Source organism: Pelobates fuscus, chromosome 5 (genome assembly GCF_036172605.1).
Source record: "Pelobates fuscus isolate aPelFus1 chromosome 5, aPelFus1.pri, whole genome shotgun sequence".
NCBI lineage: Eukaryota > Metazoa > Chordata > Amphibia > Anura > Pelobatidae > Pelobates > Pelobates fuscus.
Window position 1 is genome coordinate 225,316,060 of NC_086321.1, and position 288,358 is coordinate 225,604,417.

Genomic DNA, 288,358 nt, shown 5'->3' on the forward strand with positions numbered 1-288,358 from the left:
AACTGTCTTAGGCACTATATGGTAGAAGTTTACTTGTCATATGCAATTTTTGAAACACAGATCAGCAAAGTTAGTTGACGATAAGAAAATATGGATGTTTGTTAAGCTGTTTAAACAGTTATCATAGATTGTATTAAGGTTCAAAGGCTGTGTGAAAATACAACAGGATCTTAGGATCATCAAACAGTTTCACATGGTTATTTTAACCTGATATTTTTTTTTTAAATGTTTGGGTTTACGGATTAAAATGCATAGTTTTGTTTAGATCACTGATTACTTGCTGATCATATAGTTATTGTGTTATTGATCTGTTCGTGCCAAAATAATAGTAAACATTTTGAATATTGGTTCTATAAACCTATTGATGTTAAAGGGACACTATTGTCACCAGAACAACTACAGCTTATTGTATTTGGCCTGGTGAGTAGAATCAATACCTTCAGGCTTTTTGCTGTAAACACTGTCTTTTCAGAGAAAATGCAGTGTTTACATTACAGCCTAGTGATAACTTCACTGGCCACTCCTTTGATAGCTGTTAGAGATCCTTCCTGGGTCATGGCTGCCTAAAATGCATCCAAGCATTTAGTGTCTACACCCTCTGCATGCAGACACTGAACTTTCCTCATAGAGATTCATTGATTCAACCATCTCTATATCGAGATGCTGACTGGCCAGGACTGTGTTTGAATTGTGCTGGCTCTGCCCCTGATCTACCTCCTTGTCAGTCTCATCCAATCCTATGGGGAAGCATTGTGATTGGATTAATCCACCACTTCTGATGAGGTCAGAGGAAGTTCACAGGCAGAGGCAGCAGCTTCAGACCTGAATACAAGTAGGATTTTACTATCTTTAGGGAGGCTAGGGGCTAGATAGTGGTTTTAACAGGTTTGTGTTCCTGACCCTATAGTGCTCCTTTAACCCCTTAAGGACCAAACTTCTGGAATAAAAGGGAATCATGACGTGTCAGACATGTCATGTGTCCTTAAGGGGTTAAATACTTCTTAACAAACTGCAGTTTTTTAAAAATGTTTATATAACTGCATTGGGCCCAAGTATTTGTGTTTGGGTTTGTTTGGTTTTTGACTTATATTTCTTCAGTTGGGATAGGTGTGCTGCCTGTGTGTGGGAATACAGGGGTTTGTTTATATAAAATGTGTGGGAGTGTGAGGCTTTTCCACCTCAGAGCTGGGTACCTTATGCTCTGTACGAGGTGAGCTTAACATATATATATATATATATATATATATATATATATATATAACATATAACATTTTTTAAAAACTGCAGTTTGTTAAGAAGTATTTAAAGGAGCACTATAGGGTCAGGAACACAAACATGTTAAAACCACTATCTAGCCCCTGTGTGTGTGTTAAGTAACAACTATTTCCAGACTCTCTGCACTATTGTTTGTTTTTTCTCCCTTTACATGCTTGGAGGATACTTATCCATAATCCATCAGGGTTGTGATGCTGCCCTAAGAGCATAAAAGTGCTTTCTACTGAGCCAGTCATTATACAGGCTCATGTCCATGTGAGTTGAAATACACCACCAATACACAGAATAACTAGCACCTTATACGATCTGCACTATATATATGTTTGTTTTTCTATTCCATATATCCTGCCTGACGATACACTCCCCTAAACATATCATTGAGGGGTAAGCATTTTTTATGCACGGTCCTTGTCTCTGTGATGATTGGTGCTGGGGGTGCACATTATAGCAGTGTGCTGCACCAGTCATGACAAAAACCGTGTTAACATTTGCAATTGCTTGCTTTAAGGGAGCAACGCCTGCAGGTCCTACCACATCAGCAGTGACATACCAACTCATTGGGATGAATTGGTATAAAAGCCAGAACCTGATCTTCCTTGCTGTCTGACTGACATGGATTGAAGACAGGGCCATGAGCTCAACTATTTTTTTTTTTTTTAATTCTTTATTTTTGTTGTGCATGGTTTGACAAAATGATATACGTTGCCACAATAGCAAACATAATCAAGTTAATATCACAGATTCATACATATGCGGCAATGAGGTGAAAGCACATTTTTAAGCATTTTTAAGCGTGGTAAGACTATCTAGCGATAAATGACATGCAATTATCAGCATTAGTAGGTGTACGAATAGAGAAATTATAATTTTTACAAGTGCCAGAACAAAAGATATAATATCATGCTAGGTAGGTCTCGATTTTGTAGTTTACATGTGTGTACATGCTAGATGCAGTCGCTAGTTGTATAGTAACTGACAAACAGGTATAACAGGCATGGTATTGCATAAGAATAAACGAAATATTTTTTAAGTTAGTTAAGAGGAAGAGTATAGCAACGCATATAGCATCATGCTGAGCGCTGTTAGACATGGTTGTGGAATATCAATAGCTAAGTACAGGTGTTCCACATTGAGTACTTTGCTCATGGGCTCTCATTATGCCTCCCTTGTATTGTGTGCATACTAGAAAACATGTAGAAAAGTAAAATGGGGCACACTAAGAACTAGGCATGAGAATAACCAGTGCTGGCTGATCGTTGCGCTGGTGCACAGTTTAGTAGATGGCAGAAAACAGTTAATCGGTTGCTTAACTAGTAGTTGTGTCAGTAATCAATTTGTAGTAGCCAGGTTAACTGTGTATGTGCCTAATGTACCCAATGTGTGTATTAAGAGATACTGCTCATATAGTGAGCCCCTAAGCTTGAAGTGTTAGCATGCTGGTTCTGAGTATTAAGCTGCTTATAATGTGTCACCCTGGCTGGTCTAATATGCATGTACTGGTACAGGCTTTGGGAGTCATTTGTATTGCAGGCGTGATACCTCGCCGTTATGAGCCGGCTTACGGTTAGCCGATACCCAGTCGATCACATCAGTATGGCAGGGAACGATTGTCCATCAGGGTAGGGATCCGGGCAAAGTCCCTGAAAAAGCTTGTTGCCGGCTGTCACATGGAACCCTTTTCTGGGGCTGCTGCACCGCAGGACTTGTGTACGGTGGGTTTGTGGTCTCGCTCGCGGTTTGTCGTGAGTCCCTGGCGTGGGTAGTCGCTTTGCGATGTCCTGACCGTCCAGTGCCACGGCTGTCGGCGGCTCTGCTGTACCTCCGTTCGCTTGACTCGTTGACGGGACAGGTAAAGGCTCCCTTGGTGGATGGGTTTGTGGGGTATGGGGGACACATGCTCTTCAGACCTCTAAGTCTCTGTGCAGAAGACTCACTGAGTGCTGTGGGCTCGATGAGAGAGCAGCCATTCACCTTGATCCCGGCGCACATGGCGTCCGCCATCTTGTGTGCTGCGCCCGTATCCACAATCGGGGCGGTGAGGTCATTGGGCCTGGATTGCATAGCCACTGGGTGAGGACCGGGATCACCCCCACCGGTCCATAGGGGGGGGGGGGGAACAGGGCCGGATCCACTTGGAGCTGGGCCTCTGGCTGGGCGCTGTCAGGCAGGATAGTGGGGCAGCGGCCGTCCGCCCCACTCACTGCCGGTGAAGGCCCTAACTGGAACATCGAAGCCCTCACCTCCAGGGGACTGAAACTCAAAGAGCCGGCCTCGCCCTGGATCCAGTATGCCGTTTGCACCGAGGGCCCTTGCTGTCGGTCTATAGTTAGTTCAGATTCCGTGTTTATAGACTTTAAAAGTTGTTGAGTTTCAGGAGCTGCTCAAACTTGCGACCGCTCAGCTCGGCGGTCCGGCCCCGCCCCCCGAGCTCAACTATTTTGTCAGTTTGGCAAATTAATCTAACAGTTATAGTGCACAGTAGTGGTTATGGTGCCAGGAGTGTCCTGCTGTTTTAAAATGGTTTTACTAGTTACCGCAACATGCACACAGGGGTTCTGCAGAATATTTCCCTGATGCTATGATTATAGCACCGGGGGAAACTTTACTGCTCAACAGGAACCCAGTCGAGTGCCGCGGTCCTTTAAGACCGCGACTGGGCCCCTGTAATGTTGGCCGGCTGGGAGGAAGTGACAGCCTATCACTTCCTCCCAGCATCCTGCAAGGAGACAACGTGGGAGGGAGAGGAGCATGAAGAGCTCCAGACCTCTCACTCCCACAATAGCAGGACTCCAAGCCACCCTCCTGGCACATAAGGTAAGCTAACAGGAGGGTGGCTGGAGATTTAAAAAAAAAAAAAAAAAAATTACTTGTGTGTGTATGAGTTTGAGTGTATGAGTGTGTCAGGGTGTGCATCTGTGCATGTATATATATGTCTGTGTGCGCCCATCTGTGTGTCAGGGTGTGTGTGTTTTTATGTCAGTCTGTATCTGTGTCATGGTGTGGGCATGTATCAATGTTTATGTGTGTGTCAGGGTGCATGTATGTGTCGGTGTGTATCTATATGTGTGTATGTGTCGGTGTAGTTATATGCATCTGTGTGTTAATGTGCATGAATATCTGTGTAAGTATGTATGTATGTGCATACATCCAAGCAAACACCAGTACAACATGCAAGCACACTCCTGCAATCTAACACAAATATTACATACAAACACACCACTGCATTAAAAAAAGATATATGGGGCGGGGCCTGACAGCCAAGATGGCCGTACGCACCTGCTCATGGCTCCGGTGCTAGCGGGCACATTTTACGCCCAAATTGAGATTATCCACGCCCGAAGCGAGCAACTGCAACGGGAGGCTGACCGGCAGCCGACGAGACGCCAAAGGGTGCTTGAAGCATACCGATCGGCCGGCAGAAACCAGAGCCCGGCGGTGCGTCTCTCACGGCCGCATCACACACCATTTTCAGCAAGGGCCCCAGCTTCCACACCCCCCCCCCCCCCCTTGGACCGGCGAGGGTCATCCTGGTCCCCACCTGCCCCAGACAGCAAGCATCCAGGCCACCATGTAACATGAGAAGGCCTCACAAAATGGCGCCCGCACTCGAGTGGCAGAAGGCTACGCAAATACAGCATGACAGCCAGGGCACTAATCTGGTGGATCACTTCCAAAGGTTCTGGAGGACCGCAGGAGCAGTATCACCCTGAGGTGGTGGCACAAAAAGTCGAATGGGGGAAGGAGGGGTGGTCACCACGTGGAGACCCCATAAAGAAAGCCACGCTGACAGTGCTAAAAACCTTTCCAGGCCGAAGGCCGCAAGGAGAAAGCCTCCACGGCACCGACCACACCGCCGGAAGCCTGACCACCGCTGGCAGCGGCAAACCACCCTAGCTCCCCATGGTGCCCGACAAAGGGAAGACCAGGCCTCCTCGAGACAATGAGTCTGTGGATCACAGGTGCTGGCCTTCACGTCGACCTGGGGCTGGATGGCGGTCTTTATCAGCCTGCGCCCCTCCGACCCCTAGCGGACTATCCCAGCTAAAAATGCCGCCCTGCCCAGCAAAGGTATTGGTTGACTGTGGTCTCACTACCCCTGTGTCCCGAGCAACAACGCTCCCAAATGAGGACCTCCCAGAACGCGACTAGAGGGGCTCAGGAGAATACCTCATGAAACACTCCTCACTGATATACACGAAACCCCGGACTTGATGTATTACTTACTATCTGTGGAGCATTGGTGGAAAATTAAGCGTCTACAGCTGGCTGCCGCCTGACGGTGACATGATGAACTGGCGGTTTTCAAAGCAAGTCCTGCAATCTACAGAAGTCTGGTCTGCTCTAACCTGTATATAATGTCTTAGCCTAATATGTTTAACCCACCTCACTATAAAGAGGGCAATATTCCTTTTACATGTGAGCCGCGGGGGTATATATACCAGCAGAGATCACTGGTGACACAGTTCCTTAAGACTCCTCCTTTGCCACTCACTAACTGTCTAGGCTACATACAGCGAAAGAGGTTTCATCACTGCCCACTCTAAGACCCTTGTATTGTGCGGGTATACCTCACGGCAGCAACATAAATATGCTCCAAATATTTATAACCCTTGTGCTCACAAATGCCTGATAGAACATCGGGTGGCTCACCTGCACTGCTCAGACTCTAAGCCAAGCTACAGACATAACCATGTTTTCTTATGAGTATTACTCCTTTACTAACACTCTAAGTCTTATTCTCACCTTGACTTCACTTCAATAGTATAACCTAAAAATGTTAGCTACGTTTACACATATGCGATGTTCGGTCCGCCCCCTATTCGTCATCATTGAGTAAACTTTGACCCTGTAACTCACAGTCAGCAGACACATTCCAGCCAATCAGCAGCAGACCCTCCCTCCCAGATCCTCCCACCTCCTAGACAGCATACAATTTAGATTAATTCTGAAGCTGCATTCTTTTTTTCCTTTTTATTTTTTTTTTATTTTTTTTTGTGTTTATTATACATTATCCTGCATAGCCAGTAACCTGTGTTTATTATACATTATCCCCCATAGCCAGTAACCTGTGTTTATTATACATTATCCCCCCATAGCCAGTAACCTGTGTTTATTATACATTATCCCCCCATAGCCAGTAACCTGTGTTTATTAAACATTATCCCCCATAGCCAGTAACCTGTGTTTATTATACATTATACATTATCCTCCCATAGCCAGTAACCTGTGTTTATTATACATTATCCTCCCATAGCCAGTAACCTGTGTTTATTATACATTATCCCCCCATAGCCAGTAACCTGTGTTTATTATACATTATCCTCCCATAGCCAGTAACCTGTGTTTATTATACATTATCCCCCATAGCCAGTAACCTGTGTTTATTATACATTATCCCCCCATAGCCAGTAACCTGTGTTTATTATACATTATCCCCCCATAGCCAGTAACCTGTGTTTATTAAACATTATCCCCCATAGCCAGTAACCTGTGTTTATTATACATTATACATTATCCTCCCATAGCCAGTAACCTGTGTTTATTATACATTATCCTCCCATAGCCAGTAACCTGTGTTTATTATACATTATCCCCCATAGCCAGTAACCTGTGTTTATTATACATTATCCCCCCCATAGCCAGTAACCTGTGTTTATTATACATTATCCCCCCATAGCCAGTAACCTGTGTTTATTATACATTATCCCCCCATAGCCAGTAACCTGTGTTTATTATACATTATTCCCCCATAGCCAGTAACCTGTGTTTATTATACATTATCCCCCCATAGATACTGAGTGTAATACAGGGATACAGTGTGTAATATAGAGATACTGAGTGTAATAGAGAGATACAGCGTGTAATACAGGGATACAGTGTGTAATACAGGGATACAGTGTGTAATACAGGGATACTGAGTGTAATACATGGATACTGTGTGTAATACAGGGATACTGAGTGTAATATAGAGATAATGTGTGTAATACAGAGATACTGAGTGTAATACATGGATACTGTGTGTAATATAGAGATACTGTGTGTAATACAGGGATACTGTGTGTAATACAGGGATACTGTGTGTAATACAGGGATACTGTGTGTAATATAGAGATACTGAGTGTAATATAGATATACTGTGTGTAATACAGAGATACTGAGTGTAATACAAGGATACAGTGTGTAATACACGGATACAGTGTGTAGTACAGGGATACAGATGTTTTAAAGCACGTTATTCCAAACAATTTAGGAATGTTAGGTGATTTATGCCCTTTATGGATTAAAACCAGACTCTGCATTAACTATGTAATTTTCCATGGGAGTTTTGCCATGGATCCCCCTCCGGCATGCCACAGTCCAGGTGTTAGTCCCCTTGAAACAACTTTTCCATCACTATTGTGGCCAGAAAGAGTCCCTGTGGGTTTTAAAATTCGCCTGCCCATTGAAGTCTATGGCGGTTCGCCCGTTCGCGAACATTTGCGGAAATTTGCGTTCGCCGTTCGCGATCCGAAAATTTTATGTTCGCGACATCACTAGTTCTCGCTGCATGTAGGGCTCACTGTTTATCAAGCCAGTATAACTCTAGTCATGTCAGCCTAGCATCTCTTTAGTCCGCTGCCACCTGCTTGAGTAGTCTCATGATCATATATATGGTTGGTACTACCTGCTTGGACATAAGAGCCTAGCACACTATGGTTAAATGTCTGTGTGCCTCAGCTATGCACCGTCAATATGTAGCCTGACTAAATAACTGATATATTACTTTAACACTAACTGTGTGGCTACGAGAATAGCTTACATAATACTTTGACAAATCTACGTTACAGTTATACATGTATCATAAGTTTGCCTAATAACCCCTATTTACGGTGGTTTCGCTTTTGTTAAACAACGAACTTTAAAAAATGAGGCATCACTGTCTTGGAAATGTACTGCACTAACGCTACCGCTGTATTAATCCCATGATGTAAACAATTCGTATGTTTTCCCTACTTTTCCTTCTGTACCCCATTTTATATGCCGTTAATAAAAGAAAGATTTACAAAAAAAATAAAAAAATATATATATATATACACACCCCTTCACTCAAACACAAATACTTCACACAAATGTACATCCACATTTAAAAGTGAACATTACATTCAGACACACCCCTGCAATCAAACACATACATCACATGCAAACACACCGCTGTATTAAAACACAATAAATGTATACAAGCACCCCTTCAAACACCAACACTATACATTACACTATAGCGCCAGTAAATGCCGCAGCGCTGTACAGATATACAACCTAGACATTTTGACTTGGGGTGCCTTGGAAAAATACTTAAATATTAAGGGTGCCTTGAACCCAAAAAGTTTGGGAACCACTGTCCTAGATATTTTGCTGTATTGAGCAGTGTATGGTGCCCATTTCGGATGAAGCCGAAACTCTTATTTGGAATGAGAGCCTATTCTATTTTTATGTTACTGAGAACACTTTTATTTAGCTTTGGTACGAGTCCAGAAGCCTCCATGGTGCTTTTCCTGTTGCAAAGGAATTCTCTAATCATATGCTTGCTGCTTCCTATTTGTAATGGCATGAACTATACAAGGCAAAACATTTTTTCCTTTACATGAATGCATTGCCAAGTTGCCAACTCATAGGAAATTTAAACTGAATTAGCATACTAATTAGCAAATGGATAAATGCGTCCATTTTGTGGCTTTTGATATATTTTCCTCCCATTTGTCTAAATCATGCACAGTATCCTGGATAAAGGCTCGCCATTATATGCACACACACAAGTACAAATAAGTATATGATAGCAGCAATTTCTGTAAAATGTACAACAATAAGTTGTGATACCGGAGAAACTGACGGAAGCCAAGCACAGAGAGATGGACACAGGTTTCTTCAGGAAGGAAGAGATTCTTTATTGGATCACCGATCGGGACTCAGAGGGACTAGCGTCACCAAAATACAGCAAAGTCTGAGTACTGAATACATAGAGTACATTCCTTATATAGCACTGTAGCTCCTCCCACAATTAACTACACCCACACATACCCTTAACCTATTTAATGAATAGAGTCTAAACTCATCCATCCGGTCTAACCACGTGGCTCATCTGATACAAAGGAGAGGGACGCGTAATTCCAGTTCTTACATTCCTGCACCTGGTCAGTACAGTGATGACAGTATCTTAGCTACGTGTTATTAACTAACTGATACTACAAACACATATACATACATATGCCTTGTGGCAATCTTAGCCTGCTAAACTTGTATTTTACTGGAATTACATCACATTCCCCCCTTTGATGCCTCTGATATTTCACAATTACTTGAGGCATCACTTAACCTTGGTTTGCATATACCTCAGGTTACCATGAACCAGACCAGACTTATCTTATGATGTGAATCTTCAACATTCATCTTCTTGCATTGGTTCTCCCTGATCTAGAGCCTTATACTTATATATCGCCATTATCTGTGCAGCAGCCTTCCTCTCTGCTATAGTTCCTATCAGGCTTTGCACAGACCTAACTACTAAGGGTATAAGACACGGTAGGAGTAGACACAACAGTAAAATCAGTAGGACTCCACCTACCACTGCCTTAAGCCCTCCAAACCGCTCATACCAGTTACCAAACCAACTACTTGGATTGTACCCTTTCCATACCTGAGTAGGCACATGCGCTAGTTTAACCATATGGCTAGTAAGCTCAGCTATTGCTTGCCCTTCGTCATCTATTTGAAGACAGCAATTGCTTAGGTTAAACTTCCCACATACACCTCCCTCTACTGCCAAAAGGTAATCCAAGGCTAATCTATTTTGGTATACTGCTGTCCTCATCCTGGTGTTATGCTTCGCTAGAAGATTGAGCGCTTGTGATGTTTCATTAGTGATAATCTCAACCACCGCCTGTAACCTTATAATACGGTTGAGCATATAAATAGGGGTTCTATAACCAAAGGTACCATCCTCAGCCCACGTGGCTGGCCCATAGTAATCTATAATACGCTGGGGAGGCCATTCATCATCTTCCCAGGCGCCTATCTCTATGGGTCCCCTTTTCTTCCTATGATTCACATCATACACTTTAACACCTAAAGTCTCACCTGTTTCAATCGGTAACAAGAAGAAGGATGGTTTGAGCATACCTAACACACATGCCCCTTCCCAGTCCTGTGGCAGCTCCGAATAGGCTTTCTTACCACAGATCCAGTACAAATTTGCTGGGGCTCTCCAAGTAGATGTGATGGATAGATCAAACCACACATCCTTTAAATTGGCATATCTAGCAAACGGGTTAGATGGTTCTGAGACATTTGAAGCCGACCACCAAGTTGTATTCTTTGTATCATCATCATAAGCTTTTTGCCCTAGACAAGTTAATTCTCCTACAGAAGTATTATACATTATTCCTTTCCTTGCTATGCAAACATAACCTATGATGGAGGTCTTTAATCTCCACTCAGATTTACCTCTAACACTCATCTGATAATCGGCTTGTGAAGATATTAATTGTTGAACTGCCTCAGAACCGGACATTACCTCCTTTGCTTCCTAAGGCCATTGGTCTCCCATGTTAGTACCTCCACACACATAGCAGTTGGTAACATTAAGACTACCGGCAATACTTTCAGCTAGATCAATGAACAGGTTTTTAGCATTATGGGGGATCTTATTATCTATACTCATCTCTTCGTAAAAGGAATGGTATACTTGATGAGTCTGGGAGGATACCGTATCAGTCTCTATTCCTATAAACAATAATGTCCCAGGATCTAAACCCGTCCCGTATATTTGAAACCCAAATAAATTTCCATACTTATCTAAGAACTTGTCGGGGTTATTAATGAGTATATGGACTGGGTTGCATTCCATAGACTTACAATAAGGGCTAGTCGGCAACTTAGTCACTATCATGTCTTTGTCTACTGTCTGTCCCCAAGTTGCCCACCCCACACAAGACCAATATGGGCAAAAGTTATAATCTCTATTTGGGCATCTAGGACTTACATATTTATTTTTGCTACTGAGACAAATATATTTATCGTTAGACCCATACGTCCTCTCCCATCTAAGATCCCCACATACATTCCACGGCTTTCTACCACTCGATATCGCTTTACACGCATCAAATAGCAGAACACCCGAAGAATGTACGGATTCTAACACCGTTTTATTAATTAGGGTCCCCTGAGGATCTCCATTCCTGAGAGTCAACCAGATTGTACGAGGCTGATACTCCGGACTGAAGCACTTAGGTTCTCCTACTCCTAAATGGCACACACTATATTCTATATTTAAGTATCTACATCTCGATACATCTCCTTTACACTCGTATTGTGAATGCCAAATTAGGGTTTGGGAAATATGGTTACCTGTTCTCGTAGTCTTAATGCATACCTCACAGCTAGGAGTGTCGGTACCTCTACCTTCCTGAATATAAAAACACATATAAATAAACACTATCAAAAGCACATCTTTCGCCGTCATCCTCAGTCTTCGTCCGTGCGATGGCGCCTCAGCTTCCAGGATGTGAGGGGCTGCAGGGAATGGAGTTCTGCTCATCTTCACAGGTGTCCCTTCGAGACTTTCCTGGCTTATACACTATGTGATGGTAAGCGGACAGGCTTTATTATGGCCTTCTCACTCACACCTGTAACAATAAAATTTGTAATCCACAATAATTCCTCGTTACTCCGACTGAGTAGTGCGTTTTAACCGGATCTTGCAGGGATTCTCTGGATCTGCTGTAACTTGCCAAGAATCGACTGCTGCTGGTTTAACCCTGGAGTGATGTATCCACGGAGTCACTTCTGCTACTTTTATTGCTGTAGGGGTAGACAAAAGAACAACATAAGGACCTCTCCACTTGGGCCCTAACGGTACAGTATTCCACTCTTTAATCCACACTTGGTCTCCTGGATGGTAACTATGAACAGGGGGATAAATATTCACAGGTAATCTATCTTGTACCCATTTCTGTACCTCCTCCATAGTTTTACCCAACTCTACAACCTGCTGCCGAGTAATTCCTTCTCCCAACTGACTCAAGTCCCCCCTTAAGTTACCAAGTACGGGAGGTGGTCGCCCATACATGATTTCAAAAGGAGAGAGGCCCATCCTTCTGGTAGGGGTACTGCGGATTCGCAATAAAGCTATGGGTAAGAGAACGTTCCACTTAAGTTGGGTTTCCTGACACATTTTAGCCAACTGGTTCTTTATAGTTCTATTCATTCTCTCTACCTTACCAGAACTCTGGGGTCTATATGCAGTATGAAGCCTCCACTTTATACCAAGCATATGAGTCAGTTGTTGTAGGCACTGATGAACAAAAGCTGGACCATTGTCCGATCCTATAGAACAGGGTAGTCCATATCGGGGTATTATTTCTCGTAGCAGGAATCTCACAACTTCTCCTGCTTTCTCTGTACGAGTAGGACATGCTTCTACCCAGCCTGAATAGGTGCACACAATTACCAGCAGGTAACGATGTCCACCCGACTTAGGCATCACTGTAAAGTCTATTTGTAGATCGGACATGGGGAGTCCCCCCATAAACTGGACTCCTGGTGGCTTTACTGGTCCTTGTCTTGCATTATTTTTAGCACACGTTACACATCTACGTACAATGGCCTGAGTCAAGTTGGACAATCTTGGTATGTAGAAATGTTTTCTAAGAGATTCTTCAGTACTGTCTCTCCCAGAATGTGTCCCGTTTTGATAATTTTGGACAATTTCTACCGCTAGCGATGCTGGTATAACTATTCTTCCATCTTCTAGCTGATACCACTTGTTCTCCAGATACTTTCCCGGTTCAGTCTTTAACCACTCCTCTTCTTGAGCTGTATAAACTGGAGTCCATTGGGACAGTGGAGTTGGTATAAGAGCAGCTATATGCCCCACATACTCCTGTCTTCCTGATTCAGCAGCACGCTTAGCTGCACTATCTGCCATCCGATTTCCCTTGGTTACATCACCATCACCTCTCAGATGTGCTCGACAATGAATAATACCGACTTCTTTCGGCTCCCACACTGCTTCCAATAGTTGTAGGATTTCAGCTGCGTACTTGATTTCTTTGCCTTCTGAATTCAGTAGTCCTCTTTCTTTATACAAAGCTCCGTGGGCATGAGTGGTTAAAAACGCATACTTAGAGTCCGTATAGATATTTACTCTTAAACCTTCAGCCAATTGTAACGCTCGTGTTAGTGCTATTAATTCTGCCTTTTGTGCTGATGTTCCTTTCGCCAGTGGCCGAGCTTCTATCACCTTGTCTATTGTTGTCACTGCATATCCTGCATAGCGGATCCCTTCTTTCACATAACTACTGCCGTCGGTGTAATATTGAACATCGGGGTTCTGGATGGGAAAATCACGAAGATCTGGTCTACTTGAGAATACTTCATCCATTACTTCCAGACAATCATGTTGACTTTCAGTAGGTTGTGGCAAAAGGGTAGCTGGATTTAAGGTGTTTACAGTCTCTAAATGCACTCTTGGGTTTTCACACAACATTGCTTGATACTTGGTCATACGGCTGTTACTAAACCAATGATTTCCTTTGTAATCCAACAACGTCTGTACTGCATGTGGGACTCGTACATAAAGTTCTTGACCCAGAGTGAGTTTATCGGCTTCAGCTACTAGCAGGGCGGCTGCAGCTACGGCTCTTAGACAAGGTGGAAGTCCGCTGGCCACTGCATCCAATTGTTTAGACATGTAGGCAACAGGTCTTTGCCATGATCCCAAGTACTGTGTCAATACTCCCACAGCCATTCTTCTTTGCTCGTGTACATACAGGTAGAATGGTCGTGTGTGATCAGGTAGACCTAATGCTGGGGCACTCATCAAAGCCTTCTTCACATCTTCAAATGCCGTTTGCTGTTCTTGGGTCCATAAGAAGGGGTCGTGCTCTGTACCTTTGATAGCTGCGTACAGAGGTTTTGCTAGTATCGCATAGCTGGGAATCCATATCCTACAGAAGCCTGCTGCCCCCAAGAATTCTCGCACTTGTCTTCTATTCTTGGGTATTGGTATTTGGCAGACAGCTTCTTTTCTCTCTGGCCCCATAATTCTTTGACCTTCAGAGATATGGAATCCTAGATACTTGACAGTTGGCAAACACAACTGAGCCTTCTTTCTAGACACCTTGTATCCTGCCTTCCAGAGAATGTGTAGTAGATCGTGCGTTGCTTGCTGACAGATTTCTTTTGTAACTGCTGCTATCAACAAGTCATCTACATATTGTAACAATACACACTCTCCTGGGATGGACTCGAAATCCAATAGATCTTGACTTAGGGCTGAACCAAATAGGGTAGGTGAATTTTTAAACCCTTGGGGCAGTCTTGTCCAAGTCATTTGGCGTTTTGAGCCCGTTACAGCTTTCTCCCATTGGAAAGCAAAAATACATTGACTTTCTGCGGCAATTCGGAGGCAAAAGAAGGCATCTTTGAGATCTAAGACTGTGAAGTAAGTAGCCCCGCCCGGAATTAAAGCAAGCAGGTTATATGGATTGGGTACAACTAACAACCGCATCATTGACTGCTCTTAAGTCCTGCACAGGTCGATACTCATCTGTGCCGGGCTTTTGAACAGGCAGCAATGGGGTGTTCCAGGGGGAAGTACAGAATTTTAGGATACCATACCGTATGAACTTATCCAGATAGGATTGGATGTTCTTCTTAGCCTTCTGTGTGATATTGTCTTAGGCTCACTGGATAAACCCCATGTTTCAGTTCAATTTTTATTGGTGGAATATTGCGGGCCAGTCCTGGTGGGTTGTTCTCTGCCCAAACTCCTGGTATGTTAAATAATGTCTCATCACTCCTAGGGTTTTGGCTAGTCAACACTGTATAAAGTCGCCACTCTTCTTCCTTTGGTACGGATAAAGTCATAATACCTGAAGGTCCATTAAACTTTAAAGATGTTGTTCCATCTGGTAGGAACGTAATCTGCGCTTGTAATTTGGATAGCATATCACGTCCCAGCAATTGGACTGGACATTCAGGCATATAAAGGAATTGGTGTTTTACTACGTGGCCTCCCAATGTACAGAGTCGACTTTTAAGAACCGGTCTTTCAGCACTTCTTCCAGTTGCTCCTATCACAGTAATAGTCCTTCCAGATGGAGGAGCAACTAGATTAGTCACCACTGAATGTTCAGCACCAGTGTCGATCATGAACGCACTCCTTTTCCCCCCTATTGATACATCGACCATAGGCTCCGCTCGACCAAGGGGGATGGAGCCCGGTCGGTATCAATAGTCCTCCATGACCGTGTCAGCCAATCCTACGAAGTCCCTACCTTCTCTATCGCGGGACCTTTGCGCTGCTGGAATATATCTGTCTTCCCTAACACTTCCTCTGTTCCCATTACTCCCTCTATAACCATTACTCCCTCCGGGGCCTCCTCTACCTCTCGCTCTGCCTCTAAAGTTTCCGTAACCTGCCCTGGGTAGGACCCTCTCGTACTGCTCTCTTTGCGGACATTCGTTCCTCCAATGCCCTTCTTCCTTGCAATACGCGCACTGATCCCTACTCAAAGGCTCCCTATTCCATCTACTATCGCCTCTATCTGGGCCCCGTTTATCTACGCCTGCGATCGCTACCGCTAGCATATCAGCCTTTTTACGCATCTTGCGCTCCTCCTCTTTCTTGCTTTCTGTTTCCCTATTCATATAGACCTTATTAGCTACCTCCATTAGTTGGGAGATTGACATACCTGCAAACCCTTCTAACTTTTGTAGCTTGCGCTTAATATCTCCGTAAGCTTGGCTGACAAAGGCGGAGTTAACCATTCGGGAATTGTCTGCGTCTTCCGGATTAAAGGGGGTGTACAAGCGGTACGCCTCCAATAATCGGTCATAAAAGACACTGGGCGCTTCATCGCTTTTCTGGATCACCTCAACTGTCTTCGACATGTTAATGGCTTTCTTTCCTCCGGCTTTCATGCCAGCAATTATAGCGTCTCTATAGGCTCTGAGTTGAACCATATCAGCACCATTTACGTTCCAATCGGGATCAGTGTTGGGATAATGTGTTGCGGCCCATGCTGCTGGATTAGCTTGGTTCAAAGCACGGGCTCTATCTTCTAATGCTTTAATGGCTGCTTGATTTATTCTTGTCCTTTCCTCATTGTTAAATAAAGTCATTAGTAACTGCTGGCAATCAGCCCATGTCGGATTATGTGTCTGTACTATTGAGGTGAACAGATCAGTCATGGCTTGTGGTTTCTCAGTATACGAGGAATTATGGGTCTTCCAGTTTAAAAGGTCGGTAGTGGTGAAAGGGACATATACGAAGACAGGGTCAGCGTGTGCCATTTGACCTGCGGCATCGATATAAGCTGACCCGGGATTTAAGCGAAGAGGCATCTGATAGTGCTTTAATTGTTGGGCACCAGTCAACTGTCGGGTTTGGATGGGGCTACGTAGGGAAGCGTCAGTCATGGGTTCCGGTCGGGGAGATATAGGGTATGGGGATGTGGGAGGTTGGTTTTGGGAAAAGGTAGTGAATAGAACACTTCGGGCCGAGCTAGATGAAGCTTGACCGGAAGTCTGAAGTGGCGCCAAATCAGGATATTCGTTTCTAATGGGGGTGGGTTCTGGTTCCGGAAGGGGAGATTTAGTACGAGGGGGGGTGGATCCTGTACTGGAGGAGGAAGCGGAAGTGGATGAGGGTAATGAGGGAAGGGTTACAGGACTTCCTGTATTTGCGTCACTTCCTCTTACCGGAAAGTAAGGGGGCGGCAAAGGGATCTCGGACTCAGGGGGCGTGTCCAAAATGGGCCTAACACCAGCCCTAGTGGACGAACAAGTCCTAGCTACCATGAGGCGACACTGTTCCTCGTGGCATGTCCGGAGCCATTTTGGCGAGTCATTTACGGCCTGTCTCCAACAATCAATATAAGGAAACTGGCCGTAAAGTTCAGGCCTACCTGATACAGCCACGTGTAAGCGCTGTACCAGAGTTGGATCCAAACTGCCACGTGGCGGCCATGCCGCAACCAAAGTAGGCCACTCCCTAGTGCACAAAGTGACCAAACGTACAGGGGACATCTTAACCCCAAAATCACAAACTTTGAATCCCTTTTTTAAAATTCTTAACCATACATCCTAAGGGATCCGGAATCGTTGACTGCGACGCACCCATATTTAACAGTGGAACGTCGTCGACAACGATTACTATACACGCGTACTATTCAACAGTCACACCCGTTTCCTCTGGCAACAGCACCACGTGGTACGGTTACCAAGTGAAACGTACACAATAACAATAAACACTCAGGGAATTCCCGTACACACACAGCTGCTACACCAGTCACTATATAATCAATATTATGCCCTTTGGCGTAACTACACAGTCACCCACGCTATAATTCTCTATATACGAATTACCCGTCTATAACACACCCCAGTAACATCGTCTTTTACAAATAGCGGTTACAGTACGGTTAGCATAGGTCAAAGCACAAGTTAAGGTCACAATACAATTATTAGTGGTTATGGTGTTAAACATGCAATGGACGACAATGAATAGTACTTATTATATAATGTCAGTAAATATACAGGGTTATGGTACCGTGCACTATAATACAGCAACACACTATTAACACTCTCGCTAGACGGCTGAGCTCGCGCTATCTAACAAGATATACACTTTACTAAAACAATCGTTAACACATTTACAATTCCCAACTAAACTATTGGCCAGTACCTTGAATGGACTACCTAAAACTATATACACCCGTTTTGGTTAGCCACACTGCCCAATCACCACATATACATAGCGAGCTAGAGAACCGAATTTACACAGGCGCCTCTTAGTCGCACTATACAACGAGCTAGAGATCCGAATTTACACAGGCGCCTCTTAGTCGTACTATCAAAAGTCTAGTGGGTTCCAAATTTACACGCCTTCCCACTTAGCCCAGATAGGATGAGAACTAGCGAACCGAATTTACACAGGCGCCGCTTAGTCTCCCGGTCCCTCCGACCTAGCGAACGTAATATACACCCTAGAACGCTAGTCTAGACAAGACACCGGTGTCCGGCTAGGGCTATTTACACCAGGACCCCGCCTGACTAACCAAATCAAACGGTCTGACTAAAGAGCGTTCGATCGAGCGGTGCGCCTTCGCTCCTTCCCTCCGACAGAGGGGGCAGATACAGATTCAAAAACCCCTTTGGGCCTACCGCACAATCGGTATACCCCTAGCGGGTCCTGCCGTCTAAAACAGCAGTTATCTTACCTCCTCGTTCCTGAACCTGAGTTCACACTCATCGACGGGGACACCCCAGCACTTCTCACGTAGAGGCCGATGATCTCCTGGACAACAGACCAGTGGCGCCGAGACGAAGGGAGGTCCACGCAGAAGTTCAGGGGTGCAGCCGTAGAGAACGTGGGCAAAGATAGACCGTCTCACGCCTCTGCCTCTCAGCTACCGTTGAACGATGAGCTTCCCGGCCAATGCACCAAATGATACCGGAGAAACTGACGGAAGCCAAGCACAGAGAGATGGACACAGGTTTCTTCAGGAAGGAAGAGATTCTTTATTGGATCACCGATCGGGACTCAGAGGGACTAGCGTCACCAAAATACAGCAAAGTCTGAGTACTGAATACATAGAGTACATTCCTTATATAGCACTGTAGCTCCTCCCACAATTAACTACACCCACACATACCCTTAACCTATTTAATGAATAGAGTCTAAACTCATCCATCCGGTCTAACCACGTGGCTCATCTGATACAAAGGAGAGGGACGCGTAATTCCAGTTCTTACATTCCTGCACCTGGTCAGTACAGTGATGACAGTATCTTAGCTACGTGTTATTAACTAACTGATACTACAAACACATATACATACATATGCCTTGTGGCAATCTTAGCCTGCTAAACTTGTATTTTACTGGAATTACATCACAGTTGCAGTTGCAATGGGCTTAATTTTGTTCATATTTTAAAAACATATTAATCTCATAAAATGGGTTTCATTCAGATCTCAGAAAAAAATGATTATGTGGTATGTAATAACACAACTCATGTCTTCTGAGTGTAACTCACAATTTGCAGTGAATGTTTCCACAAACACAAATACTAAATTTGCCCAATGCCAGAAAAAACAGTGACAATTTACATCCAGAAACAGCATGATATCACTGCCGTATAAATCCTTAATGTAACCATTCACTATATATAAAATTAAAACTATGCAGGTATGGGTCCATAGGACCACAGAATTAAAAAAAAAAAAAATCAATACAAATGTACAACTGTATTCAACCAGACTGCATTTAATAAGACTGAGGGCTAATTTCCAATGTCTCTACTTTTTATCAGCCAGCCACTAATCGTTAGTAAAATAAAATGCATGTCGATACTGTTGGCAAGTAGCTAATTTCACCATTATCAACGGAGAGTTACCTTGTGCTGTTACTTAAATTCAGCTGCTAAGTAGTGGCTAACAGCTTCTATTCTTTAAGATAGCCACTAACTAGCACTTTGCAAATGGTTTCCTGTTGCTACATATTACTAGCTGCCACTAACTCTGAAAGCTTAAAGGGACATTATAGTCACCAAAGCATTATTTTTTAACATTTAGGAGTTAAATCACTTTATTTGTGCAGCCCTATGCCTCCCTGCATGGGACTTACAAAGCCTTCCTAAACATTTCCTGTAAAGAGTCATCTAATGTTTACACTTCCTTTATTGCAAATTCTGTTTAACTTGGAATTTCTTATTTCCTGCTCTATTGATAGCTTGCTAGACCCTGCAGGAGATGTATGTGTGTGTGTAACCCCTTCTGCACCACGGGGAGAGGTAGGGGGATTCCTGACACTATAGTTTCCCTTTAAGCTAAAGTTGTTTTGGTGACTATAATGTCCTTTTAACACCAGCCTCAATACAACAGCAAAATATCTACACATCATAAAAAAAATCATATTAAACCATAACAACTGCAAGGAAAAAGAAAATTATTCTGTGTATATAAGTAAAGTGCGTGAAAAAATTTACAAAGCAGAAATGAACCTCAACCTTCTTTTTTTGATTACCAGGAAGGTGTGGATACTATGGTGATAACTTACACAGCATGTATTTTTGTGCTAATCTGAGAGTGGTTGAATTCTTTGTGAGCAGACGTTATTGGCGATCTGCCGATGAAAAATATCAACACGTTTAATAGCCAGTCAGTACTTTATAGCGGCTACTAACTAATGGCTGTTGTTAATAGCAACAGCTTACGGCAACTATTTACCAACAAAGTTGGAAATATATCCTAAATCGGTTGTCTAAACAAATATTAAACAAAAATTATGAATATACATAAATCTTCTAAACGTTCTCTTATATCTAATCACGAAAAACTATATACATATTCTAAAAATACACTGTAGTGAGGTAGACAGTCAGAGTGTATATTACCACCACAAACAAGTTATAGTATATGTCTACTAAGTAGTATAACTATAGGATTGAACCCTGTGTCTTTGGCACAGTACAGTTTTATCTTCATGCACAGTTTTACCTCAGAAAAATTCCTTACTGATCCGCAGGTCGCATGGAGTGCTGATCCCGCAGGCTGCCATAGGTTCAGCCCCTGCAGTCTCGTGCAGCATCAATGACGCTGCCCACTACATGCTCGACCTTTTTTATGACGCAGCACACGCTTGGTGAAGTCATGCCGTCACTAGTGATGGAGTTAGGCCTAATCAACGCCCCATGATGTTTTTCGGGAGTGGTTATGTCAATCATGCCTCCCATACTACAATACAGTTAAACAGCTAAAGTTAAACAGCTAAATACAGTTACAGTTAAACAGCTAAAGTAATCAGTGTCCTGTTGTGTTTTCTTCTTGACCCAGTGGCATGTTTATACTGTTCTGAATTACTGTGATTGACCCAGCTTTCTGCTTAACTGTTCTGTATTCTGGTATCCCAGACCTGATTCTGTCTTATTGTCTATCTTATTTCTGGTTTCCCTTGACTCTGGCTAGTCCAAAACTATTCTGCCTGTCTGTTTATCATGAGGTCTGGCCACTCTAAGGCCCAGTAACACTGAGGTTATACTATGCATACCGGGGTATATGTACTTGACCCATACTTTTAAATAATTTTTACAGTGGGGTGGTGAACCCTTCCATAGGTCATGAGAGCACGAATGGCCATGGTCCAAATATATTAGCCAATTAGATATTTAAGGAATCAGACCCCCGCCATTGTTCCAGAATGGTGTGATTTTGGTGCACATCCCCATGATCCTCTTTGGACATGAGCGCCGGCAGACATTAGTGGTGGTGCATCCTATCCTGTAAAGTGTTACCGGGGTGGAATCAGGGCCATCTTTAATTTGGATTGGACCCTGGGCAAGCATTTACTTGGGCCCCCCTGACTACATATAGATACGCACAAATACACTACCTGACACACACAGATACACACAGACTACATATAGATACACTGACACACACAGATACAAACACTGGCATGCATGCAGATACAAAGGTACACACACTGACTTCATATAGATACACCGACACACACACTGACACACATACAGACACACAACCTGACACACTTCATGCAGATATACCGATACAAACACTGACACATACAGATACACACACAAACACAAATGGACAACATACAGATACACATTCTGACAGATTTACTGAAACACACATACACAAAGACATACTGAACCACACAGACACTGACGGACTCACACACATAGACATACAGATACACTGACAGACATACCGGCCCATATACACACAGACAGATGGACATACTGAAACACACATACACTGACAGGCATATTGACAAACACAGACATACAGAACCACACGGACACTGACAGACTCACACATAGACATACAGACATTCTGGCACACATACACACAGACACACTGAAACATACATACAGACATACTGACAGACTCTCTCACACACACATACACACACAGAGAGAGACATACTGACACACTGACAGACTCTCTCTCTCTCACACACACAGACATACTGACACACTGATAGACATACACACATACACTGACAGACATGCACACATACTGAACCACACAGACACTGACAGACTCACACACACAGACATACAGATATACTGGCACACTAACACATACACACATGCATATATACTGACACACACACTCATGCAAAATTTGATAACCACCCTCCAGTGTCTTACCTTTTCCTGGAGGGTGGCTTCCCTGGGGTCCAGTGGGCTGGCTGGGAGTTAAGCTCTCCCGGCCTGGCCCGTCTCCGGAACAGCTTCTTCCAACCGCGCGGCTCCTGTTTCTGTGGGAGGAAGTGACGTGCGGTGGTCACTTCCTCCCAGTTGGCTGCCGAAAAGCAAGGGCCTGGTGGCGCTGTTAAATCGCCACAGCGCCCGACCGGGCCCCTGCTGACACAGGCCCACCGGGTGGCCCTAAGTGCATGGGCCACCCGATGGGCCCCCATAGTTTGCGGGCAGAGGGCAAACGGAGCAGCTGTCTTGGGCCCCCCAGCAGGGACAGGGCCCGGGGCAGCTGCCCCGTTTGCCCTGCGTTAAAGACGGCCCTGGGTGGAATAACACTGCGTCATTATTTTAATTTTACCTGAGCAGGGATTTACGGAAGGGCAAGCTACTGAGTTTCTCTAAGCTGTTATCCATTATCAGAGTTCTAATATTCTCTGTTTTTGTTGCAATGCATTAACTTGGGTCTCCTTAAGTTAAAAGGGTAATCCAGACGTGCTCATTTTGCCTAGAGGGGTATCAGCTACACCTCACTGACAAGGCCCAAAGAAGGCTGAAACTATGGTCCGGGGTTGCTGTATATCTTGTGCAGAGACAAGAGATGCAGAAACCCTGGACGATAGAGAGAACTTGTCTGCATTTCGGTTCTCGACTGCACATGTGGTTGGGATCGGTCTGATGGGCCTTGATATATGTTCTCTCTGTAATGGCACAAGTGAGCAAAAAATAGTTTAAGATAAGTGGATCTTCACACAACTGTAATTTAGGTTATCGCATTTATGCTTATCCACTATGTTCAAATACGCTACACTTGAAACTCAAATCGCTATCAACTAATAGTATTGTTAAGATATAATATACTCTGTAACACGCTGAAACTACACACCAAGATGTACCAGTGCATTTATTAATTGTACTTCGAACATTGCTTCATTGCTCATACTGTACTCTCGCGTTACCAATGTTGTATTTACATTTGTAAAAAACAATAAAAATCTTAAATAATAAATAATAAAAAAATTAAAAAAAAGTTTAAGATCTGAGTGGGCATTTACCAAAGGACAAGCTATGGAGCTTCTCTAAGCTTGTGTCTGTTCTCAGAGTTCTCATATTCTCTGTTTTTTTTTTTTTTTTTGCAATGCATTAACTTGGCTCTTCCCATGTTAAAAGGGTTATCCAGATGTTGACCCAGTGTTCACTGTGCCTAGAGGGTTATCAGCTACACCTCACTGACGGGTCCCAAAGAAGGCTGAAATGATTGTCCGGAGTTGCTGTATCTCTCAAGCAGAGAGAACTTGACTACATTTCTGTTCTGGACTGCCCTTACGGATGGGATCAGTATGGTATGCCTTCAAATATGTTCTCTCTGTAATGGCACAAGTGAGCAAAAACTAATTTAAGATCTGAGTGGGGATTTACCGAAGGGCAAACTATGAATACATAGAGAGACCCTGGATGCTGCCTCCAAGCCTCCCCACCAGCTCGCCTAGATATATGTATAGGTGTGGTCTTCCCAGTACAAGACATAGCATAAAGATGTCATAAGCTCCTTCTGTGGAACTTCTCTAAGGCAAAAGAATGCAAATATAAGGACACTATAGTCACCACAGCTCAATGTAGTGGTTCTGGTGTCCATAGCATGTCGCTTATGGCTTTTCAATATAACAGTTTTTTCAGAGATTGATTGATAATCTCAGCCATGGAGGCTGGCCCGCGAGACCAGTGCAGCATGGGAAAAAAGGTTCACCTTTTCATGGTGATCGAAAGTGAGCAAAATCCACAAGTTGCAAATACTGAAAAAAAATCTCCTAGAGACATAGGTTGCCCGGTTGCCTATTCTTCCGAGAGACAAAGAAAAAAACAATCTTGAAGTTTCTCAGTCCCCACAGTCCTGCTTTCTGTGTCTGGCCAGTAGGCATAGGGAAAAGGCACAATTTCTAAGCTGGGAACAATTTAGCAGTTAACCCCATTTGTAGTTTAATGCAAAGAAAGGGTCAATGTCCAAAGGAGGCAGACCAAGCAACGAGCACTGTTTCAGTACTCTCTGCAGGGTACTACTGCCCTGAACATAGCTCTTGTGAATCTGATATGTTCATGTTATGCTTGTTGGGGACAGTTTCCTGGTTTGCCCAGGGAACTAAGCTGGCATGGCAGGACAGGACTGTCCTGACAAAATTCCACTGGGCTCAGCTCATTGAAGAGAACTTCTGGCTCTCATTGAATTGTAGAGGCGGAGTACCTGTTTGACTCCTTATAATATGATGGTGGGCAAGGGAGGGGCCAGGGCACTCAAGCAGCACTGTATTTCGCTTGTTTTACTCCAGTCCTGGCATCACTAAGCAGCATGCAAGGAAGCTGAGCAGGAAGAGCTCAGAGGAAAGTGCTCCCTCTCCGCCTGCATTGACCGCCCGCCCAGAACTCCCACTGGACCAAAGGGAAATAGATACACCTTGCCAGGAGTGTGTATGTATATGTGTGTTTGTGTGTGTGCGTGCGTGCGTGTGTGTGTGTGTGTGTGTTTGCCAGTAAGAGTGTATATGTGTGTCTGTCACTGAGTGTGTGTATGTTTGTCAGTCAGTGTATGTCTGTCAGTGAAAGTGTATGTGTGTCCATGTGTGTCTGCCATTAAGTGTGTGTGCGCATTAGTGAATGTGTATGTGTGCGTCTGTCAGTTAGTTTGTGTCTGTCAGTGAATGTGTATCTGTGTCAGTCAGTGTGTGCATCTGTCAGTCAGTCAGTGTGTGTGTGTGTGTGTGTGTGTGTGTGTCAGTCAGTGAATGTATGTGTGTCTCTCATTGTGTGTGTCTGTCTGACTGGGTGTGTGTCTGACACTGAGTGTGTGTCTGCCAGTCAGTGTGTATGTGTTTCTGTCAGTGAATATGTATTTGTGTCTGTCAGTGTGTGTGTGTGTCGGAGGTGCCTGAGTTTCGTCATGCCTAGATCGGCACAAAACCAAAATATACCACTGCACTCAAGGCACCATAACCATTAAAGCATGTTGTAGTGGTCCCAGTGAAAATAACCAGTTCAATATCCAGTGTTTTGTATAGGCTATTTTACCTAAAGTGTTTTGGTGCTGTGTCCTGGTTTAATATCAAACCATGTACAAATGCATTTGGTTATTTTGCTTAAAATGCTCACTAAATGTCAATTGTATATGCCATGTTGCAGTTCACACAACAGACCACTAGATGACACCTTAGCATTGATCATTATTTGATTTGATGTTAACAAAAAAACATATAAAATCGTTTTAGCACTACACTGAGCATTATATGTTATATATGTTTTATACAGTGCTCAATAAACTGCATACTGTGTATTAGTCTTCACAGCCATATATATATATATACATAGGTTTATGTTGGTGTTTTAGTTACCCTCAGCCTGCCAGTACAAAAACATATCCATAATGAACTGAAAATGTACAAAAACAAATGAAACCTTCTTGTAATAATGCCTGGGGCTCTATCCACTAAGCTTCGAATTGTGCTAAACTGGGGTTAGAACATAAACGTTCTTACTGGAACTGAAGTTGGAGAAATAACTGCATAGTGAATATACTGCAGGGACGTAAGGCAATATACAACTAGCTAAATACTGCATAAATAAATAACTTATATAACAGCAGCTACAAGTCCCATAATGCCTTATCAGCCCTTAACTCGACAAAGCATCATGGGAGTTGTAGTGCTGCAACAGTTAGGGATCTACTTCCTGCCCCACCCCTGTTGGAGCTACATTTATACATGTGTATGTACGTAAAATAAAACAACAAGAATGCTACGTACAGTTTAGCAGCAATGGGGTTCATATATTTGCTGGAGAGGGTTCTTATTGTAGTGTGTATTTACTTTATTCTGGACTTTAATTGTGAGAATGAAGTCTAAAAAAGTAAAATAAGTTAAAAAATAAAAAAAGAGAAAACTATACAATTATCTGCTTGTTCTCATTACGGGAGAACAGATAAATGTTTTTTTATTTTTAAAAAAGAGAATGCAAAAAAAAAAAAAATAAGTCCTTCGGACCGGAATCGAACCAGTGACCTAAGGATTACTGTTTAGGTAATTCCACTACAGTCCTCCGCTCTACCATCTGAGCTACCGAAGGAACGCCTCTTGCAACTCTTTCAGCTAACAATATGAACATTCTTTTGGCCAATGAGAGCGTAGCTTTATGTTTGATGGATCAGTAATACATACGAATTCACGACCTTACTGATATTATGTAGCAATAAACATGCCCCAACCATGTTCTATGTTTACTAATAAATTGAAGTCTTCAATTTCCTTATTTATCTTTGCTGTCACTATGTGTGAACAAGCAGTAAAGCTGGAAAGGGTTGAGGTTCAAGGAGATGTACCTTGAGAAGACTGGGAAGCATGTTTTACTTTTTATAGTTGTATATATGTTTGGGCTTTATTTAGTAAAAGCCAAACTGCTTTAAACCTGCAATCTGAATGGTGAAATTTAAATACTGCAAATAGAATGGTATAATCCAATAGGATTAGGCTCATTCTCAGGAAACGTGATAAATGTGTAGATTCTACACTTCCATAGTGTAATACATATCTATATGTGGTTATTCACCAAAGTATGAGATTTTAGGAATTCAAATTGAAGTCAATGCTAAAATAGCAGAATTGGAAAAATTATCTAAATTAGCAACATTTCAGGTCACCCATTTTAACCTAAAATTTTAAATTCACTTTAAATTCCAAATATTTTGTAATATAGTGAATAACCCTGCATGTATGGATTGAATAGCAAATACTCAAACAATCATTACATGACTGTGTATATGCGATAAAATTTGGAGATTAAAGGAATACAGTCCAAGCTCCATAACACTACAGCTTGCATTTATAGTTATGGTGCCAGGAGCGCCCTGGTGACACCCCACCTCCATCCCCCTATTGTAATCAGTCAAATTTTTTACCGGGCACCCCTCCTTGCCTCCACTACCTCCAACAAAGAGCTGGAAGATTTAGATTTAGTACAATTGTTTTAGATTGGTTTGATTACTTACTAGGGGTCCTTCAAGCCATGCTGCTCACCTCCACTACTTCCGATGGAAAGCTCCTAAGCATAGCTAGCTTGATGGCTGAGAGAGTCAGCTGATAGCCACTTGGCTTAAAGGGACACTATAGGCACCCCGACCACCTCAGCTCATTGAAGTGTTCTGGGTGTAAATTCACAGGTCCCTTAACCCTGCAATAATATTTATTGCAGTTATTGAGAAACTGGAATAATTACTATCCAGGGTTAACGCCAACTCTAGTAGCTGTCTACCAGACAGCCACTATAAGGACTTCCGTGCAGTTGGGCGACTTTTGGTTTTCTAACTGACGCTGGACGCCTTCACGCAATGCATGAGGATGTCTAGCTTCACCCAAAACCCCATAGGAAAGTATTTTTTACGTCCTAATGCGAGCCTAGCCATTGCAGTAGCCGAGGCGGAGTCTGAGCCAGCACTGAGGGACATTGGCACTGGACTCAAGTAAGTAACAAAAGAGGTTTTTAACACCTTCTGCACCACGGGGAGGGAGGGAGGCAATATAGGAAGTTTTCCTGGCACTATAGTTTTTCGTTTAAATGAAATATACAAATATTTAAAAAAAGATTCCACATGCCATGCCAATTTCTTCATATCATGGAAATAGGGAGGGTTTATAAAAAGTGTCCTGCCAATGTATTATTATTATTATTATTGGTATTTATACAGCTCCAACTTATTCTGCAGCTCTGTATAATATTATATAGGGGAAATTTAACAATTAATTAGACAATTACAAAATGTTACAGTTAGAATAGGCTGAGGACCGTGCTCGAAACAGCTTACAACCTACTAGGTTAATTATTTAAAATGTATTACGGTAAGTGTAGTTATCTTATTTATTATTTATTGATTTATTTGGTGAATTATTTGTGAATTGATTCAAACTCTATTTGAAATATTAATAAATAGTTTGGAAAATGCTTGGCGTAGTTGCTTTCCCAACTAATTAGGGCTATTTTAGGGACATTCACAGCTAATGTATTGTGGATCATTTAGGATAGGAATTTACAGAAAGCACGGTAACATGTGGACATGCTTATGAATTTATTTATTTTGTTAATTGATTTCCTTGCATTATCTATATAAGGGAAGGAGCGAAGGCGCACCGCTCAATCGAACGCTCTTTAGTCAGACCGTTTGATTTGGTTAGTCAGGCGGGGTTCTGGTGTAAATAGCCCTAGCCGGACACCGGTGTCTTGTCTAGACTAGCGTTCTAGGGTGTATATTACGTTCGCTAGGTCGGAGGGACCGGGAGACTAAGCGGCGCCTGTGTAAATTTGGTTCGCTAGCTCTCAACCTATCTTGGCTAAGTGGGAAGGCGTGTAAATTTGGAACCCACTAGATTTTTGATAGTAATCGACTAAGAGGCGTCTGTGTAAATGCGGTCCTCTAGCTCGCTATATGTGGTGCTTGGGCAGTGTGGCTAACCAAAACGGGTGTACATAGTTTTAGGTAGTCCATTCAAGGTACTGGCCAATAGTTTAGTTGGGAATTGTAAATGTGTTAAAGATTGTTAGTAAAGTGTATATCTTGTTAGATAGCGCGAGCTCAACCGTCTAGCGAGAGTGTTAATAGTGTGTTGCTGTATCATAGTGCACGGTACCATCAGGGCCGGATTAAGAGCACACTGGGCCTGGTGCTGACAATTATGATGGGCCTAATTACGGAATCTTATTGACCAAAAACACTAAAACAGTCATACCTCCCAAGCGTCATGTATCTGATGGAGATGGTGCTGGAGGGAAACTCATAGGATGCGGCTATAAGAAAACATACTCTATGCTAATCTCTCTCTAATTTATACTTTCATCGTTCAAGTAAATCCATAACCCCTAACAGCAGTGTCCAGTGAAGCAGGAAGTCAATGGTCAGGGTAAAAGGGTGGGACACTGGTGCGAATCACGTGACCAGACCAGCCAAAAGGGGAGAACATGCCCAAAAAAGGGCATGTCTGTCCAAATAAATTGAAGGACAGCCTGGCATGAATGCATGTCAGGCTGCCCGCCAATCATGCAGGCATACTACGCAGGCAGCACCCTGAGCTTGACATAAATGCGTCTAATGATGCGCTCACTCCATGCTTTCTAAGGATTGTCCCCTAGCACTCACATGTCCACTTGTCTCCTTACCGTCTTACTAGCAGGCAGAAGTTCCTGGTATATAGTCTGAGACAGAGAAAAGGCCACAGTTTGATTCTGCTGTATAGATGGATTGCTCCCAGTGTCTCAGTGTCCCTATGTATCACAATGTCAGTGTCCCCATGTCTCCCAGTCCTCTAGTCTCCCAGTGTCTCAGTGTCCCCATTCCTCCCAGTGTCCCAATGTCTCAGTGTGTCCCCATGTCACTAGGATACTGGGGACACAGTGAGACATGGGGACACTGAGAGACCGGGGGACACCGGGAGACATGGGGACACCGGGAGACATGGGGACACCGGGAGACATGGGGACACCGGGAGACATGGGGACACTGAAACATTTAGGGAAACTGAGACACTAGGGACACAGACACTGGGAGACATGGGGACACTGAAACATTTGGGGACACTAAGACACTAGGGACACAGAGACATTGGAACACAGACACTGTGAGACTAGGGGACACTGGCTGGGAGACAGACACTTGGGGACACTGGGAGACATGGGGACAGTTGTGGACATAGACATGGGGACACTGGGACATATAAGGACACTGGGACACATGGGGAAACTAGGCACACTGAGAGACATGGGACACAGAGACACTAGCGATACTGGATGGGGGACATGGGGACACTGGGAGAAATGGTGACATAGTGTCTCCGTGTCCCAATGTCTCAGTGTCTCCCAATGTCCCTATGTCTCACAGCATCCCCTAGTGTCTCAGCATCCCCATGTGTCTCAGTATCCCCTAGTGTCTCAGTGTCCCCTAGTGTCTCAGTGTCCCCATGTTTTCCAGTGTCCCCAAGTGTCTCACTGTTTCCAGGTCCCCTAGTGTCTGTGTCCCCATTTGTCCCCTAGTGTCTGTGTCCCCTAGTGTCTCAGTGTCCCCATATGTCCCCTAGTGTCTCAGTGCCCCCTAGTGTCTCAGTGTCCACATGTGTCCCCTAGTGTCTCAGTGTCCCCATGTGTCCCTGCTGCCTTTCCCCCCATCCCTCTCTTACCTGAGCTGTAGAGCTGCTGTCTGGACTCTGTGCTGTGTTGCTGCTCCCCCACGGATCAGTAAGTAGTAGAGAGAGGCAGGGATATGCTGTAACTTCCTATCCCTGCCTCTCTCCACACACAGTGACCCCTACTGGCCGGTGCTGGTATTGCAGAGTAATCTCCATTTATTCTGAGAAAAATACCTGCATTTGTATTGCCGGTATTACTGCAATACTGGCACGGCCAGGCAGCCTCAAATACCAGTCAGGTGGCAAACCAGTAAAATACTAGTCAGATGGCAAACCTAAGAGTAGTGTGTAAAAAAACAAAAAAAATACTTTTTTTTTTTTTTTTTTTAAATGGGCCTATTCCATGGGCCTGGGCCTGGAGCTGCAGCTCCATCAGCCCCTATGTTAATCCGGCCCTGGGTACCATAACCCTGTATATTTACTGACACTGTATATAAGTACTAATCACTGTCGTCCATTGCATGTTTAACACCATAACCACTAATAATTGTATTGTGACCTTAAATTGTGCTTTGACCTATGCTAACCGTACTGTAACCGCTATTTGTAAAAGACGATGTTACTGGGGTGTGTTATAGACGGGTAATTCATATATAGAGAATTATAGCGTGGGTGACTGTATAGTTTCACCAAAGGGCATAATATTGATTATCTAGTGACTGGTGTAACAGCTGTGTGTGTACGGGAATTCCCTGAGTGTTTATTGTGTTATTGTGTACGTTTCACTTGGTAACCGTACCACGTGGTGCTGTTGCCAGAGGAAACGGGTGTGACTGTTGAATAGTACGCGTGCATAGTATTCGTTGTCAACGACGTTCCATTGATAAGTATGGGCGCGTCGGAGTCAACGATTCCGGATCGTATGGTAAAGAATTTTAAAAAGGGATTCAAAACATGTGATTTTGGGGTTAAAATGTCTCCTGTACGTTTGGTCACTTTGTGTACTAGGGAGTGGCCTACTTTGGTTGCGGCATGGCCGCCACGTGGTAGTTTGGATCCAACTCTGGTACAGCGCGTACACGTGGCTGTATCGGGTAGGCCTGAACTTTACGGGCAGTTTCCTTATATTGATTGTTGGAGACAGGCCGTAAATGACTCGCCAAAATGGATTCAGACATGCCACGAGGAGCAATGTCGCCTCATGGTGGCCAGGACTTGTTTGTCCACTAGGACGGTGGTTAGGCCCATTTTGGACACGCCCCCTGAGTCCGAGATCCCTTTGCCGCCCCCTTACTTTCCTTTAAGAGGAAGTGACGCGAATGCAGGAAGTCCTGCACCCCTTCCCCCATTGCCCCCATCCACTTCCGCTTCCTCCTCCAGTACAGAATCCACCCCCTCTCGTACTAAATCTCCCCTTCCGGAACCAGAACCAACCCCCATTAGATCTGAATATCCTGATTTGGCGCCACTTCAGACTTCCGGTCAAGCTTCTTCTAGCTCGGCTCGAAATGTTCTATTTACTAACTTTTCCCAAAACCAAGCTCCCACATCCTCATGCTTTATTACCCCCCGACCGGAACCTCTAACTGACGCCCCTCCACGTAGCCCCATACTAACCCGACAACTGACCGGTACCCAACAATTAAAACATTATCAGATGCCTCTTCGTCTGAATCCCGGGTCAGCCTATATCGATGCCGCAGGTCAAATGGCACATGCTGACCCAGTCTTCGTATATGTCCCGTTCACGACTACCGATCTCTTGAATTGGAAGACCCACAATTCCTCGTACACTGAGAAACCACAAGCTATGACCGATCTGTTCACCTCGATAGTTCAGACACATAACCCGACATGGGCTGACTGCCAGCAGTTATTAATGACTTTGTTCAATAATGAGGAAAGGACAAGGATTAATCAAGCGGCCATTAAAGCGCTAGAGGATAGAGCCCGTGCTTTGAATCAAGCCAATCCAGCAGCATGGGCCGCAACACATTATCCTAACACCGATCCCGACTGGAATGTTAATGGCGCAGATATGGTCCAACTTAAAGCCTATAGAGACGCTATAATTGCTGGCATGAAAGCCGGAGGAAAGAAAGCTATTAACATGTCGAAGACAGTTGAGGTGATTCAGAAAAGTGATGAAGCGCCCAGTGTCTTTTATGACCGATTATTGGAGGCATACCGCTTGTATACCCCCTTTAATCCGGAAGACGCAGATAATTCCCGAATGGTGAACTCCGCCTTTGTCAGCCAAGCTTACGGAGATATTAAGCGCAAGCTACAGAAGTTAGAAGGGTTTGCAGGAATGTCTATCACCCAACTAATGGAGGTAGCGAATAAAGTGTATATGAATAGGGAAACAGAAAGTAAGAAAGAGGAAGAGCGCAAGATGCGTAAAAAGGCTGATATGTTAGCGGTAGTAGGCGATAGTAGATGGAATAGGGAGCCTTTGAGTAGGAATCAGTGCGCGTATTGCAAGGAAGAAGGGCATTGGAGGAACGAGTGTCCGCAAAGAGAGCAGTACGAGAGAGACCAACCCAGGGCAGGTTACGGAAACTTTAGAGGCAGAGCGAGAGGTAGAGGAGGCCCCGGAGGGAGTAATGGTAATAGAGGGAGCAATGGGAACAGAGGAAGTGTTAGGGAAGATAGGTATTTTCCAGCAGCGCAAAGGTCCCGCGATAGAGAAGGTAGGGACTTTGTAGGATTGGCTGACACGGTCATGGAGGACTATTGATACCGACCGGGCTCCATCCCCCTTGGTCGAGCGGAGCCTATGGTCGATGTATCAATAGGGGGAAAAAGAAGTGCGTTCATGATCGACACTGGTGCTGAACATTCGGTGGTGACTAATCTAGTTGCTCCTCCATCTGGAAGAACTATTACTGTAATAGGAGCAACTGGAAGAAGTGCTGAAAAACCGGTTCTTAAAAGTCGACTCTGTACATTGGGAGGCCACGTAGTAAAACATCAATTCCTTTATATGCCTGAATGTCCAGTCCAATTGCTGGGACGTGATATGCTATCTAAATTACAAGCGCAGATTACGTTCCTACCAAATGGAACAACATCCTTAAAGTTTAATGGACCTTCAGGTATTATGACATTATCCGTACCAAAGGAAGAAGAGTGGCGACTTTATACAGCGTTGACTATCCAAAACCCTAGGAGTGATGAGTCCTTATTCAACATACCAGGAGTTTGGGCAGAGAACAACCCACCAGGACTGGCCCGCAATATTCCACCTATTAAAATCGAACTAAAACTTGGGGTCTATCCAGTGAGCCTAAGACAATATCACATCCCGCAGAAGGCTAAGAAGAACATCCAATCTTATCTGGATAAGTTCATACGGTATGGTATCCTAAAATTCTGTACTTCCCCCTGGAACACCCCATTGCTGCCTGTTCAAAAGCCCGGTACAGATGAGTATCGACCTGTGCAGGACTTGAGAGCAGTCAATGATGCGGTTGTTAGTATACATCCAGTTGTGCCCAATCCATATAACCTGCTTGCTTTAATTCCGGGCGGGGCTACTTACTTTACAGTCTTAGACCTAAAAGATGCCTTCTTTTGCCTCCGAATTGCCGCAGAAAGTCAATGTATCTTCGCTTTCCAATGGGAAAACGCTGTAACGGGCTCAAAACGCCAAATGACCTGGACAAGACTGCCCCAAGGGTTTAAAAATTCACCTACCCTATTTGGTTCAGCTCTAAGTCAAGATTTATTGGATTTCGAGTCCATCCCAGGAGAGTGTGTATTGTTACAATATGTAGATGACTTGTTGATAGCAGCAGTTACAAAGGAAATATGTCAGCAGGCAACGCATGATCTACTACACATACTCTGGAAGGCAGGATACAAGGTGTCTAGAAAGAAGGCTCAGTTGTGTTTGCCAACTGTCAAATATCTGGGATTCCATATCTCTGAAGGTCAAAGAATTATGGGGCCAGAGAGAAAAGAAGCTGTGTGCCAAATACCGATACCCAAGAATAGAAGACAAGTGCGAGAATTCTTGGGGGCAGCAAGCTTCTGTAGGATATGGATTCCCAGCTACGCGATACTGGCAAAACCTCTGTATGCAGCTATCAAAGGTACAGAGCACGACCCCTTCTTATGGACTCAAGAACAGCAAACGGCATTTGAAGATGTGAAGAAGGCTTTGATGAGTGCCCCAGCATTAGGTCTACCTGATCACACACGACCATTCTACCTGTATGTACATGAGCAAAGAAGAATGGCTGTGGGAGTATTGACACAGTACTTGGGATCATGGCAAAGACCTGTTGCCTACATGTCTAAGCAACTGGATGCAGTGGCCAGCGGACTTCCACCTTGTCTAAGAGCAGTAGCTGCAGCCGCCCTGCTAGTAGCTGAAGCCGATAAACTCACTCTAGGTCAAGAACTTTATGTACGAGTCCCACATGCAGTACAGACGTTGTTGGATTACAAAGGAAATCATTGGTTTAGTAATAGCCGTATGACCAAGTATCAAGCAATGTTGTGTGACTCCAATTTATACAGCTCAAGAAGAGGAGTGGTTAAAGACTGAACCTGGAAAGTATTTGGAGAACAAATGGTATCAGTTAGAAGATGGAAGAATAGTCATTCCAGCATCACTAGCGGTAGAAATTGTCCAAAACTATCACAACGGGACACATTCTGGGAGAGACAGCACAGAAGAATCTCTCAGAAAACATTTCTACATACCAAGATTGTCCAACTTGACTCAGGCCATTGTACGAAGATGTGTAACGTGTGCTAAGAATAATGCAAGGCAAGGACCAGTAAAGCCACCAGGAGTCCAGTTTATGGGGGGACTCCCCATGTCCGATTTACAAATTGACTATACAGTGATGCCTAAATCGGGTGGACATCGTTACCTGCTGGTAATTGTGTGCACCTATTCAGGCTGGGTAGAAGCATGTCCTACTCGTACAGAGAAAGCAGGAGAAGTTGTGAGATTCCTGCTACAAGAAATAATACCCCGATATGGACTACCCTGCTCTATAGGATCGGACAATGGTCCAGCTTTTGTTCATCAGTGCCTACAACAACTGACTCATATGCTTGGTATAAAGTGGAGGCTTCATACGGCATATAGACCCCAGAGTTCTGGTAAGGTAGAGAGAATGAATAGAACTATTAAGAATCAGTTGGCTAAAATGTGTCAGGAAACCCAACTTAAGTGGAACGTTCTCTTACCCATAGCTCTATTGCGAATCCGTAGTACACCTACCAGAAGGATGGGCCTCTCTCCTTTTGAAATCATGTATGGGCGACCACCTCCCGTACTTGGTAACTTAAGGGGGGATTTGAGTCAGTTGGGAGAAGGAATTACCCGGCAGCAGGTTGTAGAGTTGGGTAAGACTATGGAGGAGGTACAGAAATGGGTACAAGATAGATTACCTGTGAATATTTATCCCCCAGTTCATAGTTACCACCCAGGAGACCAAGTGTGGATTAAAGAGTGGAATAATGTACCGTTAGGGCCCAAGTGGAGAGGTCCTTATGTTGTTCTTTTGTCTACCCCTACAGCGATAAAAGTAGCCGAAGTGACTCCGTGGATACATCACTCCAGGGTTAAACCAGCAGCAGTCGATTCTTGGCAAGTTACAGCAGATCCAGAGAATCCCTGCAAGATCCGGTTAAAGCGCACGACTCAGTCGGAGTGACGAGGAACTTTGTGGATTACAAAATTTTATTGTTTCAGAGATTTGGTAAGTGAGTGAGAGGGCCATAATAAAGCCTGTCCGCTCACCAACGTATAGTATATAAGCCAGGAAAAGTCTCGAAGGGACTCCTGTGAAGACGAGCAGAACTCCATTCCCTGCAGCCCTTACATCCTGGAAGCTGAGGTGCCTTCGCACGGACGAAGACTGAGGATGACGACGAAAGATGTGTTTATGATAATGTTTTTATATGTGTATTTTTATATTCAGGAAGGTAGAGGTACCGACACTCCTAGCTGTGAGGTATGCATTAAGACTACAAGAACAGGTAACCATATTTCCCAAACCCTAATTTGGCATTCGCAATATGAGTGTAAAGGAGATGTATCAAGATGTAGATACCTAAATATAGAATATAGTGTGTGCCATTTAGGAGTAGGAGAACCTAAGTGCTTCAGTCCGGAGTATCAACCTCGTACAATTTGGTTGACTCTCAGGAATGGAGATCCTCAGGGGACCCTAATTAATAAGACGGTATTAGAATCCGTACATTCTTCGGGTGTTCTGCTATTTGATGCGTGTAAGGCGATATCAAGTGGTAGAAAGCCGTGGAATGTATGTGGGGATCTTAGATGGGAGAGGACGTATGGGTCTAACGATAAATATATTTGTCCCAGTAGTAAAAATAAATATGTGAGTCCTAGATGCCCAAATAGAGATTATAACTTTTGCCCATATTGGTCTTGTGTGGGGTGGGCAACTTGGGGACAGACAGTAGACAAGGACATGATTGTGACTAAGTTGCCTACCAGCCCATATTGTAAGTCTATGGAATGCAATCCAGTCCATATACTTATAAATAACCCCGACAAGTTCTTAGATAAATATGGTAATTTATTTGGGTTTCAAATATATAGGACGGGTTTAGATCCTGGGACAGTATTGTTTATAGGGATAGAGACTGATACGGTATCCTCCCAGACTCATCAAGTATACCATTCCTTTTATGAAGAGATGAGCATAGATAATAAGATCCCCCATAATGCTAAAAACCTGTTTATTGATTTAGCCGAAAGTATTGCCGGTAGTCTTAATGTTACCAACTGCTATGTGTGTGGAGGTACTAACATGGGAGACCAATGGCCTTGGGAAGCAAAGGAGGTAATGTCCGGTTCTGAGGCAGTTGACCAATTAATATCTACACAAGCCGATTATCATATGAGTGTTAGAGGTAAATCTGAGTGGAGATTAAAGACCTCCATCATAGGTTATGTTTGCATAGCAAGGAAAGGAATGATGTATAATACTTCTGTAGGAGAATTAACTTGTCTAGGGCAAAAAGCTTATGATGATGATACAAAGAATACAACTTGGTGGTCGGCTTCAAATGTCTCAGAACCATCTAACCAGTTTGCTAGATACGCCAATTTAAAGGATGTGTGGTTTGATCTATCCATCACATCTACCTGGAGAGCCCCAGCAAATTTGTACTGGATCTGTGGTAAGAAAGCCTATTCGGAGTTGCCACAGGACTGGGAAGGGGCATGTGTGTTGGGTATGCTCAAACCATCCTTCTTCTTGTTACCTATTGAAACAGGTGAGATTTTAGGTGTTAAAGTGTATGATGTGAATCATAGGAAGAAAAGGGGACCCATAGAGATAGGCGCCTGGGAAGATAATGAATGGCCTCCCCAGCGTATTATAGATTATTATGGGCCAGCCACGTGGGCAGAAGATGGTACCTTTGGTTATAGAACCCCTATTTATATGCTCAACTGTATTATACGATTACAGGCGGTGGTTGAGATCATTACTAACGAGACATCACAAGCGCTCAATCTTCTAGCGAAGCATAATACCAGGATGAGGACAGCAGTATACCAAAATAGATTAGCCTTGGATTACCTTTTGGCAGTAGAGGGAGGTGTATGTGGGAAGTTTAACCTGAGCAATTGCTGTCTTCAAATAGATGACGAAGGGCAAGCAATAGCTGAGCTTACTAGCCATATGGTTAAACTAGCGCATGTGCCTACTCAGGTATGGAAAGGGTATAATCCAAGCAGTTGGTTTGGTAGCTGGTATGAGTGGTTTGGAGGGCTTAAGGCAGTGGTAGGTGGAGTCCTACTGATTTTAATGTTGTGTCTACTCCTGCCGTGTCTTATACCCTTAGTAGTTAGGTCTGTGCAAAGCCTGATAGAAAATATAGCAGAGAGGAAGGCTGCTGCACAGATAATGGCAATTTATAAATATAAGGCTCTAGATCAGGGAGAACCAATGCAGGAAGATGAGTGTTGAAGATTCACATCATAAGATAAGTCTGGTCTGGTTCAAGGTAACTTGCAGTGTATGCAAACTAAGGTTAAGTGATGCCTCAAGTAATTGTGAAATATCAAGAGGCATCAAAGGGGGGAATGTGGTGGAATCTCGGTAAAAATAAATTTAGTAGGCCGAGATTACCACGTGGCATGTGTACGTGCATATGCTGACGTATCGATCAGTTGGTTGCACGAGGCAAGATACGATCAGTAGTGTACGGGCAATGTGCAAGAATACAGGATGTAGTATTCCCCTCCTCCATTGTGCTGGACAGGCCATGCGGTCAAGCAGGAAGTTAATTCTTATTTGTATTGATTGGTCAAGAGAATGTGCGGGTGGAGCTTAATATGGGAGGAGTTATATGCCTATATAAGGAGCCTGCACTATTGTCCGGGGCTCAGAACTTGCTGTATTTTGGTGACATTAGTCCCTCTGAGTCCCGATCGGTGATCCAATAAAGAATCTCTTCCTTCCTGAAGAAACCTGTGTCCATCTCTCTGTGCTTGGCTTCCGTCAGTTTCTCCGGTATCATATATATAAAATGAACTGATCCAGCCTGTAAGACTATAGCTTGAAACATTGGCCCATGCTATCATAATAAGACTTCTTATAATTTAAATTTAATTCCTAGATTTTATATCTTGAATGTTTAACTGAAAGAAAAAGTGAGGTTTCAGTTAAATGTTTAATGAATTTACTTAATTTATATAATTTAATATGTTTATTTCACACCTCCCAACTATCCTGATATTGTTGGGATTGCCGCGAATGTGCAAAAATGGTAATAGGAGCCGCACTTAATCTCAGCAGCCACCCAATGCTCTGGAGCAGGACCAGCAATCCCACAACGTTAAAACAACACAAGAATTTATCTGAGTGCCTGGAGGATTTATTGTGTTGCCCTGTATGTGCAGTACTGTAATGCTATACGGGATTAAATTTCTTGTGTGCCATGCATTTAGGGACACCAGAAAAATGTTGTGCATTATTACGAGGTTTGCCGCTGCCCTCTTTCTGGTCCTCCTACCCACTGTCCCAAATTCATACCTCCAAATGCTGGGAGGAATGTATTTTAGAAGGGGATAACATAAATATACCCTTTATTGTAAGCATGTTACTGTAAATGGACTTACTGTAAACCTTAAACTGCCCTGAAATACTTTACTTTTACTTTAAATATACTTATAGTTACTTCTACGAAACCAGGCCTTTTCGCTTTGACTTACAGTTCCATTTTAGATGTGCCTCTCAGATATCTGGGCCTGCAAAGAGTTGGTCTAAGTTGCTACATATAATATGGGATGCCAAGATAGAATATGATATTTCCTATTATAAAATCCTTAATCCAGTAGTTTTGCTATTCCTTTCTATACATCTTGTAATATATGTATGGTTCTACGTGACATGCTGTATTTTCTCTATATCTGAAAATAAAATAAACAAATAGCCATAGTTACGTATAGTGAGCACAATAGGCTATGTTCTGGAAATTGAGCAATCTGCAGGAAGATTGTATTGTTTTTAGTAGTGATTGATTAACTTTAAAAAAAAACATCCTAGAAATTGCAGTTTATAAATAATTATTACTTGTGGTAATTCACTAAGATGCAAAGGAGCCTGAGTGTGTGACATAAACCTGTGAATCAAATATTCACTAAAAGCAAAATCATTAATGAAGAATAATTCTCAATAAATGAAGAGGGAATGGCCTCTGCTAAAAAAATAAATAAAAGAAAATAGTACTAAAATTATCTGAATTGTTTATAAAAGTACAAGAACCTAGACATTTATCAAACAATGAAATGTACATATGGGAACAAGTAGGTCATTTTTAACTTAAGTGTATATTATGGGGAATTAAAAGTGAATTATACATTTTATGCAAAAATATTTGTTGAAAACCCAGCATAAAAATAATAGCAATAGCTCAATTGAAAATTTGACTCTCAATTTATTATAATTTCCCCAGTTCTGAGTTTAGCGAATAAAACCCTTAGTGAATAACCGTTCAGTTTTTTAAACATCTTCCAACAGAGTCGGTCACTACGGTTTTATAGTTTTGCCTTCTGTACTCTTTCGCAATACTTTGAAATATCCTTTTGAAGCTTCCCATGATGATAGATCTATTGGTAGCGTTGCCAAATATTTATTAGACTATGATGTCCTTCAGCCCTTTCGGGAACAGTCTTCCAATTCAGAACCTTTTTTTCTATCTCTCTCCTCCCTTCATGACAAACAGCGCACTTACTGAGCAGTTCCCATGTACCCTTCTGTTATCTCGCATCATCCTTCAGTGAGGAATTGCACATTTAATATCCTGATAGATAGCCATTGTGAGAATCTGGCTTTATGTACGTATTTAGAATTCCCATGCTTTTATTACACTTGGAACACACACCATCACCACATTCATTAGAATGATGCAGTGACACTTGGACTGCAACATGTTATTTCCTTAATACTGTGTGGGTGTATTCCCTAAACATAAAATTGTAGCATATCAGAAAGGTGACATTTAGGACAATTTGGCAAAATTCTCCATGTCAGCTGTAGCCACTGATTGACAATTGGTTGTAATTCTCTGAAATTTGCAGTTTAGTGAATAGTCCTATCACACTACAGGTTTCAAGCTGTCATATCTTCACAACTCGCTGCTTGCTTTCCTAATACACTGCTTTAATGGGGGCTCTAGCTTTTCAGCCATTTTGTGTGCTCTGCCTGAACTGCAACCACCCCACTCCTCCCCTCCATCTTTACATTCCCCTTCTCCTGCCACACCAAGGCCACGTGACCTGATTGGCCGCATCCCTTCTCCCATTACTGTGACAGCTGCTCTCAGCCAATAGGAAGCCCGCATTTTGGCATCCCCTGCAAGCGTGCTTACCGCGCAGGCTGAGAACAGATGGGGCGCATGCGCAGTGTGAATCCTGCAGTGAGTGCGGGAAGAGCTGAGCACGCTGTGGTTGGTGGCAGTGCAGTAGGTAAGCTCATAGTGTGGGGGTCTGCCACACGTGGGTAATGATGGTGGCTGTGCTTGTGGCTAAGTGATAGGGCAGATTGCTGTATAATGAGTGTCTATGAGTAACATCACATGGAAAATCACTCTGTGATTAAATTAACCTTTTTAAAGAAAGTTTCACATGTTATTCTATTTTAATCTAAATGGAATTATATTATGTGTTTATTAATATGGGTCTATGTAGATACTCACCTATATTACTACCTATATAGACACATAGATTAATATACTTAAGGAATAATATATGTGAAGTCATTCTCAGGACTGGATGTATCTTGGGTCACAGTGCTCTGTATTACTTGGATTCAGTCCTCCAAGCTGCATGTAGTTTGCTTTTATATATTTCAGTTAACAACATCAAGAGGGTTTCAATTAAAAGTAACAGTAATAATAAAGATTTTTTTTTTTTAAATTTGAAGTTTTATTGTTTTCAAAAGAAAAAAGGGGAGGGGAATGGGGGTACAGAAAGGAAGAAGGATAGGGGGGGAGACAACAAAATCATAGGACCACTTGTCCTTTTTATCCACGTTGTAACATAACAAGTTAATACATTGGCCTAGGAGTGCATGACAATTCCACTATGCATGTTTACAGTAAAGAAATCAGGAATAAAGATAATTTTATTTGATTTTCTATAGTCCCACCAAGATAAGGTCAACTTCAGATGAGTATCCTTTTTATTTGTAATCACCTATGAATGCATATAATAACATATTTATTTATTTTGGTGTTGATTTGCCAAACTAGTAAACAAAAACAAGTGTTGTTTGACAAAGTAGTTGTGGTAGTGATTGTTGGGGGGGAGGGAGGGCGAGCAGGGCAGCACCCAATGATTGCCTTGCACATAAATATTACAATACACTGTTGTGATTATGATTAAAGAAGGATTAAGATAGGCAAGTTACCAGATTGCCCCCCACCTTTCATTATTCACATAGGGAAGTATAATAGGGCCAAGCAAATTCATGTTCCAGGTGAACAGCAAAAGACACTTTTGGTCCTACACATACATTGTGTTGTTTTATTTTTAATTTTAATTATTTCATCCAATGTTTTTGTAACGGCTTAATAAAGTAACATAACTCACTGACTGTAATCTATTTGATATAATTTGTTCAGTTTTAACTATGGTATGGGAAATTTATAAACTAATGTTTCAAATGTGCTAGACCCACCTTACAAAATGTGCAAAGATCTCTTAAAGTGACAGATCTGCTTTAAGACCTTTTATTATAAAATTACATACGTTGTATATCTAGTAACATGGAATATAGCCATGTATTAGCAAAATGCTTTGACTAGTGCATTCCTTGCGGTTAAAATGACAGGTGAAAATATGCATACAGACATTCCGATTAATCATAAACACTTAACATCCATCATATGTAGACAGCCCATTCCCCTTATAAACCATAAAGCCATATTACACAACTTTCAGCTTGTCAGGACTCACTCTCCGACTTCTTTGCCACTGACCATTATGAGACTCCTCAGCCCGCAAACACACATAACTAATTATGACATATATCCTGATGATGTCAAATAGCCAATCATAGCTGGTGTATTTATGATGGTGAAAGTGTGTATTATGATGTCAGCTGGAAGGGAATGTTTCCAGGTTGCAGCATGGAAATTGCTGTCAAATTAATAAGATCTGGATTGTGACTCCCAACAATACCAGGCACCCATGACTCCATGTAATATTTGTATGCTACACAAGTGATCCTTAGCAACTCTGTCAGGATTATTCACTGATGTGTGAAATCAGAAATAATAGTGCATTTTAGAACATATAACCTGAAAACATACCTGACTTGGAGATTTAGTTTCCAGTTTGGACTAAGATTTGAAATTCACTCTGAATTCCTGAAAATTCACACTTAGTGAAAATGTCTGTGTTTGTCTCTCTGTGTGTTCCATTTCACATTAACTGGGATGGGAAGGCAGCAGATAATTATTGGTGCTCTAGCGGCTGTGACACAACATTTTAATAATAATAATAATTACAATAAAAAAAAACAACAAAATATTTAATATCCTATTCTGATACTTCAGCAGGATTTTTGGACCCAATGATTCAGTGTCCCTTCACATTGAGAATTATTTTTATTTTTTTGCGCATTGTGCCATGGTCATATTGTGCAGTATGAGGTTTGAAAACAGATCTATGCAGTAAAGTAACAGACATCCTCAGAGGCCACATTACACATTCTGTGTTTATCAGGAAGATGCCCTGCCCCACTGACCCAACACATAAAGGATAGAACACACGTAGAAAGACGTCATCAAGGATCACTTATTTATAAGTAGGCCACATCTTTATTTCACTAAGTCTTTGTCACCAGAGTTACAGAGAATACATACCGGTATATAACTTTTCCTCCCCCTCGACACGCATACAAATCTGGAAATATGATAGCTGTATACTTGTAGCCCTAGATTATGAGGAACAAACTTCTGGAATAAAAGGGAATCATGACATGTCACACACGTCATGTGTCCTTAAGGGGTTAAAGGAAAACTGTCAGTTCTCTGGAAATTTTACCCTTAAATAAAACTTTGAACTTACCTGTATCTGTGTCTTGCATTAACTTTTTTCATACGATGGTCCATTTTCATTAAAATTTATATTAATGATTTAGAAAATGGCATATTAAACTGCATAATCCAGCTCAGCCAGGTACATCCAGGGCACACATTGCAACTTGTTGGAGAAAGAAACATTGGGGTTCATGAGAAAAATCGCTGGATTTGCGTTCATGTTTGCATAATTTTTTTGTGCATTTGCCATTTTCTCATATAAAACGTGCCAAAATAATCTGTCTTTACACCACATTTTGCTCCTTTTTTCATTGCCCCAGATAATAGATTATATTCACAAAATAAGAAAAAGGATTAAAGGAACACTTCAAGCACCATAACCACTACAGTTAATATTCCAAGGTACATTTTTATTCTTTTTCCATAATGTTTGATTATATTTACAAAATAAGAAAAAGGTTCTCTTTAAATATTCCAAGGGGGAAAAAAAAAGACTTTCACAATTTGATTATTTTAAGGAAGTTTGCAAAAATTGCTTATCTGCCCTGGAAAACCCACCACTCTAACAGTGGTTAAAGAAAATAACAAGGAAAGGTGCTTGATGGAACTTCTTCCTTATACAATGGAAGGAACAAAGTTGGGAACAAATAAATTACCAAACGGAAACTGGAAGGTGAAATAATGGAAGAGTGGCAAAAATGCATAAAAAGTGAACACAATACGCTTTATACATAACTCAATTGTTCACTTTTACCAGTTTCTCTGTTTGCTTTCTCGTTGCTGCCTATATAACAATGATTGACAGGGAGCTAAGTTGGAGGATCCCAGTTGTGTGAAAAGTTTGTAGATTTGTGTCATCAGTACAAGTAAATTGTGAGGTCAGCAAATGAGGGAAAGGTAAAGGAGCGTTTCCAGGATAGAGAATGTATTTTAGATATGTATATGCTGTGAGTGAAGATATATTATGAGTGGAAAATATGAGGTCAATGCTAAAAGACTTTTTTTCAGGGTTCAACTTGATTTTTGTTTTTCTTGAGACAATATAGACACAGATATTAGAAATGCAAAAGCCTTAGATTAATGCGTCTTCATCTTGTGGTTTTTATGCAAAACATGAGCTAACTAAAGTGGTTGTGCTTTTATTTAATGGGACACTCCACTGCCCAAATACAAAATAATATAAATGAAATCACTGTTTGGTTGATATTCCCCTGAGAAAACATGCATGTATTTAATTATGCATTTTCTTTCATTGGGGATATATCTAAAAATAGCTTGCAAAACCTGCAGTTCTCTTGTCTGCTGCCTTTGCAAGCCCTTCCCTAGCAACCTAGCCCAGTGTTTCTGTGACTGTCCAATCACAGACTTCCCAATACAGCACAATGAGAAATCTTTGCAAGGCAGGTGCTCTGAGCAATTGCTGTCTTTTGAGTTTAGCTTCACTGATTGACAGCCGGGGGGTGTAACAAGATAAATAATAAAAGTTCACATTTCTATTGAAATATGCACTTTGTGTAAAATGACAAGAGGACAGACTCTTCACACTGAAAGCATTTCAGCAAGCTTTAGTATTTTAGGTATCGAATGTCCCTTTAACCCCTTAACACCGTTACGGCGTTCTATGCCGTCCCTCATTAAAAGGGCTTTAAAGCCGTTGCAGCGGCATAGAACGCTGTAACGGCGTTTAGCCCCTGGAGATCGGAGGTACTTACCTCCGCCGCGATCCTCTTCTTGAGGGCTGCCTGACAGCCCAGGCAGCCCTCCACGGAAATAAGGCCCCCGGGGGCCATGTGATCGCTCTCAAAGAGCGATCACATGGCCCCCTATAGCTGGCTATGGATCTGCCAGCAGGGGGACTGTCTGAAATGTCAGACAGTCCCCCTGCTGGTGGGTAGTGTAAAAAAAATAAATTAAACATGTTAAAAATAAATAAATAAATAAATTTAAAATTTTTTTTATTTATTTATATATATATATATATATAATATATATGTATATATTATATATATAATATATATACATATTATATATGTAACGTCATACAAAGTGTATTTTAATATTAATAAAAGTACATATATTAGTATTAAAATAAACTTAGAATGACGTTACATATATATATAATATGTATATATATAATATATATAATAGATATATACACATATTATATATATACGTATAATTACAATAATAAAATAAAATAATAAAATAAATAAATAAAATATTTTTTTAAAAATTAAAATAAATTATATATACATATGTAATTTCATTCTTACAGTATTTTGTTATTAGTATATATATATATTGGTAACAAAATACACTTAGAATGACATTCTATATATATCTACCTATATATAAAATACAAATAACCGCAAATATATATATATAGATAAATACATATAATTACATAAAAGATTACATTAGTATACCCGTAGAATTTAAATACCTATAAATGAATATATATTAAAATTCTACATGTATATTTAAGTAATCTTTTAACATAATTATGTGATTTGATTAATTAAAATTTGATTGACATGCCTGACAACACAGGGAGAAAGTGCAGAGAATTTAATTTGCAAGCACTATATTTGACCCTGTAACTCTCCAAGACACCATAAAACCTGTACATAGGGGGTACTGTTTTACTCAGGAGACTTCGCTGAACTCAAATATTAGTGTTTCAAACTGGTAAATTGTATTACAACGATGATATTTTAAGTAAAAGTGACGTTTTTTGCCTTTTTTTTTTTTTACAAATGAACGGCAATTTTATGGACTATATTATTGTTGTAATATGTTTTACTGTTTTAAAACACTAATATTTGTGTTTAGTGAAGTCTCACGAAAATAACAGTACCCCCCATGTACAGGTTTTATGGTGTTTTGGAAAGTTAGAGAGTCACATATAAGGCTTGCATTTCATTTTTTTTTACATTGAAATTTGCCAGATTGGTTACGTTGCCTTTTGAGAGCGTATGGTAGCCCAGAAATGAGAATTACCCCCATGATGGCATACCATTTGCAAAAGTAGACAACCCAAGGTATTGCAAGTGGGGTATGTCCAGTCTTTCTTAGTAGCCACTTAGACACAAACACTGGCCAAATATTCGTTTTTTGCTTTTTTCACACAAAAACAAATATGAACGCTAACTTTGGCCAGTGTTTGTGACTAAGTGGCTACTAAAAAAGACTAAACATACCCCACTTTCACCCCACTTTCAATACCTTGGGTTGTCAAATGGTATGCCATTATGGGGGTAATTCTCATTCCTGGGCTACCACATCGTCTCAAAGGTAACATTACCAATCTGGCAAATTTCAATTTGAAAATGGAACATTCTATATTTGACCCTGTAACTTTCCAAAACACCATAAAACCTGCTAATGGGGGGTACTGTTGTACTCGTGAGACATCGCTGATTACAAATATGTGCATTTGTTTGTGCATTTGTTTGCAGTAAAACCTAACAGTATTATGACAGTATCACAGATAAAATATCCGACGGAAATACAAATTTAAAAAAAAATTCTCACATTTTTTAAATTTTTATTCATAATAAATTATGTTCCATATATGAATAGTTAATGATAAATTAAAGCCCTGTTTCTCCTGAACAAAATGATATATAATAAGTGTGGGTGCACTTAATGTGACAGCGGTGAATTACGGTTGAGCAGACATATAGCGCAAATTCCAGTTTTTGTTTACGTTTTGTTTTGATCACAAAGTGCACTATTGACTCTGTCCTGAAGGGGTTAAATAAAAAAATGATTTTACTTTACATTGATATAATTTACAACACATTGCTGGATGTTGTGGTACAGTCAGAGTATATTAAGAAAATTAATTTGACCCTCGTAGTGCAGTTCATGTTGGAACCATGAGGCACATGTACCCGTTCTCTGGATGTGATGTGAATGTGCCCTATCCATCAGCAGATGCTCAAGCACTCAAGGGGTCTATTTGAGTATCTTGGGGTGAATATATAACCCACACACAGAAATGCACCATATGTGTTTTTCTTATCTCACTGCAACCTCAAACAAAGGACCACAGCTTACTGAAATGCTTTAATGGGTGAGGAGTAACCCATACTAATGACAGTTTATAAAACTACAGATTCTATGAGAAATCTGCACTGTTCTAAATAATGAAACCAGTCAAACAGCCAGGGAGGTTTCTTCCTCCTTCCATTAGCTCCCCTGAACTAACGAAAGTTGCAGGAGAACTCTACTTCCTCCCCTGCATACCGCAGAGCAGCGTCCACAGACCTTAGATCAGAATGCTGTTAGCATGTGTGCGCACAAGCCAGGAGAAGGCGCATGTGCCTGGAGGGAGACCTTCAGAGGCTTCTCATTGAGATGCCTGTTGTTGGCTATTTCCCTGTGAAGAGACTGAAAGTATCTTCTGGGAAAAAGTGAGAGCACTTGCAAAGGTTGCAGTTCATAAGAACTGCAGCTTTTGCAAACTCTTTTAAAGGAAAACTATGGTGTTAGGAATACAAAGTTGTATTCCTAACACTATAGTACCCTCTTGTTCACCCTACCTGCCCCTGCTTCAACACATGAAGGGTTTTCCTATGCATTTGTAAAGTTGTGGGTTTGACTCTCATGTTGCGTGCCAACCTTGGATGGCAAAGGATAAAGAAGTCAGACAGGATTATTTACTAACAGGGTTATTCACTAAGAATTCAAACCTAAGGCCAAAGTAGCTGAACTGAAAGCATAGCTGACTTAGAGAATGTTTCCAGCTCAGCTATTATGGCCTTAAATTTGAAATTCACTTTGAATTCTCACTTTAGTGAATAACCCTGTAAATTGAAAGCTGATGGAAATTCAGAGTGAATTCAAGGTGAATTTAAATTTTAAAGAAAAACGGCTGAACTGGAAGCATAGCCGACTTTACAAATCAGATATTTCAGCCTTAAATTTGAAATTCTCTTTGGATTCTCGACAATTCTCACTTTAGTAAATAGTCTAGTCTTGCTGAAGCATTTTGTGGCTGCAAACATAAGCAAATGTATGCATTAGGCATGGCTACGGAACCTTCATGCACCTTAACATATGCAGTGGACATTAGTGGTTATGGTGCTAGGAATGCTTCCTTCAGGGCAGAATATCAATACAATATTACAATGAGAGGTACAAGTACATTTAGCAAAATATCAAGTTCACATTTACAAGTAGAATCAAAAAGTTGCAATTTGAAAGTAATACATTGAAAACTGTCTTGTTTATGAAAAAGTTCATGTCTTTAAATGCCAAAAAGTGAGAATCAACATTAAGAAATGCTGGTTTATTTATTAACTCATATATTTTCTTAATCAGCATTAAAGTGCAGAAAGGACTTTGATTTAATATCCTACATTAGCGCTTGACAAATTTGTTTAGAATCTAGGAGCCAGCAGTTAGGAGCCAGTTTTTTTAAAACTAATTTTAAGTTTAATTTTCAACAAGAAAAATGCAATTCTTAAGAGACACTATAGACAGCAAAACCATTACAACGTAATGTAGTTGTTCTGGTGTCTATAGCTTGTACCTGCAGACCTTTCAATGTAAACACTGCCTTTTCAGAGAAAAGACAGTGTTTATATTGCTGCCTAGTAACAGTCACTCAAATGGCCATTAGAGAGTCCTTGGTCAGTGCTGCACAGTGTGCAGCACTTACATTCAGCGTCTCCACGCTCTGTATGGAAGCGCTGAATGTTTCCCATAGAGATGCATTGATTCAATGCATCTCTATGAGGAGATGCAGATTGGCACATTGTTTTGCTGCGCATGCGCAATATCCTCCCTTAGCTGAGATCATAAAGACTGATTATTACAACCGTGGAGGCAGGACCAGCCATGGCGCAACGAGCACGGCGTGGGAAAAAACGTGAGTAAAAACACCCTTCAAATGTGATTGGAGGGGGACATGCACAGACACACACACACACTCTCTGACAGATTCTCACACACATTCTCTGACAGACACACACTGAAAGATACGCGCACACACATACTGACAGACACACAAACACTCGGACACACAGACACACACTAACTGACTGACAGTGACACAGACACACACACACAGACAGAGACACACACACACACACACACATTATTTTAATTGAAATTCACCCAGCCTGGGATTTGTCGTGCCTTGTCCTACATGTATACCTAACACAACATTAAATGTGAATAAAATGGGGGAAAAGATTAAGGGGAAAAAAATGCATGTTTTCACATTTTTGCATATAATAATAAAAAAAAACCTCAAAATAGATTCCACTATCAGGGCTGTTTGTTAAATGTCACATATGTCTAGGATCTAAATACATTTTTTGTCATTAATGTTAACCAATTCCAAGCCAATTCCCTGCTGCCGTCACTGGTGGGGGGATTACACTTTTAGATGTCTAGCACTGCCCAGTGTCTAAAAGTGTCAGGAAATATACAGATATAAAGTAATCCCTAATTTATCTCAGTATGTCTTTTGACTGGGTTTGAATTTCTGTGAAATTCCAGCACAGTCCATGTAAGAATTTTATAAAGATTCCATCTGTATGAAATGCTCATTGTTCAGTGACAGTGCTGCTCTAACCTTAACCCTATACTATTCCTAACTCTAAAGCAGCATTAACCCTTATATTACCCTAACCATATCCCTACAGCTAAGCATAACCATACTCTAACTCTAAACCTAACCTACGCTTACCCCTAAATCTAACCCTACCATAACCCAAATGCCACCACTATCCCTAACCTTAACCACAAGGAAACCCTTTGCTAAAATCAATTCTGATATTATAAAATAGGTTTCCTAGTTAAAACAGTAGATAGTGGTGACTGCCATCTACTGGCTGTTTTTATAATTACATTCAATATAATTATGAATGGAGCATGCTTACCAGTCAGTTACACTGTGATTGGTACTGGGCAGCTGGCAAAGCCCAGCATCAAACCCTGTCACGGTCTATTCAGACTCTGGGGGTCTACGAAGCAGCACAGAAACCCAGTGGTTGAGTGGTGTATTTAAAGGGCTCTAAGAGGCGCTGACTTCCAGTGCTTCTTAGAGCGCATCGGTTACTCTGGGGCCACTAAAAATAGCAGCAGGTATCCATTCATACATGGGTCTCCTGGTGCGAGCAGGGATCTAACTGCGCTAACACCACAATCTCTTTATATGCATTTAAGTTTATATTTAAAGAGCTGCCTGTAGTGCTAATTTCCAGAACCGCAGGCAATTCATCAAAAAGTCCTAGGGCCACTTAAAAGATGCCCTGCTGACAGGGGGAGCTGGTACTTCTTGATGTGAGCAGGGATTTAGCCCTGTTCACACCAAAACTGCAGGATATAGCAGACAGACCAAAAGGCATTAAACCCCATTATAGTTAGGATGTACTGACACCTCCTAATGTCATTAAAGTGTTCAACTGAGAATTGTGTTAGCCCAATGCAGTCATAGCAGAGAAATGATCAAATTCATGTTTGCTTTCTAGTTCTGCTATTTTATCCTAAAATGTCCTGTTCTCCACTTGTTTCTACTCAATGCCCAGTTTAGACAGTAATCCCATATATTTAAAGAAGTGTTACTATAAGTGTAACGTGTTAATTTTTACTGTTTTCCTCCCAGAATTTACAGCGGGCTTAGGACTGAGTTCAGTATTATCAGGATTTGAGCTCTAGGTTTATTCTGATTGCACGTATACGCAGCCAATCGGAATACAGATTCAGTGTATTTTATTCCTTTTCTTTGACCGCATCCCTCATTATCTTTGCTCTAAAATGCAGGTGTTTGATTCATTAAAATAAATAACCTTCTCTGAGGTGATGAATAATGTAAATTGTGTCCTTACTAATGACGAAATGACTGGGTCCTTACAGGGCTCCTCTACAAAATTTGGACCACCTGGATAGACTCACACTCAGGGAATCGGGATTGATCCTTGTCCCTTTCTCATTGGTCTATCTAGTTTACCTCCCTCTCCCCCATTGTCATCCCCTTACTTCTTTACTTTTATTCCCTTTCCCCATTTTTATCCATTGGTTTGGAGAGATTTAAAAAAAAAAAAAAATGTAGAAAATATGTTTTTGGGTTCTGATAGTGTTTTCTTTTCCACCTTTGCATTATTCCCAGTTGTGTGTATTCTGAAATCAAGATCCTTTAATTTTACTCAACTGCTTTTATTTTGGGTAATTTTATTTTTCCAGTTTAACCCCTTAAGGACACATGACATGTGTGACATGTCATGATTCCCTTTTATTCCAGAAGTTTGGTCCTTAAGGGGATAAATAAAAAATAATAACATGTCTCACAATTCTTACATTAATAGGGGGACTTATCAAGGCAAACTCAGGTGCTAATCCTGGACAAATTGCTAAACAAGTAGTAATCACCATGGGAACCAGAAAAAAGGGTTCTATAAAATCTTACGGGGTTACTTAGAATCCTGGAGTATGGATGCTAGCACTTGACTTATTCACAATCTACTACCTCCTCTTGGCTTCTCTCCCACACACATCACAGAACATTCTCCAATGTTGCAAAGTATGTTCCTTACACTGTGCACAAAACCAAGATTCTGCTGTGAAAGACACCAAGGATAGCAGTCACTTTGCTGATAGTAGCTGTGAGTTTAACTGTGGAAGCAGATTAATGTAACACCTTCTGTCTGATCTAATACCTCCAGGAAATTATCGAATCATCAAAAGAAATGCCCAACAACGAGGAATCTTTCAGCAAACCCCGCAATTCTGCACTGCTCCATGTCAGCGGTAACGGGAGGAAAACTGCAAGGCTGCCTAAATGTGCCCGCTGCAGGAACCATGGCTATGCCTCGCCACTGAAAGGGCATAAGCGCTTCTGTATGTGGAGGGATTGTCAGTGTAAGAAGTGCAGCCTGATTGCCGAGAGACAGAGGGTTATGGCTGCACAGGTGAGAAATTGGGGTTAGTAAAGATAAGTTATTGTTTCTGTATCGTCATTATTCACTACACCATGATTAATAGGAACTGACCAACTCATCTAATTATGGATTAAAATTTGCAGTTCTTTGGTCAGTCATGGGCAGCTCATAGTTTATTGAATAGTCATGAGAGTTGTTAAAATATATTAAATATAAATGTTTCTTAAAAGATAGTATTATAAAGAATCATCCTCTGTAGAAACTCCAAAAAGATCTAAACAGACAGGTAATCACAGAATAAGCTCGATCTCTTTGAATCCCAGACTTAAGTTTAATATGTATGATGCAACCAAGATGCTGATCAGATTCAGTTATCTTCATACATGAGCAAGTTATGGTCAGAACATATACTGTTATATATCGCTTGCATGCTAATCAACCTATTAAGTGGATACTGTGGCCTATCTTCTACTCAGCCCTTTAACCCCTTAAGGACACAACTTCTGGAATAAAAAGGAATCATGATGGAATATGTTTGTCATGTGTCCTTAAGAGGTTAAGCAATATTATTTCCAATTAGTATATTTTATTATTATTATTGCTGCGCTATATATCTATATATATATATATATACTGTTGGAAGTGCGGCCTCAATGACTCAGTAGGAATGCTCAGAATCTGCTTTTATTGCAGCAGTAAGTGCTGAATACATTTTGACATTCTGGTCCTGTATCTCTGACTTTTTTCAAGACAGGACTGAAACATCCACATTTATATTGCATATCTGCGAGGGCATGCTTTCAGTGGTGTTTATATTTCCCAGTGATTGTGGGAGATTTTGGGGCCTAAATATTTGTGTGTGTTTATTTTCCAGAAAGATTGAAAGACCACTTATTTTTTAAAACGCAGTAGAGATTCATTATATAATCATACCTGCTACAATGTCAGTGTACCTAATTTTTGGCAGGTCCTGGGACAGTTTGCTGGCAGACTATAGGTTGGTCAGACTCCACTATAGAACGGTAGAAGTCACCAGAACATGCGTGTTTTGCAAGGCTGCTGCTGGACCAATGCATAAAATAGAGAATACAACACACTGTACATCAGACAAATCTTTAAAGAACATACTAACGTTAGAAATAAATATGTTTATGTTTATTGTTAGTGTTAGTTTTTAGATTTCTGCCCCCTACCCTGTTTCTTGTTTTAATACGTAAGCTAAAAATGCCCCTAAACCTCACCCTTATTCCAGTGCCAGGTCAGTCTTCATAGAGCAGCCTCTCCACCTCTGGTGAAGTCATGAGTGATGTGTCCTTTCCAATGCTTCTCATTCTTTATGAAAAGCATTAAAGGTAGTCTACATGGACCATAACCACTGCAGGCCACTAATGGTGCCAGTAGTGCCTTGATGCTCTCCCAACTGCTCTCCAGAGCTAAGCCCTGCAGTCAAACTGTAAAAATGTCAATTGATCGCTCTCAGCCAATAAGCTAAGCCTTACATTGCAAGGCTTAGCTCAAGAGAGCTAATTAAAGTTCCTGCTTAGGAACCCCAAGCTCTATGGCATTACCACTGGAGGAGGGGTGCAACATCCAGTGGACTCCAAGTAGTCAAACTTTTAATTTAAAAATAAATAAAAAAAATGTAACATCAGAAATGTATCTATCCATTAAATGTTCTCTGTTAACTCTGGATATTGAAGTAGATACCAGTTCATCATTTGTTATATTCTCTATTATATTTTTTATCCTTTCTAAAAAAACATTTCTTTAATTAATTTTAAATGTAAGAAACGTCTCCAGTAAATATCGATATAATATCTCCATAATACTATATTGTCGATATGAGTAGCAAGGGGGAAAAAAATAAAATTATACATAAATAAATATATCTGTACTTCCCCTGAAGACGTACTTATACAAATTTTTTAAAAATTGAATGACTCCATACAATGGGGGTGCATGCAAGGGCACTACTGACACCATAAGCACTACAGCAATAATGGGGTTTCAGTTACAGTTTATGATCATTCAGACAGTGCATAAAAAGGTGATACGTTGACAATGTAGCAGGCTTATGCAGTGTTTGATCATATACTTTAAGTAAATCTTTTACTGCCTTGTCATATGTGTAGAGATATGCATTAAACAATCTATTTATTCATGTTAGATTTCTATAGGAATTACACTCCCCTGGCTGTCATTCAGATAACCAGTCTTGTTACTTCCTAGCTGTTTAGTTCAGTGGAGTTACACTCAAGAGGCAGGTGATTTCTCATATAGTTGCATTAGGAAGTCTGTAATTGGACAGCCACAGAAAGTCTGGGTGGGGTTAGAACAACCTGTTTTTAGATATACCCAATAAAAAAGTATTTTTTTTTTTAGATGTATGCATATTTTCATTTGGATATCAATTAATAAGTGTTGTTTTATTATTTTTTGAGGTAGTGGAGTATCTCTCATATTCATATGCACAAATAGGGAGAAAAATAGATTATATAAATTAGATACATTGTTTGTAATAAAAAGGTTAAATAAAGATAAAATAGTGCACTAGCATAATATAATGGTGACATCCAGAAGTATATTGTCACTGACAAGTAGTTTGCGGATGTTGTTTGTGGATGGCTCTTGTCACCACCATATCCGAAATGAGTAAAGATAAAATCCTTATGAAATAACGCACATTGACTGTTGGCATTTGACTGAAATTCCAACCCTGTGAAAACAGTCCTTGAGACAAAGACTACTTTGTCTCAGTATATTTCTTAAACTTCACAAAAAGAGGAGCTACCTTTTGTTAAAGCGGCACTGTCATGCCGAATTCCGTTTTTTTTTAACCCACCTCCCGCCTCAACTACATCCAATCGACCCCCTAGTCATCCCCAAATGCCCCTATGCCCCCCACATTACCTATTTTTTATTCTTTATTTTCTGCCCCGATCTATATTCAGGGCGCCGCCATCTTTGTGTGGGTAGGTGAAGTCCCTGTGGGACACGTCATCTGCCCACACTAGATAGCCCTGAGATTCCCGCACATGCCCAGTGAAACATCTGGACATGCGAACGGGAATTTCACCTATTCATTCATTCATCAGACAGACGAATGAATGAATAGAAAAAATCAGACGAACAAACTAACACTGTGTATCAGTTTTCGTTTGTTTGTTCGGTTTATTACAAGGAGGGAGCTACCGGCGTGCAGCTCCCTCCTTGTAATATGTAACTATAGAAGCGGCAGGGAGCAGTGCTCCCCACCACTTCATAAGCCCCCCAGGTCCCCTCCTCACTCTATGGGGGTCAATATGACCCCCATAATAGCACAAGGGAGATTAAAATCTCCCCAATGCCCCTACTCGCTATATCGCGAGTAGGGGCATGTCCACTAAACAGTGAGCAGCCTGTGGCTGCTCACTGTAAAAAAAAAGGGTAATAAGGCGGGGACGGGGGGCCTACTGTCCTCCCCCGCCGGCCCCCACCCCTGGACGGCGGGTGGGGGCCATAATGGGAATGAGGGGGGACCTACTGTCCTCCCCTCAGGCCCCCACCCCTGGGCGGCGGGTGGGGGCCATAATAGTAATAAGGGGGGGGGACCTACTGTCCCCCCCCCGGCCCCCACCCCTGGGCAGCGGGTGGGGGCCATAATAGTAATAAGGGGGGGGGACACCTACTGTCCTCCACCCCCCGGCCCCCACCCCTGGGCGGCGGGTGGGGGCCATAATAGCAATGGGGGGGGGGACCTACTGTCCTCCACCCCCCGGCCCCCACCCCTGGGCGGCGGGTGGGGGCCATAATAGTAATAGGGGGGGGGGACCTACTGTCCCCCACCCGGCCCCCACCCCTGGGCGGCGGGTGGGGGCCATAATAGTAATAAGGGGGGGGGGGGACCTACTGTCCTCCCCCCCCCGGCCCCCACCCCTGGGCGGCGGGTGGGGGCCATAATAGTAATAAGGGGGGGGGGACCTACTGTCCTCCAGCCCCCGGCCCCCACCCCTGGGCGGCGGGTGGGGGCCCTAATGGAAAAAGGGGGGGGGACCTACTGTCCTCCCCCCCGGCCCCCACCCCTGGGCGGCGGGTGGGGGCCATAATAGTAATAGGGGGGGGGGATCTACTGTCCTCCCCCCCCGGCCCCCACCCCTGGGCGGCGGGTGGGGGCCATAACGATAATGGGGGGGGACCTACTGTCCTCCCCCCGCCCCAACCCCTGGGCGGCGGGTGGGGGCACTAAGTAAATTCCCCCCCCCCCCCATCAAGGTGACTAGGGGTGCCCAAGCCCCTAGTCACCCACCCCCCACCCAAATAAAAAATGCCCCTACCTACCCCCCTCACCCTAAAAAATAGTGAGGGGGGAATAAAATTGCTAACCTGTAAAGTAAAATTAAACTTACCATTCGACGTCTTCTTTTTTCTAAAATCTTCATTTTTCAGCCCCAAAAAGGCCAAATAAAAAACCATCATAGCCGTCGAACTAAAAATAAAATAAAAAACCCGAGCGCAAAAAAAAAAAACCCGACGAAAAAGAAAAAACCCGAGCGCACAAAAAAATAATCCATCTTCACCCATGGAGGGCTCCGCGCAGACTGAGCTCCGCAGGGCGGGGCAAGGCTTATAAAGCCTTGCCCCGCCCTGCAATTAGCCTAAGAACACTCTGATTGGTGGGTTTAAGCCAATCAGAGTGCTCTTTGTCATTTTACAAGCGTGGGAAAGTTCTTTGGAATTTTCCCACGCTTGTAAAATGACACAGAGCACTGTGATTGGATGGCTTGAAATCCATCCAATCACAGTGCTCTGTGTCATTTTACAAGCGTGGGAAAATTCCAAAGAACTTTCCCACGCTTGTAAAATGACACAGAGCACTGTGATTGGATGGATTTCAAACCATCCAATCACAGTGCTCTGTGTCATTTTACACAGCGTGGGAAAGTTCAATTTTCCCACGCTGTGTAAAATGACACAGAGCACTGTGATTGGATGGCTTGAAATCCATCCAATCACAGTGCTCTGTGTCATTTTACAAGCGTGGGAAAATTCCAAAGAACTTTCCCACGCTTGTAAAATGACAAAGAGCACTCTGATTGGCTTAAACCCACCAATCAGAGTGTTCTTAGGCTAATTGCAGGGCGGGGCAAGGCTTTATAAGCCTTGCCCCGCCCTGCGGAGCTCAGTCTGCGCAGAGCCCTCCATGGGTGAAGATGGATTATTTTTTTGTGCGCTCGGGTTTTTTCTTTTTCGTCGGGTTTTTTTTTTTGCGCTCGGGTTTTTTATTTTATTTTTAGTTCGACGGCTATGATGGTTTTTTATTTGGCCTTTTTGGGGCTGAAAAATGAAGATTTTAGAAAAAAGAAGACGTCGAATGGTGGACAGTAGGCCCCCCCCCTTTTCCATTAGGGCCCCCACCCGCCGCCCAGGGGTGGGGGCCTGGGGGGGAGGACAGTAGGTCCCCCCCCTATTACTATTATGGCCCCCACCCGCCGCCCAGGGGTGGGGGCCGGGGGGTGGAGGACAGTAGGTCCCCCCCCCCCCTTATTATTATTATGGCCCCCACCCGCCACCCAGGGGTGGGGGCCGGGGGGGGGAGGACAGTAGGTCCCCCCCCCCTCTTATTACCATTATGGCCCCCACCCGCCGCCCAGGGGTGGGGGCCGGGGGGGAGGACAGTAGGTCCCCCCCCCCTTTATTACTATTATGGCCCCCACCCGCCGGCCAGGGGTGGGGGCTGGGGGGGAGGACAGTAGGTCCCCCCCCTACTACTATTATGGCCCCCACCCGCCGCCCAGGGGTGGGGGCCGTGGGGGAGGACAGTAGGTCCCCCCCCCCTCATTATCTTTATGGCCCCCACCCACCGCTCAGGGGTGGGGGCCGGGGGGGACGACAATAGGTCTCCCTCCCTTATTTTACTTTACGGCCCCCACCCGTCATTTAGGGGTGGGGGGCAATATTTTTTTTATTTTTTTACTACAGTGAGCAGCCACAGGCTGCTCACTGCTTACTAGACATGCCCCTACTCGCGGTATAGCGAGTAGGGGCATATTATTTACTAATACCAAGTCATTTTTACTTGGTGTTAGTAAATTTGGCTGAAAGACCAATTTAGGTCTTTCAGCCTTTTAGTAGATAGCTCCCTGATACCGTGGGAATTAGGGAGTTATCTACTAAGCGGCTGCAAGATGCAGCCACAGCAATGAATAAGATCGGAGTTTCATTCATTTGAATGAAATTCCGATCCGAACAAAGTACCGAATTGCATCCTAACACCAATGGAGAAACAGTGCTCATTCTGTTAGGATGCAATTCGGCAGTTTTGCCGGCGTTCTGTCTAAGTGACAGGACTTTCGGCAATACTGACAGGAAGCATTGTGGGAACAGGGAGGAAAGCTAGGGATCATGGGAAAATTGCTCTGACCAGCGGAAATGAAGCACACTTTGCTCCTCCGCTGGTCAGAGCTGGTCAAGCGGAGGAATCCTCCATAAGACAGAGTCCCTACTTTGTCTTATGATTTTAAAGAAAACTAAAGAATACAGGAAGAAAAGAATAACAGATCCTGAGAGAGGGGGAGAAGAGGAAGAGATTGAGGAAAGGTAAGTTCGGCATGACAGTGCCGCTTTAAGCTTGTCAAGCCCTCAGACGACACTAGTGAAGGCTGTATAATAAAAAAACGCTGTCTCTATGGAGGATCTGTGGTCTTGCGGGATCTTAAATAGACCTCAATGCTGAACTGTACATGCTCCCAGGAGTTGAAGCATCAGGAGCTGAAGAGGACAGTAAGATCATGGTGGCGGTATAATCTAATTTTCTCTTGCGCCCCATAGCCATCGGACCCCTTTTTGGCAAATACACCGTCAAAAGGGTTACTCCAAGCACACAACCGCTTAATTGGTTGGAAGAGATCATGGTGTTTGCAGTCTATATGTGCACTATTCAGTTTGAATAATGGGGGGGGGGGGGGGGGGAATATACAATCGTGTACTGCACAGCCCTACTGGACCCCAGGGAAAGCCAAACCACTCCAGCTCTCCCAAAGGTAGGGATGCTGGGTGGATACACCCAAATAAAAAAAGAAAAACGAATTGTGAGTGTGTGAGAAAATGTGTGTGTGTGTCTCTCTCAGTAAGTGTCAAATCAGAGTGTGTGTCTGTCTGTAGATGTACAGAGATTCCCACAGAATCAGTGTTATGCACTGCCTGAAAACTATAGTGTGCATGAGCTGATTGGATTCCCCTTGGTTGGAATGCTGTTTGAGTTTTTACTAATAATAGTTATGTATGGATTCAACTATGTTTACAAAACAGACTTTTATTCATATATATAAAATGCCAAAATACCAGAGTAATGCAATGATACCTTTTTTATTGGACTAACATAATATTTCAAAGATAAGTTTTCGAGGGTTTTCCTCTCTTCCTCAGGTCTGAAGCAATACTGATCAATCTGAAATATATATATATATATATAATATATTACCAGTCGAGAGTTTGTGTGAGTGCACTTGCTTATCACCAGCACAGCTGCATTTGTTTTGCTGTAGTCAGAGTTGGGTATCTCAGCCACTATAGCTAACATAGTGTACATCAAAGGCCTGCATTGGCATCAGGATTTCATATAGTGACCTCTTTGCTGAGGTGCTGTAGGGATTAATAGTATCCCCCATTTCAAAAATTATAAAAATGAGAATTTCAAGAAAGATCTGCACTTTTATAAAGTGACATTGTTGTACACTGCCATCTGTGTATCAGACATCTTGGAGGGTCTCCTTCCTAATTTATTTGTGCCCAGTACCAATGTTTGGATGGCAATTTTTCTTTCTATTGGATGGGAGATTGCACCAGGAAGGTGGAGCAGGGCTGTGGCAATTGTGCCACTGGATTACAGGTGAGTTAACACTTATTTTGCAGGATGGGGAGACAAAAGATGCCCAGGAGATTTACCAACACTCCAGCATTATAAATATTTATGTATACCTCTGGAGTGTTCCTTTAATGTGCCTCATGGTTTGTTTTGTGCTTTGTAAGAGGTGTTTTCCATTTCTACGTTTTGTTTAAGTGGCAGTTTTTAAAGGAATATTATAGCGATAGGAATCCAAAATTGTATTCCTGACACTACAGTGTGTCTCTGCCAAAAAATTATTGTACACCCTCCCCTCAAACACTTGATCTTTTCTAGATCTTGGCACCGGCTCCGTCTTCACTTTCTACGGTATCATGACAATGGAGGAACCTTTCTGCGCATAAAACCCTCCCCACTAGAAAGCATAAAATCAATGCTTTCTATGGGGATTTTGAAGATGCCGGATGTCCTCATGTAAAGTGTGAAGACGTCCAGCGTCGTTTCACAGAGTTAAATTCCTTGAAATGCCTTGAAAAGTATAAACAACATTTACCTCTGCTGCACCTTCTGAACTAACTGAGCTCAGTGGTTCTTAATGCGAGGCATACGGAAATGCTCTCAGGTATCAGCTTGTTAAGTATTTGTCTGCTCAGTAATTCCTACCATAGTGCTGTACCTATACATGTGCTTTCTTGAGGTACACATGGAAATCACCATGGGGATTGAGTACATTTGCATTGTATTCCCTGTATTTGTCAGGATAGACTAACATACAATATAAATGTAAAAAAAAGAAAGAAAGAAATGTGTTATTTGAAGGAACAATCTAGCATCAGGACTACAAACTTGTATTGCTACACTTTTTACACTAGTTAGATTAAGGGCAGTTCTAAAATAATTTTATATACCTTTATTCCCCTGGTGCAATGGTTCATACAGTTCATCCTATGGCTGAGATCAATTATTATGATCTCAGCTAATGCAATTGGTACCCTATAACATTCGTTGGCTAAAACACATGCGTGGCAGTCGCCTTGTAGCGCCAATCAGTATTTCCTCATCAGTGTCTTCATGCAGAGAGTGAAAATGCTGAACGTTGGGGCTGCAAAGACTGTAACCCCAACTAACAGCCACTAGAGGTGGTTATAGGAGGCAATGTAAAGACTGCCTTTGCATTGCAGAGATTATGAGGACAGTCTCTTCATAACCACTACATTGAGCTGCCTGGCCCTGGTATATTGAGTGTCCCTTTACAAAAAAAAAAAAAGAATTATGCCCTCAATTGTAAAAGTGCTGGTTTCTGTTGAATTCAACACCTTTTAAAACTGTTATAAACATGACAGACTCCAGACATATAAAACATTTTAGCAAACTGAAGTACTATATGTGTGTGGAGTGTTCCTTTAAAATATTGTTAGTTATGAAGTAAGCCTTGTTTCCCACAACTGTACCCTAATGTGTGACTGGTAACTTTGTTCCAAGTAAATGCATTTTTGCAGTCTGAGTCCTAAGACTTTTGTCAAGTGCTAAAACGAGTTACTCACATTTTACAGGTTGCATTACGGAGACAGCAAGCCCAAGAAGAGGAGATGGGGATTAGCTATCCTATTCCTTTGGCCAGCTCAACAGAAGTGCTTGTGAAGAGAGAACATGGAGGCAGCAGCTCCTGCTTACAAATGGAAAGCAGTTGCACTCAGACCACAAGTTCTGCCACTCAAGTGTCTGTGACCAGTGGCTCAGGTGAGGCTAAAACCAGGACTATTTTAGATCTCATTTTGTCTTGTGTATGTAAGTATATTATTGAAATATTTTATTGTTTAGTGTGGCGCAACCTAATTTTATCTCGAGGGTAAAACAATACCTCAATTTGGAATGTATTGTGTTTAAACATTCACTGAGCAGGAAATTGTGTTGAATAGAAAAACAAATAATATGTGGAAACTCTGGTTTTGTGGATATGTGAAGGTGTATCTGTGTGGACATTAGTATGTAGAAGCAAATGTGGGGTATTTTTATGAGGGATCAAGGAATGTCTGCAATGCAGGAGTGCTATCCCCTACCAAACACAAGCAACCTTTGGCTGTATTCTGGTGTGTATAAAACACTATTGGCATTATTGATTAAAACAGGAATTCTAGGGAAAGGTCAGCTGAAATTAACATTTTAGGTAGAAAAAAGCCAAACTGAAAAAGTAGTGACCCTGAGATTGTTTCCATTTTGGACTGGAATTTCCTTTATTTTTTCCTTGTTCGGTGATTTCATTTCTTATTGTTTACATTCGTCAAGAGGGTGGGCTTCATTTCTAGTGTCTAGTAGAGAGTGTTCCCATGTGATGTACATTCTATAAATTAGTTTGCATGCTCCATTCTATTCATGCCCCCCTGACCTATCTGCAAACACATACATCAATCCAAAATGTTGTAGTATGAAAACATGTCATTTTAAGACAGGTGCAAGTTCAATCCATGCAGAGTATACATAAGCACCACCAAATTTAAAGAAGCAAAAAATATACTGAATATGAAAGGGATTCTTTCTTAACCATCAAGGTAATAAAAAGGTGACTGCATGCTGCATAGCTCCACCACTCACTGACATTCTTGGAAGCACACAAGTATTATTATTATTATAGCAATTTATATAGCGCCAACAGATTCCGTAGCGCTTTACAATATTATGAGAAGGGATTTAACTATAAATAGGACAATTTGCAAACAATTTGACAACTTACCTGGAGTGTAGGGGCTTGGCTCATTGGCTGAGTGCATTCCGTTAATGCACTCAGACAGTGAGCTGGCCCTGCTGTGCTAACGAAGGTTTTGTTCAGGATCATCTGGCTCTACTACAGTCTGTGACCTGTGTCTGGCAAAACCCAGGTAACTTGTCAACCCACCCAAAGGGTTTGACCGTTTACCATTGAGAGTGCCAGAGTACTCCTGACACCATAACCACTATAGTGTGCTTTAATGGTTAATGTGTTTGGAATATTTTTTTAATCACAATATAAAGAGAAACCTCACACGTTAACAAGAACAGAATGACTCTAATGAAATGAAAAAGTGATGGAAAGATTGAGAATTCTCATGTTCTGCCGATATAGTAGCACAAAATTAGAAGTGAGGGTACAGGAAATGCAATGATTGAAAAAAGTGCCAATGTTAGTAAATGAAGAAAAAAATGAATTCAGAAAGGTGCAAAACTGTCTGCAAGCACAATTGAAACGTTAATAGGACACTCTAAGCAATATAATAAAACCCAGGATTCATCCCTCTTCCATAGCTTTTATTCGTAATGCAGTATTAATACTTACACATTTTCTATATTTGTTCCCAGCAATCTGTCAACAGCTATGGCTGATTGCACTGAGCTAACCGGTCTTCAGCACCATGAGGCAATCTGTACTGTCTAGGCTGTACACAATTGACATTGAGAACGTGCAAGTGTTATTTCTGCATTATCAGTGCATCTGAGGAAGCTGGTGTGAAGAGCCCCATTTTTGTCACACAACTGGTAAATGGCTTAATATAAAATCCACTGGATGGTGCCCAAAGACTCTAGACCAGGCATAGGAAACCTTCGGCACTGCAGATGTTTTGGACTACATCTCCCATGATGCTTTGCCAGCATTATGGGTGCAAGAGCATTATGGGGGATGTAGTTGCCTACCCCGCTCTAGACCAAATAACCACTCCTGCTCCCTGGAATGTTTCTGTTGCTTACAATACCCCTTTAAAGGAATCAGGCATTGCCTAACCATAGGTAGAGTTTTGCTGAGCATGTAACAGGTAATCATTTCTCCATCTAATATTGGTCATGACAGGTGTAATTTATTTGCTTCTATAAAACAGCAAAGGATAGATCTGTTGGTGAATATTTTTCCAATGGGTTAAAGTCATTATTTCGATCAACATTTATACCACATCGCACCCTAAACTTCCTCACACAAGATTTCCTACTGTTCTGAATGCGTGCTGCAGGCGTGATGATGATTGCGGCATCTATACAGATCTCTGGTGGAGTCGCCCCAAATTAGATCACTATTGGAAAACTATCCAACGGGTCATTAATTATCTATCAAAGAAGAGTGTAAAGCAATAATTCACCATTTTTTAAATTCAGCAAAGGATTTAATTCCCCTGCACAGACGACAAACTTCCCTCTTTATATTCAATGTTCTAATATTAACTTTAAAAATTAAGGCTTTTGTGATGCAATACCGGTCAGTTATCTACCAGCTGTATGGGAGACAGTTTTGGATTGGATTTCTAAATTATCCCTGTCATGATTGTATTGTGGGAGAAACATAATGTTCAAAAATGTTTCTGATTATGAGGTTAGGGAGTGACTTTCTGCCAAGGCTGCTACGTGACCTTTGGAGGCAAGCATGAAGTGAGCCATTGCTGGCCCTATCAGTCTAGCTGTGCCTGTCAGCATGGGAGTGAATGCTTGCAGGGAAACAGTGAGCTATCTGGCCTAGTGATATCCTTCCTCTCATGATGTCCAAAGCACGGCACAATTTGAACAATGAGATAGTGTTAGCTACTAAATGCTGAGTTTTATTTCCAGGATTTGCTTGCAGTCTACATTGGAGGAGGGGGGTGGGGGTAGTTGTCTGCCAAGAAGCAAGATCTAATTTTCGTACTGTCGTATACTTTTGGGTAATTTTTTTATGTATAATAATAATAACAACAAAGTGTTTAATCAGGAAAGGTACATTCAGATTACTCTGGTTTCAAAGTATGGCCTGGGCATGTTACTTTTGCCCAACATGCAGGGGATGTTACTATTACCCAATTTAATGGTACTCAGTTTATCTACCTCGGAAGGATAAAGGGCTGAGTCAACCTTTTTCTATATGTTTGCGTTCATCCATCAATGAGAATCGTATCCCATAGGCTGATGACTCTACTTGAATTCTTAGAATCTCTTGTTCCGTGTCTGGGTATATAACTGTTCATAGTAATACAAAGATTCTCAAGGACAAATGGTTTAGCTAGAAATTCTTCCTACTCTTGATAGGAATTTTATTTTCTCATCTATAGTTCATGTAGTGCCCCATAGAAATAAATTGGTCTTGCAATTCTTTTTACTTGGAGTGGTCTTCACGTATGCACAGAAGTGGCCCTTGCTTCCCATTGCTTCTCCTATGAACTAATTTAGATTATCTGGAATTTTAAGGGAACACCAGGCTTTATTCATTAATACATAACAGGTGAAGCATAACGGAACAGAAAAATCTGCAAAAAGCCTCTCACAGTTAAACTTGGATTTTATGAACACAAACATGAACATTCACAGTTGGGGTGTCTTTTGGGCATGATTAAAGGACCACTATAGGCACCCAGACCACTTCAGCTCAATGAAGTGGTCTGGCTGCCAGGTCCATCTAGGATTAACCCTGCAATGGTTATGATGCCTGGAGTAACCGTATAAGGCCACTTTTATTGGAGGTACTGACTCTCCAACCAAAGGTTATGCAGTTAAAAGGGAACTAGTGCACCTTCAGTAATCATATCAAGCACCAGTGTTCAATAGAGCTCATTTAGGTGGCTTTAGTTGTTCAGACTTAGCATGGTCAGAATTTACACTAAGGGGCTCTTAAACTTGTCTGCCCTCACAGAACAAAAGTAAGTGGGAAAAAAAAGAGATTAATTGAAATTAAGGTATTTATGTACCTGCACACTTTAGAAATAATACACAAAAAGGCAAATATTAAATATAATCTTTTAAATTTAAAAAACAAAATGTCAGCAGTGTTACTTAACAGTAATATTGACTGAGGCCCCTTTTTGAAACCATTTTTGATTTATTATTATTAATGTCATTGGCAGATATATCTGCAGGCATCTGCATGTGCAGCCATGCACCCCAGGTGATGCTTTGACATTCCTCAATTCCTAGCATACAATTCTACACCAAGGATTGTAAAACATCACGTGGATCGTTAGGGGACATGGAGGCAGCAGATGCAGTCATCCTTTCCACATTTGGTGTTAGATGAAGAAATGTTTGCATATGTTCTTTCAGATTTGTACATGAGTCCTCAAAGAGATGTTATAACCTGAAAATGCCAACAGTTTGTAAAGAAACACTATGTGTGTGTGTACAATTTATGTATTTTTTTTTTTTTAATGTTGGGGTATTGCAGGGGACATTCAGATTGTGGTATCAAATAAAAAAGCTGTTCTTACTCCCCTTTTGTCCAGCGGTGGGCTGTCTCTGATGAGAATTGCATCTCTTCTTCTGACATCATCTCTCTGAATGATCTCTAATCCAGTCCAATGTTCTCATAGAGGACCACTGGGGATCTACTGGGCATTGAAGCCACTACCTTTCTATGAGAAGTACTCACAGCGTTCACTTGCATCATGCTGTGCGTGGTAACTCCAAACATTTCCCTGAAACAGCAAATATTTACTTTGCCACACAAAACGTACAGTGTCTAGGAAACAAAGCCTTTACATTAAACCTTGCAGCCTGTTACTGGCTCACAGGCTAATCCTTTCTTATACTGCTGAGTCAGAGGGGAAGGAACCCTTGGAAAGCAATGTCAGGTGCCGAAGTCCCAAATTAAGGGTTAAATGGTTGCGTGTACTGACAGCATTGCTTACACTCTACTCAGCCAGACTCATAACTGCGTGTAGCCACAGCTCGGGCCTATTCACAATGCTCATGAATACATTTAGGGCTTAAATATTGTGTGCTGTGGAGAGATAAGGAAGTATAGCTAACAATATTGGCTATATATGACGAGACAGACTTAGAGCTACAGAGGTTTGTACAAACTGCAGTCATAGAGCAAAACCAGCCCTTGTTGTCCAAGTGTCCCTTTAATCCCTTCTGGTCGTTAGTATTTTCCGTTGCATCCTCCACAGACTGGGATTTAACACTGTTAGGGCGACATGGAATGTCATTTAGTTTTATTGTGAGTAGGGTTGAAACCCTTTTTAAATCCGGTATGAATCAATACATTTAGTGGCCAGAGACCGACAGATAAGCTGAAAGCAGTGCTCAAAGTGAGCATTAGATACAGCCCTTTAAATCACCTCAGTAGAGTGATCACCTGCTCCCGTATGAGGGAGACTCTCATGGTCTAAAAGATCCTGACAGGATCTCCCTGCATGCTCCTTTGCTGACTGCGATCAGTGCTGGACTTTGCTACCTGCCCAGCATCGATCACTGTTATCGCCAGGAACAACAAGCAGGAGATGCAGCAAGAGTATTAGAATTAGGGGTAGGTTTAGGATTAGAGTTAGTAGCACTACACAGTAAGGACTAATGCTGGGAAATGGATAATAGGTTTAAGGTATGTTTACGGACAGAGTTAGTGTAAGCGTAGGTCTAGGGTAGTATTGGTGTAAATTTGGGATTAGTGTTGCTATAGGGTTAGCTTAACTGCCAAAAATGAATTTAGATTGTGGACGCCTTGCATTTAACAATCAGGACTAATACGCGAATCTATACTGAGTTCTTGTTCTTTGGTTTGTATTTAAATTATTATAAGAATTTTTTTTATTATTATTATAAGACATTTTTTACTTTTTACTCACACTTAATGTTGTGTTAGGTATACATGCAGGATATGAATAAAAAGCCATCTGTTTCTAATGTATAAAATGAATACGTACACAAAAAACAGTATTTTAAGAAAACCTGCTCTACTTATGTCAATTCCCCAGGTGCTGGGAGAAGACCTAAGTGGCCTCATGGATGGCGGGGAGAATGTCCCACCATTGGACACCCATTGCTACCCTGCTGTGCGTGATGTCAGACGTCTAGTATATACAAAATTGATATTAGCCAGCCTGGTACTCTTGTTGTTGGCTGGTTAACGACAGCGCTATAACGCTACGGGAGTTGGAATTACACCAATGGCAGCAGAGTGGTTAAAATCTAAAAGTTCAGCGGTTCGTAGCGAAACACTACACATACAGACTCCAGGCACCGTGACTCAAATCACTGAAGTGGTCATGGTGCATGGAATAATCCTTTGAAGAGAATCTTTCTTTTTTGTAAATCTTTATTTTTGCAGTGCTTATAGTAATTACATGCTTACATATGGTACCCCAACGGCATTCCATACGTAGGTTTCAAAACATTTGTTACATAGGGTAATAAATGAACAGAGCACTTTTTTTTTTTAAGTTAATACAAATGAATATCAATCAGTTAAGAGCATTAATTTAACATTTACGTTGAGTGTCCTCGCTTTAGATGGGTGTACATGCTTTACTACGGTTGCTATTGTAAGTAATGATGTCACACTATGGGTATTACAGTAAAAGGTATAGTAGGGCACATAAGATTCTGCAGTGTTGGCTACTGGAAAACACGGTAGAACTACACCATAGGTTACATGCAGATTAAAGACACGCTTATATGGAAGATCACGTTAAGCTAGCTGGCAAAAGCATCTCTGCAGCCCAGATAACATTATACCATGCGGTAAGCAGGGAGACAAGAGTGGTAGCAGGCTTCCTTATGGTAGCCCATCCAGAATCAGTGAGGGGTGGCATAACTGGTTAACCAAAGCGTGAGTTGGTGAGAGTTCCTGCAGGGTGACGTAGAGAGAACAGGTATTACTAGTCCACAGAACAGTCCCATGTGGCCCATGCCGGTTCCTGGCTTGTAGGTCTTAGGTGTCAGTCCGCTGATGTGCGCCCCGAGTCCGCTGGTGGTCGCTGTGGGCTGGCGTAGCTACGCCACGTTCCCTTTGGTGGCTGCCCTGCTGTCTAGGGCCGCTGGTCTTCGGCCTGAGGCCTGTGTAGGTGCTCTTGCCTTTTGCCATTGGGCCCATCACCAGGTCCGTGGGCCCAGGGTTCCGCCGGGTTGGTACAGTAGTTGGTCAGTTGTTCGGCTAAAGGTATCAGTGCCGAAACAGCAGGAGTTTCCCCGGCTTCTCCCTGGGTGTATGGCAGACTGTGGGGGGAAAATTCCTCCCCTGTGAGCGCCCGGCTCAGAAGAAGAGTGAGCGGGCCTCTAAACGGTGGCATGCATAGGTGTGGTAGTTGGAGGGTGACATAAGTCAGGGGCGTCTCTGGGTGTGTGGGACCCCGTGTGGCATTACCCCTCATGCAGGAATACAGGAAGGCTGTTGGTCGGCCTGTGCTCGAGGCAGCTTGCTGTGCTCGCATGGCCACCGCCATCTTGTGTGCTGGTCGCGGGTTACCCGTTATCCGTGTCTCCGAGGGTAGAGGAGTCTGGCTCGGTTTGGTTTGGACCGGGATCACCCCTCCGGTCCGGTGGGGGGGAAGCAGGACCGGGTCAGCCTGCTCTTCACGCGGGTCGGGCTCCGTCGGGCGGGATAGTGCTGCGGCGGCCGTCCGCTTCACTCACCGCCAGCATGGGTCTCGCCTGGTGCAGCGGGCCCCATCCTCCGAGGGACTAGAACTGCGGGAGCAAGCCTCACCTCGGCTCGGCAGCCCGGTTACATCGAGGGTCGCAGGTAAGTAGTTGCCGGGATTTCCCCTTAAAAGTGCGTTTTGTGGGCTATTTGTGGCCCTATGTGCAGGAGCTGAGCTGTCCTGCGACCGCTCAGCTCGGCGGCCCGGCCCCGCCCCCCTTGAAGAGAATCTTAACCCCTTGAGGACGGATGAAATTGTACACGGAATTTGACTACATGTCTGTTCAACTATTCACCAATCCTCTGCCATTTAGGAGTTAAATCCCTTTGTTTATGAACCCTAGTCACACCTCCCTGCATGTGACTTGCACAGCCTTCCATAAACACTTCCTGTAAAGAGGGCCCTTTTTAGGCTTTCTTTATTGCAAGTTCTGTTTAATTAAGATTTTCTTATCCCCTGCTATGTTAATAGCCTTCGAGACCCTGCAATAGCCTCCTGTATGTGATTAAAGTTCAATTTAGAGATTGAGATACAATTATTTAAGGTAAATTACATCTGTTTGAAAGTGAAACCAGTTTTTTTTTTCATGCAGGCTCTGTCAATCATAGCCAGGGTAGGTGTGGCTAGGGCTGCATAAACAGAAACAAAGTGATTTAACTCCTAAATGACAGTGAATTGAGCAGTGAAATTGCAGGGGAATGATCTATACGCTAAATCTGCTTTATTTAGCTAAAGTAATTTAGGTGACTATAGTGTTCCTTTAAGTGCACCCACATTGAATATATATCATTTTGCTCAGGAGAAACATGGCTTTCATTTCACATGAAATATTTATATATGAAACATAATTTAATATGAATAAAATAAAAAAAAGGGTGGGCGAAATTAAGAAATGTTGCTATTTTCTTAGTTCTGCTAGGTGTTTTAACTGTGAATGTCATAACACTGTTAGCTTTTACTGCAATAAAACACACATATACTGGTTTTATGGGGTTTTGGAAAGTTACAGGGTCCAATATAGGGATTTCTTTTTTTGTTTTTACACATTGAAATTTGCCAGGTTGAGTATGTTGCCTTTAAAACCATATGATGGCTCTGGATTGAAAATTAACCCTATCATGGCATACCATTTGCAAAAGTAGGAGTATGTACAGTATTTTTTAGTAGCCACTTAGTCACAAACCCTGGCCAAGGTTAGCATTCATATTTGTTTTTAAAAATTTTCATGGGAAAAAAACTCCCTTTCACAGATTATATCATCAGCATTATACAGTTTACTGCTCTAAAACACTAATTTCTGTTCAGCAAAACCTCCTGAGTACAAAAGTACCCCCATGTACAGGTTTTATGGTGTTTTGGAAAGTTACAGGGTCAATATATTGCTTGCCCATTTCTGTTTGCCAGATTGGTTTGCAGGCCTATGTTGCTTTGAGACCTTATGGCAGCCTAGGATTGAAAATGACCCCCATCATGGCATACCATTTGCCAAAGTAGATAACCCAGGGTATTCAAAATATAGGGCGTACAAATTAAATTCTCTGGACTTTCTGCCTAGGTTGACAGGCAGGTCCCTCAAATTGTAATTAATAAAATTACTTGGTGAGCATGTAAGTCCCCAGGACGGCAAGACGTGCAATGCCGCCCGACTGTGCTTAGGACTGCCTCTTTAAGGACGGCATAGCACACACCATCCTTAAGGGGTTAAAAAGTGGGACACATAAATTTAGGTTTTGTTCTGGTTTAGAAGCAGAATAATTGCTTATATCCTTAAGGAAACACTTTACTACCAAAGTAAAAAATCAATACTCCAAATAAAAAAATCACAAACATGTCTTGTTAGAATTCATTATTTGTTTTGATGTATCTGTTGCACAGTGCTGCTGAATATGTTGGCACTATGTGCACTGATGAGCCACACAATTGAAACCACTGACAGGTGAAGTGGATAACAGTTATTATATCGGTTTAATGGCACCTGTCAAGGAGTGGATATATTATGGCTTGACGGCTGAGTCAAAGCATCTCCAAAACGATAAGTCTTGTGGGGGGTTCCCGTTATGCAGTGGTTGGTATCAACCAAAACTGGTGCAAGGAAGGATAACTTCTGTTTTGGTCCTATCACACAGAAGAGCTACTGTAGCTCAAATTTCTGAAAAAGTTAATGCTGCCCATGAAAGAAAGGTGCCAGAACAGATGTATCATAGTTTGCTACATATGAGGCTGCCTTTGATGAACTCTGTCAACCTCTAAAAGCGCCTTCAATAGGAATTGGACCATGCAGCAATGGAAGATGGTTGACTAGTCAGATGAATCGTTTTCTTTTCGATCAGGAGGATGGCAGGGGTGCATGTATCTCATTGGGGAAGAGATGGTAGCAGGATGCACTGTGGGAAGAAGGCATGCCGGTAGAGGCAGTGATATACTCTGGTCAGTGTTCTGCTGGGAAACCTTGGGTCCTGGCATTCCTGTGGATGTTACTTTGACACGTACCACCTACCTAGAGATTGTTGCAAACCACATACACCCCTTCATGGCAGTGACCTCTTTCAGCAGGATAATGCACCCTGCAAGAATTGTTCAGGAATGGTTTGAGGAAAATGACAAGATGTAACTAAGCAGGCATAGAAACTCAGTAGCTTGCCCTTCAGTTAGTCTCCACTCAGGTCTTAAAAATGTTGTTGCTCTCTTGTGCTATTACAGAGAGCACCTGTACCATTTGAATAGCAGACTTATCCCACTCATAAGGGGAGTTCATTTCCAAAATGTTGGCAAGTTCCCTCTAGACAAGAGATTTGGACAATCGTTTCTGCCTTCTTTGGGCCTCATGAGAGAGTTGAAGCTGATGCCCCCCTATGCAGAGTGAGCACAGGTCTCCCTCTGGGTAGAGCCCTGGTAAATGCAGTGCAACAATAACAGAATGTGAAAATGAACAAAAGTTCAGAGAGACCTTAATAACTTTGATTAGTCTATGCTCAGGTGTCAAAACTAAAGGGCAGTCCAGATCCGAAATGCTGACAAGTTAGTATACCAAAGGAAGTGAGATAAATTGAGGAAAGGAAACAAAATTGCTTTATCTAGGTCAAGTTGCTGACTTGGAAAAAAGTTAAATTGGAGAATTTTTTACCTACATTTTGCAATTCCCTTTACCACAATTCATTTTGTACGGGGTTATTTCCTAAAGTGTGTATTGTCATTTCAGATTTAAAATTCAAGGGCAAAATAGCCAAACTGTAAATAATCTCCGAGTCGGCTATGCTTTCAGTTTGGTGAATTTGAAATTCACTTTAAATTTATTTTATCACCAATGACGTGCATGCCTCTTCCATAGAGGGCATCTCAATTTAGTGCCCCTCCAGTGTGGACCATACACAGAGTCATGGTGAAGAGCTCGTGCATGGGAAAAATGCCAATGTCTGGTTGAGGCATGACTTGGAGATGGTGTTGTGTATGTGGTTTGTTGTTTTGCATATGTGGGAGTAGGGTGCCTGTGGTGTTGTGTATTTAGGCTGCTTGTAGTATTGTATGTTTGTTTTGACGCTTGTTGTGTTGCATGTCAATGGGGAAGCTGCTTAAGATATGGTGTTGCATGTTTGTAATATTGCAGACGGTGGTATATGAGGTATAAGAGCTGTACTGTAGATGGGGGTAGGGGCTTTGTGTGGTAGGATAGGGACTATATCGTGAGAGGATAGAGCTGTAGTGTATGGGGTTTTAAGAGCTTTGGTGTAGAGAAGGACAGTGACAAGTTTATAGCAGGACTGGGGCTGTAGTGTAGCAAGATGGAGTATTAGTGTAGGAAGTAGGGGTTGTAGTGTAATTGGTAGGGGTTGTGGTGTAAATTGTAGCTTACCTTGCGCTAAGGGAGTTCCTATTGGTCCAGTGGGCTCAGTGTCTGGCCTACATCCCCAGTTGGTGCACACCATGTGCACAGTGTGCAGCAACTATCTCAGGCCCGTGCTGGGTTAAGAATCAGAGCATTTCTGTGGTAACCTGCAGCAACGCTAGGAGCCTCTACAGGGAGCAATGCATTAAATCTCCCAAGGCTCCATGGTGGCACACACATGTCCAGAATACTGGCATCAGAGAGAGTCTGTCTTTAATGCTGGCAGGGCTCCACATCAGGCCTGGGCCTGGTGGCGGCTACCCCTCTATGGTCCCCCTCCTCAGCTACGCCTCTGAGAGTCTGTTGTCTGATTGACAGTCAGGGGAGTGTAGTAAGGTTAATTTATAAAAGTGTACATTTTCATTGAAATTTGTAAAATGAAAAAAAAAAATACAAAATCAGACACTCTCTTCACACAGAAAAACACTTCAGCAAATGCTCTAGGTGTTTGGAGTATTCCTTTAAAAGGTTAACATTGCCTTGACTTGGCATCCAAGGTTATTTTGGTTTTTGTTTACCAAGAAAAGTACATTTATAAACCATTTGATACATTGTATTATACACAAAACATAATGTGGTATTTTTGTAGTATAGCCATCACTAGTTTTATGTTGAACACGCTTGGCAGCTCATACATTATTTCTTTTATCTTAACATTGTTGTAACACATGAAAATTTACATTGATTCATATGTGACACTGGGTAATTTTCTTCTGCTGTGTCTCTTCTATACAGATCTGGATTGTCAGCTCTAAAGGACATATAATCTGCATCATACATAAACACTAATTCCACTTAGCATGCTCCTATTAGCAGTGCCAAACAGGAAACCGCTCGTATACAGCTTTACTAACAGATAATTTACAAGTAAGACGATAATAATATAATGGAATGCAAAGAGTATAGAATATATTCAAACCTTTTATCTGAGAGTAGAGCACGGGAAGAGAGCTGGTAACACTCAGAGAAAATAAACAAAAGAAAGATCACACTTGGTAGGGAAAACATTAATATGTCTTGCAGCCCTTGGAGCATAGGTTAGCCCAAATAATTATTATTGGGCATTGGAGTGGTAGGTATAATTCCAAGGTAATTATAGGTTTTACATTGGAGGGTTGAAGGGACAAGACCACTGCACCCAGGCCACTTCATTGAGATAAAGTGGTATGGATGACTTTAGTGTCTTTGTCAGATCCCTTTAAATCATGGTATGTTATTAGTTAATTAAACAAGGCAGGTAAAGCAGATGTAGTGAAGTAGGATGTTGTATATAATATTATTATTAATATAAAGTGCCAACAAATTCTGCAGCGCTGTACAATAGATGGACTAACTGACAAGTATTTGTAACAAGATGAGTTGGAAGTAGAGAAACAGAGGGTGTTGAGGTGCTGCTCAATCAAGCTTACATCCTAGAGGGCGTGGGGTAAAATTACACAAAAGGTAAGGGTAGGATGTAGTCCATGTATGGTAAAACGTAGGTTAATAGAATAGTTTACAATGAATGAAGAGTTAGTTTATTGGATGACTAAGTTACAGTAGAGGAACCAGGGCGGGTACCAAGGTGTGGGGAGGGAAAGCTATTAACAGTTTAATTTCTTTCCCAAAGAAGTGAGTTTTTCATGATATTTTGAAGGAACTGAGACTGGGTGATAGTCTGTCACACAGGGGAAGGTGTAGCGCCCAAGGTGTCATTGAAGTATATGTAGTAAAAACTAGGGAACAATACAACAATAATGGTGAAGTATGTAACAGTCCCAATAAAGATAGGCACACTCACACTTTTTAGCAGCTAAGATGGAACTCCAAAATTTAAATTTTCTGAATAAAACTAATAACAGATATGCACTCACATGTTCTGGAGCCTGGAAAGCAGCTCTGCAGGTGTAACGGACCGTTAAGCACACAAGGGGTTAAAATCCGTTTAGGCGATATTCCCCTTCCAGATAGACGAGCAGCTACTGCAATCACCAATCTCCCGAACAGGAAACACACGAATTCTCCAAGTCTCGAACTGGAAACACACAAAATCTCCAACTCCCGAACTGGAACCATACGAATGCTATAAACAGCCGAACAGGAAAAACCCTACAAACAGTTTACACTCCTGGCAGTCGAACTGTAACGGCATACAATCCAATTCCCCCCAAGAATGAGACAACACTTCGTTTGGAGGGTCAAGCAGGGATCTCCTTTACTGAGGCTACCTGCCTGGCTTTTATGCAGATCTTCCACCTGGTGGACACTCCCCTAGGGGACCAGATGGAAAACTGGGATACATAGTGGACATTGACCAATCACAAGCTTACACATTTAAATACTCACACAATGCATTGTAATCCCTCCTCTCTGTCCTGGAGTAATTGGGAAGTAATCCAATTATCTCCAAGGACAGAGGCAAAACTCCATTAGCCACATGTTAGTAAAAAGACCTAAAATTACAGAGTGCTACAATTCCTACATAAAACATATACATTCAACATATCCCCAGATAGCTTAGATCTGAGCGCACATTATTACAGAATGGCGCTCAGATCACATACATACAGTTCAATCGCCATGGAGTCAAAGTCTTTCACATAGTCTTTCGTTACACGAATGGGCTCAATGGCATAGCTATCTGGGGTAACACTGCTCACATAGGGAAAGTACAGAACGGACGGCGTTCGTATGAATTGAAGGAGAAGGGAGGTCGGCGGCTCAGCAGTGCTTGTGCAAATAAGTGTTCATTTTGAGTTCCATAGATTTGGAGCTGAACACCACTGGCTGTTCGGGAGTTCAAGATGGCCGCTGGCACGTATTCGGTTATACGAACAGCGGCCACACTTGGATATCGGTGGTAGTTGTGTTCTCTCTGATTATATAAATAGGGGTAAAACAAAACCAAAATGGTGTACATCATACAGAGTGAAAATATAGGTATAAGAGTTAAAATTACTGAAATTAATTAGAGTAATAAGGATTGCACTATCCAACATGTATAGGTTGATTTATCCCCACCAATGATATAGGTGATATATACTTTTGTTGATAAAAAGAAATATAAAATGTAAAAAGAATACAACAAAATAGCTATATAAAACAATTTCAAAATACACAACGTGTTTCGCCAATTGAAAGGCTTTATCCAAGTGTAGACTCAGATCATCGGCAGAATGTAGTGGCCTAGACGGGACATACTTTTGTATTAGTAAGGACAGGTAGGTAGGAGCAGCGTTATGTAGAGATTTGTAAGCAAGCACCAGATTTTTAAATTGAGCCCTAAATCTTACAGGAAGCCAATGTGAGGACTGACAGATGGGGGAGGCATGGGAGGTACGGATGGACAGTAAGATGAGCCTCAATGTCACATTCATTATAGACTGTAAAGGGGCCAACTGGGAATGGGTAAGACCACTAAGAAGTGAATTGCAGTAGTCAACACAAGAGATGATAACAGCTTAACCTCATTTGGCATGAGATAGAGGCTGATATGAGCTATGTTTTTGAGAACGAAGCAACAGGATTTTGCGAATCACTGGACATGAGGGGTGCCTGAGAAGTTGAAGTCAAAGAGAACGCCAAGGCAGCGAATTGATGTGGTAGATCTGTTGGTAGTGCCACTAATTTGGAGGGAGACAGACACGGGTGTAGCAACACTTGAGGGAGGAAACTGTTTTGGACAGGTTAAGTTTAAAAAAATGAGCAGCCATCCAGTTCAGACTGAAGCAGGTCAAACAAAGAATGTGATTCCAGGAAATCAGTCAATCTAGCAATATAGCAAATTGTACTATATATGGCAGTAGTTGAGTTCTGTTCAGGTCTAATGCAGGAAACTTTTAACTCAGGCTGTGGAAGATAGATAATAGGGTCAGATACGGCCGGTATAAAGCTATGGAATAGGGAGATGCATCTATGCACAGAAGAGGTGCGGGTTAGTCAAACAAAACAAACATAAACACAATAAAGGGTGTTGAGTGTATAAATCACTGTTATGGTTTTGACAGGAGGAGCCCAGGGAGCAGTGGAAAACCAAAAGCGAAGTACCAATAGGGATTAAGCAAACTCGTAGTCAAGGGAAGCTAAGGTCAGGGCAGGCAGCGTAGGTTGGGGAACGATTAAGAGGCAAACACAGGTCAGATCAGAATGTAACAGGAATCACAGATGTAGATGCACCAGGAAGCACAGTGTGAGCACTGATGAATGAGTTAGCTGTGATTATATAGGTGAGAGGTATCCAACTCTCCCATACTGTTGGTTCAGTGAACCGGCTCTTTAATTGTTGTGGGACACTCTGCCCCTTTAAGAGGTGGACCTCCTGGCGCACACGTGCCTAATTCTCCCCCTGCCTGCTTGTGTTAACTGCGGACCGTGGCTGGACTGGGATAGTCGCTGCACCTCTTTTACTTTGAAGACTGCTGGTCTCCCCTACCTACAGCTGAGCACTCCGGGGTCTCCGGCGTGCAGGGAGGAGAGACCGTGTCATACGATGTGAGACGCGGCGAGGGAGTTCCAGGTGAGTGAGAATGTGACAATCCCAGAGAAAAGTAATTAGAGTATGTATATAAGTGAATAAAACAATTAAGTAAGCAAGCCAAATATATAGAGTATGGCTGGTAAAACTAAATTTACGATGCAGGACAAGACAAAAGTAAAGAGAAGAATAAAAAAAATATGATTTATGCGCCCAGGTTGTATGAGGGTACAGGGTTACAATAACAATGTAGTGACTTTGTAAATAAATAAAATAAAAATAATCAAAGATGGGTAAAATATAATAGAATGATAATGTGCAGGTTAAAGTCTTGATATGGTATAAGACAGACCATGTATTTGATTTAAAGGGACACTGAAGTCACCAAAACAACTTTAGCTTAATTAAGCAGTTTGGGTACCTTTGAAATCTCTCTGCTCAATTCTCTTCCATTTAGAAATGAAATCACCTTTGTTTCCCTTTATGCAGCACTGGTCACACCTTTCCTGGCTGTGACTTGACACAGCCTGCATGAAAAAAATGGTTTCAGTTTCTGTCAGACAGTAAATCTTAATCATACACAGGAAGCAGGTGTAGGTTCTAGCAAGCTATTAACAGAGCAGAAGAGATTCTAAATTAAACAGACATTGCAATAAAGGAAGTGTAATTATTAGAAGACTTACAGGAAGTGTTTAGGAAGGCTGTGTACGTCACATGCAGGGAGGTATGACTAGGACTGCATAAACTCAATTCTCTGCCATTTAACTCTTGAATGGCAGCGAATTGAGCAGTGAGACTGCAGGGTATACACCAAAATGGCTTTACTAAGCTAAAGTTGTTTTGGTGACTATAGTGTCCCTTTAATACAGGTTATATTAAATCAGTAACTAAAGTCGTTTTAGAAGCAACCTTTATGCAGGTTGGGGGATAATGATAGATCTTGAAAAAATATAAGTAATTAGTCTGCCAGATTACCAGTAGTTTTCTGCAGATTATGAACCTTTTGTGGGTTGGGTTTTTAAAGGCTAAGCTTGCTCAGCAGGATTATATGGTATCTGTAGTTAAGCAGTCACAGGTAGTTTAATTCATAAAAACAAGCCACAGCTGTCAGAGAAACCACACAAAGCTACTCAGGATTTTTTACAATGTGTGAATGCTGTGCCAAGTGATATACTGTATTGTAATTGCTTGTTGTTGGTCTGGGCCCAACCAAGTGTGCCCCTCCCCCGTATGTAATTAGTGTGAATATAAGTGAAAATGCTTATATACTTTTAGGGTGTTAATGTGAATAAGCCAATGCGTATGTGTAATGTGCATAGTTGTCACTTAGTATGTTTGGCACATTATATGGATATGTTTACATAGTGTATACAAATGACACTGGTACACTGCAGTCTTCAAGTACTCTGCGATAGGAGAGGGTGTTGAAACTACTGTGCTTCATTTGTTGAGAGGGTGTTACTAATTTTTGCCTTGTGATTCTGAACTGGTGGCCAGGATTAGCCTTATCAATATTAGTAACTAATCAGGAGGGGTTATGACATTATGGCTGAGTAGCCATTCTAATCACATATACCTACCTTCAACAATGATTCCTCAATTCATGGTACGGTCTTATATACAATTAACGCATTACAATTTAAAGAGTTTGTCCCCAGATAGTGACAGTGCCACTTTAAGAATAAGAAAATCTCTCGTAAACTAGAGGTCAACTAATACATGAGACGTAAGTAAGGCCTTGTACTAGTGCTTTATTGATACGTGCGATGCTTTCACCCTTCTCAATCCTCTTTATCACTGCCATCTTCTTTTCTAAAGAAATAGATTTTCTGTAGTGCTTACCATCACTCAACTGTGTACACTTGGGAGTCATTGAAGACTCTTTCTATACAAATTTCGGGAGAATTTGCAGATGATTTTACTGATTGTGGTATCCTTTTATTCATATGTAAACACAGTTGACAGGCTGGAGTGGTACACATGCGCCATCTAGCTACAAAAAAACTAAACTACAAGCTAATGCTTTCATTGATTACTGTGACGGACCGACTGCACCCGACCGGGTACCTCCGTCAATCGCTGCTTCCTAGTACTGACGAGTACCATAACCACTGCAAACCCCACGAACCACCGCAGCTTGGTTGGGGTATTGCTGTCTCCTACCCACTCTGGACCTACGACAAGGCTCCAGGTTCCAGTGGGTGAACAACGTCTCTCGCTCCAGAGAGTCAAGCAGGAACAGCTCTTACAAGAGCTTAGTGATTATACTCAGGGGAGTATAGTGAATATAGCAATCCCCAGAGTGTAGTTCTCCAATCCCCCAAACATGAGCCGAAACTTCAGGAAGGTGCAAGATGATCTGAGAGTTTAATGGTACAGGTTGGATTTCTATACAATTTTTCAGGCCAGAGGAACACCCACTGGACCTGATGGGGCCCAGGACACAATTGTACAGACCAATAGAAACAATGTAACAATGCCAGACACTCCCACGTACAGCACACAATCCCTCCCCTCTGCCTGTGATACAGTTAAGGTAGATAATGTATTAACGTAATTATCCCCAAGCATAAAAAACACATATTTTACAAAAGTACCCCAAAACACGACATATCCCCATAAATCTTACACCCCCTGATAGCTCTGATCTGGGTGAACAACATATAAATAAATCACCCAGATCAGAGCAGGGGTTCAGGAATTTCCTGGAAGTCTTATTTTTGACCCACCGTGCAGTTCCAGAGAATTAGGGCTAACGATTGGTCTCTCTGTCTGGAGTACAAAAGTACATACTTTACATGAACAGAGCCTTTTACATTGCATTGGGCAACTATTTTGCAGGTCCTGAGGCAATAGGCTGGCCAGCAGGCCCCTCCAAGAAGCATTGACAAGGTTGAGCTTGGCAAACAGGCCCCTCCAAAAGCTAGTGACACGGCTACTTTCGTCACAATTACATCTACCCCTATCTTACTAATCATTTAATAAATTAACTTATCATATACAAAGATACAGTAAGTAAAACAACATTTAGAATTCTATACGAGATGGGACAATGTTTTTTTTTTTTTTGTTTGTTTAAGTTCTGCTGCATAGCATCTGCCCAGATTGTAAATATATAAGTTTGCAAGCCTATCAGAGGCCCAAACGTTGCACATTATTTTGGGGGTCAACGTATGTGCTGAATTGACTTATACGCCAGGATACATGCTACATTTAGTTGTAGTCAATACATTTTTACATGTCTCCGTAACTTAGTAAATGATTACAGCACTGGACTTCACAGAACAGGTCCTAATGGCAAATGCAGCCAGGAGGAAACACAATTTCCACCCTTTTTGCCACTGTGATGTAACACAGCAGTGGAGGACTAGACTTGCAGCTGTGACAGTTGTAATCTCTTTATAATTGTTCTATTACCTTTTTCACCTGATCATGAAGACTAGAAGCTACAAAATCAAGACAAATTAATTTGGAGAGTGAAATTAGACATTTTTTTATTGTAATGAAAGGGTGAAGGTTGCATTGTCAGCCAGTGGCACGTTACAGCATTTCCATTACTTTTAGCAATAATTAATTTTACTTTTATTATTTTTAAACTTGTTCTAATGGCAGTTTTTCTTTTGCAGAGAGCAGAATGCTGGTTCAGGATATGTCTGTCACCAGCAGAGGGCACATGGAGAGCACACCTGACTTGGTTGTGGATTCAGCTTTTTATAGCAATTTCTACCAGCCATCACTGTACCCATACTACAACAACTTATACAATTATTCTCCCTATCAAATGGCTATGGCTGCTGAACCAAGTGGCAGTGACCTAAGTGGAATAAGTGGACCACCAATGAAAAATGCACTTAGAAGTATTCCAGGAGCCTACGTCCCAAGTCAGTCAGGAAACCAGTGGCAGGTAATAAGAAAGTGTTTGTTGATATATTGAATCCTTGGTGAAAAAAGTTGCTTCATCCACCTTTGATCTGTGGTTAAGGACTTTTATCACTTTCAGGAAGTCTGTTATAACATAAGTGTGATACCTTCAAGATCCCAACTGCAACATGTTTCTGCATCATTTATTCCTTTCATGGTGGTTATGGTATGACATCAACATACTAATATAAAGTGCTACTTGATCAATCAGTTACCTGCTTGCACTCCCAGAATACATTGGGCACGCATGCACAAACCTGCGCAGAAATCTCAGACTCCAAGGCCTCTGGTAGAGTACCTGAGAATGAGGAATACATTCTCAAACTAAATAAATAATAAAGAAGTTTAAAAAAAAATAAAAAAAAATAATATATATTTATATATATATTTACCTCCAAGAAAGGGGTGAGTCACTGTCACCAGTCACCTCTTCCTCGCTGTCACCAGTCACCCCCTCCCTCACTCTGTCACCAGTTACCCCCTCCCTCATTCTGTCACTCCCTTCTTTACTGTGTCACCCCCTTACTGTGTTACCAGTCATCCCCTCCCTCACTCTGTCACCAGTCACCCCCTCCATCACTCTGTCACTCCGTCACCAGCGGCCCCCTCCCTCTCTGTGTGACCCTCTCCTTCACTGTGTCACCCTCTCACTCTGCCACCAGTCGCTTTTCCCTCCCACACTGCTACCAGGCTGCCTTCTCCCTCCCTTACTATGTCACCCCCTCACTCTGCCACCTGTCATCCCCTCACTCTGCCACCTGTCCCTCCCACGCTCTGTCACCTGTCACTACCTCCCACGCTGTCACCTGTCCCTTCCTCCCACACTCTACCACCTGTCACCCCCTCACTCTGCCATCCCTATCCCACCCCACACTGTGTCCTACCCATACTACATCCCTATCACCCCACACTATGTACCCTACACACACACACACACACTACATCCCTATCCCACCCCACACTGTGTCCTACCCATACTACATCCCTATCACCCCACATTATGCGCTTTACACACTCTACATAACCTACAAAAATACAAACTACATCCCTATCCCACACTATAGTGTGTTCCCTACATCCATATCCCGTGAGACACCATGTTCTATACACATACTGCATAACCTACACACTACATCTCTATCCTGCACCACATCATGTTCCCTACACACACTACATAACCTACACACTATATCTCTATACTGCACCACACCATGTTCCCTACACACACTACATAACATACACACTACATCCCTTTCTTACACCTCACTATATTTCATACACACACTACATAACCTACACAAATACATACTACATCCGTATCCCACCTCACATTATGTTACTTACACGCACTGCATAATCTACACACTACATACCGTATATACTCGAGTATAAGTCGACCCGAATATAAGTCAAGACCCCTAATTTTACCCCATAAAAATGGAAAACGTATTGACTCGAGTATAAGACTAGGGTGGGAAATGCAGCAGCTACTGGTAAATTTCTAAATAAAATTATATCCCCCCCAAATTATATTAATTGAATATTTATTTACAGTGTGTGTATATAATGTGTGTATATAATGAATGCAGTGTGTGTGTGTTTGTATGAATGTGGTGTGTGTGTGTGTATGAGTGCAGTGTGTGTGTATGAATGCAGTGTGTATTAGTGCAGTGTGTGTGTATGAGTGCAGTGTGCGTAGTGTGTGTGTGTGTATGAATGCAGTGTGTGTAGTGTGTATGAATGCAGTGTGTGTGTATGAATGTAGTGTGTGTGTGTATATAATGCAGTGTGTGTGTATGAATGCAGTGTGGGTGTGTATGAATGCAGTGTGTGTGTATGAATGTAGTGTGTGTGTGTATATAATGCAGTGTGTGTGTATGAATGCAGTGTGGGTGTGTATGAATGCAATGTGTGTGTATGAATGTAGTGTGTGTGTATGAATGCAGTGTGTGTGTGTGTGTGTGAATGCAGTGTGTGTGTGTGTGTATGTGATGCAGAGTGTGTGTGTATGTGATGCAGAATGTGTTTGTGTGTCTGATGCAGAGCCTTGGTGGGGGGTGGGCATTTTTATTATTTTTAAAAAATATTATTATTATTATTTTAATATTAAATTATAATTTTTTATATTTTATATTTTATTTTTCTATTATTATTATTATTTTTAATATAATTAATATATTTTTTATTTTATTTACATTTTTATTTATATTTTATTCGTCCCCCCTCCCTGCTAGATACATGGCTAGGGAGGTGGGCTCTCCTTCCCTGGTGGTCCAGTGGATGGGCTGTAGGAGTGGGGCTGGCAGGAAGCTGTAACTTACCTTCACAGCAGCTCCTGTCAGCTCCCTTCTCTCTCCTCCGGTTGGCTCCCACTGTAAGTCTCGCGCCCGCGCGTAGCAACGCTCTGACCCTGCGGCTCTCGCGAGACTTGCAGAGGGAGCCGACCGGAGGAGAGAGAAGGGAGCTGACAGGAGCTGCTGTGAAGGTAAGTTACAGCTCGCTGACAGCCCCGAACAGGACCGCTGGGCTTGTAATGAGCCCGGCGGTCCTTGTCTGTATTATGGCAATGTAAGTTGCCATAATACAGACACTCACTCGAGTATAAGACGAGTGGGGGTTTATGGAGGACAATGTCTCCAACCCGAAATTATCTTTTAGGGCTCTACACAAAGTGGCGCTCCACACAGATATGTCTGCTTTCATTGGACTGCAATGACCCTGATTGGAGATAATGTTCAAAAGGATACTCTAAGCACCAAAACAACCGTAGTTTAATGAATAATGCCAGCCTCAATTCTCAATTTTCTGCCATTTTGTCAATTTGGTTTCTGTTTATGCAGCCCAAGCCACACAACTGCTGGCTGAGACTCATACAACCAACATTAAAATTTTTTCTTAATTTCCGATCAGATGTCACAGAACAGTGTGTTTACTTTAGACGTTTTTATTAATTGCATTTAATCACATACAGCATGCACTAGCAGACTATTAACGGTAGAGGAGATAAGGAATTCTAAATTAATCATGCTGTGAAAATAACAAAAAGTTTACAAAAGTTGATCTCTCTTGCAATGCAATGTGTGAGTCACATTAAAGGGAGGTGTGGCTAGGGCTGCATAAACAAAGTGATGCAAGTCTTAAATTACAGTATTGAGTGGTTAAACTTCAGGAGTACAATCTGTATAACAAATACACTTCATTAAGATGAGGTTGTTTTAGTGCTTAGAGTGTTCCTTTAACTAGAGTTAGGAAAATAAACAACACCTAATGATAAAATGTGATATCAGCAGACCAATTTTCCATGTAAATAAAAAATAATGCATGTTACAGGTCCCCAGTTGTTCCCTATTACTCAATAGGAGTGATGATTTGTTCTGTCTTGGTCATCCGAACCCAAAGTCCTTGGCAGTCAGGAAAAGGCAATTAGATGCTCTTCCCTCACTCTGTAAATACATGATATGGCAGGAAATAGAATATAAATAGAACTGTCCACAATATCATGAAACCTTCTTACATAAATATCATGCCCACTGCTGATTATAGGGCACAAAATGCTTCCCTCCTATTACTTGAATATTACCAGAATGTCCCCAAGACCTCTTGCCCTAATACTGTGTCCATCCCCAAATGCTAACTGGACCAGGGGATGCCAAGCTCATGGTTGCTCCCAAAGGAGCTTATGAATAGAATTATCGGTAAAGCTACTTATTTTTGCTGTGTGCTTGAAAGTGTCTTTTGTACTGCATATATTTTGCAGATAGGTGCATCAATGTCAAGTTGTAATTCAATACTCTGTGAAATGCCAGACATTTTCGATATAAGATGGGTTACTACATAAGCTGTTTACTCACTTTAAAAACCCACCTGTTAGGTGGCCCACACCTATAGATCCCTTTTTTTAAACTCATTTTCTATGCTTCATTTCTCTATTAATATAATATAGTTGACTTCTTGCGGTGTAAAATTGTTGAACTGCGTGATCTCTGTGAGCGCTTATTCTGCATTACACTACCGGGACTGAATAAAGAATTATAATTAAAAAAACACTGTTAATAACAAATAATAATAGAGTACTGCATCTCCGCTTAGTACATAACGCATAGTGTGACTTCCGAGAAAGCGCTTTTCTTATTCACTGCATCTATTTTAATATTTTACCTTTGTCCCTGTAGCTGCTTGGTTAGAAAAAAGATGAAGTTACTGCTCTTTAACGTCAGAAAGACTAATATCTTATGTATAGTCACTAAAATGAGATTGATAATCCTGAAATGATTTATTGCTGCTGCTTGCCTAAAACACTTCATTGCAAAGGATTTATAAGACAAACCATTTGTGATAATGTTTATTTCAAATCCATGGCCAAGAATATAACTATATAATGCTGCCTGTCTTCGAGATTTGATGAAATGATTTTTAGCTCACTGCCTTTGAGAGCCACAAATGTTGGATTTACATAGCATACTTGGTTATTGCTCTGACCTTTTGTATAGATTTTAGTTTTTTTTAGTTTTTTTTTCTTTTTTAGTGTATGAGTGGTCTATGTCAGTTTAACAGTTCGATTCCACAGACAGTACATTCATCTTTAAAGCTGGTGTGTCTGTTGTACCTCTAAAAGTCTGAAAATAACTAAAATAAAACACAAGTCAGGGGCTGATATCTGCTGAGGACAAGGTCTCAAAAAAAAGGATGTGAATAATAAGTAATAAATGTTAAAAAAAAAAAACAATATAATCGTGGGCTGTTCTGAAAATCAGGTGGAAAAGGGTAATTTTGAACTGGTTAGGATTTCTTTCACAAGACTTGATAGGCCACCACCACCACTTAAGGCTATTTTTTTTTTCTTTGTAGAGTAAATCATGATGTGCATGATTTTTATTAAAGCCAAGGGCCACTGGTGAGGACCTCCTGGTGTTTAGAAATCATTTGATTAAAGACATAGAGAGGTATGAATGGAACTTAGGACAAAATCTTTCTATCGGCAGGGAAAAAAACGATACTAACTAACAAGAAAGACCAACATTTAGTAATTTAATTCCTCTTATGCTTTAAAGGGAAACTGGCACTTTTCCATTTTTTTTTTATTTTTTATATGTTTTTGTGAGGTTTGAAAAATAAAGAGACGAGATATACACGTCTTTATCCAGCATCCGAGTGCCTCCATTATAGCTCCCTGTCAATTAATGTTATAAACATTGTACCTGGCATTTATTATAAACAAGGCATACAGAGATAAGCAGAAATTAAAGGAAAACACTGCGCTGCACCAATCAGCATCTCCTCATAAGGTGCCTTAGAGGGGATATGATAGCATTGTACAAACATATTCTGAAATAAACCACTGTCTAGAAATCTATTCATATATAGGACAAGAGTTAATGCATTTAGACTGGAAAAAAGGATATTTAGTGTAAGGCAAAGATTTTTTACAGTAAGAGCAATAAGGATGTGGAATTCTCTGCCTAAAGAGGTGGTTTTATCAGAGTCTGTACAGACGTTTAAACAGTAACTAGATGAATACTTGCAAAAACACAATATTCAAGGATATAATTTGTAATATGTGGGGTAATAGCATCTTGATCCAAAGATAAATCTGATTTCCATTCTGCAGTCAAGAAGAATTTGTTTTTTCCTAGTTTGTTGTAAAATTGGAAAGTGCTTCAAAGTGAGTTATTTTCCTTCTTTTGGATCAACAGCAAAAGCAGATGTGAGAAATACCGAATTTGATGGATGTAAGTCTTTTTTTAGCCTATAAAACTATGTAGCTATGTAAAGAAGCAATGATTACAAAAAAAAATTATAGTATTGAACATGTTCGTTCTATAGAAGCGCTATAATAATTGTATGGTCTAATGGATATGCACATAACATCCACCCATCAGCTTATGACATCACACAGATGTAACAGAGTGACATCATAAACCTCCTGTCACTACATAAGTAACTGGGACATGAAAGCCATCTGCAGCTGGTAAGGAATAATTGGAACTAAGAGTGCCCATAATTTAAGGAACTAATAGGTACACAATGAATATATGATTTTATTTGAAGCAAGAGCATGTCCAGGGAGTACACTCTTTTTTTGTTTTGTTTTTTTTAAATTAAGAAATTAGAAAATAATCAAGACATTTAAAGGAACACTCCAGGCATTCAGACCACTTCAGCTAATTGAGGTGGTCTGGGTGCATTGCCCCTATTGCACTTAGTTCTGCAATGTGAAACATTGCAGTTACAGAGAACTGCAATGTTTACATTGCAGCTCTAAGTCTGCCAGACAGCCACTGGGGATGCTTCTGGATTCGTAATGTTCTTTTGGTCCGTTATCTGATGCTGGAGGTCCTCACAGACCTCCAGCATCAGATTTTCCCCATAGGAAAGCATTGAATAATGCTTTCCTATGGGGAGGTAAATGCATGTGTGGCCATTGCCCCCTGCTGGCTGATGTCGGCTGGGGAGGAGCGTGGGCGTAGCCTGACCCAGTGCCGAGGGACATCGGCGCTGGATTCAGGTAAGTAGCTAAAGGGGTTTTTTAACCCCTTCAGCGACATGTGACGGGAGGGAAGGGGGCACTGCAGGATCCTGCAGTACCAGGAAAGCGAGTTTGTTTTTCTGGCACTGGAGAGTCCCTTTAACAAACCAAATTAGTGTCATGATAGGAATTGCAAACTATATGGCAGAAACCCATCAACAAGTCCGACGCCAGATTCAGGCAATCCCCATTAGTGGCAGAGAGGTTATGCGGCCAGGAAAGTTCGGGCTGAACATTGTGAATTCACAGATTATGGCTCTCCTCCAGCCCCAGGTCTGTGCGAGGGCCTGCATCATGAGTACACGGGAGCCGGGTCCTTTCCCTTTTTGGGATAATAGTCCAGATGGTAAGATCCTCCGACGGTGTGGGAACCTCCTTGGATGTGGTTGATGCAGAGAGACTGAGCCTTGGATGGCTCTCGACCCAGGAAGGTGTATGACTGGATTGGGAGATGCTTGTATAGGATCACCCAGAGGAGAAATCTCCTTGCCTGCTGTCTGATCTTCCTGTCCCTCTAGCAATCTTGCTTGTGCATGAGTTTGAATTCTTGCCCAGAAGGCTCGGAAGGTATCCTCCAGGCTGAGTAGGGTGTGCGTGCTGTGGATCTGCTGTGAGGCTTTTGGGGTGGACATTGGCCCCGCTCAACGAGTATAGGGAAAGCAGCCATCTTGGATGTGGGCCCCTGCGTTGTGTAAGGAGCTTGCGGCATAAGGTAATCGCGGGTAGCCCAGTGGGGACCAGGATAACCCCTGCTGCCGGTGGGGGGAGATGGGGGTAGTAGAGGAGCCCAGAGAAGAGGACTGGAGCACGAAGAGATTGTCCCCCCAGCTTTACTACTACAGTGTGCTGTAGTGGTTTTCCATGGTAAAGGGTTTGTCAGATTAGTTCTGAATGGTTTGACACCTGTCTGTGTTAGGCACGCACAAATCTTCTGATAAAGGAGAGGTTGATACTTCTGCATTATCATAAACTTCATATCAGGTATTAAAAGTATTCATTTGCTGAGAGCTTTAGCTAATGGCTCTCAGCCAGTGAATTTTGTCTAAACCTGTCGTACATTTATGTTTTAAAAAGTTTAGTATCTAACTAGTTCTTTCTACAGTAATACAGTGAAATTTATAAGGGAGAAATTGAATTGCATATCACATTCACAGCTCAGCTTATTACATCACTCATAATTCACAGTGAATGAGTGACATCATAAAGACTCTGTCACTACATAGGTAACTGGGTCAGAAAAGTGAAGCCATCTGCAGCTGGTAAGGGTAGATAAATGAACGATAAGTACTTAAGGCCTCAATTTAATAAGCTTTCCAAATGATTCAATACCGTTAGAGCTTTACAAGTGATTTTTATACAAAAGTCACCATTAAAGTCTATGGGTATTGTTGTAGATATAATTATTGGAAAGTTTGTTTTTTTATAGCATTGAATCATTTGGAAAGCTTACTAAATCGAGGCCTACGTTTGGCCAGGATTTAGGGAATTAATAAGTACACAATAAATATATATGAGTTTATTGAAAGCAAAAGCAAATCCATGGAGTAAGGATTTTTTAAAAGGTCATTCTTAAGCACCAAAACCAGTACAGTATGCTTTAGTGGTTATGGTGTCAGGAGTCATTCTGCACTATTCGTAAAGGGTTTCTCAGATTACCTCTGAACAGTCCTTCCAATCTGAGTTGACCTGTTGAAGTGGAAGTTGATACTTCCACATTATCATACAAATTCCTGTCAGGTTTAGACTGTATTTCTTGGATGAAAGTGTCAGCTAATGGCTCTTATCCAGTGAATATTGTCTAAACCTGGTATGGGTTGTTATAATACCAGACCAGAAGGACAGCAATTCATGACACAGCAAGAAGAATCATAAACTGTTTGTGGTAATGTGTTTTATAGTTGCTATGGTGCGTAGAATGTTGCTTTAGACACCCCCTCACAATTAGAATTTTTATTGAAAGATTCAGAAGAGTGTAATAGGGAAGCACAGTCAGTCACATCGTCAAGCCCAGTCAGCATAATTCATTGTCGCACTGTTGAATATTGCTACTCCATGTGATTTGTGTAGTGTATACATGAATTGGTGGCATGGCTGATTTCAGCATGAGAACCTTTGCTTTGGTTGTATAGGAATGTGATAGGTGTAAGATTATTAGTGACTCCAACCAGTGTTCCTCTACCAGGTGTGAACGTTTACACACAAAGTGCCTGAAAGTTTAGCTTTGTTAAAGTAGCTTTATAACATACAAATTGTCTGTATTACCTCTTCGGTAGTGGACTCCTTTTCATATGCTTAGTGGTCCTTAGCAGTCAGGAGACAATACTCTGCCAAGGGTTCTAAGAAAAAAAACCAATGTACTGTATTCCAGAGGTGAATAATCGTGCGTCCTGGTATACACGATTAGGGTCCTGACCCTATAGTTTTCTTTTAAGGTAAAAAAACATTCCTTATATTCTTGCAGCATAATATGCCCGTTCCTGCTAGCATGTAGGATCAGCTCTTTAATGTGATAATAATGTAGGCCCATCAAAAAGCATGGGTGGCCAAGCCAGGTATGGGCTGAGGTTTAGCCACTATCTGCACAACCTAAGAGTAGCATAAACGTTAGGCACCAACAACTGCAGTAAACCATTCAGGTAAGACAGTAAATCTTGCTATTAAATCAATTTCAGTATCGGTGGAGTCGGGTTATTCCTCCTTGATCTGTCTTCACCATTCATAATCTTGGTTTTGTAGGCTTCCTGTTGTTGTTCCATCTATTGAATGCGATTTGTGAAACTATTAATGGCCTCCACATATACATCCACTTTGGACTCCATGTGCGAGGTTCTGGAATCAAACTCTTGGATCATTTTCTTGGTATCGCCCACAAAATGTTGTAATTTATTGAGCAATTTGTCAGACATTGATATGATATGACATGGTCCTCAGTACTGGCTGTGTCTGTGTAGCTTGCAGTTTTCCTGTCTCTTTTATTAGGTGTAACTAAGTGCGACCTGTACGATGTATGTACATGTTATATATGTGTGCATGCTGAAGTGTCACTTACCAGGTAGATGCCCTTAATGTTTTCGTCTTTTAGTTTTTCTATCCTTGTGCCCCTTGTATCTAAATCATTATGCTTTCCTCATTGCCACTTGCCTTTATTTATATTTTCTGTATATTTTCTTCCTTGTGCTGGATCTCAGTACCTGGGTGCAGCCATTTTGTTCGCCTCTGTCCGTGATGTCTGCCCGTCTGCCTGTTTGTGGAATTGCTTTGACTGATGGATTGTGGGTAAATCAGCTTAGCAACTGAAATGGAACTTTGCGTAAACATTGTCATCATTGCCAAAGGTCATGCTCCCCATATTGTTATTAAAAAAAATAAAAACAAGGAGAAATAGAGGGACAGAAAAGGATTGATTAAAAAAATAAACTGTTATGCAAAGTGACAGAGCCACTTTATGTTGGTGTTTCTTTAGGTGTTCCTGCTGTTGGAGGAAGTGTGAGTAAAATTTCCTGAGAATCTTTTTCCATTCACAAGTACATGTGGTTCTACTAATGTGTGACATGCAGTGTATGCTTCTTATCTTGTGACATCTTATAGGTCTTTAATGGATTTGCAGTATCTGCTTTTAAACCATTAAGCCCGCCATCTCTATAGGTAGGGCTAGAATCCTGCAGGGTGCCTGTAACAGCCCACAGGGTTGTGAACGGCTGATGGGCATAGCGTCTTTCGTGGCTCTCGGCCCAGAAGACAAGTAGGGCATTGAGGCTCTGCTGGAGGATTCCTTAGCTCCAGAAAAGGTAGGGGGTTGCTGCCTATTTCAGAACTCGATACGATCCCTGCTGATCTGATCCCGATGCAGCGAGGTCTTTCCCATAATTGCTGTAAGTCTATATGCTTTTTGGCGTTGGTAAGCATTATTTGGTGGGGACCAGTAGCTCCTGTCAATGTCAGAAGCGCCGGTGTGATCAGGCTGGGAGATCGGCCATTTCTCCCCTCCAGGGATCACCCACAGCGTCTAGGCAACAAATCAAGCTCAGGCAACAGGTGCTTCAATAAAGCTGCAGACTCCCTCTGAAGAGTACCTCAGCGAGCAGGAGCAGGTAAGTGTACTATAGGGTTGCATCTGAGGGTAGATTCAGGGCTGAAAATTAGGTTTTAGTAGCTACATTTGAGGAGCTCAGTCCAGACACGTCTGTTCACCATGCTGGCCTGGCCCCGTCCCCGTCTCACCTTTTTTCCTATCCTTCACTTCTCTTCCAGTTGCTCCTCTATCCACCAAAGTGCAGTCTTACTCCCAGACAATGCCTTTCATTCACAGACTCACACTCTATTAAAGTGACATTAGGCACCAGAACCACTACAGCATAATACAGTGGTTTTGGGGCAAAGAGACTGTCCCTGTAGACATTGCCATTTTTGATAACAGGCAGTGTTTACATTGCTGGCTTAACACCATCTGTAGTGGCTCTCACTCGGACAGCCACTACTAGAAGGGCTTCCTAGTTTCGGTCCTGCAATCTTTGCAGGACTGACGTTCGACTGCCAAGAGATGCACTCAGTTAATCTAATAGGGGAGATAATGAATGACAGAGTGCCGCCGCATGCACACCAGACCCCCAATTCTTCCTTAGGGGGAAGCAATCAATTAGTTGAGATCATCTGTAATTATTATCATAGCCAGTAGCCACACGGCAAGAGCGGACCACCATGGAAAAGACAGTAACTGAAACTATTTTATTACTTTTGGGTGGAGAGGTGGGAGGGTGATTACCCTGAATCTGAATGGTCCATACATCACCTTAATGTTAGGAATACATGTATGATTTAAAGGATACCGGTGGTGCATTTTTTAGTAATGGTCTTTTATAAGAACATAAAATTGTATTTCTACATTGTGCTAGCAGTTTTGTGCTTGCTCCCACGGGTTTTCTCACATCTCTCAGTCAATGCCTCTGCAATCACTGAATGCCGAGGCATTGACTGACAAGGGAGAGCAGAAAAGTCCTCGCACAGGCGGTCCTTCTGCCCTCTCAAACATAGCAACTACAGTGCATTTTCTGTGGTTGCTATGGAAACTCCCTTTTTGGTACTTCTAGCACTGGCCAGGGAGTATAGAAACGAAGCGTGACGAAAGCACTAAAGTTTGCCCTGGTTGGGGATGCATGCCCAAGCAAGGCAATTCAAAGAAGACAGCAGGCGGGTTGTCTCTTTTTTATTTTCTTTGAGTGGTGAACATACCCCCTGAAGGAAGAACTCTGCACTATATACGATAAGCGGGGATCATACCGCTGTACGCTTTCCACACTAGAGCTAGTCATAGCTCTAATACATGTGAGTGCATTACCATCTTCTTTTATAATTTGTTGTACCCTATTAGACATACCGCACTATTTGGTTTTCTATTTGTTCTATCTTTTTCATAATACTGGATCCCCCTTGGGAAGGACAGCAGGGACACTGTTCCTGATTAAGCACTATACAGACTATCTGATCTAAGGAAGATCTGTTCAGCTAAGACTTTTTCATTGTATTTGTATTTGTCTATTCTGGCGCAGCCTTTATTTTAGTTTTTTCCCAGCCATTCAAACTGGGTTCCAACCTGCCCACTCAACTGACACTTTCTTGTCCAACTTTAAACTCTGGCCTCATCCTTCTTGATATCAATAAGTATTACTGATAGTGTTTTTCTGATCATTCCCACCAAATTTCCTTCAACAACTCATCCACTACATGAACCACCTTCCAATCAGTTCTTGAACCCATTTCTTTTTTCCCTCGGTTCAGTCGTTCTCTATGACCTAATTTTCTTGCATTGCATCAATGCCTATTATTTTACAGAAGATTTTTTCCCCCCTAATTTACACCCAATATCTCTTACTTCACTGCAAAAATCCCTCATAATGTGGCTCCTCTCTTTACTCATCTTCTGCTATACACCAAACTGTCCTCCATTCTCCTTCAACTCCACATCTTTTACCAAAGTTCCACGCCAATGTGTTCATTCCCGAATCAGTTAATTTTCCCTCATATTCCAGTACACAGGTTTAAACTTCCACATTTAATTGGCCACCTCTCTGTTATCGCTCCATCTAAAGACACATCTCTTCACTAAAACCTTCTTCAGCACGTCTTAACTTAATCCCTTACTTGTCCCTTGCAGTCAAACACCCCCTTTCATTATTCTTATTATACTTTATCCAGTTCGAGCAACTCAAAACACAAGTGAAAGACAGTGGGTTTGCTGTGTCTAAATTTTGTATTTGTTTATGAATTATTATTTTTTTTGGCTAACAAATTGGCTTGTAGTCTAAATCATGTTTGTGACTGTTGTTGCAAACTATCTTTTTTCCTTTGATCATAAATTACTGCAATTATTTGCCTTTGGGATCACTGCTAGTTTTCTGTTTGTTTGTTTTTGTAAATGCTGTGTAGCAACTTCCCAAAAGTGGGGCATAAAAATCACATATAAAAATGAATATACTGATTATTGGGGTATCACGTCTCTTAATTATTTTAAATTGATGAAGTGAAATTGTTTCTAGTTTTACATGTTCATACTGTTAACAATTCTAATATAACATTTTGGGAGTTGAACATAAGCTCTTCCATGATCATAGTTTTGTCCTATTTAAAAAAGAAAGCATAATACTTACTCTTTTTATTATTGTTTTCATTAATCTATTTTTTGATATAATATGAATCAGTTTGAGTAGCCAAACAATAGAAACATTTTAAATATTTTAACAGATTTCCAGAGCCTCTCATTTTATCGTATACACACATACAAATATGCAAGTGTGTATAACACATGATACAATCAATTACATCAGAATTTTTTTTTAAAAATGACCTTATAGTGTATCCGTTTCATTATTTACTTTATTGTCATTTTTTTATTGTTCTTAGTTACTTTGCTAGCTTGTTATGTTTGTATAGGATTTTATGCAGCTTGACAGAAAAATATGTAAATGAACATCTAAATGTATAAATGTAAATCTACAAAAACAAGAAGTGTTATAAAAAAAACAAATCCTGTATATCTTTTACTTGTAAAAATATGAACGTATAATGATAAAAAATAAAATAAAACTGCTAGAAAGAAGGGAAATTCAGTCCTCCTTTCCAGATCCAGATTTAGTCACAGAATATGCATCTTGCTGCCCTTCACACTGCAGATTTATGCTAAAAGTATCATTATGTTTCTGAGAGCTCATGTGTGACAAGAATAGAACCTATATTTCTCCAAGGAGAAGGTAATATAAAAGGGGTTGTTTTTTTTTAACAATACTGCTGATAGGGCTATATCTCTTTGGTGTCACGGTAGTTTGAGATTCTGATGGCGACATATTGTTTATGGGTCAGTGCTTTTGTCTAAAACAGTTGCTTGGAACAGAATAGCAGAGGTTAATTAAGTATGTCTATCAAGACGGACAGATATAGATGTTTTCTCTGAGAGCCAAGCCAGCATTTGCAAGGATTTAAGCTAGTGTCTTGTCTGTCCTTAATTTCAGTACCGCAGGACGTGATCCAAAAATGCATAAGACAGCTAGACGGAGTTTTAGCATTGTTAAAGTTAGCAACATACTGTTGGATATTGTTATTGCGATAAAGAATTTCCCTGTGCTAAGAAGCTCCTCAAAATGTTAGCAAAAATGTATCTTAAATGTGTGTTTTAAGTTGTCTGGAACCTAAATTGATATCAAGTATAAGAATGTTTAAATAAAACAAAAGCAGCCCATTTTGTAATAAGTTATGTATTAGCTATTATGCCTAATGTTTGGAAGAATGTCTGGCAGAGAACATTAAAGAGTTTTTACAAGGTCTGGGTTAAACAGTTTTTCAGTGATTTAACCAAACCTGAAGCTAATGGGGATCATCAGTTTCATTCATATTTCATCCAGATATGAATGTATTTTATACTGCTAATTTGAAAATGGCTTTACATCAAACAAGGGGGAAGAGCCCAAACTGTAGTGGTTATGCTATTTGTAATCTGCCTTTAGGGACATGACATTTCCTTAGTAATCCGTTCATCATTTGTTGAATTTTCTCACCAGCCTGATCTTCTTCAAGTGTAATTTTTTTTTTTTTTTATGTTCAATATTTTATTGAGTTTCCAAAAAAGAAAAAATAGACAAACGAGCACAATTACATCGCATAAAGTTTACATCATAAACATTGCATGTTGTCGTCAAACACATTCAGGAACCTATAAAAGTGTTATACATGAACTGCAATTGTTCCCGTTTCTCGTCCATCTGATGATTATAAAGATTTACATATTTTAACATATTAAGGGGGGTATGGGAGGGGAAGAAAGGGTGGGGCAAGGGGAGAGGGGTCGATCACTTTCCTCAGTGTTTGCTACTCCGGGAAATGTAGATGGGTGCGATGGCTTGGTGCTATGTTGGAGTACACCCTCTGGTTGCTTTGCACCATGTGTCCCATTTTTCCCATGCTGTTTGCCAATATTTGTTTGTGGTTCGTAATCGTCGTGCTGCCATTTCGTATTTCTTAGTGGTGTCTATTGAGGTGATGCATTGGTCAACACTGGGTGGGTTTGTGTTTAGCCATGTTCTGCTAATTGACGTGAGTGCTGCTATGACTATGTGGTAGGCTAGGTATTTGTCGGCCTTATGCATTTTTGATGGCAGTCAGGGCCGGCGCGTCCATAAGGCGGCACAGGCGGCCGCCTTAGGGCGCACCGGCTCCGGGGGCGCAAGATTTCAGTGACCGGCAGGAGGGAAGCTCTCCCTCCTGCCGGCCACCATCTCCGCCCCCGGCGCGGCAGTGCTGCGATCAGGCGCTGCGAGGGAGCTCTAACCTCTCTGCTCTGCTCCCTCGCGCGCTGTCTAGTGATGCCGCGGGAGCCGGAATATGACGTCATATTCCGGCTCCCGCGGCATCAGCAGACAGCCCGCGAGGGAGCAGAGCAGAGAGGTTAGAGCTCCCTCGCAGCGCCTGATCGCAGCACTGCCGCACGCCGCCCAGCAGCCCCACTGGACCCCAGGGAATGATCCACACCAGCTCTCCAGGTAGGGAGGCTGGGTGGATATTATTTATTTATTAAAATAATTTGTGAATGTATGTGATGTGTCTGTGTGTGAGAGTGTCTGTGTGTGAGTGTCTGTGTGTGAGTGTCTGTGTTAGAGTGTGTGTGTGTGAGTGTCTGTGTTAGAGTGTGTGTGTGTGAGTGTCTGTGTTAGAGTGTGTGTGTGTGAGTGTCTGTGTGTCTGTGAGTGTCTGTGAGTGTGTGTGTGAGTGAGTGTCTGTGTGTGTGTCTGTGAGTGAGTATGTGTCTCTGTGTGAGAGTGTGTGTGTGTCTGTGAGTGAGTGTGTGAGTGTCTGTGTGTGAGTGTGTGTGACTAAGTGAGTGTATGTGTCTCTGTGTGAGTGAGTGTCTGTGTGTCTTAGTGTGTATGTGTCTCTGTGTGAGTGAGTGTCTGTGTGAGTGTCAGTGTGTGTGAGTGAGTGTCTGTGAGTGTCTCTGTGTGCGTGAGTGAGTGTATGTGTTACTGTGAGTGTGTGCGTGAGTGAGTGTATGTGTGTCTGTGAGTGTGTGCGTGAGTGTATGTGTGTCTGTGAGTGACTGTGAGTGTGTGCGTGAGTGTGTGAGTGTGTGCGTGAGTGACTGAGTGTGTGCGTGAGTGAGTGTATGTGTGTCTGAGTGATTGTATGAGTGTTGCATGTGAGTGTGTCAGTGTATGTGTGTGTCTGTCAGTGTGTGTTTGTGAGTGTCTGTCAAATCAGTGAGAGTATCTTTGTCATTGAGTCTGTGTGTGACTATCAGTGTGTCTGTCAATGAGTGTCAATCAGTGTGTGTGTGTCAGATCAGTGAGTCTCTGTGTTTGTCATTGAGTGTGTGTGACTGTCAGAAGAACACTAAGGGACAGGGAAGGGAGGGGACCAATAATGGACGGGGAGAGGGGCTGGTTAAGAGGCACATAGGTGAAGATGTCATTTTTGAATGGGGGGGGGGGGCGGAAAAATACATCTTCGCCTATGTACCCAAAAATCCTTGCACCGGCCCTGATGGCAGTATTAATAGTAGGTACGTTTCTGGTGTATGAGGCATTGTGGTGCCTGTTACCTCCAATATGGCTTTTGATATACCTTCCCAAAAGGATTTGAGCGCTGGACATGACCACCATATGTGGGTCATTGTTCCTGTTTCCTTTTTGCATCTCCAGCATTCAGCTGATTTGCCTTTATCTGTTTTGTGTAGCCTGGTTGGCACCATATACCATCGGTACAACACCTTCCTGCTAATTTCTACGTGGGATGCATTCAGAGTGAGGTGTTTGTGTGCAGTAAGGGCCTTAGACCATATGTCGCTTGAGAAGTTGTGATTTAATTCTTTTTCCCATGCTCTTACATAGCTTAGTGTCTCTACCTGCTCGTCCTTCTGGAGTAGCTTGTATAACACTGACAGCATCCGTTGGGGAGGTTTGCGCGTAGTGCATAGATTTTCCATATCAGTGGGCTCATGGCCCTTGTTTTGTGACTTATGCTGTGTCATATGTTTGTGCATCCAAGACTGTAGTTGCAGGTAAGAAAAATATGCTTTATTTGGGATATTAAACGTCTCAACCAATGTTGGAAAGTCCGTTAGTCGGCCTTTCGTCATTAGCTGGGAGATGTTGTCGATGCCACATCTGTTCCACACTCCACAATCAAATCCGGGGATCAGGATTTTGAGAGCTTGGATCTGTAGAGCTTGGGAGATGTGTGTCGCTGTGTATTGTTTTCTATAGTAGTTGTCCCAGACATGGAGTGTTGCCTCCGTTGTGGGGCATATGTCTTTGTATTTAGGTCGTTTATGTTTGGGTATCCATATGAGCGTGGGTAGCATAGTCCCATCTGTGTGTGCCGCCTCTATTTGGCTCCAGATCTGCGGTGTTTTGTGGTGGAAGGTGGATATGAGTGTGTTTAACATGGCTGCTGTATAATATTTCCTCACATCCGGTACTCCCATTCCCCCTGCCTTAAAGGGTCTATATAGTATACTTGCCGCAACTCTGGGTCTTTTCCCCCCCCAAATGAATTGGTTCAGGACTCGTTGGGCTTCTGTGAGGAAATGTATCGGTACTCTAACCTGAAGGGTCCTAAACAAGTATTGTAGTTTCGGCAGAACCATCATTTTCACTGCCGCGATTCTACCTAACCAGGAGACATATTTCCCTGTCCAGCCTTGGAGTTGGTATCTAATGTCTTTTAATAATTTTGTGTAGTTCGCCTTGTGTAGTTTATGCAGGGACGGTGTGAGATTGATACCTAGGAAGGTTAGGTGGTCGCTTTTCCAGTCGTATGCATGTGAGCTGCGTAGGACTGCTAGTTGGTCCTCTGCGATATTGAGACCCATAGCCTGCGTCTTGGTAACATTTAATTTGTAATATGAGCAGTTGCTAAAGTGTTGTATTAAAGATTGAAGAGCCGGTAGAGAGATATCAGGTTTAGCCAAGGTAAGCATGACATCGTCTGCGAACAGAGTAATCTTATGCGAGCTCTCGCCTATTTGGATCCCTTGTATGTTATCAGAGTCCCTTATACTTTGTGCTAGTGGTTCCAAAGCTAAAATGTATAGTAGGGGTGACAGTGGGCAGCCCTGCCTCGAACCGTTTGAGATGTGGAATGGCCTGGAGGAGAAGAACCCCCCGTTGACTATTTTTGCTGTTGGATTGTCATAAATTGTTGAGACTAGTGTAATGAAGCTGTTTGGGAACTCAAATTTCCTTAGAACTGCTTTTAGGTATCCCCAGTGTAGCCTGTCAAACGCCTTCTCCGCGTCCAGTGACAGAGCCACACTGGGTTCCCCCGTTTTCTGGATCTTGTGAAGGATGTTGATCAATTTTCTGGTTCCATCCGATCCCTGCCTGCCTCGAACGAAGCCCACCTGGTCGGCATTGATTAGGGATGGTATAATGGTACCTAGTCTGTTGGCGTATATCTTCGATAATATTTTTAAGTCAGTATTTAATAGTGATATGGGGCGTAGGTTTTGGCATTTGTGTGGGGGTTTCCCTGGCTTTGGTAGGGTGGTTATGTGAGCTATTAACATTTCTTTCGGAATAGTTCCTGTGGTGATAATGTCATTGTATAGTTTTTCTAATGTGGGGATCAAAATATGTGCAAAGGTTTTGTAGTAGATATTTGTGAACCCGTCCGGGCCAGGTGATTTCCCCTTTGGGAGGGCTTTAATCGTGTCTGCAATTTCAGTTTGGGTAATGTGATCCTCCAGCAGTTTTGGGGATTGTATTGGTAATTGTGGTAGTTTAATGTCGGCTAAGAATTTCTCTATGTCCGTGTTTGTGGGTTGGTGTGTTTGTTTGTCCGTCCGTAGGTTATATAGAGTCTCATAGTACTCCGCCATCATGTCATTTATAGTCTGAGGGTTATGCACTTTATTCCCTTGTGAGTTTACAAGATATGGTATTTTTGCATTTTGTCTTTTGTGCTTCAGAAGCGCTGCCAGTGATTTCCCTGCTTTGTTACCTTGGGTGTATGTATTCAATTTTAACCTATGTGTCAGAAGTGCTGTGTTGCGTAATTGTATGTCATTCAGTTTCTGTCTCAGTTGGTCAATGCGGAGTTGCGAGGATGGGGATGGGTTTTGCGTATGTGCAGCAGTCGTGTCCCTCAGTGCTCGCAGGAGCTCCATGTACTCTGTTTTTGATCGTCGGTGTAGATATGATGATTGGCTTATGAGAATGCCCCTTATGACCGCCTTGTGGGCCTGCCATAGAGTAGCAGGGGAGGTGTCAGGTGTGTCATTAGTGCTGAAGTATGATGTTAGTTCGTCTGTGAGTTTGGAGCAGAACTCCTGATCATATAGTAGGGTGTCATTCAGACGCCATTGTGTAGTCCCACGGAAGTTGAAAGCGTCCCTTAGGGATAGATGCACCGGGGCATGGTCAGACCATACAATATTCCCTATCTTACTGTGTTCTACGTGTGGAAGCAGGTTCCCAGATGTAAATATATAGTCTATTCTCGTGTACGTGCCATGAACCGGGGAGTAGAATGAGTATTCTCGACCATTGGGGTATTGGGACCTCCATGTGTCATATAGATCATGGTCCGTCAGTATTTTCATAATCTCTGTCGCTTGTTTACGTAATTGTTTGAGTCTGGGTGATTTGTATGTTAATGTAGTATCAAGTTTAGGTTGCAGTACGTGATTCAGGTCTCCACACAGGATTATGGACTGTTTTTGGGTAGTGTGAATTTTGTTGAGGACCTTATTCAGAAAATGTATTTGATTAGTGTTGGGTCCATATACACTCACCAGAGTGTACAATGAGTTGTTTAGTGTACAGCCTAATATCAGGTATCTGCCTTGTGCATCTTTTTTTAGGGTTAGAAGTTCGAATGATACTGATTTGTGAATAAGAATGGAGACCCCTCGTGACTTTGTGGAATAAGTTGAGTGGTATTGTACAGGGTAGTCTCTACTGGCGAAGGCAGGGACCCTGTTGTGGACAAAGTGCGTCTCTTGTACGCAAAGTACATCCACTTTTGCTCGAGTCGCATCTTCAAGGAGAAGCCTCCTTTTGTGTGGCGTGTTAAGGCCACGAGCATTTATGGTTTGTATTTTCATACTTTACTTATTGGATTTTAAAAGGTTGCGTCTGTGTTTGGGCGGTATGCCCTGATTTGCATTGTTTCGTTTTTTTATCTTGCGGGGAGTTTTGTCCCTCTGCCTCTTATGTGTTTTATATGTGTCCCTTGGTAGGCCACTTAGATTGTGGTAGCAGAGCTTGGGGCCATTGCCTCTATAGGGTAGTTGATAGTGGTGTGAGTTGCGTATTGTGTATGTTATAATTAGGAATTTGAGCGATCGTGGTCTTGGTGGGGTTAAGGGTAGGTGACATAGGGGAGGTGGGATAACTATGTACATGGTATCTCCTTTGGAGATCTCGTGTGGGTATTCCACACTCGGGGAAGTGGAGAAATTCCTTTCCTCCATTTGCGTGGTCGTTGGCGCCCTTCTGGGCTCGGTTTAGCTCTTTTATTTGGCTGCTTTCGCTTACATAAGGTGCACGGGCTTGGGTTCGGGCCTGGGACCGGGGTTTAGTTGCGGCTCTTGGGGCTCTTTAGTATCTCTGTAGTGTCATGTGGTTCATCATGGGTGTAACCAATACGTGTGGCTTAGTATGTTATGGTCTGTGGGCCCGTAGGTGAGTGGGGGGGTCGACATATCAGTTAACATATTAACACATTGTATATACCATCTAACTTCCCCTTGCTCAAGATTCCATAACGGATCTTCCCCATTACCTCCCATCTGACTTGCCATCGTCCCCCTCCCCCTCCCCACAAACCCCACACAAGCATTCCCTCCCACTCTATCCCCTCATTTTTATCCTGTCCCTTCCCCAGTTGCTTTTTCTGTCTGTTATACCATGTTTCGTTCCCCAATACATTACATTTTTGTGTTTCATGCCTAGCAGGCCATGGTTCTGTATTGAGTCTCTATTCTTGGGTTCCCCGGCTCTGTGGAGCGACACATGTCCTGTGATGCGTGGTACGAGTCGTGCTCGGGGATTCTCACCTCGATGGTGATCTGAAATTTGGGGGAACTGCAAAGATATTTAGCACACTCACATATGTTAGTCCGGACCCAGGGGACTCCGCGCCGGTACCGGCTCTGCTCACGCCTCGTCGCAGGCCGGCGGGAAGTCCCAGCTCCGTATGAGTAGTCCACATGCGGCCTGTCTGTTCCATTTGTAAGCAGAAGAGAAGGGGAAAGGGGAAAGAGAGCCAAAATAAAAAGTACATGTTTCTTCTTGGGGAATACCGCTCGTGCATGTTGAGTCAAAGCTGTGGGTTCTGCCTCGGTCTCTGCATCCGCACCGGCTCTGTTTGCACTTCGTCACCAGTGCGGCTCGAGGCCCAGTTTTGCTCAGGCTGATCGGGAGAGACCGGGAGTGTTATATTGGCTCTCCATGTAGCACCTATTTCAGGGGGGGAAGGTGGTGTGTCCTGTTCTCACTGATGCGGGTCCGGGGCTCCCACCGCGGCTCCCGCTCTGCTTGAGCCTCGTCACGGGCCGGTAGGAGACCCGGTCCGAGAAGGTTAGGTTTTAAACAGTCTATTCGTGATCCACATACCTCTTGCCAGGAGGTGGCTACACAGTTCGTGTTGAGTGTGTGTAGGCCCAGGACCCCCACGTCCACCCCGGCTCTGCTTGCGCCTCGTTGTCGGAGCGGCGGGAGGCCCAGAGTAATGGCGGTGATGGATTCTCTCACCCTTTCACAGAGGTAAGTCTCGTGTTCTCGTACAAGGGTATATAAGGGAGGCCCTGTGGTTTGTGCCGGCTTACCTCGATCGGGGACCCCCGGTTCGGTTCCTGCTCCGTTTACACTTCGTCACAGTTTACTGTTTCGGCGGGAGGCCCCGATCTAACGATGTTTGCCCGGCCCGGTCCCATTGTGTCCGTGCTTGTCAATTTGATTTTGTCTCAGTCTCATAAACCAGTGAGTCAACTGGCTTTAATGTCCTTTAGAGGTTTTCTTCCAGTCGGGCTTGAGGTGCCCGGACGGTTTCGTTTGGTGTTCGGGTGCCTCCACAGGCAGGTCCCAGGCCTTCAATTGCTTTAGGCCTTCTTCGGGGGTGGGTATGATAGTGGTGTCGCCATCTTTAGTGATGATAAGTTTGGTGGGAAACCCCCATCTGTACCTTAGGCCTTGTGCGCGTAGTGTGGTAGTGATTTGATGAAATTCTTTCCTCCTCTTGAGTGTTGTCGCTGAGAAGTCCGCAAAGATTTTCACGTTGGGGAATTCTGTTGGAGGCTTCGCCCTCATCTTGCTGCTCCGGAGGATTATTTCTTTGATATGATAGTAGTGGGCGCGCAGGAGTACGTCCCTCGGAACTGACTGCGGGAGGAAGCGAGGTTTCGGGATGCGGTGCACCCTGTCTACCAGCAACATGTCCGTTGGTACATCTGGGGCATGTGCATGCAGTAACGTACGTACATAGGCTGGGAGTTCAGCGGTTGTTACCTCCTCTGGGATGCCTCTCAAACGGAGATTATTTCGGCGGGACCTATCCTCGAGATCCGCCAGTTTTTCTTCCATGTAGGTAAGTTTCGTCTTTAATTGTTCCACGTTCCCTGCTAGGTCGTTGTGAGCTGTTGCGAATTCATCACACTTATCTTCCATGTGGGATGTCCGCTTCCCTAGCTCTTGTATGTCCCTCCGCATGGCGTCCGCTGTGTGCTGCCATGTGGTCACTAATTTGTTGGAGAGAATTTCCAGTGCTGCAGTGAGGTCTGCCTTTGTGATTGGGGCAGAGTCTGCTTGTAAGCCGGGTCCCCCGCCTTGCATTCCGGCCTCTGAGCCTGGGTCACCGGTGTCATTTGCGGCCTGGTGCGACTCAGCCAGTTGTGGCTGTTTCTGGTTAAAAAAATGCATCTTGTCCGGTTTGGCCGAGTTCTTTTTGCTTTTGTTGTGAGACATTTTGTTTAAATTCTGTTGGATGCAGCGTTATGTCGCCAGATTAAAGTGGATTATGTGCCCAGGGTGCCAGAGCAAGAATTCATGCGGCCATCTTGCTCCGCGGTCGGCCACGCCCCTTCAAGTGTAATTTTTATTAAAAAATATGGTAGAGCAGTTAGACTCTCCACAGTGCCAGAGCAGTGCCTTTACAGTAAACGACACATGTTGATAATTTTGTCAAAACTTATTATTTTATAAAGTGTATAAACTAAGGAGCATTAGGTGTAGATTATGTCACAAATCTTCAACACATTTTGACAAATAGCAATGTGATCTGACTTGTATTGAAGTAAGGGAAGAGTTCTAGTTAGAGTTTCACATAAAGTAGACTTGCTTATAATAGACAACAGTAAGATACCTAGGAGCTGTGACTCAATAGGTCTTGGTCTAGTCAGTTTATGTTCTATACCAGGGGTAGGCAACCATTGGCACTCCAGATGTAGTCCACAACATGTAGAGTGCCGAAGCTTGCCTACGTCTTTCCTATATAATTTCTGCACAGGTAGTCATGGTTCTGTAACTCATTTTTATTTTCTTTGGGCAGATGAAGGGAAGTGAGAATCGTTTGCCAGGACACAGCGCAAGCTCTCAGTATAGGATGCACTCCTACTATCCCTCGTACCTGGGACAAAGTGTTGCCACTCCCGCTTGTGTCCCACCACTCTTTGCTTATGAAGAGACCCCATCATATCCTGAGGCCAAGGCAAGTGGTAAGTTCTGTGTAGGTATGCTGTCTTTGTCTATGTACACAATAAGAATGTGCTGTATTGTCCCACAATGCAAAGAGCTGTTCTTTCACTGTGTGTAGCCCATCCTGTATATATCGAAATGTAGTTCCTAGGTATGAGGAGATCTTCTTCAGTTATCTTCTGGTTTTGCAACTGATCATAGAGATCTTTGGACACTGACAATATAATGGTCAGACTTCTAGTAATATGTGATTGTGTTTATAAATAGGGTGTCTGCAAAACAATCAAAAGGAAATGTTTACACTACAATAAAACAAATATAATCTGAAAATCTGGAGAAAATCATTTAATATGAATATGTAAAGGTGCTCAGTTTAAATATATATATATATTTAGTGGTTTTCTTATAAGAGTGCAATTTGTCACTCTGATCTCTGTTACTAGATATAAAGAATTTGAGTTAATATTAGTTTGCTAAACTGACTGACTTGCTAGTGTTGTCCACATGTCAGCAGAACTAAGTAGTGCCTGGATGGAGTGTGTGACATCATATGTAGCTGATGTACCAGGTTAATCTGCTGAGATGAAGACAGAGCTATGTATTGTAAAGCAATAGTCTGGAAGAGTTTGTTTGGGGTTTTGTTCAGCCAACGACCACCACAGTATTTCTCCCTTTACAAGTACCACATAGTAACTACTGTGGGAAAAAAACCTTACAGACAAGTATATGTCCACATATACATGTAGTATATGTGGACTTACAGACAAGTATATGTAACAAGGCGAGTTGGGTGCACATGAAAAGAGGGTGTAGAAGACCCTGCCAATTAAAATAAAATTATTGACATTTTTTACTTTGATTTAGGGGACTTGGCTCTTTTGCAACAATCTGCAAATTCTGCCAAACCAGTGCTTCTCTATGAGAAGTATTGGCTACAGTCCTTCTCTGCATGCACATTAAATTCTTTGATAATAAGTGGATCTAAAGGAGGCTGGTTTGACAAGCGGTTGACAGCCACTAGAGATGTGTGGTCGGTAAGATATAAAATTAGCAGTTTTTATATTGACAAAAGGGACATCATCTATGTATTAACCCCTTAAGACCGGAGGGCGTACAATTACGCCCTATTTTAAGCGGCTTTAAACGCTGCCAGGTGTTATTGTACGCCCTCCGTTTTTTTCTTACTTACCCAGTCACCGGCAATCCCACGCCGGCGATCGTGGTTGTGGGGACTCCCACGGAGCCCCCCGCGGCACGTCCGCCCTCCAGCAGCCCCCACGGCCATGTGAGAGTGAGGTCCTTGCGAGGACCTCACAATCACATGGCCGGGTTAGCTGCCTGGTGCATTGCCAGCAGGGGGACTGCCTGTAATGACAGGTAGTCCCCCTGCTGGCTAGAAATAAAATAAAATTAAGTTAAATAAGTGTAAAAATATATATATATATATATATATATATATATATATATATATATATATATATATATATATACTTAGATCATATATATATATTATATATATGATCTAAGTATATATATATATATATATATATACACATATACATAGACACACATACACTGTGTAGGTGTATTTTACTATTAATATATATAATTATATATATATATTAATATCAAATTACACATAGACTGATACTGATTAAATATATATATAATTATTGTTATATATATATATATTTATATATAATATTAAAAAAAATATGTAAATACGTAAAAAAAAAAATTTAAAAAATAATTACAAATAAATACCGTATTTATCGGCGTATAACACGCACCTCATTTTAAGAAGGAAATTCCAGGAAATTTCCCCCCCTCCCATAGTGTTCCCCCCCTTTCCATAGTATTTCTCCCCCCCCCATAGTATTCTCGACCCCCTCCCATAGTGTTCCCCCCCTCATCCCATAGTGCGCCCCCCCTCTTTCCATAGTATTCTCCCCCCCCATAGTATTCTCCCCCCCCCCATAGTATTCTCCCCCCTCCCATAGTATTCTCCCCCCTCCCCTTGTCCCGTAGTGCACTTTCCCTTGTCCCATATTTACTTACCTGTCTTGAAGCGTGGGCCGGCTTCACAGCGCGCACCGCGGTACAGGAACTTCAATTTCAGGTTCCGGTTTCCGGCGGGACTGAAAGGAAGTGTGCACACTTCTTTTCAGTCCCGCTGGAAACCGGAACCTGAAATTGAAGTTCCAGTACCGCGGTGCGCGCTGAACACCGGCCCACGCTTCAAGACAGGTAAGTAATTATGGGATATCGGCGTATAACACGCACCCATCATTTCCCCCCTATTTTCAGGGAGAAAAAGTGCGTTTTATACGCCGATAAATACGGTAATTAAAAAATATATATATGTATGTTATTTCGTTCTAACTGTATTGTGATATTTATATATATATATATATATATATCTATCTCAAAATACACGTAGAACAAAATAATATATATATCTATATACATAAATATATACGTATATATCACTATTATATACCTATATATATAAATAAAAATATTTCAAAAAAATTATATATATATTTATATATATATTAATTCTACACATATATTTATGCAATATTATTACATAACTAGGTATCCTAATTAATTACAATTAGCGGGACCTGCCTGACGACCCATGCCGAAAGTATAGGGAATTTAATTTGCTAGCACTATATTTAACCCTATAACTTTCCAAGACACCATAAAACCTGTACATGGGGGGTACTGTTTTACTCGGGAGACTTCGCTGAACACAAATATTAGTATTTCAAAACAGTAAATATATTACAACGATGATATTGCCAGTAAAAGTGAATTTTTTTTGCATTTTTCACGCACAAACAGCACTTACACGGACGATATTATTGCTGTGATATTTTTTACTGTTTTGAAACACAAATATTTGTGTTCAGCGAAGTCTCCCGAGTACGTACCCCTCATGTACAGGTTTTATGGTGTTTTCAAAAGTTACAGTGTCAACAGTAACAGTGTTTTTTCACATTAAAATTCGCCAGATTGCTTACGTTGCCTTTGTGACCCTATGGTAGCCCAAGAATGAATTTTTTTTTTTTGTAATTTGGATATTATTATTTATTTATTTATTTATTTTAATTCTTTATTTTTGGTGCAATTGATTGTACAAACAGGCCCGTGCTGCCACGACAGCAGACACAGGCAGGTTAAAACAAAAAACAACAAATACAGGGTGCGCTGGATAAAATAAACGAAAACGATAACACAAAAAGCCTACTGTTTGGCGAAACGCGTTGTGTATTTTTACTCTGTTTTATATTAAAGTATTTTGTTACTACCTTTTACTTTGGGTTAGTTCATTTACTTTATATGCTGCTGTTTTATCCTGGCTGATCTTTTTATCATCATTTTTAACAAGATCCAGTACTGCAAAAGAAATCCCTGGTGGGGATTATTCCACCTACGCTTGGTTCATAGAGCAGTGTGGCTGCTCTGAACACTGTAAGTACGTTTCTTTTTATCACTTTGTCATTTTTACATAAGGAAAACACTATGGGCCCTCTCTTGTGATTTTATTTTTCATAAGACCGGCACTACAAGCATCACTAGAGGAATATCCTACACGTGGGGAGTTTAAATACCACTGTATGCTGTTTTACTCAGAGCTGGTTATAGCTCTCTAAATTGTAAGTTGGCACTCTTAGGACCTCTGTGTTGTCTGTTGTTGCAGTACTACCTAAGTTATTGCACCATTGGGTTTTTTTCTTTTATATATTTTATATGCTGACGTCTGTCTCAGAAGTTTTAAAGAATCGTGTGGAGACTCCAATTGCCCAGTTATATCCTACATGTGGGGAGTATCAAATACCACTGTAAGCTGTTTTACCTAGAGCTGGGCTTAGCTCTAAAAATTGTAAGTTGGCATTTCTCTACGTCTGTGTTGTTCGTGATCCTCTCTACCATACGGTTTTGCACTATTGGTCCCCCCCTTCTCTGCTTTTGTGTTTCATATCCAACCACTGCGATTCCAAAGCGAGAACAGAAGAACATTTACTCAAGGTCTACACTGTACCTATAGAGACTTTCCTTTTTGTGTTATCGTTTTCGTTTATTTTATCCAGCGCACCCTGTATTTGTTGTTTTTTGTTTTCTCCATTTTCTGAAGGGTTTGAGGGTAGCCCTTCCTTTCAGGTGTGCAGCTTTTTTTTCCCCCTTGTGATCAGTACTGTAGCGCTGTTCCCCTCCCACCTTTTCTCACTACAGGCAGGTTAAAGCAGACATGGTCATGACAGTATACAGTTGCACATTTTTAAATAAAACCGGTTGTAAACGTTAGTGGCATCGTTGCAAACAAAATGATTGTATTGGCATTCGTGAGATATCTTTAGAAAAGAGTGTCTAATATATAGATTGTAGACTGTGCCGTTACATTTTTAACATGCTTGAGAACATATGCTGAACTAAAGGTTATAGCAATTCGTGCCTAGTCACCTGGAAGGTTGATCGTGAGCATGTGTATCAAATATATAAAACTGGTGATATAGGCTGCTTAGAAATAATAAACAGGCTAGGCTGCGCGGTTAGTGTGGAATGCAGTGTACTAGATCTAGCATGTTGTCCGATAAGGCAAGAGCGCTGTTAGTGCGCCTCTGTGTGCAGTGTCAGTGTTGAAGATATACTGCTGTGTTATGCAAAGCATGGAGAATTTGCAGCAGAGACAGTAGGGCGTAGCAAAAGCATATTACTCTCTGCCTAACGTATAGCATATAAAAAAACTCAGTAGTTGACTGCTCTGGTTGTTAGGCAGGGAATGTGTCCAGGCATCAGTCCCAGAGTAAAGATGGGGTGGCATGTAAGGGGCATATAAGAAAGCAAGGTCATATCGGTAGTTCGCCAGGATAAACCGAGTCTGCAATGCCGTCTGAGCCTGTACCGAAAGACAGTCCGGGGCCTCTCACCCTTTCATCCAATGCCCAGTCTGTGGAAAAGTCCCTTACATGTGAGGAGGCATTTAGAGAGAACAATTTTTTAATTTTATTTTAGATTATTATGACAGGCGTAGAACCATGCAAGGAAAACATATCTAGCTGTGACTAGTGGTAGGTGCTTGTAAATGAATAAAAGACTTCAAAACAGTAGGTCATAAGCAAAATAGATTATGATGAATAGCATTTAGTGCTTAGCATGGGCTTGTTTGGCAAGATAAATTTAAAACCTCGGTCATATAACTTGGCTACCACCTTACAAGGAAAAGAAAAGAAAAATGGCGGTGACACCAACAAGTTAAATTAGAAACACAGTGCTGGTTAGGGTGTTAGTGACCAGTGTCTCTGAGTGAGTGCTGCTGAGCCTCAGTCGATCCCCGTAAGTGGCATAATTGCTGCACGGCCAGAGATTACTTCGCTCCAGAGTCGGGTGCCCCTCCAGCCCCAGGTCCGGGTGAGAGCTAGCACCTGTAAACCACCGACTCGGGTGCTTCTAGAGTCCGAGCCTGTCCCTTTCTTAGGGTGATCGGAGGATGTAGGTGTTCGCCGCTGTTCGCAGTTGATCTTCCGTCTTTGTGGGTGATGCAGGGCTTGCGCGCCCCGTGTGGCTCTCGGCCTGGGTGGGCATACCTTTGGGTGCCCATGTTGCTTCACTGTTGATGTGCCCTGAGTAGGCCCCTGCGCCTCCGGTTGCCTGCCTCTCTTTACTCTCTTCCTGGACTCAGCTGCAATGCTTCGCTGGAGTTTGAGCCAAAAGCGTTGAAAGATCTGGTTGAGCCGTGTCAGGGCTTCAGCAAAAAAAGTCGCGGGAATCCCACTGGATGGAACTCGCCGTGTGTGAGTCCAAATGGAGGGTATCAGCCATTTTGAGATCCCAGAGAGCTGGTCACTGCAACGTTCTTGTTTTGGTGGGTATCTGTGGGTGTGCTTAATCAGCTCCGAGGGGACCAGGATACCCCCTACCGGTCCAACGGTGGAGACGCTGAACGGAAGCAGCACTTACCCAGGGAGCACCTCTGGCAGCCATCTGAGGAATGACTACTGGAGATGTACCTAGGGAGCAATGTAAACACTGCCTTTTCCCTGCATGAAAATGCTGAGGAGAATGATTATATTCACCAGAACAACTATATTAAGCTGTTGTTCTGGTGACTACAGTGTCCCTTTAAGTGTTAATAGATTTTAACCTATAGGCTGTTCGTTTCTCCCTGTTTTACTTAAACAAAAGAAAGTACACGAAGTACGTAACCTTTTATGTTATAAGCTAATATCATTTCTTTTTTTCGTATCTCAAGTAGATTCCTATGTTCTTAGAGCAACACAAAGGCTCCTTAAAGGTTAATGGAGGCACAGTTAATTACAGCTGTTGACCCATTCATAATGCACTGTTTCCACTTGAGTTCCAGCCTTCAATAGATATATTAACACAGCATGGAAAGACTCAATTATCAATTACCCTGTATAATCCCCAAACGTATTGAGAAATGAAAATATTAACTAGGATCTGTGATTTTTTTTTTTTTTATTATTATTATTTTCATAATTTGCCATTATTTTCTGCAAGCCTCCATGTTCTGCTGGCAATACAAAATGTTTTCACGTGACGCATTGTGACATTTGTATTTCGCCTCTGAAAGCATCACTACGCTTTAAAAGGTGTTTTTTTATTACTCTCTTAATAAAAGAAAAGGTTATTTTACATTGCTGCTTGAATGATGAAAAAGAGTGCTACCTTCCTAAGTACAGTGATGTTATCGCTTGCTAAAAGCTTTGCATTATTCAAAGAAGCATTATATTTATCTATTTTTTGATATTTTTGTAAAACACTGCAGCATTTTAAGATGCTTTAAAACGACCTTACACAATATTACACGTCCTGGTTTTTGTGCCTAGTAGACAATACATCCCACCATGTTCCTGATTGGACAGATTTTTGTTTTGTGTGTGCTATATAATGCCACTTTTGCATAAGTGGCACCTGTTAAGGTGCAGTGTAAAATATGTGGTTACAGAAAAAAAGAGACTCAATTTCAAACAACATTAATATCTGAAGGACATTGACCTATGTTCCCCCAGGTGCTTTTGTTTTGCGGTTTTCCTAGTTTTCTGTCAGCTTATAACTGTAACAGACTAACTACGTCTAGCAGACACAATGCTACATGTCTGTAATAGGTACAGCAATATTAAGAGAAAGATGACATTAGATAACTGCAGCAAATGTCTCTATCACAGTGTGGTTGATGTGGTGCAATCCTCGATAAAATTTAGGTTACTGTTCCTTTGTAATCAGACTTTCTTGTTAAGATACTCCATGCGTTTCTTTGTTGTAATAGCTTTCTGGGAAACCCCTGTCCTCCTTGGCATTGAAATTAATGAGCCACTATCACTACATTTCCTAGTTACAGGCTCAAACAGCCGCTGAGTTGCTCAATATTAGTAATTAAGTTCTCAGATTACTCGTGGAGGTGTCCTGAAAAAAAATAGCTTTTTTATGCCATACAAAAGAAAGGATTGTTAAAACTTGTGGTAAGTAAAGTGTTTAAAACAAAACACTAAAGTATTGTATATATATATAAAAAAAAATGTTCTCTTTCTTTGGTCAAAGCGTACTTTTAACAAAGTTGAAAATGGTTAGAAGTTGCTGCAGCTTAACGGTGATTACAAAAAGTATTTTTCTACTGTGCTTAAAACATATTTCTGCTGTTTGGTACATGAAACAAATGTTGTTCTGCCCTTTAGCTTATAGGGACATTATAGTCACCAGAACCTCCAGAAAAAAGCAGTGTTTACATTGGTGCCAAGGAACACCTCTAGTGGCAGTTACTCAGATGGCCACTACGGGTGCTTGCTAATTCAGTGCTGCACAGCGTGCATCAATGGCGTTCAGCATCTCCACACTCTGCATGGAGCCACTGAACATTCTCCGTAGAGATGCATTGATTTCATGCATCTCTATGAAGAGATGCTGATTGGCTCAGTGTGGTGTTTTTCTGCGCATGCGTAATATCCTCTCATTGCTTTCCTGTGGGAAAATATTGGTTTGGCTGAGATCATCAAGTTTAATGATCTCAGCCATGGAGATGGAGCGAGGCAGGGTCAGCCGCGGCAAGACCGGCACAGACTGGGATATAAGGTGAGTTTAAACACCTTTTTCACTGCTCTGACGGGGCAAGGGACCTAAACTGACACACCAGCACTATTTCTGACACAATAGTGTTCCTTTAAGTAATCAATTTTAGCTGTTAAATTGGCTATTTTAGTAAAAGGTTAGTACAAATGTTGCATAGGAAAGTAAACAAAACAAATAGCATGCCGACCTGGAATTAGTGGGCCTCAGCGGGTACTTTGTCATACTGTTTATAACTTTGGCTCTTTTTAAACATTTAGTAGCAAATGTATAAACTAGAGAAAATCAATTTTAAATATAGACCTTTCTCCCGTTTGTTAATCAGTTCTTCAGTGTTGATTCTGTTCCCCAGTCCTGTGCTGTGCTGTGGTTGCTAAGGTAACTCCCTAGCCAAAGCTTTTAGAGCTGACTATGGAGTGTAGGAAGATACGGGGATTCTGGCAATGAAGCCTGTGTGACAGCATCACAGAGGAGGTTTGCCCTTTTGGGAATGCAATCATAGAAGACAGGCAGAGTATGAGCAGACCAGAAGAGAGGGTGTGGCGAATCTGTGGCTGATTCACTTTAATGCCCCAAGGACAGCATGGAACGTCCTACAGTTTGGTAAGTGCAGGGTTAAATCCCTGCTCGGATCAGGGACATTCATGTTTTAGCCGATACATAGGGCTTCCCTCTGGCAACAGTTGCCAGACCAGATCACTATGACAAATTTTCAAAAATGAATGCTTTCACATCCATTTAAAATTACAAGTATCAGTTAATGTTGTACACTGGGCAGGTTGCAAGATAACAACGCTAATAGGAAAAACATGAGGTATGCAAAGATCCCATTATGGTTTCACCAGTCCGTGCTCTCATTCATCACGAGCACTAAGAGCAGAAGGAGTGATTAGTGTGGTCTGCACCCATTGAATGTGCAGACTACACGTTCTCCCACTGGAACACCAGGGACTTTAAACGTCTCTGGACTACAAGGGATACAGAATCCTGCTTGGCCACCTGGGATCGCTGCACATACATCATACACCCCCAGCACATACACATTACACCAAGCTATTGCACACACATACGACCAGCACACATTACACACAACCACGCACACAATATGGAGAGCTGTAGTCAAAGGCCCACTCTTTCTAAGTGCAATTATTTTTTTGTGGAGGACAAGTAGATTGCTTTGGTGGAGAAATAGAATGGATATTACCTTGGAATAGTATATATTTAAAAAAAAAAAAAAACTATATATCCTATTTTGAGCATCAAAACAACTTGCTATCTGTCCTTTTAAAAACTACTTCTTTTATTAACAGTAATACACAAATGTATTCCTAATGTCATAGTGCCCTTGAGCTATATGTTTAGGTAACTAGGACAATGCTACGAGGGCTAGGAAAGGTGATTTACTTACTATACAGCCCTTTCCGCGCTGGTCTTCTCAGGGAAGCTCCACCTCTTTGGCTGAGATCATCAGTGTTGGCTCTTTGGCGCAGCGCTGCATTTTGCTGCGCATGAGCACTCGTCTCCTAATGCTTTCCAATAGGACAGCATTAGGAGTCTAGGGTGCCGGCGCAGCAAAATGCAGCGCTGCGCCAATGAGCTAACATTGAGATGAAGTGGTCTGGGTACCTATAGTGTTAATTTAATTGAATAAAGATATTTACAGCTGAACAGGCACATATACAAATTCATGGGTTTGTTTTGGTCATGAAGCTAGACAATTGTCTCAGTCTTTGAGGAATTATGTCATCTGTTTACATTGTTATTTGATCATGGACTAGAGTAAATATGATTGTTGAAGATAATATTCAGTGCAATATGTGTACAATACATGACCACAGAGATTTCAGTGATAATTTTATTTTAATTTATTGTAACAAGAACAAATAGGTCAAGCCAAGGCTTTAGGCCCAGGCCCGCCCTGCTACATTGTACCTCCCTTATCCCCTGTCACCAGGGACCATCTAGGACTTTCAAGGCGATTCTTCAGTTTAAGGTTTTACCCTCTAACCACTGGACCCACAGGTATTGTCCCTGTTGCCTATTATTTCACAGCAGGTATCTCCCTATTTGCCAATTTCCACAATGTTTCTATAGAGCTTCTTTGGCTCATGGCCCAATTGACTAAGCTGACTGCTTAAACAGACTCTGTTGCAACACCTGTCGACTAACACCACTCTTTCAGGGACACAAGGATGCAAAAAAAAAAACATTGTGTGATACAAGAACTAGGCTTTGGCAACCCTCGATTCAACTCATGGTAATATTTTTATTTATTTATATAGTGCACTTATGTAGAGTTTCTTACAATTTATGCAAAAAAAAAACCAGTGGTAATTATACAGACGGGGGATATATAACTAAACTAATACAAAAGGAGAAGAGAACAAAACTTAACGATAATGTAGAAGAACAAAGAACCAACAACACGAAAGAATATCACGCTACAAAAGATTGGTGATGTCAGGAGAATACAGATACTAAAATTAAAAGCTTTCTGTCTGCAGTGGTGATAACATGCAAATATATTCACATATGCATATTCTGTAGATTAATCTGACTCTGTTGCATTTTCCTATTTGTTTCAGTCAGTTTTCCCTTTCCTTATGCCCCTCATATTTTAACCCGTAAGAACAGAGGCAATTGTACTAGCTCTGACCAAAACTAAACCTAGAAGTTGAGCTATATGTTTGTTCAGTCATAATTTGCCTCTTTCATATCAAAGGGATACTATGGCACCCAGACCACATCAGCTCATCTAAGTGGTCTGTGTGCAGTGTCCAAGGTCCCTTAACTCTCTAGGTAATAGGTAATTATTGCAGTTTTTAATAAACAGCAGTAATTACCTTTGAGGGTTAACTCCACCTCTGGTGGCTGTTTATCCCAAGTACACAAGTACTCCCCATGTGCAGGTTTTATGTGGTTTTGGAAAGTTACTGGGTCACGCATAGGGCTTTCCCATTTCAGTTTGCCAAATTTGGTTACTGGGCCTATGTTAACTTTGAGTCTCACGAGTAAAACAGTACTTCACGTGTACAGGTTTTATGGGGTTTTGGAAAGTTACAGGGTCAAATATAGGGCTTGCAAATTAAATTTTCTGGATTTTCTACCGGAGCGGTCAGGTAGGTCCCTCAATATATAATTAATAAAATCACATAAAAATTAATATATCAATATACACAAAGCAATAATATAAATATAATTTCATTCTAAGTCCATTTTATATATATATATATATATATATATATATATTCATTTACTATATATATATATATATATATATATTTTTTACTATATAATATAGAGTAAAAAAAATAGCAATACATATATAATTTCATTCTAAGTGTATTTGAATGTGTGTGTGTATATCCATATCAGAACACACTAAGAATGAAATTTTATATATATATATATATATATATATATATATATATATATATATATATATATAGTGAGATATAATTTCATTCTATGTGTATTTTGACACACGCACACATAATATATAATAGTAAAGACATATATATATTTAGATATTGTTTTATAGATATATCCATATTAAAATACACTAAGAATGAAATTATATATTTTAATATATATATATAGTAAAAAACAAACAAAATGCACGAGTTTCGGCCTAACACGAATGGACAAACTGTACTCAATCTGTTCGGATGAAATTCTGTAGTTTCGCCTGCGTTTGAGCGGCAGTTGAAGCAACTAGATATCACGGAGGAGAGGTGAGTATTGTGGAAAAATGTATTTGACCATTGGAAATGGAGCGAGCTTAAGTTCCTCCTTGGGTCAAAGCTGGTCAAGCGTAGGAAAAATACATAAGACAAAGTAGTGCCTACATTGTCTTATGTTTTAAAGAAAACTAGATCAAACAGGAAGAAAAGAACAGATCCAGGGAGAGAAAGAGAAGAGGAATCAATAGGAGAAAGGTAAGTTCGGCACAAGAGTGCCGCTTTAAACTACCCTAAGTTTAAAAGGCAATCCAGACGTGGACCCCTTGCTCATTGTGCCAAGAGGAATTTTGGCTATTTCTCACTGATGATGCCTTACAAGATTGAAATGATGGTCTAGGATTGCGTATCTCTTGTGCAGAGGGAACTTGCTGGCATTTCGGATCAGGGCTGCCCGTAAGGGTGGGACCAGTCTGATATGCTTCAGATATGTTCTCTCTGTAATGGCACTAGATGAGCTAAAACCAGCTTAAGATCTGAGCAGGGACCCATCGAAGGGCAGACTAATTGAGCTGTTGTCCGTTCTCACCTCTTTTGCTACCTAGTTTCTCTCACTTTAAACTACCGACTAGGTCATGGGTATCACATGTGCCAGATTGGCAGCAGGGGTACTGCTTGGGTTTTCAGGTTGTCCGTTCGATTGGGAATGCCGCAGAAGGTAGGTATCTGGGTTCCCTGCATGCACGAACGTTTAAGTTCCCTACTAATGGCGTTAAAGCTTTGCTTTTGCGGGGCGGCATAATACGCCCTAACAGCGTTTTGGGGTTAATGATTATACTGTCCTCTTTGCCACTTGCCCTTATAGCCACTTGTCTCCTCTTACTACATTGAGAGGTCAACATGTGATGTCAGTGTTAGGGCCTTTTTCTAGGGTGAATTATGCTATATTAAGCTGTGTTTAAAAATTAGTTTGTGTTAATAAAAGAGTAGAGCATTAAGTCACTTAAGTCCCACCACTTTAAAACAATGCCCTGTCCTTTCTTAACTATTTGAAATATTGGGAGGTGTAAACATTCCCTTCATACCTCAAATTGCTGTGAATAGCCATCTTATTTTTCTAGAAGAGTACATAATTTTAAAGGCATAGTGTACTGCATGTTTTTAATAAAATAATGCATGATAACATTAAGGATTGAATAGAAATAGCGAAATCTGAATTAGTAAATTTATCGGGAAAAAGAAAACCAGATTAATTTAGTTATTACATACTGTTAAAAAACAATGTATGTATGTACTAACTAGAGCCTCCATTTAATGTTTTTGCCAAGGATTTTAAATGATCACACATTTTAAATGAGCACTGCATACATAATAACAACTTCCAATAAGATGAAGTTGTTAAAGTGCCTACAGTGCTCCTTTAAAGAGATGCTGCATACTGCTTAAACACTTCAGCATTGTTAACTGCGTGTCCAAATTCATAAAAGTGATGATTTCAATAGAAGTAGGAATTAATGTAGGAACACCCCCTGGCATCTATTCAAATAAGAGTTTTCATAAAGAAGCATTGGTCTAATGTTTTCCTATGAGAGGGATTCTATTAGTTATGACTGAGATCACTGCATTGGATTGTTGCATTAGAGGCGAATGTCATGCATGTACCAATTTGGTCTATGCAGGAAGAAAAAAATGAAAGAAAGTCTCAGTGGGTGGGCAGAGCAGTGGCAAGATAAGATTTGCTGCTGGAGAGCAAAGTAAGTTGTCTTTATTGTTTTTATATATGATGGGGTCCAAACGTTAAAACTGCATACTCACAAAAATGTTTTGCAGCATTCTGCTTTGTAACCCTGGCTCCTGTGCCCCACCTCCCTCATTTTAACATTTCTGGTTCCTGAACAGAGGCATATGGTGCCATAGCTCCATAAGCTCATTGTAACGGACCGTTTCACTTACAAGAGGATAAAACCCAGTTTAGGCGATAATCCCCTTTCCAGATGCACAGACAGCTACTGCAAACACCATTCTCCCGACTGGAACCACACGAACACTGGAACAGCTGAACAAGAAAAGCAGACATCGGCTTACACTCTTGGCAGTCAGCATACAATCCCATTCCCCCAAAGACCGAGACGACACATCGCTTTGAGGGTTAAGCAAGAACTCTGGACTGGGACACCCAGTCTGGCTTTTATTACAAACAAGTACATACAGGACACTCCCAGGGGGAGGATGAATTTAACCAATTACATGGATGTACCTCCCACACATTTCCTCCCCTTAGATTAGCACTTAACATAATTATACCGTACACCCTTTTCCCCAATTCCTGGATGTACCCCAAATACATATGCTACACCTCCAAAACAGGTATCCCCTGATAGCCCTTATTCAGGGGGACAACATATCCAAGAATCAGGTCATTCGGATGAATGGTTCGGGAGATATGAGGTTCCAAAGATTTGACCGACCGCATGGGTAAAGTATCCGAAAACAGTTCCATGCATTTTGGCCCTGCGGTCGGTCACAAACAAGGGAATGAAAACAGACGAATTGCCTGTGTTATAGAGCCTGGAGAGGGTTTGAATGAATTCCCTTGTTTGTGGGGTTCTTTCTACCGAACGGCGGGTCATTCGGTAGTTTCTATACGAATTTCTGGAAGTATGGAGGTCTCAGCGGTGTTTGCCTAGTCAAGTGTCCGATTTTAGTTCCAGACACTCGACGGCAAAACACCGCTGTTCGGTAGTTTAAGATGGCCGCCGCCACGTGTTTGGCTCCCGAATGGCGGCCACCCAGAGGACACAGACCACACTGCACTGATTGCCAATTACCCCTTTGCAACATTGTTGCAAACGGTAATTGGAGGCACACTTATTCCTGGGTGGTCTGGTTGTTCGGTAGTTTCACTCAATATACTGAATGGAGTGATTCTACCGAACAATCAGATGAATGCTGCATACAAATCACCCAGGATAAACTTAACACATATATAAATACATATATAATATTACAGGCAGTACACTAGAATATGCTTCACAGTCTTAAAGGGACAGTAGTCCCAAAAGTCCCAATATGTCCATCGCTGATTTTAAAGGGCCAGTAGCAGCAATATAAATTATTACATGCCCAAATATAGTGTTTATAGAGCAATATGTCCATGGGCCGTAGTCGCAGGGCAGGAGGCTAGCAGCCAGGCCTCTCCAGTTCACAGTGGCGAAGCTGGTTTCGCCACACTCATCTCTTCTGTCCCTCCTTTTTAAGCAACATTTCGCCAATTAGGTAGTTGTGGATGTCACCAGGAAGCACAGCAAAGTTTTCTGGGAGTTGTAGTTCACCAAAACTGCGTTCAAAAGTAGAAATCTCATAAGTTAACTGACTGTTGGTATCAGTGGTGAATTTTAATAGAATATACGATTTCCCTGGGAGGAAGAGGTCCATGCTAGAACCCATTAGAGCTGCCTTCTGTTCCAGCTGAACAACATGGCTTCAAATACAGGTACTATGATTCCATTCGATGTAGATTACTGCTACTATAGTGATTATTATTATTCTTTACATAGTGCATATTCCACAAGCTTTACAATAATACGATGGTGATATCTGATAACAAGTAATTCACATACAGAGGCAAAGGGTGAAGAAGGCCCTGCTCAAACGGATTACAATCTATGTGACACAGCCTGGTTTGGTTGCAGCGCTGCTGCATAGGCATTTCACTTATGTGGCCACTCATCAGTTTTACTAAATCAAATACATCACTCATGCTGTTGACTTGAGCTATAACAGGTGACATTTTGTACATTGTACACATTAAGATTAATGGGAGTAATTTGTGACAATTTGGATCTGCAGTTGTAGGTGTGCTAAAGAAACATGTATTACTGAATACTAACCTGACGTTCAGAGTAATTTTTGAATTACACTTGTGGTTCCCAAACCAGTCCTTACACCACCCTACCAGTCGGGGATTTAGGGGTTAGTTACCCAGTTGTGTCTTTAGAAAAGAAAAAAAAAATAACTTTAGACACAATTCACTTACAGAACCAGTGTAAGTTTTGGACCCTTGGGGGCTGCAAATCATTACGGCATACTATATCATAGTGACTTCATTTATGCCCTCAATGGCAATAACGATTGTTGAGGCCAACCCCCGGAGTGGATAAGGAGGGGGGAGCATGACTGCTGCCCGGAGAGGTTGCCATGGTGACAAAAATTGATACAATGTTTGGGATGAACTTGGACCGGGGTCACTGGGAAATACTTACCAGACCACTGGAGAGCACGCTGAGGGAACCTATCAGTGCTGTTTCTGGTCACCTTAAAAAAGAAAAACTGCTGCTAGTGTTTTAAAACTGCTGTTCCAGAATTTTGCCACTGCAGTTAATAACCTAACATCATGGCTCATGTCCCTGACATGCCCAGAGAGGCTCTACTCACGATTTTGCAGGCCTTTCAGAGGACACACGGCGCAGAGTCCTATGCTGCACTGCTTCACAGCGTCCAAAACACCCAGGAGTCTCAAGAGGGGTCGGGGCCCACCAGAGGACCTCGTACCCGCCGTTCCAGGCCGCCATCCAGATTGTCTCCCAGTCCGGTGAGGAGAGCCAGGGCTGTGCCACCAACTACTACCTGTCCGGGGCCGAGTGAGGCTGGCCCCCTGCGGAGGAATCCGGTTTACGGAAGAAGAAGGAGCGGGGAGAGGTGTTCCACGCGTCGGATGGCCCGGTCGGGGCCTGGCCATCAAGATGGCGGATCCCAAGATGGCGCTGTGGGAGAGGTGAGGTCGCGCAGTCCTCACCCTTCTCTTCCGGCTGCAGCGGATGTGACGTCAGGGCGTGCGGCTGCACGTCGGAAGAGGCGGGGCGCCGCACACCGGAACGCTGGTGGCGCGTACGTGACGTCTGCGGGTCAAGGAGCGCAGACGTCACAGGCCACTGCCGAACCCGGAAGTCCGGGTGAAGATGGATCCGGGGATTCCGGAACGGAGCACCGCTGGCCCCCCGAAAGTGGAGATGGCCAGCGGGTGCAGGCAGGCCGGCGGAGGAACTCGCCAGGGCCTCTTTGGACCACCAGGGAGAGGAGAGAGACGCAGGATTCCCCTCTTCTTCATCACCCCAGGAGACCTGAAGGTGCTTCTGCAGCCACAGAGGAGGGAGGGACGCAGGATTCCCCTCCACACACCCACCCCAGAAGATCTGGAGCTCCCATGGGGGTGAGCCGCCAGCCCCCTGGAGGGCAGGCTGGCCACAGGACCTGTATTGACGGATGGGTCGGATGTGGAGCTGATGGAGAGACCCCTGCTCCAGAACTGTGAGTTGGAGTGCGCACGCGCTTGGTTAGGGGCAGAGGGGGTCTCTGGGCTGGAACAAGGGAATACAGGGGAAGTCATAAAATTGCTGCGCTTAGTATTAGATCGCTTAGGGCAGGTTGGCTTAACTGCGCAGGACGCTTCGCTTCCCACGGGGACCCCTCCGTTGGGTTCTATGGAGGGTACTGCAGGGGGGCCGGTGTGTGACATAGCCCCCCTGGGGATGCATGTGTCGCTGGAGGTGAAGGAGAAAATATTGAAGGGTGAGTATGTGGACCTCATATCGTTAGTCCCGTTTGATAGGGAATCTGCTGATAGACCGCGACGTGGTGAGGCGACGGAGATTGGAAAAGGTAAGGAGCTCCCCCGTACCTTCGGTAATTGGTTGCAAGGATTTGCAACTTACGCTAGTATTTTGTCAACGAGGTTTCCAGAGCGGGCCCCGTCTTTGTTTTCTTATTTGGATTTAATTTGGGGGGCTTATAAAGTTTATGGGGGTCAATGCTGGTTTAAATACGACCAGTAATTTAGACAAAAAATGGCGGTTCGACCGCACATGCATTTTGGCATGCAAGATGGTAACCTTTGGTTACTTCTCATGACCCCGTGCCGTCCAGCCTCATCGTCCTTTCCTTCGGCCGCCGGCGCTCCTGGTGGAGCGTCGGCCGGGATCAAGAAGGGCATCTGCTGGCTCTTCAATGAGAGTCAGTGCAGGTGGTACAACAGTTGTCGATTTAAACATGAGTGTTCCCACTGTGGTGGGGCTCACCCGGCGGTTCGGTGTTTTAGAAGAGGAAAACCCCTCCCCAGGACGGCATCTAAGGATGACGCTCCTCGGGGGGAGGACCCCGGTACGGGCGGTAAAACTGCTTCCGTGGCTCGCACGGTACCCCAGGCATAGGGATGCGCGGGTGCTTTGGGAAGGTTTCACCGACGGTTTTAGGATCCCATTTACTCCGTCTGGGGAGGCGTCGTTTGCGCACAATTTGTCCTCGATTCGGGGTAAGGAAGGGATTCTGGCGGCTAAGCTGCAAAAAGAAGTGGACTTGGGACGGATGGCGGGTCCGTTTTCCTTTCCTCCGTTTGATAATTTGCGGGTGTCCCCATTGGGCCTCGTTCCTAAGAAGGAACCGGGGGTGTTTCGGCTGATTCATCACCTGTCTTTTCCAGCGGGGGCTTCGGTTAATGACGGGATTGCGAAGGAGGATAGTCGGGTCCGATACGCTTCTTTTGATCGGGCTCTGGATCTCGTTCGGGAAGCAGGGCCTAGGGCCCTGATGGCTAAGTCTGATATTCAATCGGCCTTTCGATTGCTCCCAGTTTACCCTTCCTGTTTTCATTTGTTGGGATGTCAGTTTCAGGGGGAATTTTTCTACGATATGTGCCTCCCCATGGGTTGCTCGATTTCTTGTTATTATTTTGAAGTTTTTAGCTCATTGCTGGAATGGATCGTATAGGAGGTGTCAGGTTTTACTTCCCTCTTGCACTATCTTGACGATTTTCTGTTCGTCGGTCCGGTTCACTCTTCGCGATGTGAATATTTGTTGGGACAGTTTAAGGCAGTTATGCGAGATTTAGGGGTTCCAGTGGCAGAGGACAAGACAGAGGGCCCAAAGGCGGTTATTTCCTTCCTGGGTATAGAGATTGACTCCATCGGTTTGGTCTTTCATTTGCCCAGTGATAAATTGGGGACCCTTACGACCATGGTTGATCGGGTGAAGGGTGCGCGGAAGGTGCAGCTTCGTCAGATGCAATCCCTGTTGGGCCACTTGAACTTTGCATGTCGGATCATGCCTATGGGTCGGGTGTTTTGTAGACGGCTGTCTCTGGCTACTGTCGGCATTAGCCTTCCCCATCATTTTATTCGGGTCACCAAGCGGCTCAAGGATGATTTGAATGTCTGGAGTGAGTTCCTCGCAGGGTACAATGGTCGGACAATTTGGCGCCGAGAAGCGATATCTAACGTGGCCCTGGAGTTGTTTACAGATGCCTCCGGCTCCCTGGGCTTCGGGGCAATTTTTCGGGGACGTTGGTGTGCGGAGCCTTGGCCTGCTGCATGGCGCGAGGCGGACCTGATACGTAACTTGACTTTTCTCGAGCTTTTCCCTATTGTGGTAGCAGTGGAATTGTGGGGGGAGGAGCTCGCGAACAGGCAGGTGGTTTTCCGCACGGACAACATGAGTGTGGTCCATGTGGTGAATCGTTTATCATCTGGCTCGGTTCCTGTATTGGCTTTGTTACGCCGGTTGGTTCTGCGTTGTTTGGAATTTAACATTTGGTTCCGAGCAATCCATGTTCCCGGAGTGTCTAATGTCATTGCCGACTCTCTTTCTCGCTTTCAGTGGGATCGTTTTCGGGAGGTCGCTCCAGGAGCCGAGGAAGCTGGTCTGGTATGTCCCACGTGCTTATGGACTCTCGATTTCGGAACCTAGCAGACCTGTTCAGGAGATCGCTGGCTCCCGCTTCGTGGTCTGCCTATCGGGCAGTGTGGGATCGGTGGCTGGTCTTTGCGGGAGAGTTCGGTTTGTACTCCTCTGAGGGTAGGTTGCTGTCTACTTTGGCTTTCATGTCCTCCTTACGGGAGCGCGCAGCTTCGGTGTCATCGGTGGAACGCAGTTTAGGGGCTCTTTCTTTCCTGATGCGTTGTATGGGGTGGGAGGACCTTTCAAAAGAGTTCGTGGTCCAGAGGGTTCTTCGGGGATGGAGGAAAGAAAGGGTTTCTGATTGTAGACGGCCGGTGTCCGTCCACTTATTGGATGATCTATGTGGGGTTCTCTCTGCGGTGTGCTTCTCCCCCTTCGAGGCGTTGCTTTTCAGGGTGGCCTTTTCTCTGTGTTTTTACGCTGCGCTGCGGATAGGTGAGTTGGTGGCCGCGTCGGCTAGGGCTCTGGCATCTCTTCGCAGGGGGGACGTTCGCATAGGGCAGAGTGGAATGGAGGTTTTCATTCGGAAGTGCAAAACAGATCAGTTAGGTCGGGGGAGGTCGGTTAGCATTGGTGCTACTGGGGGTAGGTGGTGTCCTGTGGCGCTGGTAGGTCAATACACGCGCTTACGGCCGGAGGCTGCAGAGTCCTTCTTGCTTCACGCAGATGGGTCAGTCTTAACTCGTTCTCAGTTCACCAGTGTTTTTAAGACTAGTTTGCGGGCTTTGGGCATAGAGGATAAGGGATATTCTCCCCACTCCTTCCGGATTGGTGCAGCAACTCAGGCGTGACAGGTAGGGTTGTCCGATGCTGCAATTCAGCGCATGGGTCGATGGGATTCTCGCAGGTTTCAACTGTATATACGTCCTCATCTGTTATAGTCTGTTGGTAGTTATGATGTGTTGTTTTCTTCACAGGTTCCCCCCGGTATGTTTGGATCATCGGTCACTCCTTTATTTATTGGGCTGCTAGGCACGCTGAGCACAGACCATACGGCCGGAATCTAGGGCTCCCGCATGAGCAGGTTAGGGTTCGATGGCGGGGGATACGGGGTTTGGAGTGGCACCAAGTGTATCCGGAGTGCGTCGCACTCCGGCGCTTCATGACCGGGTCAGTGGTTCTGGTACTTCATGCCGGGGGAATGACTTGGGACGGTGCCGAGCTGTGGATTTAATTTACGCGTGCAAGCACGACTTGGCCCGCTGTATGGCGCTTTTCAGCGAGGTCACACTGGTGTGGTCCGAAGTTATTCCTCGACCGGCTTGGGGGGCGCTGCCACACGCCAGGGCGGTGGAGCGCGGCAGGCGTCGTTTCAACATGACAATTTCACGTTTTGTGCGTAGGCTGGGTGGCTTTGTGGCTCGTCATGTGGAGCTGGAAGGGAACAACGCAAACATAATGAGGGCTGATGGGGTCCACCTAAACGAAATTGGGCTGGATATATTTAATTTGGGATTACAGTCAGCCATTGAACAGGTGCTGGCTTCGGGGGGACGCAGTCCTCTCCAGGGATAGGGGAGAGGCTGCGGTGGCGGTTTGTCCTTCGCCAGCAAGTGGAACTGAGAGCAGTGCCCGGACGGGCTTGGGGAGTCGCAGCCTGGTCTGGTTGAGGACGGACTTCAGGCTGAAGAGGCTCTGGAAGATTTGTTTTGTTAGCTGTCTGCTGGGAAAACCCAGCAGCTGACAGTTGGTTTAAATTATGCTGGCTTAATAATAAAAGCTGTGGCCGTTGCCCTTACCCACAATTTGGTTGTCTGTGTTTTATTGGGGGGAAGGGTAACGGAAGATAAAAAGGGAGAGGGTCAGCAGTCAAGGCCAACCCCCGGAGTGGATAAGGAGGGGGGAGCATGACTGCTGCCCGGAGAGGTTGCCATGGTGACAAAAATTGATACAATGTTTGGGATGAACTTGGACCGGGGTCACTGGGAAATACTTACCAGACCACTGGAGAGCACGCTGAGGGAACCTAGCAGTGCTGTTTCCCGCCCACCCTCCCTGGGTTGGTGTGAACACGGGATATGTTATGGTTATATGTGTTGTGTTTAGTGTGTTTTCTTTTCTGTTTCTTTTGTCACAGCTGCGGTTTGTCCTTCGCCAGCAAGTGGAACTGAGAGCAGTGCCCGGACGGGCTTGGGGAGTCGCAGCCTGGTCTGGTTGAGGACGGACTTCAGGCTGAAGAGGCTCTGGAAGATTTGTTGTGTTAGCTGTCTGCTGGGAAAACCCAGCAGCTGACAGTTGGTTTAAATTATGCTGGCTTAATAATAAAAGCTGTGGCCGTTGCCCTTACCCACAATTTGGTTGTCTGTGTTTTATTGGGGGGAAGGGTAACGGAAGATAAAAAGGGAGAGGGTCAGCAGTCACGGTGTATTCCTCCTGCAGAACTGAGTGAAACTTGATTCTGAAATCACATGATGCTCATAGCAGTATTTGATTGCAGGAGAATGGAGTTTGGCATTGCATGCCTATTTCTAATCCATTGCTTCTCCATGAGAAACTTTGGATTGGAGCAATTTTGTGAAGATTGCAGAGGTTGTGGACAAGAACTGAAAATTGGGACTGTCCTACTGAAATCGGGATGGTTAGGAGGCATGTTATTGGTTTTGTTTGTATTTTCTGAATTTATTTAGTAAGCTGGCAAAATATTTGACTTTATTGATTAAGCTGAGAATTGTAGCAAAAATTGCAAATGTTATTCTAAAAAAGCCCCAAATTCCCAAACTCAGTTATTTATCCCGTTAAGCTACTTTGGCCTAAAGTTTACATTTCCTTACATGTCGATTCTTTACAATTCCTGGTTTAGTAAGATAGGCTGTTTAATTAAAAATAAATGTACAGATTACAGTGAGGAATATGAGGAAAACAAACCGAAACGAAGTGTGCAAGTGTTGAAATCGCACCGAATGATCACTTCAGTGCAGGTTAAGCTTCTCCAACATCCCCCGTACAGGGTTAATGTAGCAGTTTATATTAGGAGCTTCCTTGGTTAGCTGTTGCACCCGCGTTCCCCTCGTAAGTAAAATAAGCTCGGCACAAGTTGAATAACCTTCAGGGAAGCTATGCTGTCCTTCTGTCGGCCGCTGTCTTTGAAAATTGCCTGCAGGGTTAGTGAGCAGGAACAGTTAAGATTTACAAACAATGATGAAGCTTGTCACGCATCTTTCACCATTCATCATTGGGGCCGCCAGAGCCGGGTGGTGAAGTGTTCTTCATAAAAACCAGCTCAGTGTGAAATACACCTCGCTGCAATGTTTACTGCTCTCAAACTCGTCACAGCCCTTTATAGTAAATCCAGATTGCGAGGTGACATTACAGTATATCATTGCAGAGCGCGGTGGGGTTTACACTAGGAATGAGTGCAGTTCACACCAGATGAGATGTCCACGTTGAGTTATGTAGGAATTTGGCTGTTAGATGGGAATAACTTATTTTTTTCTTCTCATGTTTTGTTGTGTTTTTTTTTTTTATTATTTATATTGTTTTTCAGCTGAGAAAGTTAACTTATTTCTTTTCATCTGTGTTCTCTCTCGGTGAAACATGATCTATCCGTTAATGTGGTTTCCTTTGTAATTAGTTTTGTAAGCAATGGTTTTGATGATTGGCAGTGTTTCTATAAATCAAGTGTCACAGTGTGCAAAGTGCAAAGTAATATACTTTATATACCGATGCGGATAAGTGCTACATACATAATGGAGTGGAGCGTTTTCCACAATAGACATTTTTATTAATATTATATAGAAAATAGCTTATTTGTCTTTTGCACTTTTGATAAAATATAGAAAATATTACCCAGAATGAATGTAAGTATATTGTAACATTTATGTTTCTTATTAATTTATTCATTCGTTTTTACACAGGTGTATTATTATCTGATCAAGAATAGCAAATTTATGTTGTGTATACATTATGTTTAATGTATACTTTTTAAAAAAAAATTATATAATTGTTTTCAATGTACTGTATAAATGCTCCCCTTTCGTGGGGCACCACACTTCTTCCAAAATATATATTTTATGAAATCATGTCTGCTCTTGCTATTATAGAATCAAGTGGGTGCCTATTTTTTAAAACATGTTTTCCTTTTTGACGGTTTTATTTTCTCGTCATACTTTGCCGGATCCCAGGGCCGAATTGGGGGAAAAATCCAGCCTGGGAATTTTTGAAAACAGCGGCCTACTGAGAAGGGGGCTGTGCCAGAGAGGGGTGTGTTTTGTCATCACCAATGACAAGCATGCCCCCTCTCAAAGTGAGGTTCAATGCAGCCCATGCTCAGAGCCTTGGTAAAGAGCTCTCACATGAGAAAAGGCCCTGTATTTGTTCTGAGCAGCGCAAGTAAATGTATTAACATGCTTGCAATGTGTGTGTTTGTGACTTGTCTTTGGTGTCTCCATAAGTGGGATACCAGAGGGCAAAAGGGCCTAGAAACGGTATTGTGCATGTGTTTGGAGCCTGCTTGTGGGATTGCGTATGTGTAGAGTGAGCCGATTGTGGTGTGGTGTTTTGTGTAAATATTTCGGTTTTAATCGTGTTGTAATATGTGTGGCTAGGTGCTGTAGAGAGTGAAAAAAGAGTGTGTATGTATAGGGTGCATAGTGTGTGTAGGGGATGTAGCGAGTGTGTCCTTTGTGGCTATAGTTTATGTATGTGTAGGTAATGTAATGTGTGTAGGGGTTGTTAAAAGTGGTATTAATGGATTTTAGTGTGTTTGCTTACAGGGGATCTTGTGTGTGCACAGTGGATTCAGAGTGTGTATGCCAGAAATGTAGTTTTGTGTGTGTGTGTGTGTGTGTGTGTGTGTATGAAGGGTGAAATGTGTGTGTATGTGTGGTGTAGTGTGTGTGTGTGAGTGAAAAGTGCAGTGTGTGTGAAGGGTGCAGTCATTGTGTGTGTTTGGGGGGGTGCAGTCAGTGTGTGTGTGTGTGTGTAAAGGGTGGTGAGTGGTACTGTGTGTGTGTGAAGATGCAGTGTGTATTTTTGGGGTGCAGTGTGTATGAGTCAAGGGTGCGGTTAGATTGTGTGTGTGTGTGTATGGGGCGCAGTGTGTGTGTGAGGGGTGCAGTTAGAGTGTGTCTGTTTGCAAGAGTATGTAGTGTCCTGATGTAGGTGACTTGATACATAATACTTGTTATTCCTGTGCAATAATAAAGTGACACAATGCTAAGAATAAGGGTTTAATTTACTAGTGAGTGTTGCCGGACGAGATAGGGCCATATAGGCTGCTTGATTTAGGCCTAGCGAGACTAAGTGATGTAATGAAATGTTGTTAGAAGGATTAGTGTGTGTGTGTGTGTGTATGTATATATATATATATATATATATATATATACACCCCAGGCAGCCATGAAGGGTGGGTATTTCATAATGCTGGGAATGTAATGAAGGCCTAGAAAGGCCACGTGTGAAGGCTAAGAACCTGAAACAAGATCAGTATAATCATATTTATTTACAACTTTAGCTATGTGCACAGTTTCAATTTGAGACCTATGAAGGAGATCATGAAACTACCCAAATAGATGCAGGTGGACCGAAGTGCTTAATGTGAGGTAAGGATAATGTAGGTGATGATGGAATTACAGTTACTCAAGGAGAATGAGAGCCTAGAGGTGCGTTCTTGACAACATGTAGCATAATGGGGTTGTATGCAACCCATGTAAGACAGATGTAATGGAAAATACTCAAAAGAGATGCCGGAATAGGAAAAGGTTGGTTGCCCATTGCCAGGCATATGAACAAACATGATAATTCTTAGTGAGGACTACATGTAGGAAATAAATATATATATAAGCCGGCGGGGTGGGGAGGCCTGATTGGGTCTAGCGTTACAGGGTGCCTGCGTGATCTGTGTTGGGATTAATGTAGGTAACAGGTAGGATGCGAAACAGAAAAGGGTTGTGTAGTTGTGGAACATTTGTATAGGATTGAGACATGTTGATGATGAGACGGGAGAGTTACTAATAAATATCAAGTGTGTGAAATGTGTAACAGAATAGAGACCGTATGTAAACTCTTATATACTTAGTATTGTACATACCCACTAATCCAAATAATCGTGGTGTCTGCAGACCAACTCATAACGGGAACTGAACTCTAGAATGCAACAGTGGGTGAAAATCTTTAGTGGCTTTGATAGCCATATACCATACATAAGAGTTTAATGAGATATAAGACAAACGGTTACTTACATACTTATGGAACTCTTAGGAGGATGATAAATACTTATAATTAGCCTGGAAGAATAATGTTGAAAGCAACCGAGGTTTCTTACTCATCCCCACGCGACCCATTTCTGGGACTCAGTGGTGGCGGCTCGGACTGCCCCAGGGAGGCCAGACCGGGGGTACCTGACTGTGAGGATGCGTGAGCTGTAGGAGAACTTTGTAGTAGAAACCAGAGAGGCGCTCCAGTGCCATCACCCCCCAAAACATTAAATAAAAAACAAAAAACTGACTACAGGGACGACTAGGACACTGAACGAACTGAACAACGACTCCACAGTATGACTCAATAGACCGACGAGGGGAAGGGAACATAATATACGCCCTGCGACACTCCAAGGCACCCCATCAGGCGTCTGACTGACGGACTTACGAAGTGGACAGACTCACCTAAACCACTCCTGTAACATGGGTAGCCACTGGAGGTTCTCCCCCAGGGGACCCTAGACTAGGACGAGGATTTGAGGGTTACACCCTTAGTGGTGCACTGTATGTGCTTGACAATCACACTCTCAATTGCTACACAATGCACTTAGCTCATCGATAAATACTCACATGTCCTCGACACTGCTCCCACTCAGGATTACGCAGGGGCCCTCAGTCATGTATGTCGCATCTCGTTATGACTACAAATATGAATACTACCTTCTCTCCCGGCTATTAGACTTAAAACCGGGCCACCTGAAGGTGCCACGGAATAGGGGCCCTAAGTTATCCCATTATTTAGCTTTCATTGAGAGGTTTTTGATGTTACTGGAATGGCATTAGCTTTTAACGATGCATCTATCTATATTTGTTCGCTTGTCACTTTGCTTGAGTTGCCTACGCTTTATTGGCTAATGAACAACCATATGACGCTTGTTGCATATCAGATGATCAGAAGATAAAAATGCTTACTTTTGATGTTAATTTTCGAACTGACTTGCCGTATATACACTGTTGTGGTGTATGACTGTTTGTTTCTGTACTCACCTGTTCGTCATAATAAAGAATTTACAAAAAAAAAAAAAAAGAAAGCAACGGCACATGCTAGAATAATTGTAGAATAACAGTAATATTAGCATAAGCTATAACTTTATTTCTTAATGAACATGACCGCATGAGATAAACTGAACGCATGTGGATCAGATGAATATGACAGTAAAAATAATTACAATAACTGGGCCAGTTGAAATGCGGTCGAACACGATTGAAACAAGTTAGTGTAACAGATGAAAACATACTTTCTGCAGATGGCAGAGATGTGAACCGTTTCTAAATTGCTGATGAGGAACCTCTGTGGTAGAACGTGAAGCGAACGTATGCAAGTTTGTAAAGTTTGATGTGCACGAGCAGCTGAATGTGGGCCGGATGTGGCTAGCAAACAAAGAAAACATTCAGTTATCAAATGCCTGCACTGTGTATTAGAGGCAGTATATTGCGCTAAATAAATAAAATAATAATAATATTAAACAAACTGCAAATTAGCGTATGACCAGTAGAACCAGCGTACGTGCATACAGTAGTTAACAGACATAACTATGCCCGGCAAGTACGATTCACTAGGCCTGTGCAGCCTTTTCCCAGAAAGGGCTAAGACAATGTAAGTCAAACATGTCAAACTCGCAGCCCACAATGGACATCTTTGCGGACCGGCGAGCCAAGAGTACATACTTAGTGTTCCAAGCAGAGTAGGCACCTGCTTTTCCCACTTTGCAGGTACCTACTCTGCTAACATTTACCCAGCCGAAGGAGAGGAAGGTGGATGCAGCGAGGGAGCTCAGCCTTCCTCCTCCCTCACGCGCGCCGTCTGTAGTGATGCCGGGCGCCGGAATATGATGTCATATTCCGGCGCCCAGCATCACTAAACTGCGCGCAAGGGAGTAGTGAGGAGCAGGAAGGCTGAGCTCCAGATAGAAGATCCCAACTGCACCCTAGGGATAAATACAAAAATGTGAGTGTGTGCAAGAATGTGTAAATGTGTGTCAGTGAGTGCCTGTGCCTCTGTGTGTCTGTCTGTGTTGCGATGGCCACGGCTGGACAGTGGAGGACCTAGAGGTGCACGGAGGCACACAACGCCACGTGACATTACAACGTGATGTTGATGTGCTCCACCTTTACAAGGTTTCAAGAAGTAGCGGGAGGATCCGCTTTGGCACAGGGTGCAGACGGCGCCATTTGGGGTATACAAGAGGCCAGACTCCGGAGTCGCATACTGGCAGCGGCAATGTGAATAGAGTCTGCTTGTTGGCTAGAGGGGGGTGCTGGGATTTAGTATATCGTTGGGGGGGACTGGGATTAGTAGAGGGGGTGCTGTGTTTTTTTTTATACTGTACTTTTCAAAATAAAACTATGTTTCTATGAAAATCTAAGTTTTTTTGATTTTTTTTTTGAGGCCCCACATAAACTTAAACCTTGTTTATTTTGCCCTTGCTAGTCTTTGAGTTTGACATGCTTGATGTAAGTGGTGATGAACATTGAAATAAGACAGATTATCATCAAGGCAGTACCATAAAGGCTAACCATATGTATAGGCCCAAGTTTGGACCTGACGTCATTATGACCGACATAATATTAAAGTATGTTTGACTAGGCTCGTATGGAGCACAGAAAGGGCTAAACCAACTTAAGTAGTGACGGACAGTACATTTAGAAGATTTTCCCCTTTATAGAGGAGAATACATTTTTACGTTGTATTGTGTACAGAGAATGCATGCTTGAATACCAAGAGGGTAGCCTTAAAGAAAACATTAAAAAGCAGGGTGACTAACTGAAATGCATATGATAAAAGTCGATATGGCCTAGTGAGGGCCAAACACAGTAAGCAGAATGCATTAGATGAATTTAGGCAATTTTTATTTTATGGTTCAAGAGACAAACGAGTCACAAGGTTGATTACTTAAAATAAGGGGCACGCTACCTACCTATACATAGAGTACTCTTAAAGGCAAAAAGAATCCTAAATTCTTGACAAATATAAGGGCCGATAAGCCCAACAGCTTACTCACCATTGCTAAACCTTATTCCTGCACCTGTTGTGCATATACCATAGTATATGATATGCTGAAGGGGACCTGCGAGTCTAATAAAAACTATCTTTACAAAAAAAAAATATTACTAATGATACATGTTGATTGCAGTGTTTTTTTTGTTTTTTTATTCGTATTTTATTGTTTTCCAATGCAAAAAGGGGATACAGAAGGAAAAAGGGGAGGTTAATGGGAGTACACATCAGTCTGTATTGTTCACAATGGTTGACAGTTGGTAAAACAAAGGACATTTTGTTAAATATATTCGCTAGGTATAGCAATATTTACACATCTGTACAACATATATTCTTTTGGGTACGGTTGTGCGATTGCTTTTAGTCTCATGCTATGAAACGGCTAGGTAAATGCTGAAGTGAAATGTACTCTGGCTTACCATAAGTGGTTTTCTGGCGCGGTGGTAGTGCGTTATTGGCCGCCACTTATTAACGTAGAGCATTACCTTGTTATTATTCTCAGAGTAGTTTACCCCTGAGTACGTGAGTCAGTGGTGTACCTTGGTTTGTCTTAGTCTTGGTGGACCAAGTGGGCAAGTTGTTGGGTGGTCCCCCATATAGGGATTAACTTGGTATGGGATGGGGAAGGGGGGAGTTGATTCATCGGTAGGGCAAGGGGGGGGGGGTGTGCCAGTTTTACTCGTGGGGTTTGTCAGTGTCTAAACCTGGGTCTTCGGAACATTCACAATGGGGGTGGTTTCTCATACCTGTCTTTTTGTCATCGGTACATTAGTTAGTCGATCTGACCTGTTATCTCGTCCACCTCTCCCTCCCAGTCCCCCCAGCTCATATCAAATTCAAATTCTTTCGTATATTTTGTTTGGTTTGGAGTAGGGATCGACCGATATTGATTTTTTAGAGCCGATACCGATATTCTGTGAACTTTCAGGCCGATAGCCGATATAATTTGCCGATATTCTGTACATTTACCATTTTGGAAAATAAAAACTATTTCTAAAGGTAAATGCACAAAATATACATGCCACGTGTAGTGGATGCAGTGTGTTTAGACAGGGGAGCTGTGTATGTTTGTGTAGTGTGTGTGTAGGGGATGCAGTGTTTGTTTAGTGTGTGTGTGTAGTGGATGCAGTGTGTGTTTGTGTAGTGGATGCAGTGTGTGTTTGTGTAGTGGATGCAGTGTGTGTTTGTGTAGTGGATGCAGTGTGTATTTGTCTAGTGTGTTTGTGTAGTGTGTGGGTAGTGTGCGTAAAGTGAATGCTGTATATACTAAATGCAAAGTGTGTGTGTTTGTGTAGTGTGTGTATAGTGAATGTAGTGTGTTTATATAATGAAGAGTGTGTGTGTTTGTATAGTGTATGTATATAATGCAGAGTGTGTGTGTAGTGTGAATTATATAAACACACTACACAAACACACACTGAATTATATAAACACACTACACAAACACACTGTGTATATAATGCAGTGTTTATATAATGCAGTGTGTTTGTGTAGTGTTTATATAATGCAGTGTGTTTGTGTAGTGTGTGTATAATGCAGTGTGTTTGTGTAGTGTGTGTATAATGCAGTGTGTTTGTGTAGTGTGTGTATAATGCAGTGTGTTTGTGTAGTGTGTGTATAATGCAGTGTGTTTGTATAGTGTGTGTGTGTATATATAATGCAGTGTGTGTTTGTATAGTGTGTGTATATAATGCAGTGTGTGTTTGTATAGTGTGTGCGTATATAATGTATAGTGTGTGTGTATATAATGCAGTGTGTGTTTGTATAGTGTGTGTCTATACAAACACACTGCATTATATACACACACACAATACAAACACACTGCATTATATGCACACACACTATACAAACACACACTGCACTATATACACACACACTATACAAACACACACTGCATTATTACACACACACACACACACTGCATTATATACACACAGACACTATACAAACACACACTGCATTACATACACACACACACACTATACAAACACACACTGCATTATTATACACACACACACACACTGAATTATATACACAGTGTGTTTGTGTAGTGTATGTGTATAATAATAGAGTGTGTGTGTGAGGGGGCATTTTCTATTATTATTTTTTATTAAATTAATATTTTTTTATATGTTTAATTATTATTATAATTTTTTTTGTTGTCCCCCCTCCCTGTTTTTTGCCTTGCCAGGGAGGGGGGTCCAGTCAGTGGCATTGGCTTAGGCTGCTGTGGCCGCGGTCAGAGCTGGCCGCGGGTCTCGCGAGAGTTACACTGGGGAGCTGGAGGAGTTGCTGGGAGGTGAGTAAACGCTTGCTGCCCGCCCCCCCCAGGACCGCCGGGCTTGTAATGAGCCTGACGGTCCTGGGAGGTATTATCGGCAATATCGGTATCCCTATTGGCCGATACCGATATTGCCGAAAATACCGAATATCGGCCGATTATATCGGTAAAACCGATAATCGGTCGATCCCTAGTTTGGAGTTGAGCTAGAGAAGGGCAGTTCTGAGATTTCCATTGCAGAGCTATCATGTTTCTCGCAGTTAATATGGTAAGGGCTACTATTTGCTTTTGCCCGAAAGTCTGGCAATCTGGGAGTAGCAACAAGAGGCATGAGGTTTTCGTTAGTGGGAACGTGGGTATTCCCAATTGCTCCAGCGTTTTGGTTACCGCTGTCCAAAGGGGTTGGATGTTGTCGCATGACCACCACAGGTGTTCCAACGTGCCCGTAGATGTATTACACCTCCAGCAAGTTTGGGGCGTATTGGGATATATGCGGTGGAGTCTCTGTGGGGTCATGTACCAGCGGTATAGGAGCTTTTTGTGGGCTTCGATGTGCGTGTAACATTTTGTCCATTTGCACAGGCCGTTGAGAGCCCGTAGCCAGTCATCGTCTGTTAGTGTCACTACGCAGTCTGTCTCCCAGATGCTGAGAGTTCTTGCCATGCCTTATAGCATGATGTAAGTGATTTGGGTTTGTTGGGTGATGCCCAACATCTATCTAAAATTAAGTATGAGGTGGTTCTAGCTGGGTCTCTAGATTTTTGTGGTGGAGATACGTGTGCCTGTAGAGCACTTTTTATTTGTAAGTAGGAGAAAATTGCTTTGTTCGGGACTTGCCATTGCGATTGCAAGACTGGGAATGGGGTTATACCTTTGGTGTCTAGTAATTGTGATATTGTTGTTATCCCTGCCTCAGTCCAATCTTTGAGGGGAATTTCTGGTACAATTGCTTTAAGGACTGTGATTGGCGATTTGATTGCAGTGTTTTATACTGAAGTCAGTCATAATTCTCTTTTTTTGTGTTTTTGGTGTAGGGTTCTGTGGGTAGAAATTGGAATTGGTTGGTGAGTTGAGGATGTGTGTGTTAGGCAGGTATGGAAAACATAATTTTACCCCTTAAAAAGTCACCATGGCCTATTACTACACAGCAGAAGAGGCACCATGGTGACTTGTTACTCAGACCTATCTTACAGAGAAACACAAACTGCGTCATATGTAGAGCCCCTAAGTGGACCTTTTCTTGATGGTTCCTACCAACATAACACCATCCATTAGGAGCTCAGAATTCTGAACTGTGTCTGAGGATAACTGGGTACCACCAAATCTGAGTGCCCCTAAAATAGACCCATTTTGGCAACAACTGGCATCACAAACAGAGTTTATAACTGTGAGCCAGAAAATTATTTTTGCCTATTTATGACGGATGGCATGTTTGAACTTATGGCTGTCAATCCCGAGTCTCACTACAGTAGGAAGAATATGTGAAGAACAACACTGACAACTCTTAAATGAGGAGGCATTGGGAAATTATGCTAGTAATTGGGATTGTGAAAAAATATAGTGCTAGGAGTTTTTGATATAAGCATCTTATCCCAGCTACTCCTCCTGATTATGATTAGGGATAGGTATAAACAGCTTCTCTGTTTCCTCCATTTCAGTGATAGCACCCAGTGCCCCCCTAGAACTGACCCCCCGTTAAAAAAAAGTAGTTAAAAGTATAACTACTAAATGGTGCCTGCATTTGTGATACAAAGGCTAGACAAAACAACTCAAAATCCTCAACATGGATTACCTTGGGTTGCCTACTTTTCAAAATGGTATGCCATAATATTGGAAATGTTATTACCCAGGCTGCCATAAAGTCTCAAAGGCAACATAGGCCCAGCAAACAAATCTGACAAATTTAAATGTTTAAACCCTGAAATGGACAAGCCCCATGTCTGATCATGTAACTTTCCAAAACCCCATGAAACCTGTAAATTGTTGTACTCATGGGACATAACTGAACAGAAATATATGTGTTTTAGAGCAATTAAAACGTATAATGACAATGATATCATTAGTGAAAGTGCAGTTTATGTGTGAAAAATTAAAAAAAACAAATCTATCTCTTTGTTGTTCATTTTGATTTACTGCTGTTTCCTGAAAATGCATGGGTGGTGCATCATCCAGCTTTTTGACACTTACCCATGTGATCCAACCACTAGGATATGATTTTGCACTTTCTCTTAATTTGAACCAATGACTTAAGGGGCAGATAAGCAGTTGCACCTAATGCATGGGACTATATTCCCCTGTCGTACTCCTTTTCCATGTTAACCCCTTTACATGCTTAATTAAAGTATGGCTAAGCATCATGGCTAATGTAGTGCAAATAAGGAAATGTGGTTACTGTGCCATTCCGGGTATGTTTGAGCAATGATGCTTAGATGGTCAATATTCTGGCTTAATATCATGGGCAATCTAGTCTACAAATCTTGGCAACCTTGCTGATGAAGAAGTTTATGGACCATAAATCTCATAATACTTATCCAGCATCATGTGGGAGATATACCACAAACATCTAAATCACAGACAAGTTTAGTAAATATTGTCCAGAAATAATGTCTGACATCAGCAGTGTATATGTTCATGGACTACCTTTTCATGATGCTCAACCAGTTAAAGATTTGCTGTGAATCATGGGAATTGTATTCAATGTAAATGCTATCCACAAACAGGCCAACTATGTCCCTCCCATCATAGCCATATCTATGTAACTATTTATAATTTTATATCTGCTGGCTGAACTTCATGGAAATTTTAATTCACAACCACTGTCTCTTATGATCACACACTCTTTAAACATAAGACGTTGATTTATTTGAGGTAGTCTTCCCACTGACAGCAGTTGAGTCTAGCTATATATCTTGGGCTTTGTAGTATTCAAACATCTACAACATTAAATACTTTGCAGATGTCAGACACTACAGAGTTTTGTGAGCTCCACTTCCCATAATGCCCAGCCAGCTGCCGTGAGTTGTAGATTGCAATTCACTGTGAGCATTAGGCATTGCTGATGTTTTTGAACTGCAATTCTCACGCAGTACAAGTTCTGTCACTGCAGGCAAAGATTATAGGTGTAATAGTTCACAAATATGATTTTTTTTCTTTCTTACCATGAGATGTGCAGTTGATACCTGGATGGGTAAGAACATTAGCAGCTGTTGTCAATGCCTAGCATAACCTTGTTGCACCACAAATCATCTTCAGCCTATTATTGATCAGTCTTTGCTTGGCTAGAGACCATAAATAATTTGGTGTGACTCCTTTTTACACATTTTTTAGCCATGCTTTCAGTTGGACCATTCTGGCCTTAAATTTAAAATTCACTTTGAATTTCTCACTTTAGTAAATAATCATGTATATCAAATTTGCTTGGAATCTAGTAGCCATCTAAAAAATTTAGGAGTCAGGTTTTATTTATTTAATTTTTACTAACAAAGCTTAATTTTAAGCAACAAAAATACAGTTGTTAAAGAGACACTATAATCAACAGAACCACTTTTTCTTAAAGGGACACTATAGCCACCACAACAACTACAGCTTAATACAGTTGTTCTGCTGAGTATAATCATTGCCTTCAGGTATTTTCATGCTAACACTGTCTTTTCAGAGGATAGGTAGTGTTTACATTGCCCCTAGGGACACCTCCTAATGGCCACTGGAGATGCTTCCTAGAGCAGTACTGCACAGTAGGCAGCACTGCCATTCAGCGTCTCCACGCTCTGCATGGGAACGCTGAATTTTCCTCACTGAGATGCATTGATGCGTGCCCTGCCCCCTTGCCGATTTTTTTTTTATTGCCTATTGGAAAGCATTGGATTGGCTCAAAATCTGCCATTCTGATGATGTCATCAAGGAGGCGGATCGGGGGTAGGGGCATCACTGGCGGACCCGTGCGGCGCTGGAAATAAGGCGAGTTTTAATTCTGATGGGGGTAAGCTACCTAAATGGTGGGTTTAACACTATAGGGTCGGGAATACATGTTTGTGTTCCTGACCCTATAGTGTTCCTTTAATCTAGTAGTTCTGGTGTCTATATAATGTGCCTGCATGCATTTCAATTTAAACACTGTCTTTTTAGAGAACATCTAGTGGCAGTCACTCAAACAGCCACTAGAGGTGATTCCGCTAAACCATCTAATTCTGTGGATGACTCAATGTCTTCCTACACACCATTATCTGTCCATGTCATCTAAATTCTTTTTTTTAACCATTACAACTTTATGGCCATTGAAGGACGTAAAACTCGATGATATTAAATGTTCTGCTGATAACGCCATGACTCAAACACACTCGGTCAGACTAGATGCTCTAGAACTTCTTGGAGTTGCTACCACAGGTTCTCCACCTGTCTTATGACTGTGACAAACACCTACTCATGGAACCAGATAACTCTTTGGGCCAGCTTAAATGGAGACAGTGTAAGCACTAAAATAACTTAAGCTTGAAGGAACACTATAGGGTCAGGAACACAAACATGTATTCCTGACCCTATCTAGCCCTCCCCTCCCCTAAATAGAGTAAAAATTTCTGCTGGTGCTGGCTCTGCCCCCGATCTGCCTCCTTGGCTGACATCTTTAGAAGTGATGATCACAGCCCATCACAATGCTTTCCCATAGGAATCACTGCATCTCTATGAGGATAGTTCAGTGTCTCCATGCAGAGGGAACGTCAGTGCCCCAGGAAGCACCTTTAGCAGCCATCTAAGGAGGGCCACTGGAGGTGTCCCTAGGCTGTAATGTAAACACTGCCTTTTCTTTGAAAGACAGTGCCTACTACAAAAAGGACTATGTTCACCAGAACAATTACATTAAGCTGTTCTGGTGACTATAGTGTCCCTTTATTGAAGTGGTTTTGTTGTATATATCATGCTCCTGCAGTCTCACCACTCAATTTTCTGCCATTTGGATGTAAATCACTTATTTTATGCAGCCCTAGCCACACCTCCCCTGCGTGTGCCTTACACAGTCTCCATACACATTTCCTGTAAAGAGAGATCTAATGTGTAAACTTGCTTTATTGTACATTCTGTTTAATTTAGAATTCCTTATCTTCTGCCCATATGATGGCCTGTTAGAGCATGCAAGAGCCACCTGTATGTGCTTAAAGTTCAATTAACAGGGCAAGAGACAAAAACGTCTAAAGTAAACACACTGTGCTGTCAGATATGATCGAAAATTAAACTTTTTTTATTTTGGTTATGTGAGTTACAGTCAGGGGAGGAATTGCTAGGGTTGCATTAAAGAAAACAAAGTGATTTACCTCCTAAATGGCAGACAGTTGAGCAGTGAGATTGTAGAGGTGTGATCTATACATGAAAACTGCTTAATTAAGCTAAAGTTGTTCTGGTGCTTGGAGAATTTTTTTTAAAGAAAATGGTATCAGACCCAGATCAGTCAGCAAATGTATTCTCAATTTTGCTGATAAAACAACCATACTTAAGTCCTACTGTAAAGCTGGTACCAACAAAAACAAGGATCATAAGGTTTTGCTGTTTCAAAATTACTCAGCTCATGTAACAGCCCCAAAAAAGGTATTTGTGGCAAATAGCCAGACCAAATACATTTGAATATCCAGCCAAGCTACGCTTCACACATCAAAACCAAACATTCTTCCTGAGTACACCTGCTGCTGCTACAGCAAAATTTGAAGAGTTGGTTATTACCTGATCTTCTATTATCCACAATGACGCCTTCCTCTTCTTCGGGCGACCAAAGGCGCCTATGGTGACAAAAGCTTTGGATTCCAGTGAGACTGCGTAATTTATGTCTTTGTTCTTTATCTTATTGTTAAAGGGACACTATAGTCACCAGATCCAATAAAGCTTAATGGGACACTATAGTCACCAGAACAACTACAGCTTAATGTAGTTGTTCCCTGCAGGCTTCTTCATGTAAACTCTGGCTTTTCACTGCCCAGTCCCAGACCCAGACCAGTCATCATATGACAATGTCAACCAATTCAATGCTTACCTGTGTGGATCACTACTTGATCATCTAAATTCACCCCAACACTATTTTATCCCAATTGCTCCATACCCCCTGTAAAGATATACTCCCGAAATCAAAATTTATCATATGCTGCTGTTGCGGCCTGGAAATTAGTCAGACTTTGTATGGAACTTAGGCATCAATTTAATAAGCTCTACAAAAGATTCAATACAGTTAGAAAAACATTCCAAATTATTTATCTACAGATATCACCATTATCATCTGTGGGAATTGTTGTAGATAAATAATTTAGAAAGTTTTTTCTAATAGTTTTTTTTTGTTTTTTGTTTTTTAAAGTTTATTAAATAAAATCCTTAGTTTTGCACAGCCATTCCCAAATCGTGCACACAGGGGTGCCGCAGAATGTTTCCCGGTGCTATGATTATAGCACCGGGGAAGCATAACTGCTGAACAGGGGCCCGCAGTGGGGTGCCGCGGTCCTTTAAGACCGCTGTCGGGCCCCTGTATGGCGGCCGGCTGAGAGGAAGTGACAGCCTGTCACTTCCTCCTAGCTTCATGCAGAGAGAAGGTGCAGGAGGGAGCCGCAGCATGAGGGAAGTAGGACTCCAAGCTACCCTCCTGGACATACAAGGTAAGCTAACAGGAGGGTGGCTGGAGATATAAAAAATATTATGAATGTGTGTGTCAGGGTGTGTGTCTGTCTGTGTGAGGGGGGATCTGTGTGTGTATATGTCAGTGTGAGTGTGTGTGTCTGTGTGTGTATGTGCATCTGTGTGTCAGTGTGTGTTTCTGGGTCATGGTGTGTGCATGTATCAATGTTTGTGTGGGTGTATGTCGGTTTATGCATATGTTAAGGTGTGTGTATTAGTCGGTGTCTATATGAATTTGTGTGTATGTGTCGGTGTATTTATATGTATCTGTGTGTTTTTGTGCATGTATATCTGTGTAAGTATGTATGTATATGGTAGTGTATGTGCATACATCCAAGCAGTTAAACCCGCACGACATACACACTTTTGCAATCTAACACAAATATTACATACAAACACACCCCTTCACACAAATGTACATTTAAAAGTGAACATTACATTCAATCACACCCCTGCATTTAAATGCAAACATTAAATACAAACACACCCCTGTATTAGAACACTAAAACTATATACAAGCACCATTTTAAACATTGAAACTATACATTACACTATAGCACCAGTAAATGCAGCAGCGCTGTACAGATATACAACCTAGAAATTTTGACTTGGGGTGCCTTAAAAAAAAATATTCAAAAATATTCAAATATTAAGGGCGCCTTGGACCTAAAAGGTTTGGGAACCACTGGTTTAGCCAATTTATGCCCTTCCTAGCCAACCCCTTATTTCAGAAGGAAATAAGCCCTTTATTACTTGGTCCAAGGAAAATCTACGCTATAATGATGACTGTATAGACCCGCACGTTCAATACCTTTTTACTCTTATCTACTAGCTCAAAACTATCTTCACAGAATACAACCACATTTTACAGATTCCCCTAGACACATCTACAATTCTCTCCCAAAATAAACCACATTCATTTAGTAAGGTCTACTTGCAAATCAAGTCAATTATTGACCACTCATCCATGACCTCTGGTCCTTTGAAATGTCTCCCTCATTTCCCCATGTTGGATCTGGAAACCTGGTTCAAACAATCACTTACCTTTCTCTACTTACCAGGAAATGCACTTGAAAATTTACCATCAACCCTACTGAGCCCCAGACAAACAATGTCACATGAACATGTGATCGTCTTCTAGGTACCTAAAGTGTTACCATGAGGACCAGTCCTGTTCCACTACTTCTGGTCTCGCTGGCAGGTTCGTCGGCTTTCAGACTTCATAAAGACATATTGTTTGGCTTTACAATTATTAAAGAAAGACTGGAAAACAACTGCAGGTTCAACTCTATTAACCCCTTTAGGACACATGACATGTGCGACATGTCATGATTCCCTTTTATTCCAGAAGTTTGGTCCTTAAGGGGTTAAGTCACTAAAGTTGATATTTCAACAAGCTTTTGTTGGTATTTAATAGAAATTGAAATAAGAATCTTAAGATCTCTTAAAATGAACTTTCACTATAAGAATTTTCGAAAGGTACAATTTCACCTTTAATATTTTCTGAGGTTGTGCTGAAAACTTGATTATCTTGATCAGATGAATCTTGAATTGGAATGCAGAAAATTGTAACAATTTGATAATATGAAATGTCACTTTAATTTCTTTATGAGATAGGAATTTGATTGGAAAGGATTCACAAATACAAACAGTCTCTTTACATAGTTTGAAAGAGTAGATCAAATTAATAGTGTCTTTACTGATGAGATGAGTGTCTTTAGTGGATCAGTAGTAAAATAGGTTTACTTTAAACTAAATTAATATGCAACAAGTTGTCAAACGAAGTCCTTTGTTTCAGGGGGAAAAAAAAGAGTATCCATAATCTCATAAGAATCTTGCCAAAAGGTTCCTGAGGAATTAGAAATAATTGTTTGCAGATGACACAAAACTTTGTAAAATAATGCAATGTGAGCAAGATATTACTTTGCTGCAGAGGGATTTAGATAGACTGGGCACTCAAATGGCAGATGAAATTTAATGTCGAAAAATGCCAAGTTATGCACTTCGGCGTAAAGAATACACAAGCAATGTATACCCTTAATGGAAGTGAATTAGGGATAACAACACACGAAAAGGACTTGGGAATTGTTATAGACAACAAACTATGCAACAATGTCCAATGTCAATCAGCAGTGGCCAAGGCCAGTAGGGTATTGTCATGCATGAAAAAGGGCATTAATTCTCGGGACGAGAATATCATTTTGCCTCTTTATAAATCACTGGTAAGACCACATATTGAATATGCTGTGCAATTTTGGGCACCTGTTCTAAAGAAGGATATTATGGCACTAGAAAAAGTGCAGAGGCGGGCTACAAAATTAATAAAAGGAATGGAACATATCAGCTATGAAGAAAGGTTAACAAATTTAAACCTCTTCAGTTAGAAAAATGTCGAGGGGATATGATAACATTATACAAATGTATTCAGGGCCAATACAAACCATTGTGTGGAAATCTATTCACAAACCGGACTTTACATAGGACACGAGGCCATGCGTTTAGACTGGAAGAAAGAAGATTTCGTCTAAGGCAAAGGAAAGGTTTTTTTTACTGTAAGAACAATCAGGATGTGGAATTCTCTGCCTGAAGAAGTGGTTTTATCAGAGTCCATACAGATGTTCAAACAGCTACTAGATGCATACTTGCTCAGGAGTGGAGATGAACGTCAGAATGGTCGCAAGCTGAGGTTCGGTACACAGAAATATGTGCTCAAACGATATTATTGTATCGCTGAAACAAATTGAGTGAGCAATTCAATAGTGCCGCAAGTCGGACTAAATTGGCAGGTGTCTGACGTCACATGTGGAGGCAGGGTGATTGGCGAAACCTGGAAATGCAGCAAGGGGATCGCCATTGCGGTATGATATATATGCTACTCTTTTTTTTTATCAATTTCCCCCTATTACTGGAACTGACAATCCTTATAATATGTCCCTAATCCTCCAATCCATAAATGTGTATGACAAATGTCAGGGCACACAACTGGATGATCCAAACCAGACTTTGTAAAGACACATGGGTTGCTAATGTTGCAACTCACTAGGAGTCTTTCTCAAGCACTAACTCCCCACCTAGACTTTCAGAATTTTTATGGCTACCACAAGAAAATCTATTCTACAAAATTGGATACAACTCAGCCTCTCCCAAGCTTGCCATATTACAATTTAAAATGTATCATGCTTTCTGCATGCATTGGCTGGAGACACATTATCACAAAGGGTAATAAGGTTAGTGTTTTGTACATTGATTTGTTGGTGGACAGAGGAAGACTTCATGCGAAAGGTGAAACGCGCTTCTGTCATTATTTTGTTTTATTTCATTACGATAATGCTTGTTTGGTTTTATACCTCAAGTGTTTATTTATTTGAAAGATAATTCTGAATGGTGAGATAGCAGGGCCATCTTCAACCTATTGTTCCTGTAAGTTTTTGTCTCATTTATTCTTAAATAACACAGATGAACTAGGTGATTATTGGCATTGGGATTTTGTGCACAACTTTACCAGCGCCAATCATACTTCATTTTATCTTTGTTTCGTTTATTCTTACATCTTCCCCTTTGGTAAAATTGTAAAGCGCTACGGACTATGCTGGCGCTATATAAATACCAGTAATAATAATAGAGTTTGTGTCGACTGATACGCACATCGTGTTTAGAGCCGGAAGGGGTAGGGTTGTGAGGCACAGCCAAGGGACAGCATAAACAAAAAACAAAAGTTATTTAACTCCTGAATGGCAGATAAATTGAACAGTGAGACTGCAGGGACATGATTTATACACCAAAACTACTTAATTAAGTTGTTTTGGAGTTTAGAGTGTACCTTCAGTGGTGTTGAATTAAAAAAAAAAAAGTAGTTTCAAATTCTACTTTTCCAAAGGACAAAAGTGGTAGCCAAAGCAAAAATATTTCAGTTACAAAGATTGCCTAGAGCCATGAACATTGACAAGACTATTTGTTGAAAATCTAAATTTTCACTAATAGCCTTTTACCCTTTGTCATGGTTTGTGTGTTGTGTGTATTTTGGCTGTGTTTGGTGTGTGCTGGCTGTATCTAGTGTGTGGTATTTGTTGGCTGTATGTAATGTGAAAGGTGTGTGTTGTCTTTGTGTGGTGTGTGCTGTCTGTATTTGATGTGTGCATGTGTGGTGTGTACCTGTTGTGTATAACATGTGTGTATGTAGGGTGTGTACTGGGTGTATGTGAAGGTGTTCTGTTTAGCCCCCACCCATGCTGCTTCCCCGTGGTACGGATGAAAAGAATGAAAATTATACCTGGATTATCCTGGCCCAGGCGATAAAAAATTTCACATCCCGGACTGTTAAAAAAAAAAAAAAAAAACACTTTGACTACCAACACAACTTTAATGCACCTTTAAATCTCTTTAGTTTTGCAAAATAAAATAGAAAACTTAACATTTTGCTGCTTTCTGACAAATAACTCCACCCTCTTGTGTAGGCTTGTACTTTTCACAAAACAACATCGTTATTAGAAGAAACTTATCAAATGAACTTTGATGGTTTTGGTTCCTGGAAAGTTATTTTATGGAAGTCTCCAGGGTTTGTCGCTGTCAGTCACTTATCAAAACAATATGATAAACCAGCGCGAGAAGTTGGTGCTTAGGAAAACTTCAGCCTTTTAATTTATTGGACATTGACAACAATAGTGAGATATTTGGGCCTATTAACAAAGCAGCCATTATGAGGTTAGCACATCTCTTTGCAGTTCATGTGGAGGTGTGTACCACCCAATAGTATGTGCAGGTGTTTCACTTCCTGTGTATTCTCTTGCTGCTGTGCGTGAGCTGATATCGGTAATCCCTTTTACACCTTCCGCTGGAAAATGACAGCAGGCTTTTGTAGTAGTCTGATCGAGTTTCCATTCCCTCTCACCAGAGGGTGTGGAGATACAGCCGTTCACTGTATTCATATCTAGTATTAATCCTGTGGTTTCCTTTAAAAGATACTCAGCTTAGCTGTAAATATGATACCAAAAAAATTAACCTTTTAACTCTAATTTACTGGCATAAACATGCTGAACCAGAAGTAGTAGCATGATGATGAAAACTCACATTTCATCCTTGTGCTGTCTTAAGGAACTACACAGTACGCAATATAAATAAAGATTGTTTTGGTCAAACCACTCAAAAACAGCAACAACAACAAAAAAACTACACTCAAAACACTCCATGAACCATTAGCTCTACAATAAGCTGTAGCGTATATAAAATTAAGTGTCCCTTTAACTGGGCTTTGTGTGCATACACAAGTGGAGTCCACTTTGCCACTAAACATTACAATTTGGTTGGTAGGATTATAGGTAGTCAGTTTGTAAGGAAATACTTGTTGCGTAATAAGTTAATATTTTGTCTGTTAATGCAGTGCGTTAGCTTTATTGTAGTGTTTGTAAGTGGAAGTAACAGCCTATAAATATGGAGCATTAGTTATTGCACACATTGGTAAAGGATAGGCGAATCCCTCTGTTTATCCTCAAATATCACCAAATGGCTACAGTTTCGCTCATTGCCCACAGATTGTTTTAGAGGGACCAGCCTCTGAAGAAGGTGCAGCACTCTACCAACACGCGTGTCAGTGCCTTGTTAAAACACTTTACACAAGTTGCACTTATGCACTATCCAGTTTAATTTTATCTTTTACTATCCTTCCCAGTCTACCTAGATTTGAAGCGAGAGAGGTCTGGTTGTGTAGGCTGTCAGTGGTTTTACACTAGCAGCTGAAGTATCTTTCATACTGTCTCCTTCTACCTTGTGCATACCTGTATTTGATTAATATATGGAATCCGTAATTTGCACTATATAGAGACTTAGACGCTATCAATACTTAAAACGTTTTTTTTTTCTTTACTGACCTTTTATACCCTGCAGCAATGGTGGTTAAATACTATGAATCATTTTAATTGACCACTCTAAATCATGGTTGGTGGTCCACATAGGCATCACAATATTAGAGCCTGAGGGTGCACCACAATTGTGTAATACATTGTGACATTTTCACACTTCATTACCACTCTTAATGGACTGGATAATTCTAACACATTTTTACTTCTATAGGAATATAATATACAATTATTACCAAGTAGGGTCAGTACACTTTGGTTACCTACCATCATTTTTATTTATGTTAGTTTATTATAATGTTAGATCATTGTTAGTGCAGGTATATTGTTTCTGCTATATTTAACATGTAACAGGTGACTTCAGCAATTATTTTAGGGGGTTTACATATCATCGTCTCCCTTAGCTTAACCCCTTAAGGACCAAACTTCTGGAATAAAAGGGAATCATGACATGTCACACAACATTTAATTGATTTTGGTTATTGTTAAATTAGCCATGATCAGTCAGTGCAATTCTTATTTCAAGGGGGTGGCCGGGTACCCCACATAAAAATAAAGGTGTATGTGAGTTCATAGATTTTTGGTAAAGGGACACTGAAGGAACCCAGACCACTTCAGCTCATTGAAGTGGTCTGGGTGCAGTGTCCCATGTCCCTTAACCCTGAGCATGTAATTATTGCAGATTTTTATAAACTGCAATAATTACCTGCTAGGGTTAACTCCACCTCTAGTGGCTGTAGACCAGACAGCCACTAGAGAGACTTCCGGGCTCAAAGGCGACTTTTGGTCGCCTAAATGACGCTGGACGTCCTCGCGCTATGCATTACGTTTCCCCTGCCGAGCCAGCGCTGAGGGATATCGGCGCTGGACCAAGGGGTTATTTCTGCAGCAAGTGGAGGGGCCTTGACAGAGGGGGAATCTACAGTGCCAGGAAAACGTGTTTGTTTTCCTAGCACTATAGTTCCCCTTTAAAGGTTTTATTTCAATATGTTAAAGGATTTATTTCATTTGATCTAACATGCAGGGATCAGTATTTGGAATCATCACAATTCATTAGATGAGGTGTTCCCAATGAATCTTTCCTGTGGAACCTTTGACATAGTGTATCAACATCGGGGGGGGGGGGGGGGATTGTGCATTTGTTTGTGTGTCAATTTGTGTACATCTGTGCTTGTATGTGCCACACAGATTCACACACACAGGCAGATAGTGGCACACAAATACAGACACCTTGACAGACAGTGTGTATCTGTATCTGTGTGTCAAGGTGTGCGTATCTATGTTTCAAGTTTGTGTATCTGTGTTTGTATGTGCCGGTGTGTATATCTGTGCTTGTATGTGCCAGTGTGTGTATATCTGACATACAGATACACACTGGCACATAGTGGCACACAGATACACAAACCTTGACACACAGTGTGTATCTGTGTGTGTGTGTGTGTGTCAAGGTGTGTGTATCTGTGTATCTGTGTTTGTATGTGCCAGTGTGTATGAATCTGATACACAGATACACAAACACTGGCAGATACTGGCACACAGATACACACACTGACACAGATACACACACCCTGACACCCAACGTGTATCTGTATCTTTTTTTCAAGGTGTGTGTATCTATGTTTCAAAGTGTGTATTTGTGTTTCTATGCGCCTGTGTGTGTGTGTGTGTGTGTGTGTGTGTGTGTGTGTATCTCACACACAGATACACACACACTGGCACATAGTGGCACACAGATACACACTGACACACACATCTTGACTCACAAATACACACACACACACTTGCACCCACAGATACACACAGGCACATACACACACACACTTAGATACACTAAGACACATACACAAATCTTGACACACAGATACACACACTGACACACTCAGAAACACGTACTTTTTGACAGACAGACATACACTCTCGCTGACCGCTGACAAGCACATATTCACTCTCACTGACAAACACACGTATAATCTTTGACAGACACACAAACTCCCTAACAGACACACATACAATTTGTATTTTACATTTTACTCCACCCAGCCCCCCTACCTTTAGGAGTGCTGGCATGAAGTCCCTGGGGTCCACTGGGGCTGCTGGGGAGCCGTCCCTGCGGTCCAGTGGGGCGGCTGGCATGTAGTCCCTGGGGTCCAGTGGGGCGGCTGGCATGGAGTCCCTGGGGTCCAGTGGGGCTGCTGAGGGGCTGGCATGCGGGTGGCGAGGGAGCAGTGATCTCCCTCGCACGCCTCTTAGTGATGCCGGAGTGACGTCATATTCCGGCTCCAGCATCGCTGCTGTGCGCGCGAGGGAGATGAGCAGGGAGATTACTGCTCCCTTGCCGCCCGTGGCCATTTTATTTTTAAAAAATTTGGCGGAATCCCAATAAGTGTTGGCGGAACGCTGCATTAGATCTAATCTGTTTTGATAGATATAATTTATTATTTAGGAAGGGTTGAAAATGTGTAAGCATCTCCAATTCTCCAAATTTTATTAGGTTTGGCAGCTGTTTGTTAGAGAGTTTACATTACTTTTTCCAGAGATATTAATATTTTTTGGGAGAAAGTGGCACTCCCAAATGGTAGTTATTCACCATGATGCTCAATACAAGCTTGGGTACCGACCGTGGGAGATGTAACTCACAAAACAATGTTGGGATTGCAAACATTAACTATCACTGACCTTGGTACAGCACTACTGCTTTTGGGGGGTGGGGGGGAAATACATTTTTGAAAGTTGTAATGAATGTATGTGTCCAGAGGTCTTACAGCAAGAGAAGCAAGATGAGTTCTTCTTCGAGGGGCAGAGGTGAAACACTGTTGACATCAAAGCTTTTAACAGAGGGTTGAAACACTCTAATGACATCCTCTGTGCATGGTGGAGTTGTCAATCTCCCGTTTAACAATTTTAGAAAGGGGAAGTCAATGCACAGTTGCCGTTGACATAACTCCTGGGTTAAAGGAGCGTAATGGCTGGAGGGGACAGATAAGCAGATTGTATTGTGTCCGCTTGTCTCTTCAAATGCTGCACTAAACGTTTTGCTGATGAGCCATAGATTGGGTTAAATAGCTCTGTAATTGCAGCTCCCATCTCCCTTGTAATTCCTTGTATTACATCAGTATCAGCTTTCGCCTCAGGCTGTTGAATTGAACAGTACATCTATACTCAGTCAAGGGTTCTTTTTTTTTTTGTCAAGCAAGCAACTGTTGCAGAGCCAAGCGGGTTATTATGAATGACTGTCTTACCTCGCGGGGGGAAAAGATGTTATAGAAATGCAACTGTCAGACCTTCCTGAAAATTACTTTCTGCCAGCCGTACCCGCAGCATATTTGTTTGACAGCAGCAGGATTGCATTGCGTTTTTGTATAAACCATGAAGCAACAAGTCATGCTCTTCTTAAAAAAATAAAGTGTTTTAATTTTTTTGATAGCCACCTGCAAATATAATAAAATGATTGTGAGCATTCCTCTGCACAGTCCTCTGCATTTTTATAGATGTCCTCAAGTCTTGTTACACTTGAAGTATAGTTTTTGTCCTATCTAGAAATGTGTAAACCCTTATACAATATTTTATGGTTTATGGTATATTTAAAATATACTTTCAGATAGCAAACAAAGAGGAAATACTTAACCCTTGCCCGACAAGTGAGAAGGTCCCAACTACCACTATGCGCTATACACACTATATTACCTGTGTTTCATTTGAGTATGTCTAACAATATTTTTAAGTTATTCCAGGAAAAAAAAAGTGTTTTCCCTTTAATTTGAAAAGATACAGTTAATGTAATTTTGTTTTTGCTTTCAGAGTTTGTTGAATCCAGAGATGATTAGCGGCACAAAACTTTCCATTTTCCTAACAGAGTAATATTTAGCCAATTTCAAACGCATGGTTGAACCCAGTAATGTTCTTCTATACTTAACAGTGTGCGTAGTTTTACTTGGAAAACCTTTTAGTCCAGGCCTGGGGACATGATTTTGTTACCCTGAGCTTGTTCTAGGTCAATTATGTATACTTTTCATGGTCTGCACGTCCTATCAGGTTATCTCCAACAACTCTCATAATTTTGTTAATCTATATATAAGCTGTTTCTGCATTGCTTCTAGGCAATTATACCTGACCGCCTACAAGAGAAATTCTACTTTGAAAATGGGTATTCAAGATGGGTCACACATATATGCTCCTATATTCTTTCCCTCTGTCAGGATCTGTTATTCATTTCTTCCTGTCTGCGCTAGTTTTCTTTAAAACATAAGACAAAGTAGGGATTACTTTGTCTTATGGAGGTTTCCTACGCTTGACCAGCGGAGGAGCAAAGTGTGCTTCATTACCGGTGATCAAAGCAATTTTCCTACAATTCTCATCTTTGATCCGTGATCTCGCAATGTATTCCCGAACGTCCTATCACTTAGACAGAACGCTGGCGAAACTACCGAATTGCATCCTAACAGAATGAGAACAGTTTGTTCATTCATGTTAGGACGCAATTCGGGACTTTGTTCGTATCGGAATTTTATTCATATGAATGAAACTCCGATCCTATTCGCTTAGTAGATAACTCTCTAATTCCCACTGTATTAGGGAGCTATCTACCAAAAGGCTGAAAGACCTAAATTGGTCTTTCAACCAAATTTACTAATACTAAGTAAAGATTACTTAGTATTAGTAAATTCTGCCCCTACTCGCAAGTAGGGGCATGTCTAGTAAACAGTGAGCAGCCTATGGCAAAACCCTAGTGTCCCCCCTCCCGAGCCCCCAACCGTGCTGCGCGAGTGGGAGCTATTACACTGAACAGGGGACCTATTGCCTATTTAAGCGGCAGGTGGTGGCCTTAAATTATAATAAGGGGAGGGGACCTATTGTCCTCCCCCCTCAGCCTCCACCCCTGTGCAGCGGGTGGAGGCCCTAAATAACAATAAGGGGGGACCTATTGTCCTCCCCCCTCAGCCTCCACCCCTGAGCAGCGGGTGTGGGCCCTAAATAACAATAAGGCCTCCCTATTGTCCTCCCCTGCGGCCCTCACCCCTGAGCGGTGGGAAGGGGCCCTAAATAACAATAAGGCGGGGGACCTAATGTCCAGCCCCCACCCCTGTGCGGTGAGTGGGGGCCCTAAATAACAATAAGAGGGGAGACCTATTGTCCTCTCCCGCGGCCTGAGTGGGGGGGGGGGGTTGACCTATTGTCCCCTCCAGCCTCCACCGAAGAGCGGCAGGTGGGGGCCCAAAATGAAAATGTTAACCGCCCCACCCAGGTGACTAGGGGTCCCCAAGCCCCTAGTCACCCCCACTAGGGAGCCGATACCTATAATCTGTGAACGTTCAGGCCGATAGCCGATAACTAACCGATATTCTGTACATTTACCATTTTGAAAAAATAAATTATTTCTAAAGGTAAATGCACAAAATATACATGCACGTGTAGATGATGCAGTGTTTTTAGGCAGGGGAGCTGTGTGTGTTTGTTTAGTGTGTGTGAAGTAGATGCAGTGTGTGTTTGTGTAGTGTGTATAGTGAATGCAGTGTTTGTGTAGTGTGTATACATAGTGAATGTAGTGTGTGTTTGTGTACAGGGAGTGCAGAATTTTTAGGCAAGTTGTATTTTTGAGGATTAATTTTATTATTGAACAACAACCATGTTCTCAATGAACCCAAAAAACTCATTAATATCAAAGCTGAATATTTTTGGAAGTAGTTTTTAATTTGTTTTTAGTTTTAGCTATTTTAGGGGGATATCTGTGTGTGCAGGTGACTGTTACTGTGCATAATTATTAGGCAACTTAACAAAAAACAAATATATACCCATTTCAATTATTTATTTTTACCAGTGAAACCAATATAACATCTCAACATTCACAAATATACATTTCTGACATTCAAAAACAAATCAGTGACCAATATAGACACCTTTCTTTGCAAGGACACTCAAAAGCCTGCCATCCATGGATTCTGTCAGTGTTTTGATCTGTTCACCATCAACATTGCGTGCAGAAGCAACCACAGCCTCCCAGACACTGTTCAGAGAGGTGTACTGTTTTCCCTCCTTGTAAATCTCACATTTGATGATGGACCACAGGTTCTCAATGGGGTTCAGATCAGGTGAACAAGGAGGCCATGTCATTAGATTTTCTTCTTTTATACCCTTTCTTGCCAGCCACGCTGTGGAGTACTTGGACGCGTGTGATGGAGCATTGTCCTGCATGAAAATCATGTTTTTCTTGAAGGATGCAGACTTCTTCCTGTACCACTGCTTGAAGAAGGTGTCTTCCAGAAACTGGCAGTAGGACTGGGAGTTGAGCTTGACTCCATCCTCAACCCGAAAAGGCCCCACAAGCTCATCTTTGATGATACCAGCCCAAACCAGTACTCCACCTCCACCTTGCTGGCGTCTGAGTCGGACTGGAGCTCTCTGCCCTTTACCAATACAGCCACGGGCCCATCCATCTGGCCCATCAAGACTCACTCTCATTTCATCAGTCCATAAAACCTTAGAAAAATCAGTCTTGAGATATTTCTTGGCCCAGTCTTGACGTTTCAGCTTGTGTGTCTTGTTCAGGGGTGGTCGTCTTTCAGCCTTTCTTACCTTGGCCATGTCTCTGAGTATTGCACACCTTGTGCTTTTGGGCACTCCAGTGATGTTGCAGCTCTGAAATATGGCCAAACTGGTGGCAAGTGGCATCTTGGCAGCTGCACGCTTGACTTTTCTCAGTTCATGGGCAGTTATTTTGCGCCTTGGTTTTTCCACACGCTTCTTGCGACCCTGTTGACTATTTTGAATGAAACGCTTGATTGTTCGATGATCACGCTTCAGAAGCTTTGCAATTTTAAGAGTGCTGCATCCCTCTGCAAGATATCTCACTATTTTTGACTTTTCTGAGCCTGTCAAGTCCTTCTTTTGACCTATTTTGCCAAAGGAAAGGAAGTTGCCTAATAATTATGCACACCTGATATAGGGTGTTGATGTCATTAGACCACACCCCTTCTCATTACAGAGATGCACATCACCTAATATGCTTAATTGGTAGTAGGCTTTCGAGCCTATACAGCTTGGAGTAAGACAACATGCATAAAGAGGATGATGTGGTCAAAATACTCATTTGCCTAATAATTCTGCACTCCCTGTAGTGTGTGGTGTGTGTAAAGTGAATGCAGTGTGTGTGTAGTGTGCGTAAAGTGAATGCAGTATGTGTGTATATATTGAATGCAGAGTGTGTGTGTGTGTGTGTGTGTGTTTGTTTGTGTAGTGTGTGTATAGTGAATGCAGTGTGTTTGTGTAGTATGTATATAATAAATGCAGAGTGTGTGTGTTTGTGTATATAATGAATGCAGTGTGTGTGTGTATATAATGCAGAGTGTGTGTGTATAGTGAATGCAGTGTGTGTATATAATGCAGAGTGTGTGGGTTTTTGTAGGTATGTATGTAATTTGTGTAAAATGGGGGGGGGGTATTTTAAATTGTTTTTAAATTGTTAAATTTATTTTATTTTTTTGTCCCCCCCTCCCTGCTTCTTACTTGGCCAGGGAGGGGGAATATTGCATTCCCTGGTGGTCCGGTGCTATGGAGTGTGCAGTGGGGGCCCGTAGCAAGCTCTTCCCTTCAGCTCCCCTTTGTAAATCTTGCGTGGTAACCCGTGGCACCGCTCTGACAGACGCGGGACTCGCGAGATTTACACAGGGGAGCTGAAGGGAGCTGCTGGAAAGGTAAGTAAGAGCTTGCTGGGCCCTCCAGGACCACTGGGCTGGTCATGGTGTCTCTATAAGCAGATATCGATATTGTTGAAAATACCGAATATCGGCCAGACCAATAATCAGTCAATTCCTAACCCCCACCCACCCAGAAAAAAAATAATAAACTTCCTACCCCCTCACCCTAAAAATAGCAAGGGGGGGAACAATATAACTAAATCCTTGTAAATAAAAAATAGCTTACCATTTGATGTCTTCTTTTTTTCAAAAATGTTCAAAAAAAGGCCAAATAAAAATGAAAATAAAATAAAAAAATGTATTAAAAAAAAATCCCAGACGTTAAAAAAGTAATCCATCTTCACCCGTGGAGGGCACGGCGCAAACTGAGCTCCGCAGGGCAGGGAAAGGCTTACCAATTTAGGTCTTTCAGCCTTTTGGTAGATAGCTCCCTGATACTGTGGGAATTATGGAGTTATCTACTAAGCACCTGCAAGAATAGGATCAGAGTTTCATTCATATGAATGAAATTCCGATACGAACAAAGTCCCGAATTGCGTCCTAACATGAATGAACAAACTGTTCTCGTTCTGTTAGGACACAATTTGGTAGTTTTGCCTGCGTTCTGCCTAAGTGACAGGACGTTCTGGAATACTGACAGGAAGCATCGCAAGGTCACGGATCAAAGATGAGAATTGTGGGAAAATTGCTTTGAAGCACAGTTTGCTCCTCCGCTGGTCAAAGCTGGTCAAGCGTAGGAAACCTCCATAAGAGGTCCCTACTCCCTACTTTGTCTTATGTTTTAAAGAAAACTAGAGCAGACAGGAGGAAATGAAGAACAGATCCTGACAAAGGGAGAGAAGATGAATCGATTGGGGAAAGGTAAGTTCGGCATGACAGTGCCGCTTTAATATAGGGTAGATGTGTCATAACTGTGATCTTAACAATATACATGTCTCTATTAATCTACAACAGTTCTCTAGATGTTAAGCTCATTTCAACAGGATCCTCATCCTCTTATTGTTCCTAAAATAAAAACTAGAAAAGAGAGCGCATAAAATAAACAAATCAAACTGCGTCTTTGAAGATAGGCCGACAGGTTGAACAGCTCACTTAGGGCTATACAATCTGTACATAAAGTGGAAAAGTGCAGAGAAATTTACCTAAGGTACAAAATAAATACCAGCAGCTGAAACAAAAAAGAATTTCCCAAATCCTCAAGATATAATGCAGATAACTAATGCCAGCGCCTAGTGACTGTGCCCCTTTAACGTCTTATAGGGGTATATAGGAACACTACTAAACAATAAAAGATATTGAAATAAAGTTAATCAGTCTTTTCAGTAAAACTTGAATATAAATATCAAATGTATAAAAAAAAAAGAGAGATGATAAAAGTCACTGGGGGGAAGGTGGTCAAAATCTTGTTCTTATCAATGTAGAACCACGTAGTGTACTTGGTATACCTTAAAAGCAAGGAAACAAAATATAGTGTAACACTTTGTGTTACACTATATTTCCCTTGCTTTTAACACTGTATGTTACACTATATTTTGTTTCCTTGCTTTTAAGGTATACCAAGTACACTACGTGGTTCTACATTGATAAGAACAAGATTTTGACCACCTTCCCCACAGTGACTTTTATCATCTCTCTTTTTTTTATACATTTGATATTTATATTCAAGTTTTACTGAAAAGACTGATTAACTTTATCCTTTAACCATATTTGCGGTATATAGATTATCCCTGTTTGTGGATGAGTAAAGGCTGTCTATGTGTTGAGCATTGCAGCCCTGTGGCCCGTGCATATTAGTGTATGAGGACATATATATATAAGGTGCATTCGACATGTAAATTAACTTAGCTTGGTACATTGAGTCTCTCATACTTGGATTGCTTTGGTAAACTAGAATAACGAGAAAGCTTTAGCTGAAAGAAAGTTCACTCTGCCAACTTGTGAGCATCTGTAATGTAGACGGCAGTTAGCTATGATGCTCTCTGTGACATGGGGGCTCCTGAGGCAGCAGACAGCGTCCACTAGACCCCTAGAGTCCTGCAATGCCTGCGTTTCAGCCTATACCTCGTGCAATCATCTCCCAAGTTTGCGGTGTGCCAGTCTCGATGGCTTCCCCAGTTTGAGAGACAGCTCCAGTGGCTTTCCGCGGTGTGTTCACCTGTGTGGCGCCTTGGCTTGTCTTCCCGGTGTGTGAGTGCGGGTATGAGAGATGTTGCTGCATCCCTTCTCCGGCTTGGTTCTGCAATGATTCCTTCTGCACATCAGAGTGATGCACAGATATGGCCCTGAGGTGCCGGAAATGATCTCGCTGGTCTGAGGGTCTGCGCTCGGGTGAGGTGCCTGAGCATGAGAGTTGCCCGGTGGACTTGCTCGCTTGTGAGTGGGAGCAGTTACGTGTGTCTGGGTAGCTTGAGTTAGTTTCCCGCCTTGTCGGCTTTTGGTGCCTGCGTGGCCGGGCGGCTGCTTTGTAGGCTAGGAGAGGGAAGTCGTAATGGCGTCGGCGTGTAGCCGGATCCATGAGGCCACCATGCGGGCTGCTCGGCTATAAGGTACTCCCCTGTCACATAGGGTCGTACAGAAGCTCAGGTATAACTGGTCAAGATTTTCCAGGGGGTGTGAGGGTAAGTGACCGCTTGTGTTTCCTTTCTGAGGGCCATGCCGGGCGGCCATCTTGGATGAGGCCCAGCGGTACCGTCTCCCCGCAGGCCTTGTAACTAGCCTCACTTGTCCGCAGGTTTAGTCCACTTGTCAAGTGGGGACCGGGATAACCCCCACCGTTCCGGGGGGGGGGGGGGTAGGAGAACAACAAAGTCTTGTGGGGGTTCCGGTGCCGGAGTGAGCGGCCGCCTCTCTATGGCTCACGCTCCAGTAGGCCGCCGCCGGCGTTTCAGTCGCTTGATTCCGATGGGCTCCAGGGAGGTATAACCCGATACAGGAGTGTACCCCCGGCTTGGGCTTTGTAGCCGCAGTGTGTGCCCTTTATGCTGCCCGCCTGACAGGAGCTCTTCTTCCCCACGTCTGTTCAGCTTGGCGGTCAGACTCCGCCCCCCTGTAGTGTTACTTTTATGCCAATTTGTCAAATGAAAAAAAACACCACTTTTCATTATTGATGAAAGCATACATATAAAGCAAACATAACATGGAAAGTCTCAGTATATTGAGACACCTGCTTTTTTATAGCATGCTAGTTATGTATGGGGCTACCTTATATTTTGGTGGTAACAGCTGAATAACTCCAGTAGAAAAACAAAATGGAAACAGTATATTGTAATTATTTCAGGTGTAGCTTCCATCTTCATTAAGTAATTTCTTTAAATTTCACACTTCCTGAATGTGTTTAGAATATCATACTAAGGCTCACATTGAGTGTCATTGATGACATATGGAATGCAGGTTCTGATGGACAGCTTCTAAAATCTCACAAAATAGGTGGGAGATAGGAAGTGGCAGAAAGCATATCTTCTCTATCAGTCGGCGTTTTATTACTTCACCTGCAGAGCCCCCCTTTCTTTTAACTAGAATGCAGGCATGTACTGGAAACCAGAACACTAATCCATCCGATCAGGTGGAATAAAGATCCCTATTCATAACTTTATCTTTCACGCCTTCTTCTGAGAGCCAGGAATGAGCACTCTAGAAAGTACACAATGAACTTGTCTAACCATGGGCGTCTTAGATAATCCTAATTACTTAAGTGTTAGGGAAGGATCGTAGTTCACGAGTGAGGTGGGGGAGCGGATCTGTGAAAGTGAAAGGGAAGAATGATTTTAAGCTACATTTATTGGACTGGCTGTTGCCTCTGCTTCTTGTTATTCTGCATCTTCAGTACATTGTCAATTATACCTCTTCTCTTTTTGCATGCACTTTTGTGATTTCTTTCAGTCGTGTGCATATCAGTAACTTCGTTTTTGGATTGTTTTTCCTTCTGAAGTGTTCCCTAATTGGCTCTTTATTATAGATTCGCTAGTCATGCTGACTAATTTATTGTTCCCATGTATAACGTGATCTGTGGAAGTATCCCTTCATATGCTTCCATAGAAACATGTGACGGCAGATAAGACCCACAACTTTCATTAGTCCCTGGCCTTATCTTGAGTCTAGGATAGCCTTATGCCTATCCCACGCACGCCTAAACTCCCTCACTGTGTTAACCTCTACCATTTCAGCTGGAAGGCTATTCAATGCATCTACTACTCTCTCTGTAAAGTAATACTTCCTAATATTTTTTTAAAATCTGCCCCTCTAATTTAAGACTATGTCCTCTTGTTGTAGTAGTTTTTCTTCTCTACAATATACTCTTCTTCTTTATTGTGTTGATTTCCTTTATGTATTTAAATGTTTCTATCATATTCCCCCTATCTTGTCTCTCCTTACTGAATTCTAGGTAAGCAATGTCTTCTGCACCCTGATCTATTATTTTAGTTAACCAATTAAAAAAATCAATAAGATTAGTTTTGCATGATCTCCCTGAAGTGAACTCATGTTGTCTCTGATCTTGAAAGCTATGTTATTTTAGATGTTCAACAATCCTATCCTTTAACATGGTTTCCATTACTTTCCTATAGTTGCCCGAGTCCTCCCTACTACCTTTCTTGTGAATGGGCACAACATTCGCTAACTTCCAATCTTCTGGGACTACTCCTGCTAACTATGATTTGTTAAATAAAACGGTTAATGGTTTTGCTAGTACACTACTAAGCTCTTTTAATTACTTTGGGTGTATTCCATCAGGCCCCATCAACTTATTTGCCTTTACTTGAGCCAGTTGAAATAGAACCTCTTCCTCTGTAAACTCACATATAACAAATTACTTTTTAACTTTCCCTTCATTTTCATCTATAAATACTGAACAAAAATTTTCATTGAGGCAGTCAGCTAAACCTTTATCTTCTTCTACATCCCTTCCTTCTTTTGTTTTTAATCTAACTAATCCATGTTTTACTTTCCATATCCCCCTTTTTTTTACATTTAAGGTCAAACTGGTACAGTTCTCCAAGTCAGCTATGCTTCCAGATCATCTATTTGACATTAAAATTAATTTTGAATTCCTGACAGCCCTCGCTTTAATAAATAACCCTGTAAGAGGTCAGATAGAAAACACTGCCACACAGGTGGATAGCTCTTTCTCTGGACATCTAGAAAATGACCTGCTTCATTTATTAATCTTATCATGCTGCTATATTCAGAAACCTTATCTCAGCTACATGCCAGTTGAACAAAGCAATTAGACTTAACTTAACCATGCGTATTCACTAGCGTGAGAATTGAGAGAGGATTTCAGATTCAGGGACAAAATAGCCAAAGTAGAAGAATTGTCTAACTCAGCTTTCGGTCTGGCTACTCTGTCCTTAAATTTGTAATTCACTTCGAAATCTAAGTGAATAACTGATAAGTTTGAGATTCACATACCATGATTGAACTACTACTGAATGTTACAGTTGAAGCCAATGGGAAATAATATTTTTTAGCCATGTTGTCCATAGAAAATGTGTGACTGGTGAGCTGCATCAAATGTTAGCTGCTTAGTCACGGTGCTTTACTTTGTTGCAAGCCTGGAATTAGTGAATAACTCCTATAAAGTTTCACCAAACCAGTACAACAAGCAGAACATTGCTTTTCTACAGTGGTGGATACAAGTCCAAAGTGTATCTGCAGCACAGGTTCAGTCTTCAAGGCCTGGAAACACACCAGGTTTCAATGGTAATGTATAGTACAGTGGTTCCCAACCCAGTCCTAAAGTATCCCCTAACAGTCTAGGATTTAGGGATTACCCTGTTGTGTCTAAGGTGTTTTTAGAAAAGAAAAACACTTCAGACACAACAGGGTAATTAATCCCTAAATCTTAGACTGGTAAGGGGTGCTTGAGGATTGGGTTAGGTACCACTGGTATAGCACATTGATCCTAATATGCAGTGTTTCATTGTGTGGTCAAGCACATCAGCTTGCTGAAACCTTATGTGTGAACAGTGTGTCCTCGTTTTTTTATTTTGCAAGAAGTGCAGATATCAATAGAAATTGACACTTTTATGAAGTAACTTGGTAACCCCCTGGCTGTCAATCAGACAACCTGTCCTTTTATTTCCTGGTTTGTTTAGCTCAGTGGAGCTAAACTCAAGAGGCAGCAATTGCCCAGAGTACCTGCCTTGCAAAGACTGCATTAGGAAGTTTGTGATTGGACAGCCACAGAAAGTGTGGGTGGGGTTAGAAAGGGAGGGTTTGCAAAGGCAGCAGACAAAATAACTGCAGGTGTTGTGAGCTGGTTTTAGCTATACCCCAATGAAAAGAAATGCATAAGTAAATGCATGCAAGTTTTCTTCTGGGGTATATCTATTAAACGGTGATTTTTATTTATTTTGTATTTGGGCGGTGTCATTTTAGGGCAGTGGAATGTCCAGATTTTGTAAATCAGGCCCCAAATAGGCCTGACTTTGTTCTGGATTTCATCTGGGCGATCGCTGCCCGTTGGCTGAAATCCATGTCGAATACGAAAAATTCAGGCACAGAGAATTCAACTCGCAGCCAGTAGACAAATAGTGAAACACCCTCGGTGGCGCAAGGGTTAATTGTGTGGTGGCTGGCCAGCACTTGCTAGCCAGCCACCACATTAAAATATAAAAAAGAAGAAAAATAATTAAATGAGGTGGAGGCATATCTGCTAAATATTCAAGCTAGTGACATGGCAGCCTTTTTCGCAGAGGTCCTTCTTAAAACACCCCATTCCATAGGGATGGGACCTGTGAAATAACAAGGGGGACATAGTAACCTCCATGACTCTACCCTTGGGGCATCCCTTAAATTTCAATGGGTGACCTATTGTCCCTTTTTTGCCCCCCACCAATGCCAGCAGGTAGGACCCTAATAAATTTAAGGGGGGGAGGGGTATTATATACTTATCTTTGTTATTGCCATATATGGTTAAGAACTAGCTTCACTATAGAGCACCTCTCTCTGTTGTTGTGTTTTACAAATCCTGAGACCCCCATGTCAGTAAGAAGCTTACAGGAGGGGATTATACCTCTGAAACCTAACAAGTGGAGCTGATTGTAAGCTCCAAAAATTGTAAGTGAATCTATTTATTGATAGCTACCAAAGGTAAAAAGCAAAGTTAGTGACAAGGGGACAACTTGTCACAAAGTTAGTGACAAGGGGAAGTAAAGAAGGTGCCAACTGAGTACAACTCCCAGAAAGATTAAAGTTGCCATAACCTGTAGTGGTTATGGTTCCAGGAGTGCCCTGGCACGCTACCAGAGCTATTTATTGAACTGTTTTAGAAGCCAGTCTATCAGAGTGCTCTAACAGGTAATTCTTTCTTTTCTTATGAGACTTGGTTGGTGCGGTGGGGAGTGGAGGGGGAGGTGTAGCAAATAGTACTACCGGATGTATATGGTCCTGGTTTTGTTTAAAATTGGTACTTTGTACATTTTTCTGATTCTATACTCTATGATTTCTATGTGAACTGTACTGATTTTCAAACAGACACCAAATGCATCAAGACAAATGGTGTAGATTCAGTCAGAAGGACACAAATTCAGACTGGAATGTGGATTCTCACATTTGGTAAAGCCAAATGCAATGGGAAATCCTCCCAACCAAATCTACACCATTTAGCTGCATGCATTCAGTGTCTGGTTAAAAATCAATTAGAATCCTGTTGAAATTCTGACATTTTCATGATATTTTGTCTATCCAGACTAGCCTTGTTACTACTGGCTGTTGAGGATGGAGTTGAGATTAAATGGAAAACATTTTTCAAAGCATGTCTGAAAATATTTTTTTTCATGAATTAATTTATGCATTTACTTGTAGGTGAAACATTTAAACAAATGGTTTCACAATAGCAAAGACCTGAGTAAATTTGAGTAAGAGTAATATTGATCAAGGGTAAAAGGTAAACAAAATGAACAGTACACAGTAATTGAAAAACAAAGTTAGAGCAAGGGGATGGAGAAAGGGGACCAACTGACTCCCACACGGAGGAAAGTTACCAAAGAACCATAACCACTATAGTAATACGCCAAGTATGATAGGCCCTATATTTCAGTATTACTGTGCAGTGTGGCTCATATTGCATATGATTCTTATCGCACACTTAAAGGGTCACTATAATTAGCAGAACAACTACTGTTTAATGTATTTGTTCTGGTAAATGTAATCATTCCCTTCAGGCATTTTCATGCAAACACTGCCTTTTCAGCCTAGGAATACCTCTAGTGGCAACGCCTCAGATGGCCACTGGAGGTGCTTCCTGGGGAAGTGCTGCACAGTAGGCAGCACTGCTGTTCAGCGTCTCCACTCTGCATGGAGACGCTGAATTTTCCTCAATGAGATGCATTGATTGAATGCATCTCTATGAGGAGATGCTGATTGGCCAAAACAGTGTTTGTCCCCACCCCCATCCCACCGCCTATCCTATGGGAAAGCATTGGATTGGCTAAAAATTTTAAATTCTGAGGATGTCACCAAGGTAGCGCATTGGGGGCAAGGCCAGCTCCAGCGGACCCATGCGGCACTGGAAATAAGGTGAGTTTTAACCCCTTCTAAAGGGGTTATAGGAGGCAAGCCACCTAAATGGTGGTTTTAACACTATAGGGTCAGAAATACATGTTTGTGTTCCTAACCCTATAGTGTTCCTTTAAATTTAAAACCACAGTTTGACTAGTAAAACAACAGGAAGATTGTTATACAGTGGGACCTCGGTTTACAAATTTAATGCGTTCTACGGGACATTTCTTATTACGAAAAATTTGTAAACTGAAACATGGTTTCCCACAGGAATGCATTGAAAACCAATTAATCCGTTCTGGAGGTAAGGAAAAGTCAAAATGAGCTGGCATGGAAACCAACCCACAATGCAGAACACACAATAAAAGGCATGCAATCGACAAAGCTCAGCTCCCTATCTTTCCACAGCTTGAGAAATGCACCAAAAAGTCCCAAAACAACTGCAAACAATTTCCAGAATGGCTCCAAAACTCGACGCAAAAACCTCTCCAACACCTCCACACTCGACGCCACGTGCTACCCACAGGCTCCAGCATGCAGGGGGCGGTGCTATAAACCTCCCTAGTGCAATTGATCCTGGGGAAACTTGCTTTGTATTGCGAACAAAATTTGTAAACCGAGACATTATTTTCAATGGATTTTCATTTGTAAACTGAAAATTCTGTTAACCGAGGCGTTTGTAAACTGAGGTCCCACTGTATAGTGTGTCTAATACAAAATTATACGTTGCTATATTTATCATAATTCTGGAATCCGGAGTAAAATATACATGTGTGTGTGCGTTGGAGATACCAGAATCCTTTATTTTATAAGTGTTTACCATTTTGTTTACATTGCTTAGAGCCTGCGGATATTTGCTTGATAGTTTGCAGAACTACATGATACAACACCATGATATTTACAATTTCAGTCTCATTTCCTTGCAATAACGCTGAGTCACAAATAACCAGCAGAAAATGTTAGCAGCTGGGGTTGTGCTGCGCTCCATTCATTAAAGCAAACATTTTGATTGTAGGTGACATCTTTGTTAAATGTCGCCTTGCCTTGATTTGTGTTAGATAATTACTCCAATGGAAAAAGCCATCAGTTTGTGCTGAGGGTCACACATGGAATAAAGAGAAAGGTCAGTTGTGTTCTCGGGCATTGTTTGCACACTGACCTGACTGTATATAAACATCAAGGCTTTCGCCACCGACACTCCATTATTCTTGTATTAGACACAATAGCTCAAAGAGATCCTGGACATAATGTTGTTGCAGAAAAAAGATTATCCTTCTGTATAGCGAATACGGTGGCTTTTCCTGATAACTTATCATTTGTGTTTATTGCCTACCGTTGTTCCTTTCACAAATACCGGTAGATGCTTGAGACACTTGAAAGATGTTACGTCATTTTGTGATTTTTGTATTTATTTTTTATTTACCATGGAATACCATTAATTTTAAATAAGTTCAAAAACCATTTATACAAATATATGGGGGGGGGGGGGGGGGGGATCTAAATGCATTAACATGTATAACCTGATTTACTCCGGCAAACTGGAGAGAGTTGAAACAGTTTGACAAAATGGGACATTAAACAGCATTACAGATCTTATTAGCTTGCAGAGTAGTTTTATTCATATATTTCCATGAATGAAACTAATGACACATCCTAATGTTTACATCCCACAAAGTCTTGCTATTAATAGGTTTATGAGATACGTTTAGCAGTTGCTATGAGAGGACCAAGATTGAGGGAAATATAAAAAAAAACATGTCCTAGACTCTCTAGAAATACCATAGGTACAACAAATGCCATTCAGAGGAAACTCTTATTTTTTATTATTATTATTAATGTACTACATTGAAATATAGTAATGAAATACAGTATTTTGTATCAAGTTTGTTTTCCTTTACATCTTTAGTGACCAAAAACGTACAGTATGCATTTAAATCTCCTAATAAGTGAGTCAGTTTGGGAATTCTCCCCTTGGGCTGCCAGAGGCATTGATTGTTTCGTCCGTATGCCAAAGTGATCCGAACCCTCTGCCATTGGGCATCATTGGAGACTGCAGGGACTATTCCTGGCTGCCTTGTTAGTGAGACAGTCACCTTTAGTGACAGATTGGGTCACATACTTGCGATAGCTGACAACCAAGGCAATGTGATCACTGTTATTGGCTTTCACAGTGATTATTCAGCTGGGGTAAATCCACTAAAGAGTGAATTGCTAGGGTCAGAGCTAGTTAAGGTTAGACTTAACATGGTTTATGCTTAGCTAGGGTTAGAGTTAGATAGGGTTAGAAATAGCATGAACGATTGACACTTGTCAAATTAGGGAAAAACTCTGATTAGACCCTGCAAATTCCACAGAAATCTGAAATGCATGATAGCATGTGGGGTATTGATGTACTCGGGAAATGCATTAGAATATGAATCTGGGATCTTTAAAATAGTAGGACCGACAAGATCTAACAGAGAAATTCTCTTCTTAAGTTAATTATGTATGTGAAAAATATGGGGGTTAAGTTCTGTTGGGGGCTTTTATTTTTTTCCAAAAGGGACATGGATTCAGGTAATTCCAGTTCCTGTAATTTGACCATATAACTTTTCAAAACCTTGTTAATGTCTTCATTGGTGTAGTGATGTACCTACAGTGTTTGTGTGTGTGTGTGTGTGTGTGTGTATATATATATATATATATATATAATAGTAATCAAAAAGTATGGCTGCACTCACGGTCGGTCCTGTCATAATAGGTATTCCTTTATTCCAAATACATAAGCTCCAGATAGATCGACGTTTCAGTCCAAACAGGGACTTTCATCACACAAAAAGTACTGTTATACAATCTCTAGTTAGACTTTGAGAAATCCTTTTTGGGCATAGAAGCTCAAAATATTATGTTCAGGGGGGCGGAGCTTACCTGCCAAGCGAGCCAGACGCAAATGGCGAGAGCTCCCACATCAGAGGCCCTGATTCCGGCCACAGCGCCCGACCACCAGATCGTGCCGGCAGCGGACACCTCGCTTCATACCCGGAAGGAGATGCCGAGTCCAAGGATACCCGTTTCGGGGCTCCCTGCCGCTGAACTGCCCGCACCACAACCTGCGGCCTGCACGGGTGGGAGCCGCGGAGAGACGGACGCTCTCCCGGTTCTCAGGTCAAAGAGGGGACACTCGCATATCGCTCCCCCCCCATGGACCGGCGGGGGATATCCCGGTCCCCGCCAAAAGGGGAAGCTGCAAGTCGAGGCATCAAGGCAGACACCGTTGCACTCCCCAGCGGAATCAAAGCAGCCAAGCCCAAGATGGCGGGAACAGGCCTAGATTCAATACACGTGGCCTGACACAGCCGCAACATAGCAGGAAAAGCCCCACAGCGGAAAAGACGAGGATGGCGAGGCCCGAAACAAGCAGCACCCAGGCCACTCCACCCGGACACATCCAGGAGTTTTTTGACCGGCTTTGCACCAGCCTATGGTCAAGACTCGGATATAAAAGCCGACCCTTCAAGCGAGCAGTCCGGGCGGTAGCGGCATGGATCCGACCAGCCACCCGACGGCAACTATCTGCATACCTACAGCGAGCCCCCAGAGCGGCCTCCAGAAGGAGACGAAGCCAGAAAACAAAAAACGGCAAGTAGAGATAACCTGCCCCTTAAGCGCTAGCACTCACCCTCCTCCACGCCCGCATCCAGCAAAAAAGCCCTTAGAGAAAACGACTGTCAAGTCCCAGCAAAGCCTCAAACAGCCGCACCGACCCAAGAAAAGGTCACCAGGCCACAACTCGGCAACCGCCGGACTGAACTTCTGGGCCCTGATAAGACCCCACCTGCACGGCAAATGGTCCCTCAACGCCACTACACAAGGACTACCATGCTGGATTAAAAAGGTGAAAGACTCACCCCCAAAGCCTGCAAGCGGCGTGGGTTAGCGGCCAGTAAAGGACCCTGGGATAGCTAGTACCAGGGACTTACAGCAAAGCTACCATAGCCATAACCATAACAACCCTGATACCTAAAATAAAAACCACTCATGCTGTAGCTTCTTAAATGTTTAATGTTAAGCATTAGCTTCTATTAGCGCAGCCTGTATACTTAGTACAGTATAAAATTTTAAGCAATATGTTTCTGAATCATAACAAGTCTTTAATTCCTGTTATTATTACAACTCGTTGAAATACAGCAATGTAAGCTCTACAATACTTGCAAGATGGTAATCCTGACCATAGATGGCACTAATTACTGAACTTCGCCTGCATAAAACATGTACGAGCTTAGCCTATCACGCATATTTTGCTTAAGCATAAAAAACGTGATAACCACAACATGATGTGCAACCAGTTGAGTTAAACGAAATATTAATCTAACATGTTATAACAGTTAGCAACATCTATTCGCTTGTTATCATTACGTATTATATTTAAAAAAAAAAGTGCATTGTCTTTAAACTAAACAGAACCTAAGCTGTCGAAATATTGATCTCATTAATCTAAAAATGTGCCTTGACAAACGAATGCCACGACTTGTACTGCAAATGTCTATCAATCTTTCTTGATGTCGCTGTTGTGGCGCACCAAGGTTTTTTGTTACTTTTGTGCACAACAAAAATAAAGAATAAAAAAAAATAAAAAAAAAATATTATGTTCACATTACTATCCCAGAGTTCCCAGCATGATATGCAAATGAGCACAGACAGGCTTCAAATCTCATACTCTAGCAATGGACGCTTTTTAACCCCATAAGGACACATGACATGTCTGACACGTCATGATTCCCTTTTATTCCAGAAGTTTGGTCCTTAAGGGGTTAAACAAAGCTTCTTTTTTTTTTCTTCTTTTTTTTTTTTTACCAAAGCTTTGATCTATGATACATTTATAAACATATATACTTTTTGTTAGTTTATTTAAATTATGAGGTTTTTGTTTAGTACTCTAGCATTTGCAGGATTTGGAAATGAATTGATCATATGAAACATATTAGAAGGGTCAAAATATCCCATATGAGGTGTTTTAACTGTTTGTGAGCTGCAGTTTTTTATTTCATGGACTGCTTAACTGTCCCATAGGCAGATTTGACCAAATTTAAAAACTGAAAGGGACATTTTAATTTTACAAAATCCTGACAAACCAATATATGAGGTTTTGCTGTGTTCAGTTTTTTTCAGATTAATACAGTTTGTTTGTTAATAGGAGCCATACTGGAATTTATATTTCTACAGCTATCATAGATATTTAACTCTGCTTGTATCTCTCTCTCCTCTCAGGTATCCCTCCTGTCCTGAATCAAACTATTATTCTGCACTTATAATTATGTGGGGTTTTATCTCTTTCCATGCTGGTATGTCTTCTTTTCTGATCTAATTTGCTATTTCGATCTTTTAAACTCTGTAGTTCTTAACTCTCCCCACTGGTCATGTCTCATGTGTTTACTCTAACTGCTATGAAGCACTTCTAACTCTTTCTTTGTGTGAATTACTGTGCACCTAAATTTACAGTTAGTGGTGCTATCATCTATCTGTCTGTACACACAATTGACAAATTTTCCTAGGAGTTAGGATCCAGGGCCAAAAGTTAAAGCTACACCCAGTCATACATTTTTTACCCATGACCCATTCCTTCTAGCTCACTTACCTAGTTGATTAACGACCACTCAACATCATAGCACATTAACCACACATATCAGATTAATGGCACCCCCACTAGCCACACACAACAAGACAATCACCCACACAAACATGTATACTTAGCTTGCCAGTCACATATATATATATATATATATATATACATACATACATACATATATGTAGGTAAAGCAGACATTCACACAGGCACACATAGATTGGGATACATACACTCCTCTATAAAAACAGGGTGGTAGGTGCAGCGCTTCAGTAATCCTTGACAAGGTAAATGTGAAGAGAACCAGAGAAGGAATAATAGTGTAGTATTTAAAACTGTAGTGGTGATAAGTAAAATAAATTAAAAGATGTGCACTCACACTTTCCTGGAGCTTCAATACAGCTCCAGTGTATGCGCCTGGGCGGAATAATCCCCGCCTATGGATCAAGTGCAGAGGCAATTCTTCAAGTTATAGGTGTGGTAGGGGGTATCCTCATAAAAAAAAAAAAAAAAAACTAATAAAAATTGTATATGGTGAAGTATGTAGAGCTATGAAGCAAGGGTAGGTAAAAACTATAAAATGTGCACTCACATGTAATGGAGCCATAAAACCTGGCTCCTTTGATAGCGCTTGAAGTGATATGATCCCCACTCAAGGATACCGGTGTAAATGCAAATTCTTCCCTCAGTGTATATGGGGAGATAAACAAACAGAACCACAATAGTGTACACAGTATAAAAGGGAGTCTAAGCAGAAATAAATCATTTAAGCCTACTCACATGCTAATGAGCAAGTTCCGGTTTGCTCAATCCAAAGCGCTTGGGTGGTATGATCCCCACCAGGGATATAGCTACAAACAATTTGACAGCAGCAAAGTTAGGTCCAATTAAAAAAGTACTTTCATGTTTAAAAAATATGATAATAGAAATGCAATATGTAATAAAATAGTGATTAAAAAGTTATAAACAATACACTTAACGCGTTTCTCCTTAGATAGGCTTTATCAAAAGTGTTTTTTCATGAGGATACCACCTACCACACCTATAACTTGAAGAATTGCCTCTGCACTTGATCTATAGGCGGGGATTATTCCGCCCAGGTGCATACACTGGAGCTGTATTGAAGCTCCAGGAAAGTGTGAGTGCACATCTTGTAATTTATTTTACTTATAACCACTACAGTTTTAAATACTACACTATTATTCCTTCTCTGGTTCTCTTCACATATACCTTGTCAAAGATTGCTGAAGCGCTGCACCTACCCCCCTGTTTTATTTTACTTATAACCACTACAGTTTTAAATACTGCACATTATTCCTTCTCTGGTTCTCTTCACATATACCTTGTCAAGGATTACTGAAGCGCTGCACCTACCCCCCTGTTTTTATCCAATTTTCTGATCGGAAAAGAGAGACTCCGTATTGTTGTTCCAGCTGCTTTTGGACTGTTATCACTTTGCTTCCGCACTGAATTTATTTTTGTGTGATTGTATACACTCCTCTATGTATACATGAACATGTATAAATTCAAACAGAGGCACATACATTCAGTCTGTCTCCTCTGCCCCCCACAAACCATGTTTAAACCATTAGACTTCTTAGTGAGCTGGCTGCTGCTCCCTGCCTCCACTACTTATGCAAGAGAGCCAGAAGTTCCTAACCATTAGTTCTCCTGAGCTAATTCTTGCAACGATTTGTGTCCTGTGTACTCTCATCAGGTATCCAGCCATGAACTTTCCAGTGTCTTAATACTAGTCTGATTTATTCACTGAAATGTGGATTATTGTGAATTCAAAGTTTTTGCCAAAAATTAGGCCAAATTAGCCAAACTGAAAACATAGGTGGCTTGGAGAATTCTTCTCTTGAATTCTGATAATACACACTTGAGTGTGAGCATAACTGAAATCCATTTGTACATTATCCATTTTCATTTTATTCCAATTACTCATATATAGACTTGTACATTCAATATGTTTCATTCCTACACAGGTCCTTAAAAGATTCATGTACACAGTGTGTACCGTCCTATACAATAGCCACCTTGGTAGCATTGTGTATTCTGGAATGCTATGAATTGATTTGTAGACCATTGAGAATTGCCTGAAATAGAAGGCGAAGCATTGTGCTGTCATTTGTCCTGAGCCCTTAGCATGACTGAGCATGGGTAAACTGTAAAAATGATTGTAATCAAACATAATAAGTGTCGACAATGAACATGTCAGAGGACAGTAAGGCCTGCAATGATTTAGGCTAGCACGGGGCTACCAACACATTTAACTTAATTACACCATAGATTTCTCCATTGATGAACACAGGTTGAATTAACACACGAGCACTAATGTACCTTTTTGCCATTATTGTTGTACAAGGAGCAGTGGCAGATGCCGGCAGTTAGTTACACAAACATTAGTATTAACGATTGGCCATTTGCAATTGGTGACAAACTGCAGCCTGGCGAAATCCTGAGGCTGAAACCAATCAGCAAGTTAATGAGGGGAGAAATTGCCACTGCAGCTTCCCCTTAATTGCATTCAAGCTTGGCAGGAGCTGCGAGAGAGGGCTCTGAGTAGTATCACAAACCAGAGGTCGAAGGACCTGCCTTCCCTTTTGTATCACTTGGGACTTGTAACGTCTCTTAGTATATAGGAACCCTTGCTCGTGTTAGACTCTCACCAAATATTAACTTTTTTGTTCTGGGAAAACAATTGCATTCAATAAGGATTATATTTAATGTTCATGAAAATATCACATGCATAGATAGCATCATGTTACATGGTCTAGTAACTGGAAACATATTTATGGATGGTGTTTTAATATATATGTTACATGTATGATTTGATTTCCAGAGTATCGCCAAGGGATTTAAATCATAGGGCAGTATGTTTAAAGATTTATTCCGGGGCATAGTGCAAAATGGGCAGCTATTAGAATGAAACATTCCTTTGGTTTCCTTGACGATTGCTTTACATTTAAAACTGGCCCAAAATTGTCCTTGATGGTGTCTGCATACAGTACATGATATTTGCCTTAGAAAATCTCTCCCCATGACTCTTAATTAGAGTGCACTCATGACTAGCCAGATTGTTAGGTAGCTTTATTATCAGCATAGAGATATAACCTTAACTTGTATGTGGCGGTATCTCACTGCTCCCATCTAGGGATTAAGAGATGTTGGTTATTGGGTGATGGGTGGTGAGAATACATTGTTCGGGTAAGTGAACATATTAATCTATACCTTTGATGATTTTGCCTGCACAATATGTGTAAAGTGCTTCCATATCTGCCTAAAGGTGAACCTATTGTCCACACTATTTGATCACTTAATGGTCCACTTTTATAACTGGACGGATAAGCACATTTTATTATATTTTGTGGATAATTTATGTTTTTGTTTTCTACATATGTAAAATCAAGCCTCAGGGCCGGTGCAAGGATTTTTGCCGCCCTAGGCAAAAGTAAAGTTTGCTGCCCCCCCCCCCCATATGACATCACAATGCCCCATGTTAACTAACGCAAGTGCTGCAGTGCCGCCGTGTTTACATTAAAAGGCCTGCAGGGACAGGCTATAGACACCAGAACCACTACATTAAGCTGCAGTGGTTCTGGGGACTAAAGTGTCCCTTTAATGTGAGGTAAATTAGAGATTAGTGCCACGAATAATATACTAGATTGCCTACTTACAATCAGATGAGGATGGTGATGGGCTCTAGCTGCAGTCTGGCTCCACTCCTCTGGTGTAGAACAGGCTCTCTGGAGGCTGTTTGTGTTCTGGGAGAACGGAAAGCAGCTCCATTTTTTTAAAAGGCCCTTTACACAGCTCATGGTCTGGGCCCCAGGGTCCACCTTCACGTTCCACCAAATAGTTTGTTCACAGGAGTAGGGGATGTCCTGATATGTGTGTAAGGAATGCATTGTGTGAATCTGTGTTTGTATGTGCAAGGGCTGCAATGTGTGTTTCTGTGTATGTACGGGATGCAGTGTGTGCGTCTGTAAGGGGTGCATTGAGTGTGTGTAAGGGGTGCATTGAGTGTGTGTAAGGAATGCATTGTGTGTTTCTGTGTGTGTAAGGGATGCATTGTATGTAAGGGTTGAATTGCTTGTGTGTGTGTGTGATGCATTGTGTGTTTTTCTGTGTGCAAGGGGTGCATTGTGTGTGTGTGATGGATGTCAATCTCTCCCTCCTCCCTTGTCACTCTCTTCTCTCCCTCCCTCGTCACTCACTTCTCTCCCCCCTCCCTTGTCCCTCTCTTCTCCCCCCCTTGTCCCTCTCTTCTCCCCCCCTTGTCCCTCTCTTCTCCCCCCTCTTGTCTCTCTCTTCTCCCCCCTCCCTTGTCACTCTCTTCTCCCCTCCCCACTCTCATTCCCCCTCCTAACCCCGTCAATTCCACTCCCTGTCAATTACTTCCCCCCCCACCTTGTCAATTTATTTCCCCCCCCCTTCAATTTATTCCCCCCACCCTGCCTGTCCATTTATTTCCCCACCCTCCCTGTCCACTTATTCCCCCCCCTCCCTGTCCATTTATTCCCCCCCCTCCCTGTCCATTTATTTCTCCCCCCCTCCCTCTCCATTTATTTCTCCCCCCCCTCCCTCTCCATTTATTTCTCCCCCCCTCCCTCTCCATTTATTTCTCCTCCCCCTCTCTCTCCATTTATTTCTCCTCCCCCCTCTCCATTTATTTCCCCCCCCTCCCTCTCCATTTATTTCCCCCCCCCTCTCCATTTATTTCCCCCCCCCTCTCCATTTATTTCCCCCCCCTCCCTCTCCATTTATTTCCCCCCCCTCCCTCTCCATTTATTTCCCCCCCCCTCTCCATTTATTCCCCCCCCTCCCTCTCCATTTATTTCCCCCCCCCTCTCCATTTATTTCTCCTGCCCCCCTCCCTCCCCATTTATTTCTCCCCCCTGCCTCCCTCTCCATTTATTTCCCCCCCTCCATTTATTTCTCCTGCCCCCCTCCCTCCCCATTTATTTCTCCCCCCCTGCCTCCCTCTCCATTTATCCCCCCCCCCCTTTGGTCCCCCCACCCTCCCCTACCTATGATGTAGCGTGGCCGAGCTCTGTATGGTCCGCGGGTACAGGGAGCTTTTGTTTCCTGTACCCGGCCGGACTAAAAGGAAGTGAACACTCAGTGTTCACTTCCTGTTAGTCCGTCCGGGTACAGGAGACAAATGCTCCCTGTACCGGCGGATCATACAGGGCTCGGCCACGCTACAGTGAGGGAGTGACAGGAGGTAGCGCTGAGCGCTTCCCTCCTGTCAGCCCCTCTCCTCATGCTGCGCCCGGGCGGTGCGCCCTCATGGACGCACCAGCCCGGGCGAAGCTGCAGCTGCCTGAGGCGCTCTACAGAGCGCTCGGGCGGCTGCAGCATTAGGGGGGCCGGCGCTCCTGGCGGCGCCCCTTCCCAAGGGGCGCCCTAGGCGGCTGCCTAGTCCGCCTTAATGGTAGCGCCGGCCCTGTCAAGCCTCTATACTGAACCAAACTATGTATAGAATGTTTTTAAAGGAAAGTTAAAGGGCGACTATAGTGTTAGAAACACAAACTTGTATTTCTAACACTATAGTGCTGGAATAAATATTTTGGTGACCGGCCCCTCTCAGTAATGCGTTAAAGGTAATTTACTTACCTTTTCTCCCCCTCCATGGTTGAGATTGTCAGTTTCAGCCAATCCAATGTTTTCTCATAGGAGAGCATTGGGAGGCTATTAAAAATGCACGGCAAAACGTCCCGCTCCTACAATCAGCATCTCCTGTATTGAATCACAAGGGTGGAGTGTGGAGATGCTGAACATAGGTGCTGCAGATAGGGGACAGACTATAGACACCAGAACCACTGCATTAAGCTATAATCTCCCTTTAAGCATCGGTAAATAGCATGCAATATTAAAGGAACACTATAACAGGGTTATTCACTAAAGTTAGAATTGTCAGGGATTCAAAGTGAATTTCAAATTTAAGGCCAAAATTCCCAAACTGAAAAAGTCCTCCAAGTCAGCTATGCTTCTATTCTTACTGTAGTTAGTGACCCTGTAAGCATTATAGCCACTAACGCTGTCTGTAGTGGCTATGCTACCTTGAGCCACCTGGCACTATCCACTAGTTTAGTATATAAACCTTTTCTCTTCCTTCCGAGGGAATGCAACCAACAGAAAATGAACACTTAGAAAAAAAAAATATTTTATGTTTTATATCGTCTGCCTTTTTTTTTTTTAAATTGAATTGCTTTTTGGTTTGATATGCTTTATGTGCTGAAGTAATTTATTATAGCTAACATGTATTTTCTAGACTTGTGCATGCTGGAAATATTTGGTTCATTCAAATGCATTCGGAAAATAAAATATTTTGTTTCAGCCAAAATAAATTTCAGCCATAAGCCCATTCATATTGGATGAAATTTGTTGTTTCATCAATATTTTCCTTCAGATGAATGGAATCCCACGATCACTGGCAAGTGTTTCTTTGTTTTAGAAAGTAGATAAGTCCTTAATTTGGTTGTCTTATTTATGGAGGGAGCAGTGTTTAGTAGATAGCTCCCTATTTTGGTATCCTTAAATATGGCAAACCCACATAGGCACACCAAGAAGCTGAAAGATCAATATTGTGAAAGGGGCTTTTTTAATTATGATCTTTCAGCTGTTTTTTTTTTTTTTGTTGTTTTTAGATATTCCCTAAATAAAAGTGGTATCCTTATGTGGGATTCCTGTATTTGAGGGTACATTGAGTTTATATTGTTGGATACGTTTTCTAAATGATTTAATATTTTGGATAAACTTTTAAAATGATTTATTCTGAAATAATGTTTTAATTTTGTAATATTTTTATTTTATGTATATTCATATTCCGAGAAATTAATCTTAAATGCTTATACAACAATATTAAGTTGAAGCCTAAATTAGGGATCTATTTGGTAGATAGCTCCCTTATTTAGTATCCTTAAATATGGCAATTCCAGATAAGAATCCCAAATTAGGGATTAGAAGCAGCTGAAAGATCAAAATTAAGAAAAGCTTTTTTTCTTCTATTTGGTAACAGTACCAATGATGCTCTGATTTAAATTGTTTCCATCATGTACAGTCAGCCATTATATTGCTGAACACTATAAGAGCTGCAGTCCACAAAGTCCTAGAGACTCTAGCTGACATGCATGAACAGAAAATGTCAGCTTCCAGTTGTGATTAGTTGATATCACTGCTTGCTCATCAAATTAGTTGCTATCGGGTGCAAATAGGAAACAGGAGATGGTCCAAACTTCCTCCGAGTTTCAAGTTTTATTATTTTTGTATTAAACATTAAGCAATCAGTTAAAACCAAAGAAAATAAAATGTTACCTGCGCTTTCTCCTTAATCCCTATGTATATTTAGACAAATGGAGGTCATTTAGTTGCTCCAATGGCCATTGGAGGGAATGCCCGCCTGCCAACGTCAAGACAGACCCCCCTAAGCGGGTCCTAACACTGACCCTTCAGCCTGCTTCCTTGAGCTTCTGGCAAAGATATCTCTAATGAGACAGAAAGGGGTATTTTTTATATACACCCCTATACTTATTAACCCTTAATAGGGAACACATGGGATGGGCAGCAGCATTGTAACCAGGCTGTGTGATACAAAGTAAATACAAATACAATGGCCATTGGAGCAACTAAATGACCTCCATTTGTCTAAATATACATAGGGATTAAGGAGAAAGCGCAGGTAACATTTTCTTTTCTTTGGTTTTTACTATATATTGGGGCTGATGTGTATTGTAGTCGTTGCTGCTAGCCCAGTAGTAATGGGACTAAGCGCAGGACTTCTCTTTTTGTATTTGTATTTACTTTGTATCACACAGCCTGGTTACAATGCTGCTGCCCATCCCATGTGTTCCCTATTAAGGGTTAAGAAGTATAGGGGTGTATATAAAAAATACCCCTTTCTGTCTCATTAGAGATATCTTTGCCAGAAGCTCAAGGAAGCAGGCTGAAGGGTCAGTGTTAGGACCCGCTTAGGGGGGGGTCTGCCTTGACGTTGGCAGGCGGGCATTCCCTCCAATGGCCATTGGAGCAACTAAATGACCTCCATTTGTCTAAATATACATAGGGATTAAGGAGAAAGCGCAGGTAACATTTTCTTTTCTTTGGTTTTTACTATATATTGGGGCTGATGTGTATTGTAGTCGTTGCTGCTGGCCCAGTAGTAATGGGACTAAGCGCAGGACTTCTCTTTTTGTATTTGTATTAAGCAATCAGTTACCCAATTTATTTTTGGAGTTTTCAGAGCTTATTTCCTGCCCTATTTCCACATTCAGGATCAATTAGAAGAAAAATCAGATCTTGATTTGATCTGTATGTATGGAAAATGTAGCTAATTGTATCCAAGCTTCGTTTTCCAAACTTTATAGGGTTTTTTTCACCATTTTGTTTCTGCAAATTCAAGCTATTACCACATACATGGGACAACATGGGTAGAATTTAGATCATATTGTTAATTAATTAGGAGTCTTAATGTAATGATAAGTGGTGGACAGCTCCATGCATGAGTTTTCTTTGTATTGTTGCATTAGGAACTTCTGTTAGCTCCACTTCTCAGCTAATCACTCTCCCTCTGAGCTTCACTCAGACAGAGAATGTAGTGGAAGCGTGGAACAGTGAGGGCAAACATTTCTACGATAACTTGACTACTTACAATGGACTCCTGGAAACTCCAGTGCTCTGAAGTGGTTATGGTGCATGGAGTGTACTTTTTAAACAGAATATCAAGAAAACAGATGTGTGGATATAACAATTATCTTTATTTCTTTTTTCTATCAACAGTGTTTTCTCCTCCCAGCAGCCAAGATTCCGGCTTGGTTTCTCTGTCCAGTAATTCCCCCATTAGCAATGAGAGCACCAAAGGTGTAGCAGAATGTGAGGCGAACACTGAGGCGAGCCAGTTCACCACCACAGTTATCGAGGATGGCGAGTGATATGACCTATGTGAGCAGTCAGATGCACACGTGTCTGTCATCAAGAACACCATTACTACCACAAAACAGCAAGAGGAGTAAACAGACATGGCACCACTGCACTGCACTCTCAACTGCATTAAACATATAGTGTTTAAAACTCTGGATATCGGTTGTTTAACTGTTGAGTGGCACCTTGCCTGAGTATGTTGATTTCTTTGCTAATCATTCATGTTTAACTGCAAATGGTTTAGAGTTTAATAGTTCAGTAACTCGGAACATTCTAATAGCTCATCTCCAGTTGTCTTTTGACTACATCGCTCAGGATCCCGGCAGAGAGTGTTGAGATTTATTGGGGACCTACCTCTTGGCCACTGCCAGGTCATATGAAACCTGAATTTTTAACATATTAACACCAAGTGCATGTGCAGATTCTTACTAATCCTTCGCACTCCTGGTAGGCTCTGATCACTAAACAGTAAGTTGTAAAGACATGACGGCCAACTCACAAAATGTATACCAACATAGATTGGATAACAGCTTACTTCCCAACTCTGATGTTTGGCCCTAAATGTGTATGTTGGTCATCAGTTTGCCACAACTTACGGTTTAGCGAATAGATCCGTAGTTGTGCTCATTTCTAGAAACATACTTGGTTATTCACTAACGTGAGAATTCAAAGTGAATTTTAAATTCAAGGCCAAAGTAGTCAAACTATAAGCATATGTGGCTTGGAGAATGTTACCAGTTTGGCTATTTTTACCTTGAATTTGAAATTCACTTTGATTTCCCACTTTAGTGTATTCCCCTAATAGTAGTTGAGATTTGGAATGCCCATCGTTGCAATACATATTTTGATCAAGTTAAACATTAAATTAGGTACTAGATGCACCATTAGTCGTGTCATCCTGTGGCCGTGACAATTATAATAAATAATGGTTTGTAGTTGAAAGCCCAGACATGGGCACATTATACAGGTAACTGTGTGTTTTGTTCTTTTGTGTTCAATGTGCAGTAACAAGTAGTCATAGTTACGTAATCAAAGTTTTTGCTGACTTGGACGCAACATATCAAGTAACATTTAAATACACTGGTCTACGATTAACTGTTACATGTAATCACCAAGTTTAGAGAACAAGTGGTTTTGTCAAAGGTACCGTATGACTTTCCACATTATGGATTCCTTAAATCAAATTAAAATGTTTCTGTTCACTATTTTACACCTTGCAATATAAGGTAGCTTACCTGCAGCAGCCAAACTGCTGAGAGCCTGTTTTGGTGTGTTGTAACACAGGGAAGCAAGTTACTGTTTGAGTTAAAGGGCTGGATGAATGTTGCATGATTCGTTTTTAAGTTCTGGAAGACCAGTATTAATTACATCTATGTGGCACATTTTAATATATTGCCTGTTTTAATGAGCAACCTTTGTACCACCTTGACATTGCCTTTCATTACATTGTATCTTACAAATGTTAGCTGTGTTCTTGCTTTTATCCACATTTTTTGTTAAACAAACCAAGATGGAACTAGCCGACAGAGAGAAGAAATTTGTTGTTCTGTGTTGTTGCAGCTGTACCTTAAAAAATGTTATTGATGACTAAATTTACTTGTGTGTGTATATTTGGTGAGCTGTATTAAAATGGAAAAAAAAAAAAGAAAGAAATTACTTGTATTTTCTTCGCTCTCTGCTTTTCAAAACATCTATTTGATTTCACCCCCATCTGTTGTAATCAATAACCTGACCATCTTGTTTTTTATTAAATGTACTTACTCTTAATTTCATCCACCAGTGGTTTTAGAGAGAATAATGTGGAGTTACCTATATGGGTTTGACATTATAAATCACTTCTTGAGGCTGAATCGTATAGCGGTATCGATTGATCCTGATATATCACAGAAATTTACTGTCACTTCTGTTTTCAATTAAAGATACAATCAGTCAGATAATGACTTAATTGGATTTTACAGAAGATTGAGTTTTATTGCCAAGTGCTTTACGAGTTTAGTTAAGGCGTATCATTTTATCACACTTGTCAGCCCCTTACTGCAGTCCTTATGCCCTTCCTGCTTGCTGCAATTGTGACAAAGCCACACCGAATAGGGCAAATGAAAAATATTCTTAAGACTTTTAGGATATATACAGTTATTAAAGTTTAGAAAAAAAGACATGCAAATAGGAGAGGTGCTGGGGGTTGAACTTAAACTATTTATTTTCAGACATATTTATTTATTTATTTGCAGTAATAGAATTTCCATTTCAGACGGTATTTGAAATGGCATTGTTTGTGGGCACCTTGTTAGGGCAATATTCCTTATTTTATTAAAACCGGGAAGCTGCAGGTTATAGATCAGGAAGATATATAAATTAATTGCTTTTTTTTTTTTTATGCTAATCTGACTTTGTGGTTACTTATTTTTAATGTTATAATCCAATGAACTTTGAACTTTCAGCCATGCTCCCCCATCTGTGAATTGTCATGGTCTCATTGGTGGGCAGTTACCCTGCACTCACATGAGCAAATGTGTCAGTGATCAGGGAATCACAGCTATTAAGTAGACCTTGAGAGGTCATGAATAAAATTAAGTTTAAAGAGTAAGGCAGATTCTGTTTGATCCATTTCTTTAATTCCTTTAAGGGGCATGACATTATCTGTGTCACCTTTTGTTTAATGCATAGTGACAGGGATAAAATGTATATTGCACTGAACATATAGTACAGTCTGTAGGATTAAATTAGTTAAAATAGACGATTATTGTGTGCAAATGTTTTATTTCACCCAGTTACAAAAAAATGGGTCCATTTGGTTGTTTCTGTACAGTGAGTTGACATTTATTTGTCACTCTAATATGTTTTTGTACAGTACATTATCTATAAGGGTCATATAGCATGCTTGGACAAGGAACCCATTTAACATGCAATGTCTCAAACCAATATTATGGTAGGGGTAGATCTGTATCATAATTATACCTCTTCACAAGGTAAGCTAGCAGCCAGCAGAATTCTTAGTGTTAGAATGTTTGCTTACAGAAAAATAATTTGGTAAATTATTGGAAATACAGAGGTCTCCTTATTAGGAAAACCTGTTGTTATTTATACATATGACTTTAAATGATTTAGATGAATATGGTTCTTGCCAGATTCCTGAGAGAGAAATTTCTCTCTGGTAGAAGTCTCTATAGATGTCAATTGGAGAACTGTTATTCAGTTACCACATTCAAGTTTCTTTCTTCTGATAGGATCCAGCCCTAAATAAACAGTAATATTTAGAAATAGCAATTAATATGGAGGCTGTTCTACGGGTTCGATTTATTTAAGAGATACAATGTAACTTCACAGCTGTGTAGTAGTTCTCCCTGTGATATCTGTGGGGATATTTGGATTATATTACCAGAGATAATACTATGTCTTATAAAATAACTTAGCTCTTAATGTGGAGAAATCGCCATGGCAATAAATGTGATATTGCTCCTCTTTTTTTAATTCATCCCTATTTATCTATATTGTAAACACTAAAGACAGTTGTACTTTTTAAACATCAGAATCAGGTTCGAATATTACCGAATTAGTATATAAAATGATCATATTGTAGTTGAACGGTTTTAACTGGTAATTTTGTTCTCTTAAAATGACCATTATATGTCTAGCTGAACATTTATATCTTAGCGCCACTATTATCTCTAGATAAAAGCTTTTATAGAAAAATATTGCAGTGAAAGAGTTAAAAAAAAATAGCCATGTTTGTGGTCTCAAAGACAGGTTTACTCAGTAACCTATAATCCTATTAGTCAAACTATACGCTACTTTATTTACTGGAGAAATTCCACAGATTCACAGATTAATATCTCTAATTTTACAGATTAGATTATAGCAAGCATCCGATCTGCTCCCATTCAGTCAATCACAAAATAATTTAAAGAAACAGCCTATCCTCCCCGGGTAAAGACTAATCTACAGATAATATGAACTTTACATCTATAAATTGGCGATTGCCACCTCTGCGCTGTATTGATGGTGTGTAACAAATACTCCCCACAAATTGGCACTTTTGGAGATGTTCCCCCTCAGTGGGAAACAGAACTCATACTTACTGGGAATTATTATATGCCAAATGCTCTGGATTCACTGAAATACAGATTTATTTCAACGGTTTGCAATTTCTGTTAGACGTGGTTTAGCCCCATAACTTTAACACATAATGATTTGATTAATTCTTAGTAATGTCACATATATACAAAACCATGGTCATGGATAATAATTTCATTGAACTGGTTGCAAATCAGGTGATCTATTTTACAATATGTTAATGTATATATTGGCTCTGAACTGGAAATACTGAATTAACCATTTGGTTTCATTTTAAGATGCAGACCATCCTCACGTGGTTATGGGTGATATATATTAATTTTACAGTTAATTATTAATGTTTTATTTTATAAGTAATATATTGAGAATGAGGCAAAAAATGCATGATTAAATTATGTATGTAAAAGTTATATTTTAACGAGATTTATTTTTAGTGTCTAATAACAAACCATGCTTATACTCACTAAGCGATACACCAGACTATATAGAACATACCGTGTGCCCTTTACAAAGAATGATCTGAGTACACTTGTTTCATTCATTCCCATTCACTCTGATTAACAAGTGTGCGTGTGGGAATGGTTGAAACATTAACCCTTGGAGCTGCCATGTGCTGTGCGATCTCACACCCTGCTTGTTATATCGTTAGTACATACCTCACACACCCTGCACGTCCATCTCAATAACTATATTGTTAAGTATTGCACACTGAGCAACCCTGCAAGCGACAGGCCATCAGTCACCAGGGCCATTCATACTGTCCAGGACAATTTAGTGGCCTCTCTCCCTCTGTGTTAACTTGTACAGCCTCGGGGTCTCAGTCCCCAGACTGTGACTTGTAACACTTTGCTCAAAGAATGCGTGTGGAAGGCGCAATACTGACGCAAAATGTTACTCCACTTTTACAATTGCTACTTAGCTACATGGTTTCAATGTGCATTTTGCGCACAGGAATTGCTGACATTTTTTTCCCTTGTCTTTTGGAATGTTATTTTTGGGGAGGATTGCTGTTAAGGAAAAGGCTACAATTTCAAATATTGCCAATTAAAATACATTAAACCTATTCTTACACACACACACATTAAGTGAGATTCACACAGAGTGCTGTTCCAGGTTATCATTAATTATTGTATTTAATACACACTGACTGCAGGGAAGGAATGTTTAACTGGAAGCGATTATCCGCATCTTTACAAGTGAGTATTTGAAGAACTAGCAAATGCAGGACACGAGAAACTTCGACCCTTCCAGATGGAGTGCAACTCCCATCAGCCCCATCACTCTGGCTGCCTGAGGATTCACAAATATGCAGTCAGACTAGAGTTGGAGAGTGACGTGTCAGGTGTGTGATGGTGTGTGGTGCAGCTGGAATAACTAAATATGCTGATGTGTCTCTATGGGCTTGCTGCTTTCCCAGAGGCTCGAGTCAGTGCAATCAGACACTTTGCTCTGTGTATCTGCACATATGCTTAGGCTCACATTCTCTTTCAGCCAATTCTGAGAGGCTCTAACTACTAACACGTTATAGTCACCTTGAAATTTCCTCTGCTATTTTCCAATTAAAAGCTTAATAGCCCTGGAAACGGAGTTCATGTGGTGAAGTTTACCATGGCCCCTTTCTATGAAAGACTTTCTGCTGAGATCCCATTATGTGCTTGGATAAACCCTTTCTGAGCGCACTAAGAGGACTGGGCTTGTCAGGTGTTGGGTTACAATAGACTTTCAGGCAGGGGACATTGTGCCAATATAAATACAACTTGGCCCTATAGGGGTATGTTGTCAAATAGTATGATATGTAAAACATTCCCATCACATTAAGTATGAGAAAGGATTAGAGCACTATATCAATTGAGTATTTAAATGTGAACTGCACTGAGGTGAAACAAGGGCCTCTCAAGCCATCAGAATAGGCATGAGAAGGGTCACTGTCACAGGGATGATAGGCAAGTCATTGGCCTTTGTGTGTCTGCTTTTCCATCAGGGTCTTTCTGTGTGTACCTGTGTGTCGTTAATTTCATTAACTTTGATTAGAATAGAGAACTAGGAATGGGGGAGAATGACTCTTAGAATTCATCAATTCTACAGTACATGTCCCAAAACAAGCCTGATTCGCTTGCACTTTATATCAGACTATTGTGAAATATTGTGCACTTTATATCAGACTATTGTGAAATATTAACACTGGTGTGAAGACTGTACATTATGATACAGTGTATATGTTTGTGTAAGCACATAGAAACCTGGCTATGTATGGGAATCCTGTGTCTGTGTGTTAAACGTGTTAGCTGTGATTGATACATAGTGTGCAGTAATTGTTAAACATGCCTTGTAAATCAGGATTGTAACATTAATAGGGTTACAGTATTGATGATATTTAAAGGCAATTATCAGGGCACTGTCAGCCTTAGGAAAGCTGCTGTTCACAGTAGCTGAATTGGTTGTCTAACAGTTTTTTGTTTGTATTTTGAGATTTAGATCTGTACCTCTCAGATCGCTGCACAGCAACTGGGACACTATAGTACATACAGAGTTATCCACTGAAGGGAGATTTCAAAGTGAACTTTAACTATAAGAGTAAAATCGCTGAACTGGGAACATTATGTAAATCAGCTATGCTTTCATTTCAGCTACTCTGGCCTTAAATTTGAAATTCACTTTGAATTCGCACTTTAGTAAATAACCCTTGTATAATATAAATCCGATGGGGGGGGGGGGGGTGCTGAATAAATTGCAATCACCAAGGAAACCATTAGAATGTTTCTCAATATTTAATACTTTCTCCCGCATAGCACACGTTTTACTTTGATAAATCTCCTCTAGCGTTTCGATTTTGGTAATTATATTGACATATTGTAACAGAGCTGCAGAACAACATATTTAAAACCAATCCCGACTGATGCTTATCACCCCCTCTATCTCTTTCTCCCTGAAAGTTGCAGAAAATAAAAAAGGGTTTTACTTATTTAAGATCACTGTAAAAATATGACATTTGTTAATTCGATGCAAAATGTGTGCATTGGAAGCTTGCTGTGTCGGGAGATCCGAATTAATGCTGAAGAGGAACAAAAGCTGCAATAAATCATCGGAGTATAATTTACCAAATGAATCTATCCTGCGTTAACCCTTTCCTTGCCATTCCCCAGTCAGCCCACGTGGTTGGTAAATGGGGAGAATCTGAGTGATCTGCAGCCCTTGGCACCTGAAAGGGTTCAGGCGTTGTTGAAGGTGATATTATATGTATTCATTTTCATTACAGAAAGCCAGTGTATCCCACACAGTGCAGACATCCGGGCTGAATGAACCCCCTTCTTTTTATAACACAAGCTTAATTCAGTGCTGGAAAATAGGGGCTGGGAGTCTGTAGCAAAATCTAACTCCATGAGTTGCAGTTAATCTCCATGACAATCTATTTAAACCGATTTCCACTTTACACAAGTAACTTAATAAAAAATAAAATTTAAGACGGGTGTTATAACGTCTTATTATTGTGCAATTCTCCAGTTTCACCGTCCCCTCCCTAACACTTAATACATATTTATCAAATATATTTCGTTAAACAAACCGAACAGTATTTTTCTCTTGACTTTAAACAAAAAAAAGCCTGGAGTAATTACAGCCTCTCCTGCTGTTGGTTTATTCTGTGAATAATCCTCATGACATTTATATTCTGCAATAAATAAAAGGAAGTTACAAACACTGAAAATCCCCAAGTGAAAGTAACCAGTGAGATTGGGCAGGTGAAAATTCAGCCAAGTACCAGTTTGTTAGGTAGGTCTGCATGTGAGCTGTGTAATATCATTCTTAAATCGCATTAATCATTGCAATCAGCTAACCAGATATTTCACAGAGCTAATATGTTACATTACAGCCACACTGAGTGCTGAACACACGGAGCTCTAATACCATCATCTACCGAACATTCCAAATACAAGCACTATGTCACAGGTGGAGTGTGATAATATACTATATATACTATTATTAGACACCCCTAATTCAGCACTACTGAGTTATACACATGGAGCCAGCAGAGGACCATTATTAAGCTTACGTAAGTGAGTAATAAATACATTGAAACAGAAAACATGACTTAGTAGTAAGTACTGTTATACTCACAACTGCTGGATGTCATCACACCAAGCTGTAACAAGTAATGTAACCTATAATGAGATCATTGAGTGCTGCATTATAAAGTACTGAATAGTATTACATAGACCATTAATGAGTACTGCATTATACAGTACGGAATAGTATTACATACACCATTAATGAGTACTGCATTATAAAGTACTGAATAATATTACATAGACCATTAATGAGTGCTGCATTATACAGTACTGAATAGTATTACATAGACCATTAATGAGTACTGCATTATACAGTACGGAATAGTATTACATAGACCATTAATGAGTACTGCATTATACAGTACGGAATAGTATTACATAGACCATTAATGAGTACTGCATTATAAAGTACTGAATAATATTACATAGACCATTAATGAGTGCTGCATTATACAGTACTGAATAGTATTACATACACCATTAATGAGTACTGCATTATACAGTACTGAATAGTATTACATAGACCATTAATGAGTACTGCATTATACAGTACGGAATAGTATTACATAGACCATTAATGTGTACTGCATTATACAGTACGGAATAGTATTACATAGACCATTAATGAGTACTGCATTATAAAGTACTGAATAATATTACATAGACCATTAATGAGTACTGCATTATACAGTACTGAATAGTATTACATAGACCATTAATGAGTGCTGCATTATACAGTACGGAATAGTATTACATAGACCATTAATGAGTGCTGCATTATACAGTACGGAATAGTATTACATAGACCATTATTGAGTGCTGCATTATACAGTACGGAATAGTATTACATAGATCATTCACGAGTAATGCATTATAAAGTACTGAATAGTATTACATACACCATTAATAAGTTCTACATTATACAGTACTGAATAGTATTACATAGACCATTAATGAGTGCTGCATTATACAGTACTGAATAGTATTACATAGACCATTCACGAGTAATGCATTATAAAGTACTGAATAGTATTACATAGACCATTAATGAGTACTGCATTATACAGTACGGAATAGTATTACATAGATCATTCACGAGTAATGCATTATAAAGTACTGAATAGTATTACATAGACCATTAATGAGTACTGCATTATACAGTACGGAATAGTATTACATAGATCATTCACGAGTACTGCATTATAAAGTACTGAATAATATTACATAGACCATTAATGAGTGCTGCATTATACAGTACTGAATAGTATTACATACACCATTAATGAGTACTGCATTATACAGTACTGAATAGTATTACATAGACCATTAATGAGTACTGCATTATACAGTACGGAATAGTATTACATAGACCATTAATGAGTACTGCATTATACAGTACGGAATAGTATTACATAGACCATTAATGAGTACTGCATTATAAAGTACTGAATAATATTACATAGACCATTAATGAGTACTGCATTATACAGTACTGAATAGTATTACATAGACCATTAATGAGTGCTGCATTATACAGTACGGAATAGTATTACATAGACCATTAATGAGTGCTGCATTATACAGTACGGAATAGTATTACATAGATCATTCACGAGTAATGCATTATAAAGTACTGAATAGTATTACATACACCATTAATAAGTTCTACATTATACAGTACTGAATAGTATTACATAGACCATTAATGAGTACTGCATTATACAGTACGGAATAGTATTACATAGACCATTAATGAGTGCTGCATTATACAGTACGGAATAGTATTACATAGATCATTCACGAGTAATGCATTATAAAGTACTGAATAGTATTACATAGACCATTAATGAGTACTGCATTATACAGTACGGAATAGTATTACATAGATCATTCACGAGTACTGCATTATAAAGTACTGAATAATATTACATAGACCATTAATGAGTGCTGCATTATACAGTACTGAATAGTATTACATACACCATTAATGAGTACTGCATTATACAGTACTGAATAGTATTACATAGACCATTAATGAGTACTGCATTATACAGTACGGAATAGTATTACATAGACCATTAATGAGTACTGCATTATACAGTACGGAATAGTATTACATAGACCATTAATGAGTACTGCATTATAAAGTACTGAATAATATTACATAGACCATTAATGAGTACTGCATTATACAGTACTGAATAGTATTACATAGACCATTAATGAGTGCTGCATTATACAGTACGGAATAGTATTACATAGACCATTAATGAGTGCTGCATTATACAGTACGGAATAGTATTACATAGACCATTAATGAGTACTGCATTATACAGTACGGAATAGTATTACATAGACCATTAATGAGTACTGCATTATAAAGTACTGAATAATATTACATAGACCATTAATGAGTACTGCATTATACAGTACTGAATAGTATTACATAGATCATTCACGAGTAATGCATTATAAAGTACTGAATAGTATTACATACACCATTAATAAGTTCTACATTATACAGTACTGAATAGTATTACATAGACCATTAATGAGTACTGCATTATACAGTACGGAATAGTATTACATAGACCATTAATGAGTGCTGCATTATACAGTACGGAATAGTATTACATAGATCATTCACGAGTAATGCATTATAAAGTACTGAATAGTATTACATACACCATTAATAAGTTCTACATTATACAGTACTGAATAGTATTACATAGACCATTAATGAGTGCTGCATTATACAGTACTGAATAGTATTACATAGACCATTCACGAGTAATGCATTATAAAGTACTGAATAGTATTACATAGACCATTAATGAGTACTGCATTATACAGTACGGAATAGTATTACATAGATCATTCACGAGTAATGCATTATAAAGTACTGAATAGTATTACATAGACCATTAATGAGTACTGCATTATACAGTACGGAATAGTATTACATAGATCATTCACGAGTACTGCATTATAAAGTACTGAATAGTATTACATAGACCATTAATGAGTGCTACATTATACAGTACTGAATAATATTACATAGATAGTTACATAGTTACATAGCTGAAAAGAGACTTGCGTCCATCAAGTTCAGCCTTCCTCACATATGCTTTTGCTGTTGAACCAAAAGAAGGCAAAAAAACCCAGTCTGAAGCGCTTCCAATTTTGCAACAAACTAGGAAAAAATTCCTTCTTGACCCCAAAATAGCAGTCAGAAGTCTCCTTGGATCAAGCAGCTATTAGCCCACTAATTAGAAATTGTATCCCTGTATGTTATGTTTTTGCAAGTATTTATCCAATTGCAACTTAAACATCTGTATAGACTCTGACAAAACCACCTCTTCCGGCAATGAATTCCATATCCTTATTGCTCTTACTGTAAAAAAACCTTTTCTTTGCCTTAGATGAAATCTCCTTTCTTCAAGCCTAAATGTGTGACCTCGTGTCCTATGTATAGCCCTGTTTATGAATAGATTTCCAGATAATGGTTTGTACTGGCCCCGAATATATTTGTATAATGTTATCATATCCCCTCTAAGGCGCCGTTTTTCCAAACTGAAGAGATTTACATTTTTTAACCTTTCTTCATAACTAAAATGCTCCATTCCTTTTTATCAATTTTGTAGCTCGTCTCTGCACTTTTTCTAGTGCCATGATATCCTTCTTTAGAACAGGTGCCCAAAATTGCACAGCATATTCAAGGTGTGGTCTTACCAGCGATTTATAAAAAGGCAAAATTATATTTTCATCTCGAGAATTTATGCCCCTATTTATACATGACAAAACCTTACTGGCCTTAGCCAGTAGATCATTCATTAATGCTGCATTATACAGTACAGAATAGTATTACATAGATTATTCATGAGTACTGCATTATAAAGTACTGAATATTATTACATAGACCATTAATGATTACTGAATTATACAGTACAGAATAGTATTACATAGACCATTAATGAGTACTGAATTTTATTAAAGACACGGAGGCGCATATTATGCATAACTCTTTCTTTATTTCCTCAGCAGCAAAGATAGAGGAATATAAATATTATCAAAATGAAAGAAAAAACTGTATAGGTACACAGGCAACCAATCACATAACAGAGGAAGTGACTATATAAGGCATGTGTCTCCCACAATCCCCCTCTTTCTTTGCTGCTTCCTCAGACAGCTAAGTATTTTGCTCCTTGTTCTCATGTTCATGGTGTTTTAATTTATGATTGTTTTATTTGTTCTTATTTTTGCTGCCTCTTTGTTTGTGCAGCAGACTTTTATGTTTACCTCTTGTCCTGCCTCACGCTTGTGTTCCTGGGCTAACCCCTGGTCTCTGTCCCCTGGGATTCCCCTCTCAGCTCTTCCCCTGCGCCCGCCCTGTTTTCCCCGCGGGTGCTGCGCGGGACCCGGTGCCGGCTTTTAGCCGCGGCTATTGCATCTGCCGCGGCTGTTTGTTTCTCTGTCTGCTCGATCGCGGGCTGCCCGCGCGGGTAAGGTGCACGCGCCCCTTCCCCCGCCGGGTGACAGTCCGCGATCGATCTCTGCTTCCCTGCACGTGCGGCGGCCATTTTAGGGGCGGTCCTTCCTTGTAGTCGGTCGCTCCCTCTGCTGCCGTGCGGTATGCCTGCTCTATATCCTGAGTCCCCTGGGTGCACTAGCGTTAAGGTTTTTCTCTGTGCAGTTTTCTGTGGGTTAATCTACCCTTTCTCTATTATTCTGTTAGTTTCATCCTCTGGATTTTTCTTATTTATCTACTGCTATTACCATTATGCAGGATAGGGAGGAAGGGCCAGAGGGCCTCACTGATGATTTTAACATGGATAATCCTGAGGGTGCTAATGCCTCCCAGGAATTTCAGGCCCTGTTAGATGCCACTATGGCATCTTCCTTGCAAAAGGCATTTGCTTCAGCCATGGGTGCTGTATCCTCCTCCTTCTCTCAGTCCCTGCATACAATGCTTTTGCCTTCCCTAGCGGCCCCCGTCCTCCTGGGTGTGGGGACCCCTTCACCTTCCCCGGCTGTGCCTGGAGCCCGTAAGGCAAAGTCTAAACACGTCGACTCCCACTCCTCGATGCAGGTTCTACCTGCCATGACTGACACGCTCGAGGCGGTCACTGAAAGCGCGCCTCCCATGCGCAAAAGAGCCCCTGGCCGGGCTAAAAAGGCTAGAATGTGGAAACAGGCTAGGGCCCTAGATGATGGGTTGGATACCGACCGGAGTGTGGAGAATGGGTCTGACGTTATGGAGTATGACTCCTATGATGAGGGCGAGTCGGGAAAGGATCTACCCCTTACGGGTGTAGCCCTTTCTGGGACCTCTGCCGCTACCCAGGGTCATATGCAAGGCCCCACTGGGGATAGTAAGGCACTGTTTGACCCTCAGGGCAACCCTCTATTCGACCCTGACAAAATCCGTCATGCCCGGTCAGCAGAATGGGTTCCCCCGGACCATATCGCCCAGTACGTGGCTCGGCGCATGTGTACCCCCCTTTCCAAGGAAGGTCGCAATAAGTTACGCGCCGAATGCCCCAGGCCTTCTGTCCCGGGCTCGGCCTGCAAGACTCCTGACATTGACCCCTTAGATTGCACAGTTCCTGAACAAGTCAGGCTGGAAGCCCAAGAAGGGCCTAGACTACTCCCTCAAAGGGTGCCAGGATCTTGGATACCCTGGGCCCTTTGTCGAAGCTGTACGAGCTTCTGGATGCCGCTAGAGCAGGCGATTCCGTTCTGGATATTGACGTTGCAATAGGATGGGTCCAACGGGCTATCTGCCTTTTAGGAAATGCGAATACCGCTATGTCCACAGAGAGACGTAAGGCGATTCTTCTTAAGATCGACCCTAAATTGGCTGCCATGACGGTGGCGGAACCAGGTTCATCCGATGAAGGGATGTTATTCGGTACTACCTTCGTGAAAGACCTGGGATCATATGTTAAGACCTTTACGGCCATAGACAAGGCCCAGGCGAACATGAAATGCATGTTTGCACCCAAGGTTTTGGGAGGGGCCGGGTGTAGCAGGAACCGTCCTCCCGGCCGTGGTTTTCGAGGCTCATTCCGGGCCAACAGAGGTTCCTTTTTTCCACCCCGAGGATTTCAAGATCCGAGGACCCCTCCCTTCTTCCCAGCCAGAGGGAGATCTTGGGGCTCCAGATACCCCCGCAGTGCCACTTCAGGCAGACGTCCTTATGGTGAGTACCCTTTCTTCCCATCTCGCTCATGTTCGGGTGGCGGGAAGGCTGGCATTATTCTACCGGGGGTGGGCAGATATGACTTCAGATGCTTGGGTACTGCAGTGCGTAAGGGGTTATCACCTAGAATTTGTTTCTCTGCCTGTCCAAATTTCTGTCCCCAGGGAATTATCCCTCCCACTGGATCAGGACGAAATGATTTCGACAGAAGTCGAGGAGATGTTGTCAAAAGGTGCCATAGAAGAGTTGCCGTTTGCCGCTCTAGGCTTTACGAGCAATCTCTTCCTGGTGCCAAAGAAAGGAGGCGGGGTCCGCCCGGTGATAAATCTCCGTCCTCTCAACGCGTTCTTCCGCTATCAACACTTTCAGATGGAGGGCATACAGAGACCTCCTTCGACAGTCAGATTGGTTAGCCAAGTTGGATCTGAAGGACGCGTATTTTACGGTTCCCATCGCGGAGGAACACAGGGATTACCTCCACTTCACCTGGCACGGGAGGCGATGGCGTTTTACCTGCCTGCCATTCGGTCTATCCTCAGCTCCTTGGTGCTTCACCAAGATCATGAAGCCAGTGGTGGCGTTCCTCCGTACCCGTGGAGTGCGTCTCATTATTTACCTGGACAACATTTTAATCATGTCCCAGTCCAGAGACCAACTACTGCTACATTTGGAATGGACGATCAACCTACTTCAAAACTTAGGTTTCCTGATATACTGGGACAAGTCGGTCCTGATCCCTGCCCAATCGCTGGAATTCTTGGGTTTCCGGGTGGATTCCATCCAACAATTCCTATACCTACCGGAATCCAAGATGAAGGCCATCCAAAAAGAGCTTAGATGAGCACTTCGAGTATTGGATCTGTCCATCAGGCAGCTAACAAGACTTATCGGCCTGCTTGCAGCCTCCATCCAGGCGATATTCCCGGGTACGCTACATTACCGAGCCCTCCAACGGCTCAAAGGTTCGCACCTCCGTTCGGGGTACTCCTACGAATCACGGATACGACTGGACGAGGAATCCAGGGACGAACTGGTGTGGTGGTTGGCACACATGGAGGCCTGGAACGGAAGGGCAATTTTCGGTTCCATCCCGGACGTAGTGATAGAGTCCGATGCCAGCTTACACGGCTGGAGTGCTCATTGTGGCAGCGTTTCCACAGGAGGCAGATGGTCCAAAATAGAGAGATCCTTACACATCAACTGTCTGGAACTCTTGGCAGGGGCCTTCGCAATTCGCAGCCTTACCCCAGATCGGGCGAACTGCTGCGTTCTCCTCAAGATGGACAACGTATCGGCAGTTCGCTATATAAATCACCTGGGGGGAACCCGGTCCAGGATGTTGGCTCTACTGGCGAAAGATTTTTGTCAATTTTGCCTTTACAACAACGTCTCTGTGACAGCGGAACACATTCCAGGTCTGGACAATTCAGGAGCTGATTGGAATTCCAGACATTTAAGAGACTCGGGAGATTGGCACTTGCACGTTTCCGTATTTCAAAGCCTAGACAGACTGTGGGGACGGTTCGCGATGGATCTGTTCGCTTCACGTCTGAACACCCAACTATTGAAGTTTTACAGTTGGAGACCGGACCCTGCAGCGGTGGCGACGGACGCTTTTCTCCAAGAGTGGCCGTCGGGCCGTCTGTAGGCTTTTCCTCCATTCAACATGATTGCTCGCACAATCTCGAAGTTGGTTCGTCACGATTGTTGCCTGGTGCTGATCACCCCTCTATGGAGATCCCGACCGTGGTTCCCACGACTGATGAAGTTGTCGATAGATTGCCCCCGACTGATCCGGAGCTTCCAGGACCTCCTTCTGGATTCGGATGGGAACTCACACGGGCTGGTATTGCAACACCAATTGCCTCTGGTAGCGTGGCTCCTTTCAGGGGATCCTGGGTTGTCCCAAACGTTCCGCGGACAACTCTCCTGCTCCTCGATAACGCCGGGACTCCAGGTACAATATCAGCTTACCATACTTCATGGAATTCATGGTCTGGTTGGTGCATGGAACGAGCAATGGATCCCGTATCTGCCCCTCTCCATCTGATCCTGGAGTTCCTCACGTTCCTGTTTGATTCGGGCAAGGCGTACCGCACTATCAATCTTTTCCGCTCAGCTATTTCAGCTGGACATAGCGGTTTGGATGGTTCACCTGTCGGCAGACATCCTTTCGTATGTCGCCTTCTCAAGGGTATTCGCCTCGCTCGTCCTCCTAAGTCTCGTTTCTCTGCCTTCTGGGACGTCAACGTGATGCTGCAGTTTCTATCATCATGGTACCCTAACCAGGACTTGATTCTCAAACCATTGTCCTCCAAGCTAGTTATGTTACTCTGTTTGATCTCGTGTAAGAGGGTCTCCGACGTCAGAGCCCTTGATTGGGACGCCATTGTTTTCACTCCCGAAGGTGTTGATTTCAACATATCCAGAAGGACTAAATCGGCATCCAAGTCGTTTGTGTACCCTAGATTCTCGGGGTGTCCAGCACTCTGTCCAGTAGATTGGCTAAAGGCCTATCTGGAAGCTACGCAGTCTCGTCGTTCGTCAGATTTACATCCCTTGTTCATTTCTTTTAGAGCGCCTCACCGGCCTGTTTCGACGCCGACTCTGGCACGTTGGGTGCGTTGGCTTTTGTCTTTGGCGGGTATAGACACCTCTATCTTCACACCTCATTCTGTACGGGGTGCTATGGCTTCGAAAGCATCTGCAGTCGGCTGTCGTCTAGAGGACATTATGCGAGCAGCGGATTGGTCTCGGGAATCGACCTTCCGTAACTTCTATTTCAGACCAATTGAACACATCGCATCTCAGGTGATAGCGCAGCTTTAAACTTGCATAATATGAGCCTCCGTGTCTTTAATAAAATTTCCAGATTTTACTATTAACATGACGTAAAGTCATGATTTTATTAAAGACACGGAGGCGAGTATTATTCCCTCCCACCCTCCCGGTGTGGGGTCTAGGGGTGAGATGCTGTTGGACTCTTCAGGTATGTTGCAATTTGGTCTGTTTTATGTGAATTGCGTATGATGTTTATACAATCTTATATTAATAATACTTTATATTTTCCAGATCTCAGTTTTCCCTATGAACAACCGACAGTTTTGCTTGGTAAGTCTACAGTTTGGAGTTTGGATATTACCATATTTCTCTCTCTTTTTTAGCTTGAAGTTATCGAATTGTTCCCGTTTCCTGTTCCGGCCAAGTGGGATATCAACACATACGGCTTTATTCACTGAAGTAAGAATTCAAAGTGAATATCAAATTAAAAACCAAAGTAGATGAACTGGAATCACAGCTGAATTAGAGCTTTTTTTCCTGTTCAGCTATTATGACGCTAAATTTGAAATTCACTTTGAATTAGTGAGTAACCCTGATAATAATATCCAGTGGGGTCTAGCGAGTATGATCACAAACAGTCTGAGTAACCCTGCATTGCTTCCTGAGTATTGTTACATAAAACACTGCTAGGTACTGCCACACAAAGCTCTGTTGAATACCTTCATATCGAGTTCTGCTTTTGTGAACACAAAAAAAACAAATCGGGTGTTTTCACAAAACAGGAGTTTAATGGGGGTTCGCTAAATGCATATATGTCTGCAGATCTGATTATTTTCAATTACTAGAACAAATGCATTGCATATTTACTGAACACTGGCTATGTTATGCTGAGTATAAAACATCACCGTTATATTGCAATGTACATCTTTACACTGGAGGTATATATAGCAAGGGGAGGAGGTCTCTCGGGCAATCTTAAAGAGCAGTTTTGGGGCCGAGTTCTAAAAGTGAAACAATCGGAAGGAATATTCAATTTTTCTTTTTTTGGCAACCGCACAGCTGTTAGAACATTCTATCTCCCCCTTCATAGTGGTAAAGATTGTCAATCTTGTAAATGCATCCAATTCATCCAAGTCGACAAATAGACAATTTAGTAAAATCAGTTCTGATAATAGACCAAAATGTGCAAACTTGCTTTGGTTGCTGTTTGGTATTTTCTAAATAATTTTTCTTTGGTTGCAGTGTGGAGTAATTTATCAAACACCAAATTACTACAGACATTGGGGGAGATTTGGGATTTCATCCTTACCATGGTGCAAGACGACTAAAAAACGAAACAATGAATAAACCTACTGACACTGCTTTGTTATGGGAATTGGCATAAATGGATAGGGCCAGAAAGATATTGGCACACACAAGCCCCTCCATCCACCACATCAGCCATGGGAAAAAACTAAATAAAATGTGTACACTGTTAAAGGCCAAGAGATGGGCTGAGAATCTGGCAAAGATATTGGCTGTGACTTTCAATACTTTACCAGCAATCCACTGCACATAGGGCATGGTAATTGGGAAGGACAAATTGCTGACACCCAAAATTAATAGGGGTCTTGAGACCACCAAATCAGTATGGGATGGAGGCATCCCACAGCACATGATGGGGAGAGGAGCCAGTTAGAATGTAGAGGATTATTCACCAAAGTGAAAATTCAAAGTGAATTTTAAATATAACTTTTAAATAACAAAACTTGTACAATTCTAAAAATTAAAATTCAGCTATGCTTCAAGTATGGCTGTTTTGGCCTTAAATTTGATATTTATCAAAGTGAAAATTCTAAGTGAATTTCAAATTTAAGGCCAGAGTAGCCAAACTGAAAACACGCTTCCAGTTTGGCTATATTAAAATTAAATTTGAAATTCACTTTGAATTCTCATTGAATTCTCACTGTATTAAATAACCCAGTCAGTTTGAATTCACTTAGAATTCAACTTGGAGTATTGACACACAGCCTGATACAAAAAGTGTGGGGGTCAATGACCCACAATTGCTCTAAATGATGTTCACCACATTTCCTACAATGTGCTTACAATGTTAATGGAATGCAAAAATCATTGCATATTTAAAGAACTAAATACATATCGTGAATTATCTGCCAAGATCTAAATTATATTGTGTGTACAAGGGGTACAATTAATATCATATGATATTTTAAATTTGTTGGACATGTGCAATTATTGATCATACTATCTACATGTCTAACAAAAATTTAAAAAAACCCGATGTGGCATAATGTAAAAATATACACCATTCATTCAACACAATGAAAACCTACTGCAAGCTCTTAGCTATTACATTATCTGACTACATATTTAAATTGGAAAACAAAATAACAAAATGTGTACATAAAGGAGCAGGTATATTATTTAATATAGTAATCGCTATATGAAATCATATTAAAGAACATTTAAAAAATGTTTTAGCAATGTGATAGCTTTAAATAATATTTCCACTAATCTTCCTAATACTCTATGCTGTATTTCACATATCATAATACATATTATTTACTTGTTATTGTACATTTTCACAGATCGGGTAGACAGTACAAAACAGATTCCTCATTTATGAAAAGCTTTAGGAGAGTACACACAATATAAATGGATACATCAATACCATTGTTTGGGGTAAAGGTGCCAAATATTATAACAATACTGAAACAGTTCACTATTAAATCAAAGCATTCCCTGGTTGTGCAAAATGATATAAAAGAAAGACACATTTTGTCATCGTCTAAAAGTATAAAATTGTTTAAAAATAGATAAGGCAGTTCCAGTTTGTTTTTCACAAAGATCCCTATCTCTTCCTTATTTGTGAGATTGACAGATAATGACATTCTCAGTACAAAAAAGTCAAATGGTTAAAGGCTGGAGGTTATCTCCCTTATGCAAAAATGCAAATACATAACAATAATAGAGCAGGAGATGGCTTTTATTGAAAGCTTAAACATATGTACTGTAGTCAGGAGTGCTTTCATTGATTAAAAAAAAAAAACAAGATAGAAATTGGAAGTTTCTATTAGCTTATTAAAAAGCTTCATTCATATTTTTAACAAAGATAGATCTGTCTGTCTGTCTGTCTATCTCTCTCTATATATCTCTATCTCTCTCTCTATCTTTCTAGCTCTCTCTCTCTATATATATATATATCTATCTCTCTATCTCTCTATCTATCTATCTCTCTATCTATCTATCTATCTATCTATCTATATGTCTGTCTGTCTATATATCTATCTATCTATCTACAGTGCTGAGGGAGTGTTGGATAGCATCTCTCCGCAAACAACAGACAAGAATTAGTGAAGGGAAGAGCAATGTATATTTTATGGATATTTTATTGATGGGAACAAAACAAAGCACTGCATAGATCATGCCCCCAGAATTCTTGCTGCTCAATTCTCTGCCATTTATGAGTTAAATCCTTTTTGTTTCTGTTTATGCAGCCCTAGTCATGCCTCCCCTGACTGTGACCGACACAGTGTCCCTTCATGTTTTCTGTAAAGAGAGACCTAATGTTTAAACTTCCTTTATTGCACATTCTGTTTAATTTATAATTACTTATCTCCTGCTATGTTAATAGCCTGATAGAGCCCGCAGGAGCCTCTTGTGTGTGGTTAAAGTTAATAGAGCAGGAGATAAAAACTTCTAAAGTAAGTAAGATATGAAACCCTTTTTTCATGCAGGTTGTGTTAGTCACAGCTGTTAGAGGTGTGGCTGAGGCTGCATAAACAGAAACAAAAGTGATTTAACTCCTAAATGGCAGAGAATTGAGCACAGGGACTACAGGGGAATGATCTATACACAAAAACTGCGTCATTAAGCTGTTCTGGTGCCTATAGTATCCCTTTAACTTACACCCACCTTTGGTGTCAGAGTGCCTTAGCAGCACACAAACGCAATCAAAGTGGCACCCTGTACTGATAAAACACTTACAAACAAAACAACTCACCAACCTAGAACAAAGATTTTAGAACATAACATTTCCGCAGCATAACACATCCTTAGATGCCCAGTTGATTTGTAGGGTTCACAGCCATTAAATCTACAAAGTCTATTTTCAGTAACAAAAGAATGCTCAAAGTCTCTGGGAAGGAGGCTGGCCTCCAAGCTCCTTCCCAGATGACAGGTGGCTGCAGTTGCAGTTAGCACCAGATAACATGGCAACACATTTCCATTGGGTAGCCACTGAAATGCGAGGAAGCTTTTTTTTTTTTTTTAACAATTTTTATGTATACACATGCATACCCCTATATTTTATATATGGGTCACATTGCAGTCACAGACACACACTAATGCACACACACACACACACACACACACACACACACACACTGATGCATACACACAAATCCCCAAACAAACTGATGCAGCAAAACACACAAGGACACACACACACACATACTGACATAGTGTGCCTAACAGTGTGTATCAGTATCTATGTGTGTGTCAGTATTGTGTATCTGTGTATGTGCCTGATAATATTTTTATATGTATGTATTCTTATCTGTAAGCGTATATCTGTGTGTATGTATACCCATGAGTGAATTTGGAATGTATATCTGTGTATGTGCATCTGTGTGTCTGTCAGAATGTGTAACTATATTTCTATAAGCATTTTTATCTCTCTATGTCTGCATATGTGTGTTATGTGTATGGGGGCTTCTTGTTGTGTGTATAGTGTTTATGAAGAGGTGTTGTACAATCACAAAAAAATAACTCCTGCAATAAAACTCCCACTATTTGGGGCAGCAGCAATGGCTATAATATTCATCATCCCAAATATATAGTACAAATCCAAAAGAAGTTACCTCTGCACTATCCCAAATCGCTTTAAATATCTAAATAATGGGAGGTTTTCAGTATCACTCCATGGCCACCAAGTTTAAGCTTACCTGCTCCATCAAGACAAACTTCATGGCACTCACCTGAAAGGCCTACTTTGACGGGACAGGTGAACTTACAATGTGGTGGTCATTGGAGTGATCAGGAAAAAACCTCCTGTTATTTAGATATACATAGTGATTTTTGTACTAAATATTTGGGCTGATGAATATTATAGCCATTGCCAATGTCCTAAATAGTGTGAGTTTGAGTGCACGGCTTAATTTCCTGTTATCTAGATATGCATAGGGATTTGGGATAGTGAGTTGGCAACTTTGTTGGTTTTGTGAGTTGTGCAATATTGTGTGTGTAGGTGAGCCTCATAACATTTTCAAACATTGCCCCTCATTTTATGTATCCCACCTCCTTATATTGCTCCCTCATGGCCCCTGATGTTATTATCTTAACAGTGCTGATCTTCATCTTATAGAAAACAAATGTATCCTTCATAGCTCTGTGTGACTGACTGTAAAGTCCTTTACCATGTATATAAATAAGCCTTTGTAAACTGAATTTAATTGCTGTATTCTAGCAGCCAATGAGGAGGGCGGGCATTGAGCACACTACAAAACAAAACCTTGCTTCTTACAGAGCCTTGGTATAAGCCCAGTAACCTACCTACTTTATATGCCACATGTATACATTATATTTGTCTCCGGTAGCATTGATAAGAAGGTGCATCACTCAAATGTAATCAGATTTATTATAACTAGCCATAATTGAAGTATCCAACCATTCTTAGACCTGTTTTGTCTACTATATATAAAAAGATAATCACTGTTGCTGCTCTGAGATATTTCAGAGTACCATAATTTACAGTTTGTAGGTAACACTGGACAGCTACCTATCCCCACAAAACTGTTTAATGTGCTAGCTATGCATGCCTCAAATGACTGTTAACATATTATTTTTAATGAAAATAACTTGGTAATTAATGGATATTATTATGGGAAAATTCCAATGTTCAACCCAAACCATTTACACTCATAGACACACATTCAACCACGTGTTTGTAGTGGAGCAGGATACAAACTTGCTGTGGAAAAGTGGAATATTTGGATACATTGAGATTTCTCTCCTTTTCAAATATATCCTGGGTCATAGTATTTATATGTAAAAAAAAACAAACAAAAAAAAACAGAAAACAACTAAACAACAACAACAAAGTGCTCAAAAGTTCAGCAATTAGTGGGAAGATTCCATCGGTTTCCATGGTGACTTATCCACTGTCAGAACTTCACCTAATAAGTGTTTTGCATATCCCCCTGGCTATCTTACTGAGAGACTGAGAACTTTTACAAGGTCTTTGATTAAAAAAAAAAAAACCAAAAAAAAAACAAACTGCTGCTAGCAGGTCTCTAAACCGCACACCCTCTCCTCCAGTAACTATGTGTAAAATTCTTACAGCAATACTTGATAGGATTAGCTTTAATTGCTATTGTATTTTATAACTGGCAGGCTCACCAATTGTAACTTGGTTTAATACCTGCAAGGAGAGGGCGCACAGAGTCTGTGTGGAATATTTACTGCTCGGTGTGCCAGTGACTGCATATTAGTGTCCTTTTTATTCCACACCACATAACATGTGGACCAGCAAATGTATCACAACGTGTCAAACATGACAGGAATAACAATGAAGCACAAACAAAGAGCCTGAGGATACATCCTGGGGATTGCTCCAAAGGTACAGGCTAGGAGGGGTCTGGCTGCTGGGGAGTGGTGGGTGTGAGGGGTCTTCATGTGGGTGGATGTTGGGGGTGTACCGTGTACCAAGTGAGATAAGATGGAGTGGAGGTGGGGAGGTAGATGAGACTTATTATTCAGCACAGGATACAGGTCCAGATCAGTGAGTACAGCCGGAGGCGGGGACTGGAGCAGAGAAAGGTTTGGATGTATCAAGCCTCCTCACATCGACTAACACACAGCACCACTGTACTGCGCTACAGCCTCAGGGAGCGCTCAGCCAGCAGGGGCAGGCTGGGCAGGGGTCCATCAGACCTTGTTCATTTAATATGAACACATAGAAGAAAAAAGGGGATTCGCTAAGCCCACTCAGGGCCCAGGTTACCCAGAGGATGTTATTCATCAGACTCACCTGCAACTGGTCCTGAGTTCAGACGTTCTCTCCTGCTGAGCTCTGATTGTTACAAAGTATCCAGAAGGACTTACGAACGCTGTCAGTAACCCATGTATCACCTTCTATCCAGTCTGCCAAGGTTGATCTGTCCTCCTGGGTTCCCTCACCAGCCTGGCAATCTGAGAGCACAGCAGAGTTACTATTGCTAAAGGGGTAGCTGCCTATCTGATCCTCACAGACTCACCCTCACTGACCCCAGGACTCAGGGCAATGAACGGATACGGTTCGCCTTACCTGTATATGGGGGGCCCCGTCTCACAGCCCCGGGCCCCCCTGCAGAGAACTCCAAAGTGTGCCCGCTGCAGGAACCATGGGGTCCTATCCTGGCTGAAGGGACACAAGCGCTACTGCCGCTTTAAGGACTGTACCTGTGAGAAGTGCATCCTGATCATCGAGAGGCAGAGGGTGATGGCGGCACAGGTGGCACTCAGGCGGCAGCAGGCCAACGAGAGCCTGGAGAGTCTCATCCCAGACACCCTGAGGCCCATCCCAGGGCTGCAAACCTCCCTGCCAGGGGACACGGGCCAGCAGCCAGCCCGGCATGGGGAGATGACCATCCGCTGGGCACCAGAACCCCCTGCAGCCGGGCAGCTACCGGGCAAGACAGGTGGGTAGCATGGCAAGGGGTGGCATGGGCTTTATAGAACTCTCCTACACTGATTTCCGAATGCTGTGACTGGCAAGATCCAGGATAGAAAGCTCTGACTATTGCTGAGCTGGGATTCGATTCCGAGTCTACTTCTTACAATATGGCTTTCAAATCAATAGAAATTCGGAATGTAGTAAATGAAACTTCACTGTAACAGTCACCGTGTTATCTGGAGATACTTCCAGGGTTATTCACTAAAGTGCGAACTGTTGTGACTTCAAATTTAATTCAAACAGAACTATTTACTTCAGTGAGGGTTGTGAGGGATACAAACTGAAATTAGAGTGAATTTCAAATGTATGGCTAAAAACAAGGAACATTCTCCAGGTCAGGTATGCTTCTATTGCAAATATTTTAGCCTTAAATTTGAAATGTCCAAAAATTCTAACTTTAGTGAATAAACCCTTTTAAATTACTTACTATTTATTCGGATAAAACAGAGAATTCTTATTACTCTTCTTATTTTCATTAAACGGGAAAGTATTTATCAATTCTATCTATCTATCTATCTATCTATCTATCTATTTATCTCTCTCTCTCTCTATCTATCTATCTATCTATCTATTTATCTCTCTCTCTCTCTATCTATCTATCTATCTATCTCTCTCTCTATCTATCTATCTATCTATCTATCTATCTATCTATCTATTTATCTCTCTCTATCTATCTATCTATCAATCTATCTATTTATCTCTCTATCTATCTCTCTATCTATCTATCTATCTCTCTATCTATCTATCTCTCTATCTATCTATCTATCTATCTATCCATCTATCTATCTATCTATTTATCTCTCTATCTATCTCTCTATCTATCTATCTATCTATCTATCTATCTATCTATCTATTTATCTCTCTATCTATCTCTCTATCTATCTCTCTATCTATCTATCTATCTATCTATCTATCTATCTATCTATCTATCTATCTATCTCTCTATCTATCTCTCTATCTATCTATCTATCTATCTATCTATCTATCTATCTATCTATCTATCTATCTATGTCTTGTATGTCTGTCTATCTATGCATTTATATATATATATATATATCCCATTGAAATGTTTTCATTGATGCCATATTAAGTTGTTTCCATATATTATACATTAATTCAGTAAGGGAGGGTTGATTGGCCTATTTGCGCTGAAAAGGGCAAACTTCCACTAATAAGTGATATTAAATAATGCTATGCAAGTCTATTCTGGGACAAGGAAACTACCGAAACAATTTCGTTTATAGACAATGCTATTAACACAAAAACAGAGAAGAAAAAAATAAAAAGACAAGAAATGTTATTTTATGGTCTTGGAAAGAGATCGCATTTCCTTCAATGAACCATCCATAATATACCTTTATAATATACCTTTGTAATATACCTTCATAATATACCTTCATAATATACCTCCATAATATACCTTTGTAAAATACCTTTATCATATACCTTCATAATTTACCTTCGTAATATACCTTTGTAATATACCTTCATAATATACCCTTATAATATACCTTTATAATATACCTTTATAATATACCTTTATAATGTACCTTCATAATATACCTTTATAATATACCTCCATAATATACCTTTATAATATACCTTTATAATATACCTTCACAATATACCTTTATACTATACCTCCATAATATACCTTTATAATATACCTTTGTAATATACCTTCATAATATACCTTCATAATATACCTCCATAATATACCTTTGTAAAATACCTTTATCATATACCTTCTTAATATACCTTTGTAAAATACCTTTATAATATACCTTCATAATTTACCTTCGTAATATACCTTTGTAATATACCTTTGTAATATACCTTCATAATATACCCTTATAATATACCTTTATAATATACCTTTATAATATACCTTTATAATGTACCTTCATAATATACCTTTATAATATACCTCCATAATATACCTTTATAATATACCTTTATAATATACCTTCACAATATACCTTTATACTATACCTCCATAATATACCTTTATAATATACCCTTATAATGTACCTTCATTATATACCTTTATAATATACCTTTACACGTTCTGTCCTGTGCAGTATTAAACATTTAACTATATTATTAGAATAAAAAACAGTCATTAATCGGTGAGGTTTACTTTTTCGAGAAATGCCCAAAATGCTGTAACTGTGGTATCTCAACATCAAACGTTCAGATACAAATCAAACCGGTAGAAAGTGGCTACTAATATAATGGCATATGTTTTAAGACACATACAACATATAAAATAGAAAGGTACATTAGTCACCTGGGAATCCCATAATCCATTTTACAGACTAAGTATAAAGCTATGACTGAGTATGGTCTGTGTAGTATTATTTGTGCAGGACTTGTCTGGTGAAATAAGCTGTCACTACTATCTTATACTAAGGGGTCTATTCACTAAGTAGCGAATTGTGAGAGTTTTTAAATTAGAAGTATATTCAGCTCGGTCACTGTATCCTACATGTTGTCACTCACTGTTCAATGAATAAATAATACAGTGCCTGGTGATTTAAACAAATGTTTGTACCAGTGTTAAAACAAGGCATTGCTACTAGAGAAATATAGCTACGGAATGTAATGGCGCTATATAAATAATAATAATAATAATAATAATAATAATAATAATAATAATTAAAATAGAAAACAATCTGGATTTACAAAACCAGAATTCGCTACCTTTTAGTAATAATGACCAATCTGAGATATAGCTGAATTTGATTTTTTCCACATATCTGTTCTGTGCTTACTTTTACAAATTTGGTTTGCAAAGTCCAACAGTGCATTAGTTTATACACCCCAAATATCTCCACCTGATACTGCAATGCAAATACCCCTATCCTCTTTAGAGCTGCTCACATTGATGTCATTATTCATTGCTTGGCAGAATGACATGATCAGGGTATGTTTTCTACGGTTGACTGTAAACGTTGTATAAATGGTCGTGCCATAATCACAACCACGTACAACAATAAAACTACTTTAAACCAGTAGAACATACTAATTATAGAATAATTAGCAGTATTTTACCATACCATTATAAGGCTCTATATAATTCCTTGCAGTTAAAAAGACAAATATAAAATCTCTGTAGAGTATAATGTGGCCTAGTTTGGATACATAAACAAAAATATTATGGATACATCACTTATAGACCAAATGTAACAGTTTAACCAGAAAGATTTGCTTTTATATTACAGTTCAATTTTGCAATGTAGTCAGGCTGTGGATCTTTCTCCTAGTCGATGAGATTTATCAATCTAACAGGTGGGATTTTGGATGCGATATGTTAAATATTGAAAATACATTTCCATGGTGACACTTTGCCCCAGAATAGCTCCTGTACCTTGATAAATCTCTCCCATGTTTCTTAATTCCGTCACTTTCGATTTTACTTAAACTTTGCTCCTTAGACATAATACGATTTTAGATGTACCTTATATTTGGGAATAATTACATATAATGTAATTTACTAAAATATATATAATAAATATGCCTGTTTAACCATCTAAGCACCGAGGATTTCTGCACAGCACATTGTAACTCTGAAGAGTTAACTTTTGTCTCAACTACTTAACAGGAATGAATTAAAGCAGGTTTTGTGCAAATATAGGCTAAGGTCTGTCTAACTACTTGGGCTTGTGGGTCACATATCCTGATTGACTGGAAGCAGCCCGTGCACTTATCTTCTTCTTCAGGCTCATACTGGTGTGTGTAACTTCTCACAGAATCCACTAACGCCTGCGTTACAGCCACATTGTGCTGCATTCTATGAAAAGACATATCACAAGTTAATGAACAGCAGCATTCTTATAGACTTCGAAGTAAGAATTACAGCTCATCAGTTGGTCAAATTACTGTCAGGTCCTAAAAGCAAGTCTTAGAAGGTGAGGGGGCAGGGAAACTGATATGGATTTATTCACCAAATAGTCAATTTGCTGTATTAAAAGCCAAATTGCAAAATTTAGACAAAATAACCTTAGTTCTACCATCTGACATTTTATCCAATTCAATTCAGTGTTTTTACATTTATCTTCAAGTCTACTAATCTATTATTAGTTCCAACCCTAAACAATTATTATAACTTCGCAAGTCTGAAGTTAACTCTTCCATAGCTCCACCGAGTACCCCCATAGGACAGTCACTGCTCCACATGGACATATTGTATGATTATTACATACATATTGTATGATTCAGCAATAGAACACAAATATAGCTAGAAGGTATATTTACAGAGAGAGAGAGAGAGAGAGAGAGAGAGAGAGAGAGAGAGAGAGAGAGAGAGAGAGAGAGAGAGAGAGAGAGAGTGTGTGTGTGTGTGTGTGTGTGTTAGTTAAAAAGTTGCCATGGTGACTGTTGCATTTTTTTTTTTTAGCAGTTTGCTCCAGAATTGTAAGACGCTTATTTGTCTGTTCACTAAACACTGGACTTTAATTGGAAACTAAATTTCAAAATTCAGGACAAAATGACAAGTTTGGAAAAATTCTCCAGCTAAGCTATAGTTTATAGTTTATAGTTTAGCTTTATAGCAGTAATAGCAGTAACTTGGTTTTCGATTAGGTTTTCAATCCGCTATATTTATGTGTTTAATTAAGAAACACCAAATTTGCAGTTAATTAATATAAGATAGCCCTCTAACAAGTTTGTTATATTATCTTATGAAACTGTCCGTCAGCCCTCTTATTTCATTCCTTACTACACTTACATATTCTGAGTAAGCTGACATTTATACAATATATATAGGGACATTTCTCGATAGAACCTGATAATTATAGTTGATCAACTCCATAAACGTCTTGATAAGGAGCATTTAGAAGTAAAATGAATAATTAGAAGACAAAAACATAGCAAAAACACAAACGAAAACATTATCATAGGATATCTTGGAGATTCTCAAAAGGCAGCCTTTACACGTACTATTAATAATTAGGGGACAAAAATAGAAAAAAAAAATTCGTGGGGTATCTCATCAGTCAGCAACTGAAGTCAAAAAGGAAAATAAAGAAATTTAAAAAAATAGAATTTGTATATACTGGATTAATAAATGTTTAAACGGCGTCACCATATAATCACTGATATGACACCAGGCAAAAAAGTAAAAAATGTATAAAAAAATTAAAATATAATTAATACATTGTTTTGTGAACTTAAATAAATTTTACCTGGAGGTTAAATTAAATGCTAATCTTTTGTTGTTATTCAGAAGAAGATATGGAGTAAGGAAAGGAAATTGTCAATTTGTAGCCAAAACGTTAATTTGCCAATTTGTTAGTTCTCCACAATTGCTGGTTTATTGATTTTCTATGTTTTGTAATACACATATTTTTTGATGGACTGAAAGCAAACTTTAGGGATTTAATCAGTAAAATCATTAATGCGTGCCTATATTTTGCAATTCGGTATTCGATTCAGGGCAATTCAGAGTGTAATGAACACATCCATAAAAATGAAATAGAATTTTTTTTTTTTTTAACTCAGCCGAATTTGATTTAAAAAAACAAAACAAAAACGAATCAGGTATGAATGTTTCCTCCAGGTATGATTTATTTAATCCCTAAAATAGCACTTATTCAATAATTTACACTAATTTTATATAAAAGCAATGGTTGATAATATAATTCTTTGTTTTAATTGTTATACTTCATGGGTAAAATGATTGAAAATTGTAATTTTAATAATCCTAATTTTAAACATTTTAACAACTGTATCATGAGATTTTTTTCCCTAAATACCGAACTAGTTAATTAAAAGATTGACAATTGAGGCGGACATTATACAATTTAATAAAAAAAAAAAAATAAAAAAAAAAAATGAAGCTAATCGAAAGACAGCTATTATAACAGGGTCATCAACTAAAGCGTGAGTTGTCAATAATAGAAAGTAAATTCACAGCAAATGTCCAATTTTAGGGCAAAAAAAGTTGAAATGGAAAAAGGAAGTGTTTAGTTCAGCTATTTTGACTTAAACTTAAAATTCACATTGCATTTATGACAAGTGACACTATATTGAATAACTGTGTGTGTTAGAAGCCTTGTTAGCTCATATCAACTCACTAGTTAGTGAATAATTCCATGTTTTTTAATATACTGAATTTATCATATAAAGAGGTTGACAAAAGAAAGTTAACACTATCCAGCAATGTATGGGTTAACTTTCTCTATTCCAGACAATGTCTCCATTTCATTATACATCAGTACCGAGTTGCTATTACAATGACACATTGTTCTGCAGGCTTCTCCCAGACCTCCTGCACTATGGATTCTACAGAATTCACTGCCTGTAGACTAGAGCTGGGATCCAGCTGATAAATAGCCATCACAGCAGATATTTACTGCATATGGGTGCTGCTGGCCAACACCATAAACTTTTCTCCCTGTGATAGATGCACTTCATAAAAGATTACTGTAATCACAGGGAGACAGTGTAAATTGAACATGATAGCAATACGTTTTGTAGAAGGTCAGACCCAAGTGAAATGTTACCATGCAGCTGAGTGCTTGTTTGTAAAGCAATCACAGAGCATTGATGAGACATTCGTCAGTGCCAGGCACAGGGCACCCAGGCGTGAACATTACTGTGTGCATATTGGGGAATGGATGCATCTTCTTCAAACCCTGGCAAGCTAGAGTCCTGGGCCATTATCACCACTGCACTCTAGAACCGTGGAACTACTAACATTCACAATGCTGGGTATTCTTATACTTACTATAAGAACAGCAAATCGTTCAGTATGAACATGGATACCTTGTCATATAATGCAAAGGGCACAAGCGAGAGAGGGTTCTAGATGTCAGATAATTCTAGTTGTGAGAGTGGAGCAATCACCATGGAAACCACAGGAATGTCACAGCTCCAACTTGTATCACTACACTCCAACACTGCTCTTTGTACATAACAAATACTGGATTCCAGTGACACCAGTAAACGTTAGTGAACTGAAACCAGAATTGCAAAAAATATCCAGGCTATCAGACTTAGAAGAACCCTCCACCTACAGTTACTGCAGTCATACCTTGATATATTTCCTACCTTGTAATTCACTTTTAAATTCTCTTAAAATGCACTGCTTATAGAATAAACCATTCCGTTCTAGGGGTTAACTCAGGGGTTAATTACTGAATTGTGAAAGGTGGAGAAAAAATACGAGTAAATAAAAAAAATACCTTAATTAAGAATTTAGCAGTTTGAGAGAGTATTTGTCAATTGTTATTATGTACTGTTATTTTTTTGAAGAAGAGTGGAGTTAAAATGAAAATGAAAGGGTAGATGGGTATATTATATAATTTTCGTATGAGATTAATTTTATTTATTTCATTATTCTTTATTTTGCCTCTAACCCTCTGCAAACCGAAATTCACATTGAAGCGCATTGGATGGGAGTTATGAGAGCATTAATATATAACCTTTCTTTCTAATATACAGTACATTTTCGTAATACTGCATGGATGGATATTTTTCAGTGAATTTGGGAAGTCTTATATATATAAAAATGGGTATTATTCTTTTCCAAACACAAACATATTCCGTTGTTAAATTGGAGTTATATGCCAATAAAATGACGTGCATTGCACACTGTAAGCTTATAGATCACCTTTATTGCTGGATATATTAATAAGCGCACATTGGAAAGAAATACACAAATAATAAGATGGGGCTTTTTAAAGTAATAAAATAAATGGAAAAAAATAATAAACATAATTAATTCCATATATTTCTAGAATATTAGTTATAAATACTTACATATTATATAATTATAACTAATACAATTTATATTAATTAAATAACTCCATAATTACGTGTATAAACTATCAGAGACTGCACTCGAGGATTTATAAAATCTCAGATCCCCCTTGCCTAGGCTGGCAGAATTTACAATTGCGGAACAAATAACACTTAACTTTTATCATTGACATCCCAAGAATTCAAAGTTAAGTTGTATGTTTAGGTCCTGTGATGGCTACCTTCCTTTTGCACTTTTACCTGAATAAAATACATTATTGATATATTGATTTTTATAATATACTTATTATAGATGAACTTTAGAGATTTAATGCATGACTGTTTTAGGTTTTTGCTCTTGGGGGTTGTTAGCTAGTTGTTAATATAGACAATATGAGGCCCGTGCGCTAGTCATTTGTTCCATGTCTTTGCAGATACGTTCGCTATAAATTCGGAGCTTCCATGTTCGTCTTCACTGCAGTGTTAACATATATCCTGTGATTGCAGAAATATCACGCTCTGTCACTGCAGAGTTGACACATGCTGTCATTGCAGAGTTGACATGTTTGTTTACATGTTCTGTCATTACAGAACGGACATGTTTGTCTACATGTTGTGTCATTGCAGAGCTGACATGTTTCCTGTCATTACAGAGCTGCCCGAGGAGAGGCTGGGTGACAGCAGTGGTCCTGACAATGCAGAGAGTTCCAGTGACCAAGAGCAGCGGTCCCCCCCAGAGGTTAAGCCTTGCTGCTCCCCGGAGAGCCCGGAGGTGGTTCCCGTGGTGGAGGAGGCCGGGTATCCTGGACAGAAGAGCTGTCACAGCGTGGAGTCAGCGCATGAGAGCCCCAAGTACCAGGCGGAGCACAGCCACCTGCTGATTGAGGGTCCATCGGGCACCGTGTCTCTACCTTTCAGCCTGAAGGCCAACAGGCCCCCTCTGGAGGTCCTCAAGAAGATATTCCCCAGCCAGAAGCCCACCGTGCTGGAACTGATCTTGAAGGGGTGTGGGGGGGACCTTGTGGGTGCTGTGGAGGTCCTGCTGTCCAGTAGATCCTCTCTGACTGGGGACAGGACTTCATCGGAGGCTGATGGCATTGTACTCCCCACCAATGGCCACCTATTGGAGCACACCCTGGGTTCATACCCCTTACCCTCTTCCAAATGGTCTGTAGGGTCAGCCTTTAGGGTTCCTGAATCCCTGCGCTTCTCGGCTGACTCTAATAATGTGGTTCCCAATCCTCTTGGAGTGCCCCTGCAGCACCCCTTTCCCCAACCCCCCAGGTACCCTCTCCTGTTGAGGAACACTTTAGCCAGGAATCAGACCAGTCCTTTCCTGCCCAATGATGTCACTTTGTGGAACACAATGACCCTACAGCAACAGTATCAGCTCAGGTCCCAGTATGTCAGCCCCTTCTCGGCCAACCCCACCACAGTCTTTAGGAGTTCTCCCGTACTCCCCGCTAGACCGCCAGAGGATCCCAGGATCACAGTTCCAGAGGACAGCTGTCCCATTGTGGTCAAACCCCCCATTTACGAAGATGACTATGAAGAGAGGTCAGATTCTGCAGATTCTAGAATACTCAATAACTCTTCCTAATGGACAGGGGGCTTGGTACACACAGAGTGACATTTGGGCAAAGGACACAGTTTTAGGAAATTTCCCTTATGATGCGAGCTCTACTTGAAGTCGTATTTCATGGAAGTGGACAGAAATATTTTATTGACCCAAATGTATTGCACAGGTCAGAGCAATATACAGAGGTGTATGGGTACTTTAATTCCATTTCTAGAAAAGAACAGTGTATCTATTTTCTAATATTACTACCAGATCAGTGTAATAGTGTTGATGGAATGGAATCACTTTGTTGACATTAAACACGAATGACCTGGAATAAAAGGAACATCTTCCAAATGGACAAGACAATATGACCTTTCAGAGTCTTTCTGTGAAGACATTAGCCATACGAATCTATGGGAACAGGAGTCAGGGGAACAGAAATGGCATATCTGACTTCAGCACAGAGAAAAAAAAATATCCCAGATTACTACTGTTTTCTCACGCTAGAAGTTAACATATGTAATGTCAATGTAAAATTGCCAGCAAATGTGAACTGCATGAATTGTACTGTTAAATGAGCCTAAGAGTAAACATTGTCAGGTTAATGTAGCATGCTAAAGACTCTAGGAGAAATAAAAAAGCTGATGAGCATGTCATTGATGTCATTTATACTTGTAGTTTGTCAAATTAAATTAGCACAAGCCTATGGGCACATGGAAAGCTCAATACAGATCTGCAGGCAGGAACACAGCTACTGTTATTACTAAGGATAAAGCTATCCAAGTTACTGACAGAAATGGTTAAAAACTAATTATTAACCCCTTAAGGACCAAACTTCTGGAATAAAAGGGAATCATGACATGTCACACATGTCATGTGTCCTTAAGGGGTTAAAGCCATGTAGTTGTTACAATGCCAAAAAACCTCAGCAGATAGGATCTGAAACTTGTGGCATTGTTCCCATAATGCATTGAGCTTTGAGTTACAATGTGGTGGACAATGTTAAGGTAATTGCAAGGCACATTGTTAAAGTTTGCCACTAAACAGTACACCACATGGGTGTGTTTTATTTAAAAAAATACTTTTACTTATTTATTTATTTATTTTACTTCATCAGTTGACATGGTGACCTTTATTTCTCTCTAATAAATGAGCAATTACCGTTTCCATTTTACCAAGAGCTACCATGACCACAGTGAGAAATGTAATGGCGGAAAGGCCTCAACTGTGACAACATTAGATATAGTTTACAATATTTGGTTAAGAACTGAAGCCACAAATAAGTACTTGGCTCAAGATAACCTGAAAATGGTATAATCTCCCTCAACCATCTACCTTAAAGAGACACTCTGCCCAAATACAAATAAATAAATTACTATTTTATAGCTATATCCTTTAATGAAAATATGCATGCATTTAATAATGAAATTTTTTGCACAAATTGCAAAACCATCAGATCTCTTGTCTGCTGCCTATGCAATCCCTCCCCAGCCCAGACTTTCTGTGGCTGTCCAATCACAGACTTCCCAGTGCAGTTCAATGAAGAAGAAGTCTTTGCAAGGCAGGTGCTCTGTGCAATTGCTGGCTGCTAGCTCCACTGAGCTAACCAAACCAGGAAGTAACAGGACAGGTTGTCTGATTGACAGCTGGATGATATAATAAGGTACATTTATAAAGGTACCAATTTTTATTGAAATCTGCACTTTTTTTTTAAATGAAAAAATAGGACACACTCCTTACATTTAAATACTTCAGCTTTAGGGGTCCGGAGTGTACCTTTAAGGTTGGTCAATTTATTAGTTATTTAATTGCTCATAAGAGGATTTTTGTACTTGTTATTTAACATTATTCACTGAGTAATGTCAGTAAATGGTTTTTATTTTTATTATTATTATAATTTTTTAAAATAAAATATCGTTTAATGTTCACACCACAATGGGATATCGAAAAGAGAATTTGGCTGTATATATAGTGCAGCAGCTTCCCTCCATTTTGTCTGCCTGGAGCACGTAAGAGCAAAGCTTGACCAATCAGCAATACACTAGCTGCACCAATCAGAGCGCAGAAAACATACTACCCACATTTCAGATAAACCACTCTAGGTTTCACAGAATCCCTGAAGCTCCAAATAATTTTCTCTCACAGCATTGTCCCACAGTTTGTTTGAAGTATGATAATAGCAACACAGCACGTTATAACGCATTTCTGTCCCCTGAAAGGGAGAATTGCATCAGCGTTTGTAAAGTAAGAAATATGCTGTAGAACTACAGTCCGAATGGACATGTCTTCATGGAATCAGTTTTCCATGAATCACAAGAAATATAATATAGTCCATAGTTAATTGGGGGGTTAGGAAATGTAGGGGGGATAGGGGCTGAAGTAGATTGATGGCTACAATTTAGGAAAGGGGCTGTGGTGGGGGTGATATGGGGGTCAGTCTGTGTGTGTGGGGGGTCAGTCTGTGTGGGCTTGGTCAGTCTGTGTGTGTGAGGGGGTCAGTCTGTGTGTGTATGGGTCAGTCTGTGTAAGGCAGCAGTCTGTGTGCGTGTATGGGTCAGTCTGTGTGTGTGGGGTGGCAGAGTGTGTGTGTATGGGTCTGTCTGTGTATGTGTATGGGTCAGTCTGTGGGTTTGTATGGGTCAGTCTCTGTAAGGGCTTGAACTCCAAGAGACAGAACTCTCATCTCGTGACCTCCCCTGTACCTAATGGATAGGCAGCCTTCTCAACCACCATGGATCTGATTGTGTGCCCCCTCCCTGCAATGTAAGATGAGGGAAAAGGAAATATTCTTTATTTTTTTTGTATACAATTATTAAAGTAAAAATGTTACACCTCCTGAACACAGTACACCCTCACAGTGAATCCCCCACATACAGTACACTCCCACCAACACAAAGTACAAATTTGCATACACACACAGTGCACCCCTCACACACATCATCTCTTCACCCACATACACACTTCTTCCCCACATACCTTTACCTCCACACACACATGCATATATAACTATATGTATTAAAGCTGTTTGGCCTGTAATTGTGGGAGGAGCGTATGACACTCCCCCTTCCCTACTTAAGGGACACCCCTTACCTGGCTCCATACCGTTCGAGGTCAGCGCTGAATGACCCTCACACCACTCCTCATTATTAACTTTCCTTTTTATTTACATTTCTTCTTGGTAGGCCCTCTTTATTTACAGGCCTACCTCATCGTCGGTTCCGGCACACCACAACCGACTTGCTCTTTTAATACCATCTTACACTCATCAGTGTTATTTTCCTCTGTACTATCATGAGCCCCTAACACAAATATATATATATATATACACCATGTTCCAAATTATTATGCAAATTCTATTTAAGTGTCACAAAGATTAAATATTTTGTTTTTCAATTTAACTAATGGATGGAATTGTGTCTCAGGGCTCTTTTGATCACTGAAAACAATCTCGGACACCTGTGATAATTAGATTGCTAGGTGAGCCCAATTTAAGAAAAACTACTAAAGGAGGGTGATCCACAATATTAAGCAGAGCACCATTTTCATGCAATATGGGGAAGAAAAAGGATCTCTCTGCTGCCGAAAAGACTTAAATTGTTAAATGCCTTGGATGAGGTATGAAAATATTAGATATTTCACGAAAACGTAAGCGTGATCATTGCACTATTAAGAGATTTGTGGCTGATTCAGAGCACAGACGGTTCGTGCAGATAAAGGCACATTGAGGAAGATTTCTGCCAGATCCATGCATCGGATCAAGAGAGCAGCTGCTAAAATACCATTACATAGCAGCAAACAGATATTTGAAGCTGCTGGTGCCTCTGGAATCCCACAGACATCAAGGTGTAGAGTCCTCCAGAGTCTTGCAACTGTACATAAACCTTCTATTTGGCCACCACTAACCAATGCTCACAAGCAAAAACGGCTGCATTGGGCAGAAAAATACATGAAGACTAATTTTCAAACAGTCCTGTTCACTGATGAGTGCCATGCAACCCTGGATGGTCCAGATGGATGGAGTAGTGGATGGTTGATGGATGGCCACCCTGTTCCAACAAGGCTGCAACATCAGCAAGGCAGTGGTGGAGTCATGTTTTGATTTCAGTAAATATGCTGCAAACACAACAAATGACAATTTTCAGTTCTTTACAACCTATAAAGTGTTTTGAAACTTACTGTGCGTAATAATTTGGAACAGTGCTTTGTAAGTTTTTTATGCTTAATTCATAAAGAGGTTTGTTCAATAAAATTTGAATTGTACTCTTAATAGTTGAGAACATGAGAATTATGCTGACTGTTATTTACATCAATTATTTAGGTAAATGAGAAAAATATAATTTGCATAATAATTTGGAACAGGGTGTATATATAATAACTACAGCTCCTTGATAAGCACACAATGCAACCCCAATAAACATATACTCACAATGCAGTACCTAGATGCACACGCACACACTTTACAGGCCCTTTCAGCATACACACACACATTTTCTCACACATTCACAAATTGCTATTTTTATTTCAATTTAAATCCACCCAGCCTCCCTACCTTTGGGAGAGCTGAGTGGATCTTTCCCTGACGTCCAGTGTGTCTCCTCTCAGTCTTCCTGCATTTTCTCTCTGCTCCTCTGCACGCTCTCTGTAGTGATGCCGGGGGCGGAGTGACGTCATGTCACTAAACAGCGTGCAAGAGAGCACAGAGAAACTGCAGGAAGGTTATTGCTCCCTCACGCGCCGTCTCCATGCTCCCTGCGGCGGCCGGCTCTAATGTTTCCTGCGCGGCTTAGAAAAGGGCTGAAAAATGCCTGGCAACAGGGTGAAATGTCTAGTCGCCATGGCGACGTGGCGCCTGGAATTTGTTGAGCCCTGTGTATGTATATATATATATATACACACATTTCATAACTGCCCCTCTTCTTTTGTCCCTGACCCCTTATGTGCCCCCCTAAGTATGAATCCTGGAGAGAGGTAAGTTGAAAAATCCGAGTTCCCAGCCAGAGGCTAGGGATTCGGAATTTTCCTTTTTTGCTGAATGCGGACGGCCCTGGATTTAGGGCAGCCTGGGCGGCAATAGCCTCTCTGACCCCTGTCCCAGCCCGCCGCTGACCATCGGTCCAGCTTAATCGGTCTTTTGAAAACTGATATCAGCAATCCAACGTAGCTCTATCCATATGAAATTGTTTCACAGATGTCGTGTAACTTCTAAATAGTGTATTACCTGTATGTGATTTACCTTGTAACGTTATACAGATGGAGGATTTTGAGGTCACCTCCCATATATCCTCACAGTTATTTCCCTCTAAAGTTTGTCGTAAATCTGTTTCCCATTGGTCTCTGTATCTTCATTTGTCCCATTCACCTGAAGCGTCAAAAAACATGTGTATACAGTTGCTCTCAAAAGTTTGCATACACTTGGAGAATTGGTCATATATGTATCATTTTTAAAGAAAACATGAGTGAGCAGGTAAAACACATTTATTTTATTTCTTACGGGATTCATATTCAATTATAGGTTATAACAGAATGGCACAATCATAAAACAAAACATGGCAACAAAGAAAAAAATGAATTGACCTCTGTTCTGCCACTGCCATCCAACTTGGGGTTTCCAGTGGCCATTTGATACCCATAACAGCTTGGGACTGGAGGGATGAGCTTATATGTGAAACACTCTCTTCTGTTTTGCCGGTATCGTGTGAAGGATACTCACCTTTGCCTGAACAGACCTTGAGCAAGCTTTTAAGTCGACTGAAGTATAAGCTACTCAGTGACTGTAGTTCTCTCATTTTGTCTGGTTAGCCCTGACAGCTGCATAAATTTGTTTTTGTGTTCTTTTTGTTTTCTAGTGCCTTATCTTATGTTTATCTCTTTTTTGATTTAGCACATGAGCCATTACCTGTTCACAGCACTGCTGTCTACAGTAGCTTTACCTGGTGGATATATATATATATATATATATATAAATATCATGCTCTTTCATCATAAAACAAAACATGGCAACAAAGAAAAAAATTAAATGACCCCTGTTTAAAAGTCTGCATACCCTTAGTTCTTAATACTGTGTATTGCCCCATTAAGCATTAATGACAACATGCAGTCTTTTGTAATAGTTGTCTATGAGGCCCCTAATTCTTGCTGGTGGTATAGATGCCCATTAATCTTGGCAAAATGCCTCCAGGTCACGCAAAGTCTTTGGTCGTCTTGCATGAATCGCACGTTTGAGATCTCCCCAGAGTGGCTCGATGATATTAAGATCAGGAGACTGTGATGGCCACTCCAGAACCTTCACCTTTTTCTGCTGTAAACACTGGAGGGTCAACATGGCCTTGTGCTTAGGGTCATTGTCATGCTGGAAAGTCCAAGAGCTTCCCATGCGCTGCATTAATCTTGCCATCAATTTTCACAAGATTCCCCTAAAGTGCCTTTACAGTTCATTCCCCACCCCCAAAATATCAGTGAGCCACCACCATGCTTCACAGTGGGGATAGTATTATTTTCACTATAGGCCTTGTTGACTCCTCTCCAAACATAGCTCTTATGGTTGTGACCAAAAAGCTCTATTTTGGTCTTGTCACTCTAAATTACAGTGTGCTAGAAACTGTGAAGTGTGTCCAGGGCCGGTGCAAGGATTTTTGCCACCCTAGACGAAAAAATTTTGCCGCCTCATTCGTTCCACCCACTCATGCAAACTTACATACACTTACACGCTGACCCATACAGACACACACACTGACACACACACATACGCTCACACTGATCCCCCTCCACACACACTGACCCATGCAGACACACGCTGACCCATGCAGACAAAGCCTGACCTATGCACACAGAGACCCATACACACACAAAGACACACACACACTGACTCATAAAGACACACACACTGACCGATACACAGACACTGACCCATGAAGACACACAGAGACCCATACACACCTATACATACATACACACATATACACACACACACACCCATACATACACACACAGACCCACACACACACACACACACACACATACCCATACATACACACACACACACAGACCCATACACACACATACACAAAGTCCCATACATACACACACAGACCCAAGCAGACTGACATACACAAACATGCTGAAACATACTGACACACATTCTACAAACCACACTGTGCATTCTCTCTTACCTTCATTCCACTTTGCTCTTCATTCCTGTCTTCTTTACTGCGCCCGGTGGCTGACACTGTTTTTCCAAGCCCCATTTCCTGTAATTCTCCCGCCCCTTGTCCCTATGTACAGGGCAAGGGATAGGAGCGAGTGAATAACGCGCCCTTGTGCTGCAGCGGTGCTTGACTGGGAGAGGAGTCCTGAATTAGCAGGCCGACGTTCTACCGGGCACTAGTCTAAAAGTAAGTGCTCCCTAGCTCCCGGTAATACAGCCGGCAGCCGCCGTGGCCCGCTATATATAATCAATCCCACTTGATAGAGGGACGGCCAGAAAAGCAGTAAAGCAACTGCTGGCGCCCCCCCCTAAATAGTTGCCATAGGTGGCCATGTACTTAGCCTATAGGATGCACCGGCCCTGGGTGTGTCAAGGTGTTGTGGGGCATATTGTGAATTGTGGAATTGGCGCAGTGAAAGCTTGTTTCTGGCAGCTCGACCATGCAGCTCTTTTTTGTTCAAGTATCATTGTATTGTGCTCTGAAACAACCACACCATATATTTTCAGAGCAGCCTGTATTTCTCCTGAGGTTATCTGTGGGTTTTTCTTTGTATCCTGAACAATTCTTCTGGCAGTTCTTGATGAAATCTTTCTTGGTCTACCGGACCTTGGCTTGGTAGCAAGAGATCCCTGAATTTTCCACTTCTTAAAGGGACTCTATAGTCACCATATAAAAGCAAGAAAGACAGGTCCCCCAGCCTTCCTTCTTGCTTTTATATGTACTTTCATTCATTAAAAATAATTTTCGAGGTGTTTTTATATTAAAAACTTACCTCCGTTCCAGCGCCGAGCTCCCCGCTAGGCCGCGCCCCCTTTTTCGTCAAAATGACGAAATCGCGGGGCCCAATAGGACGCTTCTCACAGAGAAGCGTCATCGCGATGTGGTGCGCATGCGCGGCTTCGCGCTGCACCAATCGCGTTCTTCATAGAATTTTCCCTTTGGAATTTTCCCACGCTTGTAAAATGACACAGAGCACTGTGATTGGATGGATTTCAAGCCATCCAATCACAGTGCTCTTTGTCATTTTACAAGCGTGGGAAAGTTCTTTGGAATTTTCCCACACTTGTAAAATGACACAGAGCACTGTGATTGGATGGGTTTCAAGCCATCTAATCACAGTACACAGAGCACTGTGATTGGATGGCTCGAAACCCATCCAATCACAGTGCTCTGTGTCATTTTACAAGTGTGGGAAAATTCCAAAGAACTTTCCCACGCTTGTAAAATGACACAGAGCACTGTGATTGGATGGCTCGAAACCCATCCAATCACAGTGCTCTGTGTCATTTTACAAGTGTGGGAAAATTCCAAAGAACTTTCCCACGCTTGTAAAATGACAAAGAGCACTGTGATTGGATGGCTTGAAATCCATCCAATCACAGTGCTCTGTGTCATTTTACAAGCGTGGGAAAATTCCAAAGAACTTTCCCACGCTTGTAAAATGACACAGAGCACTGTGATTGGATGGCTTGAAATCCATCCAATCATAGTGCTCTGTGTCATTTTACAAGCGTGGGAAAATTCCAAAGAACTTTCCCACGCTTGTAAAATGACAAAGAGCACTCTGATTGGCTTAAACCCACCAATCAGAGTGTTCTTAGCCTAATTGCAGGGCGGGGCAAGGCTTTATAAGCCTTCCCCGCCCTGCGGAGCTCAGTCTGCGCGGAGCCCTCCATGGGTGAAGATGGATTATTTTTATTTTTTTTATTTTTTTTAATTGCGTCGGTTATTATGGATTTTTATTTGGCCTTTTTTGGGGCTGAAGAAAGAAGATTTTAGAAGAAAGAAAACATCGAATGGTACGTTTTTTTAATCTCATTTTTCTTTTTTTTTTTTTACAGGTTTTTAGTTAATGTTCCCCCCCTCATTATTTTTAGGGTGAGGGGGGTAGGTAGGGAGATAATTTTTTTTGCGGGGGGGAGGGTTAACTAGGGTCCCCCTTTGTATTTAGGGCCCCCACCCACCGCTCAGGGGTGGGGGCCGGGGGGGACAATAGGTCCCCCCCTTATTGATAATTTTAGGGCCCCCACCCGCCGCACAGGGGTGGGGGCCGGGGGGGTTACAGTAGGTCCCCCCCCTTATCGATAATTTTAGGGCCCCCACCCGCCGCACAGGGGTGGGATGGGGGGGAACGTAGGTCCCCCCCCTTATTGATAATTTTAGGGCCCCCACCCGCCGCACAGGGGTGGGGGCCGGGGGGGGGACAGTAGGTCCCCCCTTATTGATAATTTTAGGGCCCCCACCCACCGCTCAGGGGTGGGGGCCGGGGGGGACAATAGGTCCCCCCCTTATTGATAATTTTAGGGCCCCCACCCGCCGCACAGGGGTGGGGGCTGGGGGGGGGACGTAGGTCCCCCCCCCCTGTTGATAATTTTAGGGCCCCCACCCGCCGCTCAGGGGTGGGGGCCGGGGGGGGCAGTAGGTCCCCCCCCTTATTGATAGTTTTAGGGCCCCCTCCCGCCGCACAGGGGTGGGGGCCGGGGGGGACAGTAGGTCCCCCCTTATTGATAATTTTAGGGCCCCCACCCGCCGCACAGCGGTGGGGGCCGGGGGGGGGAAGGAGAGTAGGTCTCCCCCCCTTATTGATAATTTTAGGGCCCCCACCCGCCGCACAGGGGTGGGGTGGGGGGGAACGTAGGTCCCCCCCCTTATTGATCATTTTAGGGCCCCCACCCGCCGCACAGGGGTGGGGGCCAGGGGGGGGGACAGTAGGTCCCCCCTTATTGATAATTTTAGGGCCCCCACCCGCCGCTCAGGGGTGGGGGCCGGGGGGGGGGCAGTAGGTCCCCCCCCTTATTGATAATTTTAGGGCCCCCACCCGCCGCACAGGGGTGGGGGCCGGGGGGGACAGTAGGTCCCCCCCTTATTGATAGTTTTAGGGCCCCCACCCGCCGCACAGGGGTGGGGGCCGGGGGGGGAAGGAGAGTAGGTCTCCCCCCCCCTTCATCCACTATTGTGGACAGTAATCGTCCCTGTGGGTTCGGGCTTCAGCTGTCAGCTGAAGCCACGCCCACAGCGGTGCTGACAGGCTACCAGCACACAAAGCGCGTTCACAGTGCTTTGTGTGCTGATAGCCCGTCTGATGTATTCACCCAGAATGCATCGGACGAGAGGCCTTTTTAGGGCCTCTGAACTCGGAAGTCCCTCTGGTGGCCATCTGATTGACTGCAACAAGAGGTGTTCCAAGCTTCCAATGTAAACACTGCATTTTCTCAGAAAATACAGTGCTTACAAGAAAAAGGCTCCGGGTAGCTGTAGCACTCACCTGAACAACCTCATTAAGCTGAAGTTGTTCAGGTGACTATAATGTCCCTTTAATAAATGATTGAACAGTACTTACTGGCATTTTCAAGGCTTTAGATATCTTTTTTTTTTGTTGTCAATCTTTCTTTTATTAAGGCATTGCAATGGGGTACAGAATGAAGAAAGGGAAATGTGTGAGCAATATATACAATATAAGATTAATACAGCGCTAACATTGTTGGCTTACATTTCCAGGATACTCATTTTTTTTAATGTCGTTTAACGGTGTCATTTTATAGACAAGCTTAGATAATATGCAGTGCAACTTAGGGAACATTTGCAATAGTACTAGTGTTTTGCTGTCATGTTAAGTTACATTAAACTCGATTGAGGTACTTCAGAGTACGCTATGCCTAGGACATGTGATTCCAACAGCGAATAGGTATGGCTTATGCTAAACGGGCTAGTCTAACAGCTCTCTGCTACTCATCATGTTACATGTATGCCAGAATGTATAGGTCAACGCTTAAGGTACATGTTAGGTAGAGTTTAAGTTTAACAGAGAAAGAAAGAGGGCGTATACCGCGCCTATTAATTTAAATATGCAAAAAATACATACATGTGTCCTTGGATATTCCAATTAATCGTAACCTCAAAAAGAAATTAAGATAAAAAAATAATAGTGCAATACAGTAAATTTTATCTTAAAAGTAAGTAGTTAGTAACTATGTACAGTCCACTCACATGAAGATGAGCTATAACAGAGCTCTGCTGTGAAGCGCTTGGACGGTACAATCCCCGTCTTTGGATTTGTAGTAGTTGCCACAGATGTTCTCAAGGTGCAAAGTGCGTAGTTGGTATAAAAGAAAGATAGCAGCAATATGGTGAATTAAGTACCAATAATATAATAGATAATAAATAGTATTGTACTTACACTTTCCAGAGCATGTGACCTGCTCTAATGTAAACAGCTTAGGTGGTATAATCCCCACCAAGGATATACAGGATACCAGGAAATGAAAATTGTAAGTATAAAAAGTAACTTAAAAGTATACTTTAATATAAACAAACAAAATGATAGATAATAAAATATAAATATAAAATATAGTCGCACTTAACTCGTTTCGCCTGATAGGCTTCTTCAGAAGTTTCTTAAGAGTTTAAGTTTAACATTCAAGCAGGTCTGGCTAGTCCAGCGTTGGTAGAGCCGGTTAGGAAGGTTAAATGGGTAACATTAAGCTCTGAGCATAAAGCATATTTGAAATGTGCGAGCTTATGTAGCTTGCCCTCCTCTTTAAGTAGTCTACGTGACTAACTGAATAACATATCTAGGAACAAAACAGTTAAACTGGGACTGGTTAATGCACCAGTGGAACCACCGCTAGTCATATGATTATGGCAGCTGCAGGGGGGGTTGCGTCGAGAGGGTCGGATCAGTCTGTGTACCTCATACCCCTCTGGTCTTCAGTTGGGTCAAAATGGGTGTCATCTGTGGGTAACTCGGTATCCTGAGTACTGAGTCCAGGCCCCTGTATTGGTGAGCAGGTTTGCGTTTAGAAGGGTTTAGCTGGGGTGTGGAGGAGGGTTACTAAGTATGAGTCTGTGGGTCAAATGACTGGATCGCTAATAGTCAGTGTCCGCCCAGGTATGAGGCAGGGCTCAGCTGTGGTGGTGCATTCCTCTCCGGTTGGCAGTCCGTGCAGGGTGATCGATCTCTTGTGCGGGCCCAGTGTTCGGGTCTCTGCGTCAGCCAATACCTGTGTTAGGTCGCATGGCGGTTGGAGCGTGGATGATCTGGAGGATGCAGGGTGGTTGTGAGGAAGGAGGGACCTCTACCCAGCCCCAGACCTCTTGTTAGGTCGGCTTCTGTGTGCCACAGGCTCGGGCATGTATTTGAGCCGGGCCTTTCCCTGAACGGGCGCTGCGGATGGCCCTGGTGTTTCGCCACCACCAGCGGCGGGTGGGCTTCCGGCGAGGTGGCTTTGGAGCGGGCTTCCGGCGAGGTGGCGCCTCCTTGTGACCCTCGGCTTGGGTGGGTTGACAGCGGATGTAGCGGGCGTAGGGGTGCATGCTTTACCCGGGATTGGTTTAGATATCTTTTTAGATTCTTTCCCACCTTTATAAAGTTCCATTACCTTGTTAAGCAGGTCTTTTGACAATTATTTTCTACTTCCTATGGCTCAGTATTTAGCTTGCTCAGTGCAGCCATGTGAGAGCTAACAAACTCATTACACAGACACTAATTTCAATTTAAAAAGCCACAGATGTGGGAAATTAACCTTTAACTGCAATTTTAACATTTGTTTCACCTTGTGTGTTTGTAACAAGGCCAAACATTCAAGGGTATGAAAACTTTTGATCAGGACAATGTGGGTGATTTCTGTTATCATGATTTAAAAAGCCATGAAAAACAAGCCAAATTTGATAATAATAAGCTTCATATGATCACTATCCTTCAATAAAATATATTTCTTGCATGATCAGTCCTATTTTCAAAATCAATGCCAATATTTCACAATTTCTGCCAGGGTATGCAAACCTAGAGCACAACTCTATATTAAAGTGATAAGACCTTTTTGTGATGTGTCCATGATGCAGAGCCTTTTAAAAAATGTTAATTGTTTTTTTTGCTGCTGTTCCAACCAATTAGTCTATGGCAAAGTATCTTAATTGCACATAAATTAATTCCTGTTGGTTCGGGAGAGTTATTGTTTTTAATTCATCAAATGACCGTAGTGTGTTGTTTTCATATATGTTTGCATTCCTGTGTTGTCAAGCCACCGGAATTATTTTGCTGTCATGCCTGTAGGAATGCTCTGTTTCTCAGATAAGACGTAAGGGGTGAGAGAAAAGTCCTTTTAGTCTTATCCTATAACCTTATTGAATTCAGGATGGCTGAGCACTCGGTCAGAATAAGTGGTCTGTGGGTCCTGGGCACCCATATCCAGAATTCAGGCAAATCGGAACCCATAAACAGAGAACCCTAACACTACCCATCAACACCTATCAGGAGGAGAGTGCCAAGAATAAATATAAATGTGGGAGATCCAATCTTCCCCTCTGTTTACTGTTTAGTTCTGTGAAGTATGTTCCTGACTTTTCTATGATGCTTATTTTGCCAAGTATATTTGTCAATAGCACTTTATAGATTAGCCATATCTTTTTTGGTTACTGTTACTGGAAGTGCTTGGAATAAAAAAATAATAATCTTGGTAGCACATTCATTTTTATAGTGTGCATCCTGCCTATCAATGAAATCGGTTTGTATGTCCATGTATCTTGTATCAGTGTCTTAATCAGGTTGAAATAATTTTCCTGATACAATCTATCTGGGTTGGCAGTTAATTTAATACCTAAATACTAAATATGTTTTAGCGTAACCTTTATGTTGTGTCTGCAGCCCGCAAGTTAAAAGGCATTGCCATGCATTTAATAGCACAAAAGGTAAGGTTTCTCGCGCTTGAGTGTAGTGCAGGTAGGCAGCTTCTTTCTGGTTGTGGATGGTGTGGAAAAAGGACAGAGGGAAGCAGGACCTTAAAAATATCTTCAAAATCCAATCAGGAAAATTCAATATGCAAAAAAGAGGAAAGAAAAACTAAATAGGGTGTAGTATTTTCAAATGGTTGGTGAGATAAATAAAAGGAAAATCTCTTGCACTTGTTGGAGCTAGTAATTAGCTCCAAATATAGGTGCTCAGGCATGGTTGATAGTTGTTTCGGTAGCTGGTTTGGTATAAGTTCTTTAGCTCAAGTTATTCAGGATTTACACTTGCCAGGGCACAGGAGTATAGCAACAAACCAATTTTGCTCTCCACTAGTGGCCCTTAGGTTCTACCACACCTGCTGCTGAAACAACAAGACTCCCACACGCAAGATCAAGATAATCTACAGATCCATGGAATATCACGGAGATTATACCATTAGAGCGCGAATATTTTGAGCTAATTACCATACCCTACCACATTTGTGGTTGTTTTTGCAGTTTGCAATAAATGCATTTCTTGGAGAAAGGCTCTTTTTGCCTTTTGAATTCTTAGATAAAACATCTGCACTTCATGGGGGTATTCAGGTCATTAACATTTAGGGAGGTTATTTTTAGAGTCATAATGGAAATGTGTTTTGCGATTATTTTGCCTTAGAGGCTTCCCCTTCAGTCTTATACCGATCCAGACCTGTCCCCTCCAATCCATGGATGTCTGGGTTATCGGCCCTTCCAGTGTACTGACGCCATAGCTCCAGTGCGCCTGTCTCCAAAAGGGGGAGGGAAGATAGTGTAGGGGAAGGGATAACTTCACAATAAGTTGAAAAAGAAAACAAAGTGAACAATTATTATTAATATTTATTAATTAAGTAATTTATTTATTTTGACCATAGATAGATCTACGGCAGCATCCTAATAGGGTTAGCTCCGCCTCCGCCAACTTGGCTGTTTAGGACAGGAACTAAATAATAAATAGGACCTCCCCTTTCTAAATCCTCAGTCTTGTAACACGCTCAAAGGCCTATAATAACAGAAAGAAAACAAACAAGAAGAAGGGATGGAAAAATTTATTCTGCCATGGATCTATGAATACGTTTTCTAATGGCAGCATCACAATAGGGTAATACCCACATTAAACTTGAGAGAGGAAAAACACCAAAATAAATAAACAAACGCCACAATGCTAGCATGCTCAATGGAATTTTTATTATTCCAAATCAAAATATTTTATGAAACTATAGAAAGAATATTTCTGCCAAACTCTGTAGTCTTCTGAGATCTTACATCCAAGGCATAATGCCTTATAAAGGTGTTGGCTGATGCCCAGGTAGCAGCTCTACAAATGCTCTCAATAGGAGTGTTAGTTGCAGCTGCCCATGATGATGCCAAGGATCTTGTAGAATGTTCCCGCAGAGAGAATATTATCCCCTGAATGCGCATCAGGCTTTTTTTACCCTCACTTGATTTTGAGCACTTTAAGCACCATGCACTTACTTAGTGTTTAGTAAATTTTTCTTGTTGTTTATCGGTAAATTGGAGCAGAGGTAGTTGTCTAGGAGAGATGAGGTACTAGCATAGAACACCCAAGAAGGTGATTACTAGGAGATTCAGGGACCAGTGGCAGGGAACATAACACCTACAAGACTTGGCTGCTCTGTATGGATGATTATGCCCCCCCTCACCCCTCCTGGTTCTATGAAATATGGATCACTTGCTAGCAAGGATATCTGCAGGAATCATGTTCCTCATTGCTACTAGCGGTAACTACTTGTATGCAGCCCTTACCCTGGGAATAATACCCTTAGCTATTATATTTCACTCTAGTCTTTAACTCCTATACAGTACCCTCTTTGCCCTCTACCTCCTTTGTTTGTAGTTTCTATGTCATAACTACTCGTTCTCTGTTTAGTGAATGCAACGGAACGCCTGGCTCCCCGACCAGGTACCTTTCGCTGACGGATGCTCCTAGTGCTTTCCGAGGTCTTCCAGCACTCCACCAGACACCATAACCACCGCAGACCCCACGAACCACCGCAGCTTGGTTGGGGTCTCGCCGTCTCCTACCCACCCTGGACCCAAGACCAGGGTCCAGCTCCCAGTGGGTAGACCTCTCTTAAATCCAGAGAGCAGGAACAGGAACAAGCTCTTAGCAGAGCTTAGTGATTATACCCTGGGGAGTATAGTGATTATAGCAATCTCCAGAGTGTAGTTCTCCAATCCCCCTAACATGAGCCAAAACGTCATGAAGGTACAAGATGATCTGTTTAATGAGCACAAAGGCATTCCTTTTATACACATTTTCAGGCCAGAGGCCTTTTGTAAACTGGGACAAAAGGGACACAAACCAATGGGAACAATACAACAATGTCTGACACTCCCACATACACAGTAAAACCCATCCCTTCTATCCTGGAGATAATTGGCTTAAGTAACTGTAGTAAACTAAATTATCTCCAGGTACAGAAAATATCTCCATTTTACAATAACAGTAAAAATACATAAAAATGTATTAATCCCATAATACTGAACAGAATCCCCAGATATATACAGAAAAGAGTTGGCTATAGGGTTAGAACAACCTAACCCACAAGCCAAAAGGGGGAGGACTAAATGGGCAACAAGCAACGGGGATAACCCAGATAAATGAATTAATAGAGAGGATACCCACAGGTCAGGGCTTAAGAGAGGGAGAGCAGCAGGCTCACCTCAAAAGACCGATAACCGAGGGTGTGCCCATATATCATAGTATATAATATATGTCCCTGATATGAATCCCTTAGAGTAACGGGATAAAAAACAATAAATCTTTAATAAAGCAATATAAAAAAAGTCGGTGGTGACTAACCAAAAAGTAATACATACACCTTAAATGAAATGAAAAAGACCGTGCAAAAAAATGTGTAACAAAAGTGCTATTTACACTGGGTATGAGTCTTGAGCTAAAGTCTAGTTTGTAAAACTAGATAGGTTTAATAATGGTATTATAGGTCAGTAAGACCAGTATTGAGTGTCTAGAAAAGAGGTTATAGACAGGTAGGCGTAGGGAAGGTATAGGTGAGAAGTGCCTGCAAAAGTGAATCAAGACTGCTATAATGGGAAAAACACTAAGCGAACCCAGTGTTCTCCCTGTAGTCTGAGACAGGACTCAAACCTATATAGGTAATTGCATAAACAAGGTACCAGCTGCTCTTAACAGTATAAAGGTAGGTGAGCACAGTAGTGAAAGGGTTAAATGGGGAGATGGATCCCTAAAAGTGGATCTGAAATCCTCCCTATGTATAAACTTCTTAGGTGCCACAACCTACAGAGTAACTTTGGAGCAGTGCAGGCCCTGTATAGCGAGTATAAAGAGGAAAGAACACAAGAAGAAAATATCTATATAAATATGTAGCTTTTCCCTTAAGTAAACTCCTTTCGAAATCCCTCTATGAAATCCTCTGAGTATGGATACATAATTCCACCTGTTAAGAGCCATGGAGATATCTAGAGGACAGGGGAGGGCTGGCAGCCTTAGGCCTGGGGGGCAAAACCAGTCAAGTGGCCCATTGCGCCACCAAATCAGTTCACCATCCATGCCCACCTTTTTCTGGTTTTATAACGGATATTGATGTTATGCTAATCAGTAGCTCTTTGCCATACCCGCTCCTTCACGGCTCTGACTTTCAATGTTGTCAGAGCACAGGCTGAGAATCTCTGAGCCTGTGCTCTGACTCACTAACTGAGCGCCGGAACCACGAGGGAGAGGATATGATCTGACTGCACCTACTGCTGGTGCGCACCAGTGGACCACCAGCGAATCGTTTAAATTAAATATGCTGGTGTACCCAACTTGTGAGCTGTGTTGGCCGCCGGGCGCCTCTGTTGTCATGGCACACTGCGTGACCGCACAGCTTGACCACCCCAACGGCTGGCCCTGCTGACACACACTGATGTTACTACTTAGACATCCCTCAATATTAATACAGAGATGAGAGTAAACACCAATAAACAGTGGAAACAGAGCTGATCCCCCCAAATTTATAAAGGTTTGCTTAGAGGATTTATTCAAGATTAAATCATGCCTCCTCCTCTCTCCCCCATGCGCTGCTCTGTAGGCTGGGAGGAAGTGAAGAGTAATCACAGTCTCCCAGCACAACGCCACCTGTGGCTGCATGGGGAACAGCTGTTTAATGTAATGCTTGCAGGACGGCCAGCTGCCGCAGAACCTCTTTGTTTCTGTCTCTGCAAAGGGCTCCAGGCACTGCTTGTTGTGAGTGTGAGCCACTGTAAATTAGGGGCAGAGGGCACTTGCCAGGGGCGTACCTAGAGCATTTGGCACCCGGGGCGGACCCTGAGTGTGGCACCCCCCCCCCCCCCCCCCCCATAATAAAAATGTAAGAAAACACCCACAATTTTTTGCTTTCCTATGGACTGTTTGAATGTGCGTGCAGCTCTTGCCGCATTCGGCTCCACTCGGGAGCTGACGTCGGCAGGGGAGAAGAGGTCACCCCTTAAAACCCATTCAGCCACTTACCTTTCTCCAACGTCGGGCTCTCTCGGCTCTGGTGACCTCTCCTCCCCCTGCCGACGTTAGATCTGAATGCGCATGCGCGGCAAGAGCCGCATGTGCATTCAAACTGCCCATAGGAAAGCATTACTCAATGCTTTCCTATGGACGTCCAGCGTCTTCTCACGGTGAGTTTTACAGTGAGAATTGCGGAAGCGCCTCTAGTGGCTGCCAGTGAGACAGCCACTAGAGGCTGGATTAACCCTCAGTGAAACATATGTTTTCAGCTGCAGGGTTAAAACTAAAGGGACCTGGCACCCATACCACTTTATTGAGCGGATCCTTAGAAATAGCATAGGAAAGGGATTTGAGTTCAAAAGATGTAGCGGCTAGGGCAGAGGTTTTGTAGAAGGGGGCCAGGGCAGGGGTTTTGTATAAATGCACCATTTTTGTAGAAGGGGGAAGACCAGTGCTTTTGTAGAAAGGGGCTGGTGAGAAACTTCTAGAAAACTCCTCCCCTGCCCCTTTCTACAAAGCCCCTGGTCTCGCCCCTTCTAGAAAACCCCTGCCCTTCGCCCTTCATATAAAAACCCTGTACACTGATCACATAAATTTCATACACTCCGTACACATAAAAACCCTGCACCCCGATCACATAAATTTCATACACTCCCTAAACATAAAAAAACCTGCACATCCCCCTTAATTAAAAAAAAAAAGCTGCACACCCCCTTAAAAAAACCAAAAACCTGCACAACCCCCCTTAATTAAAAAAAATCATGCAAACCCTTAATAAAAACCCTGCACACCCCCTTAATAAAAAACAAAAACTTTCACAACCCCCCTAACAAAAAAACATGCACCCCCCTTAATAAAAACCCTGCCCCCCCCTAATAAAAAACAAAAATCTGCAGTGCACATCCTCCCTTAATAAATAAAATACTGCAACCCCCTTAATAAAAAAACAACCTGCATCCCCCCTTTAATTAAACATACCCCTCTAAATAAACTTCCCCCGTGCTGCACCCCCTTTAATTAATCCACACCCCCTTTAATTAATCCACATCCCCTTTAATTAATCCACATCCCCTTTAATTAATCCACCCCCTCTTTAATTAATCCACAACCCCTCTTTAATTAATCCACCCCCTCTAATTAATCCACCCCCCTTTAATTAATCCACCCCCTCTAATTAATCCGCCCCCCCTCTAATTAATCCACCCCCCCTCTAATTAATCCACCCCCTCTAATTAATCCACCCCCCTCTAATTAATCCACCCCCTCTAATTAATCCACCCCCCCTAATTAATACACCCCCTTTAATTAATACACCCCCCTCTAATTAATACACCCCCCTCTAATTAATCCAGCCCCTCTAATTAATACACCCCCCTCTAATTAATGCACCCCCTCTAATTAATACATCCCCTCTAATTAATCCACCCCCTCTAATTAATAAACCCCCTCTAATTAATACACCCCCCTCTAATTAATACACCCCCCTTTAATTAATACACCCCTCTAATTAATACACCCCCCTCTAATTAATACACCCCCCTTTAATGAATCCACCCCCCTTTAATTAATACACCCCTCTAATTAATCCACCCCCTCTAATTAATCCACCCCCTCTAATTAATCCACCCCCTCTAATTAATACACCCCCTTTAATTAATACACCCCCTTTAATTAATACACCCCCCTCTAATTAATACACCCCCCTCTAATTAATCCAGCCCCTCTAATTAATACACCCCCCTCTAATTAATGCACCCCCTCTAATTAATACATCCCCTCTAATTAATCCACCCCCTCTAATTAATAAACCCCCTCTAATTAATACACCCCCCTCTAATTAATACACCCCCCTTTAATTAATACACCCCTCTAATTAATACACCCCCCTCTAATTAATACACCCCCCTTTAATGAATCCACCCCCCTTTAATTAATACACCCCTCTAATTAATCCACCCCCCTCTAATTAATCCACCCCCCTCTAATTAATCCACCCCCTCTAATTAATCCACCCCCTCTAATTAATACACCCCCTCTAATTAATAAACCCCCTCTAATTAATAAACCCCCTCTAATTAATCCACCCCCTATAATTAATACACCCCCCTCTAATTAATACACCCCCCCTTTAATTAATACACCCCTCTAATTAATAAACCCCCTCTAATTAATACACCCCCCTTTAATGAATCCACCCCCCTTTAATTAATACACCCCTCTAATTAATCCACCCCCTCTAATTAATCCACCCCCCTCTAATTAATCCACCCCCTCTAATTAATCCACCCCCTCTAATTAATACACCCCCTCTAATTAATAAACCCCCTCTAATTAATAAACCCCCTCTAATTAATCCACCCCCTATAATTAATACACCCCCCTCTAATTAATACACCCCCCCTCTAATTAATACACCCCCTCTAATTAATAAACCCCCTCTAATTAATAAACCCCCTCTAATTAATCCACCCCCTCTAATTAATACACCCCCCTCTAATTAATACACCCTCCTTTAATTAATACACCCCCCTTTAATTAATACACCCCCTCTAATTAATACACCCCCTCTTATTAATACACCCCCTCTAATTAATACACCCTCCTTTAATTAATACACCCCCCTTTAATTAATACACCCCCTCTAATTAATACACCCCCTCTTATTAATACACCCCCCCTTAATGAATCCACCCCCTCTAATTAATACACCCCCCCCTTTAATGAATCCACCCCCCCTCTAATTAATACACCCCCCCTTTAATTAATTCAGCCCCAGACATAAAATAACTACTTTATACTTACATTTTGATGAGGCCTTGCTTGCCCGTCGAGTCCGACCACTGGGTGCCTCACCGCCCGGAAATGGATCCTTCCGCTGAAGATCCGTGAAGGCGGACTGACGGCGCTGCGCACGTCATAACGTTGCGCGACGCCGCGGCCCGCAACGCTCCTCCCCCTCCTCCTCATAAAGAAGGAAGTCCCGCCGGTGTTTGGCCGCAAAGGTGCTGCGGCTGTGCGCAGCGTAATGATGGGGGGTGACACATGACACTGGAAGTCATGGCACCCCCCTAGTCAGTGGCACCCGGGGCGGGCCGCCCCCCCCGCCCCCCCCTTAGTACGCCACTGGCACTTGCACTGCAGTCAAGACGGGTCTGGGCAGGAGGAGAGTGCAGTGCAATCAGTGCACTCACCTCCTGTGGGTCACCAGTAGACTGGTGCACCTGCCCAGGATCAGAGCCGGTGCAAGGATTTTTGCTGCCCTAGACAAAATATAAATTTGCAGCCCCCCCCCCATGTGACATCACAATGCCCCACCCATATGATCTGCCATATGAACTAACGCCAGTGCTGCACACAGTGTGTGTTTACATTAAAAAGCCTGCAGGGACCAGCTATAGACACCAGAACCACTTCATTAAGCTATAGTGTCCCTTTAATGTGAGGTAAATTATAGATTAGTGTCACTAATAATATACTAGATTGCCTACTTACAATTAGATGAGGATGATGATGGGCTGCAGTTTGGCTCCACTGGTCTGGTGTAGAACAGGACCTCTGGAGGCTGTTTGCAACTGTGATCACAAAATTCAACGTTCTGGGAGAATTGGAAGCAGCTCCATTTTTTGGGGGCCTCTTACACAGCTCAAGGTCTAGGCCCCAGTGCCTGACGGTGAGTATGCCCATAAGGCCCACTCATAAGTCCACTTATATGTTCCACCCACCCATGAGCTCGCTCACAGGGAGTGGAGTGTGTAAGGGATGTGTTATGTGTTATCTAATATGTGTGCTTATGGTATGTAGTGTATAGGGATACCAGTTTGTGCAGGTGATGCAGTGTGTTTGTGTGTAGTGGAAGCAGTGTGTATTTGTGTATAAGGGATGTATTATGTGTTTCTGGTTGTGTGTGAGGTATGCATTGTGTGAATCTGTGTTTGTATGCATAAGGGATGCAAGGTGTGTGTCTGTATGTGTGTGCATTGAGTGTAAGAGATGCATTGTGTTTCTGTGTGTATGTAAGAAAAACAGTGTGTGTGTTTGCATGTGTGTGTAAGGGTTTGCATTGTATGTTTCTGTGTATGTGTGCAAATGATGCATTGTCTTTGTGTGTAAGGGTTGCATTGTGTGTGTGTGTAATGGATGCATTGTGTGTTTCTCTGTGTGTAAGGGAAGCATGTTCTGTTTCTGTGTATGTATAGGGATGCATTGTGTGTTTCTGTGTATGTATAGGGATGCATTGTGTGTTTCTGTGTATGTATAGGGGTGCATTGTGTGTTTCTGTGTATGTATAGGGATGCATTGTGTGCAGGGGCGTATTAGCCGCGAGGCAAACAAGGCATTTGCCTTGGGCGGCATTTTCCAGGGGGCGGCAAAAAAAGCCGCCCCCAAATGCCCAAGGCAAATGTCTTGTTAGCCTTGCGGCTAACAGACATGCCGGCGGTCGGGCGGCGCTGGCGGGCGGGTGGGCGGCCGGCGAGGTAGCACTTCCCCTGAGCTGTCTGCTCAGCTCCCTCGCCAGCCGCAGAGTGAGGCTGGGAGGCGGAGCCGGAATATGACGTCATATTCCGGCTCCCAGCCTCACTCTGCGGCTGGCGAGGGAGCTGAGCAGACAGCTCAGGGGAAGTGCTCCCTCGCCGCCCGCCCGCCCGCCAGGCAGTGTCGCCCGATCGCCCAGCAGCCACTGGACCACCAGGGAGGAAGAGACACCCCCCACCCCCCCACCAGTCCCAAAGGTAAGGAGGCTGGGGGAGGGAGGTGTTAAATTTAAAAAAAATGTGTTAAAAATAAATGTAAAAAAAAACATGTTAATAATAAATAAAAAAAATGTATTAAAAAAAAATAAAAAATAAAAATGTGTTAAAAATAAATTTAAAAAAAATGTGTTAAAAATAAATTAAAAAAATGTGTTAATGTGGGTGGGTGAGTGTGTGTCTGTGTCTGTTAGTGTCTGTGTCTGTTAGTGTCTGTGTCTGTTAGTGTCTGTGTGTGTCTGTTAGTGTCTGTGTGTGTGTGTGTGTGTGTGTGTGTCTGACTGTGTGTGTCTGTTAGTGTGTGTGTTTGCCTGTGAGTGTGTGTGTCTGCTAGTGAGTGTGTGTCTGTTAGTGTGTGTCTGTTAGTGAGTGTGTTTGTCTGTTACTGAGTGTGAGTGTGTCTGTTAGTGTGTGTGTGTTTCTGTTAGCTAGTGTATGCGTATCTGTCAGTGAATGTGTGTGTGTGTATTTAGAATGCGGGGCGGGGGGAAAGGTTGGGTGGGGGTGGCGCGGGGGGGGGGGGGGAAGGGGGGGGCGCCTGAGTTTTGTCCTGCCTAGGGCAGCACAAAACCAGGATACACCACTGATTGTGTGTGTGTGTGTGTGTGTGTGTGTGCGCTGTCAGGGTACCTGTGGTCTCTACCTCCAAAAGAGGTAGAGACTTAGCTGTTCCTCCATCCAGACGGTCTGATGGCTCCCTTCCCCGCGGTCTATCCGGTCATGCTAGGCCGGCCGCGAGGGAGTGACTGCCTTTTACAGCATCTAGGCAGGAAGTAGTCATCAGGACACTCCCCCAGAACAACCTGTCAGTCAATGGCTGCAGGACCAATCAGGACGCCTTGGGGGCGTGGTTACTGCTCTGAACAGGGTATTTAACAGAGCTTCTTTCATTAGCTCATTGCCCTGTCGGGGTTCTAGCTTGTTCTAGTCACTCAGTGCTTGTGTATTCTATTATCCCTTTTGGTTTTGACCCGGCTTGTTTACCTTACTCTGCTTATCTCTGTTACCCTTGATTCGGCTTGTCTCTCGCTTACCTGTCTTCTGTTACCCTCGACCTCGGCTTGTCTTTGACCATTCTATACTGTACTACTTACGTTAGTCCGGCCATTCTAAGGTCCGGTATACGTATCTGGCTACTGTTTGTACTCTGCGTGTTGGATCCCTGTCCCGATCCTGACATTACGACAGGGCCAATGGATCCTGCAAGTACAAACAGTCAGCTGGCTGCTCCTGATCCTAGGTTTGAAGCCATGGATCACAGAATGGATCAGATGGCGCTTGCGCTACAGGCTCTATTAGCTTGTGCCAATAAACCACCAGAGGAGATACGTAATACCCCTGTTTCTCCTGTCGGTTCAGGTCTAGAGGTAGCCACAGTGGGTGCTTCTTCTCACATTACCCCCCCAGTACGCTATGGTGGGGCTCCTGAGAAGTGTCGTGGTTTTTTAAACCAAATTAGTATCCACTTTGAATTGCAACCTCGCTCTTATCCTACAGATAGGGCAAAAGTAGGATTTATTATCACCCTACTCATTGAGAAAGCTCTGAGATGGGCCAACCCACTATGGGAGAACGATAATCCATTAGTTTATAACTATAACGCATTTGTAGCTGCTTTTAGAAGAACATTTGACCCTCCAGGTAGAAAGATTAATGCAGCCAGATTACTGTTGCGCCTGAGACAGGAGAACCGAACACTGGTGGATTATGCACTAGAGTTCAGGTCTCTGGCGGCAGAAATCAAGTGGAATGAGCAGGCGTATATGGATGTATTTTTGAATGGCCTATCTGATGTAATCCTTGATGAGGTTGCTACCAGAGAACTCCCTGAGAATTTAGAGGATTTAATTTCGCTCATCTCTCGTATAGATGAACGTCTAAGAGAGAGACAGAACACTCGAGAGGGGAACCAGAGACCTTCTTTTAGGTTAGCTCCCGCTGTTCCAAGTCCTGACTCCACGATATCTTTGCTTACTGAACCTATGCAGAAAGGGTATACCCGCCTCTCTGAGGAGGAAAGACAGCACAGGAGAAGAGAGGGTCTGTGTATGTATTGTGGAGCCAAGGGTCATTTACTCTCGAACTGTTCTAACCGCCCGGGAAACGCTCGCACCTAAGTCTCTCTAGAGGACAGGCCTTGGGTGTTTCTATTTTGTCCTCTACTCCTGATTATAAAGATCACAGGCTTCTGCTACCAGTTTCCTTAACTTGGGGGAAGGAAGTAGTAAGGGCTATGGCATTGATAGATTCCGGTGCTGCTGAGAATTTTATCGACCAAGCCTTTGCTAGTAAGAACAATTTCCCATCCCAGCTAAGGGAGACACCTTTGGCCGTTGAGGCCATAGATGGTAGACCACTACTAGACCCTGTTATCTTTCGTGAGACCATACCCATTAATTTAAATGTGGGTATCCTACACGTGGAGAATTTATCTCTTCTGCTCATTTCGTCTCCTTCCGTTCCCATAGTTCTGGGGTACCCATGGTTGAAAAAACATAACCCTATTATCGATTGGGAGTTAGGAGAGATACTCTCGTGGGGCCAGGGCTGCCAGGATCGGTGTTTGTGCAAGGTTTCTCCATTAGCTAATATTAACATACCGGAGAATCCTACTCAGTCCACAGAAAGACAAATACCAGACCTTTACCTAGACTTAAGGGCAGTGTTTGACAAGAAGAATGCCGATTCTTTGCCTCCACACAGGTCATTTGACTGTAAGATTAAGCTTCTACCCGGCACTATGCCTCCGAGGGGCCATGTATATCCTTTGTCTGTTCAGGAAAACTCGGTTCTAGAGGAGTATATTCGGGAGAATTTAGAAAAGGGATTCATCAGGAGGTCTTCTTCTCCGGCCGGGGCTGGGTTCTTTTTCATTAAGAAGAAGGATGGCACGCTGAGACCTTGTATCGATTACCGAGGCTTGAATAAAATAACTGTCAGAAATGCCTATCCTATCCCACTGATTACCGAGTTATTTGATCGTCTTAAGGGCTCCAAAATCTTCACCAAGTTAGATCTCAGAGGGGCTTACAATTTGGTGAGAATCCAGCAAGGTCACGAGTGGATGACGGCATTCAATACCCGGTATGGCCATTACGAATACACTGTTATGCCATTTGGACTATGCAATGCTCCTGCAGTATTTCAAGATTTGATTAATGAGGTACTTAGGGAGTTTCAGCATGATTGTGTTATTGTTTACCTGGACGACATACTAATACACTCTAAGGAGATTGAGACTCACCATAGACAGGTCAGAAAGGTATTACACAAGCTGCTGCAACATGGTCTATATTGCAAATTGGAGAAGTGCAGTTTTGATCAGTCTCAGGTAGACTTTCTTGGATACGTGATTTCTGGGGAGGGTTTTAAAATGGATCCTGTAAAACTTCAATCTATTTTAGACTGGCCCTTGCCCAAAGGACTCAAGGCTATCCAAAGGTTTATTGGTTTTTCCAACTACTATAGGCGCTTCATTAAAGGATACTCCTCTATCATTGCGCCTATTACCAATATGACCAAACAAGGGGCTGATACTAAGTTCTGGTCTAAGGAAGCTCTGGGTGCTTTCAAGACTCTCAAGGAACTTTTTGCCTCGGCTCCCATTCTAGTCCATCCTGATACGACTCTGCCTTTCTTGCTCGAGGTCGATGCCTCTGAGACAGCAGTTGGGGCTGTTCTGTCTCAAAGGTTAGGGGTGGATAAACCGTTACACCCTTGTGGTTTCTTCTCTAAGAAATTTTCTGGGCCTGAGAGCAGATATGACATCGGGGAAAGGGAACTGTTAGCAGTCATTAAAGCCTTAAAGGAGTGGAGACATTTGTTGGAGGGGACCCTACACCCTATTACGATTTTGACGGACCACAAAAACTTGTCCTATATTGGGGAGGCTAAGCGCTTATCCTCTAGACAAGCTCGTTGGTCCTTATTCCTGACTCACTTCAATTATGTACTGACTTACAGACCTGGTTCTAAAAACTCTAAAGCCGATGCATTATCTCGCCAATATGAACCTTCTACTGTACCTGAACCAGTTCTTTCTTCTATAGTTCCGAAATGCAATATCATTGCTAATACGAATCTCAGGATTCATTCTCCATTACTGGCCGAGATCATTAAGTTGCAACATCTAGCACCTAAACAGACTCCTGCGGGCCGTCATTTCGTTCCTCCTGCTCTTCAACTGGAACTTTTACAGTGTTTACATAATAGCAAGATGGCGGGACATCCTGGTATCCGCAAAACTTACGCGTTGATCTCTAAGGACTTCTGGTGGCCTGCTTTACGGAGGGACATTGAGGAGTTCATCGCTGCATGTGAAGTTTGTACTAAAACCAAACAACCCCATACGCTTCCATGTGGATTCCTGCAACCCTTGGAGGTTCCAGAAAAACCATGGTCCTGTTTGGCCATGGACTTTATTGTCGATCTACCTATCTCTAAAAGACAGACTGTTATCCTCACCGTGGTTGACAGGTTTACTAAGATGGCACACTTCATTCCCCTGCCTAAACTCCCGTCTTCTCCCGAATTGGCAGAGATATTCGCTAAGGAGATTTTTCGCCTACATGGGATACCCTCTCAAATTGTATCGGACAGAGGCTCCCAATTTGTTTCCCGCTTTTGGAGGTCCTTCTGCTCTCAACTTGGTATTAAATTAAACTTTTCTTCTGCCTATCATCCTCAGTCTAACGGAGCTGCTGAACGTACCAACCAGAAAATTGAACAATATTTACGATGCTTTGTTTCTGAACACCAGGATGATTGGGTCGGTTTGATTCCTTGGGCGGAGTTTGCACACAACAATCTCGTTTGCGATTCTACTCATTCAAGCCCCTTCTTCATGAATTATGGTTTTCATCCGTCTATTCTTCCTTCGGATTCCCCTTCCCAGGGGGTGCCGTCGGTTGATGTTCATGTTGCCAATTTGAGGAAGTTGTGGGATCAAACTCGACAAATCCTTGTGCACAACTCTATGTTGGTCAAGAAACACGCTGATAAACGTAGAAAGGCGGCTCCGGTCTTTGTTCCAGGTGATAGGGTATGGCTGAGCACGAGGAACATCCGTTTAAAAGTGCCCTCCATGAAGTTCGCTCCTCGTTATATTGGACCCTACAGGGTGCTGACCCGTATCAATCCAGTTGCGTATCGTTTAGCTCTTCCTAATACCTTACGCATCCCGAACTCGTTTCACGTTTCATTGCTGAAACCACTCATATGTAACAGATTTTCCTCCACAATAGCCCCTCCTCGCCCCGTTCAGGTGGAGGGTCAGGAGGAGTATGAGGTTAACTCTATTATTGATTCTCGAATCTCCCGGGGGAGAGTACAATATCTGGTTGATTGGAAGGGATATGGTCCTGAGGAGAGGAGTTGGGTACCTCAGGAGGATGTTCATGCTCCCCGTCTCCGCAGGGCGTATCACTCTCGCTTCCCATCTCGTCCCGGTTCATTCCGCCCGGTGGGCGTATCTGAGAGGGGGGGTACTGTCAGGGTACCTGTGGTCTCTACCTCCAAAAGAGGTAGAGACTTAGCTGTTCCTCCATCCAGACGGTCTGATGGCTCCCTTCCCCGCGGTCTATCCGGTCATGCTAGGCCGGCCGCGAGGGAGTGACTGCCTTTTACAGCATCTAGGCAGGAAGTAGTCATCAGGACACTCCCCCAGAACAACCTGTCAGTCAATGGCTGCAGGACCAATCAGGACGCCTTGGGGGCGTGGTTACTGCTCTGAACAGGGTATTTAACAGAGCTTCTTTCATTAGCTCATTGCCCTGTCGGGGTTCTAGCTTGTTCTAGTCACTCAGTGCTTGTGTATTCTATTATCCCTTTTGGTTTTGACCCGGCTTGTTTACCTTACTCTGCTTATCTCTGTTACCCTTGATTCGGCTTGTCTCTCGCTTACCTGTCTTCTGTTACCCTCGACCTCGGCTTGTCTTTGACCATTCTATACTGTACTACTTACGTTAGTCCGGCCATTCTAAGGTCCGGTATACGTATCTGGCTACTGTTTGTACTCTGCGTGTTGGATCCCTGTCCCGATCCTGACATTACGACAGGGCCAATGGATCCTGCAAGTACAAACAGTCAGCTGGCTGCTCCTGATCCTAGGTTTGAAGCCATGGATCACAGAATGGATCAGATGGCGCTTGCGCTACAGGCTCTATTAGCTTGTGCCAATAAACCACCAGAGGAGATACGTAATACCCCTGTTTCTCCTGTCGGTTCAGGTCTAGAGGTAGCCACAGTGGGTGCTTCTTCTCACATTACCCCCCCAGTACGCTATGGTGGGGCTCCTGAGAAGTGTCGTGGTTTTTTAAACCAAATTAGTATCCACTTTGAATTGCAACCTCGCTCTTATCCTACAGATAGGGCAAAAGTAGGATTTATTATCACCCTACTCATTGAGAAAGCTCTGAGATGGGCCAACCCACTATGGGAGAACGATAATCCATTAGTTTATAACTATAACGCATTTGTAGCTGCTTTTAGAAGAACATTTGACCCTCCAGGTAGAAAGGTTAATGCAGCCAGATTACTGTTGCGCCTGAGACAGGAGAACCGAACACTGGTGGATTATGCACTAGAGTTCAGGTCTCTGGCGGCAGAAATCAAGTGGAATGAGCAGGCGTATATGGATGTATTTTTGAATGGCCTATCTGATGTAATCCTTGATGAGGTTGCTACCAGAGAACTCCCTGAGAATTTAGAGGATTTAATTTCGTTCATCTCTCGTATAGATGAACGTCTAAGAGAGAGACAGAACACTCGAGAGGGGAACCAGAGACCTTCTTTTAGGTTAGCTCCCGCTGTTCCAAGTCCTGACTCCACGATATCTTTGCTTACTGAACCTATGCAGAAAGGGTATACCCGCCTCTCTGAGGAGGAAAGACAGCACAGGAGAAGAGAGGGTTTGTGTAGGTATTGTGGAGCCAAGGGTCATTTACTCTCGAACTGTTCTAACCGCCCGGGAAACGCTCGCACCTAAGTCTCTCTAGAGGACAGGCCTTGGGTGTTTCTATTTTGTCCTCTACTCCTGATTATAAAGATCACAGGCTTCTGCTACCAGTTTCCTTAACTTGGGGGAAGGAAGTAGTAAGGGCTATGGCATTGATAGATTCCGGTGCTGCTGAGAATTTTATCGACCAAGCCTTTGCTAGTAAGAACAATTTCCCATCCCAGCTAAGGGAGACACCTTTGGCCGTTGAGGCCATAGATGGTAGACCACTACTAGACCCTGTTATCTTTCGTGAGACCATACCCATTAATTTAAATGTGGGTATCCTACACGTGGAGAATTTATCTCTTCTGCTCATTTCGTCTCCTTCCGTTCCCATAGTTCTGGGGTACCCATGGTTGAAAAAACATAACCCTATTATCGATTGGGAGTTAGGAGAGATACTCTCGTGGGGCCAGGGCTGCCAGGATCGGTGTTTGTGCAAGGTTTCTCCATTAGCTAATATTAACATACCGGAGAATCCTACTCAGTCCACAGAAAGACAAATACCAGACCTTTACCTAGACTTAAGGGCAGTGTTTGACAAGAAGAATGCCGATTCTTTGCCTCTACACAGGTCATTTGACTGTAAGATTAAGCTTCTACCCGGCACTATGCCTCCGAGGGGCCATGTATATCCTTTGTCTGTTCAGGAAAACTCGGTTCTAGAGGAGTATATTCGGGAGAATTTAGAAAAGGGATTCATCAGGAGGTCTTCTTCTCCGGCCGGGGCTGGGTTCTTTTTCATTAAGAAGAAGGATGGCACGCTGAGACCTTGTATCGATTACCGAGGCTTGAATAAAATAACTGTCAGAAATGCCTATCCTATCCCACTGATTACCGAGTTATTTGATCGTCTTAAGGGCTCCAAAATCTTCACCAAGTTAGATCTCAGAGGGGCTTACAATTTGGTGAGAATCCAGCAAGGTCACGAGTGGATGACGGCATTCAATACCCGGTATGGCCATTACGAATACACTGTTATGCCATTTGGACTATGCAATGCTCCTGCAGTATTTCAAGATTTGATTAATGAGGTACTTAGGGAGTTTCAGCATGATTGTGTTATTGTTTACCTAGACGACATACTAATACACTCTAAGGAGATTGAGACTCACCATAGACAGGTCAGAAAGGTATTACACAAGCTGCTGCAACATGGTCTATATTGCAAATTGGAGAAGTGCAGTTTTGATCAGTCTCAGGTAGACTTTCTTGGATACGTGATTTCTGGGGAGGGTTTTAAAATGGATCCTGTAAAACTTCAATCTATTTTAGACTGGCCCTTGCCCAAAGGACTCAAGGCTATCCAAAGGTTTATTGGTTTTTCCAACTACTATAGGCGCTTCATTAAAGGATACTCCTCTATCATTGCGCCTATTACCAATATGACCAAACAAGGGGCTGATACTAAGTTCTGGTCTAAGGAAGCTCTGGGTGCTTTCAAGACTCTCAAGGAACTTTTTGCCTCGGCTCCCATTCTAGTCCATCCTGATACGACTCTGCCTTTCTTGCTCGAGGTCGATGCCTCTGAGACAGCAGTTGGGGCTGTTCTGTCTCAAAGGTTAGGGGTGGATAAACCGTTACACCCTTGTGGTTTCTTCTCTAAGAAATTTTCTGGGCCTGAGAGCAGATATGACATCGGGGAAAGGGAACTGTTAGCAGTCATTAAAGCCTTAAAGGAGTGGAGACATTTGTTGGAGGGGACCCTACACCCTATTACGATTTTGACGGACCACAAAAACTTGTCCTATATTGGGGAGGCTAAGCGCTTATCCTCTAGACAAGCTCGTTGGTCCTTATTCCTGACTCACTTCAATTATGTACTGACTTACAGACCTGGTTCTAAAAACTCTAAAGCCGATGCATTATCTCGCCAATATGAACCTTCTACTGTACCTGAACCAGTTCTTTCTTCTATAGTTCCGAAATGCAATATCATTGCTAATACGAATCTCAGGATTCATTCTCCATTACTGGCCGAGATCATTAAGTTGCAACATCTAGCACCTAAACAGACTCCTGCGGGCCGTCATTTCGTTCCTCCTGCTCTTCAACTGGAACTTTTACAGTGTTTACATAATAGCAAGATGGCGGGACATCCTGGTATCCGCAAAACTTACGCATTGATCTCTAAGGACTTCTGGTGGCCTGCTTTACGGAGGGACATTGAGGAGTTCATCGCTGCATGTGAAGTTTGTACTAAAACCAAACAACCCCATACGCTTCCATGTGGATTCCTGCAACCCTTGGAGGTTCCAGAAAAACCATGGTCCTGTTTGGCCATGGACTTTATTGTCGATCTACCTATCTCTAAAAGACAGACTGTTATCCTCACCGTGGTTGACAGGTTTACTAAGATGGCACACTTCATTCCCCTGCCTAAACTCCCGTCTTCTCCCGAATTGGCAGAGATATTCGCTAAGGAGATTTTTCGCCTACATGGGATACCCTCTCAAATTGTATCGGACAGAGGCTCCCAATTTGTTTCCCGCTTTTGGAGGTCCTTCTGCTCTCAACTTGGTATTAAATTAAACTTTTCTTCTGCCTATCATCCTCAGTCTAACGGAGCTGCTGAACGTACCAACCAGAAAATTGAACAATATTTACGATGCTTTGTTTCTGAACACCAGGATGATTGGGTCGGTTTGATTCCTTGGGCGGAGTTTGCACACAACAATCTCGTTTGCGATTCTACTCATTCAAGCCCCTTCTTCATGAATTATGGTTTTCATCCGTCTATTCTTCCTTCGGATTCCCCTTCCCAGGGGGTGCCGTCGGTTGATGTTCATGTTGCCAATTTGAGGAAGTTGTGGGATCAAACTCGACAAATCCTTGTGCACAACTCTATGTTGGTCAAGAAACACGCTGATAAACGTAGAAGGGCGGCTCCGGTCTTTGTTCCAGGTGATAGGGTATGGCTGAGCACGAGGAACATCCGTTTAAAAGTGCCCTCCATGAAGTTCGCTCCTCGTTATATTGGACCCTACAGGGTGCTGACCCGTATCAATCCAGTTGCGTATCGTTTAGCTCTTCCTAATACCTTACGCATCCCGAACTCGTTTCACGTTTCATTGCTGAAACCACTCATATGTAACAGATTTTCCTCCACAATAGCCCCTCCTCGCCCCGTTCAGGTGGAGGGTCAGGAGGAGTATGAGGTTAACTCTATTATTGATTCTCGAATCTCCCGGGGGAGAGTACAATATCTGGTTGATTGGAAGGGATATGGTCCTGAGGAGAGGAGTTGGGTACCTCAGGAGGATGTTCATGCTCCCCGTCTCCGCAGGGCGTATCACTCTCGCTTCCCATCTCGTCCCGGTTCATTCCGCCCGGTGGGCGTATCTGAGAGGGGGGGTACTGTCAGGGTACCTGTGGTCTCTACCTCCGAAAGAGGTAGAGACTTAGCTGTTCCTCCATCCAGACGGTCTGATGGCTCCCTTCCCCGCGGTCTATCCGGTCATGCTAGGCCGGCCGCGAGGGAGTGACTGCCTTTTACAGCATCTAGGCAGGAAGTAGTCATCAGGACACTCCCCCGGAACAACCTGTCAGTCAATGGCTGCAGGACCAATCAGGACGCCTTGGGGGCGTGGTTACTGCTCTGAACAGGGTATTTAACAGAGCTTCTTTCATTAGCTCATTGCCCTGTCGTGGTTCTAGCTTGTTCTAGTCACTCAGTGCTTGTGTATTCTATTATCCCTTTTGGTTTTGACCCGGCTTGTTTACCTTACTCTGCTTATCTCTGTTACCCTTGATTCGGCTTGTCTCTCGCTTACCTGTCTTCTGTTACCCTCGACCTCGGCTTGTCTTTGACCATTCTATACTGTACTACTTACGTTAGTCCGGCCATTCTAAGGTCCGGTATACGTATCTGGCTACTGTTTGTACTCTGCGTGTTGGATCCCTGTCCCGATCCTGACAAGCGGTGGCACGCAGGCCACTCATGGCCCTTTGTAGAGATGTGGTGTCGGGTTCTTGTGACCTATTCTCATTTGTCCCTACAACAGTGCCCGTGGGTGGGGGCCAGGTCCCACCCCCAGCTGTTACCATGTAGTTTGTGTGATGTGGGTACGATGTTAAGAGAGCCATGTCCCCTCGTCTTCGTGCAGGTTGGGCCACCGTCCCCATCCATCGGGTCGGTACTGTGGTCGCCCTCCCTCGTCCCGTGCACCTCCCAGGCCTCTGGTCTATACGTCCTGGGACACGTCTCTTTCGGTCTGCCTCATGGATTTTAAGTGGCAGTGTCGTACTAGAGTGGGTAGCTGTTGCCCTTCACTGTATTTTAAGTTTGTCTTTAGGTCTCTGAGAGACGGCAGGGCTTATGGTTTTGCCCGTAGGCCCCTCTGGGGCCGTTAGGGGTGGTAACGTGTCTGCCCGTGTCCGCTCCTTGCCGTAGGTCCGAAACAATGCCCTCCCTTCTCAGTGCGCCCCTCTCCTTTGGCTGCCTGTATAGGGGAAGTGGGGGGGGAGGTAGGTTCAGGTACAGAGGGGAGGAAGGGGGGTGAGGGTGTGTCGGATGTCGGTTTGTCTGTCCTTCGAGCGTATTAGGGCGTGCGGCCGTGTAGGAGAGTCAGAAAGTCGGGTCGGGACGTCGTCAGTATCCAATGTGTCCATATGTCTAGATACGTCTGTTGCTGCGGTCCTGCCGTCAGCATTGTGAGTTCCTCTATGGCCCTCAATTCTTCCATTTGGTCAAACCACCTTTGCAGTGGTGGGGTCTCCCCCTTCTTCCAGTATTGGGGAATTATCTGCTTTGCTACGTTAAGGATTCGGATTGTAAGTGACTTCTTGTATCTGGTGACAGGGGTGTACGTGTGGTGCAGTAGCATGGCTGCCGGTTCCAGTGGAGGTGGGTTGTCGGTGAATCTAGTGAGTATTTTGTGTATGGTTTGCCAGTAGGGTTGTATAAGTTCGCACTCCCACCATATGTGTAGGGGTGTCCCCAGCTCCTTGTCACATCTCCAGCAGGACCGGGATCCATGCAACACCAAGAACAACATACGCCTAATCGCCACCTATGATGCAGGCTGGGAGAATGTTAAAGGTTCTCTCAGACGGTTTTGGCCACTGTTAACTGGTGATTCTCACCTCCAGGGAGTACTATCCCCAAATGTCTCAATTACAGCTCGTGGAGGCAAAAATCTACGAGACCTCCTTGCCCCTAGTCATTTCAATTGCAGATCTCTCCCCACAACTTGGCTACAGTCGCCTGTAGTGGGCACATATGGATGTGGGAGATGCATCTCATGCAAATTCATCAAAAGAGATTCTAAAGTAATAAAGGACAGTTTTGAAAAGGAGGATTTTGCCATAACCTCCTTTTTTAACTGCAATACAGCAGGGGTTGTCTATCTACTGACCTGTGTATGCAATAAAAAATATGTGGGCAAAACGTTCCGCACTTTTAAGAAACGCATACCGGAACACATCAGGTCAGTCAAATATTCGACTGAGACCCCGATCTCCAGACACGTCCGTGAATGCCATAATAGTGACCCTAAAGGGCTACGTTTCTGTGGTCTGGAACTGGTCAAAAGGGACCCGAAACGGGGTGACTACGATAAGTTCCTTAGACAAAGAGAATGTTTTTGGATTTATCGACTCAAAACTTTGAGTCCAAATGGTCTTAACGAAGGATTTTCCTTCTCCCCCTTTCTATGATTACCCCTGACCTGAATACACTATGGACTTTTATAGCAAGTTGCCTATCTTCAATGTTTGTTCATAAAGATCAGAACACACTATGCACCCATACAGTAAGATTCTTATCTCCTGTGTATGTACATATAGACGTTTTTATTTATTTATTTTTCTACATTTGGTATTCTCTGATTTACCTAGACTCCCTACTGCCATTAGCAGTCTTGAACGTCTTTGATTCATAACCATACTTACCTAAGTACTGTCACCCTATTTGTGGACATACCTGTATTTTCTGATTTACAGTTACAGCAACCAAAGGCTTATATTCTTCATTTGTATTTATTATTTTGTATTACTGACTCATTACACCGTTTATCTAGCCTCTACCTGTGTTAACAGTGATAACACATAGGCGGATTATGAATGCCTTTTAATGCCTTTGGACGCCTATATATTTTATACAGGCTTCTCCCCTTTCTCTATCTCCCCCCGGCTGGCATATTTTCGCTCGGCGGAGCAAGTGCCTAGCCCCTCCCCCTGTGACGCGGCAACACGTGATTGGTCGCGTGACGTCTCAGATGCGAGACGTGACGCGACGATAAGGGATTGGCCACACGCCACTTAGGGGGCGGGCTCTTTACCCTTTAAAAGTCCGGGCGGCTTCAGAGCCCCTTCTCCACTCTTGATAAAGGCGCCACATAGCGCCGAAACGCGCGTCGAGTAGGACGCAAGGCTTAAGCTTAATTTTTTTTTTCAATTTTGTATTTTTATTGAGGTACAATTGATGGGATACAGAAAAGAGAGAGGGAAATGTGCATTCTGAGTACAGTATAGGGTGCAATAACAATGGTATCATTGCTATAACAATGCTATCATTTCCAGTACATTTGTGTCTCTTTTTTTTATATATATATAGTTATGATTTAACGATGCGTTTCATAAACAGTTTGAGCGATATGCAATATGCAATATCAGTCGCTTAACATAAACTTGTTGTAGCAGGTTAAGTGAAGGAACTGCATGGCATGCGCGACCCCTCCAGTATATATGGTTATGTAGGGGCTCGCCTGTTAAGCCTTACGGGCCAGGCTGATATGGGAAGACCTAACATAGTCAAATCTAGCAGGCCTACCAGTATGTCTAGTGCTAAAATGCTGTAAATACGGTTTGAGCCTTCTGGCGGGAAGCTTTCTGTCTCATGGTGTTACGGCTTGTATCGTCTGCACTATAGTGTCTGAGGCACGGCATGTTATGTTATAGAGTCGCATTTATACAGTGCGGCAAGTGAATACGCTGTGCCTCCAGGGTACCAGATAAGTGTACACAAACAAAATTATAAACATATAGCAATAAACATCAAAGGTACTTCAGTTAACTCGTTACACTAAGAACCATGGTACATGCGGTGCAGGATATTAGGCATGCATAGAGGTTTGTTCAGTGTCCACAAGAGTGTCCAGTCGCTCAGTGAGTCCCTGAGTGGTCTCTGTGTTATGACATGTAGGGGCTAGCATTAGGACAATTTGTGGCGAGTTTGCTAGATCCCCAGCAGGGTCTCCCTCACCCGACGCCTTCTTTGTTTAAGCGGTGTGTCTGGCGCTGGACTTCTGCTTCCCGCTGCTGTGCAGGTGTCCGTGGGGGTGTCCCTCCAGCCCCAGGCTGGCTTGGTGGCCTGCATCTTCTTGCCACAAACTCGGCTACCGCTAGGGTCCGGGTTTCCTCCACGTGTTGGAGTGACGGGGGAGCTGGTCTTTTTCTGTCGCTTGTGTGGTTTGTTCCTCCGCCAGTGTGGTCAATGCTTTTGGGCTCTCTGCCCTTTGGCCTGCCGCCCGGGTGGGCTCGGTTGCGTTTGGGTGAGTAGTTGAGGCGACGTTATGCCCGAGGGTATACCCTCCACTTTCTGCCGTCCGCGGGTTCGCTCTCCCAGCGTCGGTGGTGCAGGCGTCCTGGGTCGGGCTGCTTGTTGCCACTTCCTGAGTGTGCCCCAGAAGCGGTTCAGTATCGCCTCTAGACTCTGTAGGGGTGCTCTTCTTGGCGGTTGTGTTGATTGCGTGTTCACCATGTGGGCCTTGTTGCCGGCCGCCATTTTAGGTGCTCCCTGTAAGGGTCTGCAGCCCTGCAGTTCAGGATCAAGCTTGTGCTGTTTGCTATGTGAGTCCAGTGAGGACCGGGATGACCCCCACCGGTCCAGGGGGGGGGGGGGAAGGAGATGATTGTGCAGAGGGATCCACATTCGGTTTTACCATCCAGGAGAGCGGCCGTCTCTCCCTGGCTTGATCGCACGTAGGCCCCATGTGCTTTGGTCGGGTTCCTGGGCAGGGTAGTTCTCGCTTGTGGGTTCATTCTATACCTCTAGGGTCCCCTGACTCATCGTATGCCCTCCGGCTCAGAATGTTGTCTGTTTTTGGGGTATTTATCCCCAATTTAGTCGCTTTGTGCAGGAGCTGATTCACAGTACGTCTGGCCTGCTTGGCAGTTAGGCTCCGCCCCCCGGCTTAAGCTTAATTTTTAAACACTATGGGTATCTTTGATCTTGGGACTTTAGTTTAATAATTCTATGGCGATAGACACCATCAGACTAGTGGACAGATAATGAGCAGACTTTCAAGGAGGTGCTCTACATAAGCTATCTGTATACCGTTATGGGTAGTCTTTTTCTGTATATCTAGCTGTCTGTGATGTGTACTACAGTTTAAGGTTGATTATAGGTTCTACAGACCATTATACCAGGCTTATAGACAGATTTGTGTAACTCATTGATTTTACTATCAGGGTTGAAACCTAACACGAACAAGCAACTATGTTCCAGGTCCTCTAGATATCGCCATGGCTCTTGACAGGTGGAATTATGTATCCATACTCAGAGGATTTCATAGAGGGATTTCGAAAGGAGTTTACTTAAGGGAAAAGCTACATATTTATATAGATATTTTCTTCTTGTGTTCTTTCCTCTTTATACTCGCTATACAGGGCCTGCACTGCTCCAAAGTTACTCTGTAGGTTGTGGCACCTAAGAAGTTTATACATAGGGAGGATATCAGATCCACTTTTAGGGATCCATCTCCCCATTTAACCCTTTCACTACTGTGCTCACCTACCTTTATACTGTTAAGAGCAGCTGGTACCTTGTTTATGCAATTACCTATATAGGTTTGAGTCCTGTCTCAGACTACAGGGAGAACACTGGGTTCGCTTAGTGTTTTTCCCATTATAGCAGTCTTGATTCACTTTTGCAGGCACTTCTCACCTATACCTTCCCTACGCCTACCTGTCTATAACCTCTTTTCTAGACACTCAATACTGGTCTTACTGACCTATAATACCATTATTAAACCTATCTAGTTTTACAAACTAGACTTTAGCTCAAGACTCATACCCAGTGTAAATAGCACTTTTGTTACCCAGTTTTTTGCACGGTCTTTTTCATTTAATTTAAGGTGTATGTATTACTTTTTGGTTAGTCACCACCGACTTTTTTTATATTGCTTTATTAAAGATTTATTGTTTTTTATCCCGTTACTCTAAGGGATTCATATCAGGGACATATATTATATACTATGATATATGGGCACACCCTCGGTTATCGGTCTTTTGAGGTGAGCCTGCTGCTCTCCATCTCTTAAGCCCTGACCTGTGGGTATCCTCTCTATGAATCCCCAGATAGCTTGGATCTGAGCGCTCAATATATCCGAACAGCGCTCAGATCCCACGAACAGAATAAAATCGCCATGGGGTTCAAGTTTTGTGGAAGTTTACTTTGACCGACCGCACGCAAGATTTCATATCCAAAGCAGTTCCACAGAATTCGGCTGTGCGGCCGGTCTATTTCCCATATTAAATGCAGTTCAAATAGACGAACGGCAACCGTTTGTGCAAATGTATATGTTAAAGTAGCGTTCGAATTGTCGAACACTGTTCGACTCCATTCGAAGGGTTGAAGCTCCAGAGAAGGTAAAACTTCAGCAGTGTTCTTGCTGTCGAGTATCCGATTTTAGTTCCATGAACTCGACGGCAAAACACCGCTGACTGCGTTCCGCAAAATTAGAATGGCCGCCGCCATGTGTTTGTTTGTCGAATGGCGGCCACTTCGACTACTTCGGCACTTAGGCTGCATCGGAAGTGCCAGTTTAAAAGTACAGATCCTTTCCCATAGGAGTTAGAGGGCCAGACATAGTGGTTTGGAACGCCATCTGCAAAAATTGAGTTTTTAACAGGCAATACTTCCCAGGGGCCATAGTCACATGGTAAAAGGCTAGCCATTAGTCCTCTCCAAGAACAAGTGGCGAAGAGCACTTCGTCACAGTGAACCTTCCGTCCACCGGCTTAACCTGTCATTCTATTCTAGCAGTAATTACAAAGCTAAGTCTAGCCAATCAATAGAGATGCGTTTTGACTTTAATTGATCAAAGATAAGATTTGACGTGCTTTATATACATAGCAAAATTTTTGCTCCCTGGCTTTTTTAATTTGTATCCTTTTATACATTTTTCATAGCTGTGGGAATTTAGACTGCCTCTCTACCACCCCCTTGTAAAGGGAAGCTTTTAAAGCTGTATATACTTTATTTTCCGTTTTTACACACCATATAAGAATCCCCCCTTGTTTGGGATGTATTCACCTTTTTGTAATTATCGTTCCCAGGATTCAGGCACACTGGCACCACCAAACTGACCACTATGTCCCTAACCCATTAAAATTGGATTGGGTGGCATGGTTTATCACTATTTTTCTTGTAGAATGTGCCCTTAAACTAGAAGGAACCGAAATCTCTTGCACCTGATATGCAGATGAAATGGCTCCAATAATCCAATGACTTAATGTAGACTTAGATGCTGCAATCGATTTCAGTCGTGTTTGTGGTGTAATATGTGTGGCTAGGGGCTGTAGAGAGTGTGTGTATAGGGGGCATAGTGTGCATGGGGGATGTAGCCAGTGTGTGCATACGGGCTGTAGCATGTGTGTGTGTGTGTATGGAAACAAATAAAAAAAAATAATAAAACGTGAGAAAAAAATAATAATTGATCTATTTTGTAAAGGGTGAGGATGTAGTTTTAGGATCTAGAGTTTTGTTGATGGCTGCATTTTGTTCTTGCACACTAGAAGCAAAATGTCTTGGGTCAGCCCTGATAGGAGAGGAGGCTTTATATGCTACTAAATGGCCAATTCATATATACATATAGTGGGGGTAGGGGATGGTTTTCTACGTACCTGAAATGTCTATTTATACGTGCACATGAAAAAAGTTTTATTCCTACAATGTCACATTTATTTGAATTAAAGATTTTTGGGGAACAAATGAAAAACAGAATGTAGTTTAGATTCAGCCCATGACCTGGGGCAGCCTATGTCTACTAAAGTGTGCAATAACATTAATAACACTGACAGACATGCTAGGCCTTGTCAATCCTAAAGAAAATAAGAAATCCAGGCAACATCAAATGAAGTATTGACACCTTGATAAAATTTACCCTACGCGACATAAACCATAATACAAGTGATTGCAACCAGTTCTACTGTACAAAAAAACTGCCTTGTGTCACTTGTCGGACAGAGAGAAGAATCACATGACTTTCAGGTAGCTCAAATGACTGATATATTATTTTTTATTTTTTAGTACTGTAATATCCAGTAAGATATAGCAATTTATTATATAATGGTTTGGATTTTCAGGTATTGATGATGCTTGTTATGTTATTCAATAAATTTCTTCAATGAGAAAAATGGGATTTAACAAAGCATTTATTTTTCTATTTGTTTTCAGTATTGTAATATTGTGCTTTCTAGTGCCACCTGGTGGGATTTGTAGGACATACTAGACAATAATTTTCTTTGAGACAAAGAACCTTATCATTCATGTGTAATGCAATATCTTATCTCTGTAGTATATCACCATTTTGCATCACAGAATACCATTTACAAAAAAGACAATTGTAATTTAATATTTTAATATTTAAATAATATTTGCAGAGCAAGTATAATTGTGACAATGGGACAGATAAAAAGAAAAAGAACAATAAGCTGAATTGATTATAAACAGTATTCCTCTATTTTATGTAAACTTGGGATATAAAACTGAGCTAGACTAGTCTAACTTTGAGTAAAACCTCAAAGCAGGGCCATCTTTAATAAGAACTGGACCCTGCCCCCCCCCCCTCCCTGGCATGCAATCACGCCCTTCACCCCAACGCAGTGGCAGAACTAAAGTTGAGAGGGCTCTGGTGCAATAATTGTTTTGGGCCCTGCTATCGCAAAGGGTGGCCAAAAGGTAGATCTCCATCTATTGTGCAACTCCAACAATGCTTTGACTGCTGGGACTCTACCATTTTCCCATGTTTGCAGGGTTGTATTTAGAACTGAGCAGTGTTTGTGTGTTTGTAAGCATGTGTTTGTAAGAAGTATGTTTGTGTGAATGTAGGGGTGTATTTGTATGTAGTGTTAGCGTTTGAATACAAGCATGCATTTATGTGTAGTGTTTTTTGTTTTTTTTTGTAATTCTTTATTTTTGTTGTGCATAGAAGTATAACAGGTTAGCTTGCTAAGCCCCAACAGCACAAACAAGTACAAGATAGAACAGCATAATTGTCGGTCAGCATTTCAAGGAAACTGCACATTTTTGTATAAGAAAATGAATTACACTTGCCAACTTGAGTATTTAAAAGTAAGCTAGGTCAAATTTGTGACAAACGCTCCCTCCCATGTACGTTTGCCCCAGACTCCTGGAAGAGTATAGAAGCTGGCCTCCTGCCCCCCGACTATGGTCCAGGTCTAGGACACCGTTTGAGAGTTACTCTGCCCAGCCGTCATTAACAGCTTTCCCCGGTGCCCCTGGTTCGGCACTTTCCCTTCATGGAACCGAATGCTGGCTCTCTGGCGGCCGTTCGCATGAACTAAACCCATGAATAGTCCCAGCGGTACTTAGCCACGACCACTATGGAACTAAATTCGGCATGAGGACTTTATGGTTTCCCGGTCATCTCAGCGGGACTTAGCAGTGAATATAATGGAGCTGTTTTCGGCATGAGATGACCGTGCGGTTCCCGGACAACTTCATTCGTGCTTTTGAACCACTTTAAAATCTGTCAGGAGAGCGCTTTTTGGAGGGAAGGTGAATGAGACTAAGGGGAACAAACGCTACCTAAGAGCCAAGAAGAGCACTTTGTATTGCGACCGTAGGAGCTCGCGAAAGTTGACTTGCAAAAGCACCAAACGCCCTGGAACTATTTTGGGCATAGGAAAACGTGTATGGCTGATCAGAACTTTACCACGGTGCCGTTTCCCCTACACTGCATGGATCTGAGCGCTATTTGGATAACTTGGGCACACAGATCAGGGCTATTTAGCAATGTATTATTTGTGGGGTTATTTTATGTTTTTATTATGTTTTTGGGTATTTTTATGTTTGTTTGCCTCTCTGTTCCTGGAAGATAATTAGTTTATCGGTCTTTAATTCCTGGGAGGGGCTTATGGTAAAGACAATGGAGACCCTTGCTGGGGTCTTTGTATTAAAAGGCTGTGTTTGGATGCATTTAACCAGTTGTACTCCCAGAACTATGTGTCATCTAGTTACTGGGAGGGGAAGGGCTATAATCACTGCTTAGCACCTTGTTCCAGCTCATGGAGGATTCGGCGGGGAAAGTCCTTGTAAGGACTAGAGCTCCCAGGACTGTGTGTCGTCCAGTCCCTGGGAGGGAATAGAGCTAGTCCCCTATCCTGCTCCATGACGGAGAGGCTACAGGAGAACCCCAGTAAAGCCATGGCGACTGGGGCAGAAGCGCTGAGGTTTTCCCCTGTTCCAGCTAGGAAGCGGTCCTTAGCAGAGGTACCCAGCTGGGGTACAGAGAGCTCCGCTACAACATTATTTGCATAGAGCTCGATTGCTAACATGTCAAGAGTATTAATACACCCACGATGCACCTATCATGGGTAGCTGGATATTAATACCCCAGGTATATAGCCAAATATCAGGATAAGATTAACATTAAAATCAAGAGGGTTAGTTTAACCCCTTAAGGACACATGACGGAAAAATTCCGTCATGATTTCCTTTTATTCCAGAATTTGTTCCTTAAGGGGCTAAACATAAACAAAGAGAACTGTCCCAAGAGTGGCCCCTCAGGACCCAGGCTTAAGGAAGTACTGAAAGGTTTTCTCATTGTAAGTGAGGTAGACGGCATTTGCCTTTTGAGAAGGGCTCCAATAGAGGTTGCAGCTGGCCTCGTTTCAGTGGTCCCAAGTGGTGTCAGCTGGTCGTGCACGTTGGAGTATAGTCGTCGGTGCAGCCTTGACCAAGGCGCTGGAAAATCAGTTATTGTATAGAAAATCTCAGTGTTGAAGCGGAGCACGTCTAGTCTGTCTCTCAGTCAGCCGTGCCCCTTTTAACTGTAGCTTAAAGGGAATCTCCAGTGCCAGGAAAACGATCCGTTTTCCTGGCACTAGAGGGTCCCTCTCCCTCCCACCCCCCACTCCCCAGTTACTGAAGGGGTAAAAACCCCTTCAGTCACTTACCTGGGACAGCGGCGATGTCCCTCGCCGCTGTCTCCGCCTCCGCGACGCTCCTCCCAGTGATTACGTTGGCCGGTGGGCGAGACTGATCTCGCCCACCGGCCGAGGAGACCTTATGCGCATGCGCAGCAATGCCGCGCATGCGCATTACGTCACCCCATAGGAAAGCATTGAAAAATCATTTCAATGCTTCCCTATGGGGTTTAGAGTGACGCTGGAGGTCCTCGCACAGCGTGAGGACGTCCAGCGATGCTCTAGCACAGGTTTCCTGTGCTAGAACCCAGGAAGTTCCCTCTAGTGGCTGTCTAATAGACAGCCACTAGGGGAGGAGTTAACCCTGCAATGTAATTATTGCAGTTTATAAAAAACTGCAATAATTACAGTTGCAGGGTTAGGAGTAGTGGGAGTTGGCACCCAGACCCCTCCAATGAGCAGAAGTGGTCTGGGTGCCTAGAGTGTCCCTTTAAGTAAGCAGTTTTGGTGTATAGATCATGCCTTTGCAGCCTTTGCAGTTTCACTGCTCAATGTAATTGGTCATACAGCCCTGGTTACACCTTCCTGCATGTGACTTACACAGCCTTCCTAAACACTTCCTGTAAAGTGAAATCCAAAGTTTATACTTTCTTCATTGCAAATTCTGTTTAATTTAGAATTTATTTTCCCTTGCTCTGTTCATAGCCTTCTAGACTCTGTAGGAGCCTAACGTATGTGATTCAATTTACAGAGCAGGAGATAAAACATTTAAAACAAGTTAACATCTAAATGAAAATGAAACCTTTTTTTTCATGCAGGCTGTGTGAGTGACAGTCAGGGGATGTGTGGCTAGGGCTGCATAAACAGAAACAAAAGTGATTTAACTGGTAAATGGCAGAGAATTAAGCAGCGAGACTTCAGAAGCATGATCTATACATAAAAATGAATTCATTAAGCTAAAGTTGTTTTGGTAACTATAGAGTCCCTTTAAGTTTAATCACACAGCTCCCTTATGAATGCAGTGCCGTGCTATTACAGTGTTATAATGCAACAGCTGCATTTAAAAAGTTCCTTTTTGGTGTGCAATGTTTTAAATGCAAATTATTTATTTGGAATTAAAGTTGTTAATATTGCATATTGTTTGATATACTTATAATTTACAGAACAAAATACAATAAATTAACTTACATTTGTCACTCAATCATTTAATATGATAATGCTGTAGGTACATTGTGATGTCATAACAAGAGATTGACATCACAATAGTACTAGTTACCTAGTAACTTCCCTTTTGTCGTGGACACCAGAGATGGGTATGAGAGGCCCAGAGCTTGAAAATAATTATGTTGTTAAAGGGACACTCCAGGCACCCAGACCACTTCTGCTCATTGGAGTGGCCTGGGTGCCAACTCCCACTACTCTTAACCCTGCAAGTCTAATTATTGCAGTTTTTTACAAACTGCAATAATTACCTTGCAGGGTTAACTCCACCTCTAGTGGCTGTCTGCGCATGCGTATTAGGTCTCCTCGGCCGGTGGGCAGGATAAGTCTCGCCCACCGGCCGACGGAGACAGAAAGAGGAGCGTCGCGGAGGAGGACATCATTGCTGCCTCAGGTAAGTGACTGAAGGGGTTTTAACCCCTTCAATAACCCGGGATTGGGGTGTGTGAGAGAGAGGGAACCTCCAGTGCCAGGAAAACTGATTATTTTCCTGGCACTGGAGTTTTCCTTTAATCCATTTTATGCATCCTATGGCTGTCAGTGTATTGATTTCTTATGGAGCAAGTTCTGGGGACTTATAGGCAGCAAAGTAACAATTCAGATGTAGAAATTGTTTGGAGCCTCATATATATAGAAATTTTCTGGAACTCTAATCTCACACCTACCCTTCTATGTGCTTCAGTTGATGTAATCTTCATTGATCTAAAAACTAATAGGATTATTCACTAAAGCGAGAATTCGAGGGGAATTTTAAATTTAAGGTGATAACAGACAAACTTGATAAGTTCTCTAAGTCAGCAATGCTTCCAGGTCAGCTACTGAACTCTCACTTTAGTAAACAATCCTGTAAATGTCATGTTCTGAGCTATTGTTTTATTATTGAGGATTTTATCTCACGTATTCCTTCTCAGGATACTGGAGCACACATACATAGTTATTTTTTTTCTTTCACTTTTATTGTATGTATTGGGGCTGATGTAGACTATGGTGATTGCTGCCACCCAGGAGTAGTATGAGTTAGAGCACAGGATTTATCTTTGTATATTTATACATGGCTAATAACCTGTGTGATAACACCATTTTCTGCTGAAGATGTTTCTGATGCTATTAACATGGCAATTAAAAACACTATTTGGCCAGTAATAGCCTTAGCCATTTGTTTCACAGAATTTTCCCAAAGTCTTTTTATTCATGAGCAACCTCCCAACCTAGTGCACATGTTAAACCAGCTCTGAAATTTAACAAATACAAAAATATTGCTGGGTGTCTGCAGGATCCCCAAATGATCTGAATAGTGATGTCCCGAACGGTTCGCTGGCGAATAGTTCCTGGCGAACATAGCTTGTTCACGTTCGCCACAGATGGCGAACATATGCGATGTTCGGTCCGCCCCTATTCGTCATCATTGAGTAAACTTTGACCCTGTACCTCATAGTCAGCAGACACATTCCAGCCAATCAGCAGCAGACCCTCCCTCCCAGACCCTCCCACCTCCTGGACAGCATCCATTTTAGATTCATTCTGAAGCTGCATTCTTTTTTTTTTTTTATTCTTTTTTTTTTTAGACAGAAGTGTGTTATATTTGAGCATGCTAGGCTAAACGTGCGTATATCATGGCTAGTTGCACTGAGGGTATGAGTACATAGCAGTACATTGTTGTGAAAGATGGCTGTCATGTTTAGGGTGTAGCTTGCACATTATCAACTGTGTATTTATATCAGCAGCTCCACCACTAGTTATAAATCAAGTGTGAGTCACCCCATGAGATGAGACTAGTGAATAACATAATACATGATCGGTTAAGGTAAAGGCATGTAAGGAACTACGACAATAAACTCTTTAGGAGGTGAAATAATGACATGTTTAAACGCTTGCTACTTTACGATTAGTTAATGTGCAGAGAGCAGTTCATGTGATCAAAGGCATGGTGTGGAGGATCGGCTATAGTGGGACATGCTTGTCAGGCTGCTGTTTACTGCTTGTGCTCATCCGATCCCTTCTGGGCACCAGGTGCAGACCCTGGGAGTCCCTGATACCTGGAACAACAAAGGCAAGTCTCTGAGTGCCGGGTTCGCGGCTTGAGGTGGTGGAAGCTTGTTTTGTCGGGTGGTCGGATCTGTCCCGGTGGTGCTTCACGTCCGGTGCGGGATTGTGGTGGCTTAAGGTGGAGGCGAGTGCTTGACGTGGGGCAGGCTCTGCATTTCTGTTTGTGCCTCCGGTCCCGTCTTCGACGCCTTTTGCGTTGGTGGATTTTAATGGGGACTGCTTCGCTTAGCTGTGGTGGAGCTTGTTGGGGCTGTGGTGGAGCTTGTTGGGGCTTCCTGCTTGTTATTTGCTTCCAAAATCGATTAAAGAGTCTGTCTAGCTTAGACTCAATATCCTGCCATGCTTTGCTGGTACCAGGAGGACACGCGGCTGCCGCCATATTGGGAGAGTCGCAGATGAGTATGTCAGCCTGGGCAGCTGTGCTCTGTGCATCCATTAGCTCCAGACAGCCTCTCAGGGGTGGACCAGGATAACCCCCACCGGTCCGAGGGGGGGGGGGTAACAGAGCTCCTGCTGGGAAGTAGCTGCTCCTGGGCATCCCAGGATCGGGAGATCGGCCGCCTCTCCCGCCCTGTGAGCACCAGGCCACACTTGCCACGCGGAAGTAAGTAAGACTCTGTCGAGTTGCTGACTGCTATTAAGCATGTCGGGTCGGTCAGGTCGGTCAGACGTGTGGGACACGTCATGATTCCCTTTTATTCCAGAAGCTTGGTCCTTAAGGGGTTAAAGTGAGATATTGAGGGAGCTCACACGAAGTGCGTCTTTCCTCCATGACAGCTAGGCCCGCCCCCCGGAAGCCGCATTCTTAGTGAGAGGCGGGACAGTGTAGCTGCTGCTGATTTAATAGGGAAATCGATAGTTAGGCTAGTGTATTCAGTGTCCACTACAGTCCTGGAGGACTCATCTGATCTCTGCTGTAAGGACAGCACCCCAAAAAGCCCTTTTTAGGGCTAGAACATCAGTCTGCCTTTTTTTACCCTGTGTAATCTAATTGCAGTTGCCTGCCTGCCAGCGTGTGTGTCAGGCTCACAGCGTATACTGTGCCCACTTGCCCAGTGCCACCACTCATATCTGGTGTCACAATAGCTTGCATTTAAAAAAAAACAAAAAACTTTTTTGACTGTAATATAATAGCAGTCAGTTTCCTTCACACGTGTGCGTTTCAGGGCCTGCCAGGGCACAGTGTCACACCAGTGCAACTCATATCTGGTGTAACAGTAGTGTACATTAAAAAAAAAAAGAGAAATTTGACTGTGAAATAATAGCAGTCAGTTTCCTTCACACGTGTGCGTTTCAGGGCCTGCCAGGGCACAGTGTCACACCAGTGCAACTCATATCTGGTGTAACAGTAGTGTACATTTAAAAAAAAAAAATACAGGGGGCTTGTTGTCACCTTTCGGGAACCCTTGGTGTTGTACGTGGCTGGGTGGAGGAAGAGACCTTCAATGACATCAGTGAGGACAAGGAACGGACATGGCTAGCTTGGTATCCAACCTTGTGCAAATTGGGAGTTTGCGGTTGTGCAAATGGACTGTTTGCGGTTGTTTGCAGTGCGTTAAACGGGGAGTTTGGTCTGTCACTGTGAAGCGGGCGTAACCCTTACACTACCTGATCGATACAACATCATACCTGATGTTTTAAAGCATGTTATTCCAAACAATTTAGGAATGTTAGGTAATTTATGCCCTTTATGGATTAAAACCAGACTCTGCATCAACTATGTAATTTTCCATGGGAGTTTTGCCATGGACCCCCCTCCGGCATGCCACAGTCCAGGTGTTAGTCCCCTTGAAAAAACTTTTCCATCACTATTGTGGCCAGAAAGAGTACCTGTGGGTTTTAAAATTCGCCTGCCTATTGAAGTCTATGGCGGTTTGCCCGGTTCGCCCGTTCGCGAACATTTGCGTAAGTTCGAAAATTTCATGTTCGCGACATCACTAAATCTGAATAATACAGAATGCAGAATGCATTGGGAGCCGCCAAAACAATACCCTAATTCCTAATAGACCAATGTTAACCAAAGAATGTCCTGTGAAGAGCCCCTTCTTACTCCATGTTGTGTGCTAGAGGGTTGAGGGGAACCCAATCTGCTGGTAGATCCTGCACACTCCTGTACAGAGTAAACTCCATATCCTAGATTCATGAACTTTGGAAAAATGTAATTCAACTGAATAACTTAAGCAAAAAAAAAAAAATGTTTGTGAAGGTTCAATTTTGGCCATATGGTGGCTCAACTCATCTGAATTTCATTAACAAAAAAAAAAAGTGTAAGAAAATGAATCAGACGAACCAAAAGGCAAAAAAAATGGTACAGACTAGTAGGTGCGTTTTCACGTCATTTGGTTCACAGATTGATTGAGAAATAGTAAACAAAAGGAGCAGTAAAAAAAAAAAAATTTTTTTTTTTATAGATTTGCTGCCCCCAAAATTTATCTACACCTATATGTCTATTAAGCCCCTTTTGCCCATCTTACCAATCTTTTGATTTTTTGTCTCTCTTGCCGCCTTTTTATTTCTCTTTTCTCTTTTTACATATTGTATACCCCGTTTGTCATTCTTTTCATGCTTTTGAGTATTTATCCCACCTTTTGTGGCCTCTTAACCCCCTTGTGTGTTTTATCCCCCTTCCGAATGTCTTTCCCCAGTTTAATGTATCTTATCTATTTTGCCCACTTTTTTTTCTAACTTACCTTTGTGTCTCTCTCCCCCCTCTGATTTTCTTACTCCTCTCTGTAGCGTGTTAAAATCAATAATATAAACACTCTCTGGTACACACTATCACTCACTGACCCCAATAGCACAATAACCACTACAGCTCTGTGTAATGGGTATGGTGCCATGAGTGCCGGGACCCCCTCCCAGAGTAAGTAGTCAAACCGTTTAAGAACAGTTTGACAACTTACCTGGGGTCTGCTGGGCAATGTGTGTATGGAGGTCAGTGTGTGAATGTGTATGGTGTGTGTGGGGGCAGTGTGTGTATGGGGCAGTGTATGTGTGTGTGTGTGGGGGGGGGCAGTGTGTGAATGTGTATGGTGTGTGTGGGGGAAGTGTATGTATGGGGCAGTGTATGTGTGTGTGGGGCAATTTGTGTATGGAGCAGTGTGTGAATGTGTATGGTGTGTGTGGGGGCAGTGTATGTGTGTGTGGGGCAATGTGTGTATGGGGTCAGTGTGTGAATGTGTATGATGTGTGTGTGTGGGCGGGCAGTGTGTGTGGGGGCAGTGTATGTGTGTATGGGGGCAGTGTGTGTATGGGGGGCAGTGTATGTGTGTGTGGGGGACTGTGTATGTGTGTGTGGGGCGATGTGTGTATGGGTGGGCAGTGTATATGTGTGTGCCGGCAGTGTATATGTGTGTGCCGGCAGTGCGTGTATGGGGGGCAGTGTATGTGTGTGTGGGCAGTGTGTGTATGGGGGGCAGTGTATGTGTGTGTGTGTGTGGGGGCAGTGTGTGTGTATGTGAGGGAAGTGTGTGTATGGGGGCAGTGTATGTGTGTGGGAGCAGTGTATGTGTGTGTGGGGGCAGTGTATGTGTGTGTGGGGGGCAGTGAGTGTATGGGGTTGTGTATGTGTGTGGGGCCAGTGTGTGTATGGGGGCAGTGTATGTGTGTGTGGGGGTAGTGTGTGTGTAATTGGGGGAAGTGTGTGAATGGGGGGCAGTGTATGTGTGAGCTGTGTATGTGTGTGTGGGGCAGTGTGTGTATGTGGAGGCAGTGTGTGTGTATGGAGGGGCAGTGTATGTGTGTGTGTGGCAGTGTGTGTATGGGGGGACAATGTGTGTAGGGGGGCAGTGTGTAAATGTGTGGTGAGGAGGGAAGGGGGGCTTTTTTATAAAAAAAACTTTGTTAAGATCCCTGGTGGTCTGTGGGGAATCCCTGGTGGTTGCACTGATGAGAGTGAACTCTAGCACGCAGCTCCAGGGCTAGAGTTCACTCTTGTGAGATCTGGAGCGTTGCCGTGGTAATCGTGGCAACGCTCCGTGCTCGCGAGAGTAGGACCCGGAAGAGCTGCAGGCTGAGCTCACGGGTCCTCTCTCTCTCCCTCCCCTGCCGGTTGCCAGCACTGTGCCTGCGGACCGGGGAGGGAGATCTCTGATCTCCCCTCCGGTCCGTGAAGGCACATTGCAGGGCTGGCGCTTGTACAGTGCCAGCCCTGCATTAGCCGGCAGGGGAGAGTCTGGGGGGGGGGGGGGCGCAATTGCCCCGTTGCCCTCCCCCTGGATCCACCAGTGACTGACCCATAGTCACTCTCAAGGACAATGTTTTACTAATGGTATGTACTTATCTTGCTTCAGATTCTATATTGTTTCTCAAACTAATAATTCAGATTCCTGTCGCTCCTTTCACACCTAACCCCTCTGTCGAACCTTACACTGGCTTCCTGTACCCTACAGGTGTCAATTTAAAATACTAACTCTTACCTATAAAGCCCTAACCAAATCTTCACTGATTTATAGGTATGCCCCCTCTTGGTCTCTCCGCTCTACTGGTGACCTTCTCCTGTCTGCTGTTCGCACCCTTACTGCAAATTCACGCCTGCAAGACTTCTCACGGGCGGCTTCTTTCTTTTGGAACAGCCTGCCTACCCCTGTCAGACTCTCCCCTAGTATTTAATCCTGTAAGAAGTCCCTCAAAACCCATCTTTTCAGGATTGCTTATGGCCTCCAAGAGTAATTTCTAGCTCTCAATCCTTCCTTTTGCTCTCTCCTATAGGGCCACACTCCACTCTCACCAGTTCTGCTACTTTCCCACCATGTCTATTTGCGGTCTCCCTCAATACCCTTCCTATTGTGTTTTTATACCCCACCTTCTCTAGACTGTAAGCTTGTTTGAGCAGGGTCAATCGATTGTTCCTGTTACATTTTGTTATTGTCTCATTTGGTAAATTCCCCTTTTATAAATAACAATAATATTAATAATAATAATCATAATAAAAAAAAAATACAGAAGATAAACATTTCTCAGCTCCATCATATGACTTGAACCATTCACTATTTTAATAATTTATATGGCTGCTTTTGTTTCAGGTACTGTCCATTCAAACCCTTAAATGATTGATTACAGAACTCTGGGTACATTGTGACATCATAACAACAGACTGACAACACAGCCATTAACTAGCAACAGTACATATTTTCCTCTTCATAAGATAAATATTTGCAATTGTCAAGAGATTAATGTGAGAAAATGCATATGACACCAGGGAAGGGAATAGCTACCAGATATGAATGGATATCAGTAAGCTCAAAAATAAATTATTTTTACAATCTATTTGTTTTGCATCTATGTGACTTCGTTTTTTTTTTTTTTTTTTTTGCTCTCCATACCAAAAGGTTTGGGAAAGATTTGTAGACACTGTATATTGATGCCAAATAAAATAGACTTTTCCTGGTACTCCTATGTGTATATTTAACATGTGTATGCAAAGAAGAATGGTACTTACATATGAAAAGTTTTCTGGCACCATTTTTTATTACTACTAGACTAATAACCCCTAGACCATTACTTAGGCTCTAAGCTTGTTTGAAAATCACTACTTGATCTTGCATGCCATTCTTCTTTTGTTAGAAGCACTCACCTGATGCAGAACTACACAATATTTCTGTGTGGTACAAATCAAAATTATAAAAATTATTACCCTTTTCAATTTTGGATTGTCCACAGTAGTAAGAAAATAGGTATACTTGTGAGTCCATGGTAGTAAGAAATTAGGATTACTATTATTAATTTTATTATTATGGTGAACACATATATAATACATAAAAGCAGCAATGTTTTATTTATACTATCACATTGACCCTTCACCCCTTAAGGACACAACTTCTGGAATAAAAGGGAATCATGACGGAATATTTCCGACATGTGTCCTTAAGAGGTTAATCATTCTAAAGCATCCATTCTACGTTGTTTGCATTCTATTTAGCACAGATTGGTATGCAGTTCCTTAACAAAATAAATTAAGACATTTCTCCTGAACCACAGAGCTGTCAGAATGATACACAAGTCTGATTACAGGGATACATGTCATTAAAGGGACACTATAGACATCAGACACTCTAATCATTTCATTTAATTGAATTTGTTATAATGCTTGGAGTCCTCTGGTGCTGTTCCTTCCAGAGGTTAGACAGGAACCCTGAAAACATGAATTTGCTTGACCACATTTACCATCCCTATGTGAAAAATGAGGGGTGTGTGGGAGGGAGGGGGGATTGGAGGTTGGGGGGAGGACTGGTAACCTACCTAGGGCCCTGTGGGATCTTATTTCTTCTTTAGGCTCTCCATTCAGTTATAAACCAGACACAGCTCACTCCCCACTGGAAGTATGACTAACACTTAGATTACACACTTTCTTCTTGTCATATCAATTCATACCAGCAATGGGTACTGTTGTAGGCTGAAAGAAGTCAGCTAAAAAAATCTCAGCCAATCACAGCCTTCCATGGCAACACAAGCAGCACAGATGAGGTGGCCTGCTGTATTCTCTAGTTTAGCATTAAAACATTAAAAAACTTGTTTACCACTGAATGGAAGGACAGCACCAGAGGATTCCATACACTATAACCACTTTAATGAAATATAGAAGTTACAGAGCCTATGGTGTCCTTATTATAAAGTAGGATAATACACAATTTATATTTTGACCAGCAGATGGCTCTGTATTCCTACATATTGATATGGTTTCTCAAGTTTCTTTTCTAAGCTATAGTACATATGTAACAGTCTATTCTTTCTTAAATTGTGTTTAATCCACTTGACCTAATTGTTTTTACTACCCAGATAATCAAAGGAGCTTATTCACTAAACACCAAGTTTTTATATATAATGAGTTAGCTTGGGTAATGTAAAAGAAACTAGTTGTAAGTCAGACAAACTGAAAAGAAAATCTTGGTCTGAGATTAGCAAAGTTCCAAAAGAAGAGTTAAAGCGGATCTGTCACATCTGTATTTCAGAAAGATATATTCTTTAAGAAATGTTTATCAAGACTGTGTTGAAAATTCATGGAAATTCCGATGCAATCCAAAGATACAATAAGACTACTTTGTCTTATGGACAATCCAGAGGTTGACAAAATATGTTACTCTGCCATCAACTTTTTTCCAGTCCTAGCAGCCATCACTAATGATAGTTGTGGGACTCAGGCATTGTCTACAGAGGTTCCTGCAGGATACTCCATAGATCTCAGTGTTGCACAGCACTGATACAACTCATAGCAACTGAAGCAGCAGGAGCTGACGAAGACCTGCAGGACGAAGATGGTGGTGGCTGTGAGGGACAGTTTGAGGTAAGTAAAATGTACCTGCCCTTGTACCAGACTTACTCCCACCACCAGACTTACTCCGGCACCAGACTTACTCTGGATCTGTCACTTTCGGGGTCTTTGCGAAATATGTAAAGTTCTTTGAAAGCGAAAGATCTCAATGGTATCTCTAGACAACAAGATAATGTATGGTGCAATGTGTAGGTTTGGTTACAGTTATGTCACGGGACCATCATCAAGACAGTTCATGCGTAGAAGGCAGAGCATGGTTAATGTGTTCTTGTTTTACCTAGTATGTTGCTTTATGTGTTTCTGTATGACGAGACAATATAAGTTCTGGCCCATTAGCTAAGCAGCACAGGAGCCACCAAGTCCTTCAGGGCTAAGAACAGAGTTGTGCAATTCCATGGGCTGCTATGTGTGTTCACAAACATATTGTACTTTACGAATTGCACATTTCACAGTTCAGCACCTTTTTAAAGCAATCCTACTTCTAACTGCACAGAAGCTGAAATGAAGGAGCTCTGTTTTGCTAAGTGTTACTTGTTTAAATAAACAGCCCCAGTGTTCCTGCAATGTGTAACTAATGGAGTGCAAGGACTCAGAATCTGCATGTGTTGCCAATCCATCATGTTCCTTAAGCTAATTAACATAGCAGGGACACTAAAAAGCCCCAGATCCTGCATACTTTACTGTATCATGTTACTTGCCAATAACAAAGTCCCTTCTGAACTAACACTGCACCTGATGGGACAAGTGACAGTCGCTGAAAATGTTTGTGGAGTTTGGCTTTAAATGTTCCGTATGTTATTCCAATACATTTTAGTGTAATAGCAGCTGGTAAAATAGCTCACCAGAACTTGTATCAAAGTGAAAAACATAGAAATCACTGTTTCATTCTGTGGAGATGTGTCATTGATATTATTCTCCAGTAAAGATAATTGCTTGAAAGGTAAAAATTTCCTCCAAATTTCAAGTATAAACTGTACGGAATTCAAAATTAAAAAATCTGAAATTATAGCTGTTTGGAATTTTTTCTAATTCTGCTATTGTGTTCTAAACTTTTAAATTCACTTTGAATTTTTAGCCATTCAGACTTTAGTGAATACATATAGCATTCTTTCCCCCCCCCTGCCAATTCTGAAACACACAAAGCTCGTAGCTCATTGGCCCTTTACGTGGCTGTATTTATTACTCTTTCAACCAGCCCATAACCATAGAGGTAGATATAATAGCTTTCACATTGTCAATTATTTACTATAGTGCAAAATTGCCAGGACTTCATAATACATTCCAAGTGATTTCCAATTTTAGACTAAAAAGCCAAATTGTAAAGATTCAATTCCATAGTTATGTTTTTCAGAATTATGATGAATTAAAAGCTGAACTGTAAAAATTTGACAAACGTAGTCAAGTTATGACTATTGCTAAGTTGCTACATTTTTCAAATAATTTTTTATTTTTTTCAGTTCCACACAATTTACTGTTTAGTGAGTTAGTTCCCAAATTCTAAAATGAGTTTTATTTTACATTTAGTGAATAGTTGATGTTAAGATTGTGGCATTTTTGTTATTTATTTTTATTTTTTTATTTGGCTTACATTTTCGTAGGTTAAGCAGCAAGGCTGGGTTCAAAGGAACACAAATATGTATTCAGACCGCTATAGTGTCCCTGCTCTAACTCTTAATGAGGTATCCCCAAAGAGTGCATTAAAAAAACTTAAAAAATTAAAGCTTTACTTATCTATTACTAGTTTACCTCTCCACTTCCCGTGATGTCACAAACGAGCATTGGGGGCCTAATGCACATGTATGGCGCGTGATGCCCACGTATTCAAACATAGTATCAATACTTACCTATGCTGCTTCCATATCACGTGAGTTTTACTGATACAGACAGCGACTAGAGGTGGACTTAAGTTTGCAATCTAAAAAGCACAGCTTCTAAAACTGCAATGTTTTACATTGCAGGGTTAAAAGAACAGGGACACTTCACCTAGACCACTTTATTGAGATGAAGTAGTCTGGGTAACTATCGTTTTTCTTTAAACAGCTGTGCTGAAATGAACACTCCAAGCACCAAAACCACTACAGTGCTTGCACCTGGTGAAGTTTAAGTGGAGTGCTGACCCTCCAACTTGGTGGACCTTAACCACCCAACCCCACGAGATGCCATATCCTGTTTAAACCCCCCCCCCCCTCCAGGCATCCAAGGCTATTCATTGAACACTTTTCTTCTTGGTTACCCCACTTTCCCTCCTCTAACACTACTTCCCTTATACTTGGGGACTTTAACATCCCAATCAACAACCTTAACTGCCCTGATGCTTCCTGTCTGCTCTCTGTAACCTCCTCCTTCAGCCTCACACAGGGGTCTACTTCAAAAACTCATACAGCAGGAAACACTCTTGACCTCATCTTCACCAATCTCTGTACTACCCCTAATATCTCCAATGTTCAATTTCTTCTATCTGACCACCATCTGCTGATCTTTGACTTCGGCATACCCCGTACCCAAATTTCACCACCCTCAACTCTCCAATCTCACAGAAGCCTCCACTGCTTTGATCTCCAGCATTTCTCCACCAAACTCCAAACTCTCCTTTTACCCATCTCAAATCTCACCTGCCCTAACTCTGCAACCTCACTCTACAACTCCACTCTCTCCTCTCAACTAGACAGCATGGCACCTCCTACATTTAAACGTAGCAATGGCTTCCAATTACAACCCTGGCACACCAAGCTGACCCGATATCTCAAAAAATGTTCCAGAACTGCTGAATGCTGTTGGAGAAAGTCTCACTCTGCACCTGACTTCCTCCACTATAAATTTATGCTGCGCTCATACACTCTGGCTCTTTCCTCTACAAAAGTAAATTACTTCAACACCCTCATAGGCACACTGTCCTGCCAACCCAAATGCCTATTTCACACTTTTAATGCTCTCCTTCGCCCTGTTGCTCCCCCTCCTCCTGCACCTGACTTCCTCCACTATAAATTTATGCTGCGCTCATACACTCTGGCTCTTTCCTCTACAAAAGTAAATTACTTCAACACCCTCATAGGCACACTGTCCTGCCAACCCAAATGCCTATTTCACACTTTTAATGCTCTCCTTCGCCCTGTTGCTCCCCCTCCTCCTACACCCTCTCCGCCTCAAACTTTGTAACTCACTGCACTGAGAAGATTTCTACAATCAGGGAAGAGATCTCTAACTTCTCTCCCTCCCCTTTCATTACATCTTCAAATACATCACCCAGCCCCACTCACTCCATTGTTCTATGCTCACTTGCACCTACTACAACAGAAGAGGTTTCTGCTCTGCTCCGGTCCACCCACCCCACCACCTGTTCCCTCGATCCTATTCCCTCATATCTCATCCACACCCTGTCTACCTCTCTTGCCCTTCCTCTCACTAAAATTTTCAATCTCTCCCTTTCCTCTGGCAAATTTTCCTTCACCCTTCAAGCATGCAAACATGACACTGATTCTGAAAAAGCCCAACCTTGATCCCAACTCCCCATCAAACTACCGCCCTATATCTCTACTGTTGTTTGCCTCCAAGATCCTTGAGAGAGTTGTGTATGTGGGATTGACAGACTTCCTCAAATCTAACTCTCTGCTTGACCTGCTCCAGTCTGGATTCCGCGCTTGTCACTCTGTTGAAACAATCGCTGCTAAATCTCGCGGCCATTACTCTATCCTAATTCTCCTTGATCTTTCTGCTGCCTTTGACACTGTTGATCCTCAACAGCTTCTTCTCATTCTCTGTAATTTCGGTCTGCAAGATACTGCTCTCTCCTGGTGCACCTCCTCCCTCTTTTTCAGTGTTTCTTTCTCTGCCTCTTCTCCCCAACCCCCCAAGGTTCTGTCCTTGGTCCCCTACTGTTCTCCATTTATACTGCCTCCTTTGGTAAACTCATCAGCTCCTTTGGCTTCCATTATTATTTATATGCAGATGACACGCAAATCTACCTGTCCTCTCCTGATCTCTCTTCGCCCATCTTGACTCGTGTCTCTGACTGCCTCTCCGCGATTTCAATCTGGATGACTGCTCACTTTCTTAAACTCAAACTGTCCAAAATAAAACTTCTGGTCTTTCCTCCCTCAAGGGAGGGGGGGTTGCTACTCCCATGTCTGTCTCCCTCCAAGTCAACAGCGCCACCATCAAGGAAATCTACCTCAAAGGCTTACTTCCTAGGTGTTTTCTTTGACTCCAAGCTCTCCTTCAACTTTCATGTCCAGTCGATCACCAAATCCTGCCGCTTCCATCTCAAAAACATAGCTCGCATCCGCCCCTATTTAACACCAAACGTGACTAAGGTGCTGGTCCATACCGTTGTTCTTTCTCGCTTTGACTACTGCAATCCCATTCTCAGTGGTCTTACGTGTTCCCAGATTGCAGCGCTGCAATCTATAATGAATGCGGCGGCGAGGCTAATTTTCCTGTCCGCCCGCACCTCCCACGCCTCCCCCTCTGTCAGTCCCTACATTGGCTTCCAGTTAGATATAGGGCTCTATTTCTGGTGCTTGCTTACAAGTCCCTACATAATGCTGCTTCAACCTACCTATCCTCCCCAATACACAAGTATGTCCCATTGAGGCCCCGCGCTCTGCTGAAGACCTACGTCTATCCACTGTCCGTACTCCCAAATCTGATGCTCGCCTCCAAGACTTCTCCAGGGCTGCGCCTTTTCTGTGGAACTCCCTTCCCTTCTCCATTCGACTTTCACCCAGTCTCCACTCCTTCAAAAAATCTTTGAAAACACACTTCTTCAGGAAAGTATATCATTTAAACTGTTAGCGATTTTTCATTCCCCCCCAACCCTCCAAATGACTCCTCTCCTGCTACTGTCAAAAATAACCTTCTCAGTGAATACTTTTCTAGCAACCTATTTCATTACCCCTACTTATACCCTTTGTGTCACTATACCCCACTCCCTCTAGCATGTAAGCTCATTGAGCAGGGCCCTCAACCCCTCTGTTTCTGTGCGTCCATTTGTCTGGTTACAATTACGTGTCTGTTAGTCCACCCATTGTACAGCGCTACGGAATTTGCTGGTGCTATATAAATAATAAAATAATAATCATGACAGACACAGGGTTTTTCTAACACACTCTTATGGGAAGATCTTGCAAGGTCAAAAGATTTATATAATTTCTTTGCAACAAAAACTGGAGGGGAGCACTGTCCCACTTGCCCATGTGGACCAACCTACACTGATCGTAAGTAGTCAAACCATTTGCTAATTGTTTGTCTTCTTACCTGGGGTCTGATAGGCACAGTTCCCCATCTCCACTACTTCACACAGAGAGCTCTACTCTGTCTGAGGTTACCCACCTGTCAGTGCAGGGCTGTGCTCATTGACTTAGAGAAATCACGTGATACTGTCAGCAAATGAGGTCAACCTGCATTGCAGAGATCATATCAACGGAGCTAACGCATGTAGCATTATGGTGCTTAGAGTGTCCCTTTAAGATAAGCTTACTTTATGCTACAATTTAAGTTGTACTCCTGGCATCATAATCACTACAGTCCACTGTACTACTGCTGGAGTACCATGGCCCGGTTCCTTGGTAATAGGACAAACCGTTTAGCAAAGGTTTGCATCCTTATCTGGACCATGCCAGCCTCTAATGCTCCCTGTGGGTCAAGTGAATCTAGAACCAGCAGCCATCACAATTCATTGCCTGACTGTGACAGCTGACTGCCTGTCGTTCTGTACAATGGGAGTTGCATAGAATTGACTCTAGTTCTGGGCTGGCTGATGACACCTGTACCACGCTGCCAGAGTTAGAGTTACACCTCCAGCAGCAGAGGAGTTAATCTTTGTATTTGCAATGTTTTGAAGCGATACCCTGCACGCAAAGAATCCAGGCACTATAAGCACTTCAAATCACTGAGGAGGGCATGGTAATTGGATTAAACATTTAACTATCTCATGTGCCTCTAGTGATTTTAGTGTGCCACAACCATATGAACAGGCTAAATACATTCATTAAAACATATTTTAATAAGTGTCAGCATTAAAATCTGTAATTCTGCATCTTACAAAAATAAATTATCTCACATTAAACAAATTTACTTTGATGGTTATTGGTTTCTGCAGAGCCACAAACATCATGTACTTTTTCCTGCATATAATTTAAATCTAACTCTACCCCAAATGCAAAAGGAAAATAAATTCTAAAAATGTACATTTAAAATCACTACTATGTTGAAAATGTTATAATCAATCAATCAATGAACTCAGGGTTCATATTAGCCAATGTTTCAAAATTGCTATTATAATACCATTACTGCTTCCCTATAAAGCAGTACAGCTAACTTTAATAAAAGTTGAATAAAAAAATAAAAAAGTTAAATTTGCTCAGCTAGAGACATTGAGGTTTTGTATGTGTATCCTTCTCAAGTGCAAACGATGCTGAAATCATCACAAACTTATGAAAACAAAAACTACTTGCTGGAATCTGCCAAACAATTATAGTAAGAATGTGTAATAATTGCTGAAATATTATAAATTCTCTTAGAGTACAATCCAACAATAATTTCGCAGCTAAGGCTTCCATTTAATATTTTTGGATAAGCTTTTCTAATCATTACGATGAGTTAAAAAACTTTTCAAATAATTTACCTACAAAATTTGACATAGACTTTCATGGTGACTTCTGTAGATTAATTATGAGAAACGTTTTTCTAACAGTATTGAGATCATTTAAAAAAAAAGTTTATCCAAAAAGTTACCCCTTTAGAAATTGACCTCTTCCCCCCATATTTGCACAGTGGGTAATTTTATCTTGAGGCAGGCGATGCTATTTATTTTGTACACTGTGCTAATGGATCTACCACCATCATATACATTACAAATACTGTTTACCGTTAAGTCTTTTTTTTGGGACCCCATGCACGTCCATAATTTATGTTATCATTAATAAAAATGTCTTGCACAACTAGGTCTATCCTTTGATCTTCTGATAATTATTTGATTGTTTTGATAGCCTCTATTTGTTCTTCTACTGACTGTGTTAAAAAACGTTTTAACAAATATAATGGAATAACATATAGGTTAACAATTCAGATGGCAGATTTCCTTGAGTTTTATAATCCCACTTTCTTCCCTTTTATTTTACACATGGCATCAGCTTTGTTTATATGTAAGCTTATTTGCAGTAGTTATGTATTCTCTGTTCTCATTCTTTCTATATGATTAATTTGCTATCTTGTTTTAAAGTGCCTTGCATAGACATCCAGCCCTCTTAAATTCCACATTTGTAGTGTTACAATGTAGAATTTAAATTTATTTTATTGTGTTTAAAGGGACACTTCAACACCAAAAGTAAAAAAGCAAATTTAAAAAGTAATTATTTTTCTAAAAATCACTATTTAGTAAATATACCCCAATGAAAACACACATGAATTTAATTATGCCATTTTAATTGAGCGTATATCTAATAATGACTCTTGTCTGCTGACTTTACAGTCCCGCTCATTCTTCCCCAGCCCAGACTTTCTGTGACTGTCCAATCACAGACTCCCAATGCAGCTTAATGAGAAGTCTTTGCAAGGCAGGTGCTCTGGGCAGTTGCTGCTTCTTGAGTTTAGTTCTATTGAAGGAAGTAACAGGACCTGTTTTATAATTATCAAATTGCACTTTTTGTAAAATGAAAAAAGATGTTCAAGCATAAAGCACTTCAGCAAGCTAAAGTGCTTTAGATGTTTGGAGTTTGCCTTTCAATTACTAATCATTCTAGAAGTTGTATGCCAGGAATCTTACAATGAATTATCTATTACCATACTTAACACAGTATTCCTTATCACTAAACATATTCTGCATATATTTGAAAAATATAAATAGGACTATATAGTGCAGACAATTAGTGGATACAATTGATGGTAGAAACATATAGACAATATATCCCTTTAAACTGGATCTTACATAAACCAGAGCCCCATCTGCCTAGCTATTGGTTTAAACAGCTCTAGTATATGAGGGAATGCTAACAATATGACCTGTTAATCTTCGATGCGCCAACACTTGAATTGCACCTTTGAATAGTTGCATGGAATTTTAAATGACAACAGTCAATGATCATCTCATCAACTTTTAAAAGGAAATACATCCTGTGTTAAATGAAGTATATGTAAAAAATAAAGAAAGTCATCCCTTCCGTTAGTACATGACAGGATCCTTCAGCCATATACATATACCTTGGGTCAGACAGTGATTGAATTTGACTGTCAGTTGGGTGATGTCACTGCATTGTGCAGGTAAGGAAGCAAGCAAACACCATTGAGACTATAGAGAGGTTTTCAAACACTGTCTGACTCATTCAGCTATTCATAGATGAAATATTATTTTGCTAGATTTTTAACAATTTTCATTCTGGGGCGGTTTGTTGAAATCAGCTAAATCACAATATATTATTTTGCTATTCAGAGCCCAATTGCAACCAAATAACCTTCAAATTCACCTGAGACAAACCAGGAGAATTGCAGCCATAATTCAAAGTCCTCTTAAACCTACAGGACCACTAAAGACATTCAGACCACTTCATGTCAATAAAGGGGTCTGGGTGCAGTGGCCCTTTTGTTTATACCCTGTAATGTAAAAAATTAAGGTTATTGCAGAACACATCTTTAGTGGCCGTCTTCCTGAAAGCCACTAGAGGCGCTTCCTTATTGAGAACCAAGTTAAACTCTTTCTCAATCAAATACAATGTGGTGATATGCCATGCATGCACTCAAGCCTCCCAATACTTCACTATGGGAAATCACTGGATTGGCTGATATAATCAATCCTGATGATATCGTCCAAGAGGCAAAACCAGCATCAAGGAGAGAAGTGCAGCAGGGTGGTTAAAAGGCAAGTAAAATGCGTTAGGAATACATGTTTTGTATATAGTGTAATGAACCTCATGTACCTCGTGAAGTACGTTCGCACACTCCCAAAATTATAGCCCGTTTGCATAGTACGCTGATTTGTACTTTTGCAAAATCCAAGCTGGTCGTGAGAATAAATAAAGCGGTTCGTCTATAGCATACCCAAACATCAGTCGAGACTTGATGAAGGGTACAACAGGAATGTTTTACTATGACCAGGTGGCCCACTTATATACACACAGACCCCTAGCATGGGGTCTCAAGCAAGGAAAGCATAGCAGAACACTCCCACAACACGCCCACAACACTCCCAAGACACTATCAGGCATCTCTATTATTATTATTATTATTATTATTATTGCCATTTATATAGGGCCAACAGATTCCGTAGCGCTTTACAATATTATGAGAGGGGGGATGTAACTATAAATAGGACAATTACAAGAAAACTTACAGGAACAATAGGTTGAAGAGGACCCTGCTCAAACGACCTTACAGTCTATAGGAGGTGGGGTATAAGAGACGTTAGGACAGGAAATATCAATGAAATAGGGTGGGAGTGAAGCAGAGCTGGAGGAGAGAGTAAAGCACTGCCCTATAGGAGAGAGCAAGAGACAGGTATGTAAGGTAGAGGTTACTTTGGGAGACCATAAGCTTTCCTGAAGAGATGGGTTTTAAGGCCCTTCTTAAATGATTGTAGACTAGGGGAGAGTCTGATGGCGGTAGGAAGGCTATTCCATAGGAAAGGAGCCTACCGCAATAGGTCCTGCAAGCGCGAGTTGGCTGTACGGGTGCGAACAGTGGTCAGGAGGTGGTCATGGGCAGAGCGGAGAGAACGAGGAGGGGCATACCTATGGATCAGTGAAGAGATATAAGAGGGGCTAGAATTGTTTAGTGCTTTAAATGTATGGGTTAGCACTTTGAATTGACTCCTATAGGATACAGGGAGCCAATGTAAGGACTGGCAGAGGGGTGAGGTGTGAGAGGACCGACTAGAGAGGAAAATCAGTCTAGCTGCAGCATTCATTACAGACTGTAGCGGAGCAATACGGCTTTTGGGGAGACCAATCAGGAGAGGGTTACAGTAATCCATGCGGGAAATTACTAGAGCATGGACAAGCTCCTTGGTAGCATCTTGTGTAAGAAAGGGGCGAATGCGGGCTATGTTTTTGAGTTGGAACCTACAGGATTTGGCAACAAACTGGATGTGAGGCTCTAAGGTGAGGCCAGAGTCAAGTAGGACGCCAAGACAGCGTGCTTGCAAGGATGGACTTATGTGGATATCACTGACTTGAAGGGAGAGCGAGAGAGGAGGATCAGTATTAGGAGGAGGAAAGACAAGGAGTTCAGTTTTATAGAGATTGAGTTTCAGAAAGTGTGAGGACATCCAGTCAGAGATGGAAGAAAGGCAAGCAGTGACATGTTGTAGGACGGCAGGGGAGAGGTCTGGGGAGGAGAGGTATATCTGAGTGTCGTCAGCATACAGGTGGTAGCGGAATCCAAAAGAGGCAATACGTTTGCCAAGAGAGGCAGTATAAAGAGAAAATAGAAGTGGACCAAGGACAGAGCCTTGGGGAACTCCAACCAAGACAGGACGAGGGCAGGAGGCATCCTTGGAAAAGGAGACACTGAATGAGCATTGGGAGAAATAGGAGGAATACCAAAAGAGGACAGAGTCACAGAGAACGAGCGATTGAAGAGTTTGAAGGAGGAGAGCATGATCAACGGTGTCAAAGGCAGCAGAGAGGTCAAGGAGAATTAATATGGAGTAGTGACCTTTGGATTTAGCTGCGATTAGGTAATTAGTAACTTTGATAAGAGCAGTCTCAGTAGAGTGGAGAGGGTGGAAGCTAGAATGAAGAGAGTAAAGGAGAGAGTTGGAATTGAGGAAGCGAGTCACATGGGTAAAGACAAGTCTTTCCAAAAGCTTTGATGAGAAAAGGAGCAGGAATATGGGACGATAGTTAGAGGGGTGGGACGGACGGGTCAAGAGATGTTTTTTTTCAGGATAGGTACTACAGTGGCATGTTTAAGGTCAGCAAGAACAGTGCCAGAAGAGAGAGAGCAGTTAAAGATGTGTGTTAGGGTAGGCACAAGACAAGGGGAGAGAGATCTGATGAGGTGAGATGGGACAGGATCGAGCGGGCAAGTGGTGGGGCAAAAGGAATGGAGAAGCGCAGCCACCTCTTGTTCAGTCGCCAGGGAGAAAGGGTATTGAAGGCATGATTTATGTGTGGTTGAGAAAGAGAACGGCAAGGAAGGGAGAATTGTTTCCTTAGCTGTTCAATCTTGTCGGTAAAGTAGCATGCAAAGCTATGAGCTGTAAGGTTAGTTTGGGGGGTGGCCACAGCAGGGCGGAAAAGAGTATTAAAGGTGTCAAAGAGACGTCTGGGATTGCGGGACCATGAGCTAATGAGAGATGAAAAATATGACTGTTTGGCGAGGGCAAGGGCTGCGTTGTATGAATGCAACCAGGGGCGTATTAGCCGCGAGGCAAACAAGGCATTTGCCTTGGGCGGCATTTTCCAGGGGGCGGCAAAAAAAGCCGCCCCCCAAATGCCCAAGGCAAATGTCTTGTTAGCCTTGCGGCTAACAGACATGCTGGGCTGCTGGGTGGTCAGGCGGCGCTGCTGGGCGGCAGGCTGGCGAGGGAGCACTTCCTCTGAGCTGTCTGCTCAGCTCCCTCGCGCGCCGCACAGTGAGACTGGGAGCCGGAATATGACGTCATATTCCGGCTCCGCCTCCCAGCCTCATTGTGCGGCGCGCGAGGGAGCTGAGCAGAGAAAGTCATCCCTTCCGTTAGTACATGACAGGATCCTTCAGCCATATACATATACCTTGGGTCAGACAGTGATTGAATTTGACTGTCAGTTGGGTGATGTCACTGCATTGTGCAGGTAAGGAAGCAAGCAAACACCATTGAGACTATAGAGAGGTTTTCAAACACTGTCTGACTCATTCAGCTATTCATAGATGAAATATTATTTTGCTAGCTTTTTAACAATTTTCATTCTGGGGCGGTTTGTTGAAATCAGCTAAATCGCAATATATTATTTTGCTATTCAGAGCCCAATTGCAACCAAATAACCTTCAAATTCACCTGAGACAAACCAGGAGAATTGCAGCCATAATTCAAAGTCCTCTTAAACCTACAGGACCACTAAAGACATTCAGACCACTTCATGTCAATAAAGGGGTCTGGGTGCAGTGGCCCTTTTGTTTATACCCTGTAATGTAAAAAATTAAGGTTATTGCAGAACACATCTTTAGTGGCCGTCTTCCTGAAAGCCACTAGAGGCGCTTCCTTATTGAGAACCAAATTAAACTCTTTCTCAATCAAATACAATGTGGTGATATGCCATGCATGCACTCAAGCCTCCCAATACTTCACTATGGGAAATCACTGGATTGGCTGATATAATCAATCCTGATGATATCGTCCAAGAGGCAAAACCAGCATCAAGGAGAGAAGTGCAGCAGGGTGGTTAAAAGGCAAGTAAAATGCGTTAGGAATACATGTTTTGTATATAGTGTAATGAACCTCATGTACCTCGTGAAGTACGTTCGCACACTCCCAAAATTATAGCCCGTTTGCATAGTACGCTGATTTGTACTTTTGCAAAATCCAAGCTGGTCGTGAGAATAAATAAAGCGGTTCGTCTATAGCATACCCAAACATCAGTCGAGACTTGATGAAGGGTACAACAGGAATGTTTTACTATGACCAGGTGGCCCACTTATATACACACAGACCCCTAGCATGGGGTCTCAAGCAAGGAAAGCATAGCAGAACACTCCCACAACACGCCCACAACACTCCCAAGACACTATCAGGCATCTCTATTATTATTATTATTATTATTATTATTGCCATTTATATAGGGCCAACAGATTCCGTAGCGCTTTACAATATTATGAGAGGGGGGATGTAACTATAAATAGGACAATTACAAGAAAACTTACAGGAACAATAGGTTGAAGAGGACCCTGCTCAAACGACCTTACAGTCTATAGGAGGTGGGGTATAAGAGACGTTAGGACAGGAAATATCAATGAAATAGGGTGGGAGTGAAGCAGAGCTGGAGGAGAGAGTAAAGCACTGCCCTATAGGAGAGAGCAAGAGACAGGTATGTAAGGTAGAGGTTACTTTGGGAGACCATAAGCTTTCCTGAAGAGATGGGTTTTAAGGCCCTTCTTAAATGATTGTAGACTAGGGGAGAGTCTGATGGCGGTAGGAAGGCTATTCCATAGGAAAGGAGCCTACCGCAATAGGTCCTGCAAGCGCGAGTTGGCTGTACGGGTGCGAACAGTGGTCAGGAGGTGGTCATGGGCAGAGCGGAGAGAACGAGGAGGGGCATACCTATGGATCAGTGAAGAGATATAAGAGGGGCTAGAATTGTTTAGTGCTTTAAATGTATGGGTTAGCACTTTGAATTGACTCCTATAGGATACAGGGAGCCAATGTAAGGACTGGCAGAGGGGTGAGGTGTGAGAGGACCGACTAGAGAGGAAAATCAGTCTAGCTGCAGCATTCATTACAGACTGTAGCGGAGCAATACGGCTTTTGGGGAGACCAATCAGGAGAGGGTTACAGTAATCCATGCGGGAAATTACTAGAGCATGGACAAGCTCCTTGGTAGCATCTTGTGTAAGAAAGGGGCGAATGCGGGCTATGTTTTTGAGTTGGAACCTACAGGATTTGGCAACAAACTGGATGTGAGGCTCTAAGGTGAGGCCAGAGTCAAGTAGGACGCCAAGACAGCGTGCTTGCAAGGATGGACTTATGTGGATATCACTGACTTGAAGGGAGAGCGAGAGAGGAGGATCAGTATTAGGAGGAGGAAAGACAAGGAGTTCAGTTTTATAGAGATTGAGTTTCAGAAAGTGTGAGGACATCCAGTCAGAGATGGAAGAAAGGCAAGCAGTGACATGTTGTAGGACGGCAGGGGAGAGGTCTGGGGAGGAGAGGTATATCTGAGTGTCGTCAGCATACAGGTGGTAGCGGAATCCAAAAGAGGCAATACGTTTGCCAAGAGAGGCAGTATAAAGAGAAAATAGAAGTGGACCAAGGACAGAGCCTTGGGGAACTCCAACCAAGACAGGACGAGGGCAGGAGGCATCCTTGGAAAAGGAGACACTGAATGAGCATTGGGAGAAATAGGAGGAATACCAAAAGAGGACAGAGTCACAGAGAACGAGCGATTGAAGAGTTTGAAGGAGGAGAGCATGATCAACGGTGTCAAAGGCAGCAGAGAGGTCAAGGAGAATTAATATGGAGTAGTGACCTTTGGATTTAGCTGCGATTAGGTAATTAGTAACTTTGATAAGAGCAGTCTCAGTAGAGTGGAGAGGGTGGAAGCTAGAATGAAGAGAGTAAAGGAGAGAGTTGGAATTGAGGAAGCGAGTCACATGGGTAAAGACAAGTCTTTCCAAAAGCTTTGATGAGAAAAGGAGCAGGAATATGGGACGATAGTTAGAGGGGTGGGACGGACGGGTCAAGAGATGTTTTTTTTCAGGATAGGTACTACAGTGGCATGTTTAAGGTCAGCAAGAACAGTGCCAGAAGAGAGAGAGCAGTTAAAGATGTGTGTTAGGGTAGGCACAAGACAAGGGGAGAGAGATCTGATGAGGTGAGATGGGACAGGATCGAGCGGGCAAGTGGTGGGGCAAAAGGAATGGAGAAGCGCAGCCACCTCTTGTTCAGTCGCCAGGGAGAAAGGGTATTGAAGGCATGATTTATGTGTGGTTGAGAAAGAGAACGGCAAGGAAGGGAGAATTGTTTCCTTAGCTGTTCAATCTTGTCGGTAAAGTAGCATGCAAAGCTATGAGCTGTAAGGTTAGTTTGGGGGGTGGCCACAGCAGGGCGGAAAAGAGTATTAAAGGTGTCAAAGAGACGTCTGGGATTGCGGGACCATGAGCTAATGAGAGATGAAAAATATGACTGTTTGGCGAGGGCAAGGGCTGCGTTGTATGAATGCAACCAGGGGCGTATTAGCCGCGAGGCAAACAAGGCATTTGCCTTGGGCGGCATTTTCCAGGGGGCGGCAAAAAAAGCCGCCCCCCAAATGCCCAAGGCAAATGTCTTGTTAGCCTTGCGGCTAACAGACATGCTGGGCTGCTGGGTGGTCAGGCGGCGCTGCTGGGCGGCAGGCTGGCGAGGGAGCACTTCCTCTGAGCTGTCTGCTCAGCTCCCTCGCGCGCCGCACAGTGAGACTGGGAGCCGGAATATGACGTCATATTCCGGCTCCGCCTCCCAGCCTCATTGTGCGGCGCGCGAGGGAGCTGAGCAGAGAAAGTCATCCCTTCCGTTAGTACATGACAGGATCCTTCAGCCATATACATATACCTTGGGTCAGACAGTGATTGAATTTGACTGTCAGTTGGGTGATGTCACTGCATTGTGCAGGTAAGGAAGCAAGCAAACACCATTGAGACTATAGAGAGGTTTTCAAACACTGTCTGACTCATTCAGCTATTCATAGATGAAATATTATTTTGCTAGCTTTTTAACAATTTTCATTCTGGGGCGGTTTGTTGAAATCAGCTAAATCGCAATATATTATTTTGCTATTCAGAGCCCAATTGCAACCAAATAACCTTCAAATTCACCTGAGACAAACCAGGAGAATTGCAGCCATAATTCAAAGTCCTCTTAAACCTACAGGACCACTAAAGACATTCAGACCACTTCATGTCAATAAAGGGGTCTGGGTGCAGTGGCCCTTTTGTTTATACCCTGTAATGTAAAAAATTAAGGTTATTGCAGAACACATCTTTAGTGGCCGTCTTCCTGAAAGCCACTAGAGGCGCTTCCTTATTGAGAACCAAATTAAACTCTTTCTCAATCAAATACAATGTGGTGATATGCCATGCATGCACTCAAGCCTCCCAATACTTCACTATGGGAAATCACTGGATTGGCTGATATAATCAATCCTGATGATATCGTCCAAGAGGCAAAACCAGCATCAAGGAGAGAAGTGCAGCAGGGTGGTTAAAAGGCAAGTAAAATGCGTTAGGAATACATGTTTTGTATATAGTGTAATGAACCTCATGTACCTCGTGAAGTACGTTCGCACACTCCCAAAATTATAGCCCGTTTGCATAGTACGCTGATTTGTACTTTTGCAAAATCCAAGCTGGTCGTGAGAATAAATAAAGCGGTTCGTCTATAGCATACCCAAACATCAGTCGAGACTTGATGAAGGGTACAACAGGAATGTTTTACTATGACCAGGTGGCCCACTTATATACACACAGACCCCTAGCATGGGGTCTCAAGCAAGGAAAGCATAGCAGAACACTCCCACAACACGCCCACAACACTCCCAAGACACTATCAGGCATCTCTATTATTATTATTATTATTATTATTATTGCCATTTATATAGGGCCAACAGATTCCGTAGCGCTTTACAATATTATGAGAGGGGGGATGTAACTATAAATAGGACAATTATAAGAAAACTTACAGGAACAATAGGTTGAAGAGGACCCTGCTCAAACGACCTTACAGTCTATAGGAGGTGGGGTATAAGAGACGTTAGGACAGGAAATATCAATGAAATAGGGTGGGAGTGAAGCAGAGCTGGAGGAGAGAGTAAAGCACTGCCCTATAGGAGAGAGCAAGAGACAGGTATGTAAGGTAGAGGTTACTTTGGGAGACCATAAGCTTTCCTGAAGAGATGGGTTTTAAGGCCCTTCTTAAATGATTGTAGACTAGGGGAGAGTCTGATGGCGGTAGGAAGGCTATTCCATAGGAAAGGAGCCTACCGCAATAGGTCCTGCAAGCGCGAGTTGGCTGTACGGGTGCGAACAGTGGTCAGGAGGTGGTCATGGGCAGAGCGGAGAGAACGAGGAGGGGCATACCTATGGATCAGTGAAGAGATATAAGAGGGGCTAGAATTGTTTAGTGCTTTAAATGTATGGGTTAGCACTTTGAATTGACTCCTATAGGATACAGGGAGCCAATGTAAGGACTGGCAGAGGGGTGAGGTGTGAGAGGACCGACTAGAGAGGAAAATCAGTCTAGCTGCAGCATTCATTACAGACTGTAGCGGAGCAATACGGCTTTTGGGGAGACCAATCAGGAGAGGGTTACAGTAATCCATGCGGGAAATTACTAGAGCATGGACAAGCTCCTTGGTAGCATCTTGTGTAAGAAAGGGGCGAATGCGGGCTATGTTTTTGAGTTGGAACCTACAGGATTTGGCAACAAACTGGATGTGAGGCTCTAAGGTGAGGCCAGAGTCAAGTAGGACGCCAAGACAGCGTGCTTTCAAGGATGGACTTATGTGGATATCACTGACTTGAAGGGAGAGCGAGAGAGGAGGATCAGTATTAGGAGGAGGAAAGACAAGGAGTTCAGTTTTATAGAGATTGAGTTTCAGAAAGTGTGAGGACATCCAGTCAGAGATGGAAGAAAGGCAAGCAGTGACATGTTGTAGGACGGCAGGGGAGAGGTCTGGGGAGGAGAGGTATATCTGAGTGTCGTCAGCATACAGGTGGTAGCGGAATCCAAAAGAGGCAATACGTTTGCCAAGAGAGGCAGTATAAAGAGAAAATAGAAGTGGACCAAGGACAGAGCCTTGGGGAACTCCAACCAAGACAGGACGAGGGCAGGAGGCATCCTTGGAAAAGGAGACACTGAATGAGCATTGGGAGAAATAGGAGGAATACCAAAAGAGGACAGAGTCACAGAGAACGAGCGATTGAAGAGTTTGAAGGAGGAGAGCATGATCAACGGTGTCAAAGGCAGCAGAGAGGTCAAGGAGAATTAATATGGAGTAGTGACCTTTGGATTTAGCTGCGATTAGGTAATTAGTAACTTTGATAAGAGCAGTCTCAGTAGAGTGGAGAGGGTGGAAGCTAGAATGAAGAGAGTAAAGGAGAGAGTTGGAATTGAGGAAGCGAGTCACATGGGTAAAGACAAGTCTTTCCAAAAGCTTTGATGAGAAAAGGAGCAGGAATATGGGACGATAGTTAGAGGGGTGGGACGGACGGGTCAAGAGATGTTTTTTTTCAGGATAGGTACTACAGTGGCATGTTTAAGGTCAGCAGGAACAGTGCCAGAAGAGAGAGAGCAGTTAAAGATGTGTGTTAGGGTAGGCACAAGACAAGGGGAGAGAGATCTGATGAGGTGAGATGGGACAGGATCGAGCGGGCAAGTGGTGGGGCAAAAGGAATGGAGAAGCGCAGCCACCTCTTGTTCAGTCGCCAGGGAGAAAGGGTATTGAAGGCATGATTTATGTGTGGTTGAGAAAGAGAACGGCAAGGAAGGGAGAATTGTTTCCTTAGCTGTTCAATCTTGTCGGTAAAGTAGCATGCAAAGCTATGAGCTGTAAGGTTAGTTTGGGGGGTGGCCACAGCAGGGCGGAAAAGAGTATTAAAGGTGTCAAAGAGACGTCTGGGATTGCGGGACCATGAGCTAATGAGAGATGAAAAATATGACTGTTTGGCGAGGGCAAGGGCTGCGTTGTATGAATGCAACCAGGGGCGTATTAGCCGCGAGGCAAACAAGGCATTTGCCTTGGGCGGCATTTTCCAGGGGGCGGCAAAAAAAGCCGCCCCCCAAATGCCCAAGGCAAATGTCTTGTTAGCCTTGCGGCTAACAGACATGCTGGGCTGCTGGGTGGTCAGGCGGCGCTGCTGGGCGGCAGGCTGGCGAGGGAGCACTTCCTCTGAGCTGTCTGCTCAGCTCCCTCGCGCGCCGCACAGTGAGACTGGGAGCCGGAATATGACGTCATATTCCGGCTCCGCCTCCCAGCCTCATTGTGCGGCGCGCGAGGGAGCTGAGCAGAGAGCTCAGAGGAAGTGCTCCCTCGCCAGCCTGCCGCTCAGCAGCCACTGGACCACCAGGGAAAAAAGATGACCCCCCCCAGCATTCCCAAAGGTAACGAGGCTGGGGGGGGGGTTAAAGTTAAAAAAAAAAAAGTGTTAATGTGAGTGAGTGAGTGTGTTTGTTAGTGAGTGTGAGTGTGTGTGTGTCTGTTAGTGAGTGTGAGTGTGTGTCTGTTAGTGTGAGTGTGAGTGAGTGTGTGTCTGTTAGTGAGTGTGTGTGTGTGTGTCAGTGAGTGT

The 288,358-nt window shown here is 42.2% G+C and overlaps 2 protein-coding genes across 3 annotated transcripts; both read left to right on the plus strand.

The window, feature by feature from the left end:
* The first annotated feature begins 44,590 nt into the window (after positions 1-44,590).
* Positions 44,591-181,348, plus strand: DMRT1 (doublesex and mab-3 related transcription factor 1). Of its 2 annotated transcripts, XM_063457205.1 has the most exons (6): positions 44,591-44,638; positions 52,915-53,160; positions 62,506-62,692; positions 82,259-82,536; positions 106,111-106,276; positions 180,305-181,348. In XM_063457205.1, the coding sequence occupies exons 2-6, from the start codon at positions 52,939-52,941 to the stop codon at positions 180,454-180,456; spliced, it is 1,005 nt and encodes a 334-aa protein (XP_063313275.1). In that variant the 5' UTR covers positions 44,591-44,638; positions 52,915-52,938; the 3' UTR covers positions 180,457-181,348. The 2 variants fall into 2 exon arrangements, with proteins under 2 accessions (XP_063313275.1, XP_063313276.1); XM_063457206.1 differs by lacking the exon at positions 44,591-44,638 and having other exon boundaries at positions 52,822-53,160.
* A 23,026-nt stretch (positions 181,349-204,374) lies between these two features.
* DMRT3 (doublesex and mab-3 related transcription factor 3) lies at positions 204,375-215,235 on the plus strand. The gene is made up of 2 exons (XM_063457204.1): positions 204,375-205,245; positions 213,677-215,235. Exons 1-2 carry the CDS (start codon positions 204,849-204,851, stop codon positions 214,621-214,623), a joined length of 1,344 nt encoding a protein of 447 aa, XP_063313274.1. The 5' UTR covers positions 204,375-204,848; the 3' UTR covers positions 214,624-215,235.
* Positions 215,236-288,358: the final 73,123 nt, after the last annotated feature.

What these genes read in the sequence shown, in the direction of transcription:
- DMRT1 (XM_063457205.1), top strand. Translation starts at nt 52,939, where the DNA reads ATGCCCAACAACGAGGAATCTTTCAGCAAACCCCGCAATTCTGCACTG. An exon ending in AGAGGGTTATGGCTGCACAG is followed by an intron (nt 53,161 to 62,505) that starts GTGAGAAATTGG and finishes CACATTTTACAG; the next exon opens with GTTGCATTACGGAGACAGCA. An exon ending in GTCTGTGACCAGTGGCTCAG is followed by an intron (nt 62,693 to 82,258) that starts GTGAGGCTAAAA and finishes TTTCTTTTGCAG; the next exon opens with AGAGCAGAATGCTGGTTCAG.
- DMRT3 (XM_063457204.1), top strand. Translation starts at nt 204,849, where the DNA reads ATGAACGGATACGGTTCGCCTTACCTGTATATGGGGGGCCCCGTCTCA. An exon ending in GCAGCTACCGGGCAAGACAG is followed by an intron (nt 205,246 to 213,676) that starts GTGGGTAGCATG and finishes CTGTCATTACAG; the next exon opens with AGCTGCCCGAGGAGAGGCTG.